This window comes from Equus asinus, chromosome 9 (assembly GCF_041296235.1).
Source record: "Equus asinus isolate D_3611 breed Donkey chromosome 9, EquAss-T2T_v2, whole genome shotgun sequence".
In the NCBI taxonomy this organism is placed as follows: Eukaryota; Metazoa; Chordata; class Mammalia; order Perissodactyla; family Equidae; genus Equus; species Equus asinus.
In genome coordinates, this window is record NC_091798.1 from 81,125,465 (window position 1) to 81,413,822 (window position 288,358).

Consider the following 288,358-nt stretch of genomic DNA (forward strand, 5'->3'; position numbering starts at 1 on the left):
GAATACTACTCAGCCATAAAAAAGGATAGAATCTTCCCATTCACAACAATATGAATGGACCTTGAGGGTATTATGTTAAGCGAAATAAGCAAGATAAAGACAAACTCTGTATGACTCCACTCATAGATGGAAGCTAAACAAACACAGGGACAAAGAGAACAGATTAGTGGTTACCAGGGTAAAGGGGGGTAGGGGTGGGCACAAAGGGTGAAGTGGTGCACCTATAATATGACTGACAAATAATAATGTACAACTGAAATTTCACAAGGTTGTAAACTATCATAACCTCAATAAAAAAAAAAGAATATAAAAAAAAGAGAATAGGTTATAAATAAGACCATAATTTTTTCCTTCTCTTTAGGATAGAGTCTCAAAGTCTTGAAAAATAATTTCTGTTTTGTCCCTGAAGACAGGGCCCTGAGCTTGCTCCCCATCTCTCCTACCTGGACAACTGCAATAGCTTTCTCACTGGTCTTCCTGACCCCAAAGAGTCTGTTCTCCCCACTGCAAGTCAGAAAGATCTTTCTGAAATGCAAATCTTCTCATTGCAATACTCCATATACCACCCAACACAAACACACTTAAAACACTCTGAGACCTTCTCATTGATCTCTGAAAAATGAGAAGATCGCTTTAGGACCTACTAGGGCCTCTAAGGCCCATCCAGTGCACACCTCTCCAGCCTGGTGCTTCATACTCTTCTCACTCTTTGTCACTCCAGCTCCTCATGTGCATTCCCTTACTTCCACAGCATACTTCCATACCATGTTCCCTTTTCTAGGAACACTCTAGGTAACTAAGGCATGGTCGTCTTTCAGATCACGACTCTTCACTTAGCTTTTATGTCTTCACTCAAATTTTCCATGATCTCTTCTTTTGCGCTCACATAGCACCATAAAACTCTCCTTCATAGCATGTATCCCAATCACAACATGAAGCTTTTTGGTGAGTATATCAGCGTTTCTATTTCCAGCACTCGATTAGAAGCTCCCTCCTTGCAGGTACAGCGTAATTTTTTTCCTCACCAGTACGTCATAATGCCTGAAAATAGCAGATGTATCATAAATATTTTTGAACAAATGAATGAACTAGACAGTTTTCAACTGTTATTTTAAATAAATTATGCTATTATTAAGCTAGAACTTCAATGGAGTACTCGTTTTGTGTTTCAGTTAATATGACCACAGCAATGAGGAGGAGATTAGAACCAAAGGGAGGTGGTGCCATATATGTATGTCAAATATGCTTTTTGAAACTATGGAGTATATATTAGCCACAATTTCATGCTGTATGACATCTTAAACATGCAACAGTAATAATTTAGTATTAATGTACAACATATTAAATTTCTGAGTACTTTTGACCAAGTTTGATGAAGTATTAGATTAAACCATTCAAACAGAAAATTAGTCACTTATTTAATAATTGATCGACAACTAATCTACTTTTTAAAACCAGGCTTATTATTCAGCCTAAAGTTTATGACACTCCCAGAACACAAAAGGCCCACTCAAGAAGTGACAGTGCTCTGTTGGTGTTTTCTTCTTCCTCACTTGGTCACATTTCTCTTTGACATTATTACTTTTCATAAGAATCAGGCTGCTGGTTTTCTTTAATCTCCGCTCCACTGATTAGCCATTCCTCAAAACTAATTTTTAAAATAGTGCTCAAAGCTTTTGAAATCCTGAGTTCTTCAAATTTAATTTTTCTCATTTTCTTTCTTATTTATACTCTATAAATAAATATATATATTTCAAATTGAGACAGACCTTGAAACATAACATGTCTTTATATAGCTGTGATACACCCACTCAGAAGAAAACAATTCATGAACATGGAGTTTAAAATATATCATGAAATTCGCGCTTCATGCTGTGCCAACTTAACACAAACATGCCACATCCTTTGCATTAATAACCATAGATGATGACTGATAGAAGCTCATAAGATTGCAACTTAAAATCAGTTTACAGATTAGAAAATAATTTGAATAATGAAACTGAGACATATAGAATAACCCAATCTGCACTTATTCATAGGCGACCGCATCTATAATGTCATATATGATTCACTACACATACGAGGCAATAGGCAATTAGGCCATTTGACTTTTCCCCTTCCTTCAAAAAGGAGCAGAATATCCTTTTTAAATATGTTTTTTCTTCTAAAAATTCATTAAAACAAGAGTTGGATCATGTTCACAGGATGAGAAAACAATTTTGTTTAATTCTGACTGCTTAGAAAAGTCTCTCATCTATCACCCATGACTTGTGGGGTTATTCAAGCCAAATAAACCAACCCCGCCCCCAGATATTTAGAAAACAATGTTAAGATCGTATGAATCTGAAACAAAATCACTTTGTAGATTATGAAATCTGGTAATGCTACTCACTAACCAACCTAAACGAAAAATTTGCATATAGAAAAAAAGATAATAAACAGCATTTTATGTAGGTGCTATTATATGATCTACTCTATAACAACCAAAATATTAAGAAAAATTGTAGTTTTTATTCTCACTTTCTCTCAATGATTTTCCGATCTAAGTCATCAAATACTATTTTGAAGAATCCATCAACTTTCAATTTTTTCCCAAAGTTGAACCCAGGAACAAAATTATTTTCTTTATTTTGTCCTTATGTAGCTTATACCAGAAAAGTACAAGTTTCTAGAGTGGAAGATTGAGAATACTAATATTGGACAAATAGACTCAAATCTTATTTAAAGGTTATCCATATTGATTAAAAGTGATTTGTGAAGCTTTCCCTCAGGAGATCATCCTTGTTCCAGTGGACACCTCTCCAATTTGAAATACGAGAGTCCAGAGACTGCAGAAAAATATCTGAACTGTAACTCAGGAGATAGACCACAAGTGGGAAGAATTCTGAAAGATACATCAAAAGTGAACATTTTATGCAAAGGTGTCTTTATCGATTCATTTTTAAAGGATACATTCTTCAAGCAGAAACATTGCCCAAGAATTAAATATTCTGCAAAAGTTAAACATCCTTGTTATTACTTTGTTTTGTTTTTTAGTTTGGTATTTTGTTTGATTGTTAAAACCCAAACTTTATTATATGGGAAAAGGTTTCTGCTTTTGTATTTACTATAAGATAATAAATAGACTAGACTGGTTATCTGTTCACAAAACACGTCTCTATTTCCTATACAAACTGCTTGTCTCAATTTGACTACCTCCCTTCAGTTAGCTTGACTCTGGATTCATTGCTGGGCAATGGACGTGAGCAAGTGTGACGCTCGCCAGTCTCAGGCCTGGCCCTCTCATGGGTACCAGCCCATGCTCTTTCTTTCCTGTCAACTTGAGGCAGACCAGCCTGGGGGATATTGGGATCCGTACGTTGAAGAACACATAGGCACAAGATGAAGGTTGGGTCCCTGAAGCACACGTGTAGGGAAACTGCCCGTGGATTATAAACATTTACTTTGAACTTTTCTCAGCAAGAGACAAACTTTACTGTACTAAGTCACGGGATTTTGATCCAGCAGCTATGTTTTAGTCTCCAAATCGATATTTTAATTGAAGTATAAGTTATATACAGAAAAATTAACCCTTTTTGTGCATAGTTTATGAGCTTTGGCAAAAGTATGTAGTCACTACCACACGATCAAGATATAGGATTCTTCGATCCTCCCCCAATATCACTTGTACCCCTTTGTAGTCAAGATCTCTGATCACTATAATCCCTGGCAACCACTGATCTGTTTTATTTCTCTCTAATTTTGCCTTTTCTGATATGTAAAATTAATGACATCATACTGTATGTATACTTTTGAGTCATTTAGCATAAATATTCGAACATCAACATCATTGCATATGTCACGTGTTCATTTCCTTTTTATTGATGAGCAGGAGTCCCTTGTATGGATGTACCCCCGTTTGTTTAAGCTTTCACCAGTTGGAGGACATTCAGGCTGTTTCCAGTTTTTGGTATTTATGAATAACGCCACCATCAATATTCACCTGCACGCTTTTGTATGAACACAGCTTTTCACATCTCTTGACTAACTATCCAAGCATGGATTACTAGGTTGTATGATGAGGGTATGGACGGCTTTATAAGAAACTGCCAAATTATTCTGTGAAGCATCTGTATAATTTCTCATCCTTGGCAGTACTGTGTGAGTGCCAACTGCTCTGCACCATTGCAAACAGCACTTGCTATGGTTGGGTTTTTTGTTTTGTTTGACCACTGTCATAAGTGTGTAGTGGTAGTTTGTATTAGTTTCTGTTCCTGCATGACAAATTATCACAAACATAGCGCCTGAAAGAAACACAAATTTGTTTTCTCAACATTCCTGTGGGTCAGAAGGCTAGGCACAAGTTAGCTGTGTACTCTGCTCAAGGTCTCACCAGACCGAAATCAAAGTGTCAGCAGGGCTGCAACTTCATCTGAGGCTCAGAGTCCTCTTCCAAGCTCATTTAGGTCATTGACAGAATTCAGATTTTTTGCATTGTGGCACTGAGGTCCCTGTTTTCTTGCTGGCTGTTGGCAGACCTCTTAGAGGTCTCCCAGTCACAGAGCTCTCTCAACGCGGCAGTTTAATTCTTCTTTGAAGCCAAAGGGAGATGTGTCTTTGACTTCCTCTGTCTCTGACTACTAAACCCTCTTTTAAGAGCTCACCTAGTTAGTTCAAGCCCACCAAGATAATCTTCCTTTTGATTAGCTCAAACTCGACTGATGAGAGACCTTAATGATATCTACCAGATCCCTTCACCTTTGTCATATGATGTAACCTAATCCTGGGGGTGATATTCCGTCATAGTCAGAAGTCCCACCCACACTCATGGAGAGGAAGATGTACAAGTGCACGCTCATTGGAGAGTCATCTTAGAATCCTTCCTACTGCATAGCTCATTTTGGTTTTAATTTGAAGTTCCCTGTGACTAATGATGTTGAGCAACTTTTAATGTACTGATTTGCCAACTTTATTTCTTCTTCAGTGAAGTGTCTTTTGAAATGTCTTGTCCATTTTTTATTGGTTTGTTTGTTTTCTTGTAATTGAGTTTTGAGAGTTCTTTATACATTCTGGACACAAGTCCTTTATCAGATAAGTGTTTTACAAATAAATTCTCCCATCTGTGCCTTGTCTTTTCATTCTCGTAATGTTACTTTTGAAGAACATGTTCTTAATTTCAATATAGTCCATTTATCATATTTTTTTCTTTTATAGTTCTTGCTTATAGTGTTATATTTAAGAAATATTTGCCTAACTGAAGTTCACAAGGATTTTTTTTTTTTTTTTGAGGAAGATTAGCCCTGCGCTAACTACTGCCAATCCTCCTCTTTTGGCTGAGGAAGACTGGCCCTGAGCTAACATCCGTGCCCATCTTCCTCAACTTTATACGTGGGACGCCTGCCACAGCATGGCTTTTGCCAAGCGGTGCCATGTCTGCACCCGGGAGCTGAACAGTGAACCCCGGGCCGCCGAGAAGCAGAATGTGCGAACTTAACCACTGCATCACTGGGCCGGTCCCCCACAAGGATTTTATGCTATGCTTTATCTAGAAGTTTTCTAGTTTTAGGTTTTACATTTAGGTCTATGATTTCTTTTATTTAATTTTGTTTCAGGTGCAAATTATAACTCGAAGTTAATTAGTTTGGTTATGGATATCCAACAGTTCCAGCTTCATTTGTTGGAAAGACCACCTATTCTCCATAGCCTCTGCAGCTTTGTCAAAAATCAATTCTCTATGTATATGTAGGTCTATTTCTGGACTCTCCATTCTTCACAATTGATTTCTGTTTCTATTCTTTGTTCAGTATGATACTGTCTTGATTACTGTAGTTTAAAAGTAACTCAAAGTCAGATAATATGAGCTTCCCAACTTTATGCTTCTTTTTCATACTTAATGGTCTTTCAATATTAAGTATGATGTTGGCTGTGAGTTTTATTTTTTTAGGTGCCCTTAAATAAAATGAGAAAGTTCCCTTCTGTTCCTAGTTTGATAAGAGTTTTTGTCATGAACAAGTATTGTATTTTGTCAAATGATTTTTCTGCATTGATTGAGATGACCATATGTTTTTTTTCTCTTTTTTACTCTGTTGGTGTAATGGAATTGCTTTGACTTATCAGGATGTAATAGCATTTTTATATATTGCTGGATTCAGTTTTTTGAACATTTTTGCATCTATGTTCAGAAGGGCTATTAGATTGTAAGTTTGTTTTCTAGTAATGGTACTGTTTGATTTTGGTTTCAGGGTAATGCCAGCCTCATAAAAAATGTTGGAAAGGATTCTCTTCTCTTCTACCTTATGGAAAATTTTGCATTTAATTGGCATTATTTCCTCCTTAAACGTTTGGTAGAATTTGTCAATGAAGCTATCTAGTGAACCTACCTAGGGCTTTCTTTTTTGAAATTTTTAAGCACAAATTCAATTTCTTTAGTAGATATAAGACTTTCTGGTTATCTGTTTTTCTTGAGTAAGCTTGGGTGATTTGTGTCTTTCAATGAATTTGTCCATTTCATCTGTTACCAAAATTTATGGGCATAGAGTAGTTCATAGGATTCTTTTATTATTTTAATATCTGTGGGTTCTTTAGTTATCTCATTTCTTTCAAACCTGATATTGGAATTATGTCTTCTCTTTTTTTCTCGATAAGTCTGACTAGAGATTTATCCATTTTATTTTTTTCAAGGAACCAGATTTTGGTTTTAGTGATTTTCTCTATTGCTTTTTGTATTTTCATTAACATTGTCATTCCTTCTGTCTACTTTTGTTTTCATTTACTCTTCTTTTTCTTGTTTGTTAAATGGGAGCTTTCATTTCAGACTTTTATTCTTTTCTAAAGTGAGCATTTAATGCCATAGATTTCCCTCAAAGTACTGAGTTAGCTACATTCTAAGAATTTTGATATGTTGTGTTTTTATTTCTATTTGGTTTAGAATATTCCTAAATTCCCTTGAGACTTCCTCCTTAGTCCACAAGTTATATACAAGTATGCTATTTAGTTTCCAAGTATTTGAGTATTTTCCATATTTACTTTTGTGATTTATTCCTAGTTAAGTTTTGTTATGATCAGAGAATATACTTTGTATGGTTTGTAAATAGCATTTATGCCTAGAAATATGCATGTACTTTCTCCTCCTCGGCTGTTAGTGCAAGAGTGTGAGTCAATCTGGTCAGAAGGTTAGCTGGCTTTAGCTTTCACTGTTGCTTTGATTAACTTCAGTGTACACTGACCTCAGATGTCACTAGCGTGTCCTTGTTCTTGGGTGGGACTGGTTTGCCAGAGAGTTTTCTCAATGTTTCTCCATCTGTATTATGGCTTTTCCTCTGAGCCATGCTCTTACCCTTCCCCCTGAAGTGTATTGCTATTGCTTGTTACTCTGTGCTTGCTAGCCTCGTGGTGGAAGACAGGGGGACTTCCCTGCTGTCTTTATATGATATCAGTGTCTTTGCCCCTGGCATGAGTTTTCCTCAGGGATTCTGTCCAGTCCTCAGTGGTAAGAGACTTCTAATGACCTGGGCCTCCTACAGTTTCTTGACTATCCTTCAGCAGTGGAAGGATTCTTCCCTTCTCTCCCCAGGCACAATGAGTCTACACCTGTCCCCCGGAGCGGCAGGAGTTTTTGTGTTTCTCACAACTTTAGGCTCTTTTTCCATAGGGGAGACAGACCTGGACAGGCTTTCTGGCTTTTCCTACAGTGACAGCCCTCACCTCCCCTCTTTTGCACCATGAGGGGGGCTTCCTCCAGTCTCTTTCTCTGTTTTCCGTTGTTCTCATTGCACCTGGTGGATATTTTTGGACAAGAGCCTTTGACTGGATGTAGACTCCCCTGTATTTTCAGCTCCCAGAGGTTCTATGCTCTTGTGTTAGCCCATACTTTGGTAATGCATTAAAAATTTTAGATGAATTCTCCTTACCTGCCCCATCTTCCTCCGCTGCTCTCCTCCTGGTGAGTGAGTGCTTGAGGCTCACATCTCCTTAGAAGTTCCTGTCTTTCTTTAGAGTTCTGGCTAATTGGTTGCCTTACAATCTCACCGACCTTATGAGTACAAGAAAAATTAACATTTTGTAAATTATATGTCTTCTTATTGGTAGGGTAGGAGCTACACTCCTTCCTGCTTTCTACATCCTAAGAAGAAGCCAGACATTAGCTAATACATTTTGAAATATTTTCTATATATTGACTCTAATGTTGTAATGTGTTTGAGATCCATAAATGAGACAGGCTTGAGAAGTGGCTTGTATTTCTGGTGGTGGATGCTAAGGATACCACTCTTGTCTGCACTTGACAAATGAAGAAATTGAGCTTAGGTGGTTGTCCAACTCTCTCAAGGTCATCCAGCCAGTAAAGACAAAGCTGGACTTGGAACCAGGTCTGACACCAAAACTTTTGTCCCTGACCTCTATAGTTTAGATTCTCACATACGAAAATGCTCACTCCCATCAAAACACACTCACATAGACTGTTCATTGGAACAGAAAATAAAGATGTTTAACATGAATTATCAAAGCAGCCACCTCCTCAATGGCAGGAATGGTTCTTGACTCTTTTATCCCCAACATTTAGCAGAGACCTTTTCTGAATGAGTTTGTTAATAAGTTATTGTATGGCTAAATGGATAAAGTGCTTTCAGGAGTTAAAATGGAAAGTTCACTAGTACTTAGGTATTTCACTGGTATGGTTGCATGAAGGATACCGAACTTTTCACAGTAGGATATGGTGTTTCCTGATAGCATTTGTTTTTATAAAATTTGTTTCAAATGTCCTGTGAACTTTATTTTCAGGTAAAGTGATATAATCTCAATTAAATAGGAAGGAGACTTTGAGAAATTTACCAGAATGATGAGGTTGTGATACCAAAGGTTTTAACTAGTTATTCAACAAGTTAACTGCATGTATCATAACTCTAATCCCCCACATTTATTTACAGCATTTTAAGGATCATATTCTGGGAATAAACTAAGGAGGCAGGACATAAGTCCACCGAGAAAGGAGTGACAAAGGAATTGACAGAGAAAAACAGAAGTAATAGATAATATCTGGGTTCTGGAAACCATTCCAGGGGGGTTTCTTTACCTGCTCACAAATGGATTCAATAAGATTGTTTTATTAAAGAACTGGGAATGTCATTTTTCCCACACAAACCAGATGTGATTTTTTCTATGCACAATAGCCCAAGGTGGTTCACCACGTGTGGATAGTTTCTGACATTAAAATGTGGTCTCTAAGGCTAGTGTGTGTTGACAGTTCACGTGCACATTCAGACGATCATCCATGGAGCATTATGCAGACATTTGAGATCACTATGATTATAAAGGAACACTGCTGAATCAATAATGTTTTTAAGCAGCCTTCGGAATAAAGGAGAATTATTTAAGAAATTGTGTTCTCACTTCTTGCTTTGCCTATCTTGGGAGGAGGTCCTATTGTACAAAATATTTTCTTTTTTTTTTTTTAAAGATTTTTTTTTTATTTTTTCCTTTTTTTTTCTCCCCAAAGCCCCCCGGTACATAGTTGTGTATTCTTTGTTGTGGGTTCTTCTAGTTGTGGCATGTGGGACGCTGCCTCAGCGTGGTTTGATGAGCAGTGCCATGTCCGCGCCCAGGATTCGAACTAACGAAACACTGGGCCGCCTGCAGCGGAGCGCGCGAACTTAACCACTCGGCCACGGGGCCAGCCCCTTGTACAAAATATTTTGCAGTTTTATCTCTCCATGTTATTTAATGGTGTGTTGAAATGAATTCATCCTCAAAAATGGTTTTTCTGTAAGAAAAAAAGCCACTATAAGTATTCTAGAAACAAGGCTCCCAATTGGGCTATAAAAGTATAGATAGAACCAAATCAGAGGATTCCTGAAAATGGCTTCAAGAAATTCTACAATTCTCTCCCTTTTTTAAAAGTAATTTTAATGGGTTTATAATGGTTTATAACATTGTGTAATTTCAAGTGCACATTGTTGTTTATCAATTCCTGAATGCACTTCATTGTGCTTATCCCTAGTAGTCTAATTTTTATCCATCACCATACATATGTACCCCTTTGTCACTTTTGCCCACCCCCCAATCCCCTTCCCCTCTGGTAACCACTAATCTGTTCTCTTTATCCATGTGCTTGTTATCTTCCACATGTGAGTGAAATCATGCAGTATTTGTCTTTCTGTCTCTGGCTTATTTTGCTTTGCATCACACCCTCCAGGTCCATCCATGTTGTTGCAAATGGGACAATTTTGTCCTGTTTTATGGCTGAGTAGTATTCCATTGTATACTATATATATATATCTCACATCTTCTTTATCCATTCCTCTGTAGAAGGGCACTTGGGTTGCTTCCCCAGCTTGGCTATTGTGAATTGTGCTGCAATGAACATAGGGTTGCATAAGTCTCTTTGGATCATTGATTTCAAGTTCTTTGGATAAATACAAAGTAGTGGGATAGCTGGATCATATGGTATTTCTGTTTTTAATTTTTTGAGAAATCTCCATACTGTTCTCCATAGTGGCTACACCAGTTTGCATTCCCACCAGCAGTGGATGAACGTTCCCTTTTTTACACATCCTCTCCAACGTTTGTTGTTTTTTGTCTTGGTAATTATAGCCACTCTGATTGGTGTAAGGTGATATCTCATTGTAGTTTTGATTTGCATTTCCCTAATGATTAGTGATGTCGAGCATCTTTTCATGTGTCTGTTGGCCATCTGTATATCTTCCTTGAAAAAATATCTGTTCATCTCCTCCACCAATTTTTTAACTGGGTTGTTTTGGGGTTTTTTTGTTGAGTAGTATGAGTTCTTTATATATTTTGGAGATCAGCTTCTTGTCTGATAAATGATTTGTGAATATTTTATCCCACTTGGTGGGTTGTCTTTCTGTTTTGTTCATGGTTTCCTTTGCTTTGCAGAAGGTTTTTAGTCTGATGTAGTCCATTTGTTAAATTTTTCTTTCATTTCCCTTGCCAGAGTAGATTTGCTATTCAAAAAGATGTTGCTAAGGCCAATGTCAAAGAGTGTACTGCCTCTGTTTTCTTCTAGGAGTTTTATGGTTTCAGGTCTTACATTCAAATCTTTAATCAATTTTGAGTTTTGCTTTTTTGTTTTTTTAAAGATTGGCACCTGAGCTAACAACTGTTGCCAATCTTCCTTGTTTTTTTTTTTTTTTAAGGATTGGCACCTGAGCTAACAACTGTTGCCAATTGTTTTTTTTTTTTCTGCCTTATTTCCCAAACCCCCCAGTACATAGTTGTATATCTTAGTTGCAGGTCCTTCTAGTTGTGGGATGTGGGACGCCACCTCAACGTGGCCTGATGAGTGGTGCCATGTCCGCGCCCAGGATCCCAACCCTGGGCTGCTGCAGCGGAGTGCACAAACTTAACCACTCGGCCATGGAGCCAGCCCCTGAGTTAATTTTTGTGTATGGTGCCAGATAATGGTCTACTTTCATTCTTTTGCATGTGGCTGTCCAGTTTTCCCAGCACCATTTATTGAAGAAACTTTCCTTTCTCCATTGTATGTTCTTGGCTCCTTTGTCAAAAATTAACTGTCCATAGATGTGTGGTTTTATTTCTGGGCTTTCTATTCTGATTCATTGATCTCTTTGTCTGTTTTGGTGCCAGTACCATGCTGTTTTTATAATTATAGCTTTGCAGAATGTTTTGAAGTCAGGGATTGTGGTGCCTCCAGCCTTGCTCTTTTTCCTCAGGACTGCTTTGGCTATTCGGGGTCTTTTGTTGTTCCACATAAATTTTTGGATTCTTTGTTCTATTTCTGTGAAGCATGCCATTGGGATTCTGATTAGGATTGCATTGAATCTGTAGATTGCTTTGAGTGGTATGAGCATTTTAAAGATGTTTATTTTTCCAGTCCCTGAACATGGAATATCTTTCCATTTCTTTACGTCCTCTTCAATTTCTTTCAATGATGTCTTATAGTTTTCAGTGTACAGGTCTTTCACCTCTTTGGTTAAGTTTATTCCTAGGTATTTTATTCTTTTTGTTGTGATCATAAATTGGATTGTATTCTTGATTTCTCTTTCTGCTAGTTCGTTGTTAGCGTATGGGAATAGAACTGATTTTTTTTAATTGATTTTGTACATGAAACTTTGCTGTAGTTGTTGATTATTTTTAATGGTTTTCTGGTGGATTCTTTAGGGTTTTCTATGTATAGAATCATATCTACAAATAGTGAAAGTTTCATTTCTTCCTTTCCGAATTGGATTCCTTTTATTTCTTTTTCTTGCCTAATTGCTCTAGCCAAAACCTCCAGTACTATGTTGAATAGGCGTGGTGAGAGTGGGTACCCTTGTCTCATTCCTGTTCTCAGGGGGATAGATTTCAGTTTTTTAGCATTAAGTATGGTGTTGGCTGAGGGTTTGTCATATATAGCCTTTATTACCTTGAGGTACTTTCCTTCTCTACCTATTTTATTGAGAGTTTTTTTTTTTTTATCACAAATGGATGTCAGATCTTGCAAATGCTTTCTCTGCATCTATTGAGATGATCATGTGATTCTTATTCCTCAATTTGTTAATGTGGTGTATCACATTGATTACAATTCTCTCTTTTTTGTTTTGTTTTTGTTTTAAATAAGTCTCTCTCATAGGAAATTGGGGATTTGAAAAATGAAGTGTCAGAAAATAAATTAGCTTGATCTAGTAAAGTAATACCATAATATTTAGTAAACAATTGTATCAGAAAATCTGAACTTCTTAGACATTTGTTAAGCCAGAACAGACATATCACATAAAACAATTTTCACCTAAACCTTTTTATGTGTAAACTACTTAAGCACATAACCAGGCAGGATACCCAGGGACTAAGGAAGCAGGAGTGGTCACCCAGGCTCTGTATTATCTTGGGAAAGTCACTGCATATATTTTATCCTCTGATGCTCCTCTTTCAGTTGACTGGCATATAATAAAAGCATAACTAATAAAATATTCTTACATAAACCATTACCATTTTTAAATATTATATACATGAAAATAACATTCCAAATTAGCAACAGTTTGTGTAGCTCAAATTTTCATTTTGGGTCTACTTACAGATTTCTAAACACTTTGGGTACTTTAAACAATTAGAAGTTACCCTCCAGAGACTGGATAGCAAGTTAGCTATCTAGAGGTTTGGGAATATTAGAAAGGTTAAAGCAGGAGGCAATGTTCCAGGGGGTGAAGGACATTGGAGTTGAAGTCAATACCTTGTAGGACTTCCTTCAGAAAGTGGATGGATCTGCCCTGTCAATGACTATGATCTTCTCACATGTCCCTTCAGGGAAAGGTGGTACTGGAAATCAGCCTAGTTGTTATTAAAATTAGCATCTATTGAGTACTTACTAAGTCCCAGATACTGCTAAACACTCTCATTTGGGAATGTTTTCATCTTATTAACAAGCTTAGGAGGAAGTTAATATTATCCCTGTGTCAAAGATGAGTAAACTGGGGCACAGAGAAGTTAAATTCCCCGAGTTCACATAGTCGTAAGTGTAGGTTTCAGGATAGGAACCTCAGTAAAAGCCCATGTTCAAATCTCTAAACACCTTGCAATCCCAAGTTAGGAAGACCGTGTGTTTATAAACAAAAGGAAAAGAGATTTGTGATGAATGTGAATTTTATGCAACAGTAGATTCATTACACATGGAGATATATTTAATCTATTTACATTACATATTTCCAGTATATTTTACTTTTACTGATATTTATTTATTTTCAGAGCTATAAACTTAGATACTCATAATGACCACTCATATCTGATAAGTATAGTTTTGGTTAAATAGCCATGTTGCTGAATATTAATTGTAAACAAAGTTGTGATTGACCAAATGAAGACTAACTGTTAGACACTGTGTTACTGTCTAGAGGTAGGCCTCCACGTGTATTATCAACAAAGAAAGTGTCTTATTCAATTACAGCTTGTCAATTAGTATAATTATAAATCTGTGAGATCCTGGCAGTGTCAAAACGTTTCTGGAGTTACATACTTTCAGAAATCCAACAGATCGCCAAAATTAATTTCATCCTGAAGCCAGAAAATATACTAAAGTCTTTGTGGTTAGTTTGAGTTGCTGACTATTTGGCCCTCTGCAAGTTTTGTAACTAGTGGCAAATCTCATGGCTCCTTTCTAGGGCCAAACCTCAATCTGGCATAGTACCATTGTTTGGTCATTTCTGTGGGAAAGTGTGTTCTACTGTTTAATCAACTAATTTTTTAAAAAATGCTGGTAATACAGCTCTGAATAAAAGGAGAATATCCCATATGAACTTATACTGCATGATTTTGCATTAGCCACTATCGTATTGAGTCTTACAGTGTCTTTCTTGAGGTATAGTTTTGATATTAGGGTGCCTCCTCCTTGAATCAAGATCCAAGATTTGTCACTTTTTTCCCCCTCCTCCTTTCTTTTCAACCAATACTTGTTTAAAGTCTATCTTAGGCTGGGCACTTTGTTATAGAAGATTTTACACACTCCAGGCATGATTCAGAAAGAAAATGTAAACCATTTTCTGCTGATTTTCCAGGCTCAGTTTTTTTCTGTTATCCTGGTACCACACAATCCTAAAGCATTTATAAATCTCTGGGCATGAAATAAGTCAGTGAGCCTAGTGTTTGAGATGCCATATCCATGAAATAAAAATAAATTCATTTTATTATATATTAGGTAAATTTAGTTAACATTGACTATAAATACAAATACTGGGACATTGATGTGATATTCCTATATTTCTTTTCATTACTTTATATATATCTTTATTTGATTTTAATCAGAGTGCACACATAAGTTTGCATATCAATTTGTCATCTGTCATTACTTTGCAAGCATTTGCTATGTTGTTTTCACTGTTATCATTCATAAAGAATACATAAAACTTTATCTACTGAATGTACCATTATTTATTTTTCTTATTGTTAGACATTTAGTTATGCATTTTTGCATAGCAATCTATCCCCCAAATAGTAGCTAAAAAATGCAATTATTTTATTTAATCATGATTTTGTGGGTCAGGATTGAGATGGGGTACAGTAGGGATATCTTCTCTCTGCTCCATAATGTCTGGGGCCTCTGTTCATATTACCCAAATGGCTAGTGACCAGCTCAGATGTTGGACTGGGATTGGGGTCAAGTATCCATTCATTTGGTTCTCCTCCAAGTGAACTCTCTACCTAGGTAGCTTGGAGTGCCTTACAACACGGTAGTCTAAGGAGCTTCAGATTTCTTACAATGTTGATTTTCTTCCAGAGAGAGCAGAAGCTGCCATACCTCCTGAAGGCTAGGACTGGAACTGGTGCAGTGCCATAAATTACTAGGCCAGCCCAGATTGAAGGAGAGGGCAAATAGATTCCCTTTCTCAATGGGAAAGTAGCAAGTACATACACAGATGGAATGAATTGATGGTGCCCATCTTTAGAGACTAAATGCCACATTGTGTAATCCATTTGCCAGTTGTCATACTTTTCTGCCCTGGCTGATTGCATTTTGGTACTTCCTTAACCTTAATTGAAAATTGAATCCATTCATCAGATTTCCCAGAAAATCTGAACACACCAAGAATATCTTTTGTAGCTTTTCTATGGGTTTGTGGTGACATAAAGAAGTGACCATATCACTAAGATCACAATATTTTATTTAAATGATTCTTCTTTTCTCTACAGAGTAAGTTGTACCTCACTAAAGTGGTTTCAACAAAAACAATATGATTACTGAAAACAGCCGAAGTTTTTTTTCTCCTCAGTATTTTTTTGTCTTTAAGATACATGCTAACAGGGAAGGTTTGTCAAAAATCACTATTTAAACCCATTTAAAACAATTTCTCCCTGTGAGGGTGTGTCGCCAATACAATGTGCCATTTGTCATTTGTTTCATTTTGCTTTTGATTTTTAGGTATTTGTTGCATTTTAATTTGACTTTATTTTATAAATTATGTTCAAAGATTTGAATGAATTCAAAGTCCAATATTTAAAACTAGGTATATTTTAGATGTCTATCTTCTATCCCTGTCCCTTTCACTCTGTTGTTACTCTCATTTATGAGGTAACAACTTTTGAAAGTTTACCCTTCCATTTTTTTTTTTCCCCAACGAAGATTAGCCCTGAGCTAACTACTGCCAATCCTCTTCTTTTTGCTGAGGAAGGCTGGCCCTGAGCTAACGTCCATGCCCATCTTCCTCCACTTTATATGTGGGATGCCTACCACAGCATGGCTTTTGCCAAGCAGTGCCATGTCCGCACCCGGGATCCGAACCGGCAAGCCCCGGGCTGCCGAGAAGCAGAACGTGTGCACTTAACCGCTGCACCACCGGGCTGGCCCCTACCCTTCCATTTTTTAAGACAATCAAATAGCACGTATGTTTGTGTATATGTGTGTATATAGCTATTGAGAGATAGAGATAGGACAGTTTATAATCTCCATCTCTTTTTTAGATAAATGGTAGAATAGCAGAACTTTTACTGCACAACTTCAGAAATTCTTTTAAAAAATTGTTTTTATTTTTTCACTTAAATGAATTGGTTAACACAATTCCATCTTAGGCTGGTGCCTATCCAGTCAGTGGCAACTCATATTCTAGTAAGAGATCAATAAAGGGAGTTTTAGAAGCCTTGTTCTCCTGGTTTAATTTGATCCTATTTTTAGTTTTAAATGCTAAAATATTCTGTTTTATAAAGAGAAAAACTTTGAGGTCAAGATGAACTCATTTAAACTAAAGTAAAACGACCCACCTATGAGATCAGTAGGTCTTTTTAGACTGGGAGCAGGTAAAGATTACCCCATGGTTGTTTCAGTACCCACTGTTTCCACAGGTATTGATTTTAATGGCTTTGAAAACAAGTTATTGTGAAATTCTGAATCATGGTATACAAAGAGGATAAAGTAGATTAGAGAACATTGTAAGCTACTACTGTGTTTAAGATATCGTGTAAAGCATTGTGTAGGGGAAACACAGGGAATGCAATAATAGTCCTTGCCTTCAAAAATCGACAGCCCAATTAAGGAGATAATACACTCAAAAAGTATAAGACCACTTATAATGACATAAGTGAATGTGCAAAATTATGCCATATAAACTGAGTACAAAAAGCTTCCGTCTTTATTTTTCCCAAAAGATAGTTTTTTTCAGCTGATTGTTTTAACATAAAAGACTACCATTTATTTTTTAGGGTTTATAAATAGTAGTTTTTCAGGAAAGTTCTGCTTAACACATCATCCAAATGAAAAAAATCTTAATAGAAAAAAATTACCGTAGTAACATTGAAATTAAACAGAATCAGAAAAAAAGCATCAATTTTATATTACTATTATCCTTCTTGAATATTTGAGGCAAAGGACATTCAGACAGCCAGAAAGAATAATAGTGTGTGTAAGGACAAGTGCAAGGTGGGAGTTGGTTGTCAGAGGTGGTAAGGGACTAGAATACAGCATGTGAAGGGCAGGAGTTAATTTGTAGTAAGTGAATGGAGAGGCATTCACTTGGGCAGCTGGACAGGCAGACCCGACAGAGAGGCTTGGAGCTCTGATATATAGTCATGCCCTACCAACCTCTCTGCCCCTGGCCCAACTACACAGAAGAGAAAATTATTTATTATTTTTGAATTGGATGAAATGGACTGGGAATAGGAGTGTAAAGAGTTCACAGTCTCCTTATGGAAGTTGTGAAAACTAAATCACAGTCCTGTTTTTCTTTACTGAATAAAATTTGCCGTTCTTTTATTAAGATACAATATAGAAACAAGGAAGAATTATAGGCACTTTGTTATCATTCAACTGATAATGACATTTCATTAAAATTGGTAGATCAGACAATTCTACACAACAAAGTTAACCGCTTCCAACATGTGGTAGATTTTCTTCCAGGACAGTATATGGTTGTCTATATGTGTACGTGTGTGTTTCGCTGGGATTATATAGTACATCATTTATATTCTAGTTGTTGCTTTGTTTTCTTACGAGTAACATAATCATTTCCAATCTTATAGGACACTATTTGAAATAATTATTTTAATAGTATTCCATATGCCCTTTTCATTTGTTTTTATTTCCACCATTGTAGATAATGCTGGTGGTAATTATTTTGTATGTAAATATTTAGGCTGATGTCTCAGAGTTTTCTTAAGAAGATTCCTAGGAGTGGAATTATTAAGTCAAAGTTATGAGCAATTTGTTTCCCACCTTCCTTCCTCCCTTCATAGTTCCTTTCTTCTTCCTTCTTTTTATAAGTAAGAAAGATTTGTTGGAAGAATATTGTGTATCTCACAGAATAAAAGTAAATTGTAGTCTCAGGATCTCGACAGAAAGAGAAAGCCCTAGGACCTCAGCAGCAGAAATAAATGGAGTATTTCTTCAGGATTGGCCATTGAAGGACCCAGTACCAACTGTTTTCGATCTCTGTGTGCCTCCATTTAAGATTCGTATTCCTAAAGAAGCGAATATATTTGGGTCATGTTCCTTCCATGATAATTCCCTCTGAATTGTCAGAACTTTATGCCACAGAATGAGGGATAGTTCTCCTTAATAAATGATGCTGGCCAGACAAAAAACAAACAAAAAAAACAAGAAAACACTGTCAATTATATTTAACAACTGATATATACATATATACCCAATGTACTTCTTGGCTGCTCCAAATTTCCTTCTCCAACATACAGTTGATATAATATAATCAACTATTCCACACCTCAACCCTCTCTCTAATGGGAAATAATCCAAGATCATATTCTACCACTACATCCACAAGTCATGGGGAAACTTCACTGATTCCATCATCAGTGACATTCACTTTTCCTTTAATTTTGTGGAAATATTCTGATAGAATCTCTTCCATTAAACGGAAAGTAAGACCCTGCAGAAGACAAGGATGAACCTTGTATGGCAACATACTAAGAGAATAGAGAAGGGAGTGCTTTTTGCAGTTTCTCCCATCTCACATGTGACTATTAAGGCTCCTGATACAAAATTTTAACTGGCCTTCCAGAACAATTGATCCAGTTTAAAATCCGATCAGGAATATGTGTTTCACTGCAGCCTGGACAACAATGAATATTAGAAACATTTGGTGGACAAAAATACTGTTGCTTTAACCTAAAATATTTTAGTACAAATGTGATTGGAGATTTTTCATATGTTTAGTGGACATTTATTAAGCTCCTTTTGTGAATGAATGTAATGTCATTTGCCCAATCTTTCTTTTGGGACATTCTACAGACATCTTCAACATACAGCAAGTGCTAACTTAGAGCACTACTCTGATTACCACTCAGAATGAAATATACACACACACATACACACACGCGTGCGCATTTGCAGATGGTTAGTAGCTCCTGAAATATTACATATCTTATCTCCATTTCATCTCTCGTAAACAGTAGTTAGCTGTTATATAAGATTATTATATAACATTATAATTATCTGAAAAAGTAGAGGAACAGAAAAAGTATATATATTTTAATAAAAGTAAAAGTAAAGTTAAAATGAAGAAAAGTCACACAACACCTTGGTAACTTCGAAGGCACGTAACATAAAATTAGAATTTCTCAGTCTCTGAACTATACCCTAGAAGTTCACGAGGCACATTAGGAAGCTGAATCGGAGTCTTCTGTACTATTTCCTAAGTCCTGCTTGTGAGTGACCTAAATACAGCTGTTCTCCAGTGATCTGAGAGATACGGCTTCCAAAGATTGGTAAAGTTACATCCAGGGAAGAGCTTGGGCTGTGGGAGAGTTCCGTCAATAGGTCTTAAAAGCCTTGCTTTTGGTGGGGGGTGGGGATGGGGGACAAAGATGGCAAATGTGGCCTTGGTCTCACTGTATCTTGGAGCACACCCTGAGTCAACGCAATACTCTTCTGAAGCTGACATTCCTCTTAATGTGCCTCCTAGAAAGCCTGGAGCCACAGGATGACATTTAACTTTGAACTCTCTTCTTTGTATTTAGTGAAGTGAGTGCTAATGAGATATGGAAGCTAGAATAATAATTGCAAGAACGCTAGTTAGCACTTTGCAGTTTCCAACAGAAGAGAGTGAAGTTACTGAGCAAGATTTCACATTTGATCATCAGCTAGCTGAAAAATTCTTTTTGGCTTTTTAAAGTAACCAAAACTAATGAAAAATGAGGGGTTTAAATAGCAAAGCAAATCTGAAGAATTTAATAGCTGCTAAAAATATTTAGACTTAAAACATCATTTAAAAAATGTTTTTCCTTTCCTCAAACTGCAAGAGCACAGTGTTTGCACTAGTATTGTGGTATTTTCCATATATTGCCATGTTTTATATTATGATCACTTCCCTACTAGCTTGTAACTTTCGTGAGCATTGCATCCAGGGTCCATAAGACATTTACCTTCTTAGTCACCATAGCATTTCGAATATGTCCTGATCAGGACTGAATGGATGAGTACCACATTTATTTATGGCTATAACATTAACAAAAACAAATGGGGTTGTTTTGTTTTGTTTTGTTTTGTTTTAACAATTTAGCTGCTTATATATATTGTGTGAAGAACTTCATAAAATTCAACAAGCTGTAAATACTTTGAAATCATTCTTACTTTTATACTTGAAGGGTAACTTGTTAAATCATCACAATATAAATCATAAAAATGTTAGAATAAGAATATGATAATGTCCTATCATCATAATATAAGATCATCATAATACGTGAATCTGAATTTAAGAACATGATCTTCAGTTGTGAAAAAGTGAGAATTCAATCAAACATGCATTTTTATAAATCGGGTCTGGTATTCTTTATTTTTGTTTCTGAAAAATTTCACAATAAAAAATAAATTTAAAAAAGGATCTGAATATGTCATTCGCAAGTCAATATTTGATTTTAACGAATATAAAAGATTTAGCTGCAATCTTTGCTTTATTCTGGGTGATAAAGGAAGACAACATTGGAAGCATGAGATTTTTGAATTAGGCAATGAGGACTTGGTGGCACTGACTATAAAACCTATAAAATAGGTTGTTATATGGTTTTAATTTCTCGGCATGTGTTAGCCATTGCTCTTTTAATGTCTAGGTAATACTTTAAGGAGGGTAAATAGACCAAATTGGGAAAAAATACAGTTCTAGCTGTTTTACCAATGTGTATCACACAAGGTTTTTCTTTCTTTTTCCTTTTTTTTCTTTCTTAATTATCACCCTGTCAAAATTAAATGTGCAACTCACAGGAAATTTAAAGGCTAGTTAATATATTTCAATATATTTAGAGTCTCTTTGAATTTCTGGATGCATTACTTCTTCAATAAACATCAAAAAATGCAAAATTCATTTAACATCTTTGTATTATGCACTCCTTGCTTATCTTGGGTAGATCCTGATTTTAGTATTTGATAGTCCCTGGCCATTTTGTTAAACAAGAGCTTTTCTTTATTTTAAATTCTCTAACACAGGATTTTTTTTTCTAATTTAAGCAGATATCTGAATTTTTCGCCTGTGACCTGCATCTTTTTGCTCTGCTTGTATCAGTGTTTGAAGTTAAAGGTCCACCCCACATTACCTATGTCGGAACAGCCTTATGTAAGGGAAATAGGACTTCATGACTTCAAAGAACAGTGTAAGAGTAGGGTAAAGAACAGAGTAACAGAAATTCAGAAGGAAACAGATTGTTCTCCCTGAGGGAAAAATGAAAAAAAATTGCAAAAGAACTGGTCTCTTTTTTTAATCTCTGGGATGAAAATGGTAACCATAGAAATAACAATAAAATTTAGGCTTCCTTGTCAAAGAATTTCTCTTGGTGAATGACAATCCTCTATACTATTTTTAGATCTTTGACCTTATCGCCTTCCCAATATTTTAGAATTTCGAGAAAGAATGCACCTGTGCCATTCATGGGCTAGCAACTTGGCCAGAAAATTCAAACAGAGCCGAAATTTGAGCTTCTCACCAAGACAGAGTGTAACATACAAAGCACAACAGTGAGCTTTCTATAGGGGACAGGAGAAAAAGAAAGGGTTGAGATGCATTCTTCACTCATATTTTTAGCAGCTATGTTCTTTCAGTTCATAAAGCATAAAAACTCTTTGACTAGCTTAAGAGAAAACTTAGTGGAAGAACAGAAAAATAGCTCATGAAATTTAAGAAAATGGCAAAGTAACTTGGACCTGAAAGAAGGAGCTAAATTACAACAATTGAAGTTTATAGGGTTTTCTTTCTGGAATGCTATTCTTATTGAGAGTTTGCTCCACTGACTCTTGGCCTTGGGGATTTTTATCTACCAAACATCCTGGAAGAGAGTCTGATTGGATCAAGTTAAATCAAGTGTGTACTCCTGGATCAATCAACTGTGAGCAATCAAAAGTTCAAGAAGGTTGAATAAAATCATTGAGAGGAATTCCTGCCTAAGCTTGGGAGACGTTTTCCAGGGAAGGGGTAAGGATTTTGGCAGGGTCATCATTTTTTTTTTTTGGTGGGGAAGATTCGCCCTGAGCTAACATCCATTGCCAATTGTCTTCTTTCTTTTTCTTTTTTTACTTTAGGAATATTTGCCCTGAGCTAACATCTGTGCCAGTCTTTCTCTACTTTGTATGTGGGTTGCCACCACAGCATGGCTGATGAATAGAGTAGGTCCACATCCAGGATCCAAACCTGCGAACCCTAAGCTGTCAAAACAGTGCATGTAGAACTTTAGCCACTTGGCCACAGGGCCGGCCCCCAGGGTCATCATTTTAAAAGGCACTGCCATGATATCCACATGATTAGGGTCAATAGTCAAAATTACCATGCTTAGGTCATAAATTACTAAACAGACTTGAGGATAGCAAAGGCAGCAACCTTGCTGCTAAAGTTATTCATTCATTTACCCACTCATTAATATATTTACACATTAATTGAGCATTAAGTATGAAACAGACTCTGCTATATAATTAGGATACAAAGATGAGTAAGGTACAACCTTAGGTTTTAAGAGTTATGGTTTACTGAAAGGGACAAAACATGCATGTATCAAAAATAATTAACCATAAAATCTTCAACGATCAGAACAATTGAAGACACTAAGCAGTGAACTTAAGTTTAAGGGGAACAGAATGTGTTTTATGTATTCATATTCTCCTAAATTCAGTGCGACCAGAACTCTCCCAGGATCCATATTTAAAGCAAGCGTAGCAGATCCTGTCTCTTGCATCTGTGCCTGTGTTCATACGCTATGCGTTTCCTGTCTCTCTCTGTTTCACTCATGTCATTTTCATTTTTGAATGAAAAGCCTTGGTTTTCAGGTTAGATTTCAATGTCCTCCCAAAGACCCCTCTGATTTCCATATCATGTCCACCAACAATTTACTGGTGCCTAAAATCCCCACATGATAGAGTCTTACTTGCTGTCCCCAAGAAGAGACTAGAAGGAACAATGTAGCGATGACAAAGACAGTCTTTACATTTTTTTACAGTCTTGCTCAGGGCTTTACATGATAAGAGAAAGTATAATGCAAAGGAAGTATTTTCTCTCCTTATGTACAGGACTATGCCTAGCTGAGGCCTATGCAGGGTTCATAGAAGTAAAAGCTGAATGAGGTTTTTCATAAACATGATGGTTTGATTTTTTAAAAAAGTTATTAGGTCTGTTTCCAGCTTCTGCAATTAGAAATATAAATATAATATAGCAGACTTGCATTTATGTTCAATCATTTAATTCTATTTACAGTGGAGTGTTCTATATATTTGAAACCATGTAGTGAAGCGCTTTCATGTAAAACACAAGCATGTACCCTCACTCAGTAATAGCTTTATGTCTGCAAGACAACATCTCTGTATAATAAGAAATATATGAGTCTGAGTAGTTGGGTTCACGCACTCTGCTACGGCGGCCCAGGGTTTCTCTGGTTCAGATCCTGGGCGCGGACATGGCACCACTCATCAGGCCACGCTGAGGCGGTGTCCCACATACTACAACTAGAAGGACCCACAACTAAAATATACAACTATATACTGGGGGGATTTGGGGAGAAAAAACAGAAAGAAAAAAAAAACAAGATTGGCAACAGTTGTTAGCTCAGGTGCCAATCTTTTAAAAAAATATATATACTTTACTTAAAAATTTGAAGTTACATAAAATTATCTTATGTCAAAATACTTACCTACCCTGATTTAAAAGGAATATATAGCTCTAGACAAACCATATATAAATGATGAATAAACATAAGGGTTTTAATAAAAGGAATTGCAAGCATGACAGCTGTAACCTTCAAGATAAATTTGAAGTGAGGTCCAGATGGGGATTGGGAGTGGTCAACATCCAACCTAGCAATCTCCACCAATCAGATAAATCAATTATTTAAATAGTTCTCGGGGCCAGCCCCGGTGACCTAGTGCTTAAATTCAGTGTGCTCCACTTCAGCAGCCCAGGTTCAGTTCTGGGGCACCAACCTATGCCGCTCGTCTGTTAGCAGCTGTCTTGTGGTGGTGGCTCACATACAAAAATAGGAAGATTGGCAGCAGATGTTAACTTAGGGTGAATCTTCCTCAGCAAAAAAAAAAATATATATATATAATAAATATATAAATATATGAAATATATATAAATAAATATATAAATAAATATATATAAATATATAAATATATATGCATATATAAATATTTCTCAGATCATCTTTATTTTTACCTTTATTATTACTTTATTGGGCTATAATTGACATATAATATTATAATAGTTTCAAGTGTACTACAAAATGATTTAATATATGTATACATATACTGTGAAATGATCACCAGAGTAAGTCCAGTGAACATCCATCACCACACACAGTTACAATTTTTTCTTATGATGAGAACTTTTACGATCTAGTCTCTTAGCAATTTTCAAACATAAAATACAGTTTTGCTAACTACAGTTACCATGCTGTATGTTACATTCCATGATTTATTTATTTTAAAACTGGAAATTTATACCTTTAGAACACCTTCACCTATTTTTTTCCTTTGTCTTTGCTTTTAGTTTTAATCATTATCAGTTTTAAATTTAATTTTAATCATCTTTAATTTTGAGGGAACATCCATGAATAAATATGGATAATTATGTGGGGGAAGACAGTATAATGTAGAAATGCAGAGCGTGGGTCTGAAGTCAGACTGTGGGGGGATCACTTAACCTCTCAGTGTCTCAGTTTCCTCATTCATAAATGATAGTAACACCTACTTCCTATGGTTCCTGTGGGCATTTAACAGAATAATACATGTACAGTGCCATCTTATAAGAAGCAGTTGTGAATATGAGCTATATAACTCACACTTCATGAGGCAATCTGAGTAATTTTTTAAAAGATTAGGTTTTTCATTGACTGTAACACAGAGCCGTAGTTGTGACCATTTTAAACTCTTTAATATACATTCATTTCTTTATTTAGCAGGTGTTAATCTAGTACATGCCTTAAGACAAATGCTTTATTAGATACTGGCAACACAAAGATGGTTGCTGAATTTAAGGAGCCTACAAACTGAAACAGGGAGGCAGTTTGTAAAAAAAATATTCAATAGCATATCATAATTGGGATGGTAGAGGTAGGCATGGGATGGCATTGGGATACACAGGAGATAGTGCATCTCACATCTCCCTTGTATGTGAGTGTCGGAAAGGCTTCAGAGAGCAGTGGCCGTGAGTCTTTAAAGCTTACGGTGTGCTCACCCAGAAAAATGGCTGGGAGAAAGTTTGCAATCAAAGTGGGTGAAATAGCACAGGTAAGAGGTGTAAGACACAGTAGTGACCTATGGTAACTCTAAATAATTTCCTAAAAATGCAACTTAACAAACCAAAAGATAGGAAAGGATAAAGCTTGATATCTGAGCAGAGAGTCAGTTCATGTGTAATCTTAAGTGCCATATTAAAAATGATGGGCTCAGATACCTTTTATCATCTCAACATTTATACAGTTTACTCATTTATTATGTTTATTCTTTTTCTGTCTCTTCCCACTAGAACATAAACTCAAGAAAGACAGGGATTTTCATCTGTATCCAAGCATCAAGAGCAGTGCCCAACACATGATAGATATTCAACAAATATTTGCTGAATAAATTGAAATGTTAATAGTCTAGGTAAAAGAAAATGAAAGTAGTATTATTAAAGCTGGAAAAATAGATTTTAAATATTTAGGTATTATAACTATTCAAATTTATGACTGTCTAGATAATGGTGAAGGAATCAGAGATTTTTAGCAAACACCCAATGTCTAAATTGAATATTATATCAGTTCCTGCAAAAGGAATATGTGAAGAGAAGAGTTTGGTGTGAGGAGGAAGGTGTCAGTGCATAGAAGAGTTTAATCTTTGACTCGCCGGGCTTGAGGGACATACAGGTGGGGAATTTACAGATGTATTCAGATATATGGCCCTGAAGTTCAGAGATATGGGTATGAACTTAAATGAATATATTTGAGAATATTCAACATACTATTGTGGTTATATTGAATTAACTTGTGAATATATTTAAATTCAACATCTGAATGTACATCCAGCATCTCCGATCTGGTGGTAGTAATTACTATATGTCCAGTACCATGTATCTTTTTTCTTATTTCCCCTACCTACCCCTTTCCACTCCCCTTACCTCCTTGTTCCATTCTTGCTACTTTATGTCTTTTAAATTAAAAAATATAATTATATGTGTATATGTATATGTATGTATGTATGTATTTATGTATGTATATACATATCCTGGCACAATATGCTGTTGGCAGACAGAGTGCCATGTTTAAGAGAATGAATATCAAGATCAGGAAGAACTGAGCACAAATCCACTCACACGTCATCTTGAAAGAAAAGTTTTTTAATCTCTCTGGAAGTCAGATTTCTCATCTGTCAAATGTGAACGCCCAATCTCATAGGTTACTGTATCACTGTGCTTAGTGCTACAGTGCTTGGACACAGTTCAATAATTAGCTTTAAACATAACTTTACTTATTGTTCTACCAGGTGTGAGGACTGAATTGCAACTAGTAATAAATCAAAGGTGGTACAATGAAAGGTTTTTGGACAATTGGCTATCATTTCTGAACTTGTTCTTGTGCAGATTTTAGATGTTCTTAAAAATATTTTACATTTTAAAATATTCTTTCTAATAAAAATAAACCTTAGTAAAAGACTTTTCTGCACAGAAATACAGGATTATCCATCCAGAGTGAGTATTCTTGATTTGGCTCAGATAGCAGGGACCATAGTTGAACCATATCCTTCTGAATCTAAATGTTTCTACCATTACCTATACTGTACTCTGTAAGAGAAAAGCTCCCGTTTGTATAGGAATTTTAAATGTATGATCCATCTTGATCCTCCAATCACCCTGTGAAACTGGAACATCATCTCGGTGCTATAGATGAGGAATTTAGGCTCAGACTAGTGGTAGCATTCACTCAGCAAACGGTGGAAAAGCAGGTCTCAAAGCCAAGGTCAGCTAAATACCAGTCCACTATCTTTCCCCCTACCCTTACTACCTCTTCATCCATCTCCTACCCGGAGACACTGCACGGGGCGCCACTAAGAATGAACTGCAATAAGGATGATATGTCTGGACAAAATTAGCACTGATTGCAGATGTTAACAAGCAATCCCTAAACATGTAAAATTCAAGAACACCTAAAGTTGCCTAAGATTAAACCTATGCTCCTATATTGCAAAATGCATCCCAGAATGACTCGCTCACATTCTGCACAGGAGTTATTTCAAAACTTTAACAGCTTGTTGAAGCCCCTACCCCATCATCAGCTGGACTTCAAAGATCAAATGGAAGCCATGAGGCCACCCCGCCACTACCAGTTTATCTGTACCCACGTATGCTTCATTCCCTCTCTAACATCTCACAGAAAATAGTGCCTCTCTTCCATCCGGTGCTAATAACATCTCTGTGGCCTGGATCCCAATCACTTACCTCTACTCAGAGACCCTGTTCTTTTAATTATACTCTCTTAAGTCTCTCCAGTATTGAAGCAAATAAATGAGTAAATAAACAAATAATCATGGATAAAACTAAAAAGCTGCTCTGTAAATCTTTCATGCCTAATAAGCTTCTGCATTTCTTTCACGCTTTAGCCATGTCTATAAAAAGGAGTCTGTCTGTCCTTCACTTCCTAACTTCTCTTTTCTCCAGGCCACTGACCACACTGTTCTGTTTCAGTGTGGTTGACCAAGAACCACCTAATTGCCGAGTCTGATAGACTTTTATTTTCAATACGTTTTTTCCCTGTCCTCATCTTACCTGATTTTAATGCCACTTTTGGCAGTAACTGTAGTCCCCTTAAAATTCACTTCTCTCACTGCTTCCCTAAATGTGCTCTTTTGCTATGTTTTTGATAACTCTTACTTAGATTTCTCCTCTTTCTCCGGTGGTTCTTTATTTGTTGAACAACCTTCAGAGTGCCATGCTCAGCTCTCTTCTCATGATCTCATCTTCTCTTATGACCTCACTTCTCTCTATAAGTTGATGATTTCCAAGTCCCTTCTGTCATTCTACCTCCCTCTGCTTGGCACCACACATATATATCTCACTTTCTACTGGACATTTCCACTTCTGTATGACACTGGTATCTGAAATTCAATCCAAATTAATTTTACGATTCTTCCCAAGTACCCACCCCCTGCAAACTCCTTGTCCTAGCAGCACCGTCTATCCAGTCTTCCAAGCCACGCCCTGGGAATCACCCTTAGCTCTACCAACACTTCGTCTCATCTCTAAACCTATAAGACTCTTAATTCTCTCCATTCGACCTCTTAAATATCTCTCAAATCCATTTAAAGTCTCTGTAACTCCAAAGCCACTGCCTTATTCTACATCTGCATTATTTCCCAAGTGGATTATTTCAATGGTTCTTCCCACCCATTCTTCACGTTACCACTAACAATCTCTCTAAAACCCACCTCTTTTATGCCATGTTCCTTTAAGTAAATTTTTAGTGATTTTGTTCCCTTCCAATTACAGTCCATTTTTTCCTTTGTAAACTGATTTCATGTGCCTTTGAAGATTTAGTTCCCTACACACTTCTCTAACCATCAGTCTATTGCTCCTTCATTTGGTCAATTCTTGTGCATCTTAAAATCTCGACTGAGACATCACGTATTAGGAGTACTTTTCCTGGATTCCCTTATTTTAGGTGAGGGGCCCCAACTCCATGTTCCCACACCTTTCAATGTTTACACCAAACATGATATTTATCGTATATTGTAATCATCTCCTACTTACCTCTCTACCTTTAGCTCCTTTATCACAAAAAGCTTGTATTTTGTTAGGTGACCTAAGAATGTGCTATGGCATTTGGAACGCATTATGTACGTAATAAAAATTTGTGAAGCGCCTGAATATAATATATATTTGGAGACGGCTGGCTGCATGACAAGCACTGCTCTAGGCATTGAACGTACAACCATAAAAAACATAGATGAAGTCCCTGCCCTCAGAGAGCTTACATTCCAGTGGGGTGAATAAATAAATAAATGTGCATTCCACATGGCTGAAAAAGAAGAGCCATTTAAAAATTTCTAATGAGTTATTTTTTGGTAACAATCAGAAAGACAGCTCTTCTTCAAATTGCAGGTTTTATTCGTAGTACCAAAATTTCTGGGTAAAGTGTAAAAATTCTACCAAGCTGGAAGTTTTATCTATAAACCTCATATCAAACTTCAGAATGTCTCCAAATGTGTATGATTTAATGTAAGTATGATGATCATCTGATAAAAGTCATAGAAAATAGTGTAAACAATTCCAATTACATTGACTTAAAACATTTTAAATCCAACTTTGCATATAAGATTTTACTTCAGAAATCTCAAACCATAAAGTATGCAAAGAAAATGGGCTGTGAATGGATGCAAGTCTAAAAAAGTGTCTAATTTCTAATTCCAGCTGCAAGGAAAAGAATGTCAACTATGTTAGACTGTGGCTGTGTCTGCATCCACAAACTGATTTTTAAAATGATTGAATTCATTTAAATGGCCAGTTATTTTGACAAAACCAACAACCAAAAGTGGCCAAATCTAGTCAATACCTGGTTGTTTGCATTCAGCCTACTTGCCTCCTCCATTTGGTGCTTATGTGTAGATAGTCTGTGTATCAAGAAGTCAGGGTGGGCCACTAATGTCATTTTGTGAAAACAGCATGCTACCAAATAAGAGCGTTTTCTGGCCATTTGCTCTTGGCCACCCACGTGTCTGAGAATGCAGTACGCTGGGCTCAGTACCTTAGGCCTCACATTTTTCCTCATCTTCTGAAGATGTGGGAAGAAATGGTTTGATTGGAAAACGGTCAGCGTGGTGGTTGTGGAGACATAGTTACCATAGAGGCTTGTTATCAATCCAAGGATCAACCAGCAAGGGCTGCTACCTAAGAACCCAGCAATTTGCACCTTCCTTTAATTAACCTGACTGGTCTATTGGATAGAAATGTTTACTCAAAAGCATAGACTTGCATAAAAAATTTTTTAAAGTGAAGTGACCGCTTTTGAATTGCATTTGTTTCTGTAACAATTCCCCAGTTTTAGTTTCTGTCAAATAAAAGACCAACTAGTATTTTTCTAAATACAAACACCAACAAATATGCTTACTGCAATTACTTTAGCTGCCTTTTTACTATTGTTAGGAGATATTGAAAGGCTTAATTGCTTGTATTTCTTGTAATGCTGATTAAAAATAAGAAAAATGCACACATACAATTCAGTGAGGACTGTGAGGAAAACAATGTACAGCTGAAAATGGATTCTGATGGTCCCACTGATCCTTAGCCACAGTTATTACAATATTAGTGTATAAAAATACAAAATTTATATTGAGGATACTACATACTCCCATTTTAGTTTATTTTAAACAAAGCCAGTTCCTTACATCGAATCCGTACATCTCATTGCTCTACTGTGTCCAAAAGTACAAATTTCTATTTGGAGCCTAATGCATATGTGAGTCTATCCCACTGGGCAGGTGAAAATTATTTTGGTAAAAAGGTATGAAATAGACGTGGTATTATTTTTATAAATTTAAGTTGCCCTGACTGATCGTTCCCTATGGTTTAGAGAGAGAAATAGTAGAGATGGCAAAACTAGAAGAGGAGGTGCTAATTCACTCGCTCATACTAGGCATTTACATTGGGAAGAAATGACTGGAAAAACAACCATTTATTACTCATTAGGACACCTGAGTCAGCAAAATCACCTGCATGTGGTTGAGAGAGGGGTCCCTCATAGTGCAGATTTTGTGCTTGGTTTTAAGGAGGACTCAAGAGCCAGTAGCTGTGGATGGCATTTATATTTAGTAAGAGTGCAATATACTCGTTTGAAGTTGGGAGATGAGTATTTATTGAAACAGCTGGCAAATCAGCAGGAAAATGCTGATTTTGAAAAAACTATTCTTCTTCTGTGGAATCAGACCTACTGTATTTAGCAACACCATTATAATTGTACACAAAAACTGCATTAAAATACCATTAAGAAGGAGACAGAAATCCAGAAAAATAAGAGAATTCTAGTTAAAAGCTGTCACAGCATTCCTGAGTCAGCTCTTTCGCACATAAATGCACAAATGCACAAATGATCTCTCAAGTATGACATGAGATGAACCGACTGGACTCGATCTCCCCATCACTTATGGCCACTGTGAAATACAATCAGGATGTTTCTCCAGGCTGACTGACCACAGCTCATCTATCTCTCTAACCAGGAGCACCAATTCCACCCTCTCACGGAATTAAAACACCGGGAAATTAGATGAAATTTTAATTTCAGCATGACAGAAACACAGCCTAACGTTTCCTTGAAAATAATCTGTGTATTAGTAAAGGACATTCTGTAACTCCTACCAACCCTGGTGCCACAGCTTAGAAACACAGAACTGCATTTTTGTACAGATAGAAGGAAAGCAGTGGATCACCAGGTCATTTTTTTTCAAATGAAGATACTGGGAACTGCTTAATTTATGTGACTTACTAAAGGTCACAAAACTGGTTTGTGGCTAAAACCAAATCTTATGACTTTCAATCCAGTGTCCTTTCGACCACAATCCCTGCCCTCTCGAGTTTGCCAGTGATGGTTGTTGCTATGTATAAAATAAAGATAGACTTTGTCCCAACGCTGGCCCTTAAAGGCAGCTAGGAGGGCAGAAGTGGGCATAAACAGTGGGCGTTTTGTGAAGCACTTAACTGTTACTATTTTCTCCTCCTGAATTTAATAATGACAGCAGTCAAGTAGGGTTTGTCCATCTCCCCACACAGGCCAGGAAAGTCCTGTGGCAGGCCAGTGAGCTGTTTCCCCGGCAACAGGCCATTTCTGTGCCTTTTTCTGCCCTGAAAAAGTCAGGGAAATATAGGCCACGCAGAAGGACAAGGTGCAGACTCCTGAGAACTCTTCTGGTGTAGCTCAGCTCTCGATCCAGATCCACCTTCGAGTCAGAAGTTCATCTGAGCCCTCCTCAGCAATGTACTAACGATTCTTCAGACGAAAAAGAGATTAACTTGAATTTGCTTTTATTCACGTAGTCTAAGATAAATCTAGTGTTGGCTTCAACAGAACCAAGCTTAAGTGTTGCACAAAGTTTACCTGGATCTCGCTTTTGATAACTTTCCGTGGAATCTCCACTGTTTAGGGGAAAGTTGGCTTCCCAGGATGCATCCCTGAAAGTCCATGCAGCTTGGGAATGCATCTGGGCTTAGACCTCATGTCAGTCAGAACTCAGGAGAAGGTACAGGCGGTGCCAGTGAGTTCCAGGAGGCTACATTTTTGTGCCTGGCTCTATTCCTCAGAAGTGCAATCCTGCCTCCTCCCACACCCCCAAGATTAGAGATGGATTTATCGAGAACACAGCTTCCTAGCCCTCACAAAATTCAATCATTGTTCACCTTTAGAGGGGTCTGAGTTTACTGGGTAAGATTCATATCATGACCCTGGGAAGTTTAGCAGGTAAGAAACAGAAAATTTGAGAACTTCTTCCTCTGAGTTGAGAGCCCAGTGAATGTTCTTGTGGTTGAAATTTTAAACCTAACTTAAACCTTTGAATATTCAAGTTCATACCTTCTTGGCAGAGCATGACCTCCCTTTCTTCATGGGGAAAAATTCTACAAACTTCAAAAGTTACTTTTAAAATCATTTTAATTGCAAATGAATTAGAAACATAAGCATGGAGTATCTCTGAAATTGCACATAGTCGCTAATACTAAAGGAAAAAGATTAAAACAATTTTTTTTATACTTCATCAAACCATAAATATCCAAAATATTCTTTTGGAAAATTGGGTAGGAGGGAATAAATGCTGTAGAATGGCTTATTTTTCAAATGTGAAATAAAATCGAGGAGAAATTTGTCTTGAATATGTGTAGCGATGACCTCAACCTGAATTAATGTATTTCCAGAAAGGTGTTTTGCTTTGCTTTCTATTCTGTTTTATGTTAACATATTTTTATTCTTCTAACCATATGTGTTATCAAGAGAACCATTAATCAATCCTTATAGGAAACACAGACTTGGCCTTACAGAATTCTGGGGCCGAGTCTGGCTGTTAACATGGATTACCTACAACTTTTGTTGGATCGAGTTTGGTTAGCAGTCTAAACAATCCTGAACCATTACTATGTTCCTTCTGATAGCCCATATCAATGATATTGAACATTTCCACACTTTGATTTCAGGCAGATTGATTTACATGACAGGCTCAGTAGGATCTTCCAATCTATCTTTTAGTAATTTTTGTCGACCTTTATTTAATTGCATTTATTTTGGCATTTCGCTTTTCTTCTAGAAGTTCCTTTATGGACTTTTGAAAAGAAACATTTTTAGCACACTCCTGGGCTTGGATGTAATGTTGCTTTTATTAATTTTGCTCGGGAGCAATCAACATTTATTGAGTGCTTACTAAACACACATATGTGCAAAAGCCTTCTACCTGTTTAGCACTCACATGCAGGGCTTCTCATATAGAATTCTAAATCCAGTAATAAATTCTACCCAAAGGCAAATGTTTTCTACCTTTTGTTACCCTTTCCCATTTCCCTAACCCCTATCCTACTAGCCTACCATGCTTCTGCAGATCTTTTGATTAATGACGTACTGCAGTGAAATACAACAAGGATAGGCCAGGGAGAGACGCTGCCCTAAGAAGCAGTGCTATACTTCACCTGCTGGTAAGTTAAAAAGTTGTTAGAGGTAAGGACACCCAGGACATCTTTATTGATCCATATACCCGCTTGCTCTGCTCCCTTTGTGTGTGAAAGGATCACGAGACCAATTCTTTTAACTGTCTCCCAAGATCAATATCTGAAAGATACAAACTTGAAGGTTAAAGAGAGATCTACATATACTGCATATTCTTGCACGCACTGATTTACTAGACAACTGTGGGATGGGGCTGTGAGAAAGCCTGATTTCTCCGATTCTTTGAGCTAAAATGAATATGAAAAAAGTAGGCTGAGTGTGAAAGTGTTGCTGCTAAAACCTCACTGTACCTCACTGCTGTAGCTTCAGTTGTCCCTGGCCCACAGCAAGTCGGGATTGCCCAACAGCCAAACAAAAACCCTTGAGTAGGGCAGCAAGAAAATAAACAAACAAACAAGTTTTGGATAAAAAAATTGGCATTGAAGAAAGTAGAAGTCACCTTGTGGCAGGGGCTGACCATGCTCCTGATTCTACCCAGGCTGGATTTCTTCATTTCTCTCTGGGTGGGGAGGGAGCCAGTCCTAGAAACTAACTTCCAGTGTCACCTGTGTCATTTCAGGTCTTTCAAGAAACACTAGATGACAAGTTGGAATAAATCTGTGAAGGCTGAATGGGTAGGGAGCAGAATAGGGCAAGATCTGCATTTTAGCACAATAAATGTCTGATATTTGTGAAAGGAGAATGGTAAGAAAAGAGAATTGGATAAGAAACACTTCTGATTCATCGCAGTTCTGAGAAATCTCAGCCGGGTCAATGAGGAGTCTCCTAGCAAAGACTGCTCACTAGAACCCAGCACTGGGCATGAATGACTGGGCCTGAGGACCCCCAGATGCTTAGTTATTGATTGGAGGGCGCATGCACTCAGCACCAGCGACACACAGTAGATTTAGAGGTGCCACAGCTGGAGGCTGTCAGCTAACTGTGCCCTCAGCAGGTGCTCTTGGGGAGAGCTTAGTGGCATCCTTTCATGCTGGCATACCCTTGAGTATTGATAAAACGTGAGCCTTTTGTTGGGGCCTGAAGTTCACAAAAGTGTCTTAAAATGAATCTTCCATTAGAATGCTTGCTGCTGTGGTATAATTCAGCTCACACAATTTCATTAAACTAGATTTATCTCCCTTCTGTGCAAATACCTTTGAGGTAAGTTCTCCCAAGCTTACCTTGCTCTTAAACTTTCTTCTACCTCTTAAAAGTTTCTTTGGTCTTAATTTTGAATTCTTCTCCAAGTCTCTTTAAAAAATAAAATAAACAACAATTATAAAAACATGTTCCTTTGTAGCAACCTCCTCACAATAATGCTATTCCAGGATTTCAATTCTATATGCTATGTATTTTTTTGAGGAATCACATCTCTAAGTCACCTCTCCTATTGCCCTTTCTTTTATGCTGGCATGCCCATTAAGAGCTATAGAAATTTTACTTGGGGGGGGGATACTATGATCTCTGGAAAAATTGGAGTTAATTCCAAATGTAAGAATAACTTTGGGAAGGAATTGTCAATGCCTCTTTTGCTCCCTGTGTGTTATTAGTTAAGATAATTAATGCTAGCTGCTACAACAGGCAAACTCCAAAATCTTTGTAGTTTAGCACAATAAAAGTTACCTAGCATAGGTTAGCAGAGGGTTCTTCTCCATTCGGTAACTCAAGGAGCCAGGTTTCTTCTATTCTGTTATATCCTCTTATCATTGTATGACTTCCAAATTGGTTGTAGCAGGGACAAGAGAAGGAGGCACGCTGGCTCTTAAACGCTCTGAATGAAAAGTGACACGTCGCTTCCACTCTCATTCTCGTCTGCCTGGACTCACTTGTATGTCCCCAGCAGAAATGCGATGGAGGCTGGGAAGTGTGAGTGAGCACAGTGACCCTTGCTGAGCACTATTTGTTTTTGCACACGGTGCCAATTTTGCTCTATCCTTACTCTAGGCTGGGTGACTGATCTTCTGTCTTTTTTTGTTTTTTCTGTTTTATAGCCACTGAAGTATCTCCATATGCATGTATTCTCTTCCTTTCCAGGAAAGATAGGACAAATATTTGTAGAAAGAATGAGATATTTCTAGAGATTAACTTAAGTTTAAGATATTCTTCTAAGTTTCACATGTTTCTTGATGTCACTATCATTTTTATGCTTTCGAAGTTTTTGGGATTTCTCCTTTTTTCCAAATGTCTTATTTAAAGGGCTTGAATCAAGAGGGACAGTACAGTAAGAGTGGACAAAAAAATTAAATAGTTATCTTTAAAATATATTATACAACACCTAAAGACATGCAAACAAATAAGTGGATTATGAAAAATGAATTATTACATTCTGTTATAAAATGTTGAACATAATGTGATAATTCTGGTCTTGTCCTTAGAACAAAATTCTTTAATTAGCTTATTGCATAGCAGCTGAAACTCCATTTTACTGAGTGTATTAGTTTCTTATTGCTGCTTTAACAAATTACCACAAACTTAGCAGCTTAGAACAACACAAATTTATTCTCTTACAGTTCTGAAGGTAACAAGTCCAAAATGATCCTTATGGGATGAAGACCAAGGTTGGCAGGGCTGATTCCTTCTGGAGACTCCAGGAGAAAATCCATTTCGTGCTTCTTCCAACTTCTAGAGACCTCCAGCATTCTTTGGCTCATGGTCGCATCCCACCAAACTGTGCTTCTGCCTTTACATCACTTTCGCTGTCTTTGACCTGCCTGCTTCCCTCTTATAAGGATCCTTGTGATAATATTGGGCCCACCCAGATAATCCAGGATAATCTCCCTAGTCTCAACATCTTTAAGTTAACATCTGTGAAGTCCCTTTTACCATGTAAGGTAACGTATTCACAGGTTCCAAAGATTAGGATGTGGACATCTTTTGGGGGTCTTTGTTCAGTCTACCATACTGAGCCATCTATAATTTTCCTTACATACTTTACATTCTTATCAATAGCCCATGCTTATCAATCAGCTGGGTGAAGACAGGAACATAATCTATAGTCATGGTACAATAGATTTATGTTCCTGAAACTAAATGATACAGTTGCAAAATCTTCAACATTAGCCAACTAAGCATTGGTTAATGAATACCCACTTAATAGGTAGTATTGATCACCTGGGAAGAGTTGAGCAAATTTGTATAGAGGTCAAGGAAGCATTTGGGAACAGAGAGATCAAGACCTCCATCACTTCCATATTGAGGCTCAAAGTTCTTTGATGGGTTGTGGCAGCTGGACAACACAGGTCCACAGGTAGGACAGATTCCCCAGGGGCACCATATTCTAGTTGGCAACATATTCGGGGCAATAAACATAACTTAACTCATAGAAGAGGGATTACATTTTTAATTTAAATCACAAATACCTCCAGCTGTGATGATAAATTGGATAATCTAGAGATGAAGAAGTTTTTATTAAATTACACAAACTCAGTAAAGTAAAGTGAGACTTTCTCAATAGACCTGATTCTTTCCTGGACATTAACGTGGTCTTTCCAAACCTAGACCTCATTTTTCCTTTTAAGTGTCATACGCTCTGATATTTTCTATGATTTAATTGTTACCATTGCAGAGGAGTTGCTGCAGAACTACTCTGAAATCTCTTAACCAATGTAATGGAATTATAATGGCATTATAATGGGCTCCCCATAATTTCTTTTTACTATTGTAATGCTGTCATAATGGCATTGTAAGGGGTTCTCCATAAACATATACTGAAATCATTTTGCCACCATCATGACAGAGAAATGAGTCCCCACAGAGTTTATTTGAAATTGTTTTGCTCTTATAATGGCATTATTAATGCAGTCTTCATAGACTTACAGGGAAATTGTTTGACCATCATAATGTGGTCTTCATAGACTTTCAATAATATCGCTTACCATTGTAATGTGGTTTCCATTAACTTGCATTAAAATCATTTTCCTACCATAATGGCATGATAATAGGGTATCCATGAACTTGGACTACCAAAGTTTGGTTCTCTTGATGGCATCATAGCCGCATTGATACAAAGACAGTTAAAGTAATGTTGATGCTCTGTTGTGTCATAAGCAAAAACTATAAGTAATGCACATCTACTTTTCACACTTAAGTATCATGTGGTTTTTCCTTTAAAAGTAATGTCCTGACCACAATATACTTTATAAACTAACAACAATCACTTCTTAAATAACTAGATAAGAGAAGCCTAGATTCTTAGGGCGGAAGATCTCATCTTACGCATCCTCTCTATAAATTCTAATGGTTTTTATTAATTTGACTACTTTTTTCCCTGTTTTTTTTAACAAAGTGTGATACATTCTTTCCTCCTGATTCTTCAAAAAACAGAAATATTATTTTTATAAGTCCTCTTTTATACTATAATTTATGATTTTTTATGAAATTTGATATGAAGTACAATCTACTTTCTAGTCCTTAGTATGAGCATGCTGAAGTATGTGATGTTCATATGTAGTTTTTCATAACCTTGGTCCCTTTGATTTAAAAGAGACAACACAAGCATAGAGAAATCAGTGGCAATGATGGATATTGTATAAAGATAGATTAAAAGCATGTAATAAATAGAGAAGATTAAATATTTACTAGGTGCACAGACCCGGTGTTAGATACGTTACTAGGATATGCAGGCAGAGTAAAAGGTGTGATGTTGAGGGAGTTTTATGTTTGCATAGGGTGCAATTATGTTACCAGTAATGCACCTTTGCAAATAGCTTTTTGGGACCCATCTACTACAGACAATTCACCAGCCTAGAAAATTTAACCAATCCTTCTCTGAATTAGCAATAGCATAGTGAAGATATATATAATTTTAGGAAGCACAATGTGTTATGCTTGTATTATTATGAATTTTATTTCTGTTGTCATTAAAACCCTACTGTGCTCTCAGTCTCATTTCCTCTAGGCATACCCATGAGTTCTCATATCAGAAAGCAAGCCTATGTAATTAGGTATGAAATAGATGAGGACCACGGCACATGATTTAGATAGAACTTTAATTATCAAAAGAAAAAAAAGCAAGTGGCTGTTTTATAAAAGCCACCAGCCATGTCTTTGTCTTGGTGTAAAGAGAAAATTGCCTTGGAGGCAGTTCTTTTTTAGCTCTAGAATGTCTCTCCAAGGTTAACTCTTCAATTATAAGTAGAAGGCAAGTATGCATTATTGCCCTGGAAAAGGATATAGCCAGATTTCTTTTTGCCCCTCTGATACCCACTTAATAGGTAGTGTTGATCACTGAGAAGGAGGTGGAAAAATTTGTATGGGGTCAAGGAACTTCTTGGAAATGAAGGGATCAAGACCTACATTGCTGTCCTTTTGAGACTCAATCCTAGCACATCTTCTGTGATGGATTGAGGTGGTTAGACTATGGTGGTCCACAGGTTCCCCAGGGATACCTGACTCAGTTTACACCACATGGATGCCTGAGATGGTGGCTGAGTTCAGTGCCAAGACCTATTTGGTCATGGGTTGGTGGACAAAGGCAGCGACGAGTTTATCTCAAGCTAGTAGCCTCTCCCCGTGCTCCGTGTGCTTTCAGGCAATGATTATTTGTTATTTAATAGTAGCAAAATAAAATAATATTTCTCTAACAGGGATTTTTCTGTGTGCCTTACATAAATCATCTCAAAATATTTCTGATATTCATCTTACCCATGGGAAACTGGGAGGAGAAATGACTTGACCAAGGTCACCCGGTTACTAAGTAGTTGAGACAGGGATTACCTCAGGTAGTTTGACTCTGCTGTCTTCCTATTTTTGCACTATAACATGTTGGGATTCCAAACTTGGGGCACCCTTGTCCCTAGCACACTGACACAGCAGGATCTTACTTCCAGGGCTGAGATCCAAGATGGTAGGTATGATTTAAAAACTAGAACTTAGGCTTACAGTGTATAAGGAAACATTTGGGAAATAAAATTCCTGCCCTTCAGACTCTGAGAAAGTATTGCCAGGATACCAGTGACATCAGAGTGGTACATGAATTTACCATCCCATTGTGTGGGTCCACATGTGTTCTACAATGACAAATGTGGCTGAGAAAAAGTGATTATAGAAGAACTGGGGAAGTTTCTTCAATTGAATTGGTCACATTTGCTAGTTCGTTCCCCAAAGTGTGAAGCAGAACTGACCCCTTTGGAATGAGAAAGTCACCAGAGTTTCTGAAATATTCGGAGAGTTGGAGGGTCCCAGAGAGATACTTGAGTTCCTGCTAATGGGCATGTGAAGGCTCTAGAGATTAATTTGAATACTTAAAATGGAAATGACTTCATTTGTATCACAAGCTCATGAAACAGGTCATTTTGCATATTCTACAAAGACCTCCGGATTAACACATACTAGCCAGATTTTATAAAATAAAAATGCGACCAATGATTATCTCAGAATTACTTAGTGAAAGCCACTGGGTTTTGCTGCCAAGGTTGGTTATCAAACTTATGAATAAAATAGAAAAATAAGTCACAACGGTCAGAGTATGGTAGCAAAATAACACGAAGATAAAGTTGAAAAAAAAAAACCGTGTCTAAATTATAACATGGCTGTCACATCATTGACAATTAAAAGGGCAAAAAACAAATATTTATGACTCAGAATTCTATCATTTCACTTATGCAAAAAAGATTAACGTCAACATTAACAAGAGGTCTTGTAGGTCAGTGGAAAGAACACTCAGACTGGCTATCAGACAGGAGATATGATAAACCTACCTCACAGGTTTGTTGTGAGGACTAAATGAGATAATTCACCTACTGCATTTAACATAGCACTTGACACGTGGTAAGCATCCTAGAGATGATGGCTGTTACACAGTTTTTATTATTGTGTTATTGTTGTTATCTACCAATAAACCACGTGGCTTCAGACAATTAATTTCTGTTGGTCTTAAGTTGCCTATCTTCAAGAGGAGAGAATCAAATTAGACAAATCTAAGCCCTTTTTAATATTCAAGTTGTTTGAATATATGAATTTATGCTGATGGAATTCTGATGGCAGTTTTTTCTGAAAACTTCTGTAAGATAGCTCAAAATTATTTAGGCACAGGTAGTAGAAATATTGCAACAATTTGATGAAAAAAATAACTGAGTTATTTAGACCAGTTGCAAGAAAGGCACTTAGAGTGACCTGCTGGACAACAGTCAAAGATGAGGACTCCAAGTGTAAGGATTGTTATGGACCTCAAGAAGAAAACAACTGGTGGCTAAATTGCAAGAATTACTGCCAAATACTGGCTAAAGGTGGAAGAGGTTACTCAGTAGCCTCTCTAACACCCTGGAATGTCAACATTATCAGCAGAATCAAATAAAAATATATTTATTGCTAGTAATACCAATTATATATGATAAATTGTGGAACGTCTGAACTCTTTAGAAGAAAATCTTTTGAGATATTTCAATATGAAGAGGAAATAGTTTGTCAGTCAGTCAACATGATTTACTCAGATTATTTGGCTGAAGAGCTGTTGAAGGGTTACAGAAGAGCCAAAGTTAAGGTTGGTGAGATCAGATATCCAGACAAACATTAAGTAAGTTGAGTTCAATGGAAATTGAAAACCAGGGCTAACTAACTCTGTGGCTATAAAAGGCAGAAGGTGAGATGCAAAAACATACAGACACAGTTCGTGGCCTTGCCAGCTGCCAAAACTTTCTGGCTAACAGTTATTATTTTCCTACTTTGGTAAAACCTCATTATTCTGACAGTTAGAGCAAGCCTTTGACAAAAGGGGGATGTCAAAAATTGGTATTCGGCTTTTTGACAAACTTGAAACCTTAGGCTTTGTTTATGAACTCTAAAAAGTGACAGACCTGTGGACGTGTTCTTCTCAATGTAAAGGTGACTAAGAAAATTATGAGACATGGCGGGAGGGAGTGGTAGCATTAGCGACGAAAAGTCTCCCCTCTTAGCTCCTAAAATTCCTACCGTTTCCCTTTGTCCTACATTTTGGCCTTTTCTTTTATTCCTTGAGCCATCTCAGTGTCCTCTCTCCATGCTTAAGCTGTGACTCCCAAAAAAAAATACACTAACAATGTATTACCTGCCCATACCGTCTTTTCTTTCAGTTCTTTGAGTCATCTGATCTTTTCCTTAATCAGCTCTTCTTATTCATCTCAACCATTTTTACTCAACTCAGGATTTACTTTTTCTGAACATAGGGAGACTTGATGAATGAATTTGGAATATTTTAAGGAATGACTTTATAGCCTTTCAATGGGATTTTACAACTCACGCTTTCAGTAGCATGGTCATTTCCTGCTCCTGCAGCATAAATAAATAGCTATTCATTTAATACGCCATTAAGTAGCCCTAATTGTTCAAATATAATACTTTGATTGAAAAGATTACTGTAGCTTTATGTTCAATGAGAATATGAACAATTAATATTTTTAAGTGTTTTTTAGGATAAATTCTCTAGACCCAGACTTTTAATCAAAGTATAAATATATACAATGAGAAATGAAAAGTGTGGAAGCCTGAAATGTACAGCTTAATTGATACCCATGGTGTGTATATATATGTGTATATCTGGGTAGTGGTTAAATGGACACACACTCACACACACACACACACACACACCATAGGCAGATAGATAGACAGATAGATCTATTTACCACCCAGATCAAGATATTGAACATTTCTATTACTCTGGAAGCTTCCCTATGTCCCTTCACAGTCAATACCACCATCTACCTCCTTCTCACGCCTCCTCCCATCAAGAAGTAACCACTATTTTGACTTCTATCATCATTGATTAGTTTTGCCTGTTCTTGAACATCAAATAGGGAATCATATAGTAGTTGCCTTTTGTGTCTAGCTTCATTCGCTCATCATTATATCTGTGATAGTCATCCAAATTGCTGTATAAAACAACAACTTAGTTTCTCAAGGCTGTATAGTATGTCGTTGTGTGGAAAATGTATTGATTGAGTGTACTATTAATGGGCATTTGGGCTTCTTTTAGTTTTGGGTCACTATGAATGAGACTGGCATAAGCACTCATGTTCAAATCTTTGCATGAATATGTTTTCATTTATCTTAGGTTTATGTCTTGGAGTAAAGTTTCTGGGCTATAGAGTGCTATAGGTACAACTTTAGTAGATATTGACAAATAGTCTTACAAAGTGGCTGAAGTAATTTACATTCCCACAAATGTATAAGAATTCCAGTTGCTGCAAATCCTTCCACCACTAGGTATTGTGGGTATTTTTAATTTTAGCTATTCTGGTAGATGTGTAGTGTTGTATATTCTTATGTATGTTTAATGTGAATTTCCATGATTTATGATGCTGAATTCAAGTATTCATAATTGAAATTTTGTGTTTCTATAGAATATGTTACCAGCTCCCTTGGCAAACATATTACAATTATTTATAAAACAACACCAAAATTTTAACATGTTGAATTGGTTGGGAGTTAAGAACTGAGTTTTAATTCTAGGTGTGCCAGCAACTAAAAGAGTAATGTTGGACAATTCATTTTTCTTATCTGGCTCTTGGGTTCCTCACCTATAAATTAAGGGTTCAATCGTATTGTTTTAAGGTTGTTTTTATTTCTAACGTATAGGGTTTACTCTTTTATTCTCTGTCCTAGTCTGACTCTCTAGCCAGAGAAGGCCCCTGACTGTACTCAGTGGGGAGAAAAACACATGCAGACAGAATAAGCATTGTTTTCTAGGTCAGTTTTCATCCAGTTTTCATGTTTCTTTGGATTCACTTAGATTTTTAATCCTTTTCTTTAGCAGAAGCTGAAAGAGTCTAATGATCTGAGTTACCACATTTCCTTTGAAGGATTTTTTCCTGTAAGATTCCCAAAGAAATTCCTTCTTGGTCCTCTTGGCAGAAGGACTTTGCTCCAGGGCCATCAGCTTTCTCTCATTTGTGCTGACGCGGCTCTCCTGTCAGATCTAAATCTTAAAAAGGGTTATGCCCTCACCAAAGTAAATGGCTTTCCATCTGCTTCAGGGAAATTCCATAGCTCAGGAGTGTTGGAGCACATCGTGTGGTCACAATAACAAAATTCAATTTCTTGTTATACATAGGGCAATTGCGATCCAAATTGGTGTAAGGGTCTTCACTCTTATCTGTATTTGAACTAGAGCCACAAAAAGGAACGTGCTTTTTCCTTTTGGTTTAAACCCAAACCAATGGTGATTGATGGCCTAAGCCATATATTTTGTTTTTTCTGTTTAAGATTTCCTTAATTCTACACGAATAAATGATTTCATTGAAGACCGGACTTTGTAGTGCCAAAATTGCTACCAATTATAAAGTTAACCTCTTGTAAAAGCTGCATTAACTTTTCAAAGCCGTTAGACTTCTAGTTACTGTAGTGAAGTCATTATTTACTTGGAAATGAACCTAGCACTTCACTGACTTGTGAATTTTGCAAACATTAAATCTGCTTCAGTCGCTATGATATTCCTAAGAATACAACAGTAAAAACAAAGAAAAGTCATCTTTCTCTGCCCTCGTGGGCTTAGAATCTTGTGAGCGTCATGGTGCAAAGCGCCTAAATTTCAAATCTTATACATCCAAGAACCTGAACTACGTGGCTTAATAGAGAAATCAAAGTTTCAAAAATTACTAGACATTTAAAAGGACCCATCATTTACATGTAGAAGAATTAGTTTCAAGCATCCCTTTCTTCTACAAATACTTTTTTTGCTTCATTTGATTTAACTGGCATTGTTCTAAGCCCCAAGGAGTCAAGACTAAAGGAGACAGATGTGCCTGTTGCCCTCTAGAGTTTCTGGTTTGCTGTTATCTTAGATTCTGCTTGTAAAATTCCATGCTTAATGGCTAAGCGCTTGGGTCACTACTAAATTATTAACACAGTTTTAATCTTCATGTAAATACTCATGTTCATATGTATCCTCCTCCCAGGGAGCCCAGGACCTGGTTCTTCTTTCCCTTTAAAACTACAAACATGGAGTGTATGTGTGTGTGTGTGTGTGTGTGTCTACTTGAGAATATTTGTTTTTTCAAGAGTGTATACAGCTTGGAGGGAAAGGGAATGAGAGGCTAATTCTCACATCTTTAAATATTCCCTGTCAAGCTTGCATATTTGTTACAACCTGCTCTCCTATATCCTATGCAAACCAGTATATGGTAGGTTTAGAGTACTAGATTTAGAGACAGAAAGCTTGAGTTTGGAGTCCAGCTCAGCCATTCAATACCTAAAGTGATCTTGGTCAACTTATTTCTTGTCTCTGAATAATCTCATTTGTAAAATGGGGATAATAATTCCCACAGTCTTCTTAATCAAATTTTAAAAAAGGAAATTCGATTGCACAGGAAATTTGGGACAATTATTTTAATCATGTAGCATGAGTGGTTGTCTATGTAATAAAAGGAGCTAGTACTACAGTTCCTTCTCACTATCATGACCATTGACAACTGGAGGAGTGAGGAAGAAAGAGTGCTGCCTGCTCACAACTCCTGTGCCCATAACCTTCTTTGTTCTTCGCCAGTCATTGTTTGTTCAAAATACAGTTTACCAGGGATCAAATCATGCTTTGAGCATAAGTGTAATATCTGGATGGCTGGGCACATATATGTTCAGAAATACACCTTCTTTCATAGAAGGAGGGCTTTTGCAAAGTTCCCTCCACCATGCTTCACTCCACCATCAAATGTTTCCTATCCCTATAAATGAGTTATCCCCTTTCACTAATAAGGCATGGAGAAGCTAAATGATATCATTCAAGCACACATGACAATTAGATGGCAGAGCTGGAATTAAAACCCATTAGTTGGCTTTATTTCCAGGTCTGTTCTCATGTCATTGAACAAGGCTCGTGCTCCATTTCAGCTCAGATTCCTTCCAATTGATGTTTTGTCGTCTGAAATTTCACAGATTAACACTTTGACCCTTAAAAACAGGTTTAAGTGATTGTAGCACTCCTGCCTCAGTGCACTTTTCTTTTTGCTTAATCAATTCATCAAGACCTTCTATTGTTAGCAGAAGAAAGGCAGAGACCAAGAACTTTCACAACAGCTCCCAACTCTCCATTATTCATCGGAATTGGGAGTCTTTATGGCAGCAAAATAGACACAACCAGAATTACCATGATTTAACAAGTGAGTTGCTCTAGATCTGAACATGAAAAGAATATGCCTGTGCTACGACAGCAAAAACACGGAAACTCATTTCATAATCCTGGTTTTTTCTCATAAGAAATTTTAGGGTGCAGCGGGTAAGTTCGCAAGTTCTGCTTCGGCAGCCCAAGGTTCACTGATCTGGATCCCGGGTGTGGACCTACGCACCACTTGTCAAGTCATGCTGTGGCAGGCATCCCACATATAAAGTAGAGGAAGATGGGCACGGATGTTAGCTCAGGGCCAGTCTTCCTCAGCAAAAAGGGGAGGATTGGTGGCAGATGTTAGCTCAGGGATAATCTTCCTCAAAAACAAAAAAAGATGTTCAGAAGGGCAGCAAAATCAGCTTGATGAAGTCCTGAAGACAGCTAAAAATCTAAGAGCCTGAATGGCTGAGAGAAAGTTACAGGTTTTAGAGTCAAGCACATTAAGTGGATTAAAGTGACTAGCTAAGGACACGGAGCATGCTCAGAATGTGACTGCAGCATTTTCAGGACAGAGGGGGCACTTTTTAGCATAGCTTCTTATGCCACAAAATCCCTAAAGATGCCATTTATGCCATCTGGCTTTGTTGTTCCTCTCAATCAGCATCTTTAGACATTTCTACTATTCATTTTTCCCTTTTCAAAACATCTCTCCAATCAAATCACCATCTAATTTCTAAATTCTGGGGAGAAAAGCCTTAAAAATTAAAATCTTTGCCCTTAAACCACTTTTTCTAGTTATTAGTCCACCTGTTGATAGCGTTTCTTTTTGTTTGGAATTTGAGAATTATTTCGATTTTTTCTGTCTTTCGTGTATTTTTTTTCTTGTCTTCATTCTGCCCTTTTGCGTCTTTTTCCACGATCGTCCAGCTCACCCTCTTATGCTTCGTCAGATAATTGCTTATTGAACCGCAAACTGGCATATATGCTTTCATCTTGAATTTGCATAAATAGTTAAAATCTAACATGGCAAGGAGCTGTGTTAGAGTCTGAATCTCCAAGTTTGCTGTTCCTCTTTCTGAAATTTGAGCATCATGCTGTGAACTGCTCTCCTTCCTGACTTTGCCCGATCCAATTCGTGAGGCCTGAATGTAGGTCAGGAATATGGTGAATAAGGAAAGAAAGTAAGTAAAAAAGCAAAGGCAACTCTATGAAAGAGACTAAAGAAACACTTGTGCTCGAACACACACAGGCAGCCAGCTCAGCAGGCAAGGCAGACAATATGATCCAGAAACCAACACCAAGCTGCTTAGGGTCTTTCAGCTAATCCAGGCTTGAGGGATTTTCCCTCCCTTTGTGTTTTGTGGACTGACACTGGGGAAACAGGAAAGCTGTGAAGGCGTTCATTGGGAAGGCTTCTGGTACTCCTGCTTTCTGTAATCTTTCTGTTTCCTGATATCCTGATTTTACAATGAGGTCGATTGAGGACGCCGGGAAATCAAGGAGCTGGTTCTGAGAGCATCTAACAGCATAGCTGCATATTTCCTTAGTCTTTTACGCCACTTTTACTAAGGAACATGACCTATATTTATTCCACAGTCAGTGACAATATTAATAAAAGTGCAGCTCTCAGAGAATCTCATCCACAGAAGTGATCTGCATGTGAGGAAACTGAAGACATAAAATGGTTTGTCCCAAGTTATATTATTGTTGGCAAAGCTAGAACCAAGCTCCCCTCACTCTGCTCTTGGCCCCAGGCTGCTTCAGGTGTTGAACTGATGGGTATGGCTAAACTTTCCATTATTTCCAAGAAAAAAATAATCACCTAACATTTTGTGGAATGCTGATCACATACCAGACACCACCGTGTGAGATGTTTTTATGCTTTCATCTACTCTGTGAACACTCATCCAGGGGCACTTACATGCAGCCTCTTTTTGGCCACCATGGATGAGCCAAAGAGGGTCTCTGTCCTTCTAGAACTTGTTTCTGGATTTGTGTGTGTGTGTGTGTGTGTGTGTGTGTGGGCAGAGGGCAAAAGTGGGGAGTACAAGAAGGACAATAAGTAAACATACATATACAAAAGATTATATTATATATACATAAGATTCTATATTATATTCATAACACTAAACACCTGATAGTGTTTTGTGTTAAGTGATTATCAGAAATAGGATAGAGAACAGTGTGGAAGATGAGAACTACTTTATATTATCTCATTTAATTATAATATCAGGAACTAATATTATCTCTAATACACAGATAAAGAAATCAAGTCTCAGAGGACTTTGGTGGCTTCTTCAAGTTCACACATCTTGGGTCGGAAGGAGCCAGCCCTAAGCGTGGGTCTGCCTCACTCAGAGTTGTGCTCCAGTCACTATGCCCGATTGCCTCTAAGTGAGAATGTCACGGAAAAAATTATTTCCTTGAGGTTTTATTCAACGCAAGGATTGTTAAATGAGAAAATACAATGGATAGTGCTGATGATAAAGTATCTAAACAGTTGAGCTGAGTTGCTTAATGAGATTAAGTCTCGTGGCGTCAGAACTTGAGTTATTTCATCTTGAGAATGGCGGAAAGGAGGCCAAATAAAAATGCATTATTGGATTCATCTGGTTCCTATTTTCAAGGATCAAAGAATCAGCTAATAGGTACACAATTCTTGAAGCCATTCTGTTCAAAGCAAGGTCAGCAGCTAATAAAGACATCTACTGTTTAATCTTGGATCAGACCGCTTGACTTTGCTTGTATCACTGATACCAGCCATTATTGGCTGAGAACCAGCAGAGTACTCAGTACAGCATGAAACAGGAGAGGTTTGGGGATCTGTTAATTGCATCTTGTCTCAGCTGTCAGAGGTATACCACTCCAAAATCGGTCCCTTCCAATTATTCCAGGTTGCAGCTGGCGTGGTGAACCCTGGGTTGTTTTCACCCAATGAAAGAGTCTAATTTTATCACAGAATCACAGGACTGGCAAGACCTGGAGAGGTCAGTGGAGGCTCTCAGGCAAGCCTGCAGTGAGCGAATCTAGCTCATCCTGTTTTAAACCGCCTCCAGAGGGGAGATTCCAGGATTTCTCATGAAAACCACTGCCAGTGTTCAGCAGCCTTTCCTGTAGCCAGTCTAACAGCCCTGGTGCTTTCTTTTAAATTCGTCTTTCACAGGGTTCATAATGCTAGTTTAGCCTCTATTTTCCCTCTTCATTTTTTAAAAAAAGTATTGTTGAAAGTTGAAATAACTCGGGTTTGGATAGAGGAATTAATGATTTATAATTGTTGTTTAATGGCATATTGTATTGATTATTAGCTTAGTATGCCTGAATTGAACACTTGTTCTATAACAGCTTTAAGAATTCCAAAGAAATAAAAATGACGTAGAATGACTTCCCACCTTGCCCCACTTTCCCCTTCATTCCCTATCTTCCAGGCATGCCGGCCATTTTATATCCTCAAATGCGCCGACCTTATCTATTCCTTATTCAGGGCTTTTGCACTTGCTATTTGATGCTGTGCCTGTAACAGTTCGCCCTAAATCTTCCAGGGGAGCGCTTCTCCTCCTCAGAAGAGACATCCCTGATCGACCTATCGACCTATTTAAAGTTCCCTCAGAGCACGTATCGGTCCCTAAAACTTGTCATTTATTCCCTGCTCGGCGCACTTGTTGTTTCTCTCTCTCCCAGTAGAATGTAAGAAATATGTGACAGGGGATCTCACTGGACATTTCTCACCATTGTAATCCCAGTGGCACATGGGATTGTGCCTAACACAGGCAAATGATAGGCATTCCACAAATATTTGCTAAACAAATAAATGAAAGGATATTTGCATAGCAATAAAGCAGGTAAATATGTAGTATGTGTGTTTCCTCGTAGCGCCCCCGAGTGGTTTGTTCTGAGAGGGTATGCAGCACGCTGACTTCTACTTTAAAGTCAGACCAGGTGGCTTCAAGTCTCAGAGCCAGCATTCACCAGCTGTGAACCCTGGGTCAAGTTATTCAATTCTGAGTTTTAGTTTGCAATCTGTGCAATGGTGGCAATAAAGTGACCATACTTATCAGTTATTAGGACAAATGGGTTCTTTTACATGGTACACAACAAACAATTTACTTTTTAAAACAAGAGTTATTGAGCATCTACTACATGCCAGGCGCTGATCTAGGAGCTGAGGATATAGCAATGACCAATGATACCAATTTCTCCCCTCAAAGCTTACACTGCAGTGCACATAAGCACGTTTCAAGATTAAAGAATAGGCTTCCGCATTTAACCTGCATGGGGATTAAATCTGAATTCTGGTCGGTATGTGAGTGTGGGCTTTTCATCCAATAGTCAGTATATATGTCCTAAGTGCCTATAGGGTGCCAAGGGATAACTATCCAGTTAATAATGGTGTGTTAGGAGGGTCTTAGACACGTCTCCATGTAAGAGGGCGTGACCATTCTCACCCACAAATAGATTGCTTGCATTGAGACCTACAGTGCATACAGAGCTCTCTAAAGAGGCATAGAAAACATGTTTATTTCATATCAATCATATGTATTCCGGAAAGACTATTGACCAAAAACAGGGGAAGTTTTCTTTGGACTCAATAAAAAAAGCCTTTTTTTTCTTTTTCCTGGAAATAAGAATGTTTCTCAATTTAGTCAGTGAACCATGTGCATTGGTGAAAGTTAGAGTTAGGACTTTGATTTCTTGAAAAAGTTATGTAGTTTTCTTTTTCTTTTTTTTTTACCAGTAATCCATTCTCATTTTAGAATTTTTTTAAAAAAAGAGAGATAAGCAGCCAAGAGAAATCTTTATTAGTGTATTATATTAATAGGTTTAGGTAAACAAGTATTCACACATATGTTTTTTAAACATAAATGAGTTTATGTTTCTAAAGTTTGCCTTTTTATTTACCAATATGTGGTGACCACATTTTATGTCAACAAATACACAGATTCCCCATCATTTTTAACGACTGCACAAGATCTGTGTGTGACTGTATCATAACATATTTGTTCAGTCCTCAGTTGTTGAACATTTAAGTTACTTCCAGTGGTTTTGCTATTCTAAATAATGTCAGTATAAACATACCTGACAAAACATCTTTGTGTAGCTGTTCAATTTCCTTAGGATAAATTTGGAAAGAATTACTGCACCTAAAAAGAAGGTAAAGATCAATGGATTTGATTATATGAAGCCTAATTTTTAACACATGCAATAATAAACCAAATAAAATGGAAAATGTGAAGTGTGGGAAATATTTGCAAAACATACATAGTATAAAAGCAGGATTGCTCAAGCCAGCCTGACAGAGTTCAAATTCCTTCCTCATTAACTCTATGAGCTGGGGAAGGTTACTCTCTCTGTATGCGCAGATACCCTCACCTGTGAAAATGGCGGTAATAACAGTACCCATCTCTGAGGATAACTGTGAGGAATAAATATAAAATGCCCTGAACTGTGACTGAAACCTAGGAATGGTTATGTAAAAGTTTGTTAATAAACATGTCAGCAATGTGTAACTTCCTAAATATCTCAAGAGTTTAGAGCTCAGTAGGGTTAACATGAATAGCTGAGCAATAAACAAACTAAAGTCACATAAGAAGTAATACAAATAGCTAATTAATGCCTATTTAACAAATATTAAATAAAGTGAGACTAATACTAAGACCCTCTGAAATCAGATAGCAATGTAAATTTGATGAACACATTCAGAAAACAATTTGGACAAATATAGTAAGAGCTTCAAAAATGATTTATCCCTTTGACTCTGTAATTCTATTTTTGAGGATATACTTAAGGATATAATCCAAAATGTGCACAAATCCTAGACCACAAAGATGTTTATCAAGATGGTGCATACAATATGGAATCCAAACAGCAAAGTGGTTGATAGCTGAGCTTGGAAGTCGGACAAAACCCGTCTTCAAATCCTGCCTCCACCGAGAGTTGGCAGTTAGTTTGAGGCAAATATTCAACTTCTTTTAATTGAACTATCTCACCTGAAATTGAAGATAATACCTAACATCATGGATTTGTCATAAAGAGTACACGTAATTGACAGAGAGCAAACTCTCAAGAAATTGTTACAATTGCTGCTATTAATAAAAGCCCTAAATTTTGGATAATCTAAATAATCATAGAGACATAAATTATCACATATATTTTTTCAAATATTTCAAAGACATGTATAAATAATGTCACTGAACATTCTAATAGACAATATTTAGTTAAGAAAATGAGATTCAAAAGCGAATCTATTGTATAAGCTTAACTATGTAAAACTGTGCTTTTAGAAGGAAATAATGTCAAATGGTCATGTAAGACGAAAGAAGTGAGTCACTCTTTGGAAGTGAGGGGACAGTGTGCATAGTTGTTTGTCGTGGTGGTAGACAAACATTTATGAAAGTAAATTTTAGCATTTAAAACTCTTTCAGATTAATATTTCAAATATGTAAGTGAAACACGCCCATTATAGAAAATTGGAAAATACAGGAATTAGAGAGAAATTATCACATTTTCCAACATTCATGGACAGGTACTTGGACAATTTGGTGAATCCTCTCTCCACGTTTCAACAACACCCCAACCCCAATACACACACCAGAACATACACAACTATGGCTATTTTGTATGTTAAATACATCTAAAGAAAACACCTGGCTCTTTGTGCTTCAGTTTCTTTGTTTCTGAATTCCTTACATCATATTCAGAAGAGTTTAAAATATTTAGATTAACACTCTGTTTCTTTTCCCACCTCTCCTAATAGACACACAAGCTATGCATCTCATTTGATTAGCAGGTAGAAATTATGTTTAACCCCCAAAATGGAAGTGATCACAATATACAATGTTCTTTCAATGGTTCTGCTCCATTCTACACAAGGGTCATCTGCTATCTTTAAAATAAGGAAAATAATGGCACCTACCTCCGAAGTTTTATTATAAGGATTAAATGAATTGATATATGTGAAGGAATTAGAGCAAGCAGATAGTATGAGTTCAATGAGTATTAGATATTATTATTGTTGTTGTTGTTGTCATTGTTATTGTTATCTTTCACATGGTCCCGTGGTTTTATGGAAAGGAACAGGGCAAAGAAAGGAGGGAAAATGGGGCCACATTTTTAATGGCGAAAGCAAAGATAACAAAGCAAAAAAGTCCTGTCTTTTCCACGGTGTTTTTATCACACTATAAGGGAAAAATCATTAGATTCAGGCATCAAGAAATACACAGTTGTGAGTATGCGTGGAAAGACTGGGATCTAAGACTACAAAATATTTTAAAGTATTATGCAAATGCAATATAACAAATTATCATAATAAATATTGTGAAACATCTCAAGATAATTATTTCTCGTGATCATTGTGTAACCAAAGCTAATATTTTCTATTCAACAGAAAAGTAAAATAAATAACTTCATGGAATTTTTAGTACCTTAATTAATCTAATTTCATCCATAAAATATGTGAGTCATCTTGGCGAGGATCAAATGCAATTTTATTTATCAATTTAAAATTTAAAAATCCAATTGACTATTTTTAAATTGTATAAAAGCAAAAAAGAAACAGAAAAAGAATTATTGCTTTCAAAGGCATCCTTTCTGCTTTTCCTACTCAAAAATGACTCTGATTAAAATTTTTAGCTGTGGCAGGCGGTTATCCAAAAATATGATCAAATGATAAACGGGTGAGAGAGTCACAACTAAACCCCAGCTTTATGCCATGCTTTCTAAGCAATATTTTTCAACCAAATTTGGGTAATTATTTGTACAATGCAGACTGATGTGACTAATATTTGAGCAGTCTATTAAAAACATAAAGTGAGAGAAATGCTCATGTTATAAGGATCCAATGAACAAAGAGAAATCCACAATTAAATTCCTTAAAATTTCTTCTGCTTATCATACTGTCATAGGTTGGGTTTCTCAGGAAGTGAACTCTGAGACTGAGGCGCAGGATGCTTATTGAGAAGGGCTCTTAGGATCAATACCTGTGGAAGGGAAAGGAAGGAAGCAGAGAGAGAGGTTGAAGTGTATCGCAGGTCCCTTGCCAGCCTTGGTTGACCCCACTGGGAACTCTTGGGCTAAAATGGCCCTTCAGTGTTCCCCCATGGTGGTTCAAAATGGCCAAGTCTTCACACTCAAACATCATGGACGTTGGCCTCTCTGACAAGGGTGTGGCCTTGGATGAGAAAGCTCTGTACAGATGAGGCAATTTCTTGAAAGGGCTGACAGCTAAACCTTATCTTCCAGTAGCATGCCCAGTATCTGGGCAACAAGATCTTCCTTGAAGGATGAACTGGGTAAAATGTTATGATCTGGGCAGAATGTCCGTAACATACTCTGCCATGTTTATTTAGACAAGCAGTATGATTTCAGAGTAAACCTTCAAGGGAAATTTTGTGAGCCTTTTTTCCCTCACTCCTCTCTCCCACCTGATTTCATCAAGTTAATTCATAATTGTCCTTGAGACAAAACTTCTGCATCACCTTCTCCAGGAAGCCTTCACCACCCAAACATACCTGTGTGTATTATTACTACTAAATTTTGTTTTAGAATTATCTTTTAATATGTCAGTTTCTCTCAGGGAAGGAGAGTTCCTTTAGGGAAGGGCGTGTGTCTTGACCATCTTTATATCCTACCTGTCTACCCCAGAATCTGCATTATGAGTCACTCAATTAAACAGTTATTGAATGAATGAATGAATGAATTTTTCTTATATCTGTTGGCTCCATCATCTTAATCCCTCCTAATTTTTCCCATATAGTAGAATTAATACAAAATATTCTCGTTACCATAACTTGTAAGCTCTGTTTTTTAAAAAAAAAGACTCTGTCTTTATCATGAGTATATCACCAGGGCCTGATTTAAAAGAGTTTACTAGTCCCTCAATGGATGAATATTGATTTGATAGCTCCGGAGGTAACAATGGTGTAGTTTATACACATGGAACTACATAATTTGGAGATTTGTTGCACTTAGGAGACTTCAGTAAATTTCAGAAAAAAATTCACATCAAAATTTTAACATTATTAAGTATTAAAATAAAGTCTTTTATTACTTTAGAACATTCGTCACAAATTATACCATACAATACTTTTGTTGATGTTTATTTAGAAATGTCTGGATTCTTATTTCTACAGTCACGGACACCCATGTAGGCAACAAACCTCTTTTGATAGCCTGACAGTTGGGTGGTTTAATTGTAGTTTATCACTTAACCCTAGTAATTGTATAAAGCGTGTATTATTTTCATCCTCCTTTTGTAGAAAAAAAAATTTGAGGCTCTGGGGATTTTAGAAAGTTATCCCATGCCCACGTCTAATGAGTGGCAAAACTGGGATTCGCACCGATTGATCAGATTTCAAGACTGTAGGCTTTAATCCCACAACCAACAAGCAGTGCTTTAGAAATCTACAGATATTGACAGATTTTGTATAGTATTTTTGTTATATTTGTATGCACATATTTTTATCTTCAGAAATTGTGAAGAGTAAAGCATGGCTTAAAAAATACAAGAACTGGTGGGGCTGGCCCCATGGCCGAGCGGTTAAGTTCACGCGCTCCGCTGCAGGCGGCCCAGTGTTTCGTTGGTTCGAATCCTGGGCGCGGACATGACACTGCTCATCAAACCACGCTGAGGCAGCATCCCACATGCCACAACTAGAAGGACCCACATCGAAGAATATACAACTATGTACCGGGGGGCTTTGGGGAGAAAAAGGAAAAAATAAAATCTTTAAAAAAAAAAAAAATACAAGAACTGGGGGCCGGCCCGGTGGCACAGCAGTTAAGTTCACACATTCTGCTTTGGTGGCCTGAGGTTCGCTGGTTTGGATCCCAGGTGCAGACCTATGCACCACTTGTCAAGCCATGCTGTGGCAGGCGTCCCACATATAAAGTAGAAGAAGATGGGCACAGATGTTAGCTCAGGGCCAGTCTTCCTCAGCAAAAAGAGGAAGATTGGCGGCAGATGTTAGCTCAGGGCTAATCTTCCTCAAAAAAAAAAAAAAAGGGACAAGAACTGGTTGTAGTATGTTGTGAGAAAGACATGTTGCGCATTGCATTTTCCAAAGATGGCTGCAACTGTACTCCCCTGTCTCACATGCTCTTCTGCAGCCTGACCTTGCTACTCCCCATTCCATTGTGGAGTCCTTTTCCCTTTCTCTTGAATCTAGGTTGGCCTTAGTGGAAACCAATAAAATGCAGCAGGAGGGACACTGCACGACTTCCGACGTTGGGTCAGAGGAGCATTGTGGCTTCTTCCTTGGTCTCTTGGACCAGTCACCCTCTAGCTATTTTCTCTTCAGATTCTCTCTTTTGAATTCCACATGTCATTTTTTAAGAGGCCCAAACTACATGGAGCGGCCACAAGGGCACTCTGTTGATAGTCACAGCGGAACCCGGACATGGAGTTATCCCCAAGAAACACATGTGAGTGAAGCAGCTTCCAGATTCTTCTACACTCCAGCAAATCTAGTCACCTCAAGCTGTTTGAGTTTCCCAATTAAGGCCCAGACACAATAGAAAATAGATAAGCCATCTCTAATCCATCTTGTCTTGACCCACAGATTTTTTTGAACATAATAAAATGGATGTTGTTTTATACTGCTAATACTGGGGGATTTTTGTTACACAGCAGCTATCACATATCTCAGCTCTAGTGAGTTTACCTTTTCTTGCTCAAGTTTTAGTGAGCTACATGGTTCTAGCTGCCAAAAAACAAAATAAGAGTTCTGCAATATTCCATAAAATGCTAACTGTTCCTTAACGAGCACTAACTATACACAGATCTGATTCTGGAATACAAAAATTCCAAAAACTTATTTAAATTAAGAATGAAAGAGATGACTCACCAATTAAGTCACTCAAATTACTGTCTTATATTCACCACACTGAGCAATTCCTCCATTTCCCGCCCCAACTCCTCAAAATGGAAGACTTAACAGTTTTATTTTTATTTTATTATTTTCTTTTTTTGAGGAAGATTAGCCCTGAGCTAACTACTGCCAATCCTCCTCTTTTAGCTGAGGAAGACTCGCCCTGAGCTAACATCCATGCCTGCCTTCCTCTACTTTATATGTGGGATGCCTACCACAGCATGGCTTTTGCCAAGTGGTGCCATGCCCACACCTGGGATCCAAATCCGTGAATGCTGGGCCACTGAAGCGGAACGTGCACACTTAACCGCTGCGCCACTGGGCTGGCTCCTAGACTTAACAATTTTAGAATGAAAAGTTTTATTTACCTTTCCCAATAACTACCTAACTGGCTAGTGACTTTAATGCTTTATAAATATGATAATACTGACAAAAACTACAGAACTCGATTTAAATCAGATTTATGATAATGTCAGTAGTAGTGCTTGACTCTGCTGCTATTTAAATTTAAAGACTCAAGTAATTCATTTTGAGGTCAAAAAGGTTTTTAGTTAATTAACTGTCACTAGGCAGTGTGTGATGGTTAATTTCATAAGTCAACTTGACTAGGCTAAGAGATGACCAGATAGCTAATAAAACATTACTTCTGGGTGTGTCCGTGAGGGTTCTCTGGAAGAGATTACTACGTGAATCCATAGACAGAGTAATGAAGATTGTCTTCACCAATGCAGGTGCACATCATCCAATCCACCGAGGGTGTGACTAGAATAAAAAGGGGGAGGAAGGGCAAATTCACTCTCTCTGCTTGAGCTGAGACGTTAATTTTTGCCCTCAGACGCTGCCGCTCCTGGTTCTCAGGCTTTCAGACTCAGACTAGGAATTACACTAAGGCCCCTTGATTCTCAGACCTTTGGACTCTGACTTACACCACCAGCTCCCCTGGGTCTCAGGGCTTCTGACTCAGACTGAATTACACCACTGGCTTTCCTGGGTCTACAGCTTGCAGTGGGCAGATCGTGGGAATTCTTGGTATCCACAAACAGTGAGCCAATTCCTATAATTAATAAATAAATAAACAATAAATAAATATTCTATTGATTCTGTTTCTCTGGAGAATCCTGACCAATACAGGGTTCTCATAACAACTCTTCTCATAATTATTTCTCTACTTGCTCTATCACTTTTTTCCTATGATATTGATGGTCCCTAAACAAATTTAGTCATAAACATTGTAGCCCAAGAAGACACAGGTTAGAGGTTATAATCTCTAGCTTCTAACTGTCATCCTTGACCAGAGTGAAATATAAATAGATTTATTCCCCTTTTTGCCCAAAATTGATTTAGTAGAATACACGTATTGAGTGCTGGCGAAAAGCAATACTTTTTGACAATCCAAGTCTCCATGTACAATATTCCCAAAAATATGTTTGGTCATCACTGTCTTCATCAGTGTTATCAACGTTAGAAGTTTGTGATTTTTTTGTTGTTGTTACATTTGATTAGCCCTTGGATCCCATCTGTTCCTGCACACACATATGTGTGTATGTGTGTGTGCATGTATGTGCAAATATGTGTGAATAATTATGTACCCCATAGAGTATCATAGGGAATTTATTATTTCTAGAATTTCACAAAACACTTTGAAATAAATATTATTTATTTACAATTTACAAATATTACAAATCAGAACTGGGAATAGTTAACACGAATCTATTAAGATTAAGCCTTATTCTTTGTAACGTGAATGGAACATTTGTTTATATCAACATTCTTCATTATTTCATTACCCAGTATAAAGCAAAAGAATAACTTTAAATATATATTTCTTCTAAAGGTAAAACCAATAATTGATTAAATGCCATTCACCTTTGCTTCATATGGCTTCTTGGTCTGAAGGTATGCTAAAATGAAACTCTTGATGCATCTATTTCTATTTGTCTTTTACTACAAGGAAGTCAGATTAATAAGAGCCTTTAGCTGATGGAAAATAAGTCAAGCCCTGGATGTAGTTAACGTTCAAATTAAAAGAACAATTTGACAATTGATCTACCATTAGGAAAAACATTAAAAAAATCTCAGACAGGGCCTGGAAACAAATTTGTCTTTCTTAAATGCTCACTTTCAAGTGGGTCTGGTTTCAAACCCACTTTGTATCAAAAGGGATCAATTTTTCCCCCCTTTGCCTGTTCTACTTTTGCGCTGGTATTGTCTGAATCCCAGAGTGAGCAGCAATACATCATCTTGCTTCAACATCTGCTAGAGCCCCCTCTCCTCCTAATCTGCCCAGATCCCCAAAGCCTTTTCCACCTGCTATAGCGCCAAATGCTCATTATAGCATACAGCTACGCCCTTCACTGTCCTTCCTCCCAGATCCTCAAGGTTAACGTGGAACAATGACTATTATTAAGCAGAGGCTTTAGGAATATGAAAGCCGACTGGGCACGGAGAAAGGGGGAGGGGCAGTGGAAGCCTTGGGTAGAATGCCAGGAGAGCTGGCAGGAAGGAGCTGCTAGAAAGCTGTGGCCAATTTTCCAGTCGAAACATGAGTCACTGAACAGAGATGCCCTAGAAATAAATAGCTTCCCTGTTCATTGCCCAGTGCAAGCAGAGTCCACACCCTCCAGTGGTTTTGTGTCAGGGCCCTTTGAGGTACGGCTTTGAGCAGCTAGTGGAGAAAGGGAGATAAAAATGGCCAGTTTGAGGAGGCTGGCAAGTCTAGAAGTTGTGTTTACTGCATGGCCAACTATAAATTGTAAGCAGTTGGAAGTTGTTCTGCCCCTTCTTTTTTCTTCAAATCACTAACCTGTTCTTTCTGCTTGCATCATCAAATCAACCTCCAATGGAAAATTTGAGGTGCATTGGATTAAACTGCATAGAAAACAGACAAATTCAGAAAGCTCTCTGACATTCTACATTCATTGTATATTACCACAAGACCTGAAAAAAAATATAAAAAGGAATCTAATCGGGGGAGAAAAGGCAGCTTTAATCTAAATTTTCTGTCTTTAGCTACCTCACTCCCAGATGCCATCCTTGGTGTAATTTCCTTTTAGTTTTGTAGGAGATATTTTAAGAAGTCAAATGCTGTTTCCTCAGTGACATTCACAGAGATGATCTTGATAAACCACATGAATGCCCGCTGGCCTCTGACAGAGTTGGCCGACTCTGCCCTGGACGTACTCTCCTGTTAACGGACCATTGGACAACATCTCCAGCAGGATCAAGTCACTCTCTGTTGCTCTTCAACTGCTGGAAAAACCACAGATTCCCCCAAAAGCCACCTAGCAAAATTTTACTTGCCTCCACCACTCTGAGCCCCAAGGAAGTATCACTATCCTACAGCCACACAATGTGCTGATCTAAATAAGGCACAGGCCACCTAGCTCAATCACCACTCTAGCCAGGAGACGGGAGGGCTTGAGTGAGCTCTCATTAATAAAAACAGCTGAGTGTGGAACTGCCCGGGCAAATGGAGTAGGAGCTTGTTACTCGCTCTGTGAAATGACAGCACATCCAAACTGTCAGACCCACGCTTAGGAGATTGTTATATTTCCCTTTTATTTTTTTAAAATCCAAGTTTGAAAGTTACAACTAATTTTGGATAGACAGTTTTTAAAACTTGCAGTTAAGAAAGAAGAGAGACACTCAGAGGGTTAAAATTTCCTCATTTTCGCTTGGATTGATCAAGATACAAGATCTTTGCTGTGGGTTCCTGTAGGATAGAAAAGGAACTAGAGTTTAACTAAACAATGGACATTTCAGAAACGTAATTTTAACAGCTTTATTGAGATATCATTGACATTTAAAAATTGTATATATTTAAGGCATACAACCTGATGTTTTGATGTAAGTGTACATTGTGAAATGATCACCATAGTCAAGCTAATTAACATATCCATCACCTCTTCTTTGGGTGTGGGTGAGAAGATTTAATTCAAGATCTATTTTCTTAGAAAATTTCAAGTATACGATATAGTATGGTTAACTATCATCACCGTGCTGTACGTTAGATCTCCAGAACTTTTCATCTTGCATAACTGAGACTGTAGCCTGTCACCAACATCACCTCATTTCCCTTCCCCCCGGCCCTTGGCAATCACCATCTACTTCCCTGCTTCTACGAGTTTGGCTATTTTAGATTCTACATCTAAGTGAGATCATACAGTATTCGTCTTTCTGTGTCTTGCTTATTTCACTTAGCATAACGTCCTTCGGCTCCCTCTATGTTGTTGCAAATGACAGGATTTTCTTCTTTTTTAAGACTAATATTCCATTGTGTGTGTGTGTGTGTATGTATTGTGGTATACAGATATATATACCACATTTTCTTTATCCATTCAGTCTGTTGAAAGACATTTAAGTTGTTTCCATACTGACTATTAGGAATAATGCTACAATGAACACAACTTTGAAAGTCTAAAATCTGAACCTCGTCCTGGACATTTCATATACACAGTCTATTAGCCTCTATCCCTGCTGTTTTACTACGTCCATCTTGAGACTAAGAGATAGAAAGTAAATGCCAGCGTGGAATACTTTGTGTGGGTGTAGCTTTATATGGAAATGAGAAAGTTAGGGGAAAATAGTTTTCTATTGAGGTAAATCTTAAAAAGCATATGGGTGCTGGGGAAGCTTGATCCTAGCTGTTTCATTGGCTTGTGGGGGAATACTGAGCAAGTTTTATTTTACTTCCCTGGGCCTTTTTTTCCTTATGAAAGGAGGTAATAATAGTATTTTACCTACCTCATAGAGTTATTGTGAGGATTAAAGGAGATCGCTCAGGAAGGTGCTAGGAACGGAACATAGTAAAAAACCAATCAACCTCAGTTGGTGTTATTCTTAGTCTATTCTACTTGAAGATATTTGCAAGACATTTAAAAATTTTCCAAGAGACTCTATTTCTTTGCTCTTTCCTTTCCTTCTCTCATTTTTTGTGCTATTTTATTACTATATTTCCATTCAAACCCTATAAAGAGTAGGTTTCTGTTTTGTTTATAAAGTTTCATAATCTTAAATCTTCATAATCTTCAATTATACTATCATCTAATATTATACCCCATATTAGAGGGTAAAAATCAATGACTGAAACTTAATCAGCTGGGGCAGCCGTAACAAAATACAACAGACTGGCAGGCTTAAACAACAGAGATTTATTTTCCCACATTTCTGGAGGCTAGAGATCTGAGCTCAGGGTGCCAGCGTGGCCAGTTCTGGTGAGAGTTCTCTTCCTGACTGTCAGATGGCCACCTGCTCACCATGTCTTCCTGTGACAGGGAGAGAGACATTGCAAGCTCTCTGACGTCTCTTCTCTTAAGGGCACTAATCCCATCATGAGGGCACTACCCTCATGACCTCATCTAAAACTAATTACCTGTCAAAGGCCCAACCTCCAAATACTATCACATTGGGAGTTAGAGCTTCAAAATACAAATTTAGGGGGAACGTGATTCAGTCCATAGCAGACTGTTTTTTCAAAGCCTGAGACCTGATTTCATCAGCCTAATGATAAGGTTTGCCAGAGAAGCAATAAATTTTCATGACCAAGATTCCACATTGTAAGGCATTTTGACATTACAACTGCAACTTTGAGTTTGATTAGCTCTATACATTATTTTAATCAAATTCCCTTTTTTTCCCCTAAGAACTCTCTCCAAATTACTTCTTCAATTGACTGTTATGCACAATTACCAGTCTGACACAAATTCTGACCTCTTCTCTTTACGGTTCCTTTTTTAAATCTTTCTTTAGCCAGCTTTATCCTAATCCACTCGACTGCTCACTCCCCACCTCGTGCTCGCCTTGTGCTCCTCAGCCTCGGTTAATATAGTCTCTGAGTCTCCCTTTGGTAACTCTGAAAATCTTGCCTTTGATTTAAGCCTCTTATTATAACTTCTCTTCTCTGGTTGCTTTTTCTCAGAATTCTCTGCATGAATTTCACAGAAGCATTTCGGATTTCTTGACCACTTCTTTCTACTTTCCAGGAAACTCCGCTTTCCTGGCACTTTCTCCCCAGATTCTCCTCCATGCCTCTCACCATGCCCTCTCTAGTTTCTTCTGCTCCTTCTACAAACGTCAATCTAGGCGTTCCCCTAAGACCTCTTCCGTTTCCTCTCTACTCCCTCTGGTTTTAGTGACACCCTCCACTTTCAAAAGTTTTACTTTCATGTTTGCGAACATGACACCTGACTCTTTTTCCTTACTCTAAGTTTGCAACTCCAGAGTATTAGACAGGGCATCATCAGGAGCCCAAGCCTTGGAGACGGTCAAGCCTGAGAAGGGGTACTTCTGAGGGACAAGACAGGGAGGAGGGAGATACGAAGTTTTTGATTGGTGACAGCACGCTTAGCTAATTAAGACAATTCTCTTTGACAGCCTTCTTAGCTGATTCATGATCTGGCCACTTCATTTCATTTAACACTTTAAGCTACTTCTTCGAGTACAAAAAAGCTCAGACTTCCGCTAATTCCCTGTGTCACAATCACACTGCTGCAGCTGACTCACTTGTCCAGTTGCCATTTGGACGTCCCCTAAATAGTATGTGTGTGGACTTGACTTCACCATATGTGTCTTCTTTGCTGACCATCCTTATGTTTTATATTAGTAGATTTATCTCTCTGCCAGTAATCCAAGCTCAAATCTCCCCAGCGTCCTTGCATTTTCCACCATTCACGTATATTTAATGGTCACCGTGATATCTGCTTCTCCTGGAATTTCTCTTGCACCCAGCCCTTCCATTTCATTTCTATGATCATTATTTTGTTCTTACTTTTATTTTACTTTGCCCACATTATTGTATTCCTTCCCTAAATGATGCCTCTACTTCTGATCATCCTATCTTGCCTGCTCATTCCTGTATCCAAGTTCATTGTTGTAAGCCCTCCTTTTCATATGTTTTTATCCTCTTCAGTGGGTCCTCATTGCCTATCAAACAAACCGTAAGGCTTCACCTTGGTTTTCAGGGCCTTCTACCAACCAAATCATACCAGGGGTTAATTTCCAGAATACACAAAAAGCTCATACAACTCAACAACAAAAAAAAGTGAACCACCCAACCAAAAAATGGGCAGAGGATGTGAAAAGACATTTTTCCAAAGAAGTTATAGGGATGACCAACAGGCATATGAATAGATGCTCAACATCACTAATTACTGGGAAATGCAAATCAAAACTACAGTGAGATATCACCTTACACTTGTCAGAATGACTATAATTAATAAGACAAGAAATAACAAGTGTTGGAGACGATGTGGAGAAAAGGGGACCCTCATACATTGCTGTTAGGAATGCAAAATCGTGCAGCCAATATGGAAAACAGTATGGAGATTCCTCAAAAAATTAAAAATAGAAATACCATATGATCCAGCTATCTTACTACTGGGTATTTACCCAAAGAACATGAAATCAACAATTCAAAGACATTTATGCACCCCTATGTTCACTGCAGCATTATTCACAATAGCCAAGATATGGAAGCAACCCAAGTGCCCATCAAGGGATGAATAGATAAAGAAGATGTGATATATATATATATATATACAATGGAATACTACTTAGTTATACATATATATAAAAAGATGAAATCTTACCACTTGCAACAACACGGATGGACCTTGAGGGTATTATGCTAAGTGAAATAAGTCAGACAGAGAAACACAAATACTGTATGATTTCACTCATATGTGGAAGATAAACAAACACATAAATAAGGGGAACAGATTGGTGGCTACTAGAGGAAAGGGGGTGGGGGGAGGATGAAAGGGGTGAAGAGGCACATATGTCTGGTGACAGATAAAAACTAGACTATTGGTGGTGAACATGATGCAATCTACCCAGAAACTGGAATATAATAATGTATACCTGAAATTTACACAGTGTTATAAACCAATACGACCTCAATAAAAAAAATCAGATTTTACCTAATTTTTATGAGGCACCATGTATTAAGTCTCCTTCAATCACCCTGCACTGTTACAGCTAAATCATACTTACCATTCTTGAACGAATTTGGTTAATCACCTTGGTGATGCTGCTGCCTCATGTGGTCAAGAGGTTTCCCCACTTGTTGAAATGTTCTTTCCTTCAAAGGGCAGCCCAGATGTCAACCTCAGTTGAAATCTTCCTTGTCTCTACCTGCCAAAATTTTCATAGTTACACACATACACACACACACACACACATTTTTAAACTTAAACTCCTTACCATTGGGGCCGACCCAGTGGTGCAGCAGTTAAGTGCACACATTCCGCTTCTCAGTGGCCTGGGGTTGTCCGGTTTGGATCCCGGGTGCAGACGGACATGGCAACACTTGCATGCCATGCTGTAGTAGGTGACCCACGTATAAAGTAGAGGAAGATGGGCATGGATGTTAGCTCAGGGCCAGTCTTCCTCAGCAAAAAAAGGAGGATTTGGCAGTAGTTAGCTCAGGGCTAATCTTCCTCAAAAAAAAAAAAAATTCGTTACCATATTCAACCTTATGCTATAATTACTTATACTCCTTCCTTATCTCCTCTAATATATTAGGAATATCTTTGTGTCCAGAACTAAATCTTATTTATAGCTTCCTCCTTCTCCACTCCCAAACAAAATTGCCTGGATCCTTAAATATCTATTCAAATAATGTAGATTAAATCTTGTTAAATATCTTTTGAGTAAATATAAAATAAAATAAATTACTATTGAGCAAAATTCTGGACTTTTATTACTAGCTGTTATTTCTTAGGTAATGGACTATTTAAAATAATATAACACCATTAATGGTTAGAGGAAGTAGCCTTTAGATTTCTGAATACATTTTGTTGGTAGTATGACATAATATGGGAGGCTGCCTCCTTCTGTTTTCTGAAAACCTCCTTGTTGCATATAAAATGAATAAATTTTGTTTGTATGACTGTACATGTCTGCATTAAGAGGATGAAATTTTGAATAGAAAAATAGCTTTTTTAGGAATAAGAGAATATGGCTAAAGTTTGGTCATATTTAATCTGTAATGGAATCATAATCCAGTTAATGAATGTTACAATATATCTGTAATGTATAGTTCATCCCATGAAAACAATACAAATTAAAAAGCCTTTATTGAACAATTGTTGGCAAGAGATAAGATTATTTTAAAAGAATAACAATTAATAAAAGTAATAAAAGCCTTCTGCTACTTTTAAAAATAATTTAATAAGCTATATGTAAGGCAAAGATTTTTTTCTATTTTGAGTTGGGAAATACCATTGTTACTATCAAAGCAAATTTCCTTAATAGAGATTATGAAGTATTTCTTTTCCCTCAATTCCACCAAAGTTCAAGAATTTCAAGTACTATGAAGGAAAAACTATGTAGAGAGCTTTGAGTTTAAAAAAACACATTAAGGAGGCAGGCTTGTGGCATAGTTGTTAAGTTTGTGCGCTCCGCTTCCGCAGCCCAGGGTTCTCGGGTTCGGATCCATGGCACAGACAGGGCACCACTTATCAAGCCATGCTGTGGCATTCATCCCACATATAAAGTAGAGGAAGATGGGCATGGATGTTAGCTCAGGGCCAATCTTCCTCAGCAAAAAAGAGGAGGATTGGCAAGGAAATGTTAGTTCAGGACTAATCTTCCTCAAAAAAAAAAAAAAAATACCTGCATTAAAACCTTGTAGGAAAAGCCAGTTATTTGAAGGTATTGAGGAGAGACATCATCAGCAAAACACACATCATAAAAGTCTATCTTTAGCAATTTTTTAAAAGAGAGAAGAGAAGCTGGCTGATGTGACGGTGGCTGTGGGTGGCCATGCTTGGGAGATCCCATGAAAGGCGTCCCCGGAGGTTTCAGTAGAGTGACAGAATATTTCCATGTGCGTTTCCTTTCAGTTGATACCTTCCGGTGAAGCTTCCTGTGTGCTGCTGCAGCGCTCACCTACACCACCCACAGCACAGTTTCTTGATTTGAATTAGGTTTCATGGAGTGTGGGTCGTAGGAGTTTGATTTAATACTCAGACATCCGAGAACCTGATAATTGAGTTCAAAGAGCTTCATCATTGCCAAAACCAGTTTTCACAAAGAGAAAATAAAAACCCATAGAACTTAGGTATGTGATGTTAGATCCTTAAATTGGAAGGGACATTTATCCTAATTTTGTGATTTTGCAGATGAGGAAACAGAGCCTGAGAAAAGGTAAATAATTTGCCCAAGGTCAAATCACAACGTGAAGGTAGGTTTCCCGAGTTCTAGTCATTTGACCTCACAGTCTGACTTCTCAAAAGAAAACCATCACCTTAATATTAAGTACCTGAATGTCATGTTTAACACAGTCAGTGAAAACTACTTTCCTCCCAGATCCTTTTCAAAAGAGCAGATTGAAAGAGTGAGAAAATGTATGTCAAATTAAAATGGGCCATAATTTGGGTACATATGACTTCATTCTAAGAACCCCAAAAAGAGTATATATATATATATATATATATATATATATATATATATATATATATAAACATTTTTAAATGCTAAAATTATAAATGATGGAATGAGATGAAATGTATTTGAATTGCTGTTGGAAGTTATTGGGATCAGCCTCACACAACTATAAAAATTGGCAACTTTTATTCCTTCTGTATCATTTTCCCTAATGAGTTCATGCAGGGTGAAAAAGAGTTAGTGGAAATTATCTTTGTCATACACCTGCAAAGGCAGAGAGGCAAATCAGAAAAAGGATGGATTTAAATTATCTTTAAATCTGTCTCCTATGTGGCTTTGTTTAAACATCCTCAAGCCAGCTGAGATCAGTTATTAAATAAATTCCTATCTTAATACAAGGAAGGCAAAGTGATTTTAAACTTCAGTGTTACTTTAATTTGTGCGTAAATATCCTTGAGTCAAAGGAAATTTGAAAAGAACAGTAGACTCTATAATTGAAATTCATTTCAATAAGTAAAAACAAAACTGAGATCATCTTGCCAATGCTTTAGCTGCCCCATTAGTAAGCAGCAGTTGTTAAGAAATTGGTGACCTTTTGGGTTCTCACTCTAGCTGGTCACCATCACGCTTATCTATTTAGAGTCTAAGTCTCTGCTTAGAAAAAAATACATATAGTATAAGCTAAGGAAAAGAATCCACAGTTTCAATTACAAGCAGAAGAAATTTGTGAAAAGTTGTAGTCAAATATCTTTCTATCCAAATTAGGTGGAATGGAGAGTTCTGGAAGAGATATCCAATATGAACCAGAGCGGACAAAAACTAGAAGGAGAGGAAATGACATTTATAAATTTCATTATAAAAGCCTGAGGATTGAGTGGAAAAGAAGGAACAAAATATCATTGTGAGAGAATGGTTAATAGAAGGTGTGGGACAACATGAGAAAAGAAATGATTAAAAACCTCGAAAGTGTAAGCCTAAAAAATAATAAGGTTAAAGTCTTTATGGTTAAGCAGCTCGGTATGGTGAACTTATAGCATAGTCCTTGCAGGATATTAGGGAATTAGATTTTGTTCTCTATATTGTGATATAAACAAGGAAAAACAGATACAAGGACAGTTCAGAGATATTTACAATAAAAGTTCACGAGCTCTCATTCACTAATTCATAAAACTCAGTAATCTTCACATACTTTCAGCTATTATTCCCTCATCCCTGTTGGTCCACACCCACACACACACCTGCTGCACTAATTTCATCACAGGCATCCGCAAGGCTAAATTAAATAACCAGAGCTTTTTGACATCTCAAGACCGTCAAACTGCTCTCTAAGACGTGTGAAGTGTTACCTACACTTATAAACCTCAAATACTTAAGTCAATTTGCCCTCCAAATGGGGGAAATTACGTCTTAGTTAATTAATTATATTAGTTAATTAATAATAGTCCAGTAATCTTGATGATAGAGAGAGGGAGAGAAAGAGAGAGAGAGAGAGGTAGGTAGGTAGGTAGATAGATAGACATAAATAGATAAATAGATATAAAATACTTCCTTATATGAAATGCTTTTTGCCCAGCTAATACTTACCCCTTTCTGAGTAAAGTCCTATATCTGGTCAAGGCAAGATTTTTACCCCACCTTCCTTTCAATCTAAGCAATATAGGGGTCCATCAAAATATTTTTCTAAAGAAAAACAAATCTCCGAATACAGAATAATTATAAAATTCATTGTGCGTAGGGATTGCATTTGTTAAATTCAGAAGAAGAGGGGCGCTTGGCACTTGTGCATTATTGGAAATTCCCCAAACACAGACAACAAAAGCTCAGTCAGTTTAATCAAATTATCAGCTTTTCCTCAGTCTGTGTTTAGTCTGTGTTTGTCTAATGTCCGGGTGCATATTTTCTACTTAAGAAAATCAATAAATCTGCTGCTTTAAAAAAAGGCACATTTCAAATGCAGTATACAGCGTATTGCACTATCTGATCCAGCAATCTGTCTGCCTCTGCCCCACAGAAGCAAGGAACAAGAAATATGCCTGACGAGCTTAGGAGATGGTTTAGAAACTCATGTATGAAGAGGGGGGGAAAGGATGCCATTGAGATGTGCACACCATTAGCTTCTGATGTAGAAGGATGGCCGGAAATGTACACCTGAAACTTCTTTCTGCTGTTTTGAATGGTTTTAAGTATCATGGGCAGAACAATGTGATCTTAGCAGTGAAGGAGCTAAATTAGGTTTCTTAGGTAGAATATTTATTATTGTAATATTCTTCCATCAGCATAGTTATTACTTCTCTGTTTATCTTGAGGTCTGACAGCATCTCTTTCTTTATTATTTGTTTTTGTGCTGCAAATATTTGAGTTGTCAGTCTCATGTAAGACACTCAATTTTTCCAGTTGTGAGAAAGGATCATTTCGCTCCAGGAACAGTGCGTCATGTTCAAGTTGCTCTCAGGTTCTCTGTGGTTGTCTCTTTACTTGCAGCAACACTCCATATATAAGCAAGCACAAACAAGTTGTTGATAGAAATCATTTTAAGTATTAATACTTTTGATAAATAAGTAGTTTATATTTGCTCTGTAAAGATCACCTCACTAATAAAGCAAATCAAAGTCAAGATGTTTTTTAGACCTAGACAGAAAAATTCAGAATTTTGGTGGTAAGAATTTGGTTCATTCATTTCCGTGTCTTAATTCTGACTTTATTAGAATTAGAGCACGTTCTCACCCAGAAGAATGGATCCATATTAAATGAAATTTGAAAGGATCTAAAGAAGATAGACATTTTGGGAATAAGATAAATTTTCTCCTATTGATTGAGTCATATAAACTTATCAGGAAGGAGATGCTCCTTTTCTTAATAACAAATGATAGACTACTAGACATATGTTATTATATTAGAGCTTTTTGACCTAAAGCTTTGCTCACCATTAATCCTTAGAAATGAGCTTGTCATGATACAAGTCTTTAATCTCATAACCAGCACTGATGCCTTTAAATAAGTTGGTTTGAGAATGACAGTAGACGGAATTTGATTGTTAGAGAAATGTTATTTACTCTTTCTCCTTCTGTGTTTTTTTGGCAGTAAGAAGATAGGAGAAAATTGTGAAATTCGCATTCCAATGAATATTTGTCAAAATATGAATATTTGTCAAATATTAATAATTGCCCAAGTAATTCATGACATTTTCATTGATGTATGTGTTTATGCTAATGGGGGACAATAAGTGAGCAAGGACTGGGGAAGGAAAAGAAAGACCACTTAGAACAGCAATCTGAATGAGTTCTCAGGACAGAGAAATTCTGATTAGCTAGCTCCCTTTTCCCCCACAACATTTGAGAGCAAATTTTTACTTTGTTTATTATGAAAATGCAAAAGTCACCATTTTCAAATAACTTTCTTGCTTATTTCTAATGATTCTGGGGGAATATTTTCAGTTTTGGTGCAGAACTCCCTGGATCTGGCTTGCTGTTTTCCCCCACTGTTCTTTATGTGAAGAATTTCTAGGCAGGGGGGAAAAAGGTGTTGCCTGTGCCGAGAATCCGTTTAGTGGAGCAGGCTAATAGGCTGACCAGTCATTAACTAAAACACAGCTGGGAAGAGGCTATAATCCCCCAATTTCCTTCACAAATGCAGTAAATAAATATTCAAATGAAGCAGTGCACACATTTGCATATGTGTTAAACAAAAGCCCAGCTGAAGATTTGGTTTAAAAGCTCTGCTAATGCTTCTCCCTTTTCTACCTACAATTCCTCTACCTGAAGAGTGTGTATTTCATAAATGTTCCCATACTTCCCCAAAATAGAATTCCCTTTTATTTCAAGCATTATCTTAGAAATCTTCTCTTTTGCTGACCCCATTAACTCTTTCATTGAAGCCCATTTTTAACAGAAATAAAAACCTCCTATCAAATTACATCTCTTTCTTCTTTAGATGGTTTGAATTTGAGTATCTTTAATGTGCGAGATGCCATGGACACTCTGTGGTCTGCTGGTTCATGAATGGAACTCTATGTTTTTGGACGCCAGAGCAGTAAATACTTAGGAAATGAAACTCTGAGGCTTGACCATTGGTAGAACTAATTTGTGAACCCTGTGGCTTTAGGAAGCAGATTCAGATCAGCTTCCTAAATTCTTTAGTCTGTCCTCTGAGATTTCAAGCAAGTGATGTAACATAGGATGCTGTTCGGTTAATTATTCCTCAGAATGAGCCTCAATATCATTACAAATTCCCCATTCTGCCTCTTCTTTCTCTCTCTTGCTCTTATTCCATGATTGTAATTTCTGGAGTTAGATTCTAGGGCACACCTGACCTTAGGCTCTTCTGGGTTGCTTATCCTGAAGCAGTGTGAGTGCCTCCCAAGGTGAAGAAATATAATTAGAAGAAAAAAAGATCATTCAGTGAGGAGCCTAAGGTAGGACACGAGGGGTTACTTTCTAGGGGAAAAAATAGATTGCAAAAAAAAAAAAAAATTTAAGTGATTCTGAAAAGAAAAAGAAAAAAAGAGAGTTCTGCAGTTAAAGATAGAAGCATATGAAAAATTAGCAAGGTAAATTGACTTTCACTTGTTTTCAGCACTGCCTCTGACTAGCAGTTTGCCCCTCCCCACCCCATGGAGAAAGAAAAACAAGAAGATAGTAGCCAAAGACCCAAGGCTTTCCTAGGCTACAGGGAATTGGTGCTTTTTTTGTCAGTTGTAAGAAGTGGACTATAATTATTATGCATATATAGAGACGTACACAATGAAATAGATACATAATATAAAATCTGTATATATACATATATATGAATACTATATATAAATATGTTTGCATACATTTAGAAGATATTACCGACTCTCAGCAAAGTAAGGTGCATAGATTTGAAATCTGTAAATATTATCATAAGGAAATGGTTTAGTTATAGGAACACTAAATCAGAATTTGGGCCTTTAATATATTTTTAAATAAGTAATAGAAGAATTATTTTTGCCAACCTGTACTTAAATGCTTGCGAGGAATCTCTATTAGTGCCTTGTTAGTTACTTGCTATACAACATCCTGACGTGTTTTAATGCTGCTTTACTTAGGAGCAAGTGTAACTTAAACAATGAAGCTTTTGAGAGCTGAGAGAATAAAAAATTTTTTCCTTCTCATTCAATCACGTTTGCAAAGCTTACTTGTAGGGAGAAAGTCACTATCGTATAAACAATAAAGCTTTGTATTTTTAACAAAACCATGTCAGTGTGTTTTGTGTTACCCTTTTTTAGAAGTAAATTTTTTTTCCCTGAAGAAAATAAAAGCGTTAATACTAGGAGGCTAGCTCAAACACGTGCTCTAGCTGGTATTATCAAAGTACGAAAGGAACTTTTAAGAATCAAATTGTGTGAACTGTGCTGTATCTATGAGTATTATTTTGAAAAGGCTTCAAAGCTTTCAAAATGCATATAAAACATGGCAAAATAACAATAGAGGTCTCTCTGATTTTTATCTAAGCTTTATTGTTGCTTATTTCCTTAACAGGTTGTTAAAATATTTTTTTTCTCTGTTTAGGCCACATTAGGCAAGATACTGAGTTACCTTATTTGGTCGCACAAAGCCTTGACAAGATGAAATACCCAGAGGGACACCTGTTGAATTTAAATACAGCTCCTTTTTGTTTATTTGCCTGCTATTCCAGTTGAACTTTTCATGAAAAGTGTTTTATTATCCTCCACACTCCTGAAATCTTGTAAAAGATTCCAGTAAAGTCCAATAGCACGTGTTCGTCCACAGTCACTTTAGTGTAGCTCCTCCAGAAATTAATTAATATTGGGAATTATCCCTAAAAGAGAATCATAATAATACCATTTCCCATTCATATATGAAGTAAACTACATTTTTCAAATAACTTTCAAATGAATTACCTCTTTTGATTTTCACACGTTACTTTTTGTTGCTGTTGTTGTTGTCTTTGTTGCTTTAAGCACAAAAAGTTATTCACCATTGCTTTTTTCCTACTTTTTCTTTTCTTTAGCGTAGGCTCCAAGTTGTATGAAACTGTGATGTGTGTGTTGGGTTAGAGTTTCCTAATCAGCTGCGTGTCAAAGATTCTGGAATTCATGCAAGTAATTATAAACTATGAAGTGCCAAAAACCAGCAGAGAAAGAGAGAGAGCTTCAGTCATGGTGGCGGGGAGATTTTGATCCGCTATTCTGTCTGAGCGAAGGCAGTGTGTCCAGCAGTCCAGTCTGAGGTCGTGGCTGCCTCAGAGTTTGGGCGGTTGGAGATATTTTGGGATGCTTTCATTAGAAGGTACAGAGTACAGTTAAGAAACAGGCTTGGGGCGCCAGCATGTGATTATGGCAAGACGGCCTGACCACGGGGAAATTGCTGAGCCAACAGGCCGGGAGTTGGGCTGACCTCCCCAGGGGCCAAGTCCACAGAGAGCCACCACCCAGCACACCTTCTGAGGGGTAATCTGAAGCACTCAGTGTTCTAAACACCCATCTAAGCAACAGATGTTTTTGTCAGACAAAAGTATTGTACATTTTAAAGGCTCTGTTTATGAATCTTCTTGCCTTTCTATTTTTAAAGGTGGTTGTATCCAAAAAAATACCCCTTATATTTACTTTAGAACGATCCAGCATCCTTACTGCCTGTTTCATTGGTGGTGGTGGTTGGGGGTGGGGGGGGGAGAGTTGTGGCAGAAGAGCTCTAACCACAGTGCAAGTCACGTAGCAGGCTGCAAGTTACCAACAGCTTGTTCAGAGAGTCATTATAAAAAGCAGGTATTTTTTATACTTTTTATATTTAATGACACTTAAAGCATCCTGATAAAATCTTTCCAATTTCAATTTGTGGCTAACAAAACATTTTTTTCCTTCTAGTGTTTCTCGTTTCTTATAGCATCCGAACTTGATGGTTTTTTCCTCTCGATCTTCAAGCAGCCTGTTTATACAAAGCATGGAAAAGAGTTAAAATGAGAGAGAATTTAGAGAAGGTGTCATTTGATAACCATGACAACTCAGAAGGCAATAAGAAGAAATTTGGAATCTAATATTCGTTTTATGAGCAATAGAAAACCTGGCAATTGAAGCAACAGTTCTCTGTTACCTGGCATAGTCAGAGCACGATTGAAATAGAATAAATCTGAGGAAAATGGGAAATGTTAATTTGATAACTTGGAAAGAAAAAATGCATAATAAAAAAATCCGCTAATGTCACTTTTTGTCATCTTGCAACATGTCACATTGTCTTTATATTTGAAACCACAGCATTGTCCACAGATGCCCCCCGCTCATCCATTCTCCACTCTTACTTCCTCTCCCATCCCCAATACACGTGAAACATCTCTTCATGAGGTTTTGATTGAGCAACACTATGTTTTCTTAAAATAACAGAACAAAATGAAGTAAAATGCTAAGCAAGATAAATTAACTATGATAGACTCTAAAACAAATCATGTTAAAACATTGACTCTTAGGGTGGCAGGGATTTCAACTTAATTCAGTTTGAATTAGGTGAATATCTTGAGCTTTTATGAATCAAAATTCAGATTTCAAGTTTGGATGCTATAAGAAGCAAAACATAGGGGCTGGTCCTATGGTGTAGTGGTTAAGCTCACACACTCCACTTTGGTGGCCTGGGGTCCATGGCTTTGGATCCTGGGCACAGACCTGAACACCACTCATCAAGCCATGCTGTGGTGTGGCAGTGTCCCACATACAAAATAGAGGAAGATTGGCAATGGATGTTAGCTCAGGCCCAATCTTCCTCACCAAAAAAAAAAAAAAAAAAGAAGAAGAAGAAGAAGAAGCAAATGCAAATGGTGTATTCTATATCAACCAGGACAGACTAAGCTCAGATCACCAGTGACTGATTGTCAGGTTTCTGCTAAAAAGACAACAAATCAACAATAATGAAAATTAAAGTTTCTACAGAAAAAGCAAATCTATAAGAAATCAGGTCCTACTTACCTCTTTATAGTCTGTCTTCATTTGCGTGCATGTATGTGAGCACGTGTGTGCATATGTGTGTGTGTGCGTGCGTGTACTTTTCCTGGCCACACATTTGCCTCTTCTCTAATTTATTTCCTCCCTTATTATTTCTTTCCCTTTCCTCTTTTAAATATATCTTAAGGTCTTCTTCAGCAATTTCAGGCCATCTGTCCTCGCCGTACTAAATAAGCATTCACGGACACATGGTTGCCTCCTCCAGACTGGCAAAGGCTCTTTAGTATAGCTAAGAGAAATGACCCAACAGCAGTGGTAAAGAGGCCTAAAAATATTTAAAGTACAAAAAAAGTAGCAAGACACACCAACTTTCTCTTTACTTGACTCCTCCTTTTTTCTTAAGTTTATTTTATGTTTTACCATTGGAATCTGCCCTAACAAAATGCATTTGCATAACTGCCTGCCAAATTGAATATAAGCTTATTTTTAAAGGTAAAGAATCGTTGTATCAGAAAGAAGGAATTAATGAAAAACAGCCTTTACCTTCCTTTTAAGCCATGACTCCATATGGTCCCTTGCAGTATAATTGGCAAACATTTAAAAGACAGAAAGGTGATTATGTGTAAGAAGCACTCCTGAAATTTCTGTTTCTATAGTAGACACGAGGGGGTTGGTAGATATATATTTTTAGCAGTTTGATAAGAAAGCACCCAATGAAGATATATGCTTTCAAATAACTTACATAAATTGCAAGGCATAAAGGACATATAGTTTAAAAAAATATTCAATGGATTAAAATTTTACATGAAAGACTTTGACTCATTCCTTCTCCAGTTGACCAAGCTTTGATTTTTTGCATGCCGTAGAGAAAACTGACTCGTTTTATTCCCAAGAAAGACTATTTTCTTATATAAGTTTGTTGGTTTATTAAAGCATTTTATCTAATGAAAAATATTTTAATTGGATGTAAATTATCACTTTATTTTTTCACAACAGATGCTGTGTGAATTACATGAACTTATATGAATTTCTGAGCTACTCATAAGTATTCAGAAAACTGCTGAAACCTGTTAACTGAATAGAAGATAAGATATTCCTGTCCTCTTTATAGACTAAACCTTGCTATGTAAAAATTGTTGGGCACTCTTTTCCTGAAACTTAAGAAATTATGTATAAGCAAGTGTTTCTTCATTCTTACATCTGCACTGTATATGCTTACACCCATACTAAGTATAGCCCAACGTGACATCTTCTAGTACTTAAGTTACGAAATGTCTGAAGACTACCTGTCATATACTTCATGATAAAAGAAAACACTTCGCTCAACATTGCTGTTATCTATAGACCATAAATCTTTCCTTAGCGTGCTTTTGGCTTAACTTCGGTTATTACTAGCTAATTTGCTGGAAAAAATCTGTTTCTTTAAAAAGCCTACAATAAAAAATTTAGCAAATGATGTTTTTATAATTTCTAGAAAGAAAAGAGTAATTGTTCAAATGGTCCTTAAATTATGATGACACAAACAGAGCAAGTTGGACGATGCACCAAAATGGAAGTCAGACCTCGGAGAAATTATCATCTCGTATTTAAAACATAAACCAAGATTTCCAGTTTCACAAACCCTCCTTTAAAGTGTATATTATAGTGTAGGTGCTATGAAAACTGGTCTTCTGAGGGTTTTGTGTGTGTGGAGGAGGCAGAGGCAGTGAGGTGGGAAAGAAGGAACTGAATTTAGGTGGTGATGAATTTCATTAAGCAGTAGGTGTTCATCAGTGTGTGTCTTGCAATGTTCAGTATTTTTTTATAGAATGTTTTCCCCCTTCAAAAAAAATCTAGTGGGTGTTCAGTGGGTTCTTTTGTTGTTCAATCTGTTAATTAGAATTTTGCAACAAATCTTAAAAGAGGAACAAAGTATGGTAGAAAGGTCTTCCTTTAAAATTTAGAAAATGTGAATGCCAGAATTAAAAACATGAGTGGAAAAATACCAAAAGATTTCATATGTTTGAAAAGAAAAAGCACAGCACCCTCTAAGAAACACAGAGCTAGAATTAGAGATGGGTCCGGGATCTGCTTTGGGAAGGAGGCAGGATCAAAGCAGCAGAAGTCTCTGCAGATAGTAGATAAAGTGCCCCTATATTTACGGGTTCATTTTGGCTGACGGGGAGAGAGAAAATCAGAGTTCTAACTCAGAGCTTTTCAAATCCTGGGTAAATGGGTAGAGATCAAGGAACCGCTTCATGTCTAATACACCAAACCATAAAAAAAAAAAAAGAAAAAAGAAAAAGAATGAGAGAAAAGAGTTTGGGAAGAGAAACCAGGGAGGAGAAATATCTGGCTCCAAGGGTCTCTCCGACCCTCCCTAAATATGAATTAAGCTACAAGCTACCAGGGTAAGGCATTTCTTGCCCATTTTTAGACCCCATTAATGAAGTTTTCTCCAGCAATTCCTTTTAGCTTGCTGTGTCAAATTCTTGCTGTACATCAGTGGATGAAGAATTTGAACCATACATCTTCTGTATATTTTAAGTTAATCTCATGGGAGGAAAATAATTGGCCAACTACTCGTAGACAATCCATTTGAAAATAAGCTCCAAATTAGTAAAGCCGCAATTGCTCTTTCTGGGAAGCTACATAGCATAAAGGAATAGTACAGACATGAAAATCAAAAGACCTAAATTATAAATTCTTACTTCATTTCTTACCAGGTATATGGCCCTTGTCAAATTACCCACCTCCCTGAGCCTCAGCCTCCTCCTCTGTAATCAGGGAATAGTAATTGCTTCATCATGGGCTGATTATGAATACTAAACATGATAATATATGTAAAGTGCCCAGAAGAGGTTTGGGCCCATAGTGGGTGTTCAGAAAATGTAAAGTTCCTCATCTCTGCCTACCTCTACCTGGACTAATAGCACACGATCAGTGTAATCATGAAAAATAATTGCTCAAGAATTTTCTGGAACAATAGGAAATTCTTTGGGATATTTTTAGTATTGAAATCAACAGTCTTCTTAATAAAGACTATGATCAGTGCAAAGTGGATTTTCATATTTAAAAGACGTATGTGGGTGACTCTGGTAAGGGAGTTTTCTTTTAAAAATCCCCTACTGAGAGCCACAACTATCCTAAGTTCTACTAAAAAGGTACCAAAATTATTATTTCATTAACAAATTCCCCTTAATTCATGTATATCCAACCCCAATCCATGGATTCACAGAGAGGGCAATATGAATATGGAATGTGATCATTCAAATAATACTTAGAGTTGTAATATTGTCTCAGTCAAATAAATTTTATAAATATACAGATTTTTGGTAAAAGGGGAATTTTTATTATTTTACAAAATGATCGCTGAACTTCACTCTCAATATTTGACAATAAAAAATAAATTTAAATTATTTTAAGTTGCGATATTTGTCAACTATTGTATAAATTAATAAATAATACATCATATAAATAAAGCAATTTTGAAATTAATATGTATGTTTCATTTTGGAAGATATTAGCTTATTTCTCGACAATTTTTTTAATCCTGTGGAATAATGCATGTTTGTTATCTTTAAGTTTTCTTATAGAGATTCTCTATTTTGGTACATAAGATGTGGATGGAACCGACAACTAGTAAATCTTGTGTAAAACCACTACTTTACAGAAAAACTGATATTGTGCAAATGAGGAGAATAAACTTTTTGAAAAAATAGCACCACAACATAATGCTCCATGAAAATTTGAAATTTCCTTCCTGTGGCTTGAGAAAAAGAATTTGCTTCTGGTCAGTAATATAAAGAACACAGTTTGTCTCTTTTTAGATTTTTCTGGAAGTCATCATGGCATTCTGCCAATTAAGTCCATTACTGTGGAGTTTTATTGTAGTAATTTTGGAGAAAGAGTATGAACAAATATAATGGTTTTATTTGCCATAACTTAAAAATTGACACATGTCCCTTTTTAACTGATTACTGTGTATTTTTCTTTTACCTTAAACACATGAACATGTCTGTGTGCACACATACACTCCTTGTTTTTTATGCATTTAACTATGTTCGCAGAAACACCACTCAAGTTTGTTCTTGCTGATCTTAGAAATAAACAGAGAAACACAGTAGGGCTGCTTTAAAGTCATATGTGTTCTATTTTACCTATATTACAAAGGATCCAAATATATTTTAGAACCTAGAAATGCCTAATGGCACTGATATCACTTAGCAAAGATTCCATAAGGCCGACATCTAACTTTGCTTTCTACTTACAGCAGAAACAGTTTAAATTACTGTGGAAACAGAAGCGCAAATACTTTGCCAGAATCCATTATATAAAGTAGTAATAATCACTTTCTCTTGCTGTCAGACTGGAGAATACTGCATAAGGAAAGAGAAAGCGGCTGTACAGAAAAAAGATAGAGTGTGAGGTATACAAAAGGAAAAGGCTAATAAAAATAAAAATGAAAGGGACCTGGCTGACAATGAATATTATTTCATAAAACTTTGATTTGATTTACAAGACAACAAGTTAAAGAAATTGTGTCTGGTTAGTTTAGGCAGTCAAACAGTTCATCTGGAGTGGTGTAAGTGTGCATTTGAGTTTCTGTCTGAAGAACATAGTTTGGCCACAAATTCATGATCCTGCACTTTATCTCTAGCTGGAACAGAAACAGTCTATTCTGTTCTGGTGAAGGGAGTTGAAGCATTATCTTCATTACAGCCTCTGAGTCTGCAAAAAGATGGTGTTTTTTTTTACACGTGTGTTAAATTTATTAATTTATTTCTGATTGAAGCTTAAATGTACACAACATTATCTGTCAAATATATTTCAATAAAGAATGATATTCTTTGAATTTCTACAAATGACACTGTGAGTGCAATCAGGGTAGGCTACGTTATACTGAGATAACAGCTTCAAAATTGCAGTAGATCAGCACAAGGAAAGTATATTTCTTGCTCATATTACATGTTCATCAGAGGACAACTGGGAACTCTGTTCTACATCTTTTCACTCCAGGCCCGTGATGCTTCCATCACCTGGAGAGTTGCTGGTTGCCTTGGCAGTAGAAAGGAACAGCAGCAAATTGAACTTTTCTGTTAAAGGTTCCATGCTGAAGTGACACCTGTCATTTCTCCTTACACTTCATTAACCAAAGCAAGTCATGAGGACATAAATGTGTTTCATGTCATGAGGACAGAGAAATGCAATGCTACCTGTGACCAAAAGAAGAGATACTAGTGGCCAATCACAAGAGGCAGACCAATCAGTGGGAAGGCTGAGCAGTCAATTTTGGGTTTTCGTTGTTGTTTATAATTCCTTTCATTGTAATGATTATATGAAAACCCGCATTGATTAATGTGGTCAAAATTAATGAACAGCTTATCCTACCTAATTTCATTTCAGAGAAAAAAAAATAGTCCCCTAACTTGCAGAGATCTATTTCCTTGAAATGTTTCTTCCACTAAAAACAGCCACTAGAAAGTTGTTGGACTTGTAAAACTTAACTATTGCAATGAATATCCTAGACTCTCTGTACATGAGGCTCAGTATACTCAGTGTGGCAGTGCTGTGGACTCCATCCTCTCAGTTTATTTTATATGCTCTCTTTCTGTCTTTCTATATTGAAAGTCAGGGCTCCTGCTTTATCCAAAAATGTCCTTGGATTGACATCGCCATTATGGCTCCAGTTGTTATTGCTGTGCTGTTGCCAAGGCAGCCAAAATATAGACCTGGGTTCAAAGTAGGAACTGGGTGTGTAAGAGGGTAGTCACTTCCACTCTCATGAATACAGCTGCTCTGAATGTGACAAATACCATTATCATCATGGGTCTTATTACCTCAAACCACAAGGTGCTATCTGAACAAATGCTCGGTTTTAACTGTTGGATTCCTGAATGTGTCACATTTTTCTTTGGATCTTTGGGTTCTCGTAACAGCTGTTTGTAAACATTGTAGAGCCCACATTAGGTACAGAATGGGTAAGAATATTTTGACCCAAACGTCTGCCCTCTGAACCATCATGAAGAATGCAGCATGTCTGCTGACACTTAAAGCAGTAGATTTAAATAGCAACGGGGATCAACTTCCAGCTGAATAAGTCAATAGGCATTTTCAGTTTCTGACTCCATCTGGGTCAGTTTTCTTTCATCAGCTGGCCTGAGAACGCCCAAGAGTGTTCAGACCTTAAATGAAAAAAAAGGGTAGCAAATAGGTATTTCCAACACGATTTTGTCTGGGCAATATTTTCACTAAGAGTCTAATGTATCCTCTTCAATAGTTAAAGTTAGCAGTGCTTGTTGAATAGCGATCCTTTTCTTTAGAAACAGGGACATGAGCAGCTTTAGAATTTGTCATGCTCTGATCTCTTTCATTCTGAAAATACCCCATGCTATTTTATGTAGTGGTAATGAGTTAGATATTTCTAGTGCTTGCCTGGGTAAGCAGTCATGAGGGCTGCTGTAATAAATAAATAGTAAGAGTACATTGCTCTGATAATAGCAACTTTCATTGAAGGATGTGAATGCGCTTTGCAAAAGAGTGATATAGAATCCTTAGAAAGGCTTTTATTAGCAGAAATGTAATACAACAATTTTTAAATGGAACAGTAAGGAAGAGTGGAGAAAGAATCTCTGGCATTGTGTTTCTAGTATCAATTGTAATTTTGGACACCCAAGCTCTCAACCCAAGCAGTTGAGAAGCTAAGAAAAAATTCTCATAAGAAAATGCATTTATAGCACAGTATGAGAAATATTGTCCTCAGGATTTCTGGATTTTATAGACAGCACATATCTGCCAGCAAATTGCATTAGACTGTCACTGTTGGGAGTACCCAAATGACATATATCCAGTTGAAATTTTACTTAGGATTAAAAATAAGATTCTTACAACAATAGTCTTATTCTTTTGTCTACTCTTAACAGGATAATTAGATATATTGTAGCCATGACCCCCAAAAGTTAAAGTTTTCCATCAAGTTTGCTGAAATATAGTAAACTGTTTACTATATGTACATGTATATATATATATATATATACACACACACACACAAACATATATATAAAGGGTTATAACAGTAGAGGTATAATTCATATATTAGTCTCTAAAATAAATACTTTCTTAAAGAAAATTAACTTTCTTATTAAAAAATTGGAGTTGAAATTAAAGTTAGGATTAAATGCATAACTACCAAGATAAGGTAACTCAGATGTATAGTAGGTGAAAGGACACAGTCAGACCGAGATTGAAGTTCACTATGGAGAATCGAGAATTGCCTGAATGTGGGACATGTGATTTCATTTAAAAGACGCAGGTGAGTCCTTTTAATGTTTTCTTTTCATGTGATGTTTGGACAAATTGAGGTTTGTTCTAGTCTCAACACACACACACACACACACACACACACACACACACGGAGAATCTCAAAATGAACCTGGCAGAGTTGTGTCCTGCTCTTTCACAGTGTGATGACGTTTGCGAGGTTTCTCACTTTGTTCACATGTTGCCTTGAAATAAAGACACCACCTTTAGTTGGGCTTGCATCCTGAATTTCTTTGTGAAATCAAAATTGAAAATGGAGGCCAGGAATAGTGCCTGAGATCTCTTACAACTGGTTTTTTTTTTTTTTTTTTAAAGATTGGCACCTGGGCTAACAACTGTTGCCAATCTTCCTTTTTTTTGTTTTCTGCTTTATCTCCCCAAACCCCCCCCCCCCCCCCCCCCCCCCCCGCACACAGTTGTATATCTTAGTTGCAGGTCCTTCTAGTTGTGGGATGTGGGACGCCACCTCAACGTGGCCTGACGAGCGGTGCCATGTCCGCGCCCAGGATCCAAACCCTGGGCGGCGGAGCGCACGAACTTAACCGCTCGGCCACGGAGCCGGCCCCTCTTACAACTGCTTTGTCATGAAAATTCTTCTGTCAAGCATGGCCCTATATAAATGGAGGAAAGAGTATATTTTTGCTCTATTGCCTTCTGCATCTCTTTGTATTTTCTAGTATATCTTCTAGTGTATTTTCTAGATTGTATTCCCACTCCAAAGCCCCTGGGAGCCCACAATTTAGTGCCACTTGGAATGTAGGATTTTCAGAAAGCATCCCATCTATAGATTCTCTCACTCTCATCTATTTACATGTTTTCTAGACTGAAGTTCTAAGTGCTGTGGACTATAATGTAATAAGGATATCAATATATTACACGTCGTATATAACATGCAAGCAAATATCCGTCCTACCAAGGGATTTTGTTCAGAGAATTATCTATAGAAATAATGTTATAAATGTTGCTATGTTTCTTAAGTTCACAGAAAACAAACCGAATCTTGAACTTGTGTTTTACCTTTAGTACCCTGCTCCCCTCTTGGCTGCACCTTCCCCTGGTCAGAAATGTCAGTCCTCCAGAACAGCTGGTCTCAGCTTTGTTAATAAGAAACAGTCTGAGAGTACTAACTCTCGCTAATTCATGAAAGTGCGAATGACTGTTAATACCTTAAACTCCCAAAGGTTGAGAGCTGTTAGGAAAGTTGTTAATAAATCATGAATTTGTAGAACCTAATACAATATAAACTGAAGTAAAAAACGCTCAGATAAAATGTAAGGATTTATTTTTCAGCCAACACAGGGGCAGATCATACCAGTCTAGACTTTCACCTCTGGATCTTTTTGTCTGTAACGCTCGTGATTTGGGCACCTTTTTCATTTTTAACTTTCTGCACCGTAGAATCTCTAAAAAGTCCCGTTCATCTTCACTGTGGTTCCCATTTCAGCAGCTGCAAGGCACTGGGGTGTGGGAAAAGCGTGGCAGGAAAGAAGGTATTGTGTACACAGATTTGGGGTAAATCAGAACCCCTGGGGATTTGCGTTCAACCGGGGACTTTCTGGGGATCGTGCCTTAACTGGAACTGTGAGGCGTTCAGGCTCTGTGGAAGGCTGTTGAGAAGGTATTAAAGTCCCTCAAATCACATCGTTTGTGTGGCCTTTTCTACCCTTTATTTGTAACTCAAACATTCATTTTGCTAATGTCTGAGTGAAATAGACACAGTTTATAAATCATGAAGCTGGCTTTCTGGCTGCGGTTCTAGATAGAGCTTGCTAACCCTGTGTTCTCGGGAAAATCACTTCACCTCTTTGAGTCTCAGTTCTCTCATGAATCAAATGGGACTGTGACTCTAGTTGTGCCTTAGAAGGGTGCCAGTGGAGACACAATGGACTGTTCGATGCAAACATGCTTAGACAAAGTCAAGAGCATTATGCAAATTTAACCTTTTTTAATTTTCAAACGCTATGAGATGGAACAAAATGCAGTCTTAAAATATTTTCTCTAGGTCTGTATTAGAACTCATTCATTGCAGAAATCAAGTTCAAGATGTAGGGAAGTCAGAATGTCACTACTTTCTTGAAACTGAAATTAACATGAAGTTTCAGATTTTATGAAGTAATAGTTGGGATATCTTTATACAGCTGCTCGCTCTTTGCCTTTTAGAATACCAGGAAGCTCCGTATAATTTTCAGGATGCTTCAACACTTAAGACAAAGTCCTTTTATCTCCCTTTTATGGTCTGTGCCTTTTTCTTTTATATTTGGGGTACCAGTCTTATTCTAGGTACGACTTCAAAGATATTTGAACATATGTGAAAAACTAAAATTAAACGAAACTAAAATTAAACCAAAACTGAGCTAAAATTAAAAATAGGGTTTTAATTTTATATCATACAAAGAATTTATTAGAGTGCATGGTTTTATTTTGGAACTCAAGAAGCAGTCTTTGGTAACTTCAAGATGTAATTGAGGAAATATTTCAGAGGACTGGGTCCTATGTTAAACAGATTAAAGTGGAGACAAAAAAGAGTGAAGCTTTCTATATTATTGTCATTGAGGTCCCTTTACATTCATAGTCCATGAAGCATTAGGAAATACAAGCCACAATGCAATCTATTCAGCCAGACACTTCTACTTCGCCCAAAAAGATGGTGTAGTGCAAAACCAAACACCGTATGACTTGTTTCCATAGATTGCAATTGCACAGACTTGGGTTTATGACAGTCTCATATTAGATGCCTAATTGATAACTCTATTTGATAAACATCTGAATTAATTACCACTATCAATAATGTTATTCTAAAATATTTCACAATGGATCTTATTCTTTCTAATATATAAAACATCATATATTTCTACCATTTTGGACCAAATTTTAAACATGTCTTTATAATACATGTTTATTATATATAGAATATATATTGATATATACACATATATAAACACATACAGGCATATGCATATATAATTAATAATCTCAAACCTTCTCCGTATTATTCTATCACAAAGTCAATTTTTTCCTGCATTTATGTTAATATTGTACTTTGAAATCATTCTTACCCTCTTTATCTATAAAGGGCTCTGGTAACTGTCTAAAATATCCAGATACATAATATACACTGACTTACTGGACATTAAAGTGACTTGCTCGCCAAAACCAGACACTTGGGGAATTAGGAGACGTAAGGTCACTTTTGAATCAGTGCATTGTTCACAGCTTCAGCAGAAGACAGATTGGACAAGGTGGGCTCCTTATGTTCCTTGCTAAATAGCTTAGCCCGGGGAGTCAGAGAACAATCCACTGACCTCCAGAATAAATATAATGAAGGTGAAGGGGTAAGTCAGAAAGCTGGATGTCCCCTTCACTGCTGGTTCTCCCTCTCCCCTGCTTCTAATCACACTAAGGCTCTCTCTCAAACTTCTCTTATACTCATGAGTTCCCTTTCGTACGCCCTCTCCAGTCACCAGTGTCTCTACCCTGCATCCCGGAAGCAGTTTCCTAAGTGTTTTCTTATAGTCTAGCTCTCCTGAAATTGATTTTCCATAATGTAGTTAATATAATCATCCAAAAATTCAAATACTATCAACTCTCTCCCCTACTGAGCAGTCTTTTATACCACTTCCCTTGGCTCTAAAGACAAATGGATCCATTTTTGTTTGCTTGTTCATATTCGACCTTGTCTTTCACATCATCGCTCTTCCTCCACTTTCTCAAGATCCTTGGACACGTCATCACATTTATCGATGATGGACTACGTTGAGCAGTAAAGATAACTGGCACCTATTCTGTTTGCACTTGTTCCGGCCTGTTTCCCCACGAGGCCTCTCAGTTGAGTGAGGAGGCTGCCTGAAGGGTCTGCACCAGCAGGGGAAGTCAGGGGAATGTTTGACGGCCAGGCTCTGTGAAGTACCCCTGGGAAAAAAGCAAGTTACAGAACCAGAACCTTCTGCAGGCCTAGTTTCTTCCACTACCAAAAGGAAGTACTTTTCTGCCTGTCATCTTAAATCTATTTTTTTCTGTGTCCATGTGGCGGTCTAGAGTTATGCTGAGGTCTGCTCGACTGCTCTCTCAGACCCCAGCATCTTCACAAGATAACTTTCTTAGGAACATCACCCATGTATCCACCTGATTTTGACAATAACTTTTGGGCTTTAGCCACAGAGCAAAAGCCTTTGTTACCAGACCATAGCTTTATTTACACCTGTATGTGGAGGGAAGAGCTCAACTTTCCCTGCTGTTCATAAAGCAGCTTCCTAAATAAAGACTCAGGATTGCCCTCCGGCCTGTCCTTACACTCCATATTTATTGATTCACCTTGGAGATATCTGGCGACTTTTGTTACATTTTATCTTTCATTTTCCTTACCGATCATATTTCCTTTGCTTGCTATCCTCCAAGAAGTTTTATAAAATTTTGCTTCATGGATGATATACGTTTCTTGTTTTCCAGGGTTCAACATTCATTTTAATTGATCGTTTCTCTTAATTCAAGGGCACTTTAAGAAAAAGAAAGTACAGACAGATTTCAGTGTAGTAGACCATTTTGAACTAAAAGATTGAGTTTACCTTTAATTTTTTTGGAAAAATAGTTTGAGTAAATTATTAATTAGATAATTAAATTGCAAGAGACAGTTTTAATACCCAGGAAAACCATTTTAAACACCTTTAAAAATTTCACAACTTAAATGTCCATTGAAAGATAAATGGATAAAGAAATTCTGAGATATATATATATATATATATATATACAATGGAATATTATTCAACCACAAAAAAAAGAAATCCTGCCATTTGCGATACTATGGATGGACATTGATGGCATTATGCTAAGTAAAATAAGACAGAGAAAGACAAATACTATATGATCTCACACAGTATGTTGAATCTAAGCAAAAAATTAGAAAAAATATCATAGGAAGAGATTCATGGTTACCAGAGGCAGGGGGTGAGGGAGGGGGAATTGGATGAAGGTGTTTAAAAAGTATAAACCTCTAGTTTTAAGATCAATAAGTACTAGGAATGTAATGTACAACATGATGACTATATAGTTAACACTGCTATATGGTATATTTGAGAATTGTTAAGAGAGTAAATCCTAAAATTTCTCATCACATGGACAAAAATGTTTTCTTCTTTTTCTTTTTTTTTTGGTATCTATATGAGATGATAGATGTTAGCTAAACTTATTAGGGTAATCATTTTACAATATATGTATGTCAATTCATTATTCTATACACCTTAAACGTAATCAGTTCTGTATGTCAAGTATAGCTCAATAAAACTAGGAAAAAAAGAATTTCAAAAATATTTCTATTAATTTACGAACATTTTTATTTATTCTTATTCAAGAAGATTCTTTTCTTTTTTTTAAAAGATTGGCACCTGAGCTAACAACTGTTACCAATCTTCTTTTTTTTCTGCTTTTTCTCCCCAAATCCCCCCAGTACATAGTTGTATATTTCAGTTGTGGGTTTTTCTAGTTGTGGCATGTGGGATGCAGCCTCAACGTGGTCTGATGAGCCGTGCCATGTCCACGCCCAGGATCCAAACCAGTGAAGCCTGGGTCCGCGGAAGGGGAGCGCGAGAACTTAACCACTCCACCACGGGGCCAGCCCCAAGAAGATTCTTTAAGAATCAGTTTATAAAACAATTATCTGAACATAATCAGTTAATTATAATCAGTGATAAGGAAATCAGCCAAACTGATGAGTAGCGAATATACCATTTCTATGCTAAAATGCGGTGGATGACATTTAGGCCATTTTCAGTCATTTAAACAAAACTTTATTTATTATGCCATTTCTTAGCCAATCTTCTTGGTGATTTTTTCCATCACAGTATAATTTTAAATTATCCCATTTTCTTAAGTCGATTGAACTTATAGTAATTAATGGGGATTTACTAAATTGTATACTTTTTTGAGCTCTCCTAACAGCTAGAAGACTAGTGGTAAATGATTCAGTGAAGATTTGAAAACTACCATAATATACCCATAGCAACCAGTTATTTTAAGGAATTCATGATGGTAAAAAAAAGAAACAAAAAGAATCAAATATATGGGGTCTGTCTTCTCAAAATGGCTACAAACATTTAATCCTCATTGAAATCTAGCCTTAGAAATTAGTCTACAGGTTGTACATACATTTCACACAGAAATTCTATTAAGTCTGTCTGAGGAGATAACCCATGGGACCAGCAAAAAATGGTTCTGTGGTAGGAAATGACTTTTAACTAAAGGTTAACTAAAATTGTACTGATGTTATTTTAAACTGATTGCTCAAGATAGTGATTCCTTTGGAATGGTCCTTAGTTCAATTTGCTCTCTACTTCCTTCTGCTTTTTTTTTGTTTCTTCAGTACCCTTTTATTTCCCTGATGGTCATATTTTCTTCTCTGTCTACCTCTGCTTCTCCCACTCTCTCCACAATCAAATCTCCTCTGTCCAGGATCTATCAGTGGTTGTCTTATCCTCCACAGAGATCTGTGTTTGTGGGAAATCACCCCATTTCTTTACCCCTCTATCCCGTGATTTTCCGTTATTCCATCACCATTAATTATGAGAGGCAATTATAGACTTGGTTAGATGTTTCCTTCATGGACCGTAGCTTGGTAGACTAAAATGCTGAAGGTAGATGACAAAAGTGTAACGATAATTTAACTTACTCAAGACTAAAATTTCCTGAAGGTGATTATTGTTTCTATTACTGATCTATCTGTCCAAAATATCTTGCAAAGCATACACATCATTATAGATGGTCTGTGTCTTTTATCTTGAAGAGAAATATTTGGTCTCAAAACCGTATAAAAAGTGGTGTATGAATACAACTATATAGACATTTTCTATCCAATCTATCTGTGCAAATATCCATTTTAAATTAAGCATACACTTCATAAGGCCTTTGTACAGAGTTGTAATTAAAGTAGACTTAGAAATTTCAGCCATAAGTATACTGATATTCAACTTTTCTCTCTACTAGTATTAAGAATAACAATTCTCACATGTTCTTCTCTTCTGTTCCTAAAAGCCAGACTTGTTCCCTAATTTACTGTTATAGTGTGTAGTGGAAAATTATTTCAATAGTTAAGTATTTTAGGTAAAATAAGTGTCTCTAACATATAAACAAGTATGTTTATATGCAGAGGTTTAAAATTTGGCAGTAGGAGAATTTTGTCAAGGCTAGGCAAAATAGATTGAAAAGGAAGGTTTTAGTTTTCATTCATTCCAAAGCTTCCTTAAATGGAATTTAGTTCAAGAAGTAATGGGCATTTTATTAAAAAAAATCTAGCTCTACTTCAAACCTTTTCATGAGAACTTGGCTATTAGTACTGACTAGATTTCTCTATGATTTGATCTCAGAAAGTTCACACAGCCCAACCGTTTAGGATACCTAAGAACCAGAAAAATTAAAGATCACTCAAAGGTATCAGATGACTGAAAAATAGAAATTTTAATTATACTAAAATAAGGAACTCATCAAGACTACACTTTGTAAGAGTTTTAAGCATCATAGCCAGAAGTCCAGCAGTTGATATTTGTATACTTCTTTTAAGTAAAGCATTATACGGGTTTCTGGAGAAACATACAGAGAAGCTGGGAAGAATCTTTCATTTGAAGAGATTGGAATTTAAGATGGAAGATAGAATTCCAAAGTATTGTTAATCCATTTCTTTAACCCTTATAAGTACACAATGAAAGTTGTGGGTTTCTTTCAAATTTTGCATACAGCCTAAAAAAACTGAGCCTTTTGTTTCCACTTTAAGGTCAATCTCAATATAGAAGCATATCAAAAAGAACAGAAACCTGAGGAAAATAATTTTAAAAATAAACTAATGTCTTCAGAAGGCAACAAAAGCATGGCACATTGCCAAACACTTTTAAAATTTTTTGTATTTCTGCTTGCCGAATGCTTTCCCCAGGGTCTCACACATCAAACAATTGTTCATATTTTTCTTCTTTTAAAAAAAATGCCAGGTGCCTTTTAAAATACACTTTTTTATTTTGGAATAATTTTAGATTTCAGAAATATTACAAGTATAATACAGAGCATTCCCCTATGCTCCTCATGCAGTTTTCCCTAAAGTTAACTTCTTACATTGCCGTGGCACATTTGTGAAAACTAAGAAGCCAACACTGGTACGTTATTATTAACTAAACTTAAGACTTCATTTGAATTTCACCACTTTCTATACTAATTTTTTCTTCTGTCCCATAATTGATTCCAGGATATCATCTTGCATTTAGTCATTGTGTCTCCTTCCTTAGTTTTCTCTGATCTGTGCCATTTTTTCCCATCTTTCTTTGTTTTTAACGTTTTAACAGTTTTGAGAGTACTCAGGTATTTTGTAGAATGTCCCTCCATGTGGACTTGTCTGATACTTTTCCCACATTTAGTCTGGGATTATGGGTTTTGGAGAAGATAACACGCAGGTGAATTTCCTACCTCATCATATCATATCGTGGTGTACATATTATCATTTGACATATCCTGGTGATGTTAAACTTGATCATTTGGTTAGGCCATATGTGCCTGGTTTCCCTGCTGTAAAGTTACTAGGTTTTCCATTTCCATACTCTATTCTTTGGTTGTGAATCACTAAATCCAGTACACATTCAAAGTGTGTGTGTGTGGTGGTAGAGAAGAAGGCTGGGGAAATAAGCTCCACCTCCTAAAGGGGGTCATCTACATGTATATTTGGAATTCTTTTGTAAGTAACATTTTGTCTTTTCTCCCCTATATATTATGTTATTTTATTATTTGTTTATATCAGTGTGTATTCACATACATTTGTTTTATATTTTGGGTTATAATTTACTATCATTGCAGTGGGTTGAACAGAGCCCCCAAAGATTCATATCCACCTGACTCTATGAATGTGACTTTATTTGGAAATAGGGACTCTGTGGATTTAATCAAGTTAAAAGGAGGTCTTACTGGATTAAAGTGGGTCCTAAATCCAATAGCACTGGTGTCTTTATAAAAAGAGGGAAATTTGGGAACAGAGATTCACACACTCACAGGGCAAACATGATGACAGGGGCAGAGATTGGAATGATGTGTCTTACAAGTCAAAATGCCAAGGATTGCTGACAACCACTGGAAGCTAGGACGAGGCAAGGAAGGATCCTCCCTGAGACCCTTCAGAGAGAGCACTGCTCTGCCAACACCTTAACTGCGGATTTCTAGACTCCATAAATTTCTGTTAAGACACGCAGTTTATGGTAATTGGTTACAGCAGCCACAGCAGGCCAATACAATCATGCTAGTTATTTTGTCGCTCAAATTGTTGCAGGTTTGGCCATTGGAAGACCTTTCAGGTTGGCTCTTGTATCTCTTTAACTTGCCCCATTAGATGCTGGATTTTTACATTTATTTATTTTTCTCTTCTGCCAAGCTTCTCCAACTTCTTCACCTCTTGTATAGCTTTTCTTTTTTCTTCAGATATTATCTTCTCTTTTTTTCAGTTAGCTAAAGACTGAACTTTCCTCCTAGTCTTTCTGTTGTCCTCTCCACCTTTCACCAAGAGACCTCTCAGCTGACAAAGTAAACTTCCCATCCAGAAGGGGATGAGAGGTGGGAGGTAAGAAGATGGTAGAAGTGGTGTGTCTTCCAGTGTCTTTTTTCTATATCTGGCATGTAGTCAATAGGTCCTGTATTTAACTGGTTATCTTTTTGATTAATAAAAATTTAATTAATATTTACTGACTAAGTTTTTCAATACTTAATCACAAATTCAGCCTTCTCACTCTTTCCAAAAATACAATAAATAAATATTAATGACTAGTGCAAAATTTGGAGGCTTATAAATTTTTAAATTATTACATATCCTGAAAACAAGCAATAGCAAACATGTAGCAAAATTGCCATGGGACACACAGATTTAGCAAAGAGAAATCAAGCGAAGTAAAATTTTCTCTTTCTACAGGACTATTATCTCATCCAAGAATTCCAATCAATGATTTATTATGAAATTTTATTAGCACAATTATCCTGTAGCAAAATGGATAGACAAAATATTTACTTCCTTTTGTATTGCTGTCCAATTAACAACACAATAGATAGATTTTATTCAGTCTGTAGGAAATTAGCAAATTAAGTACCAGGGGAATAATTCACCAACTGGATAATTACATAAATTGACTAAAAAATCCTCCATCCTGAGATTCTTCTTCATAAATGGGAAAGTAAATAATTCTCCAAATTTCATCTTCCTGATACGGGAATTAAATGTTATGATAGTGCCTTTACTCACATTTCATGTGCACGTCATCATTATTTTATGACTTCTAAGAAGATCAGCATAGCAACAATAAGGAAGGGGAAAATATCTACGGAAATCAAATTGCAAATTAGAGTAAAGGAAAGGTTTTATTTTCCATGATTCATTGCAAGCCCTGTATTCAGCAATTATCCCCAAATTTTTTGCTCAGCTGGGCTGACTGTAGAGCCCTATTCTAACCCACCCTGAGGTGGCGTGTCTCAGGCATAACTACAGTATCAGAAGCTCAGAGAGTCCAATTTCTGGTTAATTTCTTATGGATGAATGGTTAAACTTGAAAGTAAAAGTCAAATATTCAATAGATACCCATGAAATCTTATTAGGTTCTTTGGAATCTTTAGAGTTTCTTGAAAGCCTAAATTGGTGATCCACCTGAATCTCAAAGAAAGGCACTTATTTTGAAACTCAGTATATCATATAATAGCATCGTCTCAAATCTGTGCTCATAGTGTTATTAATGATAAATTAATATCTGTAAAGAATGTTTTTATAGATCATTGCATAAAAATATGTATAAAGTATGGCATTCATTTAACCTGGAAGCACTGGGAGTTTTCCTGAAATATAATATAAATCCAATATGTTGGTAATGTATGCTATGTTCACCCAGTCTACCCACTGGCAACTTTGCATACAGAGAAATAGGGATGATAAATCTTATTTGAAGACACTTTAATATCAGAAAATAAAGAAGCATACACCAGAGCAGTCGTCAGAATGCATACAAGAAAATGCCTTATATATGGTATATGAAAGTTTGAAAAGTATAGATGTGCTCTGGTAATCTGTGTAAAGATATACCCATAAATAATTACAAAAAATAACTGCATATTTCTTGAAAATCGTAATTCATTCTCTTATAGCTGATTACCTGATGTCCTATATAACCTGAGCCCATAAGATACCAGATATTCAAAATATCCCAGGACAAGGCTGAGAGTACATAGTATCTTCCTAAAATGAATTCCAAATGAGGGGTAGGGAAGAATCAGAAGGTACAGTATATTTGAGTATATTATGGTATATGTTATTATTGTTCCCAGTTATCCACTCTCTCCCCTCTAGGAATATAATTCACCCTTACCCTTACCATGGCTTTCTGTATGTAGACACTTTCATACCTCATTATCAGTCTTAGCCACCTTCTTAGTGACTTGCTTTGCCAATGGATGTGACATATACCCTTTGGGCAGAAGCTTTAAATGTGCTTGCATGGTTTGGTTGGGCTTCTTGCTTCTGTCCTTTGCTAGGAGAACAGCATATCCCAGACAGAGGCTGCTCCTTCAGCCTGGATTCTAGAATGAAAAGATTTGGAGTGAGCTAACTTGCAAACTCGCAAGCAAGAAATTAATGTTTAGTGTTGTAAGATAGTAAGATGTCAGAGTTGCTTGTTAAAGCAAATTCAAGAGATAATTTTACACTGACTACTGGTCTTTTAATCATCCAGGACCCTCCATCAACTCACTATCCCTCTGAGTAAATATAAATTAACAAAGGTAGTAGATCACAGGCTTAAGATGGTAATACTTCCTGATCTGAACCCATGGATTTCCCTGTTGGACTCCTTTGCCCAGGTCACCTTGGCTATTGAACTTTGAAGTTCAATGTTTAACTGTTTAAGGCTTTACACTGCCATTGGACCATCCTCTCTCAGATGTGGTGACATGTGAGGCTTCTAGACTGAACTGCTTGGTTTTTGAACTTTCTATTTGAATCTGTCTTTATTTATAGACTCTTCTGGAAGAGTAATACCACAACTGACATTTAAATATGTTAAACCTCTGCTCCTGCTAGATGTAAAACCAGAATTCCACCTGGACCTGTGCTTTTCTCTTATTAAAGGTACAGGAGAGTCACTCCGACTGTAGGTGAACCATCTACCGAATCAAAGTTTGAGGCAGATTCCAAAGGCCTCATATACATCAAACTAAGGAGCTCTGATAGGCAAAAGGCAGTTAGATGGTGTTATTAATTGACCATTTGAGAGTGTGTGTGAAGTAAACAGAGTGAGAGAAGAAAGAGGAAAAAAACTCCAACCATTTAGGAAGAAAAAACACAAAAAAGGAAAGAAAAGGTGGCTGAAAAGTGACTAAAACTGCTAAACAACACACATGATGAGACTGGATGCAGTCCTCAGTGAGATACCATTGTTTGAAAAAATTGGAAATGACATAGTATGTTTCCTTCACTCATAAAGGAATTTACCTAATTTGACTTATTTGTTGTTGACATTGAAAAAAATAAATTCATCCTTATAAATTTCAATGTGGCATTTTCACTAAATAAAAATATTACCAACACTTTTTGACTGAGTGGTTAAACATTAATAAGCAATTCAGCCAGCAGAGGTTAGTAGCATTTGGAAGAGAATGCTCTTATTACTCTTTAGAGGCCCACGGGTCTAAAAGAAACTGGTGTCAAAGTCTTGTAGGTGAGAGTCAAATCCTTTGGATTCAGTATTTGTGATATGAACGCTAGTAAAGATCAAGATTTTTTTTTTTTGAGGAAGATTAGCCCTGAGCTAGCTACTGCCAGTCCTCCTCTTTTTGCTGAGGAAGCCTGGCCCTGAACTAACATTCATGCCCATCTTCCTCTACTTTATACGTGGGACGCCTGCCACAGCATGGCTTGCCAAGCGGTGCCTTGTCTGCACCCGGGATCCGAACCCGCGAACCCCGGGCCGCCGAGAAGCAGAACATGCGAACTTAACCGATGCGCCACCGGGCCGGCCCCAAGATCAAGATCTTAAGGATGAGAAAATAGCAAGTCAGAATAGGAGGTTTTCAGACTAATAATCACAGTCACTGAAGTTTAACAACCCGATTCTCTGCTTAAAGGAGATGATGACTCATTAATTACACAGAGCAGCTCTGAAGACAGTTTTCACACATGCTTTATTCTAACCCACTTTCCTCCTAAGTGAGGAAAGAAAACAGCATGTGGAGCTCAAACTTCTTTCTTACCAAAGGAAAGGAAGAAAGAAAGAAAGAATGGAAGGAAGGAAGGAAAGAATGAAAAAGAAAAGAAAACTTCTATTTCTACAATTACATTGTAAATATACTAGTCCTGGTGTTAAATAATCCTATTCTGAAGGCAGGCTTTTGATCACTTTATTAGTTGACATTTTCTTTCCTTATTTTCAAAATCAAAATGAAAATCTCAAGTGTTACTGGGTAGGAAATAAGAGAACTAAATCATATACAAAATAAGAATGATATTCAGAATTGTATTCTAGGCACTCTTTCCAATTAACTCTTTGTTGATAATTCTGATACATGCTCTGAAGAAAAGAGGTAAAATTTACCACAGAAAGAGTTGTCTTGCCTTCATGAAACCCCTGCCATTCTTGGGGTTTCTCACAGCAACAGCCTGCCTTGGTGCTGGACTAAGTCATTTTCTGCTGTTGACTAGAAAGGGATGACTTTTACCAAACTAGGATGGGGAATAGAATACAAAAAGTGATATTGTGCTATTAGATACATCTGAATTCTTATGTAAAGGTAAAATAATTATAATGGGTGTGTATTAAGAAATGAATAGATTTTTATCAATAAATACAGTGGGCTTCTGAGGAGATACAAATATGACTAAATCTCTCTTTTCTTATTTCTCTCTAATATATCCATGACATTTTTCTAAAGAGAAAAATAATTCTCAACTATTGTTTAAAAGAATGACAGGGGCTGGCCCAGTGACATAGCAGTTAAGTTTGCTGACTTTGGCTGCCTGGAGTTCACCAGTTCGGATCCTGGGTGCAGGCTTGTACACTGCTCATCAAGCCATGCTATAGCAGGTGTCCCACATGTAAAGTAGAGGAAAATGGGCACAGATGTTAGCTCAGGGCCAATCTTCCTCAAAAAAAAAAAAATAGAAAAAAATGACAGAGAAAAATCAAATTCCCATGTCTTATAGGAATTTCTACATTCTCTCACCTAATGGGTTAGGACCCAGGAATGGTGTTTTCTGGCAATCAGATCCCTAGGCAGTTTTTCTGGGGAGGTGTGCTGCCAGAAGTCAGGGTGGACAAACCAGGGAGGAATGAATGGCACTACTGCCACTAGAGGTCAGATTCACAGAATTTGGCTCAGTAGGATCAATCTACTGTGTGCAGTATAGGAACTATAACATCGAGGATAGCCTCAATATTCCAGTCCCTAATATGGACAATAATATCAGACTGAAGGAGAAGAAAATAAATCCAAAAATTGACCTGAGTGCTTATAGTTAACAATACAGTACTGTGCACTTCAAAATTTTTTAAGAGAGTAGAGCTTACGTTAAGTGTTCTTACCACAAACACAAAAGAAATGGACACAAGTAAACTTTTGGAGGTAATGGATTTGTTTATTACCTTGATTGTGGTATAGTATCATGGGTATGCAAATGTCGAAACTCATCGAATTGTATACATTATACATGTGCTGGATTTTGTATATCAAGTATACCTCAGTAAAGGTGAAAAAAATTGGCATAAACCCTGAACTCAATTCTGAGGGTCTAAGAAATGCTTATCTCCAGTTGACGCACTCTTCATTTTCAAATACAGAAGATGTGCTCTGCTATTAAGTACAGCCACCCTTTACTTACTGTACAGAGCCTGGGAAGGGGAATGAAAACATCTCTCCAAGGTAGGGTGCTCCCCAATCCCAAATCTGTATGATACATCATGCTGATAATTCTGCCCACCCGTGAGAACAAAAGTTTCAGCATCAAGGAAATAAAATAGAATCTTTTCTTTGTCCCCACCCGAAGTCATTCTCTGAGTTTATAGTTGGATCTTGGAATGTTTCTTCTATCAATGGCACTAGTAAGACTTCCCCAGTACCAAACAGAGCCATAAACTGAGCATTTGCCACAGTACCTCAAATCTGCCTACATTTAGACTTGGTCTCTAAGGATTAGCCAGATAATTACAAGGAAAGATGAGGAACAATAATAATAACTAGACTTAGTAAAGTTTTAAAGAACTGAGTGAAAGAAAAAAGGTGAGGGAAAAAAATATCTGTGCTATCCCTGATATAAAACACCAACAAGAAAATAGATTTTGGAAACAGCTGCTATTCTTTTGCAAGGAATGAAATAAAGCAGAGTAGCTGGGAAACAAAACTGAATTGGTTAAATCTTGTTAAGGAACAAATCAAATCATCATTGAAAATAATTAAGCAGTGAAAATCAGTGGTTCAGATTATCGCTTCATAAAAGAAGAAATAGAATTGAGAAACATGAAATGTGGAAGAGATCGTTAATTTTCTGGGATAAAAAAGAGAGAAAATGACAGACATAGAAGATAGTGGAAGAACATCACCATTTCAAAAATGTCTAATGAAATTATATCTGGGCAATGATTACCGGTGGCAACTAACGTCACAAACTGAGATACCCAGAAATTGTATACCTTGTGACAGAAGGATACAACACTAGTTATGGAGAATTCTTGCCAAAAAGTCAAACTTTAATTTGGTCAAGCCTCATGATCTAATTTCCAATATGCAAAGTACAGGGGAACCTACATCATAAGGATGCAGTAAGAAAAATCTAATAGTGAGAAATTCTATAAGAGAAGTAGTCCAGTGTCTTCAACAGATAAATTGGAGAGAACAAAGAAAGTAAAGAGTAGGTTTGAAAAGACTTGAGAGGCATAACAACCAAATCTAAATCTAAATTGAATCTGAAATTGGTGTAAAATCAATGCCAGAATATAATGAGACGTTAGCCTCAGAATGCTTAAAGCAAAACAGTAATGCACAAATGCCATGCAAAACTAAATTGTCATTCATGTATGGCTGGAGTGACGGGGTGGCAGATTGGAGGGGGTGGAAAGCTCTTTCTCTTCTGTAGTTCTGAGTTCTCCTTGCCTAACACTCCTGGCCTCTTTCCGTTTGCCAGATCACATGAAAGCAGGAGCAACTGAGACAAAGAGTTGATTGGAGGATGGGGAAGGGTCAAGGAGGGAGAGCTGTATGGGTCTTCAAGGAAATGAGGTAAGAACGATGTCACTGTTTTTAAATTGACAAACGAATGAGTTTTATGGACTACTGAGATTTTAATTTAAATTGTGAGCTCCATCCCTAGACAGACAGTGCTTGATCAGCTAACGCAAATCCACTTCACCTTTAGTACCAGGAAAGAAAAGGTGGGGAGAGTAATCTAAAATTAATGTAGTTTATGCATAAGGTTCAAGAATTACCTTCTACATGATTACACATTCATTCCAGATTGGTTAGTTACGCATGAAGAGGAAAACTTCCTTCCTAAGTGCATTTCTTATGCCTAGGCAATTTCATGAGGGGCAGTGGCAATAGTCACAGTGCCAGAGACCTGGAAATGTCTGCTCCAAAAGAGTGTGGTCTTTGTGATGGGAAAGTCACTCAATTCATTGCTGCAATGCAGAAATATGGGACCAAAGGGAAAATGGGAATTCAGATGCTCTGAATATACTGTGCTGGAAAGAAAGAACTTTGTAAAAAGCCTCACAATGGGGATGCCACCAAGGTAAATTTATAAACATATGGAAGACTCTAATGATGGCTCAAATGGAACTCTTTGAGAGAGGAGGAATTATGCATAGATGGATTACAGGCCCTACCATATGCTGAATGCATAATGCCAAAATTAACCTTTTGTTGGGAGAGTCCTTCCAACTGAGTTTCTTTACTTTAATTTCTTTGAACTTTAACTAATAAGGTCAATATAGTTTAATTCATGCTTTTCTTCTTGTTCCAGAACTGCTGGGTGAGAAAGTATGCCTAATTCTGAGGGTTAGCATTAGGAAGCACAATAGAATACAGGTATAACCCAATTCTTCCACGAAGACCTTCTATGAAAATGATATTTTGGTTGCCACTCTATCTTTTTCCTTGTATTATTTCACAGTTGGTTTACAAATATGGCAAGATATATGCAGATGTCTCCTCAAATACTAACCTATGTAGAGACAAAAGAAAGATTTTCTCATTTAAGTACACTCTCAAGTAATTGATGACACGAACATAAAGTATTCCTACAGAACCATTAAGAGCATTGTCCAGAAATCATTCAACAAAGGTACTCTTAAAACAGAATGCTGCCCTAGAAAATAACTAGGGAAACCAACAACAACAAAAAAATCAAAAGTAAGAAATAATAATAAAAAAAAACTAGGGAATGCTTAGTTTAAAATAAAACCTCATTCATTAAACAAATATTTATTGATAACATGCCATCCTAGGCAGAGAAAATACAATGTTGAACAGACATATGGATACTTGCTCCCATAGAGTTTAAATCGTAGCTAAACAGAAGTGCTAAAATAAAACAAAAATCCCAAGAGAGGAGGATGCTATATTCTTCTGTATAGCTGAATTGAGAAACAGAAATGCTATCAAACCAGCTGAAACAAAAAGGGTAATGTGTTGAAGGAACAGAGGGAGGAATTGCTCTTTGTCTTACTGAGGCCACATGGTATTTCAGCTCTGAAACTTTCTACAGAGTAATTTTAGTTTTCTTCTCTTTTCTCTCTCCAGACTGTCCCGATTTCAATATGCATATGGTAGACAATGAGTGTCCCACCCTCGGTAGTTAACTCTAGCACCCAACACAGAGTAACGATTCTCTTTGAATCATAATTCCCACTTGACACACAAGAAAATCTGTTTGATCCAAAGTTAGAGGTCCCCCACACAACCAATCAACAGTGGCTGGGGTGGGTAGGAGGAAGGAAGAATCATGTGATACTGAATGGGAGTTAACCCCATTGGCCAACTATGCCACTTGCCTGTACAACATCTATTTTCTGCATCCCTAGGATTATAATAGAATCCTGATTTTTATATGGGGCAACAATGTTCCCAGATAAAATACAACATTCCCAAGCCTCTCTTGTGGATAAAAACCTCTGACAAGGTTCCGGCACAATAAAATATAAGTGGAATTTTCCAGGTGAGGCTTTGGAGAAAGTTTTTTAAAGGAAAAGATTTAGAAGGCACATGCCTTTTACTATTCTTCTTCCCCAGAACTCAGATACAATCCTGGGGGTGCCTAGCCCTCTTACTAGCATGGAACGACAGACCCAATGGCAAAAGATCGTGCTAAACTCAGCTGAGCGAAAAGCCTAAGGAGATCAAGTCTTTAATGTCACAGAAAAGGTACTATAAGAGGCCTGGAGTTCTTACCTGCAGAATATGATGATGTGACAAAAATAAGCTTTTTGTGTACTTACACCACCATGAATTGAATTTTCAATCACATGAAGTCAAATGACTTAGATAGCACCCCTTCACGATCAGTTTGTGATGTTAGCTCTATCAGACAGGTGGATTTTGACTGGTTAAGCAATCCAAGAAGACTTACTTCCAACAACTAGTGGGGATGGTAACAGTAATCAAAATATAAAAAGAAAAAAATAATTTCAAATTTATAGATAAAATTGGTGAAAAATTAAAAGAGAACAGGGAGAGGTGTGCAAAAATACAATGCAAAAGCACAGTATTCTTCATACTCCATAAAGGTTTAGACCAACATACATAGTTGTGGAATAAAAATATTTGCACAATATCTTAGATTAGTCAGAATAATGTAAACAACAAATCTATGGTAGAAAAGGAAGAATCAGTTAAGCCTAACTAATGAAAATATGCAGTAGATGACAAAGAGCAAAGATGAATGGAAATAAAGTAATAATAATAAATGAAAAATATCAAATTGAACTTGAAAAAGTTGCTAGCTGTACGTAAGATATAAACACAGAAAAAGAAGTATCCAGAAAGTTAAAAATCAAATGACAAGGGGGCTGGCCCTGTGGCCGAGTGGTTAAGTTCACTCGCTCCGCTGCAGGCGGCCCAGTGCTTTGTTGGTTCGAATCCTGGGTGCAGACATGGCACTGCTCATCAAACCACGCTGAGGTAGCGTCCCACATGCCACAACTAGAAGGACCCACAACGAAGAATATACAACTATGTACTGGGGGCTTTGGGGAGAAAAAGGAAAACAATAAAATCTTTTAAAAAAAATCAAATGACAAGTATTTATTAATAAACTTCATATAAAGCCATCATATGAGTGTTACTATTATTATCAAACAAATTAGAAGTTAATTCAAAAAGTGCTACATGAACTAAATAAGTCTATTATTTGTTATTTAGAGTTGAAAAATCATAAAGGCTAAACATTAACAAACATCCACGCAACAAACAATATAGCACCCAAAAGCATGAGGCAAACATTTTTAGAAATATAGTATTTGTCAAAAAAAAACAACATAAAGTTTTATTGTTCTTATAGTCAGTCTATGACAAATTCGCTATGCAAAAAATCAATAGAACTTCTGGAGTAAATTAATACGTTAGGAAGAAGAATGGTTTTGGTGTTGATAATGTCTGTTGGAATCCTGGATCCAAGTCAAATTCTGTATATTTCTGAAGCCTCAAAAATTTCTGCTTTTGAAAGTAAAGAAGAATGAAGAAAAGGAGAAAGAGAAGTGAGAGGAAGAAGAGAAAAAGGAGGAGGAGAGGAGGTGGAGGGGAGGACGAGAGGCAGATAAGGAGGAGAAAGGAAGAATAAGAGAAGGTGAAGAATCTAATCCAGGGTTACGGCCATTCTAAGCATTATTTCACTAAATCCTCACCTGTGCATTTCCCCTTTTAACAGAAGGGGAAATGTACTTTCAGAGGCAAGTAATTTTCCCAAGATCATACAAAGGGTTTGTGCTTGTCTGTTTATAATGGTATCATATTTTCCTTTTCTGACATTTGAAATTTATTTTTTAGGGCTACTCTGCTTCTTTGAAGGAATCAAGAGAAGTGATTTTATACTTTGAAAATCACAATATTTTAAACTGTGAGTGTGATAAGCTTTTTGACTAAAGAGTCAAAATGGCTTATTATCATTTACGTAAAACTTGATGGATATTAACAATTGGTATGCATTTTTAACAGTCATGCAATTGAATGTGAGTGTTCTGAGAAAAACTATTTTTAGGGTTATTTGCTTTTGTTTTCTACCCTCAGAAGCATGAAATATAGAGGGGGAAATAGCTTGAAACAAATAAAAATTGTTCAGTCTACACACAAATTATATGATCCAGGCTAAAATACATTCGAGATAGGAATTTTTTCACTTTCATAAAAGTAACTATTTGAAATCTTTTAAAGCATTATTCTCTTCAAACATTTTGAAACAAAAAAATTTGCCTTTTGATAGGAACTATGTGTTTCATTATAAAGATGGAACATGATGTTCTGGCTTACATATTCTCTGCAGAAGGAGGTCCTTTTTTGTACTGAATTTTTAGCATATAGTAAAGATCCAGATTGTAAAAAATTAATTTCAGGCATGACAGACTGGAAGTATATATTGAACAGATCTGGGAACAGAAATGATGCAAATGCCTTTCTTCCAGCTTCTGAAAATTATGTAATGGACTAGAATTTCAGTATAGACTTCTGTTTGAGTGAAGTGTGGACTCTTAATCAAAGGAGGGTACCAAAAATGACTTTTGGAAAACAAAAGTATAAGGCAGTTTCCCACAAAAGGTAGTTCCATTGACATTGACTCCGGAGGCATCATTATAGCTAAGCATCAGGATACTCACATATATTTTAATTATTAGTGATGGTAGCAGAACAGTGATAGAAAACATTTCTCCCAAATAAGCAGTCAGAGTAGTAAAGGAAATTGACTCATGTAAGGAAGAAGACCAGTGATGTATTAAGAGCTAGAAATAAAAATCAATGAAACTGTTTCAACTCTTCACTGTGTTGCTGTTATGTTTTAAAATATTGCACTTTATTGGGTCACGATGATAGTAACATTTACATTGCCTATACACCGATGTACAGACTGTTTAGTGTTTCTACCTCAAATCAAATAGGAATACTGATAAACAGACTGACAAAAAATACATGAAAGATGTGTTCTTTCCTATCATTAAACCATTCAAAATATGACAGTTGCATAGAGTGCAGCTAAATGGTGCTAGATGCTTGTTAGCATGAAAGTTTTACCACAATGTTTTTGAGGAATGACATGTCTATACTCAGAAACACTCGTGAAAAATTAGTAATTCTAATACATGAAGGAATGAGTTTATTTATATCTAGAATTAAGAAGACAATACATAACTACTAATTAATAAAGCAGATAGATAGGCTTTTATAAAATTTGTTAAACCAATTAGCTTGCAAGTTGTCTACAAATTCAGTTCAATTCAATGCAGCTCAACAAATGTTTATCAAGATCCTACTATGTGTTACATTTTTGTTCAGTTTCTAGGAGGAAGGGAAAAATCTTCCCCGGACTCCCCCAAAAGATGTGACAAATCGCATCATTCAAGAAGTACAAACAAAATGCTGTGGGAATTCACAGGGATCTAAAATGTCTGAAGCATCAGGAAAGACTTCATGGCAGGGCTGGCATTTGAGATGATACTGTTAAAAAGGCAAGAATTCTGAGGCTGGCCTGGTTGCATAGTGGTTAAGTTCACATGCTTTGGCTTGGCAGCCTAGGATTCATGAGTTCGCATCTTGGGCACAGACCTACACATCACCCATCAAGCCATGCTGTGGTGGCATCCCACATATAAAGTAGAGGAAGATGGGCACAGATGTTAGCTCAGGGCCAATCTTCCTCAGCAAAAATGAAAAGGACACAAATTCAACATGGAGAGCTATAGGGAGGGGCATAATTCAAGGATGAAAGCCAGTATAAGTCTACTCTCATAAAGTGCCCATAATAAAACTCAATATTAAGTCATTAGCTCTCTTTGACTCAATAAGTAGAAGGCAAATGATCTATAAGAGAGAGGAAATGATATTCATCTATGCAAACCCACAGGAGACCCTAAGTAGCCAGGACTCATGAATGAGGAGCTTGTGCAAAATGGACTTTCATTTCTATCTCTATCTCTAATCTATCATCTACTTTTCTATCAATTCCTATTTTTCTGTTACTATATATGTATAAAATAGCTCCTATCTAATTTTGTCTATGCCATAGTAGATAGCTACAAATATGTGTGTGTGTGTGTGTTTTACAGAAGTCTGCTGTTCTCAAAATACCACCCCAGATGTCATGCCCAAAGCATTTATAATCCTTCAAAGCTTGCTCTGTGAAATACTTTCATACAAATTTTCCAGAGTGACCCCTGCCCAAACTCACATCCTTAAGATAATGTATAGATGAAATTCTATGCCACAAAGACTCCCAATATAAATATAAATTCTCATCTTTCTTATTAGCTGAAGGAAATCACCCCAAAGGATAAGATTTATGTTAGAGAAAAACCACTTCAAAAGAAGAAAGATAGGTGAGCAGAATGTGAACTTTTAGTTGAAAAAAGAGAGAGAGAAAGAGAAAAAGAGAGAGTAAGTGTGTGGTTGGCTAAATTACTTCTATGATCTGCTTAAAACCAAAATACTTTTAATATTTTCAATCACAGAAATATGTTTTTAAATTTGAAATTATGGATACTGCCTTAGATTTCTATTTTTTCTTATCTTTTGTAGACTTTCCCGCATAAATAATATATCTTCCTCATTAATTATACTTTAATTTCTCTAATTTAAAGTAGGTCTAAGCTGACATCTTTATTTCAGTGTAAACACTAATTTGTTATTTTTTTAAAAAACATATCATCTTTTTTGTTCCTCTAATTTTCTTTTATATCAGACAGAATAGTAAATTGCCATATACTATTTGGTGGTGATAGAAATTCATAACTATTCTCGAATGACTTTCTCCTTTTCTACTTGTAAAATACTATTTTTTGTATTACTTCCTTTTTCTAATTGTACTCCTTTATATTCTCATCTCTCAATGTCTGCTGATACGCTGCTGCCTCCAAGAAGCTTCCTAAAACAGAACAAAACAAAATAAGAATAGTAATTATAGCTCTCTTATTTCTCTTATACGGCAGACACTGAGGTAAATGCTTTGCATCTCTTGTCTCTTTTAATACTTTCAGAAATCCTCTGAGGGAAGTATGGTCAAGTCCATTCTGAGATGAGGAAATTGAGGCTCAACACAGCTCAAGGAACATTCGGGTGTGTCAGATTCCAAAGAGCAATATGCTCTTTGTGTGTTTTGTATCTGATCCTTTTACTTGTGTGTATGTGCAAATATGTATGTGTGTGCAAATACATACATGTGTATGTATGAATGTGGGTATATGAATGTGTGTGCAGATATGTATGTATGTCCATATATAAGTATATATATATACACACACACTCCTATTGAATTTTAATGAAAACTAAAGGTCATCTTTTTGTATTTGCCTGAAGATTAGATCATAAAGTGGGTAAGGGCAATCACAGAGTTTTATTCACAGTTCTTGCAGAGTCTTCACAGAGAATTGCATTTTTTTCATTAACATAGTACCTGGCATATAGTAGTTGCTCAGTAAATTATTATTCATTGACTAAATAAAGCATCACTAAATTTGTCTGCAGAACTCTACTGACTACAGTTACAAATGCCTTACAATCTTATAATATTTTCGTTCACTGATGCCCTCACAGCTGCTTTTCACCAGGAATAATATTTTCTATTCATTTCATTTTCCCCCTCTATATTTTTAAATTTGTTTTAAGAAAATTTGTCTATTACTAAGAATAATACGTTTTGAAAGTGTCAAATTTGATTTTGAATAGCAAAAGTGATTATAGATTAACAATTTTCTCATAGATCACCTTTTATATTAGGGAAAGTAAGAAAGAAATATTTTTAGGAATCTTCTTTTTCAGTTGATACTAATTAGATTTCTTTAAATCAAGTTTAAAGCTCATACTGTTCTGGCTTGATAGTGCCAAGTGATAATCCAACGTGACATACATTTCCTATAGCAATAACATTTTGGCAGATAAACTCCCCAATGAGAAACAACCATTTCTATGCTTAGATGAATTTTGTGATAGAACGCAAATGCAAAAAAAAAAAAAAGTAACAGAATTCAAAAAAAAATATTCCGTGGTATAATGAATTCCCTTTCCATCTTTACTGAAAGTGCCTAAATTCATAGGTGGTAAAAGCGTTAAGTATGTAATGAACAATACATCATAGATTCATTATCGTCCATGGAAGGTTGATAGAATAACTGATTATTATTTACACTGAAATTCATTCCTAGAAATCTTGTATTCTCTCCCTTCATTATGCAATGCTGTCTTGGACCTGGGAGTCTAGAAATGTGAAAATTATAACACTTTGACATACCATGTAAATGAGGTATCGCTGTAACATGCTATTTAAATAAAGTTTGGAACAAACATTCAGTCGAGAAGTTTGGAAAACTTATAACGAGATTACTTCCTAACTTTTTTTATAAGAGTATTCTTGTATTCCCCCCCAGCCATCTTTTAATTCCAACAAGAAGGTACAGTGTGCCAATTTAGCTCTCTGGCAGCAAAGCCACACATTGTATTATTGTGGCAATTAGTCAGGAGCTGAGCTTGTCGTTTGAGCCTCTCCTTCTTTTCTTTATGTAGATAATATTTGACTTGGAGGATCTTTGTCTTTTTCATGGAAATACCTGAACTGGATATTATCAGTCTCAATCAACAAGATTTTCTCATCATCAGTTCTGAAATTGAGGCCTGTACGGGATTAGTAAAAGTTTCCAAATGAGTCTGCATGCTTCATTCATTTTCTTCATGTTATTTTCATGATGAATTGCAGTACCTGGACAACTGGATGTCTGTGGAAAGCTTTAGGAGAGATCCAATTTAAAAATTTCTTTTAAAAATGTCAGCTTACTTTTAAAAGATCATGGCCATCACAGCACAGATGACTGGCCACGACAGGGATGCTACTTGTGGACTTGGAAAAAAGAGATAGAAGAAAATGAAAATATGACATCCTGGGGAATTAAGTCAATATCTTTACAACTGTATTGTTCTTAGGGGAATTTATTTGCTAATGAGTTAGAGACAAAAACTACTTAGAAATAAATAAGATGTAGGTTACAAGTGTAACTAAAAATTCAGACTCCCTTATTTTATAATCTCTGCCAGACAGGCTAGATCTCACTCAAAATATGTATTTACTAAAATATGTCTTCATCTTTCTATGATTCAAGAGCTGCTAGCAAAAGGTGTCATAGACATAAAAGTGTCACTTTTCTAGCGTCCCTTTCAGTGTCCAGTTAGTGGCACCCCGAACTCTACATTTCTCACACTTTCTAAACTTTTTGAATTCTAATCACATCCCCCCATCCCTTCTCTTCAGTTTTTCCCTTTTCTTTCTCAGACTTCTTGCTGTAAATGAATATTTAATGTGAAATCCCTTTCTGTAAAAAAGAAAAAATTACATACATCTTATGAAATAACGTTCCACTAGGCTAAAGACCAGAGAGAGCAAAGAATTATCCACAGAAGAATCTGGCAAGGGAGCCCAGACAGTCCCTCCCTCAAAAAAGCCAGAGCACCTCCTCAGAAACTATTTCAGTCACACATGCTCTCTAAATAGCCTTCTGAAGAATTTCCCAAGGAGATTTCTTCCCAGGGCACTTGGGAAAGGTTCCTTCCATTAAGGTGGATTTTTGGGAAGGAGTAGATGAAAGAGACCATTGGGTCATGTTACTAAAGATAGCCCGCCATATACTTGAATCCCTCCAGGAAAAAAAAAAAAAAACCATAATGAAACAGTGGAAAGCTTTCTGAATAGCAAGAGGAAGTTTTCAAATTCAAGTCTGGCTATTCCAATGCCAGATTATAGAAATTTATAGCTTATAAATAGCCCACCTTCTAATAGTTTCACTCCTGAAACTGTTTCCCGAAATAGTGCCTTATCTCTTTTGAAATTTGTGACCCTCTTTATTTACACGAGTAGAGGAGTAAAAGGGAAATTATTATTATTTTCATAGCTCTAAGACATCCTCAATGTAGAAAGCCGCTTGTCAGTTTTATTTGTCCAAGCATCTTAAATTGATAAGCTGTTTTTGGAGGAAAGCAATAGAATCTAAGTTTAGTCTCCATTTGTGCTTTTTGCCGGTTTCCAGCAGAGCTGGCTGAGAGAAAGCTAAAGGGCACTCATTTAAAGTTGGAGTGGATAGGCTAAAGGGTTGCACTTTCTTAACAGAGTTTACCAAAAACACATTTTACTTTCTTATATTCATCGTTTACTTAACAAGTGTAGTCCTAATTTCGCCTGATTGGCTTTGCTGAAATGTATTAAAATGGCAGTGAAGTATTTGCACGGGGTGATATCAGCCAAACCTAATTTCTAGCTGTTAATCCTTCCATTTTTGTTTTGCTTTTACTACCTTTCTGGTCAAAGGGATAACATTAGATGCAGCAGTTTTTTATTGCTTTTTTTGTGTGTGCAAATTTTGGAATGCTCATATATTAGGTAATTGCCATTTTCAAATGTGGACACACACCCCTTATAGGTCTGTCTGCAGATTTCTGAACATACTTCACAGGGAAACACTTTCTAATGAGGGATTTTTAAACTATAACATTATCTTAGGGCAACAAATGGTCACATTTTTATATGTCTCCTGAGGGTGGGGGAAGTCATCCTTTTCTCCACAAACGTCCCCAACAAGTACTGGTTCATTTTTGCCTCTCTTTTGTGGTGGTTTGCATGTAGAGAAAACTCAGTGAAGGTGGTTTCTAGATTTTTACCCATTGATTAAATGTTATGGGTTTAGTGGAAGTACTGACAAACTATGTAATAATTTCATCTGATTTTTTAAAGGTTTTTTTTTTATTTTTAAGTCACAAGTCCTGAATAGTTTTCCTTTTTGTAATCTCTTGCCTGTGTTTACTAGGAAGCCATTTTATTATACATTACATGTATTTTATTAAATTCATGTTTATTTTTCATGAAATTGTCACACCCTTAAACAATGTTGAATGAATTCCGACACCTTTCCATTAAGATCAGGAAAACCTACCACTGAAAGATATGTTTTGTTCCTTTTCTTTTAGCAGCTTGGAAAAATATGTTCTCCCAGTATTACTTGAAATTTGATGAATATTAGATCATCTCTGAAATTTTTTTGATAAATTATTTATTTATTTATTTATTATTTATTTATTTTGTGAGGAAGATTGGCCTTAAGCTAACATCTGTTGCCAATCACCCTTTTTTTTTTTCTTGAGAAAGATTGTCATGGCATTAACATCTGTGCCCATCTTCCTCTATTTTGTATGTAGGATTCCACCACAGCATGGCTTGATGAGAAGTGTGTAGGTCCACAGCCAGGATCCGAACCAGCAAAACCCAGGCTGCCAAAGTGGAACGTGTGAACTTAACCACTAGGCCCCTGGGCCGGTCCCTTGAGAAATTTTAATTAATAAAACTGCTATCATTTCAGGCTTTACTATAAGCTAATATTGTAATAATATTAATATTATAATAGTATAATAATATTATAATTAATATTGAGAGAATTAATTAAGATGACCTTTAGAGATCTGAAGTTTTGCAAATTTCACCTTAAGACAATCAAAAGATAACATAGATTTTAATAGCTATCAGTTTATAGTTATAGCAGTCCATTCTAAGAAAGGATTATAAATGATAAATCAGAAAGCGTGAGTGATAACTACGATGATGCTTACTATTAAACCAAACATATGAACAAAAATCACAACTTTAGCACGAATTCTACACAACACAAAAATCAGTTGAAGTAGCTGATTTTCAAATAAACGTAATCAATTGAAAATCAATTTAAAAACAAATATAAATGACTAACTGGGAAAATGTGTACAACAAATACGACAAGCAAAGAGTTAAAATCCTATGACACAAAGAACTCATTGATTAATATGAAAAATACTAACACTCTGGAAAAGTGAATAGAGACATAATTTGGAGAAAAGAATCACACGTACTAATTGTGTGTGTGTGTGTGTGTGTGTGTTGTGTGTGAATGCATAAAAGCAAAAAAAATCAACAAGAATATGTGAACAGAAGTACTCCCTAGGGAGAGAGGGAGGAAAATAGGAGAAGAGAAGATGTTTCAAACATAGCTATAAATCCTATTTCAAAAATAAATAAATCAATAAATGAAGCTAATATTGTAAAATTGCTAACATTTGCCAAGCTTTGCCAGTAGGCTTAGGATGGCTTATTATTTTCTGTACCTTTCTTATGTTCCTTGTGTTTAAAATAATTTGTAATTTTAAAATAAGCAGAGAATTTGCAAGAGAAATTATAAAAGTAGCCAATAATAAGTAAAATAACCATTAATCTTTTTAAATATTACAAATAATCAAAAAATGCAATTAAAGAAATGATAAAAATGGGTGAAAAGTTCTCAGAGATTTTAAAATGTAGGGTACTCAATGTTAGCATGGGTAGGATGACAAAGTCACATTCATACAATGCTGTGGGAGTGTAAATTGGTGTAACCTTTCTGAAAATCTATTTGGCAGTAGGTATAAAGAGCATGAAAATGTTCAGCTCACTTTGATCCGGTAATTCCATTTCTGGGAATCTTGCCTAAAGACAGAAGACAATTGTGAAAAAATATATAGGCACAAATACATTGATCATTTATTCTTTTATCTACGTAAAGAATATTTATTAAGCCCTGACTATGTGTCTGACATTGTATTAGCCACTTAGTCTATAGTAGGCATCAAGATAGACAAGCTCTCCATAGAGTTTTTCCATTGAAGCATTTTGGTAATAATAAAAATTGAATACAACTTAGCTATGCAACAATAGGGGAGATATTTTATGTATATTTATTTATATATCTCTCTCAATGGAATAATTATAATTTTTGATAGCAAATAATTACATTTATTGAGCAGTTACCATGTCCTAGAATATATTTTAATCATGATTACACGTATCATCTCATTTAATCCTCATAACGATCCCATGAGGCAGTGTATTAATTTCCTATGCTTGCTGTAACAAATCACCATAATGTTTACTGTGGTTTAAAACAACACAAGTTTCTTCTTTTACAGTTCTGGAGGTCAGAAGTCCAAAATGGGTCTCACTGGGCTAAACTCAAGGTGTTGGCAAGGCTATGTTCCTTCTAGAGGCTTCAGGGGATAATCTGGTTCCTTCCCTCTTCTAGATTCTTTCTGGTCTTCAGTCCTCAGCGTGTGGCACCATTTCTCCTTCTTCAATGCCAGGAAAGTCAGGCTGAGTCCTTTTCACACGGCCATATCTCCAGTTCTCTCTGTCTTTCCTCTTCTACTTATAAGAACCCTTGTGGTTACATTGGGTCCACCTGGATAATTCAGGATAAACTCCTCATCTCACAGTTAGCTGATTAGCAAAATTAATGTCTTCAATCTTAATTCCTCTTTACCGTTAAACCTAATACATCCCTTATGGTTCTGGGATTAGGACATGGACATCGTTGGCAGGCCATATTCTACTTTCCACAGGTAAGTTCTGTTTTTTATTCTCCTTTTAGATAAAATAAACAGAGGGAAGAGATATTCATTATTTCGCTCAAAGGTCATACAGTTATTAGTGACAAATCTAGTATTCAAATCAGCTAATCAACCCAAAACCTGGGCGCTTAATCATTGTGTTGTACTTAATAAGCAAATTATTGACGCCAAATCCCCTATAATAAAATGAAATTTTTCAGAGAAAAGGCGAGAATCTATTAAATGTTAATAGCATTTGCCTTTTGGTCCTCAGCATATGATAATTTTTATTCTGCTTCTTTATATGTTTTTGTAATTTTCACATTTTCTTCAATGACTACTGGTATGTACTGTTCTGTTGTCAACTTGGGTTAAGCTGGGAACTGTGTTTTCCAGAAGCTTCTTCCCTTTGTGGTTCTAGGTTCTAGATGACCAAAAGTGATGTTGTGTATGTTCAGAAAAGTGGAAGCAAAGTATAGTCATTACATCCTAACGGTCATCATCAGTCAGAGAGACAGATCCAGAACTGCAGGTGGTTTCCAGCTTTTTCTCTCTCTTCCCCTCTCTTTCCTTCCTGACAAACCTACTGGCTAACATTAGCCCCAGGCTCAGCACCAGATGCTCTGCTGTAAGCTCACAGAGACAGAAGTCATCACAAGCCAATAACTGTCGACAGATTTACATACCTGCCTCCCTTTGTAAGCCCAGTTCTACAGCTGGATATGCACAGCTTCCAGATTTCAGTACGAGAACCCACTCATTCACCTATGTCAGGGGTGATTAGTTAGTTTTCTTTGGTATTATGCCTCTTTTTTGATGACTTTTACATTCCTAGCTTCTCTCACAATTGTGGAAGTTCTAATTCCTATAATCAATTTCTTTTTCCTAATATACATAGTGCTTCTGCATCCCTGATTGGATACTGACTGATAGTTATTAGAACCAGAACTGGGGTGCTCTGCCATAAAAAAACTAAAACACGTGACATTCACTTTGGGACTGTTGGTAGATGGGAGCCGCAAGGACACTGAGGAATCTGTTAGTGAAGACGTGAAGAGAGTATAGAAATTGTTATTGGAAGCTGGAGGAAACGGGGCTCAAGTTATGTATTGGCAGAAATACTAGCCTTGCCTGTTGTAATGTGGAAAAATAGAAAAGATATCTAAGGAACTCACTGATCTGGCTAAGGAGAAGTTTGAAAGTGCTAACTGCCTTCTTCTAACTACGTATGGCAAAAGACAGATAAACTAACGGAGGAAGTGGTTAGTTTTTTAGCAGAATTTAGAGAGACTATAGAGGGTCAACGACAGTTGACCATCTAGAATAATGTTCACAAAGTAAGAAATGGCCTCAGGGGAATGATCAATCCAGGGACTACTAGGAAAATATCATCTCAGTTCAAAGATTGAGTCAAGAATGCAGCTTTAATCCTTTGTTGAGACAGCAGATTGATTTAATGGCATTCCTCACAGACCCTCTCTTAGGCAAAGAAAATAGCTTGTAAGCTTGCCTCTTTTGAGAGTGTTATACCACAACACTCAGACTCTCAGACCAAGATAGAGAGGGACCTGTTTCAAAGAGATTTGTGGGTGTCTAATGGAATCAACAACAATGATATTCCTGAGAAAGCCACAGTGTTTTTGAGACAATTATATTGATGAAAGCACTGACAAATTGTATTAAACGGAAGAGGATCAGTTCAAAACAAAAATATCATAGGGTCCCAAACTCAATGGGCAGAAAGTGGGCTGATAAATTTAAACAGCTGCATACATGGGCCGTTTCCTATAGAAAAGGAAGGATGATTCAGAGTGTGGAGCCAATAGGCTGGAAAGTGGAGTTTAAAACCACAGGAAATAACTCCCAGGGAGCATGACTGGGCCCTAATCAAAGAAATGGCATCATTGTCCTGGCTGGATTTTAAAACTGTTGTGGACTGCTAGCTACTACTTACCACCCATTTCCCTCTTTTGATGAGAGTATCCACCAAAGTTTTCCTGATACCATACATACCCTAAGACCATCTTGCTGTGAGGATATTCAGTTTAGCTACGTGGAGAGGCTGAGTGGGAAGGGAGTTGACTGGTGAGACCCCAGCCATGCCAGGCATCACAGCCCAGGTGCCAGTGCCTGAAAGAACAAAGTGGAGAAGAACCAGGGAATCCTATTGACAAGCAGAACCGAGGTCCCAGGCCAATCTTCCCAGCCATATCCAGCTGTTTGAGCCACCCCAGTTGATACCCAGAGATCATGCAGAAAAGATAAGCCATCTTTGCTATGCCCTGCCTGAATTCATGACCCACCAAATCATGAACAAAGTAAAATGGTTGTTGTTTTGTTCCATTAAGTTTGGGATGGGATAAACATACAATTGAGATAATATGCATTATGTAATTAAAACAAATATGCACTAATTTTATATTCTGTATAAATAAATGAAACATACATTGTGAATGTCCCTTTTTCCCATTGGCTAACTTAATAATTTAAATTTTACAACTTAAAGGAGTACACATCTTAATGTTCTTAGTCAAAGGGTGTCAATCCATCTATAATTCAAATATTAACCTCCCCATAAACATTTCTATGTGGCCTCAAGCTGGAAGTTGCCTTCCTCTCCTCTTTTTTCTCTTAACTCTTAATTATCTATGCCGTTCATTTGGCATTCCCTGTAAACTGCCTTGTGATGTGAGTATAAGAGATTTCACGTCACATTATAAAGATCAACGTACTAAACAACGTATTTCAGAAGATACAGAGGTATATAAGGTCTTGTCCCTGTCCTCAAAGAACCTGAAGTCTTACAAGCTCTCAGATGACTCGTATAAGTAAATATATGACTGTTATACAAGATTGACAAAACTCATTCCATGAAGAAATTCTGAGTATTACGAGGGTTTAGAGGGAAGAGCGTATTTGCTAGAGGATATAGGGAAGTGTATATGTAGGAGATATAACTGATATGAAAGTGGGATTTTAGAAGCTTTCGGCTCAAAGCAGACTCTAAAGTCCTCAGGAGCAGCAATACCATGATCTTCATCTGTGAATTCCTCAAGCACCCGTCAAACAGTTTTGAAAATTATAGAAGCTCAATAATTGTTTGCTGAACAAATTATTGGATGGATTTCCAATTTCTGTGTACTATATTGTTGGGGAAAAAATCACATATCTTGTGTTCTAGGATAATAATTTGACAGTGTTTTTATTATTACCAATTCCTGTGGGATGCAGAGAATTTTGCATATAAAGCAACTGTGACAGTTTTGGATAAAATAACTCTGAAAGAATAGATTATATTAGATGAAAAAGAGGACAAAATTCACTAATATTTCCCATGCAGCAATGGTTTTGCTAGGTGTCTAGAATAACAAGGGCAAATGACTTCAACACAAAAGTCTGTGCAGCTTGTTGAAGATATGTTGAGAGGGTCTGCGTTTTCTCATGACGTTATAAATCGTAATGTTTATAACCATCAGCATATGACCTGATTGAGGTAAATGAGAACAGGAGAGAGAGAGAGAAAGAAAATCTAGTTCAGAATAGAGGTGTAAAAACAAAAGATCAGAATAAGGTCCTTTATGTCACTGAGATAAATTGTTACACCCTTTTATGTTCTACATCATGGACTTCTAACACATTCGCAACTTGTGTGTGTCATATGGGCATGAGCTATTTCTCATCCTCCCACTCATACTTCCTTCCTAATAGCAAGTTGTTCCAAAATATCTTGTCAGCAAGACTTTGCTGCTGCTTGAAGACAAACTTGATTCTGAAACCCTTTGCTCTTTGCGAAAGAAAGAAAAATAATCTTGTTTTACTTCTAGTGTTAGGATATAAATCAGTATCATAGAAAATTTCAGCATTTTATGAGTGTTTAAATTAAATGCATATAAAACACAATACCTATTCTTGATAAGATTTAAACTATAAAATGGATTCTGCATAGCTATAAATCATTTTTCAAATTCCTAGTGTTTTTGATTTTTTTAAAATTCTTTTTCCTTACAATCTATTTGTATGTTCCCAGTTAAGCAATTGTGCTTTCTTCAACACACTTTAGGGAAAAGTCTCAATTAATGTAGTTAATCTAAATGCATTTGTCTAAATCATAGATTGGTTAAAAAAAAAATTCACCAACCCCAGCCCCAACTCCCTTGAAAATTGCAAAGGGCTTGTGATAAAAATTCAGCCAAGAAACTGGACACAGCTTATCCTGGCCACTGCTTAGGCCTCAGAAAATCCATAACCCCACCCTCAAACTTCTGGAGTGGAGATGACATCTCTTCCAAGTCAGCCCTCACTGCCTACGGTTTAGTGGTTGACACCAGTGTCTAGCTCAGATATGTGACCAAGGAGTGAAGGGTGGAACCAATAAACCACCACTACAGTGCTGACTGGTGCCCACACTCCGCGGTTGCAATACTGGAACTGGAAACTCCAGTGCAAGAACATCAGCTAGCTGGGAATGGGACACATTTTTGTCGTAATCATAAAATATTTATGGCCCACAAAGAAATGGTAGTTAAGCAGCAGGAAAGATACTCATTCATTCATAATACACACATATTCATGCTTTTTTTTTTTTTGAGGAAGATTACCCCTGAGTTAACTACTGCCAATCCTCCTCTTTTTGCTGAGGAAGACTGGTCCTGAGCTAACATCCGTGCCCATCTTTCCCTACTTTTATGTGGGACGCCTACCACAGCGTGGCTTTTGCCAAGTGGTGCCATGTCCGCACCCAGAATCCAAACCAGCAAACCCCGGGCTGCTGAGAAGCAGAATGTCTGCACTCAACCACTGTGCCACCAGGCCAGCCCCCCATGCTTTTCAATACATTTATTTTTTTACTTTTACATTGGTGAATCAAAAAGAAGTCAATGGAAATGTTGTGACTGAACATGAAGGTCAATTGAACAAGGTTCTGAAATTGATTGGAAGAGATGTACAAGTAAAGGTGTGATATTGGGAAGGGTGAGAGTATCCTTTGTCTGAGGCAAGAGGGAAGGAGATCCAGATGAGTTAAGAAGAAATTCTGACATGGAGAGGATGAAAGTTAAAGGACCTCACAGAAGCCAGCTCTGATCTCAGTAAAGAAGTTATTCTGATTGTCTATAGAAAAAAGGTAAGGTAGAGCTTGGCTTTGGGGCTTGAGGATATTGGAGCACATTGGAGAAAACATTGAATGGCAGTGTGATGAGTAGGATTCATACAAAGTCAAATTAGAGGTTTTGTGAGCTATGGGCTTCTCTGAAGTGTGTTAGGCTATACACACATATAGTAGACATAGTTAATTTTTAGATTCACAGCTTTCTCTGGCAATGCTCAGGAGCTTGAAAGTGAAGTTGGAGAAAATGGTCAGTGAAATTGTGTTCAAGACCAGGGAGATAGAAATGCTGGCTTGGTAGAAGATAATGGGTAAGTATGTCAAGTAGAAAGGATTGAGGAGACCATTTTAAGATTATGGATATTTCAGGATCAGAAAAAAAAACAAACAATAAACTCTCATTGTTTTTGCATTAGCAAGCAATGAGTTTAACTTTCTTTGTTCAGATGTTTATCCTATCACTGAGCCTCAGCTCCTTCGTGATATTAACTCCATCTTTGAGCTCCAACAAATCCCTACGCCTCAAGCTAACCCTGAGGGCCACCCCATCCTCGATCTTCACCCTATCACTGAGACTCAATTCTTAGGCCTCTATCCCATTCCTGACACATGACTGATCCCACTCTTAAATGACCACTGCCCAAATCTGGGTCTCACTTCAAGGAAAATGTAAATGTTAGGGACAGAGTGAACTGCAGGGTTAGAGGTTGGAGATGAATGTCAGCAAGGAGATGATACAGACAAAGGAAGGCATTAGGCTGGATAACAAAAGAGATGTGGGCTACCTATTGCACACATTAATTTTTATAAAAACAATCCTCTTCATATCGTAAATCTAACTTATTTTAGAAAAATGGAACACATAAATATTTAAGTATTAGAATAGTCAAGTAAGTATGTCATGCATTTATGGGAATCTAGCAAGTTATTCACAGCATTACACATAATTGGCTATTGGGTCTTGGGTGCATAGGGTGGCTAGTGAAACCATAGGCAAATGATGAAGAGAAGAGGCTCTCAGAAATTGTTTGGAACCATAGTATCAGATTGTCAATGAGAAGTAAGGTACGAGCTGGCTTCTCCTCTTTTCCTAAGAGTTGTTTAATGAGGGATCACAAAGAAAATCAGAAAATGAAGGTAGAGGTAAGTTCCTATAAAGGCAGGAGTAAAAGCGTTTGATGGCATAGAAAAATGAATTCACAAGCTCAGAGAAAAGATGAGAGTCAAGGGCAGTCAAGCTTGAAGCACGTCTAAGGAATTAGGTGTGACTTCAACAGGAATCCACATATCAGATGGTAAAGCTGCAATATTTGACTTTCACCTTTGGTGATCACTGGAGTAAGGAATTGACAGGTATGGAGTTGGGAAATAAACTAGAAGGCCATAGTAAAACAGGAAACAGGATATGCAGTCTTTGCTGTTGGCAGAATTTGTAGCTTTGTGAAACCACAAAGACCTGACTGGGGACTGGGATGTTGGTATGATCTTGTAAACTTGCTTCCTCTGCTTGGTTCTGTTGCTGATAACAGCTTTGTGTTGGAAGAACGGTTGTTGGAGGATTGCCCCTTAGCACATGTGCCTTCTACACGCTGAGCTCTGCTATGAAAACAGAGGATCTTAGGTGCAAGAGATCCTAGACCTCCTTGCTCCAGGAATTATGTTGAAATGACTAAGCTATGTGAAGTTAAATAAATTGGCAGCTTATTGGTGAAGTGAAGATTTGCAAACTATAGCATTATATCAAGTTGTAGAAATCAGGGCCTGAAATAGTCAGGACAACATTGCACAATTGCTGACTCAGGAGGGCCTCAACTATTTCCTTCCACTAAATAGAAAAAGCAGCATCTAGTTTTCATCCTTAAACCAAAACACGCATTGTAGGAATGCCTTTCATACTGATCATTCTACTCTTCTTTTGTTTTAGAACTTCACATTATGGTATAATCTAAAGAGAACTAGATAGGAAGGGAAGAGTTTTCATGCCCTTAAGTTACTAAATTATCTAATTTTTCTATGTGGCAGTGACATCAATAATGGTATGATCCCCATAACTTTGAGGGTCAACATGATCAGATCTGCATGTTAGAAAGATGATTTTGACACTAAAATGGAGGGTAGACTAGAGGGCTATGGAAGAACAGAATGGAAATAAATCGAGAAACTATTGTCCAAATCCAGAGAGATCTCATGGTCTATAAAGAGACAGAATATGTTTGGGGGATTCAAGTTTGATGACTAATTGTATATGAGGGAAGGGAGGAAGCAGAGAGGAAGGTAACTAGGATGAAAGCAGCATGTCTGGTTTGGCTGGAGGTGCCCTTTCTGCGATAGGGAACATAAGAAGATGAGCATGTGCGAAGGAAAAGATGCTAAGTTCACTTTTAGGCATATTGATTTTGGATGTTCAATTTTAGACATGTTGGAGATGTCCAAAACACGTCTGAGACATATATATATGAGTCCAGGGTGTACAAATTTGGGGAGGTTGTGGATCACCCAGAGAGAAGACAGTGAAGAGGTCCAGACAATATATTTTAATTTTCATCTTTGAAATTTTAAGCTATAGTTGAACAAGGAGCAGTCGACTAAGGACTATCTTTATATAAAAGCTAACTTGAAAAAGATATTATTGTGTGCAAACAATTGGCATTTAATGGATTAGTTTCCTCATAGTTGTTTGTGCATTTAAATGTTTACCTACCTGAGAAAGAGGAGCAATCTATCTCTGTATGTGTGTGTGTGCTTGTGCATGTGCAAATGTGAGTGTGCAATAAAAAATACTGTGTATATATGTGTATCATACATAAAATTTTTTGAACAAATGCATATGAGGAAATACTAAAAATTTGTTCTTAAGGGCTAAGAGAAATGCTAGTTTTTGGAAGATGAGGAAGGAAATGTTTGTTTTGTGGATGTGATTACTTGTAGTTCTGCTTCTACTGGGGTGTAAAGTTAAATTTAAAGCCACCCAAAGATTTCCCATTCAATAATATAAAGGTTAGAAAGCATGCTTCTCCAAAGAAAGACCTTCTCAACAGCAAGTAACGCTTAATAATTCAATTGTAAATTCTAGTTCGTGTGTGTGTGTCTGCAGACACACACACACACACTATACACATATACATACAATTTTTTAACCAGTAGGAGGAAAAATAATTTTCAAGAATATGATGATTATAGTGAAACACTTAAAGAACTATAACCAAAAGCTGAAATAAATGAATTATGGCTAAATAATCAACTTAAAATTTGATTGTGTTTCTCCTGTAATAATATTTTCAAAAATTTGCTTAATTTTGCATAAACTTAATGTGTCAATTCTTATAAATCGGATAACTTAGTATTTAAAATTATATTGAAAAAATTATCACACTATTTCTCTATATTTGATCTATGGTTCTTATGTATTCTTGACATTTACACTAAACTCGTGTTTTTATACAGGCACAGTTCTATCATCCTTTTCCTAAGCCCAGATCTTTGATTAAATTTTATGCTTAAAAACTATTCTGAATATGTCTATAAAGAAATAGACTTTTCTAATGCCAACAAATTGAGTATTTAAGTAATGTAAGAGTTTTAAGAGTCCAATAAATGACACCCATATTTGTCCTTTCCTTCTGGGTTTTTAGAACTAATTGAGAACTGACAAGTGGAGCTCCAAATATTAATTTTATTACTGATACAGTTTATCAGAGAGTATGACTTTTGGTCTATGACCAAATGAATTAGCTAAATTAATTAATCAGATTTGAATGGATGAAAACATTTGCCCCCACAGGGATACAGGCTGCTCTCATGAGCCTAACCATACTGTGGACAGCAGAAAAGAATGCATGGCTCAGGTGGACAGTGTGGCTCTGCAAAGGGCCACCAGCGCCTGAGGTGAGTACATTCAGCTTTTCCTCCCAAACTTATCCCTCAGGTAAGTCACTCCACGTCAATGGACAGGGCAGAAAGAGAAGCAGCAGAGAATTGAAAGTATCCCTTGCATACTTTTCCTTTCTGGGGAAGAGGAGCTGAAATTTGCTTTCCTCCGTGAAAACACAAGCAGTGTAAAATGCATCCCTACTTCACAGATAGTATGTAACAAGGACACTTCCATCACTTTCAGTGTATACAAAGTCCCTGTATTAAGCCAGATGATAGAAATCAGTGTAATGTTATGGATATTCAGGTCAATTTCAATTTCTTTTCATTGCTCTAACTGGTTTTAGCAAACGGGTAATTCTCATCTTGTCTATGAGAAGGAGAAATATCTTTATGTGTCTATTTGTACTTCTTACTTAAACCTTATAATCCTAATAAGTATTTTAATGGACATAATTTGTCAAATTTCATTTTTCATGCATCTTTAATATTTAATGCCCTTAGAGAATGTTCTGCTTTAGACATATCTGCCCCTGCTTTAACTGTTTATTCTGTTTAGAGAGTTGCTACACGCAAACTTAAATGTATTTTTTATTGAGATGTAGTGGACATACAACATTGTATTAGTTTTAGGTATACAACATAATGATTTGATATTTGTCTCTATTGTGAAATAATCAACCACAAGTTTAGTTAACATCCATCACCACACAAAGTTACAAATTCTTTTTCTTGTGATGAGAACTTTCAGATCTACTCTCTTAGCAACTTTCAAATATACAATACAGTATTATTGACTCTAGTCACCATGCTGTATGTTACATCTCCAGGACTCATTTATCTTATAACTGCAAGTTTGTACTGTTTGACCACCTTCACCCATTTCGCCTACCCTCCACCTCTGGCAACCACCATTCTGTTCTCTGTACCTATGAGTTTGGTTTATTTGTTTTTTTAGATTCCACATATAAGTGAGATCATACGGTGTTTCTCTTTCTCTCTCTGACATTTCACCTAGCATAATGCCCTTGAGATCCATCAATGTTGTTGCAAATGACAGAATTTTCTTCTTTTTTATGGCTGAATAATATTTCATTGTGTGTATATACATATATACGTATTATGTCTTGGCTATGGTTAGTAAAGCTGCAAGGAAAACAGAGGTGCAGATATCTTTGCAAATAGTGTTTTCATTTTCTTCAGATAAATACCCAGAAGCGGAATTGCTGGATCACATGGTAGTTCTATTTTTGATGTTTTGAGGAACCTCCATACTGTTTTCTGTAGTGGCTGCACCAATTTACATTCCCACCAACAGAGCACAAGAGTTCTCTTTCCTCTGTATCCTCATCAACACTTGCTGCTTGTTATCTTTTTCATAATAGGGCTTCTAACAGGCATGAGATGATATCTCACTGTGGTTTGGGTTTACATTTCTCTGATGATGAGTGATGTTGAATACCTTTTCATGCACCTGTTGACCATTTTTATGTCTTCTTTGGGAAAATGTCTATTCAGATCCTCTGCCCAATTTTAATCCGATTGCTTGCTTGTTTGGTTTTTTCTATTGAATTGTATGAGTTCTTTATATATTTTGGATATTAACTTTTTATCAAATATATAATTTACAAATAATTTCTCCCATTCAATAAGTTGCCTTTTCATTTTTTTGTTGGTTTCATTTGCTCTGCAGAAGCTTTTTAGTTTGGTGTAGTCCCATTGTTTAGTTTTGCTCTTGTTGCCTTTGCTTTTGGTCTTGAATCCAAAAAACGATTGCTAAGACAGATGTCAAGGAGCTTATCCCCTATGTTTTCTTCTCGGAGTTTTATGGTTTCAGGTCTTATGTTCAAGTCTTTAATCCATTTTGAGTTGACATTTGTATATGGTGTAAGATAGTGGTCCAGTTTCCTTCTTTTGCATGTGACTGTCCAGTTTTCCAAACACCATTTATTAAAGAGACTATCCTTTCCCCACTATATTCTTGGGTCTTTTGTCAAATGCATGTTTATAAGGTCTTTATCAAAGAGAGTTAACGTTCTGATAAATGGGCACCAGAATGATGATTTTTGTCTTTTTTTGCAGGAGTGAAAGATGTTAAAAGCTTACTATTTTAAATGAAGAAAAAAATCAACAAGAGAGTTTGAGTAGGAAGATAGTCAACTTTTAAGTATATGATTAAAAACTCTTAGAAACAATCTATATACTTAAAGATACCTAGAAATATGCAATATAATCTTATTTACCTTAGTTTCTAAGGATTTATTCTAATTAGTAAGTTAAAGGTAGAAGTTGTACTATTCGAAATATCTAACAGCTCATTCCTCCTGTTAATGTTATGGGATGGAGTATCGTTACTATTATGTGGAACTTGAAACGCTAACCCAGAGAAAAGAAAAATTCCATGAAAAACTTAGTTTTATGATTGAATCACACAATTAGCATATAAATTTATGATGCTAAAAAGGCAATATTGTTATGGATCAGTACACTGGCCTTATTAACATTTCTATTTAAATTAAAACTTTTCATTAGATTACCTTAGCTTTTTTATCTCTACAATTAATACGGAAACACAGAAGAAATGAATCATGATCACATGCCTTCGGATTTCCTGAAAGTGGAGATAACATCTGATCAGTTTTGTTCACCAATGTATTCTTTTTGCTGAACACATGGTAAGAGTGCAATAAAGTTTTGTTGAATACACGAACAGAGTAAGAAACTGGAGACAGCTGAGAATATAAAAAATGTTATCCTCAATCTTCTTGGAAGACCTTGTTAATTTGTGATGACCTGAAAATTTTCCAAAAAAAGGAAAATACACAAGTCTCTTTCATGATTGTATTATGTTTAGAGATGCCAAATTTTTATGAAGCATTTTGAAAGCATTTTTTTCCCTAGGTAGAATAAATTTGGATTTAACATATGAAATGATGTCTTAGAAATGTCTCTCTTATTCTTTATTCCTGGAGGATATTTTAAATAGATTAAGGAGTGTGGTGATAGCCTTTATTAAGCATGGAATGATGATCTATTGACCTGCTCTTATCAGGAACAAAGACATTTTCATCTGTACTTTAATTTGTCTAGATTGGCAATGAACAATAAGAGAAAAAGAACAAGAAAGACAACACTGACTTCTCCAGGCTCTGAGTTTAGAACAGATGAAATGATTATTTAGTATAAATTGAGGGATTCCCTACGTTTTAAGATAGAAAAAAATGTTGGAAGTATAACCATAATGACCCCGGGGTAATTTACAATTTAAAGCAATTCAAAAAGTGGAAGAAATTATGTAGCAAAATAGTGAGAAATGAGATTCAAATCTCAGTTTACTTGCTTTGGAGCCATGCAATTTTATGAAGTGACTCAGTCTCTCTGGATCTTAGTTACATCACTTATAAAACGAGGATGTGAATAGCCCTATTGCATAAAGGCTATTGTGAGGATTAAGTAAGGTCATTTAAATAAGGGACTAGTACCATGCCTGGCATATGGGAGGTGCCCAATAAATGTAAGCACCCTTTTTTGTTCCTTCAGAAACGTGGGGAAATTTTGAAGGAAGCCAGCTTAGACACTCCTGCTAGGAAAGCACTTAAAGGAACGTGAGGCTAAGCAATCTTGTAAAACTATTGCAATCTTTGGCATCTTTTAGCCAGATGCTAGAGCACTCTTATGAAAGTTTTTAATTGAAATAGAAATGTTACTAAGCCCAATGCACTGAGCCACAACAATGCTGCCTTTTTAGCATCTAGTGAGTTGTGTTTGGAAAAAGTGAGAGATATAGAATTTCCCACAGACCTAAATTTCTCTAGCTAAGTGTCACACTAATGGTTTGACTGGCGTAGAGTAGAAAAGGAAAGAAGCATCACTGAAGATCTCTGCCAAGAGCCTCTCTGAGATAGAGGCCATGCCTTTGTTCTAACAAGCTCCTCAGGTGATTATTATGTACGGTAAGGTCTGAGATGCAGCGGTCTCCAGAATAATTTTCCTGAGCCCTGCAGTAGCCCATTTTTATTATTTTTTTGAAGAGAGAGAGCTCCTTAGTGGGTTGAGCTTCACCATTGAAAAGGCAACATATTCTTCTCACTTTTTTTCCTTAGGGCACAGTATTCATATGGTATAATTCTAAATAACAGACTACTGGGGAGAGAGATTGTTTTCAATGCTTGGACCATTAGGAGCCTCATCCTATATTTTTTCTCATCTTCCCAGAGTGGTTCCCTTGTGCAGCTGGGGAGGAAGGTTTAGGGAGAACTGAGCTGAATCCCAAAGCACCTTCAAATCGCAAATTAGAGACTCAGACTAGGCTCAATTTAAATAAAAATGAACCAGACTTAAAGACAGACTTGTTGAGATTGATGTGGGCTGAAGAGTCTTGCCTAGCCTTCATTTTCAGCAAGAAGGTACCTTTCTTGTACAATTGATGGACATGCTTCATGACTTGCAGACTGACTTCTATTTTTTAACTGTTAGTTTAGCTGTTACTATTTTACCAATTCTCAGATCCATTCTCATGCGGTTAATAATGCCAGAGAGCAGCTGTGTTAAGGCTGAGGCTGTCTCCCAACTTCACCAGCCTTTGAGGTCACCAGCTATAAGTAGTTCAAAGGGATTCTGCTCCCTTCAAGGGCTGATGGTTCCCCCACCTGTTATACAATTAAGGCAGTTCCCAACTTCGTTTGCCAATATAGCCTTTCTACATTTATTTCTTTTATTGTTCTTTCTTCTGTTTTTCCAATGAATATTGCCGTTGTCTTTTCTTGCTATTATTCATCTAACTTAACCTCTCTGATTAAAATTCTTTCCAGGATCACATCACACACTGCTAATTTTTATATGATTCTCGTCTAATGGTTCAACCAATGAGCTGCTCCTGCCTTGTAAAGATCAGCCCTGGAGGCTTCCTCATGAGTAACATCATTTCCTTCTCCAGCCACTCTGGTGTAATTTCAGCCTATAGATAAGTTCTCCATTGTCAGTATTTAAAGATTTCCAAGTTTTGTCCCTTAGGAGGGAAGACACAAAATAGGAAAAGAGAGCCAAGGACAATATAAGAACACAAGAACAAACAAGTACGTACTTTTGACGGTCCATCAAATATGCTAGCAATGCCCTGATCTAGTGTTCATGAATTTGATATCAATTATGACATTTTGATGTTCCAAATCAAAGATGTGGCTAAGATCATGGTTATTATAGAGACCTCAAAAAGAATGGCTGAGCTTCAGTGAGTTCTTTGTAGCATCAATGAAAGACACATGAAAAAGAAAGGCATTTAAGGGGCTCAATATTTCATTCAGAGAATTTTTTTTCCCAAGAATTTTTGAGGTCCAGGTTTATGTTCTTTCATGCCTGATATGAATAATTCCTTCTTATTAATGTTAAATGCAATTCAATTTTAAAGAATTCCTAATGTTATCACTTTTGTTTGTCTATGTGCTTCCCCAAGCTTTCAGAGTTTTATTATTTGGTTGTAAATTTGGACTAATTTGTAAAAGTGATCAATCAATAATGTCACAGGTACAGAAAAAGTGAGCGAATTCTGCTTATCAACCAGCCATATTTGGACTTTATAGCATTTTAGACTGGGGAGAAATGTTACTCATTGTAAGTGGAGTTTCAACCAGGAGTGCACTTCCATTGGCTGTTGGCTCTTACAAACTGTAAGTGCATATCTTAGAAGAGAGACACTTAAGTTAGGGACAGAAACCAAAAATGAACAAACGGAAAGCTCAGCAAATACCTGGTACAATCTGCAAGCGAATTCTAGCACTCTTCCTTTGTCCATTCAGAAACTGAGGTTTCTGACTCAATCACCTTATCTGAATGGGGGCTTCCTACTTTGATATTCGTTTGGGAGAGAGGTGGTTCATGCTAACCCATAAACTTCAAGAAAAATTTCCCTACAGAAGTATACCTGCCATATTTTTCTCTCTCCTCCCCACCATTCACATAGATCTTGATGAATATACACAACACACACACACAATATTATATTTGCTTTCTATTGATGCATAATAAATTCTCACAAACTTAGCACCTTATACAGCACTTATCTATCATCTCACAGTTTCTGTGGGACAGGAGTTCAGGCTCAGCTTAGCTTGCTGTTCTCTGACTCTCACATGGCTTGAGATTTTATCCTATCTCTGGCTGACTTCAAAGATGCTTGTATTAACTTCTGATCCTCCTATGTTCCTTTCTCAATTTTGGGATTCTGTTCCTCTTCCTAGAACAAGTCTTGTCTTTCCCTCTCCGTCATGCTTATTTTGTCCTTCAGGTCTTCCCTGATCAAGTGCCCTTTTTAACAGCCTTTCCGCTGTGTCATTATGTCTCAGTTTCTTTGCTCTTCTGCATTTCCCTTTAGACTCTAAGCTGTGTGACAGCAGAAACCAAATCTACCTTGTTCTCAGTGACATCTTTAGTACCATTACACATATTTTCTAAAAAATCTCTGATATACTGGTTCCAAAAATTCTGATGCAATTTAAGAAAATGGATTTTGTTTTATGGTAAATCAAAGCATGGGGGCTTTTATTTTTTTCAATCCAGGAGATCAGTGTGTAGTTCCCAGGTCAAAGAGAGTGCTGTTTTGATTTACTGTTTTCAGTGTAAAGCTGCTTCCCATGCTCAAAATTTTATAAATATAAAGGTGGAAATTGCATATTAGAAGCAAGTTCTTTTTAATAAGCCCATAGAATGGTTGTTTAATTGCATATTGGGTGAGATTTCCAACCTTTGTAATATTATGAGAGAAATGTGAATTCCATAAAATGAAAGCATTTTATTCTATGTTTGAACCTCCACAGGATCTATCTACTTTTGTCTGCATTATTGCTTTATTAAAAATTCAGATAAATGTGCTTAACGCATTTTTACCACTTTTATGAGAAAAATATGTATTTTCATCAGAAAAAAAGTACAAATATTTGTTCATCTCTTTTAGGCATTAATACTTCATTTGCATTTATTTTGAAATTTTTGTCAGACAATGTACTTCTTTCCATGTGAGATATGCAATACTAGATGGAATTTACCATTAGAATTTTGGAAACTCTTTTCTTAAATAAAACCAGTTAAACTAGTACAATCAATTTGCAACCATTTTTTTCATTTTCATTCTAGTAAAGTTGAAGATATATATATTCTCAAACCCAGCAATTCAGTTCTAATTATATACACCACAAAAAGGCATGCGTAGATATACTAGGATAATATGCGCCAATGCTATAGCATCCTTATTCATAATAGCCCAAAACTGTGAGCAATCAAAATGTTCATCAGCAACAGAATGGAAAAGTAAATTAAAGTGTATTCATACAGTGGATTATTAACAGCAATCAAAACTAATGAACTACAGATATACCCAGCAGCATGGAGAAATCTTAAAAGCCTAACATTGAGGGAAAGAAGTCATACCAAAGAAATATACACTGTATTATTGCATTTATATAGAGTTCACAACAGGCAAAACTGAATTATATTATTTAGTGATACATTTTCAGGTGCTAAACCATAAAGAAGAACAAGGATAGTATTACTGTACCGTCCAGACAGAGTGGGAGGGAAGGTGTTATAATTGGGCAGGCTGTTGGCAAAGTTGTATTTTGTAACCTGGAGGTGGTTACAGAGATGTTTGCTTTATTATAATTCATTAATCTATTGACTTATGTTTTCTATACTTTTCTTTATATTTGCATATTTTGCAATAAAAGGAGGATAAGACCACGTAAAATTTCATTTCTGTTTGTTGTAAGTCCAGAGCTGTTGAAAGTTGAGCTGGACTTACCAATGCCTATCACAATACTAATCCATACTTACCACTGAGGGAGCAAATGACTTTATTGAGGGAAAAGAAGATAGAGTTTGTTTTGGCTACAAAAGAGTCAACTTTCTTCATTAGCAAGATGTATAAAATACTAGTTTTCCGTTTATGGGTTTTCCATTCAGGCTGGGTAGAGCCAGTGAAAAATTTTTTTCCCTGTGAATAGTGGTCAGTTTTGAAAACTAAGACCATAGAATAGAGCCTTGTTTTTATACAAAGTTAACATGGCTAGTCACTTTAGTGCCTGATATTCCTTTTATTATTATCACGTTCTAAGGAAATCTTTAATTCCTTCAGACACAAGAAGGAACAGTTTTGACATCTTTATTTCATTAGCCATTCAGTATCCATAATAAGTTATAGAGCAGTCATAACCATGTGTGAATGACTTGATGAGAACCTTGTACTGCTTCTTACTTTCTGTAAGACTGAAGAACAAACCGATTAATTGATTAAATAGTTATTAATTGACCAGCAGCTCTGTTGTAGCTCACAGTGCTTGGAGCTCAGAAGATGAACATAAAGATGATATGCTTTCTGTCCTTAACTTACTTAAAATATTTGTTTCTTGGGGCCAGCCCCATGGCCGAGTGGTTAAGTTCACGTGCTCTGCTTCAGAGGCCTAGGGTTTCAGTGGTTCTGATCCTGGGTGTGGACATGACACTCCTTATCAAGCCATGCTGAGGTGGTGCCCCACATAGCACAACCAGAAGGACCTACAACTAGAATATACAACTATGTACCGGGGGTCTTCAGGGAGAAAGAAAAAAAAAAAAGATTGGCAACAGATATTAGCTCAGGTGTCAATCTTTAAAAAAAAAAATGGTTTCTTATTAGGTAGGATTTTGAAATTTAGTATTTTAACTGTGGTTCATTCAACTGTTCCAATTTAATTAAAAGAGGTACATTGTTGGCTCCATTTAATTTTAATTGTTTTCTACATCCATCTGAATTGTATATTTCTTACTCAATATTAGCTGCCTTAAATGATTGGGTCCCTTAGTTTACCTTAGACTGAAGGAGAAAAATGTTGTTAGGTAAGGAAAACAAAAGTTCATGGATTTGAGAAATATTTAGGAAGTTTGGCTGGAAGAAGGAGGGAAAGAGATGGTACATTCACTTTTGGACAGGTGGCCTTTCAGATAGCTGTGAGACATCCAAGCAGAGAAATTGAGTAGTTTAATATGTAGGACTGACTGAAACTCATCAAAAAGACAAATAGTTGATGACTTATTCCTTGGATTGGATTCTCCCACATGAAGATGGTAAATGAAGCTACAAGCATCTAGATAGTAATTAAAGCTATACATGATATTCCTCAGAAAGAATGTATAGAATGATAAAAGCAGAGGCCTAAGAGATAGTCTTAAAGACACTAATATTCAGGGAAATGGCAGTAGAAGAGGAGTCTACAAAGAAAATGACAGAGGGTTGTATTATTGAACCAAGAAAATTGTGCTCAAAGAGGAGGAATTAGTCAGCAATACCAAGTCCTAGAAGTAAAATAAGATAAGAGTGGATCTAGAAACAAGGTGTTTATTGATGACCCTTACAAGAACAGCTTCAGGAAATTCTTGGGGGCGGTTTCCAGATTGCAATGGATTGAAGAATGCATGAAAAGTGAAGGAACGGCAAAACAATGACTCTAGGACATTTTTTTTTTGAGAAGTTTGCCTATGAAAGGAAGAGAGAAGACGGTAGCTAAAGAGTGACTTGAGGATGGGTTGTTGGTTTGTTTTTAAAATTGTAGAGACTTAGAGATTTTGAAATAATATTATTTGAGAGAGAGCCAGTTAGAAACATAGGAATCTGAAAAAAGGGAAGAAAGACAGGATTGTCAAGGAACTATGGCCCTTGAAAATCCAAGATGGGCAGGAGGGAAAAGAAGGTTGGAGGGCAGGATCCACAGATGCACGGATTGGCCTCGCATACAAGGAATAACACCTCTACACTTGTGATGGAAGATTTGGAAGCAGTGGGTGCTGATGTGCATTAGCTTGTACTGCTTGGATAATGGCTTCTGTTTTGTGAAGAGATAATAAACTGAGGATAAAAAGGTAGCTAGCGTAGAGGAGAATAAAGGTAGTAACTATGTTTCGAATAATGGGAAGGAGAGCTAGGGAACTAAGGAGGAAGTGATCCAATCTTGAGGTTTTTCCAGGAAGGTGTGATATGGAAGGAAAATTTGGTAAGGAATTTGAGGCAAAAGGAGAGGTTGAAGTGGTGGACCACGGAGTCTAAGTCAGTCTGGAATTAGATAGATCAGGGTTGATAGAGACCCACAATTTTCAGGATGAAAGGATTAAAGGTCTTAAGCAGTTTGGAGAATGGGAAAGACTGAATGAGACCAGGAAGGAGAAGAAGTTGTTGCCAGGGAGAGAAATTAATGTACCAGTTCTAGGTGATAACAAGTTTCAAGTTTGTACACAGTAACTGCTGGCCAAAATGGAAAGTGAGAAGATCTACCATATTGGCCTGTACATCTCTCAATCTGCCATCTTGGTTTTTCTGTACATCTTTATCTTCAAGTATTTGTTGGTCCCTTTTTGCCTTCACCTACAATATGCACTTCTTCCTTTATCTGTCTATTCAAAATCTACCCAAACTTCATGAGTCAAGACAAACCTCATTCAAGCCTTTCCTCATTAACTCAACCCACTGGGATTACTTCCTATTATGAATGCATAATGTTCAATGTGTTTCCCTCGCTGGCCCCCATCAGTTACCAGGTGTGCTGCAAAAGCTGCATTTCCCACTAGCCCTGTTGTTCAGACCAGCATACCTTTGCTCCTGTGTCTGCCTGTCTGGAAAGCCTGTCACCTTTTCCTTCTCTATCTAACTCCATCCACTTTCTGAGCTACATGCCCTGTCTTCTGCTCTTTTCATTGCCTATGCATACATCTATTTCAGCACTTACTGCATTATGTTCACATTAAACTTTTTATATTTTATATCTTACAAGCCTGTATACTTCTTCAAACAAGTTTTTAATTTTATTTATTCCAGTGCCAAGTTCTATGCCTGGTACAGAACAGATGTTCAATATATGTTTATGGAAGTGAATTGAAGTAAAGCCTTGTTCAGTCTCTGAGTGCCTACGTGACCCAGACAAGTTGCATTCACTTTTCCAGCCTCTGTCTTCCCTGGGAAGGGAGAAGACATCTCAGAGTTGTTGAGGAGTTAGGTGAGATACCTAATGGAAAGGAAGCCTCTAGTCTAGTATTGGCAGAAAGAAGACTGTAGTGTATGTTTCCAACTTAGGTCTAGCCTACTTTGTGCCACCTTGCATTTTTTAATTGATATTTAACATATGTATTGCCATTTGACAATTTTATAAGAATGTCTTGATTCATCAACAGATAAAGTTTCTTGAAGATAGGGATTATATAGTACACTGGCTGTATATTTCACATTACCTAGCATATATTAAGAATATGAATAAATACTTATGAATGATGAATATTAAACATTAACAAACAAATAAACTACTTTCATAGATTCTGTTTGATGTCCTACCTCTGAGACAAATGAGGCAGGATGATTAAAAATTTTCTTCTTTAAAGAAGGACAGAGTTACATATAAATATACCTGTATTCAATGACACAAATCAACCATAACCAACCACTAAGTGAATAGGGGTTGAAAGCATGACCTGAAATTTGTATACTGTAAACAGAATGCTTTCTTCATTCACTGACTACAAGCCAAACTGCATCTAATGTAGCCTGTATAATTTGTGGTGCGGGAAAATTCTACTCTGGGCTACTCACCACACAAGGAGACAAGACCAACTACATGGATTGAATGACATCAGATACACAGATTGCTTATATGACAACTGAATCATTAAATCCCTCTCCTCCGTGTTCATAGGAATGTTCTAGCATTATGCAGACATAGCATTTAGCTGCACATTATGTTGAAATTTAAAACAGACAAAAGCCTTGATATAGATGACCTACATCAAATAGTGCTGTTTTCCTCATATAAATGTATATCGTTTTTCTTAAAAATTGTATTCTCCACTATTTAGAAGTTTCTTGGTTAAGATAGCAAACTTTATTTCAAAGCTGCTGGTAGAAAGATTTATAACATCTTATTATACAGAAAGAAACTGAAGGAAGAAAGGAATGTCAAATAATAACGTAATAGCACATGTGTAGAAATATACTTGTTCCTCAGTTCTAGCCATTCAGAAAGAAGGCAGGCGCAACCCTCACTCATCAAGTCCATTCCTTTATCCTGTCAATTTAATATGGTACTGATCAGGAAGTTTTGAATAATACGCATGTCACAACCTCAGAGTGGAGAGCTGATTTGACTTGTCTATTTGTTTGTACATATTTTGAATTTTTTAAAATGACACAATACAACTTGAAAGAGAAACATTTGATTGCAGGAGTTCGTATGTACTCTTTAGATGTTTTCATAAACCTTCTTCATCTATATTTTCGGCAATTTTTCTTGGACGTCTAACAAATACTGAAATCAGTTTGCCTCTCTACTTACCCTTTCATAATGTTCGTGACACAATCCTATGTAATTTGACACCTTGGAACTTTAAACAGACTCAGAATCTTTTGGACCTTCTAGCCATCATCAATTCACACAGTGTGCAGTAAATCCAGCTCAAAATAAACAACACAGATGGAATCGAAGCTTATAGTACAATGTCAGCAGTATCCACAGATTGACAGAGCTAGTTAGGCTGCCAGATGCACAGAATGTTGTTCTATCTACTTGTTCTTTATAACTGGACTTGATGGAGTACATCAGTGTCAAACTCCTTGCTGGTTTCCACACGCACACGCACAGAAACGCACCCGCATAAACACGCACATTCCTGCGCTCTATATCAACGGCGCCATCTGCTCTCAGTTTTACATGTGGTAGCTAACTAACTATCCTACTGTGCCTGGGTCTCACCGACTGCTTTCCCTGGAAACAAATGACAACAGTTTTTATCTTGTGCCCTCCTTGGCATTATAAAATAAGGCTCTTAACATTTCCATACGCATATATTTTACATGCATTTTTTTAAATTCTGTTCTCCGTTTTATTTACTGATTCCCCAGAGAATGGCAATATCTCTTTTTATATCTCCCCCAAATCGAGATTTTTCCTATGAAACTTCACATACTGAGATTGTTTCTTCTAACTGAGATTTACATAAAAGCAATATATATAAAAGCCCTGGGCCCTGGGATCATTTTGCTCTCTCTACACTATTTTGTAGGGTGCTACATGCTACTTGCAAAATGGATATGTGAGAGTTCAACAGAACAAGACATTCATTCTTTTCCACTACCTTTCTATAAAATTCCACTGGCAATAATGACTGTGACGAGAATGTTAAGATGAGGGAGTAGGATGAACATGAAATACCTTCATACACAAGAATCTTACCTGCTGCAGAGAGCCCATGTGTTATCTGTCCCCAAATGCAGAATTTCTGCCTTGACCTCTTTGCCATCTCATGTGAGATATAGACATGCAGTAAGATGTAAAAAGGGTTGATCACTTTTTTAACTGACAACATTCAATTGTAATATCTTTTCAAAGCAATACATCCATGTTGACTGGGAGTATGAAATGTCAAAAGAAGGATGTATGGAATGAAAAGACAGAAAGACGACCCTGGTTCTGGTCGTACCAAATATCTTTTTCTGACCCATTTCCATGTCTGGCACCTGTCTTTATGACAATCTTTCCAGAAGATCTACAGAAATTATACTTACCTTCTGGTAACTAGGTAACATAATCTCCTGGAGGCTAGCTAATTGCAGCCCACGATAACCTCACATACAGTAACTGTTAAATTTTTCATTTCTTTCAAATTATTATGGATCAGTGGAGAGGGTATTGATTTTATTCATTAACGGATTCCCAGTCTGTTCCAAGGTTAATGATTACATGTATCTCAATTACATCCTTAACAGGCTATACTGTGTGGTTTGTTTTAACTGCTTCATATATTGTGTGTCTTCCTCAGCTGAAAGTTTTAGCACTTCATGAACTAACGTATCTTTCTCCTCCTCTTCCTAAAACAGCCAACCTGCTTTGGATGGAACATAACAAGGCAGGACAAAAATGAATTATAAAAGCTTTTTACAGGATTCTCCGAGAACTACAGTGAAACAGTTTATTTCAGTCAGGTAAGTAGTCAGCAATCCATTCACATTGAAAATATTTACAATATGGAGCTGGGGTCACTCCTTTCTCTTGGTATTTTACACCACCTTTCCTATGTAGGAGATGGGAGGCACTTTTTTTTAACTCTGGTCTTTTGAATACACACAATGCAATATCTTAGGATAGTAGAAGCAAAATATATATTTGTAAATTACCTGTAATCCTTCCAATAGAAGCTGGACACACAGTAACTGCTCTGAAAAACCAAAAAATATTAAATAATTCAAAATATAATATTCACATGACACTCTTTAGGATGACAAGTCCAATGAGTCACAGGTACCCTTTCTATTTTGGCCACGGATAGTCAGGCAAGGGGACAGAGAGACCCACTGCAGGCATTCCAGCACAGAGAACACATCCATCAGTCAGAGGGCAACACAGTGATTATGACAAGAAGACAATTATTTATTCTAGTCCTTCTATTTCCTTTTTAGCCACTTGCTATTGCCTCCGACCCTACTTGCCTCTGTATATTTAAGCCAAGCAAACTTCTACTGTGTCCTGAACTAGAATCGTTGATTCTGGGATCAATCTAATCTTGCTTTTTTTTCTTGATGATAAAGCTCTGCTTCTTGCACATAGTACTGTAGAGTCCATAGCAGGAATTACATTTTAAAGAATGTTATCACTTTTACTATCCACTTGTATTCTGAACAAGCAAAGCACGAGACTCCCCTCCTTTCTGGAACCCCCAAGATTCTGACAGAGTTTGGGGACTCAGAAGCCAAATGGGAATCATCAGGAGGAGAGACTTCAGTTATACAATCCATTAAATAAAACAATAGAGCCTGCAGCTGAGCTATTAAAAAGAGTAGAGCAATTTTTATTTCAATGGCTACATTTTATTTCCTCTTCTGAGTGACTGTTAACAAAGGGCCGCTGAAAGGACTGGATAAAAAGCCGGCGTCAGATGCAGGATCCATGAGTTAAACAACATTATTAGATACAATTTCATAAAATCTAGTTGCTTTTTTGCTACTAGAAATCATGTCCTTTTGTCAACTTGTGGTCACATCAGCACTTCTGCTGATATAATTTGCTCCAGCTGCAGAGCATAGCTGGCCTGCAAATCAAGAACCAGAATGAGGACAGGCAGGAATAACTCAATGGCTTGGATAATGTGCAAATCACTACACTTCTTGCTATTAGTCTACTTTTTTTCAGAATATTTGGAAGAGGAAAGATTTATCTTTAGCAAAGCAGCCAATCAGCCACCCTCTTAAGAACTGGTTTGTCTGGTTATCTTCTCCTGATGCCTGACCCTCGTGCAGCGGTGCTCTGTAATCAGGATGTTATGTATTTAAAAAAACAAGAACACAAAACTTCCATAAACTGCCAGTCTGAACACCTAATGTCAAATAGCTCCTGGTTTTGCTCTCTTGCCCTAAAAGAAATGTTCTTTAGATTTAAAAATATTTCTGAGCACCTCTGTTTATCATATTTGCATTTCAAGTGCTTCTATCTGGCCTGGAAGGTACACGTTTACAAAATAATGCACATCATTTCAGTGTCAACAAATTGCTATAAACGGCTTAGTTCAAGACACAAAAAGATCCAGTCAAAAACGAAATAAAATACACCTTATTGATTTATGCATGAGTAAAAATGGTAGAGGCTTAACTAGTAATTCGGCATTGAACTTCAGACAGCTCTGTTTGCTTGATTAGAAACTCTATTGATTTATATGGAAATCAATTAGAACTGGATCCCACATTTCAAATGCAGCTATAATTGAATACTCAACAATCACTCATGTACGAAAGAAAAGCAGTTTCTAAAGAAAAGCAAAGCCCACTTACTCCTGCACATCTGAGGAAATCATTGTATATAGCAAGCAAATAAGAGAGAACAAACAATAGCATATACAGCTGGAAGAGCTGAATCAGTGTCCCTAATAACAAGAACGGCTTATCAAGTGTGCAAAGGCAGCACCAGCCTGTTGTTCACCAGTGCAAGGGAGCTGCAACTCTTTTCCTGGTGTGGCAACCCTCCAGGACCAGGTGCAATTCTAACTGCAAACTCATTAGGTGACCTGTCACCTTCTAAAATCCAATGCTGCAGCAAGTACCCACAGCCAAAGCTATGGTTGGAATATTGTCCGTGTTTCTTTGTAAACTTGACCTGGGAAATTTCACGACTACTAAACGTGCTTTTAGACACTTTTGTTTGAGAAAGGACAAAGAGAAGGAATGTGCCACATACCTGTGGCACCAAATCTGTTTTCCTTTTGGCAGAATTGCACACTGAGATGGGGATCAGTCCCATGCCTTTTTCTCTTCTTCTTTTATAATACGTGGCAGAGGTGAATTTGTCAAAACACAGGGCTCTGTTTACTCCTTAGATTAGAATGGAAGTAATGACGTTTCCTGAAATGTATGCAGGTGATTTCCTCCCATCCTGAAGGCTTTAGAAGTTTGCCCTTGCTAGATGAGACCAGGAAAGCCCATGGGCTCCAGTCCATCCAAGCACGTTTTAGTTTCCGGTTGGAGTCGATGAGAGCCAACCTTTTGCATTTTTCAGATATATTATATGCAAACTTTTATTGTTGCTGTCTTCTGGGAGGGTGGCAAAACTAGGGTTTATTTAAAATAGAATCATATTTTATCATGATATTGACTAGCAAACATGCAATGTTTAACTATTACATCAAGCAACTCTCTTTGTTCAAAGGAGAAACAAAGAGATTGAATTGCAAGACTTTTTACCCGTCTGGGGAAATAAAAACACCCTCTTAGCAGAAGAAAAACGTTTTTCGAAATGAATTTTGACATGTCTAATCATACTCTTTCAATCCCGCCCTTACCTGGCATCCTTACATGTGGGGCTAGGTACAAAAGGTAGGACAAAGGAGGAGAGCCTGAAATCTGTGCGGTGGCTCTTTAATGAGATCAGTTCTTTTACGGTTCCATGTTTGTTCTTAGCCCAGAGCAAGCCCTTCTTCTATCATCATTAAAGCATAAACTGGTTGTAGCAGTGAGCAAAATGTGTGGGGCACTTTTAAAATGACTGTACATACAGACATGTTTTAAGGCCACCAAATTGCTACTTCTCTGTCAGATCTTAGATGCTCATCTGGTATCCTAAATTTGTGTCTAGACAGGGAATAGTAACAAAATACAAACAATAAAAAAACGTGTTTCTGGCTTTTTCTTTCATTTTTCAAAAGGAAAAGCATAATTTACTCTATCCACACTGAAGTTAGAAAGAAGGTATTCTTTCTAAAACCTCTCTTTCTGTATCCTCTGGATTGCTTGTGTTGGCACAAATCAAGCAGAAGAATATATGTGGCATTGAACGTCCACCGTATCACTCTAATAGTTTCCTTAACAATATGGTTTCAAACATATTGGACTTGGAAGTTGCATCATCCAGCAAATATACAAAGAATCCTTTTTTTTTTTTAGTGAGGAAGATTCGCGCTGAGCTAACATCTGTTGCCAGTCGTCTTCTTCTTTTGTTTGGGGAAAATTAGCCCTAAACTAACATCTGCCCCAGTCCTCCTCCACTTTGTATGTGGGATACCTCCAGGGCATGACTGATGAGTGGAGCAGGTCTGCACCCAGGATCCAAACCCACTAACCGGCGCTGCTGAAGTGGAGCGTGTGGAACTCCAACCACTCGGCCGTGGGGCCAGCCCCCAAAGAATCTTCTTGAACATGGAATATACTGTTATTCAGGTCTGTTTTATGAGGTGTTAACCTAGCATGGGGAAGATAAGTTAAAGCAGTCTCATCCCACCAGATTCAAAGAATCATAGTTCAAATATTAATATCCAACACCTGACCAGCTCGTGTGCTATTTTGCCAGTCTCTTTTGCTGGCAGTTGGCCTCTTTTGTAAAAGATAAAGATTTCTGCAACAACAAAACCTCTGCATAAATTTTAATTTTATTGCATTTTCTTGCTAGGCCCTACATGCTATCTTCTAACATATATGTCTATGGAATACCAGATGATGTTGGAAAAGGGAAAAACACATTGGAATATTTTTGAATATTTTGAGGGTTAACAGAGACAGTCAACCTTAGTGTATCACAAAACTATTGAAACAAATTTAATTGCTGAAATAAATCTAAATGGATAAAAAGCAAAAGAATAAAATAAAAGAAGAGGAAGAAGAAAGAAAGAAAACAGAATGAGAGAGAGAGACAGAGAAGAGAAAACATAAAACCTTGGAACAATTTCTGTTACTTTATCTAATGTTTTGTCTGCTTTAAACAGATTAGTGAGTCACTGTCTTTTCGTTTGGTTTTATAGGAAATTCTGTTGACTTAAAACTCTACCGCCAACATAGACAGCAATACCACAAGTATAGTTTTATGACAAAAACATTTAAAGCAGAAAAAAAATCATTTCAGAGTCATTCATGTTATTGAGGATGACTGAATTTTCACAAAACATTCCCAAGGACTCACTGAGAGTCCAGGAGCCAGTTGTTTCTCTGGGAGATCCGGTCAGCCCAAGGCAATCCTACTGTGAAACGCAGGGGCATGCAGACTTGGCTTAGACAGCTGGTAAGTGAAACCAGTGATTGTATTTCCAAATCTTTCATATGTGGGTTTTCCTTAGAACAATGCATATTTGTAAAGTTATAGAAAATACACACACAACACACAAATTTGAGTACTACGGTGTGTTGTCATCTCATCGACCATGAATCTACCAATTCTATCTAACGCTTGTACTTGTTTTTTGTTGGTGGTGTTTGTTTTCAAGTGTGGACGCAAACCTCATAAAATGGAGAATAACTGGGTTTACTTGGGATATAGTATGTGCTCTATGAAGCAAGAATTTATAGAAAACTCTTGCTCCCCTGCTGGATTGTGAGGCTGACGAAAACACAGATTGTGTCCTGCTTAGATATGCATGTCCTGGTGAACAGCAGAGTTCCTTGCACATAGCAGAATGAGTGAACATTTGCAGAGTTAAAGTGGAATCCAATTGAATTATAATGGTAGTAAGATGGCAGTTATTTGACAATTCTCTAAAACAGACACGGCTGATAAATAGACAATTTCTAGCATCAAATGGATTAAAGAAAGATGAGTTTGTATCTTTATGTTAGAAGATCCTAATTCTTTTTCACCTTGGATTTTCAAATACCTGTGTAGTTTCAACATCACTGACCCCATTGATCATGGTTTTTTGGGTAATGATAGTAATTATCATTCACTTGGTTTCAACCCTGTTCTAGGCTCTACAGTAGATATTTTATACACATTATTTTACTTCTTGCAACAGCAACCCCTTGAAATAATCATATTTAGTCCCATTTTTTTCAATGAGGAGATTAAAATCCAGAGAGATGTTGAATGACTGCTCAGAGTGTGTGACTGAGAAATGGCCCCCCAAAAGATGAGATGACCTAACCTCTAGAACCTGTGCATGTTAGCTTATCTGGGAAGGAAAAAAAAAGGATCTGTGTAGATGTGATATGATTAAGTTAAAGATCTTGAGATGGGGAAGTTATTCCAGATTACCCAAATGGCCCCTACATACAATGAAATGTATCCTTATAAGGAAGGCAGAAGGAGATTTTACACACCCACGGAGGGTGGGGCGGAGACGGAGGGAGAGCTTGGAGCGATGCAGCCACGAACCAAGGAATTCCAACAGCCACCAGCAGATCTAAGAGGTGAGAAGTGGATTCCCCTAGAGCCTCTGGGGGGAGCACAGTCCCACTGACATCTTGATTTTGGCCCAGCAATACTTATTTCAGACTTCAGACCTCCAAACCTGTGAGAAATTAAATTTCTGTTGTGATCTTTTTTTTCTGCTGAGCAAGAGTCACCCTGAGCTAACATCCATTGCCAATCTTCCTCTTTGTTTTGGCTTGAAGAAGATTAACCTCTGACCCAACTTCTGTGCCAGTCTTCCTTTATTTTGTACGTGGGATGCCTCCACAGCATAACTGATGATTGGAAGAGGTCTGTGCCTGGGATCCAAACCCCCAAACCTGGGCCACTGAAGCAGAGCACATGGAACTTTACCCATTCAGCCACAGGGCCCGCCCCCAATTTTTGTTGTTTTAAATTGCTAAGTTTGTGATACTTTGTTACAGGGGGCTTGGGAAACTAATGCACAGTTACAGTACTTTGGCAGTAACAATGTTAGAATTTGGACATCCTGTGTAAGTGTTCTACCACTACATTACAAATTATCACAAATTTAGCAGCTTAAAGTAACATCCATTTATTATCTCACAGTTCTGTAGGTCAGATGTTCAGGTGGGCTCCACTGCAATTTTTTCTTAGGGTCTCACCAGGCTGAAATCAACACGTTAGCTGTGTTGAGATCTTACCTGGAGGGGCTGGGAGGAATCACCTGGGTAGGTTGGGCCCACCTGGATAATCGCCCCATCTTAAGGTCACTTCATCTGTAATATTACTTAAATCTGCAAAATTCTGTTTACCACGTAACATAACCCCCAGAGAGTAACACCAGGGGCAGAGCTCACGGGTGACTACTCTCTCGTGTCTAATGACTCTAAAGCCCATGCTCTTTTATCTGCCATACCAAAACACACTGTCTTCCAAAACACTTTGTCTCCAGGGCTCTTTAGAAAACATCCACAACAGCTCATTCATGAACATAATGTTTGCGTGAGGCACTTGTCCTTGGAGCCAAAATTCCTTTGCACCTGTTTCTATTTACACTTGTCACAGTAACTTGCATCAACGGTTCATGACTTAATCTACGGAGTCTTTCCCACTTCCCTGCCTAAAAGTGTGCACAAGCAATAGGGTGACTCCTGGAGGAAGAGCAAGGAGGAGAGTCAAAGGAGTCAAAGGGGTCAGGGGTAGGATTGCAGGAGATAGACGAGCATTCTCCCAGAGACCTACAGAAGTAAGATATATAATGTCCCCTAGTTGGTACCCTGGCCAGATCTCTCAGTCCCCTTTGCCCATGATATGTGCTCCATCTTCTGTATGTTTTGCTTCTAATATCTCTCAGAGGATTGCACTGGGGTTGCTGGAGCCACGTTGCTCTTCTGGGGAGCTAGCTAGAAATGCCTGGGAGTTTGTGTCTCCCTTGGGTGACCCATAGACTGTCTGGTAAAGAGATAGAAGGCCCAGTTCCTTTGCCTTGAGACATGACAAACTGATTTGCAATTTATGCTCCACAGCTTTTTCTGGCTGAGCCTGGAATTCCACCTGATAGTGCCCCTTTTCTCAGTTCTTCTCTCCCACCCCCCCCCCCCCATTCTGAACTCCTTTAGTCATTTCTCCCATGAGCGCTGCCTTAATAAATCACTTTCACTTGACTCCTTGGCTCAGGTTTTCCTTCTGGGATGACCTGACCTAAGACACTTTGGGCACTTTTCTGGAGCCAGGAACATTATGGGCTGACTACTCCAAAAATCTCTACCTGGCAGGAATGGAAATTGTCTAGGCTGTTTTGAGTGAGTAGTGAATACTGCATGGTCATTGCCTGGCAGCTAGCTTCTCTGTTCTCAACCATATGCTTCTCCTGAGAGTGAGAATGTGTGTTCGACACACAGGCTATTTGGCCCTTCTTAGCAAGTGCTTTGAAGGTCCTCCCTTGAACAGTAGAACTCAAAGACTCTTCTAGCACCTTTGGAAAAAAACTTTTGTCCTTAATTGGCCACTGTTTGAAACTCATTGGCTAAAACTGTGCATATACCATTCTTCCGGCTCAGACTCACTATTTCCCAGTGTGTATACATGTAGTGAATGATTAATTTTAAGTGCCTGTAGAAACTACAATGGTGAGTACATAAATTTAAGGCTGAATGAGTTTGCAAAGAGTGTTTTAAACATTATCCTAGCTATTTCAAATCTGCAGTTGATTCATGGATGTGAGTACAGAATACAAAATGCTGATCCACAGATGGATCCACTAAGCACTCTTAACTGCATATTGAGGTGCATGAGAATGATGCTACAAGCAGAATCAGGATTCAAGATGAGAGCTGGCATAAAAGAAGAGAGCACGATGTGAAAAATTGTGCCAGGGTTGCTCGCTAGAAACTACCAAGAACTTGTGGTCACCCAAGGATAGAGCAGGGCTCACCAGCTATATTTAGTGAGGGTTCAAAGATTTCCACCATGGAATCCTAACATCTCCTAAATTAAAAACAAAAAGAAAAACCTTTTACATGGCAAAAGGGATTTTGCAGATGTAATGAAAGTTGTTAATCATTTGACCTTAAATTAGGGATATTACCCTAGTTTAACTAACCTAACCAAATGATCCCTCTTAAAAGTTCCAGACACCAGGAGCCTGTTTGACTGGGACCCATCATCACAGGCAATTCTTGAGGACAAGGAAGCTGGTCTAAAGCTTCTAAGGCTGTTCTTTGTGACGAGCTCAGTTCCGTGGAATAATTTCATTACAAAAGGAGTAATATTTTATCTAATTAATTGCTATGGTGTCCAGCCTAGGATGTCAGTGTATGCTTGCTGAATTAATGAATGAATGAGCTATGTATCCAGCCACATGTCCAAGAATTATTTTCATAAAACTCCATCTTCTTGAGGAGTGCTGAGGGAAGACAATTAAGCACAAAAGAGTAAGGAAAGGGGACTGAGAATTCAAATTGGACAGGCAGAAAGAAAAACTAACTCCAGTAAATATCTGAAAATACCATGCATGCCCTGGTGTCATTTATGAATGTTCAAGTGTATAGTTTACTACTGGGTTGCCATGGCAAACTCCTAATGGGAACCTCTCCTTTGTCGGGGAAGCAGGGACATGAGAGTATTGACATCATTTCATTTTCCAGAAACCTTAGGGAGGTCCTGAAATGTGTCACTCTATAGTTAATTATTCACCAATTTTTGATGCCATACCCTCCAGTAAAATGGATGGATCTGCCAAAAATGATAAAGAGAAAAGCCTTTTTTGGAAACCAGTGAAGTAAATAAAAGCAAAATTGTCAGAACTATAGCATGTTAATTACTAGATAATGTTGAATAACATTAGGGTAAACCTTCCAAGCATTTGTCCTTATAAGATTCATGTTTTGTATACTATGCCATCATTTGAACATTAATCATCCCTAGGTAAAGAAAACTCTCAGAGTTTGAAGTTTACAGTTTGGTTTTAGTTAACCAAACCTGATAGTGCATGTAATTTAATGGAAGGATCTCTGACTAGGAGTCAATAGTGTGACCTAGAACTGCCTGGGACACTCACTTACCCCTCACCTTTAGGCAAGTTATTTTTAATAATTTTCTTTCAATTTCTACATATTAAAATTACACTAGTATATTAGCTTATCTTTAAGGTATCTTGATTCTAGATAAGCTTGGACTTTTGTCTTTTAGGAAAAACTTTTCAGTGGAGCACATGGGCTCAAATGAATGAGAAAAGCCATGTTGGTCATACGTTAAAACTTAGTGCTATGATTTTATTTGCACGCCTCTTATATTATTTATTCATTTAGTTAGTTAATTGCTCAGTTAGGTAGTTTTATTCCTTTTGGCCCCATTACCCTTGTAGATTTGTTTGTCTGTACGTGATCATTTAAATGCCTATTATTGTTTATATGACTGTATTAATTTACATATTGTTAGTGTACAATAATGGAATTGTTGTATTTCACCTTTTGCTGTATGTTGTTTTTTTATTCAGCACTGTGTCTTTAAGGTCTATCTACTCTGTTAATTGTTCATTTAGTCAGCTATTTATAACAGCTGCATAGTACTTCACAATGTGTATCTGTCACATGTTGCCTATATCCACTCCTCTGTGGTGGACACCCAGATGTCACTAACTCTGCAATAAAAACAATGCTGTAATCAACATCTTTATAAATGCTTGTCCGGGCATTTGCTTGGGGGATAAGCCCAGGAGCACATTTACTGGATCATATCATAGTTGTATATTTAATTTAACTAAATACTGACACATTGCACTCCTGAATGGCTGTGCTAGCCACAGGCTGAGGGGTTCTGGATCCTATATCCCCATCAGTGCTTGACATTATCCAGCTTTCTCATTTTTGTCAGTCAAAGAGATAAATTTAATTTCCATTTTTCTGATTACCAATACGATAAGCATTTTTTTATATAGCTTTACTCTTTTAGATTTCTTTTGTAAACTGTCGATTTATGTCCTATGCCCATTTTTCCTTTGAGGTCTCTGTCTTTCTCTTGGTGACTTTTAGAGTTCCTGTATAATCTTCTAGATAGTAATTCCTGGACTGTTTTTAAAAGTACAATTATTTTCTGCCCTTCTATAATGTGCCTGTTAATTTTATTCAAGGTGTTTTTTGTTGAACAAAACTTTTGCCTTACGGTGTGTGGTTTTAAAGTTTTAGGAAGTCCCTCCATGTTCTTACACAACAAGGGGATTTCTCCATAATTCTTTTATGAACTTTATAGTTTTACCTCTCACATATCACCTTGAATCCAGTGTCTATACAAGCTACATCTAATGTGTAATAAAATATATTTCATACAAGTTTATGTTGACTTTTTGTTATATTAGTTGTTGCAAATAAAAGTCAAATACACTTACTATTTGCATTAGAAAAATGTTGAATAATTCCACAGCAGTTTTGTACTATTTTGCCAGCATAACCTCCCGTGATATTTAACAGTAATAACTTTTTGCCCATGAGTCTCTTATTTTCTTTTTTTCCCTATACATGCTCCATTATCCTGTCCTGAAAGTCAGTCAGTTCTTAGGAATATGGACCTAAACCACAGGTGCTCAGGTTGAAGCCTCACCTGCCTTACGCCTAGAACCCCGCAAAAGGTCCTGGACCCTCTATAAAGCCCCAGTTTAAGTACCTGCTCCAGCAGCTCACTCTTCAACTGTCTTCAGCTTTCTCTTCAACTCTGGTTTCCCCCAGCCCCGAGGTACAGTCTTCAACTTGCCATTGACATAGCGGGGGGTCAACTGGGAATGCCTTTTCCCACACTTACTCATTCTCTTCAGTCTTTTACTTTGGGCATAAACTTTGTATTGCATATCTATAAAGGCTGAGTCTTTGAAATTAAGTCAATCCAAGATCCTACAAATTAAAACTTCAGTTTTCTGAAACAAGGAAAACAAAGATGGTTTCTTTCAGGTAGCAACTATTCCTTGCAAAAATCAGTGTCTCTGACTGAACAGTGAAGAGCTAGGGTCAGAAGGGACACCAGGAACACAACCCAGCTTGATTAATACATTAGAATATATACTGTTGAAGGGGGCTCCCGGGAGAGGGCTGAAGTAGGCTTAATCAGGATAGAAGGCAATGGGCTTCAGGCCCAGGTTAGCCCCCAGGGTGAAGAACACAGGGCTCCAAATGGAACTAGGAATCCATGGAATGGAACCAAGTTAACAGGCTCCAGTTAGGATAACAAAGAAGAGGGAAGTTAAATGAGGTAGAACACGAGGTTTCAAAAGTAGACTAGGAAAATCATCAGGACACTAAAATCAATCCAGAGCCTTAGAGAAAATAGGACCATAAACATTAAGGATGTAAGAGATCTTTAATATTATTTGATTTAAGGTCTTGTCTTCATATTGATACGATTTTTTATCCATACTATAAACACGGCATCAGAGGCCAAGTGATACACCTTCGTTCCTGGAAGGTGGGTGAGTGGAGACGAAAATACAGGTCTCTTTCCCTCTTAGCTCCATGCGCACATATATCATCCTTTTCCTTCTGAGGCAGTCACCTTCCCCTCAGCCAGCTGGCTTTTAGGTCAAGATCTGGCAGGGCAACTACATTGCTACTTAGCATAACTACAGCTTCTATTAGAGGTTTAAGGCAAATCATGATAGCTTTCTCTCCTGTGCTTAATTTTCTTCATCTCCTACTACATTCTAGATGTTGCTCCTTGCGCTAGCCAGTCAATTAGCTTTTTCTTACACGAATCTTTTCTTTTTTCCTCAATCCTTTACACTTTCTAATTTTTCTTTTGGTTCCTCTCCCCCTTTCTTCCTTTTCTTTTTTCTTCTTTCATTTGACATACATGAGTAGCACTTCTGTATATGAGTTAAATATGAAGAACAGACAAATTAATAATATGGCTGCTTCCTTCACAAACGGATTTGTAGTCCAGTATTCTAGTCAGAATTTGTTTGTAGTTCAAATCAGCATCACCAATCTTTTTCTGTAAAGAGCCGGATAGCAAATATTTTAGGCTTTCTGGGCCAATTTCTGTTGCATTCACTCAACTCTGCCATTGTAGCACAAAATGTAAGCGAATAGGGATGGCTGTGTCCCAATAAAACATTATTTACAAAAACAAATGATAGGCCAGATTTGACCAGTGGGACACAGTTTGCCAACCTCTAGTTTAACTGTACATTTAAATAATACGAGAAATATTATAAGAGGGATATAGAGAAAGAGATATGGGAACCAAGAGGACTCCCCTCCTTTCAACCAATTCATGTTCTACCCATTAATCAATAGTCTTGGTTATATTTACTTTAGACATGATAGCTTTCTAAAGTAATTCTCCTTCTTTCTTGATATTTTTTATTTCTTACTTACTACACATAATTATTGAAGAATCTGCTAGATTATGAAATTGTGTCGAACTATCTTGATGACATAATAATGAGCAATATATTGGACATAGATTTTATTTTTGCCATAGTCTTCTCTATAAATAGATTTGATACTATATCATCACTATTCTTGGAGAATTAGAACATTTTCCTATATGGCTAATAAACACTGGGTTTCTAAAAACATGCACTGTGAACAATTTATGGTATTCAGCCTTCATTATAGAATAAAATGTCTGAGAGACTATGGAAACAAATTCACCAATATGGTAAAGAATGGAGAGTTAATGCACAGCTATACTCAAAAAGACAAACGTGCCTATCATTCGTTGCTGCATATGGGTTTAAGGTTTCTCAAAATTGTGTCTTGAGGAAAATGCGTTAGGGAAAGTACCTCATAATATTAGTACTCAGGTAAAAGATCAATAGCAATATCAACATAATGGTTTTCACCTGGGGTGATTTTACCCCTCAGGGGACATTCGGCAATGTCTGGACACATTTTTGATTGTCACAGCTGAGGGGAATATAATGGAATCTAGTGGGTAGAGGCCAAGGATAAGGCTAAACAGCCTATAAGGCACAGGACAACCCCCACAACAAGGAATTATCCAGCCAAACAAGTCAATACCAATGTTGAAAAATTCAGTCCAGCCTTTTAGGTCATGGAGTTAAGTTTCTTTTGTAAAAAAAAAAATCAAGAAATGTTTATTTTGAGATACCTGTAGATTCACATGCAGTTGTAAGCAATAATATAGAGATAATATAATAATAATAATAATATATCGTGTATCCTTTACCCACTAAGTTGCTACTAAGGACAATATTTTGTAAAACTATAGTACAAAGTTATAATCAGGATATTGGCATTGATGTAGTCCAAACACGCAACATTACCATCACAACAAGGATTCCTCATGCGCCCTTTTATAGCCACACCAACTTCCGTCCAAACTCAAGCCTATATATTGTATGATTCCATTTACATGAAATGTCCAAAATATTCACATCTATGGAGACAAAAAATAGAGTACATGGTGGTGACCAGGGCTTGGGGGAGAGGGAAATGGGGACTGATGCAAACGGGTGTAGGGATTCTTTCCGAGGTGGTGAAACCCTCTAGAATTAGATTTTAATGACTGTTATACAACTTTGTGAATACAATAAAAACCACTGAACTGCGCATTTTAAATGAGTGAATATTATATTACTTGAATTATATCTCAGTAAAGTCGTTAAAAACTGAAAAAATCAATCAGCCAATTTGTGTGTTCTAATTATGGATTACTTTGTTCTTTTGTTTGATGTGTCCATTCTTTCACAATTGCTGCATTGTCTTCATTGCTACAGATTTTTAATGTCTTAAAATCATGTCGAATGGTCTTCCATCATTCTTCACTGTTTCTTTTAATTGCTCTGACTCTTCTAGTTCCCATACCTTTTCATATAGATTTTAAAATCATTTTGTCTATATCTGTAAAACTCCTGCAAGGGTTTTGCTTGTAATTATGTTAAATATATGAATTATTTGGGGGAGAAAACTGACATCTTTACTCTTGAGATCTCCAATCCATGAACATGGTGTTTCTCCACTTTGGGTCTTCTCTAATCACTTCTGTCAACATTTTGTAGTCTCCGGTATACAAATCTGGCACATGTTTTGTTAGATTTGTACCTAAGCATATAATTTTGGGAAGAAGCTATTGTAAATGTTTTTTAAAATAATTTAGGCTTCCAATTGCTCAGTAGTATGTAGAAATACAAGTGATTTTTGTGCGTTGACCTTGGATTCCGTAACCTTGAAACTTACTTATTATTTCTAGAGGGTCTTTTGTAGATTTCTTGGAATTTTCTGTCAAAAATCATGTCACCTGTGAATAGGGACAGTTTTATTTCCTCCTCTCCATTCCATATATCTTGTATTTCTGTTTCTGGCCTTATTGCTTTGGACAGAATTTCTAATGTAATGTTGAATAGGAATAGTAACCATGGACATCATTCCTTTATCCCTAAACTCAGGGAGAAATCATTCAATCTTCCATCATTAAGTATGCTGTTAGCTACAAGGTTTTTGTCAACGTCGCTTACCAAATTGATGAAGTTCCCTTCTATTCCTAGTTTGCTAAGAAATTTTTATTATGAATGGATGTTGAATATTTTCTCAAATGTATTTTCTTCATCAATTGATGTAATCGTGGTTTTCTTTCTTTAGACTGGCTAAATGGTGGATTAATTGATTAATTTTTGAGTGTTGGATCAACCTTGCATTGTCACAATAAACTCCTATTTGATCATGGTGTATTCAATTTGCTAATGTTGGTTGAGGATGTTTGCCTCTTTGTTCAAAAAAAATATTTGTTTAGTCTGTTTTTTTCCCCTTGTACTTCCTATATCTGGTTTTGCTATCATGATAATCCTGCCCTCATAAAATAAGCTGGGAAGAATTTCCTCCCTTTCATTTTTAAAAAGATCTTTGTAAAATTGGTGTAATTTCTTTTTTATATGTTTGCTAGAATTTGCCAGCAAAAACGTCTGGGCCTGGAGAATCCTTCTTCAGAAGTTTTAACCATGAATTCAATTTTTTAAGTAGTTAAATCATTATTCAGGTTATCTATTTCATTTGGGAGAGTCTTGAGCATACAGATTCTTTACAATCATGGGAGAAATGCTCTTCAAGTAATTGTTCCATTTAATCTAGATTAGCTAATTTATGTCCATAAAGCTGTTTTTATTATTCCTTTATTCTTTTAATAGAATAACAGAATTATTATTAATAATAATAGAGTAATACAGGGTTTGTAGTGATAGACCATCTTTCATTTCTAATACTCATAACATGTGTCATGTTTATTTTCCTTGATTAGTCTTGTTCGAAGTTTGTCAATTTTTTGATCTCTTTAAACAACAAGCTTAGAGTGTCATTAATTTTCTCTATTGTTCTTATGTTTTCAATTTCATTAATTTCTGCTCTTATCTTTATTATTTTTATTATTAACTTTTTCCTCTTCTTGCTTTGGGTTAACTTTGTTCTTTTTACTAATTTCCTTGGATGGAAACTTAGATTGTTGATTTGAGACATTTCTTCCATTCTAATACAAGCATTTAATGTTATAAATATGCCTCTAAGCACTGCTTTAGCTACATGCACAAATTTTGATATGTAGTATTTTCACTTTCATTCAGGTCAAAATATATTCTTATTCACCTTAAGACCTCCTCTTTAACCTATGGATTATTTAGAAATGTCATTTAACGTCAAGGTGTTTGAAAATATTCCTTTTCTCTTTCTTCCATTTGTTGCTAATTTAATTTCATATGGTCAGCGAATAAACTTTGAATGATTTAATCCCTTTTAAATGTGTTAAAGTTTATTTTATGACATAAGGTATGGTTTACTTTGGTGAATGGTCCATGTGCACTTGTATTCTTCTGTTGTTGAATGGAACATTGTATACATGTCTATTAGACCCAACTGATTGATGGTGCTGTTTAGTTCTTCTGAATCCTTGCTGATATTCTGTCTAATAGTTCTGTTAATTGTGGAGTAAGGAATGTTGAAGTCTCCAACTATAATTGTTAATTTCTATATTTCTTCTTTCAATTTTATCATTTTTTTGCTTCATGTATTTTGAAGTCCTATTGTTTGTGCTTACACGTTTAGGAATCTTACATCATTTTGGTGAATTGACCCTTTTTTCATTAAGCAATGCTCCCTGGTAATTTTATTCGGTCTGAATTTTAAAATGTCTAATATTACTAAAGCCACTCTAGCTTTCCTTTGATTGGCATTTCCATAGTATATCTTTTCCATTCTTTTACTTTCAACCTAACTATATCATTATATTTGAAGTAAATTTCTTACAGAAAACACATACTTGGTATATTAGTCAGAATTCTCCAGAGAAATAGAACCAATAGGATGTATATATCTGTAGACATAGATGTATTATAAGGAATTGGCTCATGTAATTATGGAGGCTGACTCATAGCAAGATCTGCAGTTGGCAAGTTGAAGACACAGGAGACCTGATGGTGTAGGTCCAGTCCAGGTCCAAAGCCTGAGGATCAGGAGAGCCAGTTGCTGTGGATAGAATTGTGGTTTCCCCCCTTCCAAATTCATAAATTGAGGCCTTAATGTGATAATATAGGAAGATAGGCCTTTGGGAGGTAATCAGGTTTAAATGAGATTATGAGGGTGGGGCCCTCATGATAGGATTAGTGCTCCTATAAGAAGAGACACCAAAGCTTGCTGTTTCTCACTCTGCCATGTGAGGACACAATGAGAAGGTGGACATCTGCCACCCAGGAAGAGATCCCTCACCAGAAAATCAAATTGGTCAGCACCTTGATCTTAGATTTCCTATCCTCCAGAACGGTGAGAAATAAATTCTTGCTTAAGCTGCTCAATTTTCGCTATGGCAGCCCAAGCTGACTAATGAACTGATGCTGTAGTTCCAGTATGAGCCTGAAGGCCTGACAACCAACAGAGCCAATGTTGTAGTTCTAGTCCAAAGACCAGCAGGCTCAAGAGCCAGGAAGTGCTGCTGTTTCATTCAGAATCTGAAGGCAAGGTAAAAACCACCATCCCAGCTCAAAGGCAGTCAGGCAGAAGGAACTCCTTCTTCTCATGAAAGAGTCAGCATTTCTGTTCTAGTCAGGCATTCAATTGGACAGAGGAGGCACACCCACATTAGGGAGAGCAATCTGCCTTATTTAGTCTACTGTTTCAAATGTTAATCTCATCCAAAAAATATCTTCATATATACATCCAGAATAATGTTTGATCAAATATCTGAGCATTTCATAGTCCAGTCAAGTTGACACATAAAAGTAACCATTACAGTTGGGCCATTTTTTATTCCATTTTGATAATCTCTCTCTTTTAATCAGCATATGTAAATCACTTACATTGAGTGTGATTACATATGTGGATTTAAGTTTACTATTTTATTTTTTTCTATTTATTCCTTCTGCTTTTTACCTTTCTTTCTCCTTCCCTGTTTCTTTGGACTATTTGACTTCTCTGTCTCTCTGTCTTTCTCTCTCTCTTTCTCTATGGCTCTCTCTCGTATTCCATTTTAATTTATTTCTTGTTTTTGGACTATATATCTTTTATGGATTTTTTTAGTGATTGCTCTAGGGGTTATACTTAACTTTTAACAGTCTGCTTAGAATTAACTTTTTACCATTCCAAGTGGAATGTAGAAAACTTACCAACTTAGATGTCCCTTTACCCTACCCTCTTTATGTTACGTTGGCTTATATATTACATTAACTTACATTGAAAACCTCTTGAGAAAATCTTACATTTTTTTTCTTTCAACTGTGAAAAATATTTAAAAAACTGAAGAGAAATATAGTCTATTATATTTACTCAGATAGTTAACATTCCTTTTTCTTTTCCTTTATTCCAAATGTTTTAATTCTACTTCTGATAAAATTTTCCCTTTGGAAAGAATTTGGCAAAGAATTTCCTTTTGCAATTATTTTAGAGCAAGTCTTGAGACAATGAATTCTCTTAGCTTCCTCCTCCTTAGAATGTATTTATTTCACTTTCATTCTTGAAGGGTATTTTCTCTGGATAAGAATCCTAGGTTGACAGCTCTTTTTTTCAGCCCTTTAAAAAGGTTGTTGCACTTTATTCTGGCCACCATGATTCTAGATGAGACATCTATAATAATCCAAATCATTGTTCTATTATAAATAGTACATCATTTTTCTCTAGCTGATTTCAAGAAATTTTTCTTTGTCTTTAGTTTTCAGTGTTTTGATTATGATGTGTAAGGACCTGAATTTCTTTACATTTATCCTGCTTTGGGTTCATTGAGTTTATTAAAGCTGTAGCTTTCTATCTTTCAACAAACTTGAGAAGTTTTAGCCATTATTTTTTGAAGTGTTTTTCCTCACTACACTCCTTTTCTTCTCATTCTGGTACTCCTATGATATAAATGTTAAAACTTTTGCTATTGTTCCACAAGTCCCTGGGGTTATGTCCACTTATTTTTCAATCTTTTTTACTTTTATATTTGAAATATATAATTTCTAGTGATCTCTCTTCAAGTTGAGGGGTCCTTTCCTTTGTCATTCTTATTCTGCTGTTGAACCAATCCAGTGAGCTTTGTTACTCTCAATATTTTAATTTTTATTTCTAAAATTTCTACTCGGCTCTTGTTTTGATTTTCTGTTGTTTTGCTGATAAATTTCTACCCTTATATTCATTTCAAGAGTATTTGCCCTTACTTCTTGTATTATTTTCATAGTAGCTGCTTTAAAGCGCTTGTAAGATAATTCTGACTTGCATGTCATCTGTGTTTTGGTGTCTGCTGATTTCATTCCCCCACGACATTTGAGATTTTCCTTGTTCTTCCTATGCTGAGAAATCTTGGATTGTGTTCTGAACATTTTCAATATTTTGTTATGATAGTCTGGGTCTTGGTTAAATCCTTGGAAGCACGTTGATATTTTGTTTAGAAGTCAATCAACTCAGTTGGACTCAGGCCACAAGTCATGACTAGCCTTTTGAGGGTTGTGGTTTTAGTGTCAGTTCCATTTTCAAAGCCTTTGAAATGCTTTTTATATCCGTCCCATGTTTGCTACACCCAGTGGCCAGTCTGAGATTGATGGTAGTCTATGTCTTATTTCAGTTCACAGAGCTTTCAGTATAATGTTTAGGGTCAGGTCCATGTACACAAAGCTCAAGAGTGATCCTAAGATTTTACAAACAACTTTATGGGTCATCTCTCTAAATTTTTCTCTCTACATTGATATCCCCAGTTCTTTCTGGCCAAAGAGCTGGGGATTAGTTATCTTTCTCTGATTTTTACATTTACAGTAAATTTACATTACTGCACCCTTATCTAGAGCCAAGAAGCAGGAGGAGAGAGAGAGGAAAAAGAAACAGAGGTTTGTCCAACCCGCATAGGGCCACAGATCCTCTGACAGAAAAGAAAAGTTATCTCCTCTCAGAGTTGTAGAGTTGTGGGCCCTCTGCTGTAAAACTCCTGCTAATAAGACACACCTTTTCTACCCCTCAAACCTGAACTAGAGGGTTTCTTTTAGAGCTTTCTCTATCCATGCTGAGGCCCACTTCCAAATTTTACGGTGAGTTGACACCAGGCCTAGGGTTACTGGAGGACACACAAAAAAGGTAAACTCACTGCCAGTTTGATCTTATCTTCTCTAATTGGTCTGCTCTTTACTCTTCATAGTCTTCAAATAGCTGCTCAATGCATTCTCTCCAGGATTTATAGCTGCATTCAGTGACAGAGAAAGGATAAAGTGTGCTTACTGTGTCTTATCCAGAATCAAGAACCATGGTTACGTTTGGAAACAAACTTTATGAGCATGTTATCAATAAAAAATATAACAAATAAAATGTGCCATATTGGAATTCTAGTTAAGCTGTGGTATTTTGCTCTTTATTTTAACACAAGATCGTTAATATAAGATCCTTTAATATAAATATAAGACATTTATAAAAATATAAATTACACCCAGTTCCAACTCATTCGTTCAATACAAAAAATATTTATAAAACAGCTCCTTCAAGCAAGGCAATATACTAGGCACTACAAGGTACAATACTATTTCACATGGTGTCACAGGCAACCAGTTGTGTGGCACTGTAGAATCTAAGGTACAATGGATTCCCCATTGTCAGCAGGACAATTCCTTTGCTTGGGAAGAAGCAATCACATTCATCATCTTATCTAATTTCAGTTTCGTTCTCTTAACTCAGCAGGCAATCATGTTTATCATATTTAGGAAAAATTATTATTTTGACAGATTGATAAGCTATTTTTTCAAAACTCTGTGTTAGGCCTATTTTTTGATCAAATTGTTGAAAAGTATCCATGTTTTACCTTTCTGATCTATGGCTCTATTTTAATATTCAGTTATACAACTCGTCTGCATTCTTCTCAAGGAATGGGTAGCTAAGTCACTCTTTTGCCATATCACTAAAAATTATTTTCCTGAACTATTATGAACACTGGTAATTGGTTTATTTACTATTTTTGTGAGAAACATTATCAAATTCAACATGTGAGCAAACCTTATTAACCAAGCCTGCAAAAACTAGACTTAAGATAAATAAAAACCTTAAGATATTATTGAAAGCAACAAAAGTTTTTCCTTCTTACTAGCATGTTTAAAGATTAGGATTACTTTTTGCTTTATTGAATGAAAAGGGTTAATATTATCAGGACATCAATAAATGATAAATGAAAGCAATTAATGAGTAGGAGAACCATAGTAATATTCAATAACCTGGTATTATTGCTAAGTTTGACACCATTAAAGTGAAATTCTGCCTAGAGGAAGTGTATCAGAGTGTGGTTAAAAAAAAAGTCTGCATGCTTTAAAAATAAAATATACATGTCTGTAACTAAAGAGCTCATTAAAGCGGCAAATGTCATTCACTCTAAAATGAGAAGATAAAACTTTACCCAAACTCTGTTCCTCAAGAGTTAAAATACTGTAGCATCAGATGGTTCAGTATAAAATTCTGGCTCTGACGCATTCTGTTTTCAGGATCCTGAGCAAGTTACTTGCTATTCTAAATCTTGGTGTATTCATCTGTACAATGGGGGATAATAATATAATTTACTTCAAAAAGTAGCTATCAAGATAAAATAATATAAGAAGACAGTGCTTGGCACATATTACCTAGTAAATAGCTGCTATTATTATCACTAAAGGAGTTATCCAGTAGAGCTCAGTATTTTATAAAAAATGGAAAATAAATCTTTACGTGGCAAAGACATCTCTGGAGGACCATCCAAGTCACCCATCTGACAATGTGATGTTTTTGTGGATTTTTTAAAAAATTTCTCTCATCCTCTGGAGTATGGTATGTGTGGGTTTGAGGTTTCCATAATTCTCTTAATTAGAAGAGGTACCAATCCAGTGAAATTTGTCTCTGTCAATTCATATTATTCTCTACAATGCCTGTTTATTCACTTTTTTTTCACCCATTTATTCAACTGATACTAATTGAGCCTACAAAATGCCAGGCACCATGCTAGGCACTGTGGATAAAAAGATAATTAAGATATAGTCCCAGCTTTTGAATGGTACCCAATTTTTAGCAGAAAGATAAACACTGACATCAAAATTTCAGTGGTATGCTGAAGTCATCTTGCATCTGCTCATAAGAACCAACTGCTAAAATTCCAGGAATTTTGCAAGCCAGTCGTTAAACTCTGTCATTACTAAAAAAACTAGATTATGTAAATTTTTATGATTAAATAAACTATATTAACATACAGGTAATAATTATTCAAAACTCATCACTTTACCATTTTACTACATTTTACTATTATCTATGCTTTTGAGTTTATTTATATCTGTTATTTCTATATGCTGGAAATCTTATATAATGTTGTGTTACTGTACATCTTTTCCCAATTCCATGCTTTGTGATTAGCACATTGGCCACTTGAAATCAGCCATGGTAGAGTATTTACACCATGGAAATTGGCAAACATTACAAATTAGGACTTTTCCCCCTACAGCTACATTTGTTAAACAGTTGCCAGCATAACAATTCATCTAATTATAACACACTGTGATATGTATCATCAGAGAGATATGTATAAGATGCTGTAGAAATACAAATGAATTGATCAATGAACCACTGACCAGAGAAATTAAGAAAGGCTTTGTGGAGAAGGGATATTTGAGTGGATTACCTTTAGAAAGATTTGGCTCTTCAAGAACCCTGAGGAATGGAAAGAGTCTTTTGAAAACTGGGATAGACTATATCATTGCTCCCAACTATTCAGTCCTCCTTCCTGTTTTACATCACTACCCATTGCCTTTGGACTTGGCCTTCTGAATTGATTTAGCCAATGGCATTTCAGTGGACACAAAGAAAGCCACCTTGACCAGCTTCAAGAGACCTTGCATGTGCTTGCCAGCTCTCTTGCTCTTACCTTTGCCTGGAGAATGTAGCACTTCATGTAAGGGCAATTCTTTCATCCTAGGTACCAGAATGAGAAGACATGTAAAGCAGAGATGCAGCCACCTCTCACTAATTTCAGCTGACCATAGACAGCAGCAGCTGGCATGGTAACATGAATAAGAAATTAATCATTGTTGTGTTCTGTTGATATTAGAGGGTCATTAATTATCACAGCATAATATATTGAAAGCTGACTGTTAAACATAAGGTGGGATTTAACATTGGTACTTCCCTCCTTACTAGTCATTGCCAGGGAAGCTTTCTTGTAAATAAAATGAATCTGTGATACACCCAAAATGCTTTCAAAACATGGTTAGAGGGACTTTGGTATAGTCACTTTTGAGAGCAGGAAACTATAGAAAACAAATAGAAGATGGAGATTCTAGAATTACACTATATATATTACAACTTTTTCTCAAAGGCAACACTGCATAAAACTCCAGCTTGCATATATCATCAAAGAGTTAGAATAAGAAGGAACCTACATAATCACATCACCCAGCTCCTTAGTTTCACAATCCGGGAATCCAGGGCTCAAGGAAGTTGAATGGTTTGTGTCAGAAGTGAGCCAGAAGCTGGGATACAGCTCAGGTCTCCTAATTTCCAGCGTAGTTCTCTGTCTTCTACACAATAATAACAATAAAGATAATAGCTAACAATTTTTACATATTTACTATGAACAACACTCTGTTTTAAGTACTTTATACATATAAATTCATTTAATCCTCACCAACAAAAAAGGAAAAACAATTATGAGGCTAGTATTATTGTTAATATTTCATTTTAACAAATAGAAATCTTAAAGTAAACAAAGTACCCATGAGCACGTACCTTTAAAGGATCGTTAAGATTTCACAGCCTCACAATTTATCACTGGGCCAATTTGCCTCACTCATTATGCCGGGAGGTGCTAAGACATTGAAACTGTATACAGGACACTCTTTTCTTTTTGAGGGCCAGCATATCATTTTTTCTTATAAAGATCACAATGTTGTTTTATTTTGAATAAAATTGTCTTTTATTTTGAGAGATCCATCACTTTTCAAATTATTGCGTGCTCTAACCAAAACTACCTACTCAGAAGACAACTCTTTGTGGGGAGGAGTATTTTGTTTGTTTGTTTGCTTTGACTTAAAACATTCTCCCCAAAAACACTGGAAATTACAGAAATTAAAGACTAGCAACTTGCCAGAGATTCATAAAATAATTATAATACCTGTTAGGAAAGGGACCAATTTGTTGAGAGAAAGCTACCACCCTCAAGCCTATGTCAGCAAAGAAATGTGTAGATGTGCCAACAGATCAAAATGTTTCTTTTCCCATTTTATTGGTTAAGTAAAGCAAAATTTCTTTCCCTTAATGTTCAGAATTTTTAAAAATTTGAGGATCGGTTTACAATAACTTTTGACGTTAACTAGATATGAGTTGAGAATATTTTGATTTTGGTGAGCACTGATGAAATTAGCCCAAGGCTTAAGTTTTTCCTTTGCTTTCAGAAGAAGCTTCCTGAGAGCAGAGAGAAAATTGTCTCCTAATTCCTTTGGTTTCTTGATTGCTTCCTTTCTCCAATTCACTTTGCATGTGAAGACATGGTTTTGTAACAGAATTCCACAACAATTTAGAAGCTAATCCTTATGCTTACTGAATTACCTGATGGAATTAGTCTCCGTGTAAATTCTATTCCCCTAGTTCTTCCTTGGCTTCCCACCTTTGGGACCAAACAGCCACAGATATTCAATAGAACCAGCCATACTGAGCAGCAGTCTCGTACCTGCCAGAAAGCCATCCTGGTAATCCCAACTATGTCAAAGTGCTCTCAAATGTATTAACTTGTGTTGTCATCAAAATACAGCTATTTCTCTAAGCAAGAATTGAATCCACTATTGTCTTTTATTTGCCTTCAGGAACACCAGAGAACTCCAGAAAAGTATGACCAATAGAAAAGTCAGAACCTAATGTACTTTCTTATCAAGAGAGTAATCCCTCTCATTAACTATTCTTTTCACTTCGGGTTAGCTTTTCTTAGCATTTCCTTTGCTTTCTCACCCACCAGACATTCTGATCCTCCATATCACCTACATTTATATTGGATAAAATCTCATAATCATGTAGGGGAGGAAGACATTTCCTCTACCCGCTGTGGGTTCTTCTAGCTGTAGAACAAATTCAATTCACATGAGACAGAATAACAGGAGAAAATTAAACAAAGCTTTATAACATGTATACATGGGAGAGGCTCAGGCAACCTGAGCAACTCGCCAAAATGGCTGAAGCCACCACCTTAAATATCATCTTCAGCTAAAGACAAAGGAGGATGTTGGGGGGGGGGGGGAGTCGATCATGGGATATTACCACACAAGTACAGTAAACAAGATGCATACTTAAGTCCTTGCCTTTGGCATTGATTAAGAGTTTCTAGAGATAAGGTCATCCCCCCTTCTTCCTGGTACAGAGATGGAGACACCTTTACAGATGGAGATTTCCTTTACAATGTAAATGTCTCTTAACAAAGGGTAAGTAAATTCTACTTTTCAGAGTCTCTTTCCTGTCTGCAGTTTATTAAAACTGTTTATTAAAGCCCCAAATAATCCTCATGCCAAAGAGACATATCTTGGGGTGGCCAATTCCAGTCCCCCACAATCATTTGGTGTTCAGTGAAGTGAAGAATGACGAAGAATAGAGTTTTCCACAACTACTTTTTCTTTTACATGAAAATCCTTTTCATGTGGGAATGTCTCTATCTTTCAGATTTACCATTGAATAATGAATAGAAGTTAGTTGAGAGTTTACTTATGTTAGTACTAGAATTTACTCATTGAGCATTCTTTAATACAAAGAAGCATAGAATTAGGAATTATGCTAAAGAAAGAGAATACCATAAATGGGGGAGCAACTTGTTCTGATGATTAAATTTAATTCTGGGCCTTTGGCTTAGAAAGCTCCTTTTAATATCTCTGCTTTAGAAATGGTCTAGTCGAATATGCTAGTTTCTTTTATTTCTTTATAAGCCTACATCTTTCTCAATCATATTATATATATATGTATATATATGAAAGTGTACTTTATTTTTTATTCAATTGTTACTTTAGCAGTGTCTGCAATTAAGAACCAGCTCACTAAATGAACTGTAATTATTGCAAATTGTGGTAAGCACCAGTAATTAAAATGTTGCAGTAATGCTAGCCAGCTTTGCTAGATGCCCTTTGAGAGTAGCATAAAATGATATTATGTCTTTAACTGTTGTTTGTATTACAGATGAGAAAACCTGGAAATGCAGGCCTTCAGAATCCTTTGGCTGAGTCTTTAGAGCATAATGTGAAGTGGGGATTAGCAGTTATCCGGCGAATTCAAACTGGGAAGATAGTCAATTTGGTTAATTCCACAGTCAAAGCGGCTTTTTCTTTAAAATGTGCAATCTTTAGGGCATAAACATACATGGCTTCCCCATGAGGGGAAAATGAACAATAAACTCTAATCTCTTCTTTGTGTTTGCAGGATGCTAATAGCAAGCCTTCTGGGTACAAAAGCAAGACGAAACTCCTTCAATACCCACCCATCTTTTGAGGCTCCTCACCCAGCTGCCACCCCCAGTGAACTCTCCAGCTGTGCAGTCACTTGGCAGACTGCACTGTTATGCATAACTGAAGCTATGTGTGTGTGACTCCAGTACAACTGGTGAATACGGATTGTCCACACAAAAACTCCCTAACTATCTGCAAGTGAAAAACAATGGAATCAATGATTTGGTGATCACAAAAATGACCTAAATTTCAGTTTTAGCATGGACTGATCCATCGATCAATATATTTATTTCTTTGCTTTTTTTCCAACTTTGCTCACGGTGATCCAAAAATGCCATCTAATTAACCAAAGGTTGTGACTTAGAGAAAGATGGTAACATGGGTGTAAATTTAATGAACTATACAACTTTGTAAAAACAGTACTAATGAATAGGTACTACGTTCCACAGATTTAAGTACAATTAATCTCCATAAGGTCCTCAGGGACTACAGGGGCTTGGAACAAGGGAAACAATGGTCATGTTATAAGATGAAGGACAGACATTTGCCACTCTGTGATGCTGAAAGTAATCTGGTCTCTAAAAACATTCCAACCGCCAAACACAGCGGACAGGCCCTCTGGTCCTGGCTATGATAGATTATTGGATATTGGAATAATTCTCCCACCATAAATAATTGTGAATCTAGTCAAGAAATGAAAAGGAAGTGATTTCAGACTTTGTGCAACAGACAGTACAAGGGGTTTGATCCTTGAGAAAAAGTAAACACACAAAGTTAGCTGTACATTCACCCTGGCATGCTTCCTGGGGGCCTTTTCAAATTGGAGCTTGGGGAAACTAGAGTCCAAACAGAGAGCACTGGTCTCTCCAGGCAGAGGAAAGAGAGGTTGGGTCCAGGGCTGCTGAAGTGGCCAGAATTTGGAGAGTAGGGTACCAGATAGGAGGAAGCAACATATTAGAACAAGCGCCAGCCATCTGCATAGGGTCCCCTTCCATCTTTAGCCAAATAATAAGCTGCGCATACACAGAGTAAAACTCCATGAGGCTAGAAAATCCTAGTTACACAGGGTCTGTGAGACGAACGGAGATGGTACTCAGTGCTGGAAGACTTTGGAGTTCCAAGCAGCCAGAGTGGAGCTCTCTCTCTCTGAAAAACCCAGTTGTTCCATTGAAAGTTTAGAAAGGCCATACCTTAAGAATAGACAAGTCTAGTCCTAAAGTAAAGGCTACTCTAGAACCATTTTAACAAAGTCTGAAACTAGCCCTCAAGATAATCAAGTTCGGCTACCAGCAAATTAACTGCCTGGTAGAACAAATGGCAACATTCTTTTAAAAAGATAGCATAATTTAGACTTTAAATAATGTAACATTAACAATGCCCCAGATTCAGTTGATATTTACTGGATATACAAAGAAGAATTTTAAAATGTTACTTATCAGCAGGAGAGTTAGAGTGAACAGAAACGAAGTCAGACATGACACAGATGTTGGAATCAGCACACAGTGACTTTAAAACAGTTAATAGACATGTGCTTGGGATTAAAGAAAAAGGTAATGTGTGAAAAGATGGAAAATCTCAACAGAGAAATATAAACTATGAAAAGAAAAAAATGGAAATTTTAAAACTGAAAAATAATATAATTGAAATAAACTTCCTAAATTCATAGGTTTAACAACAGACTGGACACTTTACAAGAACAGTTAATAAAAACTATCCAAATTAAGTGAGAAAAATCACTGAAACTCTGACTGTGGCACAGTATCAAGTGGTCTTATATGCACGTGGTAGGACAGGAGATAGGAAATGGCAAAAAGAAATCTAAAGAGAGAAGAATCTGAGCAGTGGTCACCTGTGTGTTGGAGGAATTGACTGGGAAGAGACATGGGGGAATTTTGGGTGGAAGATAACAATGTCCCATCATTTGACAAGTATGTGGGTCACAAGAGTTGTGTTTGTCGAATCTCATTGAACTATACTCCTATAGTCTGTGCTTTTCATTGTTTGTAAATTATGCTTCAATAAAAAAGAGAACAATCCAATGGACAATGACCAGTTAGTATCAATACCTGATATAAGCACCAAAATACTGGCAATCACCTTATCATCCATGAAATCTTGTTCACCCTTAGCTCTCAGTGTGACAAATTGTTAGTTTCATCTCCTCTCTCTCTATTTTTTTGCAGTCTCTTTCAGTGATCCTTTTCTTCATCCCACTGCTAAATATTCATGTTTCTAAGTTTCTGTCCTTGGCCCTCTTTTATTCTCACTTTATTCATTCTTTCAGGATCTAGGATATGATTTGTACAGTGCAGGTGTTCAGTGTTTGATAGATGGATGAATGGATGGATGGATGGGCAGATGGATGGATAGATGGGTGGATGGATGGACAGCTAAATAATAAGTAGTCTCCTGTTTACATTGTTCAATTTATGTGTGAGGCACTCTTCCACATGCTGGAGATACAGCTGTGAACAAAGCAGAAAAAAATAGCCTGTTTCCAGTGTTCACATTTTATTTATAGTGAAGTCTTGGATCAACTGTCAAGTTCAGGCTCATGTAATTTCTCAAATAAGAGCATACCTACCTCCAAACCGTACCCTCTAAGTCACTGCCAGAGTAGAATTACTAAGATCTATATCTGCTTTGTTGCTCCTACATGAAATCTTTTTGATATTTAATGTCCATAAGTTCATGTAGACTTTTTGGCGTGTTCAACTACATCTCTACCTTAATATCCTATGCTCTAGCTAAATAAAAATTTTTGCTATTCATTGATCTCCCTGTGTGTCTCAGCATAAGGAATTCATTTGTTCTAGAAATATCCTCCCTCTTCCCAGTTTCAATGTCTCATCCTTCCATCCTCAATGTCTCCTTGCAGAATTCTCCTTATTCATTCTTCAGAGCTGCTTAAGGGATCTCTTGACATTTTATCCATCTCCTAGACAGAGTTAAAGTTTTCTTCTCAATGTTTCTCCTCATCTCCCCTCATTACTTGTCTATGGGTTTGTGCCTGTAAGCTGGGTGTTGGTACGGATTACCCAGCCATAAACAGAGCATTCTGTGGACATATAAGAAAAGATATAGTAGAAGAATTAGAGGTATAATACCAAATAAGGCACTGGTGGTCCAAAAGATCCTATTCAGGCAGAGGGAAGAGTAGGATGTATAAAAACAGAATTGGAATCCAGTGTTCAGGAGTAAAGATTGCCAGGGACATGAGGCAGCTATGAAATCCAGCTACAGACTGGACTTGGTCCACACCCAGATCCCAGAGGCACTTGTATCTTTTAGGGGCTAGGTATAAAAGTGGCTATAAACCAACAGCTGGCTGACCGAAATTCACATAAAGATAGTTAAAAACTAAGAACACTGGAAGTAGGGAACACTTGTCCTCCAACACAAAATCTTCTGACATTTTGAATTCTATTCAATTCTCAGTAAACTAGAATAATGCTGTTGCCGGGTTAATCAGCTATGTGATACAGGCAGTTGATATGGGCTAGTTGGGAGTGTAGTCTGATACCTTATCCAAAAAGGAGCTTGTTATGCTTGTTCTTAGTAAGCCTGTTTCCCCTTTTAGGCAGTGAGGTCCTTGAAGGCCACACTAAGTTCTCTGTATCTACTATTATGTGTGGCCCATTGTAAGCACTGAAAATTCTCTTTTAATAATAAATTCACAGTTTTCAGTGAGTAGAGCAATATTCACACAAAGCATTCTTTAGTCCTTAAACATGCATTCTTTGTTTGGGATGTGATGGGTTTTGTTGCCATGAGAACATTTTGCCAATTAAAATTTTGTGAAGAAAATAATCTAAAGATGTCACATCCAAATATCAAGCAAATAGATCAGCTCAAAGTCAATTAATAAGCTTTATATTGCATATATAAATGAAACTTCTTTATTCTATACTTTTCATTTCGTAACTATTTTAATATGATCTTTAACTACTACTTAATTATCTGAAGCTGTCTTCTGCCCTTGATAATTTGAATAGACCTCCTAGATATTTCAAAGCCTTTTGCCCATGTTGTTCCGTGGAACTCTTACTCAGAGAGATATTAACAGATGCAACATGTGAGGATGTGGATTTTAGAAGTGAAGCCACCGTGATCTCTCTCTAGAAGATTCACAATGCAAATGAATACATTAAAGGTTCTAAAATGTCCTATGGGGGGAGTGGGTTTTTAACACATAGATTTCCAAACAGTTGATAACAAACACTTTCTTCATGACAGATTAATGACCTTTGGAGCAGTGCTTCCTGAGGGTGACAGGTTAAGAGATTCCTTCTAAAGAAGAATAATTGTCTTCTTTAGGAAGCCTTGGAACCAAATATAGTAAAATTATGATAGACTTTGGAGTCAGAAGTCATAGATTCAAACCACCTTGTTCACCATAGGTTCACCAAAGAGAGTTATAACTCTCTCATTCTGGGCAAGTTCTTTAATCTCTCTGCAGATTATAAAGACCGTCTCGCAGTTATAAAACGCTTAACAAATACTGGTCTTATTTTTCTTACTTTATAATCCTCTCATATCCTGATGATGGATCAAGTACTGGACTTTGGGCCCAGCTGGGTTTGACCATCTCTCGAACAAGCGGTGGGCCTCGCTGGTAGCACCTGTGCTTCTGGAGAGCCAGGTGGGCTACAGCGATATTGAGACTGGGCAGAAGATGAGTGGGGAAGTGGTTACTCCACCCACACATTCTCACATGTTGCAAATTGCAGCTGGTGATTATTCTCTCAAGAGAAGGCTACTAGCGTGCATACCAACGAAAATAAGCCCTCAGCGCTTGTTTGGCACGTGTGCCTTAATTACTGACCCCTACTCTAGGGAGGTCAACAAGGAAGAAGTTCTCTCCTTTCTGTGAAACAATCACAAAATCTGCCACAAGAGCTAGGGTCAATAATTTTCAAATACCTGGGGGTTTCTTCAGGCTGAAAGTACAATATCATCTATAAGGTTTTTCTGTATGAAATTATCCTGTGCCAGTTAGAAATCAAACGTTGAGTGAGTACTAAAACCTTGGAGTTTCATAAAGTCATGAACAGATACGTTTTCCCACAAATTTTAAACAGATGAGGCTTTAATCTAAGAGCTTTTGTATCAGTTTCCTCATTTTGCTTTGTCCTAAGAAATGACTAGCATAGACAAACATCTTGGTGAAAGGGATATCCTGCTTAGAATGGAGCTTGGTCTCTCAGACTAACCACTGGCCCACAATCCCCCTCTCTCCATCCCCTCTTCCCCATTCCCAACCCATGGCAAAGTACGAGCCAGAGCACATAGCATGGAAGCTGTTTCTTCTTTAGAAAAAATTCCCTTAGCCAATTTTCCTTACAAATCAAACATACCTTCCTAAGGATCACAGCAAATTGAGGAATATAGGCTAAAACTTGCAAAAGACTGAAAATTAAATGTTTAAAAAATAAAACTGTATTTTTTCTCTTGGAAATCTAGAGTAATGACATGAAATCCAGAACTTACATATCTCGAGGGAGTAGTTCTGTAGTCGAACGGAGTGTCAGATAAACTGTGGCTGGTAGGGTGCCTCCAGGTGGGAGGGAGCCCTGGGTGGGTTAAGCACCCAGCAAACTGTACAAAAGAAAAGGCAACCCAGCAGCGTTACTCATCCTTTTTCTCTTTTTCGTTTCTTTCTTTCTTTCATTTTTTTTTTTTGGTAATAAGAATATGAAGTAGTTCCAGATGGTGAGCAAGTGGCCAGACTCAAACAAGTTGCTAAGCTTGCTGGCATATGAGAGCCTGCTTAGCGGCGACATACAAGTACAGAATCCCCACAGTCCTGCTTCCTGGTGAAGCTGGAGAGAACAAACTAACAATCGAGAAATGAGGACCGTAATTTATCTTGGAGGCCATTTAGGTTGTTTATCCCAAACTACATTTTGATTCCAGTTACAGTTTAATTATGAGTATTTGTTCTCTAACAGAGACTAAACAAAGGGTAACTATTTTCTTTTATCTTTTTCTTTGTTATGAAAATTTCAGTTTCATGTCTGCCTCTCCTCTCTCCTTAAATAGTGTCTCATGCTATGTAAACGCATTCAGCTCAGTTTCTTCCCATTCGCATGAAATCTCTAAAACTAACAGTAAGAAAGAGCAGAAGTTTTTACATATGAGAAATGTGTGACTCAATAACAACTTATGTATTTCTTTAGCTTTCCTTGCATATATCTGACAAATCCCTTCAGTTATAAAGGAGACACCACCAAGTCTCTCTGGGCATCAAACTCTTGACCTACGTTGTCTGGTGGAGGAAACCCACTGAGTCTAGATACCCCTCTCCCACAGTAGCTGGCAGGGTGTTTTTTGTGTCTGATCATGAAATGGGAAGTTATAAAGACAGAAGGAGTGGGGTCATGCTCTTTCTCTTCTGTGCGCCTCGCAAGCTTGTGTCCCAGGCGGGCGCTAAGAGATTTGCCTTGTCTCAGGGTCCGTACATGTTCAGTATCTGTTTTCACAACTGTTCAAAGGTTACTTTCAGCACATACTTTTTATCCATATATTGTTGAGAAGATTTTTCTTCCATTAAAACACCTTGCACTATTGCTTGCTGCTACTTTCTGTGGTGGGAAATCACGTTTTCCTCTGTACTCTGTTACAGATGGACCCCTGAGACTTGCTCAGCCATCTTTAGGTTCTGCCTAAATTGTAGCAACAAAGAACATTTGATAATCCCTCCATTTTTGGCAGAAAAAGACACTTCCAGATTGGATTGAAGCTGAAACCAAATCTTACATTGCTTAAAAAATTAATAAATAATAATAATAATTAATTAAATTTTAAAAAATATATAAACCATAGTGTGTAAACTTTTTAAAAATCTCTTTTACTAAGTCGTATAATTTTACTATTTAACTAGTTCACTGTTCCTACCACAAGAGTTATACATTTTTTTATCTATCACTTGCATTATTGATGTATTAATGGTTCTTCCTTTAATTATTTTTGAGTTAATTCTTTGTTTTTTGACCATTCTCCTAAAGAACTTATTTCTACTGCATCTGTGTCTTACACCATCTTGCTTTTTAGTTTGTCATAAAAGGTTTTTATATTTCACATTATATCAACTGTGGTTGTCACATTATTTCAACAAAACTATCAAGTGCAGTTGATAGAAATTTATTGAACAAAAAAGAAATGAGCACAGTTTTAGTTGATCAATGATAATCTGCATTTCATTCTATACATGAGTAAATATAGATTGTATTAAGTTGGTTTTATTTTTCAAAAATTCATCTTTGAACAGTGAAAGTCACTTTGAAACATGTACATGCTCAATGTTCAATTCTTTTTGGTCCAGAGTCAAACTCCTCTGTCCATAATCCACAGAGCTCACATGACACTACAGGTAAGTAGGTAAAGGGTTGAGGGCGTTTGCTTTGGATTTGCAAAATTCTGGATTTCAATCTCAATTTAGTCATTTACCATCTGTGAGATGTACAATTCACTTCAATTTCTGAGTCTCACTTTTCCAACTCAAAAATAGAAAAATATTTACCTCATAGGTTTGTCATGAGGATTATAAAATATAAACTTATAAACATATACAATTTATAAATTAGATAGACAACATGTGGAGCATGATAATAATTGTGGTTATTATTAATATTATTATTCCAGCACAATAATTTGACACAGAAATTGAAACGAATATTCAACAAATTTGAATATTTTAACAGTGGATTCTCTACTGAAATGGATTTGTACTTAGCAAAAGACGCTATTCTAGCAAGAAGGTGAACATCATACTTAGGCATTGACTTCTGAAAAATATATTTAAAGAGGTTTTTTTGTTTCATGGTGACAGCTTTAAAATTTTAATATAATCATTAAAAGAAGGAACTTTCTCGTGATTTCTCAACTTGAAACATTTAAAGCACCATAGGACAAAACTTTGAAAAGAAGTTACATTTCCAGATATCCAAGGGCTCCTGTGTCCACATTTGGGACTTTGTAGATATTGACCACATGAGAAAAGGCTGATTCCTTCTGTAAGGTAATGTAATTTTTAATTTGAAATAATCATAATTTTCCTCAAGAAATTTGAAGATAAAAGATTGAGTCTACTTTGAGATATAGGAAAGGTGAACAGTAGATATTGAATAACTCTTCTCAAAGCTTATGTTCTAATAAATCTCTCTGCTGTTAATCAGTATAGGTGCCACCCACAAGGTTAGGAGTTCAGAGGCATTCAGAACTTTGCCGTCTGACTTGCTGTGAGGTACTCATAGTGGCCCCTTCACTGACGCACCAACAAGGCCCTCACTCTTACAATACTAAGTGAGTTAACACTGGAAGACAAAATCCAGACCTGGCATTGGAAAGAGAATCTCAATTACAGGGCCAGCCTGGTGGTATAGTGATTAAGTTTGCGTGCTCCGCTTCAGCTGCCTGGGGTTTGTAGGTTTGGATCCTGGGCATGGACCTACACACTGCTCATCAAACCATGCTGTGGCAGCATCCCACATACAAAAATAGAGGAAGATTGGCACAGATGTTAGCTCAGTGACAATCTTCCTCAAGCAAAAAGAGGAAGTTTGGCACTAAGTACTAGCTCAGGGCCAATCTTCCTCACGAAAAAAAAAGAAAAACAAAATAACCCCCATGATAACAATATAGCTTACTTAAATAGACTATACTTACTTGCTAGAAATAAATTTTCTAGGAAGAGAGATCATGATCCGGACCATCTGGTTCAAAAGTGGGTATCTGACGACCCTAATTTCAACAAACATTTTTCAAGTGCCAACGAGGAACAAAGTAAGGCACTGGAGACCTAACAATAAGTGGGATACTGATTCCTGTCCTTAAAGATACCACTGTCTCTGAAAACAGATAGATAAGAAATATTTTGAATGTGCTAAGTGTTATTATAGAGAATGCGTGTGATCCATGGAGTCACAGTGAAGGGTACGCATCTTAGAAGCTCCTAAAGCAGTCAATGTGAAAATTCTTGGAGCAGGGAATACAGTCAGGAGGGACACATGGACAATGAAGGGACACATGTGGACAAGCAAGGCCACAGCTTGGTAACTGGAGGATCAAGATTGCTTCAGGCATTAGCTTCTATTTAGTTTCTGTGAGAAACAGGGATGAATATCTAAGCAACATTGACGAGAAAATGGCAGGTAGCTGACAGAGCCTATCTGGGCTTGGATAAAATGGAAAGGAAAACGTCTAGTGGAGACTAGCTTCCCTTTGGTTTTGTAGACAGTGCTTTAGCTGCTGCTCCACCACTGGTCTCAGATTTTTGAAGCGTTATCTCTCTTGGTTTGTCTTTCACTTTGAGCTAAGACTTACTGTGAAGAGTTGTGTTTCTGCTGCTTCTAATTCCTTGTCTCCGTTTATGGTATGTAAAAACTCTCTTCTTTCTTTTTAAATGTAGTGAATGAAATAGATTTTTCGCTTATAAATAAAACTATTCCTCATGGGCCTTGTGTATTTTAAAATCTATCTTAATGGGGGAGAGATTTGAAGCATATTCTTATCCTCACAAAGAACTATAATGGTAGTAGTTTGGCTACAAGCAGAACTCATTTTATGCTGCCAAACCCTTGCAGCCTCCTCAAATTGTCAACAGGAAGTGGGAGTCCCTTGACCACAAAACCTTTGGAATTGTTAGTATTTTGAGAATACAGTGAATGGGATTTCCTAATGTCTCTTCTCAGTTTGGCAAGTGGGGTGGTGACCAGAGAATCCTTGATGCTGACTCCTCAGGTCTGGAATATGTTTCCTGTTCGTTATCCTGTAGCCTGATGTTGCTAGTGTTTAAGTTCCAATACAAGAAACATCTCCTTAAAACTTTTTTAGCAATTGAAAGGAATTTCTCACTAACTTTTGAGGTCATCTTTATTGAGGAGATAACATTAATTTTTGTCATTCTTTGGATTGTGCTAATTTGTTCTCAATATTTGCTTTATGTACTCAGAGACAAGTGTTTTTGATTGAGTGGAAAACAATAAATGCAGTGTGTTAAATAGCATTGACCGTAAACCTCAACAAATACACTATTGTAAGTAAGTACATAAAACTGTATCAGCTGGGTCCTCTAGAAGCAGATATGAAGACAGAAGAAGAAGTACAAGTGATTTATTGGAGGAAGTGCCTGTGAAAGATAAAGGAAAAGTGAGCAGGAAGTCAGGGAAGGCTTTCAGACGATGAGGCGGGTATGGCACCTGTGAAAAAAGAGGGGGAAGAATGAAAAGACTTGAGCAAAAAGAACCTCAGACAGCTGTGTAGCTCAAGAGTCTTGGCCAAGCCAATGGGTACTCCCAGAGCAAAAATTCACCAGTAGTGGGGGACTGCACTGGGCAAGCAAGGCTGGAGTCTAGATTCCCTACAGTGCTCTGTCACTGACTGATAGGAGTGCAGCTAGAACAGGACCTCACCAGGAATGTGAGGTGGATCTGAAATCTATGGCAGCTGGACGCTGCCAGGCAACTCCTCACAGCAGTTTCTCTCTTAAGGGGGATCCTGAGCAGTACCCCTCCCTGGCTGCCACACTAGTCTTTCACAATATTTTGCTTTCTATCATGGAAATCTCACCTACCAAAAACAAAAAAAAATGAGAAAGATTTCAAAAACCATTACACTTTACTAGCATTACAAAGTTTATCAAAAGAAATAAATTTCAAAGTTCCACTAAAAGAAAGTCCTGCTACAAGAGTTAATTATTTAAGATTGATATTTTTGACCTTAAAATGTCCTAGAGTCATTTAATTTTTTCAACACTAACATGAAGTTTGCAAAGATAATTAAAGGCACTTTTTTGGAACAAAATTTAGGATTTTATTTAATCATTGTATTAGAAAGGAGAATAATCTTGCCATTTACAACAGCATGGATGGACTTTGAGGGCATTATGCTAAGTGAAATAAGTCAGACAGAGAAAGACAAATACCATGTGATCTCACTTATATGTGGAATCTAAAACAAAACAAACAAACAAACAAAACATGAACTCATAGATACAGAGAACAGATTGGAGGGGTTGTCAGAGGTTGGGGGTGGAGGTGGGCAAAATAGGAGGAGGTAGTCAAAATATTCAAACTTCCATTATAACATAAGTCCTGGAGATGTAATGTACAGTCTGACGACTATAGTTAGCAATACTGTATTGTATATTTGAAGGTTGTTAAGAGAGTAGCTCTTCAAAGTTCTCATCATAAGAAAAAATTGTAATTATGTGTGGTGATAGATGTTAACTAGTTTCATTGTGATGAGAATTTCACAATATATACAAATACTGAATCACCAGGTTGTACATCTGAAACTGATATAGTGTTATATGTCAATTATATCTCAATTAAAAAGAAAGAAGCATAAGTAGGAGTATCAAAATCATGAAAAAATGTTTAAACAATATTCAATAATTTGTGTTAGGTAGTATGGGAATTATATAAAGGGAAATTAGACATGGAGTTTTGTATAATCTATCCTACTTAGAGTCTTCAACTGTACCTAGTGGTACCAGAACATCTTGATAGAGAGAAAAAAGAAAAACACGTGATCCATCATATACAGTATACAAAGTATATAACAGAACGTGTTTTAGAAGAAAAGTTAATGATGGGAGAAAATATTCAAGACTGTTACTAAGAGAAATAAAATAGTGAAAAACACTTCAAAAAAGTCCTTCCTAGTGCCAAATTTATACACCAATATTTTAACAACATTTATCCCAGGGTATTGGGATTATATTTATATTTGGTTGGGTTTTATATTTGCAAATATTATACAATAAAAATGTATTATTCTTGTAATTCTGAGCAACAATATCTATAAATTTTAGAGTTAAAGGTAATTACTAGCAGAGAAGTTTATACGCACACACCTACTAATGCTTGCAACACAACAGCAGCAACAAGTCAATAGGAGAAAATATTTGACATACACTTTCCTTGCACCATGTAATTGTATGAAATAGTCAAAATGAACAGGTTGAAATACATATGTGTATCCACTTTCATTTCGATGAAGCCTCCATCTAAAATTGGAAAGATACTCAAACTTATAAACTACAAACCAGTACAAAACCACCCACCTCCACTCAATTCCAACAAATGGCATTGGCTTTTGTGTGAGGTCGGGTGGTCCCTGCCATCATTTTTTCTTGTCTACGTTGCATTAACTTTGTTTGTGCCTATTTTGACTTGAAATTTACCATGTATGTTCAATATGTGTAAAGAAATAATGTTGAAAGTGCTATTAAAAGGACATACAGGATATATGATTACAAAGGAAAAACATTGCAGAAATCTTTTTAACTGATAGAGGGTGAAAGATCACAAATTTGGACAATGTAGAGGATACATTGTCCAAGAGAAAATAAGATTATAAAGGACAAAAATAAAGTGTTGTGCTTTTATGATTGAATGTAACTGTCAACAGAGAAGGAAGAGTGATCTACGAAACAAAAAATATTTGAGTTTGGATAGATATTGCACATTTCTTTTGGATGCCTTTGGTTTAATACTGGTTCAGGGAGTAACTAGGAGTTGGTTTAAGATTATATAAAGGTCAGGCCTGGTGAGTATACCACTGATAACACTTTGGATGCCACTAGAATTTGTACCTGCTTTGGATTTGAGAATCAAATTGAGCGGCCAGGTGTGCAGTAATGGATACATTTGATGTGTGTGTTGAGAGGAGAGGGCGTACATTCTTCAACAGATTTTCAAAGTAGGTGAAAAGAGTTTACTGTGGAAAATGATACTCAACAGAATTCATATCACCAATAAGAAATGGAACACACCTAACAGAAAATGCGTCCACAGACTACCAGTTTGCACCCCTGCCAGTCACCATTGTCTTAGGAACAAGTGGAGTCGTGAGCAGAGGCTTCTGTTTTAAGGTTCTCCGTATAAGAGGCAATATTTTCCCCAAATTCGAGTAGACATAAACTCCTTGAGAGCTGAAAGTAAAAGAAAGTTTAGAAATGCAATAATGGTTTTAAGTTCCATCTGCCTTGTCTTTTTGCTATAACACAGATTTCTGTTATTAATGCAAATGCACCCAAAGCAGTATATAACAGAGCAATTAAACTGAAGGACTCAACATGGATAACCATCTCAAAGTAGGTCATGAAAGTGATATTTCCTTAAGGTAGCCTAACCTAAACCAAACAGTAACATAAAAATATGCATTTCATAAACATACAAAAATGCATCTTTTATGAAATGTGAAATATCTTGAATTCTTTATGCCAATACAACCTTTCTAACTAAAAACAGCTGCTGTAATCATATCAGTTTTAAAGCTAAATCAAGGACATAGAAAATATCAGGAATGCCTAGTAGGTGCTTTAGCTTTGCCCAGTTGAAGCTTTCATTATGTAGAATCACAAATTGTTTGATTTGGGATTAGAAAATCTTCATACTAAGTGTCTCATCTAAGGAATTGTTTCCACGCAATTCCTAGATCAGTGAATGCGTCAAACTGTTTCAGTCCTGTCCGTGCTGCCTGAGGCCACTCCTCCATCATCCACAGGAGAAAACCTGCTCTTGGAGACCATTGCATAGTTATATCACCTTTTTCTCTCTCCACCTTTTGTCTCTGATTTTACCAACTTTCCCAACATTCTCTTCGTGCATTGATTATTTTAACCTCTCTATTTCTGCATTTGTCTTTATCACAACTCTGTCATAAACCTGCTAATTTCTGGGCTTATCTGGACATGGGAGCCTATAGACCAGTTTCTCTCTTTTGTTCACCTCAAGCTCAAATCGCTTCATCAAACCCAGCAGATCAGCCATCCATTACCACAGCCACACCTTTGACATAATCATCTTCAGAACTCCTGTACTTTTGAAATATTCAGTTTTTATCTGTCATTTTCACAGGACAGTCTCCAAGATTCAGAAATAAAGAAGGCTTATGGAGAAATCAGATTCATATAACATAATGTCTTAACATCTTAAAAGCTAAGAGAAAGAATAAATTACTTGCAAAGAAATGACAATTAAACTGACAGCATCAATAGACACCAGAAACAAATGGAATAGTGTTTTCGAAGTGCTAGGGGAAAATGATTGTCAAATTAAATTCCTATGCTCAGAATTAATGAGTGAAGGTGAAATAATGATACTTTTAGACATACAAAGTATGAGAGTTATTCTGCTCATAGACCCTTACTAAATGAACTACCATACTTCACTGGATTTAAGATGTCATCAATTGTATGATGTACCAATAAAAGAAAAATGCCGTTAATTAAACTATGATATGCCCTCAATTGTAAAGTGCAGTTAATTATAGAGATGTTAAAAATATGAAAAACCTGTATCTTAGAACGAATTAAATAAAAATGAATAGAGGAAAGTCTTCATCAAGAAGGAATGAACGCAGAAGGTAGGAATAAGATGTAAGAAACAATATTGAGCAAAGAAACTGGTATTGAGCAAAGAAACTGGTAAATATAAGCAAAACCTGACAACAGCTAATAATAACTTTGTGGCTTGAAAACAAGATTGAGCTAAAATGCCAAACAACAATAACATGGAAGAGAGAGAAAATATGATGTTAGTCTGTGATCCTTACATTATTTGGGGGAAATGTTAGTAATACTCTTGGGTATTGTTAAATATGGTACACATTTTAATGGTTACATGTAAAAAAGTAGAAAAAAATGTTCACTATTCAAACAGGTAAAGTAAAAATATAGAAATCTTTGTTCATATAACAGAATACAATAGAGCATTTAGAATGAATGACTTAGATCTATTTATATAAATATACATAAACCTCAGAAAACAATGATGACTGCAAAAAGTAAGCCGTAGGATAACGCTGATAACGTAAATCTAAATTTTTTAAAAAGTAGTATTATAATAATATAGATTATATGTGTCTAATCTATATGTGCATGTATACATGCATGTGTGTGTACGTAGTAAATATATAGTAAACATATAAAAACACCAAGTGGAAATTTATTCACCAAATTTATTAACGTGGTGGCCTTTGAAGAGAGAGAGAGAGAGGAAAAACACCGGAGATGGGAACAGAGGGGACTGAACTTTATCTGTAAGGTTCTATTTCTTTTGTAGAAAAATCTGATGAGAACTTCATAGAACAGTAATGTTAAGTTTTAGGCACTGAGACCACAGAGGTTTGTTACATTACTTATATATTCTTCTATATTTTGAACTTCTAACAACAAATACAACAAAAATTTTAAAAATTCATTATCTTGCTCCCCAGATCTGAGCCTCTTCCTGTATATTTACACAAGCCAAGAAAATGGATAACTGTTCTTTCTCCATTCAGTCGATCACTAATCCCTCCCATTCTAGCCCTCAGTATCTCTTGATTTCATCTGATTTTTCTTTGCCTTCAGTCTTGCTCCTCTCCCCACCTACAAGGCATTTTCCAGATTACAGCAGGCATGGCCTTTGTAAAGGGAAAAATATCTGACATGTAACTCCCCTACCTAAACTCCTTCAATACTCTTTGAACTCCTTAGCAAAACACGTAAGGCTTTACCTAACGAATCTCTGAACACCTATTTAGGATCATGTCTCTTCCCTTTGTATTCCAGAATCCGGTCAACCTAGATGACAACTGGATTTTAGGAAGATGTAGCTGCCTCACTCAGCCTGGGGCATTCCGCCCAGCCCTTCTCCTGTCCTCTCGCTATCTGCACTCCAGACCAGCCTAACCCAACCAATCCTGAAAGGGTGGACTCCACTCAGATGTCACCTCCCAGGAAAGCATCGTTGTCCCCCTCAAAGCTGTCTCTGCTGCACTTTTCATGTGCCCCTATTTCCTTCTACTGTGAGGTTTAACCCACCATAATGAAATTGCATTATTTTCTAACTTCTCTGACTTTGAACTTCTTGAAGGAAGGGATTACATAATAATGATAGCTAGCAAAATAGCTGCTATTTATTGATTGCTGAATATTCCTCAGTCCTTGTGCCAAATGGTTTGCCTGAATTCCTTATTTAATGTACCCAATAACCATCAGAAAAATCTCACTTTCTATGTCAGTACATAAATGCTCAGAGTTTAGGTATACACATTAGAATGTCATTCCACTCTTTTTGAGAAACATAGCTACAGACCGATGGAGCTTGACTTCAACTCCAGGGATTTTAACAAGATTTAACAAGACCGTTTATCCTTAATCACCATCTCCTGCCACCAGTTCCCAGGTATTGTACAACAATACCTCATACGTAGCAGTCACTCAATAAACATATTTTAAAGGAAAGAAATAAGGGAGAGAGGGAGGGATGCTGAGAGGCAGGAAGGCCGGAGGAGGAAGGAAAGAAGATTGAGTTATGATGCCAATTCAGAACACCAGTACCAAACCCTCCTTATAACATTATTGCAATTTTGAGAGGCTGGGAAGTTTTGACAATTGCATTTCTTTAATCAAGTAAATGGAACAAAATTATGGTAAAGGTCAATTTATAAGTGTGTAAAGAGTAGGAGAATGTATCATCCTTGCACTCTTTGAAAGACTATACCAAGAACCAGCTAAGATGTTTGCCATTCCTGATCCATTAGTTTAATGAATGTAGTTTTCATAATCCTAGTTTGAAGATATATCGATAGATATTCTGTGGATTTACCTGCTGGGAATATTGAAGTTTCAGTCTTATAAAAATGAACAAAGTAGATAAGTAAGGCAAGAATAGAGTAGGTTGATCACTTTTGTAAGATTATGAAGATCCAAATATAAATGTCTAGTGGTTTCCCCTTATGGAAATAACAATTCCCATTGAAATATGAGTCAATGAATTTGCGTAGAACATTATGTATGCATATGTATAACACTATGTATACTTGAGTGGTGTGATTCTTCTTATATGTGGCTTCTGACTATTTGCTGAATCAGGCAAGAAAACAGATTGTTTTTAAAGTAGTTTTAAGGTTGGGTAATCAGTAACAAACTCAAAATACACAGTGGCTCTTTTCTCAGTGGGATATTTGATATTGATATTTGACTTTTAAAGAACAATGCATGACTCTCTCTTTGAGAACCATCACTCTCTCTCTCTACTTTCAAATCTTCAGTGTAGCAAGAATTTCCTTTTCTTTAATCTAGGCTTTTAAATTTGGGTAGCATGACATCAGGACAAAAGAGTAGGTAGAGAAGCACCTCAAAGGAAATTAGAAATAATAAATGCTGAGATTTTTTTTACCTCAATTACCTCTGTGATATAGTTACAATATTTCCAAATAGTGAAAAAAATTCAAATTGGGATGTTTTCCATTTCTGTCCCATGGACAATTTATGGACTTCCTTGAAGGAGAAGGACCTGATAAATTGAAAATATGATCTCAATATATATTAGTACAGTAATTGTAAATGCCAACATACGAGAAAATTTCTATGTTTTACCTTTTATGTGTGTAATTATTTGAAAGATAATTAAATTAATTATTTTTATATGCAAAAAGATGTACACTTCCAGTTAGTAAATAAAGAATTTTGTTTTAATGTCAGTCTGGTGTAATTAGTTCTACTATTCTGCTTCATTGGGATCACACCTAAATTGTAATTCTTTTATACATCAGTAAAGGAGACAATATATATCTGACTTTGGGTCAATGGGTTAGTTGCATGCAGACAAACACTTGAGTGTTTCCCAAAATGAGCTACGTGTAGTGGTATAGGGACATTAAAAAGAATTTGGATAACATTGTTAAAAAATTAAGAATTTTAAGTTACATTTTAATCTCTTTTTTTCTTTTTGAACAAAAAAAAGAGAAGACCTGAGGCCCAGAACTTTTGGCAGACAATAATACCTTGTTAGAATTAAATGATATCATTTTGTTTTGATATTTACTTTTACTTTCTTCTTATTTATTTCAATGATTCTAGTTTTTCATTGAGGGTAGTTACATATGTTTTCTTACAAACAGATTTACTTCAGTAAGAAAAAACAGGTCAACCTGAAAAATATTGGATAATTGTACAAGTTCTTTTTATGATAAGGTGGAAATCACAAGATCGAGGGAAGAATGCCTGAAATTGAGTACCACATTGTGGTGAGTGTTAAGTAAGTAATGCATTGATTGACAGTAAATTCCTTCTATATCAGCAAATGGAAGTGAAGAATTGAGAATTATCCTCCAAATGATACCCTAAACACATGAGTCTCAATAGTCTATGTAATTTTGTGCAAGGGTGTGTGTGTGTGTAAGTGTGTGTGTGTGTGTATGTGTGTTAGCCATTGGTATTGAGCAATTTCCTCAGTTCTCCAGTTGCTTTGTGACCTATAGCACTTTCTGCCTTACAGTCACTGAGAAGTAGAAAGCGTGTGCTGATACATTTTACCGGGAAGATGAGTGTAAACACCTTCTGAGTACATGTGCACAACCCCTGGGCAGAGTCAGAGTGAATATAAACAAAGTGCATAAAGGGAAAATCTGCAATGGAAGTAAAAATCTTCTCTTTACCTATTTGAAAAAAGACTCTGGTACAGAGTCTGTTCTTTCATTGCTTGCCGGTTCCATTTAAAGGGCCCATATGTTTCTGGAATCTGAAACTCAGAGTAAGGTCAAACACCACGCTGTAATTAGGGTGTTCCTCTTTAGGAATGGAAAAGGATTTGTGTAAGTTTTGAAAGCATTATGAATGATGAAGGAACCACAAGCCCGTTAAGTTGGTTGTTACTGTAACCTTTGGACTGAACAATTCATAACAGCCCCAGTTCAGAACCATAGCGAAATTCAGAATTATTCAAGCTCTCTACATAACAGGAACTTAGCTTGCTCCAATGATAAACAGACACGCATGAAGAAAAATTCCACTGACCTTCTCTTCACCTCTGCCTCAGCGGCCTCATTGCCTTAAGAAGTAGTGTCAAAACAGAACACACACCTTCAGTCTCCGCAGTTTGGAAGAGCAGGGAGGTGAATATTTGGCTTTTAAGGGAACCAGAATATGGCTAAAGTTGAACTGTTGCATAATGGTGAGCCAAATATTCTAATGGTTTAAAAAGATAAATTAACACCTTTCTATATGCAGAAAAAATTAAACTTAAGTCTTGGTGGGGCAATAAATATAGTTTTCTTTGTTCATTTTTAACAACAGTCAAGAGAATCACTTCAATAGTAGTGAGATATATGGGTATATGTGTGTGCCTCTGTTTGTGTGTGTGTGTTTGTGTGTGTGTGGAGAGAGAGAGGAAGAGTTTTAAGTTGGTGGGAGAGTAGAAAACCATTTATTCACTTTGTTTGGGACAGTTAGCAATATCTATCAAAATTTAAATTGCAGGCACCTTCTAACCCAGTTATCACACTTCTAGTAATTTACTTTATTTATAGTTGTAGAACAATATATGCACAAGAATGCTCATTAGAGCATTGTTTATAACAACAAAACTGAGGGCAACTAAGATACCCATCAATGACGGGCTGGATAAACAAGCTATGGTATAGCCACGTTCTTGAATACTATGCAACTCAAAAACCAACAAAATTAAAAACATAAGGTAAATATATATGCAAGCACATAGAAAAGTTCCACGATATATTCTATATCATTAAACAAGGTACAAATGTGTTTTAAAATAAACAAGCAAACAAAATACACGTATGTATATATGTCTATGTCTTTATCTCTATGTACTGCTTATAGTTTATAAATATTAAATCATCTGGAATGTTATTCACTAAACAGCACCAGTAAGGTGCTACTATCATGACTTCATGGGAAGTGCGTTCTATGGCAGAGAGATAGCAGAGCGGGAGAACAGACAGAATAGTTTCTCGCTCTTGGAAGATATTTATGTGAACTCCTAGACATAACTGGGTAAGACTGCGACAGAGGTTGGAAATCCTGTTAGCAAAGGAGGGGGCAAATACCCGTGATTTGGGAGTTGCTTAAATGTGACTACATGCATTGTATAAATCCTCAGAAATGCAAGTTACAATTCTGTTTTTTAAAATTTTAATTTAGTTGTGTGATATCAAGTAACAGATGAAAGAATTATATGAAAAGGTCTGTACAAGAGTGAAGTGTGAGGAGGTATGTTCACCCACAGGACACTTAAATGTTAAGATTAACGCTAGTAACAGGCACGCGTATAGAGCTTGGTGATTGGCAAAATGTGTTCACGTGACAGTGTCTTGCTCATAGCCAAATGGTTTGAAATTAAATAATGCATCTACTTCATTAGTGTTACATCATGTTAGATGCATCAATTATGAATGGAAAATATATGGAAAGGAAAGAAGAAATGTGCCTTTAATAATGCTGACTTTATAATAAATTGAAATGAGTTAACCAAAATACTCTAGGGCATTATGGGTTAAGATCAGGAAGGAATACTTTAGTCATACGTTAAGATTTAAAACAGAAAAACTAAGTGAATGCATGTGAGTTTTCTGATACAAACGTGATTCTGAAAAGTACAAAGCATGGTGACACAAAAGTCCTCTGATTACAAATTACAACAGGTTCTTTTTCTTTCAAATTTCCATAAGACTGACTCTATGCTATGTTTTTAAGAATAAAAGCAAGTGTCATTCCAAATGTAAAGCAAAGATTTTTCCGGATTAGTGGTTTAAACTCTATCCTCTAGTGTAGCCTTCATTTTGAGAAAATGGTAAATGAAAACTCAGTAAAGTGTTTGAAATAATTTTCATATTTGAATCAGATATTTGAAAACAGAAGACCTAATGAGGGAGGAAGTAAAAGGAAAGAGGAAGAGGAAAATAGGTGGGAGGTTGTTTTCAAGAATATCAAAGAACCATTTCAATATCTATTGTAAATGTTTACTTCAAATTGAAAGTGGTATAGAGAGGAAGTTTGTAAAGAATTCAGGGGAAAGAATTGATTCAGCCCATGAGTTTCCTTAGTCTACCAAGTAGAATTTTTTTTCTTCTTTTTTTTGCATACTGTGTTATTTTAGGAATTCTATTTCCTTTTTTAAAAACAGGCATTAAAAGCAATACAATTTAGAAACTACTGACTTCTTAAATTTCTCCTAATCTATAGAAATTCTCTTCAGGGGAAAAGATTCTCTATAACTAGTATCTGTTCAATATTTGTTTCTTAAGGAAAACAGCAGCAATAACAACAAAAGTAAAACTGATTGTCAATTTTATCAGAATGCTTCCAGCAAAATAAGCTTTGTCCCTGTCTGGTAACATCAAATCAGTTGAGCATTTAAGTAAATTCTAGTAACATAACAAAGTAGTTGTTCTACCAAATAAACAGAATTGAAGAAAGAAAATAATTAAACGGTAGAAATTTCACTCAAACCAATTGATTCAACAGTTTTATTTCGATGACCTGGTGATCTTGGTTCACCCTAATAAGAAACATATTTTACTCTAGGCGGAATTGGAGAGTGAAAAGGTAAAAAAAAAAAAAAATCCTTAGAGGCAAAAATATTTCAAACTGGCCAAATCCAATTACAGTGAATTTCTGGGGCGCGGGGGGGTGGGGGGGGGGGCAGGGGGGAGTGTATAAATTATTTTGTAGAGTAGCAGGGAAACTGTATACTAAATATTATTCCAAATAGGGCTTCAGTGTTTACATACAGTTTTTCTAAACAGAAAATACATGATAATTTCCTTGTAAAAGAACTTGATCAAGATCTTTAATTTTTATGATTAGATAATGTGTTGCTAATATGGCTTTTTTCCAAGTACAAACACAGAGTGTGAAAGAAGACCTTACAGTCACTTGCATTGATATGTAATTGATTCATTGGCTTGCTACATGATCCAAAACTCAGTTCTAATGCCTTCTAGGAATTTGTACCAAGGGAATCATTTTTCTTTCAATCTCAGTTGACATTTCAACATTTTTCATTTAAATATGAATGAAATTTAATTCATTTAATGAGTAGTAACAGATTATTTTTCTTCCTGTCCTTTTTTGGGGGGTTTCATATAAAATATAGAATTATTCAAATAGGTAAATATGGTGGCTGCTTTGTAAGGTGGATATACAACTTATCTGGGGCTCCTGGGACTTGAAACTCTCTGGTATATCTCTTTGGTACCACTAGTTGATGAAGAAAGTGTTTAATACATTTGTTTAAATCTAGGAAAAATGCTTACAGATCTTAAAAATATCACCACACTTTTCTATCCTTACTATACCAACTGATTGTTTTGAACAAGCCCTGAGAGTACCTATTATGTTTTATAAATGTTCCAGGTGTGAGGAAGATGGAGACAAAAACACATAGTTTAAAAAAAAAAAATACCCTATCAAGGACCATACAGACTAGAGTAGACTGACATGTAGCATACAGTATAATACAGAGTGATGCCATATGATATAGTGTTATAGTGGTATCATAGAGATGTGAACAAGATATACTTGGTGCTCAGAGGGGGAGCATTTAACCCTGGTGTTGGGTGTAGAAAATTACCCAAGGAAAGTTTTTTTGTTTGTTTGTTTTAAATGAAATCTAAACTGAATCTTGAAGATGAAGCTGAAGAAAGCCAGGTGGATAAGGTAGAGAAGATGTTATTCAAGGCCTAAAGATGAGAAACTGGAGGGTACATCCATGGAACGAGAAATCATTTTATTTTGTTGGAGGGGACATAGTTGGAAGCTGCTGCAAGTAAGACTAAATAGCTAGCAAAGGCTAGATTACAAAGGGCCTTCTCTGGTGAGCTAAGGACATTATATTCTGTTCTGAAAATGATGGAGAGCCTTCAAAGGGCCTTAGTGGGATGACAGGAATAGACGTGCAGTTTGGGGGATGCACTATGGCGGGAGTGGGAGACTGCATGCACGTGCTCTTGTTTTGCATTGCTTAAAATCATTCCTCTTTTCTTTAAAGCTATCCTTCCATCTGCTTATTCCTTTAATATCACACTCCCCTTACCCCTGATCAATGAACAGCTGGATAGATGAAGAACCATGAACTATTCTACTCCATTCCAGCTCACAATAGACTTTTCACTGATACTTCACTGGTTATTACTTAGAGGGACTTTTCATGGACCATTCTACAGTAAAGAGTTTCTACTGAATTTGTCAACAGATGACAACCTGTATTATATGGACCCATCACAGTGGAAAGATTGTTAAGACATAATAAATGATATAACCGAACATTGAGATATTAAAATATGTTGTGCAAATTTTCTGGAAATTCCAAATAAGAAAATACCCAGACAACAGACCAAACTTTTCCTTCTTCATCTGGAAAACTAGAAATTTAGGACACATGTTCAATATGGTTTAGACATGTATCTCTGATATACTTGGTAAATGTTGACTATTGCACAAATGTTTTAGTTCCCTAAGGCTATGTACCAAGAAAAATTATGATGTCTGGCGCAAATATGAAAGGACAATATTTTCTCAATGGAACTTCACCTGATCTTTTTATTCAATTATTTTACCTAATAGTCTTCTGTAGTATATACTCTATTATGCTATTATATTATGTATATTGGCTTAGCTCAATTTGTTAGGATATGGTTGTTGTATTAGAGGTTGCTAATATCTCATATTATCCATTCTGCTGTTCTTTCCCTTTGTAATTGACCTTCCCCACATGGTCATCCAGCTATTTTCTGTATTACCTAGCATCACTTCCAACTACTTGCATCTTATAACTAAGTTGTTTCCAGTAGGATATGAGCAGAAATATGAACAACTTTCAGGTCTTATCCTTGAGGATGATTTGTCTTGGTCACCTCTTTTTCTCTTTTTCTTCTCCCATTGGTTGGCTAAAAGACAAGAAAAGGAAATTTTCTTGGACCCAGAGATAGAAGCCACATAATACAGAAAGCAATGTAAACCCACCAGCTTGGATCCTGGCTTCCTACACTGACCATTTTCTCCTCAGAGTTATATGAGAGAGAGAAATACACATCTACCTTCTTTAAGGCACTATATATTTTGTCTCTCTGTTATAGAAGCTTATTCTGTATGGAGAATCATACCAGTGATAATGACTACAAGGTTTTCAGCCCCAGTGTAACACAGTCAATGGTCTTCACACGAGAGCAACTATCTCAAACACATGTCATAAAAGGAAGAAGTTTTGCAAAAATTGGGCAGGGTTAGGGGTAGAGGTATGGCAAACATGCAGATAGATCATAGCAAAATCATCACCGGGACTGGAAAAGTAATGATACATCATGTGAATTGTTCTTGTTCCCACTTTTCCCTCACCCATCACTCCCAGACTTTCACTAGCTCCCAGCTCAACAGTTAGGAATTAAGTATGTGGAAGACAGACCTTCAAAACAATATGCTAACTGGAAGCTGAAACTGGTTCAGGACTCTTAGCCACATTGATAATGACCCACAGGGTAATCGCCCTATGATTGATGAACCGCTGAGTATGTAACTATCAAAAAACACTGAATGGACATGCGTTTCTTGCATTGTGAGTAAAACCTACAAACAGAGACACAGCTGGTCAGCAACTTGGTCATTTGGACTTTCCATTGTGAAAAAAAAATTCCTCACTCATTTTCATTTCTTTCCTCCTACAAACTACATTTGGATTTTACACCTTAGACTATGACATCTTACTTCTAAAAATTAAAATGTAAAGGTTTGGGCGGTATTATTCATCAGCTTGCTTAAAAATGCATTTGAATTTATATTTATAGCATTATGCAAATATAAATATCATGAAGCAAGAATAAACACTGAGACTTAAAGTGTTTCATTCCAAGAGTCTGTGGAAACCTTTAGAAGTGGGCAATAGAAAACTCACACTGCCTTATTTTGTTTATGATCTACCCCTTGAGAAGTGGGAAGACCAGAAAATTTGTGCATTTCTTCAGAAGTCAGCTTCATCTGGGAATAGGACAGGTGTGAAACTGAGAGTAAAGTCTCAAAGTAATGTAGTTGACAGTAAAATTTGAATTAGCGTAATGTAGATTATTTTTCCCTTAGTTCTCAGAGCCTCTAAAAAACTCATAATAGTATTCCCTCCGAAAATAAAGTCGATCTTCAATTCATGACATTTCAGAGTTGATTACCATGATTCCAAGACGGTATATGGGTTGCAAATGCCAGCAATAGTCTTTCAGTAACAAAGTATGGACCCAGTAGAGGTTGAACTGAGATCCTAAGAATTTAGAACCTGATATGTTCAGCATTTCTGCTAAATTTGAAAGGAAGTATGTGCCTTGAGAGGTTAATGTTGACTTTAACTATAACAAAGAAACTGTAGTTGACTATAATTGAGCAAAGCATGCAAAGTAAATCATACTACTTAAAAAGCAGAATGAGTTAATACATCTGTGCAATTTATCACTGGTTTTACTGAGATTTAAAAAAAAAAAAGGTCTGAGAAAGAATATGACTATTTTCATAGTGGAAGAAAGAAGTACTTGTTGGTAATCCTTTAAAGAAACTTACTTATTGGAGACTTATCTATCAATTTCAAATAAATATACTTATCAGCACAAAGAAAATATTCTTGCACCACTTAAGATTTATCTGAAATGAATTCCCTTAATTTATCCATCAGTGTTTTCATTATTCTATACTGGAATAGCTTTTAAAAAATTGTTGGATGATTTACTTAAAATTCAGAATTTTGCTAAAGCTGGAATTTTAAAATTTAGTTTTCCACCTTTTTTTTCTTTGCAGTATAAGTAGGTGGTGGAATAAGAAGAGACATATAGAGTACTACCATATTTAGAAAATATCTTTTGAAAACGTTACTTCTTTTTCGGAATAATATCCTTATTAAAGGGTCACCACATGAAATCTCAGGGGAGGAGTTACAGGGCAAACATAGAACTTAGTAGTAGGTGGAGTTCTCTGGGTCCAAAAGGACTGCCTAGTTTTGAAAAATAATTTACTTTCATTTGCTTTGAATCTAGTATCAGGGATGATAAACAAATAAGCCTATTTGGCTGGGAGGACAGATAGCAAAATAAATTGATATATCCAGACCAAGTGATAAAAACTATTTCTGCCTTGATAGTACATTTTCCAAGGAATCTAAGAATGTTTATAATTACCACGTTTACTTGGAAGGCCCTTTATCTAGATAAGAAGAACTCAGCCTGTATTAAATGTACATCCTTTATGTCTCTTAACGTTAGTCAAGTTCTTAATATTTTTGTATGGCATCATCGCCTGTTGGCATGCAACAAAAGACAAGAAAGAAAGGAGTAAAATCTAATGTATATTTATCATAATCTGAAATAGGCAAATTTACTATTTGGATTTTTGGTGGGAAACTACAGGTGTATTAATATCAAATTCAGAAAAAATATTCTTGAAACTTATGGAAGGACACATAAGACATTCAGTCCTATAAGCTAGGGATGAAAGAGATTAGGAAAGGCCTCCATTTTTTCCCTAATAAATAAATGTATTAAAACGGCTCTAGGATCTTCCATGTCTGATAAATGAGCACAGTACAACATGAATAAGAGTTGAACTCTAGGTATTTCAATAACTACAAATATCTTAAGACTGGAGACATATTTACTGCATACTGTAGTTAAACCACATACTCCAGTTCCCATATCACCAACTGACAATGGACTATTCAACTCACATATTGGGTTAACTCAGCCAACCTGAAACTGAACTCTCCCCTACAGAAATAACTCCTCCTGCTGTCCTTATTTTATTACTATTACCATTTCTCTCCTATTTTTCTGTACTAGAATTATCAAACATGACTCCAAATTCTTTTTCATTCGCCTTTTTCAACTGCACCGTGATTACAAAAGTCTATAAATTTTTCTTTGTACACTTTCTAGAATATGTATCCTCCTTTCCATTCCAATTTCCATTGCTTTTGTTTAGAATTCTAAAATCTCACTGTTAAACTCTTACTGATGCTTTCCAAACTTCTGTCTTTGCCTCTAATTTCTTTCTCTTTAAAGATATTCTGTACATTGTTGCCAAATGGATTTTCCTTAAATATCATTTTCATCATACCACTTGTGTGTTTGATAACTTGCAGACCTTCTAGCCCTGAATCTCAAGCTTCTTAACAGTGTGACACTGGGTGTATAGTATCACTCTCTGGCCTCAGTTTCACACATGACAATGAAGGTGTTGGACTAGTCAGTCTCAAAGTCCACTCTACCATGTATGTGAATCTGAGATTATGTGAGCCTGTGAGCTTCCTGGTCCTCCTACTATCTACAGCAGCAATTCCCACACTTGGCTGTACAGAAGAGTTACCTGCTATACCATTTATTTTCCGTTTGCCTACTCCCATACACTCTTCATCCTTCTCTACCCCATCCTGAGCCCCAGGAGCATAACCCCCACCCAGTGCACCACCTGAGTTCCCCTGCCCACTGGTTTCTCCCAGGATTCAGCCAGTGGGAGGCATTAACAGGAGACAAGTGGACAGGAGGAGAGAGATCAGAGCATTTTTTCCTTTGTCTTTTTCTATTTGGGAATCACATCTCTAGAGTGGTTTTTAGTTTTGCCCCTCTGTGACTACAGGTCCTGCCAGGAGGCCAAATGGATCCCAGATGTTACTCATTTCTGTCCCCTTCTCCTTAACTCTGCGTTTGATGCATTAACCTTGCTCATACTTTTGCAAATTGTCCCTTCATTAAAGTCTTTTCATTTGAATCATTTTTCTGGGACCCTGATCAATATATGTGAAGAGATTATTTTTTTTAAGACCAATGTTCAGCCCTCACTACAGATGAGTAGAATCAGAACCTTGGGTGTGGGGCCCAGGTAGAAGTATTTTATAAAATCTCTTCCTGGCAGATTATAAAGTCCAAATATTCTATATCTCCATTCAAAGCTGTGTGTAATCTGATCCCAACCATCTTTTCAGCCAAGCAGACATTACAGAAAAAAAATATCTCACAACAAAATTTGGCTACTTAGTAATTTTGCCAATAGGCTAATTTTAAAGAAACGTAAATAAGTATAAATTAACATAACACAAACTGGACCCACTGCTTCCATGCTGAGAAGTGCTTCCCAAATGGAGCAGTAACCAGAGACAAGAGGAATTACTGGGATGAAAACTTATGGAAAGAGGCGACTTGAAAGTTAATGAAATATATTAGAAAGGGGAAATCTTCCAAGGCATCCTATGCTTCTCAGGTATCTCCTATCCTTGAAATGCATCGTCTCAAAATCTCATCTACACAATTTTCCAGTCAGGTATGTCTTTCTTTTCATTTGATCTGTTATTAAGAAGTCTCATGTTTGACTTTCATATTCTTTCACTTGCCTTGATTGCCATTGGTTTGCACGCTACTAAGTAGAGAAATGGACCAATAAGTTGATAGGGTGAAAGGAAGAGAAGCCAATTACACAAGAACTGGTGATATTTGGGGTGAACAGATGGTGATTAGTGCCTTTAGTTATTTACAGATCTAGGATTTTAGATGCTTTCAAGTCTTGATTGTCTGACAGATAACTTCTTCCCTGGAGGCTGTCATAAAGGCCTGTTTCAACTCTTCTGATTTCAGCTGGGCAGCCACTGTTAACTGCTGTTGGAAAGCAGTTTCCAATCAGAGAGTCAACCCAATCTTTTGAAGATAGAGCCATTTATTCAATCATTAGAGTACCAACCACCAGCAAGCAGAGCAGCAGAAATTTGATGTCTGGAGCTGGACAGTAAAACTGGGCTTTACTGGATATGGTCTTCAGCTGAGTCAGTACATCACTGGTAAAATGAAATGATAAATGTGCATTTGTGGCAGTTGTATAATTTATTCACTTCAGATCTATATACAGAACAGCTGCTTGAGGACTGAATGTTTGATTGCAATTTGTTCTGGCCCCATTGTCTCTATCTGTGTTTGGTTTAGGGTGGGGCAGAGAATACGATGGTGATGACAGCTATGAGTAAATTACCTGGAGCCCAGCAACTAATATCACCATTGGCTTTTATTGTTCACAAATAGAACTGACGTTGGCTGCAGAGCTCTGTTACTTTAATTTCAAAGCCTAAAAGGGGAGGTGAATGAATCTCAGATTTAGTTATAGTATTTCGCCAGAAAAACTAAATTCTCCTGTTAGCAAGATATTTTCTAGGGAGGTAAGTTCTTGTATAAAGGAGAACAAGATAGTAACGTTTGATTAACTTGTCCTAAGATTTTTTAACATTAGCTACTTTGTGTAAAAATGTAAAACGCTTCTCAGGAAAAGAATTCTTTTGATTCGTAAAGAATCCTCCGTCCATGATGAAACTTGAAGTCCTATATTCATCAGATTATATTAACTTGTTGTCATTAGTAACCAATGGTGAGTCTGCCAGTGACTTTGAGGTGATTAAAACATTCTTTGATGACTTTGGTTTCCTCTGGTTGGAGCCAGATGTGAAAAAACCTGTGTTCTCTCGCCAATCAGCTCCAAAGTCCAAGCTATTTCGTGTTTAAGTAAGGTTGTGTCCTGTGGAAAGATACTTCTTCATGCTAGACTTACTGTTTAATACACAGGAAGATTACAAAACCGTGTAAATGAGCAGCAAAAAGAAAAAAAAAGCATTTCTCAGTCAGTCGGAATGTATGTTTATATTACAATCAAGACACTTGAGCCGCCATAGAATGAAACAAAATCTCTGCAGGTATTGTGGGTCTTGGAAAGGATTGCGTGACTATGTCATTAGAAAGTCATATTTTTTTTTCACTCTTTGAATTCTTTAAGGAAAAAAAATGACTTTTGGCTGAGAGAAGAATAGTATGTCTTCTAAACACTAAAAAATTCTCTCAGAGGCCTTTCCAAGATGTTTTGGATGGCTCTCTGCCTCTCACTCTCTGGCAGCCCGCTCGTCCATCAGTGTTTGCAGAAGGTCAATAAACCCTGGGCAGGCGGGTGCTGCGGAGTGCATGTGTGAGAAAACCTGCTGTTGTTGCGGTAAATGCAGTGTCCACAAATTCATTAGGAATGCATTTGTTCCTGGAAGTGCTAGCTATTCCGGTAACTGGCTGCCGCCAATGTTTTTAACCATATTCTCTGCTTTTATGCAGACGTTACAGGGCAGAAAACCAGTCCTCTGTTCTCACTGCCTGCATCAATTTGCAGTTTGTTACTTGATCGGCTCATTTTACCTTTCGTCTCGTGTAAAGGGCAGTCTGGGACACTGTAGTTATGTCTGGGGCCTTCTTATTAGACTTTATGATGAAAAGGGGCTCTCTAGGGTAAGGACAACTCTGAATCTACTTATTCAGCTCTAAAGAAAATAACGGGCATTAGGAAGAGCTGAAAAATTGCAAGCCGTGTGAAAATTGGAGGAAAATAACTTCACCCTCCCAGATTTTCTCATACACAGCAACAAAAAAGTTATATTTTGTGATTCCATTAACATGTTAATAATTATCTTATTAAAGATTCTTTCTTTTTCTCTCTCAGAAAATAAAAATAATATCTCCATTCTTTCTAAGCAACACTTTTGTAAGCTAGCCCCTCTGAATGTCAATAATACTCATGCTACTTGGAATCTATCAGGAGGAATTGGAAAAGACAAAATGAAGTGGTTTGCTAAAATGGCCAGGATCGTATGGGCATACACACCAAACCAAACATCATTACTTTTAACCTGATCTGACTGCCAAGATAAGAGGAAAAAACACTAAATAATAATGGAATCACTGCCTTTTTCTCAGAAGACAACTCTGGTCTGGCTTTCTTGAAGTAATGTCACCTTAAGGGGGTGACAACACTGAACTTCCTGTGATAACAGTATCTGACACAACGTGGCTTCAGCTTACTTGTAACTGGCATGTTAGAACTCGTGAGAAGTGTGAGGCCCTTCCATCACGAATGAAACACATCTGTCCAGGAAATACACTTCACCGTGCCAAAATGCTTTTAGTGTATCTGCCCCCTGAGTGCCCTCTCAAGCTACAGTTCCCTGTCAGCAAGTACCTTGTAATTCCTTTCCTTTTATGTTGATGAAAGTCTTGATCTATTATGCCAATATTGCATACTTTCCACAGTCTCCCAGAAACTATTACTCAGTAATGTGCATAGGAGATCGAGCTCTGTTACTTAGACAACCAACCTCAGCTAAGAGCATCAGCCCTCGCAGAAAAGCAGTAGCTAGATGGTCAGCTTTTCTAATATGGTTCAAGTTCTACTTTGGGAAAGGAAAAAAAAAAGAAAAAAGAAAAGACCAACGGTGAGAGTGGACACCAGAGAAGACAATGCACTGCTTTTAGAGGGAGCCAAGAGGAGTGAGTCAAGGAAGGATTTGACTGGCTTCATTCTCCAACCTAGCGAGTTCTAACTGTATCCAGTGAATTCAGGTTAGGATGAGTCAGAGCTGGAAGTTCCCCTGGGGTTCCACTTACACTAGCAGTGGCAACAGAGCCTCAGAACGAAGCCTGGGTAACCCCTACCCCCATTCTTGAGAAAATCGTAGGAGCCCAGATTGTCTCTATGTTTTAAGTTACTCAGGCATTTGGAAATGCATCATATTCACCATCCCTCTGAAAAGCAAACTGAATTCTTAAGTTCAGGAGTTTTGTTTTTAGCACAATCGGAGAAGATTCACAGGAAGAGACCCAGGTTAGAGCAATTCTAAGCTGCGCTAATGTTCACCCAGACCACAGAGTAAGACAAAATGAACTAGATTCAGGAGTATAGTAAGTTGAAAATCATTTAACCCACCACAGTTGATTCCTTTTGACAATTTCTAGATGAATCAAAGTATCATTAGCTGTCGAGAATTTATTAAGTGCTTACCTTTGAGCACCAGCCACTGTGTTTGGCACTGAAGTTACAAAAAAAGTAATAACTAACATATCTGATACTGCTGACTCCATGCCAGGTAATGTTATAAGTGCTTTAAAAATATTAACTCATTCAATCTTCACAATGACTTTCAGAGGGAGGTATTACTATTATACCAATTTTCTAGGTGAGGAAATGAATTCAGAAAGGCTAAACAACTTGCTCCAGGTTACGGAACTAGTAGGTGGCAGAGCAATGATTCAAACCAGGCAGCCTGGCTCCAAGTCCATGCTCCTAACCACTGTGCTCTCACATTCCATAATCATTAAACACAAACAGAAACATTATTGGTTAAATGACCACTAAGGTCACAGTACATTGATGATAAAAGCAAGAAGACAGTCCATCCACTTCTGAATCCCTGACCACATGTGGTTAGGTCTCTGAAACACAGCCAAATGAGAGCTAAGAAATGTCCATCAGCTCTGCCACAGCCCAAGTTATCCTGAAAAAAATCCAGCCCTTGGAATGTGGCTTTTTCAGGTTAATTATTTAATCTCTTGTTCTTGAACTAGTCAATGAAAACAAAATACATTCCAAATTTCCTAAAGCAATATCTCAGATTCTATATTTTATATCTAAAACCCACACAAGAGGAACATGATATCTTTGAGGGCAACATTAAAGTTTTATCAGCATTTTTCTTTTCTGATAAAATGGCACACTGAAGAAATCTGCTTTATTGTGGAAGTCCTCAACAGTTGCAAAAGTTTCAAGCCATGGTCCTCAGTGGATGTTTCTTAATGAATAATACAGGATTTGCAACAGAACTTTTAGCCTCCATATCCCAGGCATTGTGAGAAGAGGATAATAAATCCCATGGCATAGGTACAATTCAGATTTTTAACTCCATATTCATATGATTGTTTAATATTTATTGACAAGCACTATTTGTTGGAGGCCCAAGCCGGCCAAACATCGAAAGTGATTTCCCTCAGTAGAAACTCTGGCTTACAAAAATAACTTGGCAAATAATTTGTAAGTAATGTTTTTAAGTGATCAGCATGCCATCTAAGGAAATGTTGAAGTTGGTATGCTATTTTAGAGAAGGAGCACACAAAAGTTTCCAATACAATTTATCATGAGACAAAGTCGTAGGTGGAAAAAATCCTTAATATTACTCTTCGGGTAGATATAACAGATAGAAAATCACTCCCTTTAAAACATGTCACTGCAGGAGTGACTTAATTACTCTTTTTGGCTTCTGAATCATGTGTTCAAGCTTTGTAACCTTTTGGGTAAAAAAAACCCTACCATTTACACTGTAGTTTGGGGACTGTTTTTAATAGTTAGAAAAAGAAAGCCAAGTAACCAGTTGTTACCACTTCTATCATAAAGTAAGATGTGGCCCATTTTCTTTTTGATGTGACTCTAATTCTTTCATCTACTTAAGTCAAGTATGTAAAAACACATATGTAACTAAACACGCAGTTATGTAATCTGTATCTACACAGATCAATTACTATCCAGGGTACTATTCCAAGCCCTCCAGGTTGAATAAAACAGTCCCAGACCTTAAGAAATTTACAGCTTACTGGGAAAAATAAGAGACGTATAAGAGTAACTCTTATAAAAGGTGTGCGATAATTAACAGTGATAATGTCAACTATATATTTGAAGAATTCAAATGAAGGAGCAATCGCAACTGTTTTGAGACATTGAAATGCTTCAGGGAAAAAGTGCATCTGAGAAGGGATTTGAGCTATGGGTTAGTAGCAGTGGGCTTGGACAGAGGGCCCAGAAAGGAGGAAAATAGGCCAGGGCATGAACATGAGAAAGAAACAACCCAAAAGCCAAAAATTAAGCACGGTATCCGTAGGAAAAACAGTGGAGAGACAAATTTAACAGAAGTGTAAAGTACCTTTAAAGGTTAAAATGAGAAAAGTGAGTTAAACAGCATAACAAAGAGTCAGCTTGGATTTCATCTCAAGATGGTGAAAGACCTTTTGAAGGGGGTCTTTGAGTAACTGGAGTTACCCTTTATGCAAGTATGTCAGGTAGGGATTTGTAAGATGGCTAAACTAAAGACTAGAGATAGCAAAGCCCAATCAGGAGTGTACCTGTGTGTGTGTGTGTGTGTGTGTATGTGTTAAACTGGGGTATTTTGATGAATCCACAGAGCCTAGAAGATGGGGCAAAAGGAATGGGGCCAGAGAGAGGATTTGTGATTCACTGTTGAGGACGAATTTCTAGAATCGTGATCTCATTAGATTTTCAACCAAGGTTAGGAACTTTGAATTCCTAAAACTTTTTTTAATGAGTTACTACTACTCGATGAGTAGGAGGAACATCCCAAGGAGAAGTGTTGGTACAAAAAAAAGGTAAACCCAATATTAAGCATCTCTTTATCAGAGGCTGCAGGCAGTTTAACATGTGTGCGGCTGTTGAGAGAACCTCTCAAACCCCCACAGCATATTCACCAAAGTAGTTTTGCAGCTTGAAATCACCAGAGCAGATGCATTTTCTATGACCAGGACTATTACTAAAAATAACCTCCAAGTTCTTTGTTCCAGATGAAAGTGCTACTTGGGTAAATTTGAGCTTTCAAGTTGAAGGTGCTACTATTGTTACTTAGATGTGTTCTTCTTATTTGAGAGTGTTACTTCCTGTGGCGTGAGTGTTCCCCAGATAACACTAGCACATTCTGCAGCCCCTCACAGAGAGAGGGGGGGAGAGTCTTATAGCCAAGACTGGCAAGTCTCGCTGGTTTCCAAGTCAAGGTCAGAGAGAGTGCAGCATTTTGTTGTGGCACTCTCTCCGACAGCCTCAACAGAGCAGATCAGCATGGTCACCCACTGCTGTCACTTTGGAGTGATTGACAGCTATATCGCTCAGTTCTGTGCTCTGATTCCAGCTTAGTGTCATGCAAGTGTAGGTGATTTTGTCTCCCACAGACCTGGACTCAAATTCTATTTTACTCATATTGATCACAAACTCCTTTAATCTAGGGTAGAATAATTTTTACTTTAGAAATCTAGGCTTCATCAATTCTACCATAGGCAGTTATTTAGTTGTGTAAACTTAAACTGAATTTTTGGCAACTACCAAAATGGACATTCAGAAGTAGAGCTGCACACTAACCTCCCTTCCTCTTGCTCTCCATCCTAATTATTTTTTTTCTTTCTTCTTCTCCCCACAGCCCCCCAGTACATAGTTGTATGTTCTAGTTACAAGTATATTCTGTTTGTGCCCTAATTATGAATAACGGTTAACTTCTCCAACATATCACACTGTTGATAGGTTTGATGATTCCACTGACTGATTCAAAAATATACTTGGGTAACTTTTGAGTTCCAAGCAATGCAGGCAGCTCTGAGGACTCACAAGAAATATAAAGAACAGTTTTACCCTCAGGCAGTTTATTGTCTAGGCACAGGAACAGAAAAACATACCTTTTGTGAGAATCTTTTTGGCCACGACTTTGAGAAAATATCTTCTCTCTTAAGTGTTCAATGAAGCCTTAAGAAAATATAGGTTGCCTAATAACATAGACTCTTGGATAACTCACCAAATATTATTTACCTGAGTATTTTTGGATAGCCTTTATCCAGACTTATAATGCTTCATTTATTTGTCCACAGAAGTCCTCACAAAACTGAAACCTCCATTCCTGGACAGCTGTTTTTGGAGTGTTCGTGGTCCCACTGAAATATAGAGGAATAAATGGTACTAGAAGGAAGTGGCGAAAGTGTCGGATATGATGTGTCTGAAGAAGATCTTCTTCAGGCATGGAGTGAATGAATAGGCTGTCACATCTCTTACTATTTCATTAGAACACATACATAGAGCTCCTTCTTCAGGACTAAAAACTCCTATTGACAACTGAAATTGTTATAACAAGAACTCAAGACAGCTCAGGCAAAAGAATGGTCATTATGCTCTCTATGAGATCAAAAATAAAATGAAGCTAGACCTCTGTCTTAACAAATAATCTACTTTCTGAGCCTTCTTCCTCAGGCACTTCCGGCCACACCTAGGGACTCTTAAGTTATTGCACTTAAAGGCCATATTTTTATCATTAATTATTTTTCTGTAATTGATTATCTTCGAATTAATGGGTTTAGTTTAAGTAATTACAAAATAGTTTTCTGTTTCCTTGACTGTTTTACAAAGAATTAGAGCTGAGGATATTAAATGGTTTGAGGTACAATCAAGAAGTGACTTTATTGTTCTCTGGCCATTGCCTTTTAATATATGATGATAGAGCTACTTTCGGTGCTCCTTGATGATAACTTCAGCATAACTTAGATTTCTCATCATTTCAGTTATAAGAACACTCACATTATGATTATGATGATGGAAAGGTAGATAGATAGACAGATAGATAGATAGATAGATAGATAGATAATTGAACTTTTAATTGGCCAGCCTCTACTAAATAAAAGAATCAATCTCATATGGAATTCGTGGTTATTTTCCTCACTCCCATATATACTAGGTTTCTTGCAAAGATAGTGAAAGTTAAGCTTCAGAGCCTTGAACTTTCAGGGGCCCCTTGCAAACCCTGTACCTAATGTTGCATTTGTAATTCTGTATTCTGCTTTTTAAAGAGAGTTCCCCAAATTGTATAAGGCACCCAGACTCCTCTATCCCAGCAATTTAGGCCTGAAGGATGCATAACCTGAAAGATGTGTGGCCTGAAGGATATGTGGGAAGGAGGAGAGGAGCTAATCTACTCTTTGATTCCCCTCTTCTCCCTCACTTGTTTCTACTCCCCTCTCCTCCAAAGTTAGAGCAGAAGGGGAGACTTAGAAGAAAGAAGCATTTAATAGCAACGGTTGGTGGGTCACTCTTGGCTGTGGAGGACCTCTCTGAGACAGGCATGTTAACGCTGGCTCTCCCTTGGGGTAGACTTACCCGACATAGGCAACACTGTCTCTGGATGACCTCAGATGACTTCCTACAAACGACCTCTCCCCTGGTTCCTGGCCCCTGCAGTCCACATCACAGCCTCATCTGCACAAATGTCAGGTCGGCCTCCTAGGTAGGGCACGTTTAGATAGCTTATGTCTGATCACCTGTTATGGCATCCACCTAGCTCACAAAAATCCTCCATAGCCTTACCTAACAGCGGTGGTATAGGATGTGTCACTGTTGCTCTCCCTTTCCTTGTCATTTCTCCAATTGTCTTCTTCTCCATCTACTCAGATAATATCAAGGGGCAGACCAGCCAGTCTACTGCATAGGCAAATATTCAACCAATAAATGAAATGCCAGTCTCTTCCATTTAGAAACACGCCCAAATCTTTAAGAGTGATTTCTTTGGAATCCCTTTAACTTGGCTGAGTGGGTGGGCAATTTCTCCCCAGGCTAAAGAATTCTATTTTCACGAATTCTACTTCTTCAACCACTCTTAAATTTCTAGTCTTGTCTTTACCAAGCCTACTGGGAGTAATGGAGGGACAAATTTGGCTAGTTCCTGGGAATCTTAGAGGTGGTAGCTAGATGCTTGTTTCATTATTTAGACTATAGCATTATCATTTACTAGTCAAGGTTTTTTCTAAAATACTGAGATAATAGGAAGAGTCTCATCCAAACACTCATTATAAAAGCTTTTTATTAAATAAAATTTTTTATTGAAATTGTACAAAGCTTTAAAAAAACATATGGCAGAGTGGAGTTCAGTTGGCAGCAGACGTGAGGACTCACTCAGCTACTCATTGATTAACCCTTCCATGGACACTAACGAGTGCCTTCACTGAACCAGACACTAACACACATTTCCTGCCCACATGGATCATCCTAATTCCTGCCATGTCTTTCCAGTCTCATGTCCTGCCACCAGAATACAAAAGTCTCTTAGAAGGTGAGACTCTAGTAAACGAAACATCGTGCTTTGCTGCCTGAACTGGTGTAAATGATTCCTATAACTAAAATTAGAAGTGCAGAAAAAGGAGTTAGTTGCTGGTGAAGGTGAAGAAGTGTTGTTTGTAGTATTCATAATGATAATGACCAACACATTCTCATGTAGAAAGATACACAAGTAGAATGGTTTGTTCAATCATTGAAAAATAGTTTATTGAGGGGCTGGCCCCATGGCCGAGTGGTTAAGTTCGCGCGCTCCGCTGCAGGCGGCCCAGTGTTTCGTTGGTTTGAATCCTGGGCGCGGACATGGCACTGCTCATCAGACCACGTTGAGGCAGCGTCCCACATGCCACAACTAGAAGGACCCACAACGAAGAATATACAGCTATGTACCGGGGGGCTTTGGGGAGAAAAAGGAAAAAATAAAATCTTTAAAAAAAAAAAAAAAGAAAAATAGTTTATTGAAGAATTTCTATGCATTGTTTTATGCTAAATATTACTCTATTGTTCCTCAATAGCAATTTGAAACATTGTGATTAATACACATACGTGCAATACTTTCCGCATACAACAAACATCACTCTTCACGTATCATCAATGCTGGGCCTGAAGAGCAGAACTGGACAAGCGTGTAAGTATAACATTTGGAGATTTCACAGAGTATAGCATTAGGAAATTTGAACAGCACGATGAATTCCAAGTATTTCAGACAACTCATTCTCTGTGACAATTGTGATGAGAGATTCATCTGAAGTTCATCTATTGCCAAGTAATTTTTCAATAAATTTTGTTGAGAAACTGCTCAGTACATTAGACGTCAGCTTTTGAAGTATTGTAACTTGGTTCAGATAACTTCACTGAGTGCTATCTATGTTGCTTACCACTCTCTCCAGGTTTACACTGTTTGTGGCTCATAGTAGGTGTTCATTAAATATTTGTCAAGGGAATTAATGAAAGAGTGAGTGAATGAATGATTGAACACAAATGATATATTTCCCCAACCTATTCATCTTCCACAGCAAACCTGAGGTTTTATTGGAAAAGTAGATAGGGAAGGACCTTACCATAATTTGCCAAAACACTTTTTATTCCTTGGCATGCTTGCCACTATGCACAGGGATTATACACGTTTCGTCTAATTCTCACCTTTCTCTGAGGTTTGTGACTCTATGTGGCAACAAAGTTTATCTTCTCTCCAAATGGACTAGTCTCATTCCTGGAAAAGGTACCAGAGCAAAGAAAACACTTCCTTTCTACTAACTCCTAAGGAATGAGTCCATTTCAAACATGAAGGAATCTACCTATAATTACCTGTGTTTTCTATGCTTCTGGCATGTGGTTTGTTGCAGCAAAGGGAAATCAATAATAACTTAAGTAGAAGTACAAAACGTGGAACAGCTATACCTTGCTCTAAAACTAGTTCTAGGTTTGAACTTAGCTTCTAGCTCTCATTTAGGAATTAATGATACAACTGTTTAAAAAATATAATAAAATTAAGCAAGATTTTTACTGATTTTCTTGGAGAACGCAATGATGCAAAACAAAGAGAAAGTTTTCATCAGATTGAAAACTTTAATACTGCCACATATCCTTTATATTTTTGTAGCCTGTTCTTTATTTTTTAAACATATGATGAGAATCATAGATCTTTTAAATGGAACTTTTCAAAAATAAATCTCTAGTACCACATACATAATACTTAAGCCATGATGCTTTACATTTTTAAATAGTTTTTATGATGTTATTATCACTAAGATGGACGGGGGAAAATAAGACAATGAATAGATTTCTCTTGAGGACCATGCAACTTGCCCTTTAGTAAGTATTAGAGCTGAAACTCTTAAACCTTTTATAGACTTTCTTTTCTCCTCACGAATTGATGCATTTGTCTAAAACGAGTCACGTTATTACCATGGAGCTTCTCTGGCAGTGACATGCCAGAATCACCATCTAGGCCTTACTGCCTGAATTGATGATATAAAGCTCTAGATTCTTTTCCTCCTCTCATGATGACCTACCAGCCTTCACCACTTCATGGAGCTGCAGAAAAAGAAGCCATGGCTCCAACACCTGGCTATTCTTGTGTATGGCATTGTCTTTAATTTCAGAAGCAGCTTGGCTAGTGGTGATTTCCTTTAAAATTCTACTAGTAGCCAGAAATAAAAAACGACCACTGTTTTTGCCCTTTCACTTCTCTGGGGCTGCACTCAAGCTATTACTCATTTAATTCAAGTATAAAAACAGAACCCACTAAATATCCAAAGTGAAAGTCTGGAGTGTGTTTGAGAAGTTTTTTCACCTCAGTCAAATGACTGAGTGTATTAATTCTCCATTTCACTTAGTATTCGCTAACTGAGGGAAAACAGGGATGGCTCAAGAAAGTCGTATAGTGATAAAGGCAGGAAAAATATATTGACAAGGAGAGGCCTTGCATGTGATGAAACTTGCTAACCTCAGTGAATGCAGTGATAACACCACTAGCTTAAGATATTTTAAAAAACCAAAAACTACAGAGTAATATAATTTTCTGCAAATACACAACAGTGATGCAAACTGCGTTATCAAGAAAGCATTTTAGATTGTGTTTTTAAGGCTTTCCAAATTTTAAGACTTAAGTAGTTTGCCAGGGAACAATGTCCCTTATCACTCTCTGGAGCTAGCCAAACACTTTAAGCTGACTTTTTAACGGCATGAGCAGGATTTCCCTCCTCATGACAAGTACGATTTTGAAACCAAGAAACTTTAGTTTGCCCTTCAAGAAAAGTGATTTATAGGAGTTGGTGAGAGGAAAAAAAGGAACCCTACTTTACCCAAAAAGGAGACGAAAACCTTGCCCAAGGCAGCATTGTGACATTGCCAATGTGAGAAGGTTGTGAAATCCTGAGTGTATGTTTTTGTGGTGATGTCTGAAAGTACTGGTTACTGTACTGATGTCTCGCTATCATGCGTCTCTATTTCCGGATCTACTTCCTTATAATTCCTATGACAACAGGGCAATGAGTAGAGCAATGCACAGGTCTCTGCCTCAATTCTTCTGTTGTTTTCATGGATAGCTGGCTTCTTCTGAAGGTTTCCAAATAATTTTCTTCCACTTTTAAGAAAGAAAAGAAACTCTATATTTTCCTAATTAAACAAATACAGTATATTTGTTAAGGTCATTTAACCTTTTGTTCCATAAGCTCTCAATGTCTTTATTCCTCTAACCCTAGGCATCCATTAAAACCAGTCTCTGACTATTAATGTGCATTTTGCAAATAACCAACAGGCTAAATCACAGTAACTGAGGAAAATCAGGACAAGTCTAATGGTAGCCAAGCTCTGAATAGGACTTTAAAATAAAAATAGAACATGTGACTCAGAATACAGTACGAGTTCTTCGTCTTACAGATGTTCCCAGGCATCAGAGTCAGCGTGGGCTATGACACTGGCAAGTGTGGGCTAGATGGGTAAAAATTTGGAGAGAATGATAGGCTTTTTTTCAGACTCTCTTCCTATTACCTCGCATTACTTCACGTTTTACAGAATGTACAGAAAACTTTGTCTACTCATTTCTTATTTGCCTTAATAACAAGCTTTCAGGGAGCCTTAAATTAGTAACAGAATGGCCTCCCGCTTCTAATGGCATTTTAGGTTTACAAAACACATCTCAGGAAACAAGTGTCTGGCTTTAGTTGCTTGCTAGCTAAGTGTCATCACCTCGTGAAACAAAATTCACCAGTGATTTCTGTCATAACATACCATGCACAGGACCAACCAGACAGAAAAAACAGCATCTCTGACCATGGAAGGGACACAACAGAAACATTGTCATGATATTTATATCCCACCTACTCAGAAGACCAATCGAGAAGCTCCATATGGACTCCAGTTTGCCACTAGCCCACAGAATTAAAATTTCTTAACTGGCTTAAATTAAGAACTTGCAGATAAGTATAAAACTTTGCAGATATTTATGTTTATAAATCTAGGCAGTTTATTTTCATATAGTTCTTTTCATCCTACCTAATTTTCTTTTAGTTGACACGTTAGGCAAAGGAAATGCGTTCTTAGAAAGCTTATAAAAGAGAGGGCCAGGTATAATTGGGAAAAATAAAATAATGTCAAAATGCCCTGAGGTGCATTAATGAGAGAAAAAGTGTCTGTCTCTCGTTTAAGACAATAAGCCTACGTGGAGGTAGACTGGCTGATTTGAATTATCTTAGGGGACTGAAACCCCTTCCTCTCACTTCTCAACACTGGCCAAATGGCAGGTGGTACAAGTCCAGTTCCCCAGCAAGTTCCTGTAAACAACACTGCTTATTTATAGACAGCTTCTCAGTACTGTTTTCAGGAGCTCAGTCAGACTGCAACTCAGAGCCACCTATCAACTGCAAAGAAAAATAAAAGCATCAAATCCCATCTTCAAAAATTTGCTCTACAGCTGAGACCAGGGAATCTGACACCCAGTGTATCTGTAGGACCCTCAGAATCATGACTGCGAACTGGTATAAAGAAACAGAAAGAAGCCCATGAGCCTCTGCCTTGGAACAAAAAAGAAAATTAGGCTGACAGCATGGAAATCTTCCAGCAGACCTAAGCACAATTTGATGTATCTACTTCTCCTCTCTGTTCTTTGTTCTTTCTGTCGGGTATTCGTGGGAATTAGCATGGTTGGAGGAATCGCTGAGCCTTGGTGTATAGATATATCAAAGTGGGGAATTGAGATGATTGAAATATTGAAGGCTTCCCAAAAAACCACTTCATCTTATTTATTTATATAAGACAAATTAAAGTAATAATAATTTCAGTGATAATGCCTTCCTTTGAAATATATATATTTCAATGTACTTTCATTTATTCTCATAATTCTCCTTATGATATATGCAGCTATGTACAGATTAACTCATCATATATTTCAGACAGTAAATTCTTCAGTTGTTTTAATCCAGACTTTTGATGCATAAAAATAGTAGGAAGAAGATAGCTGCTTAGAAAGATTAACAATATGGCAGTTTTTAATGTAATGGCTAAATGAAATCACTTCATACATTCACCAATTTTTATTCATTAGCTGTTAAATTCAAGGCATCTTATTTGCTCTGAAGTGGATACAATTGCAAAGGCATATAAATATAAGATTATATTTATTTAGTAACTCTTTAGTAACTAAATTTCACCCAAGAAATAAAATGCAAGCTCCAGTAAGGTAGAGATATATTTTCTCATTGCTGGCACACAATAGGCATGTATTACATGTTTATTGAATGAGTGTGTAAAACATAAAATCAAATAATTCCAATATAATGCAGGATATACGTCCAAACATGAGTGAGTGGCTATGGAATTTCAGAGAAAGGAGGAATCACTTTTAGCAGAATGATCAGTGAAGAATTCATGGAGCTGTAAGAACTGATAAGGATTTAAATTAGGGAGCAGTTCAAAATGGGGAATCATTTGATAGGCAGAAATATGAAAGGAATTCCCAGGCAGAGAAAACAAACAGAGTAAGACCGTATGGGGATGGGGTCGATACAGCATGCAAATAAGTGGCATCCAGGAGACGAGTTCAGCATGAGTAGATGGAGAAGTAATGGAAGAAAATGGATTGAAGCCAAATTACAAAGGCCCTGGTTGTTATACTGAGGACTTCAGCCTTTATTCTGGATCAGTGGACTCCAGGTCTCACGGAATGCTGAATTTTTCGAGCACTCACCACAAGGTACATATATTTGTGAATTAGGATTTTATAAATTAAACACATCACATTAACCTACTTATCTATCTATACATATATATAAAGACACATGTTAAAAGTAGAAATTTTTAAGTGTCCTATAGCTACTATACTTTTTAACAACGCATTACAAATATAATTAAATACTTATTTTGTACATATCTGCTTAATACATGTCATCTGTATACCCTGCTGAATTGGAATCTCCATGAGAGCAGAAAACTTGTCATTCTTATTCTCGCTATATTGCAAGAGCCTAGTGCAGTATTTGGCACAGAGTAGATGCTTGTTAATTATTTGTTTGATGAAGAAATAAATTGAGCTGCTGACTAACTGATCAAATTTCTTTTGAAGCGAGAATACGCTAATCTGGAATCATCAAACATCCTTCACGTTTCCCACTAGAGACGCACCATCTATCTATCATTTTCTTAGAAACGTAAATCTTCAGTCTTGAAATTACTAATCACAGACTCCATGTTTTAAAAAAAAGATGGAAGAAACAAAACTGCCCCATCTTGAACTATAACACTGAAACTTTCTTAATATGTTCCACGTTTTTACAAATTGAAGAAACAGCTGGTCTACTCAAAGCATTTTTTTCCCGCAGAAAATGGACTAACAAAGAAATATAAAATTCAGTGTATAATATCTTCATATAAAACAAAGTTTCTCAAAGTGGGTTCCTGTAATCCCAGGTGTTCCCAGTAGGCTCTTTAGTGGCTTTTATAGCATCAGGGTTGGAAAGAGAAGTCAGAGTCGGGGGGACTCCACACTATTACTTCAACCAACCATCTCCAATTTTCTCTATTAATATGAGTACTTTTTAATAAGACGCTCTTTGAAAAAAGAGCTTTAGGCAATTAAAATGATACTTTGGAAAATCACATTTAAAGTTGTGTAAATCTCGTAGAAATCCAATAGGTCCAGTTAATAACTGTGTAAAACCCTGAGCCTTACTAGTTTTTTTTGTTATGTTGTTTATATTATACCACACCTACTTTTTCATCTATGGTATTGTTGCTGAATCCAGAGTAATGTAAATAAATAAAACTAACACTCTAATTAAAGAGCAGTTTCACCCTTCTAAGTTTTTGGTGGTTTTTCTGTTCGCCTTCCCAAGCCCATCCCCTCCCTTCTATTTTCTACCTATCACCCGAACTCCCTTGTTAGTTGGCTTCTGGTTGGGGTTGAACCAATGAAAAGCACTGCAGGGAGATCAGAGTGTGGGAGGAGAAAAAGGACACAGCTCATTTTCCAATCTTTACCTGCGTTAACACTGCTTCTCTGGCAGTAGTTGCATTCCTTCACGGTTCTCATGGGCAGACCCTTCGCAGTTCCAGATCTCACTGGGTTCTAGAAACAGTTTTCTTCCTTTCAGTTCTAGAGGGTAACGACTTCCCACTTTTGCCAGTCTCCATGTCCTTGCCAGCCTTTGTTGGTTCCCTTCCCCTCTCACGTCTCTGTAACTAATCTCGTGTCTTTATTTGAGCCGTCTGGTGAATTATGTCTCCTATTATGAATGACTTGACTGATACAAAGGTTAAGCTTATTAAAATAGCAAGATCTAAAATACAGAAAATAAAAAGGCTGGATATTAAAATGTTTTTATTATTGACTCTTCCTTGCTGACCATGTTTTGTATACCATGTTACACAATTTCTTTTTGCCAAAAACAACGACTACCCTATTCTTATAGACTATGAGCAAATAAGAACATAGAAAAAGTGAATTTAATGTCATCTCAATGAATGTCCAGATTACCTCATTGAAAATGAAGGTTCAGAACTCCCCACTTCCCATCTGCATGCAAGCCAACAGGTAACAAGGCCACATAACTTACTCCACAAAGTCACGGAAGACTCAGGAAATGTCCCGGAAAAATTCAAAGAGTAACATCTATGCATGTGCACGTGCATACATTTTCTACACAAAAGCAGACTATGCAATAATCAGAAGCCTAAGAGATGAGTCAATGACTAGTAGCAAAATATTTTCATCCAGGTATAAATGTCAGTTTACCACCCGTATTTCAGTAAAGTATAGCTGGTGAGCACCTTGATAACCGTAGCTAGCATTTAACTCTAAAAATTGTTGTCTCTAGAAACCCTGAGAAAAAAATTAATGATATGAATACCACGAAACTTTAACAAGACTAAATAAATAAAGAACATTACTGTATGTTTTGAACATATTCTTGAAAAGAGATCATAGAGAGAAAGTTTCCATAGAGCTTTTTTGAAAACATTGACTGGTTATTTTTATATAGCTGTAAAAAAAATTTAGCATTCCTCTTTACAAGGGAATAAAGAGAAAATTCTTGTGATGAGTTTTTAAGGAAATCTTGTTTCAAGAGAAACGTTCAACGATTCACTCTATTACTTTAGGAATACTTAAAGGAATATCTGCAAAACGAAAATAGAGATTAAAAACAAAAGTGATACTTGAATATGAACTGGGCCTTAAATAATTACAGCACAAGCATCTCTCAAAATAAGAAGGAGGCCTCATCTAGATCTACCATTAGTGAATATACAGGCCATCTTCTCAGGTCAAAGAGTTGAAGAAAATTAGATTATTAGCTTCTGTCTGCCTTGAATTTACAGAATCCACATCAAAGAATACAAAACAAAACAAAAGGAACCCGCCAGACAGTTTAGGGCAATTTTTGTCTTTGTCAAGTAGAATCACAGTACTGAAATAGTAGAATGTCGCTGTGGTTTCTTCAGTGATGCACGTGAAAGATGGCTGTGATTACAAGAAATTTATGAGAAATAGCAGCATCCTGCCCACAATCCACCCACATCAAAGTGAGAGAGTTGGGATCAGAGGTGAACTTGCCTCCCTCGAGTTTGTATGGCAGAATGACCAAGACCACCATGACTCCATGGGTCTACGAAGTAGGAGACTGCTTATGCCCCAGATGTCACCAAATTCAGAGAAGCAGCAGTGGGAGATCAAATTACATTTTAAGGCACATTTTCAGTCTTGGGCACTGAGAAGATTGATTAATAAGAGAAGGAGAGCTCCTACATGAAAAAGAACATATGTCTTCAAACTGAATTATGTATAGAAACAAATCTCATGAGATATTAAAACCATGGGACCATTTTGCAATTTGATACAGCTAAGTTCTTCTAATCCTGTAGTAATATTTTTTCTTCATATATATAATAAATTCATTAAGGTCATCCCTTTATGCTACTTCCTAATTATGATGTGATCTCTATGTACTTTCAATCTGGCTTCCACTATCAGCAAGTAATTGAAAATCCTTAGAAAATCCTCCAAATTTTCTTGGCAATATTCAACATGATTGACCACCACTTCCATCTTAGAATTTTTTCTCCATTGGGATTGATGACAGAGTATAGCCTTGGTTTTCCTTCTATCTCCTCATCTTTCTCTGGCAGCTTTCCTCTGCTCACCTCCCAGATGGCAATCTGCCTTCAGTACATACTTTTAAATTGGAGAGTCAACTGCACATTTTGGGTCTTGAGACATGAGAGGAAGCAGTTTGCTTTCATTGTCAGAACTCCATCATTAACCGATTCCTCAAATTCTCATTGAGAGGGTTCTTCGGTTTTCTAAGATCAGGCAAAATAAAACCTTGCTTATAATATTCTCACTTAAGAGTAGTTTTGTTTGATTTGTTGTGGAGTGTGTGTGTGTGTGCACAAAAACAGTCTCAGGCAGACTCTTAGGCACACCGAAGAGAGCTTTTCAATTCAGAATACTTCTGTGATACATAAATTCATTGTAAAATTACATATTAAGCACTAACATGGGAATTTGTTAAATATGGTAGGAATAATGCTGTCTAAGAGTTTTCAATTTCTTACCTAAGAAACAGTTAGTGCAAGGTTAATGAAACATTATAATTATCAGAAAAAGTTAACCTAGTACAGCCAACAAATTACCATTAATAAGAAACCTTGTTTCTCAGCACATAGGCTTGTCTTGCAAGATTTGGTGGTGTAGTTTTCATGGCAGACTTAGTTATTGGTTCGTGCAATTTCTTTTTACAGTTAGAGGGAGCAAAAATAATGTTCTAAATCACTTTTCCTACCAAGTTCTAGCCGTCATCAGCTGTAAACTTGTTTATATGCTTTGAAAGTTACCACGAACGCTGGTCCTGCTTCTTCTGCTCTTCACCTTGTAAACTCCTTGGGTCTCTCCTATTTCCTTAGCATCCTCTGAGTTCTAATTCCTGAATGTCCCAAAGAGCATGTGCTATTTTAGGAAATGCTATGTTATTATTAGAAGGAACCAATTGATCATGAAGACATGAGCTCCTAAGAGGTTTGGAGAGTTGCTCAGCTCAGACGGGGAGCAAGAGAGCCAATGGGAGCATCACCTCCTGACTAACATCAGATGCAGAGCACCTCTTAGCCATCGTGAAGTACTAAACTAAAAATGTCTAAAACTAAACATTTATGCTAAACCAGATAATATTTGTATTTTATTCTCATATAGATAAGTAGTAGCAACTACCAATATTTTAAGAAAAGTTATCAAAGAAAAGATTGAATTTGGAAAACATTAATATCTATTTTTCCCAGTGGATTGGGAAAATATCAACTTTAACAGTAAAACACATTAACAAAGCTCAAGGAAAACTTTCTGCAAAGGAGTTTGCAAACTTCTAGGTTGGAGCACAAAGTAATAAAGCCATAGAATATAAGAGATGGAACAAGGCTTATATATTATTTATTCTAACCCTTTAATTTTTCAGATGTGAAAAATGAGGCTCAGATGATTTGGGTAAATTTCCAGGTTATATAACTAGATATAACAGAAGCAGGACTCAAGAACCTGGGTATCCTGATTCTTCATTCAGCACAATTTTCCCTACTCAACAGTTTCTTCTGCATTCTACTTACATGGAATTTTTTTTTTTTCGGAAAAACATCCAAAAAGTGTGAAAGGATTTTTCAGGTTCCATGATAAAAATGTTGAAGTGCTGAATTGTCACTAATAGATACCTGATTTACCACTTTTTTTCTGACCTTTAGCCAGATATTCCAATAACTTTTATTGAAAGAACATAAAAACTGCTGCTCAGTAATGATCTTTAAAATTCAGTGGCTTGAAATACATTAGAATTTCAGTGAAAATTACTTAAAACTTTTTTAATAGCTTTCAAAATCAACATATGAACAAATAATTCATTGAGCTATTATATGACCTACATGCTAACAGGTAAATATTTGGTATTCGAGAGGCAATAATTTAAGTTGGACTTATAAATGTATTTTAGAAAATCTGATTTCTTGAGATTTTGGTATCCATTAATTTTCGCCATTTTTGTGTATTTCAAATACCCCAGAGTTTAATGGTAGTATTCACAAACTTATTTACTTGCAGTTCTGCCTTTCCTTGAGGCATTTCTAAGTGCCCAAAACTATTAATAAGGATGAATAAATAGACACAAATGAGCTTCTTTTCAGTCATTTACAATTTAGTCTACTATGTGCTAATCCTGTGTCCTCCGTTAATCAACCCCAAAACACAAGTCTTCCATTGTGCTCGGTAGAGATGAGGCATATGTGGTGGAATTCAGTCAAAATATTAATTTAGACATTTGGGAACCATCACCTTCTTGAGAAAACTATCAGGTAAAATACACTCATTTTCAGCCAAGCTAAATTCCCATGTCCATGGATTGCACAACCCTGTTAAAGTCAGTAAGTGTCAAAGTCTTGAGCTATGGACTAGACAACATTGCCCAATAACCACAATTAGGGTTTTCAGCATCTGCTGTTCCTCTTTTACAAATCTGAATTCTTCTTCCTATGCTATCTCTTACATACATTATTCATGCTGATGTTGAAATACTGACAATTTATGAAGAGAGTTCGGGAGTTTTGTATAGCCCTGGAAATCACTGCCCAAATAACAGAAAACGCACCCCAGGAAATTATCTCATAAACATTCCAAAACCCCATTTTATTACAATGTGCTTTGAATAAAATTATAGAATAGTATTTTGTTAAATCTTTGCTTTGTCCTGAACTCTAAAACTAGATTTTAACCCTCAGTTTCAAGTTCCTTCACTGACTTGCCCTGATTTACTTCTCTTTTTTCCTCCACTCCATATTTGTCCTTTCATCAGTTAAGTCAGCCTGCATTGCAGCCATCCCTTTTACTCTTGGCCTTCGTTCTCACTCACTCTTGAACTACTGCACCAGGATTCAGAATCATCTTTTCCCCCTAATTCACAGAGCTCTCAAGATACAACAATTTAATTTAGTTGATATTTAAATACAATGATTATTTACACGAATCCACTCTATTTTCTTCAGGAAATTTAACTCATTTTCCCCTTTGCTCCTTATAACACCAAAAAAAGAAAAAGAGAGAGAGAGAGAGAGATGAAAGCTCACACAACATGTAAATCAGCCATAAAAATAGGTATTAGCCCTCAGGCTTTTAGCTTGAAAGAAATAAAAGAAGACCTAGTGAGAATCAAAAAGTGGAACTGAAACAAAAATGTTAATATATTTTTCTTTATTAAAAACATTGGTTTATATGGAAATCTGAGTTTTTACAAAACTCTAAATATTATTGTTTTGTGCAAAACTATGTCTTCTCTGATTTAGGAATTGATCAAATTTTTGGATTACCAATGAGAAAATTAGATGTGGGAGGGACCAATTTTGCAGGGCAAATTGAAGTTTGGAGCAAAATGTATTTTTGGAAACTAAGAAAACATGATATTATTTGTTCATATTATGCTTCCAATTAATATTTACAAATATGCAAAACTCTTTACAGAGGACCTAGAAAGTCCAGGTACAGATTCTAATTTTTTTGTTAAGTACTGTATGTAGATCTTCCATCACTTAACAAATGACAGATTGTCCCATGGGTTACCCAAGATCTATGACTGAACCAAGAGAATCTCCATAATGCATTTTCTTGAGGCTTGTAAACGAATGAACTTTTGGCTTGAGAGAGAAGTTGACTTGTTGATTCACTGATTTATTGCTAATGCTAACTCCCAGGGAATCTCTTAAAAATATTTTCAACATAAAGTTAGCAAAGTTTAGAAGACATTCCAATGTTTTCATCGACTCCTTTTATGCAGACCACATTTGTTTTTCTGCGTAATCCTTTTCCCCTCCTAACAACAGCTGTAGCACTGTTTAGCGCCCATTAGTCTAATGCTATTCTTAAGTAAAACTACTAAATTGCCCGTAAGGGAAGCACTAGAGGGGGCCAAAGAGTAACTCAATGTGGGGTGTTCCAAAGGTCTGCCCAACATCTTATCGACTCTGTGTTTACTAAAATACACATACTTAAAGTAATCAATCAGATGATCAACCAACCTAGCAGCTCATTCATTATCTACTACATACAAGGCATGGTAGTAGGCAATTTTTTTGAGAATACAAAGAAATATGTTACTGACAGAGGATTTAACATGGCTTCTTTGACTCCCCTCAAGCAATAGTCAAGGGTTCATGACATGGAGCAATTTGTAATTTTGCTGAGGCATGAAATTGAATTACATGTGGCAAGAGGCTGGTCTCTAGCAGGAATCCTTTAGCTGGAGCACACTTAGATGACTGGCCCACATATCTTCTCACGGTGGTTTAGATATTCTCTACTTGTGGTCAAGTTATTATGCAGTAATTCTCATGACATGATAAAAAACTATTTTCTTTGTGAATACTTTTCTGAAAATAAAGTCAACTGCTGGTTCTGGTGATGAAAGTAAACTGGAAGCAAAACTATCCAAGAAAGTGATTATCCTAATCCAGAAAATAGAAGTTTTATAGAGACAATTACATGCTAAAGTGATATTCATGAATTTGGGACTGTGGGATCCCTCATGAACATCGAGGGTCTGCCATATAAAATAAAGTCTTTATCTTCAAGGGACATTTAGAAAAACATAACATCTTCTGTCATAGTTACCTTTTTACAACCCACATTGTCTTTAGATCATTGCAGATATGAAAGCCATTTTAATTGTATTTTGAGGTCAGGACATCCATGTTATTTATATCTTGTTAAATATTGTGCACAAAATCATTATCGTCTACTCTTCCACCACACAAGCTTTGAGGTATGGAGCAAAACTACAGTTGTTGGGTTTGGGGGTTTTTTAATTATTTTTTTTTATTTTAGTTTTAGGTACTAGCTAGTATAGCTTAGATTAAAATAAAGTTGAAAATCAGAAATACTTATTCCAATGAATTGTGGCAACATATAATATAGACCTGAGCTGAAACAACTCCAGAGGGACATGGGATTTGATGATATATTTTCTCAAGTTGGCTTTAACAGTTTTTCTAGACAGAATCAGCCGGGAAACAGTTTTTGAAGCCTAGAGCATGGTGACAATAGACATGATGTTGCACAATGGGAAGTATATGGCATATCTTGACCACCTGTCCCTTATGAAGATCAAGGCCCATCACTTCAGCTTATGGCAGCTGTTGTTTTCCACCCTCCTTTCTTCCTGCTGCTGGTTGTATATCCAGCCATCCAGGGTCTCCTAACTTTAGGCGGCTACTGTTTGTGGTTCTTGCCCTTGCTATTTTCACTAGTTGTAGGCTGTTTCTGTCCTTTCTCAAACTTGTAAAAATAGTGCTCCTAATAAGGATTGAAAATCCAATGCTTGACTTCTTGAATATAAAGCTTCCTCTTTCCCTGGACAAGCACACAACAGAATGGGGAGGAAATGAGGATAAAGGAAGTAGGAAAGAAACAAGTCATTTATCTTTTAAAGTTTGCAAAGTACTTTTTGAAAATGAGAATTCTTTGTATTTTTAAAATCCTCTCCACCCATTAGCCTCAACACTACATTGCTGCTATACTTACACCTCGCTCGTTATGTATTTACTTTTTATATAACTAAGCAGCACCCTGTCATAAATGAAATATTCATGCAAAAAAAAAAACCTGCTCAAAATGCATTTATAAAAAGAACATATAAAAACTACCATCTGCTCCCACTCCTCGCAAGCCCTTAGATACTCGAGTGTAAGCCCTCTGGTTTCACAGAGAGGTAAGGAAATGGTCCGTGATGCATTCCTGAAAGCCCAAACTCCAGGCTTCGTATTAAGATGGATCTATGAGCTCTGGCCATCGAAATGCTTAGATCAACATTGATGGGTTTAGATATTGCACATAATGAATTCACATGCTAGCAAATCGTAATGGGTAGTCATAGCCGGTCATGTTGTGCTGAAATGAGCTGAAACTCTTCTGGGAAGTTGTGAAAGCAGTTTGTAGTCAATTGATACCATAGTACTTTATAATGCACCTTCCTTTAAGGAAAGTTGTCCAGACGTTCCAGGACTCCAAGCTGAAGTGTGGGTACTTGGATACTTTATTGTTTTAATTCAGCTGAGAAAGTTGGAGATTCTGATATACTCAGGGCATGTTACTGCTCACACTTGGAGTATCACTGTTGCTACGCATAATGAGATACACAATTTTCTCAGTAGTCTAATGTCTCCCAAATGGTAAGTTGCACCTTTATAAGTTCCACGAACACTTTAAAGAAATTCTCCCCTTTCCGTATCCTTCCCTTCCCATCCAACACATCCCACTTTCCTCCATGTTCAATGCTATCCACTCTGAACACCCTGAAAAAATGGAATTGGTATATTTTTTCCTGAGTCTGTTAGAATTAAGTTTGCCTCCAAGTGACCAAAAAGCAAAATAACAGTGTCATAAACAACAAGAAAGCTTATTTTTCTCTCATAGGAAAGATATCTAGAGGCAGGTAGAACTAACATAGTGGTTCCAGGATGGTCAGAAAACCAAGGTCCCTTTTCTTGCTGCTCCACCACCCTCAGCGTGTTGACTTATGGTTAAAGATGGCTCCTTTAGTTCCAGTCACTCCATTGCATTCCAGATAGCAAGAAGAAAGTTATTCTCCCTCTTTTCTTAATAAGACTTCCAGGAAGTACCACACACTTTGAATATACTTCTTTGACCAGAACTTAGTCACATTGCCAAGTTTGGCTGCAAATTACTCTGGGTAATGTAGTCTTTTAGCTCAAGACGTTACTGCCCGAAATACATGCAGAGTTCTTGCGCTGAGGAGGAGGGGAGAATCGATGTTGGTATGGGAACTCATAGCCTCCGCTTCACTTCACTGGATCATATCAGAACTTGCTGCTACCTATCATCCTATCATTTGTTGAGGCTTAGTTTTCTAATTTTCTTAAATAGCTAAATAATCCAAGTGCTCATCATTCAATAATCAAATTATAGATGAAATGAGGATAAAATAGATAGAGAAAAGTTCTGGACTACTTCAGTAAGGCCCTTGGCTCATTGTTGCACTTTGTTTTTGTGTAAAGGAAGTTCTGAGACTTCTTCAAATAACTGACCATACTTAATCATCCAAATGAATAAGGAATCATGCCTATAATTCTATGACCAAGATTCTTGATGCTTTCCTTATCAGTAGAATGGCTATATATTTTACAAACCAAACCAGAACATTTTTGAGAGTGTAAACAGGGAGGTTATTAATAATTACATTGGAACATCAGGGATAAATTGGGATTGTCCCGAGCAAACTTTGGTGTATGGTCACCCAACTCATCCTCCAACTAGATCCCTTCACACACTGGACCTCGTATAGACATCCATTTACTATTATTAATTTGCCAGTCATTTCTCACTACAAATGTGTTAAGACATGAAGAAAACATGACAGAATTGACTGTTAGTATACACATCATGTCTCTGAGTTGGATATAGAAGGAAAGAATTCTAGTTAAAGGTCCAGATTAACTGAAAAGTAACGTTAATGAACTATTTCCAGCTCTTCATGCTACTGTGAAGCCAAAATTGTTCCAGGAAATAGGTATAAGAGATAGACATCTACTCCTAGTGCTCAGAATCTAGCTATAAGACATTCTTCTTAGAATCTCCGAGTCTGTAGTATTTTTATCCATCATTCTGACTAATTTGTCACTTTAATCTGTAACCTGTGACAGTTGACAGCTGTCAACTGGGAGGATTTGCTCTGGCTAAAGGCCAACCATAAAGAACAAGGCTAAGTGTGAGAGCCCAGTTTTCTTCATGACAAACTATTCCAGCTTTCTTCACGGGGCACTAACATGTTATTCGTTTTAAAAATCATCTCTATTTATGAAGAACCTAACACCAGATCCTACCTTTTTCCTCATCCCCATATTCCTCATATATTTTTGTATAATTTTTTTTGAAGCATAGTCCTATCTGAAAAAGATTGCTATCTATTAAATTGTACCTTACTGATCTGGAAGCTTCCAAAGATCTTTAATGTTCAACTAAGGAGAAACAAAGGCACTAGAAGAATTTGGATTTATAATAATTATTAGAAATATTCCTAAACATTCACAATCTACATGATACTTTCTTTGTTGGTTTCTGGGGTCTTCTTTCCCTAAATGGATTTTTGAGTCAGACTTCCTAAGTTAAAACCCATGTTCTGTCACTTCCTAACTGTGTAGCTCTGATCATATCAACTATCTGTAAAATGTGGATAATATTAGTAATTACCTCATGGTCGCCTGAATATTTATTGAGTTAATATGCTTAAAGTGCTTAGAGTAGCGCCCGTCGTACAGGAAGAGCTTTTTAAGTGTTTGCTATTTACAACCTAAAGATGGACACAAGATATAAAATTTGTCTCAGGATGTAGATCAAATCAAACTCAAGGAGTTCAAAACTGAACTCATGTTCTATAAAAATCTGAATCTTTTCATGGCATCCCCATCTTTGCTAAGTGTATCACTTTCTTCTATCCCCCCAGACTCTAAATCTTATTATTTTTTCTTTCTTCCCTTTCTCTCCTCCCTCACAACTAAAAGTATTCTAGTCTTCTTCCAAAATCCATCCCCTTCTTCCTCCTCCCACAGCCATTGGCCTAACTCAGACTCTCTACTCCTTGCCCAAATAATTCCAGGAGCTTTCTTAACTTGTTTTTGTACTCCCAGATTACTCTCTTCAAAACCATTTTTATACAATTTATACAACATTCGTGTTAAAATCCTACTGTGGACCATCGTTGCCCAAAATAATCTCTAACCTACTCATCACAGCATTTAACAATTTTGTGTTAAGGTTCCAACCTATCTTTCCATTCTCATCTTCCTCCACCCTCATGCCCCAGATAAACCAGCTGTGCATTTTGGCACCTTAATATTTTTCCCACACTCTTCCAACTAAATGGAACATTCTTGTGCTCTCCATTTTCTAAATATCAAAGCCTTATCTATTTTAAAGGCCCAGCAGAGAGGGAAATTTCTACATAAAACTTTTTCTGAGTTATAAGCATCCTTTCTGTCCTTGGAGGCTCTGTGACTTGTTGCACATTTTTGATAACTTATTACATTGCCCTCTAGGTTATCGTTTCTTACTAATACCTCCTTGAGGTCTTAATCCACATGTCCTTCATCTTTGCACTTCCCAGGAAAATCCTACCTCTTACACAGTGGCCACTCCTGGACCACTGATTATGATTGTGAAATTTTCGCACTACTCTAAGAAGTGGGCCTATGAAAGCTAAAATCTAGCCCATCTTCTGCCTGCCAAGCCATGTGACACTGTCTGTGTCACTATAGAGGAGGAGCCTTTTTCTAACCAATCTACCCGGAGTCTACCAAAAGGGACCGCTCTTTCTTTCCCTCCCTCCAACAGGCAAGCTGTGCACCCTCTAGGAGTTTTTCTAACTCATACACAAGGACAGTTTTGTCTAGCAGTGACCCTGGACACTCACAATAGGTTCTTAAAAAAGCAAATCAAGACTGTCACAGACTTGTGACAGAAGATGTTAATGAGGCCATGGCAGAAAGCGCAAACCTCACAGATCCAGGCTCCTCTACTACAGACACCCTCCTTCACCAAGTAGACTACATGGGATAGTGATGACAAACAAGAAGGTGACATGATCATGCAAGCAACTGCATCTCATGATTGCAAAGTGCCTGAACTAGTTAGGATAAGACAGTTTCCAGTAGCAAAAAGACTCAAGACTATACAATGGCTCAAATATGAATGAAGTTTATCTCTTGCTCACATAATATTCCAAAGGGGGTGCTCTTGGTTGGCAGGCAGCTGTCCTCCACATGGTGATTCAGAGAGGAATTTGCAAGGTAGATAAGGGAAGACATTATGTATAAAGGCACAAAGACATGAGAAACCATAGTAGGTTTAGAAGATTGCAAATAATTTTGTCTGGCTAGTGCACTGGACACATGAAGGAGTGTGGCAGAAGATAAGGCTAGCAAGACAGGCAGGGCTCAGAATGTGATCTATTTGAAACTCCTGTAAAGAATCAGATTTTGTCCTTCAAATGATAGGAAGTTTGTTTCTTGGTTTATTGTTCTTGTCATTATTGTGGGGTTTTTTTTTTATCAGGATTGTTAATGTCACTTGATAGGAATGTTAGAAAATTAGCACTGCCAGAAGTAGGAAAGCTGATTTGGATTGCTGTGAACAGAAAAGCAGAATCATCAACAAGGAAAATACGACATTCCAGAAAAGATGATAAGAGCTCAAAACAAGGCAAAGGCAGTGGTGATGGAGCAGAAGGGAAAAGGAAAAGAGCAATTTAGGAAGAAGGTTAGAGGAAGCTTGGTGATTATTTAAATTCAATGGAATAGAAAGAAAAAGTTGAGGATGTCCCAGCTTTCTGTCTGAATTGAAGTCTGTGTCTGTGCTAAAAAAAAGTCAAAAGTTACTCGTTTCTACTTTAACACTGAATTTAGTTGTGCTATCTAATAACATTGTTTATTCTGGTCACTAGTGAACTAACTGAATGAAAATAAATACCCTTTCTACTACTAGTGCTCCAGAAGTATGTGGCTAAGACCCTTCAAGGTGGAATCTAAGAATTCGTCCTCTTGCCATAATAACGTCTCGAGGATCCCTGCTGGTTAAGTAGGAAAGTAACTGTCAAGAACTGACTGCAACCTTTCAGTGATGGTTGCCTGACCTAAACGTCACCAAGAAAACACCTGCTGGAGCCTCAGAACAGAATTAGCTCTGCCTATTCTGAAGTTGCTATTCATTATTCATTGTCTTACTTTGTTTTAAAAAGAATTAAAATCTGAAAATTGCAGTCCTCAATAGAAATCGACATATATTAGAAGATTCCTTGCTCTGTATGGCTGCTGAGCTTTATAAAGTTAGAAGCAATCACGGAGACTGGTGCTTGCTGCTCTCTTTTTCCGGCCATGTGGAAAAGGCTCACTGGCCTCTTGAATTCATCTCCCGGCGATTAAAGGAAACTGGAAATGGTTTGACTCTTCACTGAGTCTTCACTGCCATATGAGGCTGGCTGAACCTGGCACTCTGAGTTGAACTGGCACAGCTCTGCAGCATTGGAATGGTATTTCTTGACAGAGCTGGATGGCATATGTAGTTTTGTGTATTGTTCTGGTGCTTCTTAAATCAAGTTGCCCAATTTAAGCCAAACAAATGTTCAATTCTCCACTGTCCCTTCAAATCACACCAATCCTTTGCTTGGTCAAATTATACCCCTTGACTGAGCTCTGCAAATTTCCCATGGTGCTGAAAAAAGACTTTCATTATAATAGACACTAATAAAATAATGCATTCAAGTATGCTTTAAGTGATTCAATTGTTTTTTTAAAGGAAGATTAGCCCCTAGCTAACATCTGCCAATCTTCCTCTTTTTGCTGAGGAAGACTGGCCCTGAGCTAACATCCTTGCCCATCTTCCTCTACTTTATATGTGAGACACCTACCACAGCATTTTTTGCCAAGCGGTACCACGTCCGCACCCAGGATCTGAACCGGTGAACCCCGGGCCACCAAGATGTGGAACATGCGAACTTAACCACTGCACCACCGGGCAAGCCCTGTGATTCAATGTTTTTATTTATTTTAATTATATTAGTCCTATAGTAGTTAACTGTTTAAATTTTTTACTGAGTAAATGAGTAAAAGTTTATAAACCTGTATAAAATAAGTGACTATAACTGAAAACAAAATTGATTCTCAGATCTTAAACCGGCTTCTAGATTGCTTTATGTCTTGAAGACAATTTGCTTGCATTAGGTCATATCCAGGATTGAATCAAAGAATGTGCAAATCACCACTATGGCTTTTGTGCAAGAGAAGAGACCAACTTGAAAGGAACACTCAGTTTGGGGCATTTCTTCCAACATGATGAGCAGTCAAGTTCTCAAAATGCTGCTGCTTTGCTCTTTACCGGAGTCAGATTTGACAAATTTGAGGACGATTATGGATATGTTTGTCTTATAATATTAATTTTCTATTTGAACTCATAAAGGCGCCCCACCATTATCAGTACCAATCTAAATCATTTCTAAGATTTTCCACCAATCGCTCAAATGCAAGTCCAGGGTCATGACTTGTTTCTCCTGTGTTCCTAGGTCTCAAGCCCCCGAGGACTACCAGGCAAATTTCCAACAAAGCTGGGTTCACAACTGAGAATTCCCAGTGTATGGCACCACAAGGAAAATAGCTGCATTTGGATAGTGACATGGAGTGACTTAGGTACGTTATTGGCATCTCACAAATCATACCAGCTCGGTGGCATCTAAAGATAACTGAGTCATATAGGACATGTGATATAAAGAATACTTGGGCCTATAACAAATACTAATTGATAATTTAGATGTCTGTAGAGTTTCAAAGTGGGGATAAGGAAAATTCTGATCAAGGAATTAAAACTTAATGAAATGGCTAAAGTTGGTCTTATGTACTGAATGTTTGTGTACCTCCCAAATTCACATGGTGAAATCCTAACCCCCAGTGTGAAGGTATTATGAGGTGGGATCTTTGGGTAGATTAGGTCATGGGGTGAGCTCCCATGAATGGGATTAGTGCCCTTATGAAAGAGACCCCAGAGAGTTCTCTTACCACTTCTGCCATGTGAGGACACGGTGAGAAGACGGCCATCTGTGAAGCAAGAAGAAGGTCCTCATCAGACACCAAAGACGCCTTGATCTTGGACTTCCCAGCCTCCAGAACTGTGAATAATAAATTTTTGTTGTTTAAGTTACCCAATCTATGGTATTTTTGTTATAACAATCAAAACAGACTAAGACAGTTAGTGTTAAAATAGAACATCCCTAGGGAATACCCAAACTGGATTCCCATAGCCCATTTACCTCTCCTCAACATTTTGTGAGGTTTTTCTTATAAAGCCCACACCCCAGACTTCAAGGCCTTTCCCTACTTTATGTTTCCTAGCGGGAATCCACCCCAGCTGTACCATCACACCACTGCATGTTCAGAATCTCCCCTGCAGCAATTGCCCAGCAGATCTCTACCCTGTACGAGGACAGAACATGCCTATGGGCCATTTACACTGACAAAGCTCTCTCTCATCTCATTATAACCGTTGCTGCTGCTTTCTGGCCTCCAGCAGTTTGTTTCAGGTAATTCTTGATGTCACCTTCCTTTTCTAGGTCTCTCTTTGAGCCCTGACCTGTGGACTTTTGGAGAGCATTAGCCTCCTTCCATCCTGTTTAATACAATCCCTCTTTCTCGCCTCTTAGCTCACCAAGAGAAGTAGGCAGGGGAAGGAAGCGGCTTGTTCATTTTCCATTGCAGGGCCACGTCTGTTCTCTTTGGAAACATGAAAATCTTTAGTCACTGGATCAACTCCCTTCGCTTCAGATAAACTTTCTTGGATCTGAGAAATGTCTTTTACTCACTTTTTACGTTTAGTTTTCTTTTCTGTGGTCAGTGTTGTTTAGCTTCGTTTTCTTCTCCTTCTTCTTCTCTTTGCTTTTATTCCTTCTCTGTAGCTCTGCCGCCAGCCCCTGCCAAGTTTCTTTATCATCTGTCTCTACAGCCAGCTTAACTTTCTGAGCCAATGGTGTCAAAGCGGAATGCATATGGGTACTGTCAATCTCACACGGTGCAACTTGGAATTAATTTCTGATGCCTACCGGATATTTAACCCATGAGCAGAGTAAAACTCGGGTGGCCCTACAGTCTCTAAATTAAAGTGCTCTCTCCCTAATTCTCTATTCCCCCTTCTCCTATTTTAGCTCAGACGGAAAGCCTCAGGTTTTGTCCAGGGGCAAGACATGCCTTCTGCCTTTTTCCCATCCTCTTACCTCGTTTTCTTCAAGGGCTTGGGCTCCCCCTGCATCCCAGCCTCACTTGTTTAGGGTCTAACACTTTGCCCAGCACTTGCTAATCCCTGGCTTCTTATCCTCCTCAGTCACTGTCTACTCTGGTCTTGCCCTAAACGAGAGGCTATCTTCAAACTCAAAAGCGGCTGTGTCAGAAAACAGCATTCTCTGTGCACAGCATGACTGACCATGATATTTGCTGAGACTCAACATGAGCTTCGACAATATCCTCTGGGCACTTGGCCTCCATCCTTGCCAGACACTTGAGCCAGCCTAGCCAGTGCCCTTTGCCCCAGTGATAAGCCTGCGTGTGGTTCAAGGTCACTCCCCCAACCCAAGGGCCCTGTATTAATGTCTGGAGCCAAAGTCCATGTCATATCATTACATCCAATCTACATCCTACGTATTCATTCTGCTGTATTCTTTTCTCTAGATACTAGCTGGCAACCTGTTTGTTTCTTCTTTACTCTTAATCTCTCTTTTAAATACACCCTCCCCAGCTCCCCATATCACACAACACAATCCAGCTCAATAAAGAGCATATTAAAGAAACCTGTTTCATTGTTATTGCATAACTACTCAGCTAGCTCTTGAACAGAGTACGCCTGCATCACTGTGACTTTGGAAGAAGCATGTCCCCACTTTGTCTTGCCTCCTCAGAGTCCAACCTGACTTAAGTAGAGTTAACGTTTATTGACTACCCACTATTTGCTAGTCACTGGGCTCATAGTTCAGTACTTGTTCAACCTTCACAATGTCCATATGAGGGAGACGCCATTTTACCCCCACTCTCTCTTGGAAGAGCATTAGACGTGGAGAGAGTAAGTAACTTGCCTCCAGTCGGCCAGATAATAAGTGATAGAGTCAAGATTTGAGCACTGAGTTCTTGCCCTTATCCTTGGTTACACTCACCACTGCATGCCCTAAAAAAAGTGCTCCCTATCCTTTAGAGCCTTTTAAGTCCTATTTAGGTATCAATTCTTTTCCCAGGAGATAATTATTTTCCTCATTCACCAAAGATTTTCTGAGCACTTAGCAAGTGTCAATGACTGTCCTAAGCCCCAGGCACATATCAGCTAACTAAAGAGGTGGGAGCCACTCAGAACCAGCTGTGCTTAGGTACAGACTGAGCTTAGGTATAGATGCAGCTGTTGTGGTTTAAGGAGAACATCTTTCCCAAAAGGAGGTGTTCAGTGCCCTGAAGAAGGTTAGGCTCCTTCACAACAGGCTCCAAGCACAGATGGCCATATTGTCATCCCCTGTGGCTGGGGCATAAACCACAATTTCTACATTTGGTCATGAATGGGGCATTTTAAGTTAATCTATTGAGAATCTGGAATGCCAGAGCCAGAAAGAACAACTGAGGTCACTTGGTTTAACCATCTTACTTTAGAAATGAAAGAATAAATAAATAAGAACATGCTGAGAAGTTAAATTTCTTAAGATGACATAGATGTGTAGTGAAAGAATCAATGAAATCCAGTTGTCCTAACTCCCCATCCGGTGCTTTCACTCATCCATCACATAGTCTCCTGGGGAAAGGATGGGGTACATGCTGAAGCCAAAATTTCCATGGCTGCAGGTAAAAATCTCATGATTGTGGATCAATTCATCAGAACAAAGCATTTCTTCTAGAGTTTTTCAAAGCAGTATCTAACAATTAGGAAATGGAAACTAGATAGATTTATAGGACTAGCACATACTTCTACAGGTTGTATCCAGTGGTGAGTGGTCTTAGCACTCGCTCCTATTAAAAATGGGAAAAAAACAGAGAACCCCATTTTTCCTATCAAGCTTGGTTATTAGTCAACATCAGCACAATTTTCTGTCTCTTCCCCAGACCCTCTCCTCCATACCCACCTAGGCAGCATTCTTGGGTTTTCTTTGCCCCTGAGGATTTTAGGTTAGCATGGCTCAGTTCCGTATCCTCATCACTTTCTCCTCTTATCAATTTACCACTTTTGCAGTTTATCCTGGTGCTTAAGGGTATAAACATCTCCTCACTCCAACCCCCCACCCCTGGCAGTGTGAAGTTAGTTTCTTTGTTTTTCTCTTCTGACACACTTGCTTTGTGCTATATTTATCTCGTGTACATTAGCATTAATATCCAGCCGCACCAGTGAAGTTGCCGCTGCGCATTACTTCCACCAGGTACAGTAGGGGTTTATTCCGCTAATTCCTTTTGGGGATAGGGAAACAGATGCAAATACAATAAGGAAAGGGCTGAACCTTCTCTCCACAGTAGATTGAATACAAATCTTTATAAGGTTTTCATGTGCCTGATTTTATTCTTTTTCTTTTTAACCTACTTTTTGCCTTTGGTTTTGGCTGGCACACAAAGCAACTTACAAAAAGGGAGGCTGACGAAAAAAAATGTTCCCCTGAAAAGAACATGCTCTTAACAGAAAAAGAAACACAGAAGATCCACAACCTAAATTATTCTTGTAAGAATCCTAACTGCCTAGAACAATACCTGGTACATAGTGGGTCCTTAAAAAGTTGTTTAATGAATAAAACCAGATGTGATTTCTTCCCTTCTGGCCAGTCTTCCTTTGGCTGAATAGGAATTCTACCTGTGTTGAGAAGGAAGAGACCATGAACCAGGAAAAGGGTATAGTCATTACCGGCTACTTATTTATTTGTCCAATTTCTTCTTTTCTTTTCATTTTTTCTTCCTCTTTAACCTTTGGTCTGTGAAATCTCCTTTTCCTCTTCTTCATCTTCCTCCTTCTTAAAACTAGTCTCCCCTTTTATTTGTTTAAGCCTATTTTATTTGTTTAAGCACTCTGACCACAGTAGAGGTTTTTTTTTAGATGCAATAAATCACTGCCCCATTAGAACAAGAAAATCAATATATTCAAGGCTTTTTATTCAGGTAAAAAAAGTAAATTTTTTGTCTTGGTTTAACTTTGTTTTTGTGAGAAAATGAATCACTAAAAGCAATGTTTATTTGATTTTTAGGTGGTAAAAATTTATTTAATGAATATGCTAAATTTGTAAGACAGTTTGCAATTTCATTCAATTAAGGAAAGGGAGATAGTTTGTGGGAGAGAAGGATGAGGGAGGAAGAAGGGTGAAAAGCATTGGGGGGTAGTAACACTCATAAGTAACAGAAAAAGACGAAAAATAGAGACAAGTAGAATGGGAGGAAAGTAAGCTTGAGACTGAAAAATTCACGGAAAGCTAATGCTCAAAAGAAGGGGAGCTCTCTGTGTACCCTCAAAGGTCCTTCTGCGGAACTTTTGTGGGGAGAGCAGGCAACTGTGGTAAGTGATGTTCCTCTCTGAGTCACCCTTACCAGAGTACAAGGGCTGTTCTCTTCTTAAAACCCCAGATCTCATCTATGAACCTTACTTCTATCCTCTTGGTCCTTCAGCTGCTTCGGAGAGGAAGATGACTGGAGCCACAGGGGGCTTCTAGGATGATGTCCAAAGACAGAGAACTCTGCAGAAGCAGTTCTGCCTGGGGTAAAAGAATGTACTCAATTTAGGGGGCTTTCAGCCAATAAAAAAATCTACCCACCAAAGAAAAGTCTAGCAGGAGTCAACAGTGTATATGCACAGTGACATGCAGCCCATGCCCATTCTAATTGGTCAATGCTGATACTTTGTCTACAAATGTTTTGAGCATCACTAACTACCTTAGAATAGCAACTGACAACAATGAAGATAGTATTTTAGATTACATGCACCTTGGATTTTTTAAATATATAAGTTTAAGCAACCTCATTTGTTCATTTATTCATCCAACAAATGTTTATTGAGTGCTTACTATTGCCAAGTAATGTGCTAAGCAATGAAAAATAAGGTTTGAGATAAAACTGGCGGCCCAATCCAGGGGTACTTGTAGATCATTCTTAGAAAATTATATTTTGTTCTGTTTTTAATAGGAAGCCAGTGAAGAGTTTTAAACAGGGAAGTAGCATAGTCAGATTTCTACTCAGAAACATCACTCTGATAGCCAGACGTAGGAACAGACTAAATGCTGTTACAATAGTATGAGCAAGAATGAGGATCACAAACCTGCAACAAAGAGACATGTTGAAAAGCACTTAAAAATGGAAACAGCACATCACGGGGACCCTTTCAGTGTCAAGAGTTAGAATAGTAAAGAGGGCAAGCTGATTTTCAGTCCCTGCATGGGATGCTTGGAGTGTATGGGATTGCTTCAGCAGGAGCCATCTTGTTGAGGAGGAGAGATGGGCCTGAGAGGAAGGAGAAGGAGGACAGTCATGTGCTGATGGGAGAAGTTTGAGAAACAGGAAGAGCTGAGAGGAAGGCTGAAGAAGCAGCGCAGCGGAAGAGGCTGAGAATGTATGGTCAAAGAGTTAGCAAGAGAATCTGGGCAGTGCGGTGAAGTTTTGCGTGATTCAAAGCGGAGACTGAGAGCATAGACTTTTTTTTTTAAGACACTGAAATAGGAGACAGCATGATGTAGTGGGAAGTGGGTAGGGTTTGGAGTCCAACTGATATGAAATTAAAACAGCTGTCACTTTTCTGCTATGAGATCTTGGGCAAGTTACTCAACAATTCCCAGACTTTAAAAAAAAAAAAACTATAAAGTGGAGATAATATCTTGTACATAGGATTGTTCTGAGTATTAAAGGTTATAATATATTTAGTTTCTAGCACCAAGTCAGAAGATTCCTTCACTGTCTTTTTTTCCCTTTAGTTTTGCCCTCCTCCAGGCCATCAACTTCTGAGCTCATTTACAAAAAAGAGGTTACATTAGACCAGTATCCTGCTTAGAATTCCCTATAGCATGCCTTTACCTACAGAATAAGGGACACAGGTGGTCCTTCGTGGTCTGATTCTCTCTTAGCCTTTTGGCCCCATCTCTCCTCACTTTGACACCTCACTCCAGCTATACTATACATCAGGCTCTTTCTTACCCTCAAGTCTTTGAACAAACTGCTTCCTCTTCCTAGATTGTCCTCATCTAGTTCTCTGACTACATAACTCTTTATCAGCTTTTCAAGACTTAAGGTCAAGAACCAGTTCTCCATATTGATATCCTTAGCCTGACCCCTACACTGCACTAACCCTGACCATCCACACACCAAAATCCTTCTTCCTTGCTGTCATATATTTTCTAGATTCTGCCAGTCATACTTAAGCAACATCTTCACTATTTATGTGTTTGAGTTTCCCCCCAAAAGACTGATAGATCCATGAAAGCAAAATGATTTCTTATTGTCTTCTCAGTAATTTTACACAGTAGATGATCAGTAAATGTCTATTTAATGAATGCATGGTTCTAGTGTAAGGCCATGGGCCCCACAGGTTAAGTATGCACTATATTACACATTTTTAAGCCACATAAACAAAGAATACTTTAGGACAGTACTTTCTTGAGGGTCTTGTGGTCAGCTGCCTACCCTGAGGCTAAATTAGATTTGAGATTCATCAGATTATTACTTTACTAGGAAGAGCCAGGCCTTAAAATTATATTACCCTCAAGGTTTGTCCCCAGTCCTAATTTCTGATCCAGTATGGAATTGGTCAGTAAGTTGAGAGAGAGGAGGCAGAGTGAGGTAGTTAAGAACAAGGAAGCTGGAGTGAGATTGCCTGGCTTCAAATCCTTTTCACTGGTCATTACTAACTGTATGATCATGGGCTACTTACCTAACGTCTCCATCATTCAACTTCTTCATTTATAAAATGATGGCGATAATAATAAGACATACTTCCCAGAGGTGTTATGAGAATTAAGTGATTAACACAAATGAGGAGATTAGAACAATGTCTGGTATGTAATAATGAGTTTTAGCTTGTAAGACTTGTGACTTTTTTAAGGATGTTAGTAGCTGAAGTTACACATATCCATATACCACATTGTGCATATACACAGCTAGCAGGATAAGCGCCATATGTCAATAGAATTTCATGAAAGCCCCAAGGGAAATCCAGGTCCTACACTGGCCCTGAAACCAATATGTGCTCCCTGCCACCTTTCTGTCTGAGCTCCTTCCCCATCCTGTGGTCCTTTCAGAACGAGCTCTCTAGGGAAGAATGAAGTCAGGGCAGAGTACTCAGGGATGAGACTTTGTTTTTAAATAAGGAATTTGAGAAGAATAAATACTAGCAATGCCAATCAACCAATATTCTTTAAATACCTACTATGGTTGGGGCACTGTTCTAGGTACAATGAGATTAATGCCCTTTATTCAGGTCTGTTTAAAAGACCTCTAAAATCATGGAGACTTCCCATGCCTTGTGGCCTTAGAGGATTCTTATGCCAGGACAAGAAAGAATAAGGGGTTGGGTTTTTTTTCCTGCTTTGTGCTTTTTTTTTTTTTTTTTGGCTAAAATAGCATTCTTATCAATGTGTGTAGGTACTATGGTGATCACTGCTATATAAATATAGGAAGAGAGAGCAAGAAAGGAGGGGGAGGTAATTAATTCAATTGTATGAGGCTTTCCTTAAGAAGCAAAAGAAAGCTTCTCCATAATTTCACTCCCAGCTCCAAAGAGGCAGAAAAGAGTGTTATAAGAGACAATGCTTACAATCAGCCCCAGAGCACAAAGCTAACTCCAAGACAGAAGCCACTCGGTGCTTCCATTCTTCCACCTGACTATGCAAAGCAACCCACTTTCCCCCTCTATGTAAATAACTTCTTTATAAATGAGAAAATGAAGAGCAAGCCTTTCAAACAGTTGTCATAAATTAGAATAAATTGCATTAATTCAAAATGTAAAACTAGGAGAGCCAGGCGAACATGCAACATATTTTCCCCAAATAACACTGTGAACAAGCACAAGTGTATACTTTGGGCATATGTATATCTTTCCTCTGACTGACAGCCTGAAGGATAGTCCATGTGATTTTTGTGTTGCTGAGGTGGAAACAATCTTTATTTGGATTGAATAGCAGAGTAAACAGGAATGAATAAGAGACACAAAAGTTTACAGTACAGATGGTTTTCTGATTCATTTTAAAAAATTGTATGTCTTATCAACTAAAGGTGCACTTGCCTTTTGTTCTAGAGTCTTTTCAAGGCTGCACACCAGAAAAATTAGACATGATCAGTAAATTATGTTCTGGGTTTAATAATGCCACATAGGTTAAATATAGCAGTAAAAGTGTATCTTCTCTACCTTTGTAAAAATCAAGATTTATCTTGTAGTGTAGTTATGTGAATCATTAAGGAAACTAAAGGCCTCAGCGATGACAAGTCAAGAAAAAAATAATAAGACAAGGAGGATACATTTATGTGTGTGTGCGTGTGTGCACTTGCACTCACATGTACCCATGTTTATGGGCGAAGTGAGTAAAAGATTTTGATGATTCAAGGAAAAAATTAAAAGTTGTGCCAAAACTGGTCTCCAGAGACTCAGAATTTGATTAAACTATAATTACGCCTACCTGTAAGCAGCACACACCTGTGCATGTAAGAGCCCTCTTCCTAGAACTGGAAGAACATTTTCCTTCCCACACAGTCATCTGACTCTGTCATCTGAATGAACTGCCTCAGGTAACACAAGGAAGCGATAACATAACCATCCATCTTCTGTCAACAAGGCCCCCTTACCCATTCAGCAAAGCAAAAGCCTGTTCTGATTGAATTATGCACAACTTACGATAGTAATGTCCAAATGTAAAATAAAACAGCACTGTCTAGATAGTTACTCTGCGTTTTTTATTCAATGTGATTATGGCATTGAATCACGGTTTATTCTTTAAGCTACATCAAATAGTGCCTTTAACCCCAATATTTTTTGACCGCAGAATCTAGGGCCGTTAGAAGATCTAATTCAGGGGCTCTTGAGAGATGAGTGGACAAACACACAGATTCGACTTCCAGGCTCGTCCTTGATTTTGCAGGCTCTTCTGCCTGCCTTGAAAAGACCAGTTATGGCTCTCGAGGGTACTCTAAGCTGGAACAATTCCCACAAAACAATCAATGGCATATCATCATTTCTTTCCTTTTCCCAAAGAACAGGATGCACAGAAAATAATGCACATGTAGTGAAGAGTTTGAAAGCCTAATGCACATAGCAAACTTGCCACCCCTCCAGATCAGCACATTAGGCTACCAGATACCAGTCTCAGGCAGAAGTTAGTCATCATTTTCTTACAGAAGCCACGCTCTTCTCCCAGGATTGATGCATCTTCCTCCCCTCTACATAAAGAATTAGCTGAATAAAGTAAAAATAAGAGGACTCTGGGGCTGCAGATGGCTGACCAGCTGTTTCTGGGTGACTCCCCGTGAATCAGTGCCTCATTTGAGCTTTAGTGCTGCCATGTTTTGGGGGCAAAATATTCTGCATTTTAGAAAACTAGTTCATGGAAAATAATACAGCAAGCTAACATTTATAGAAAACCACAGTAATCTCGTAACAAATGTCCTAAATTATGTACTCAAAAGCAGATCCAATTTTACCCAAGGTTCTCCGTCGGCAGTGCCTGTAAGACCCTTTTTGTTGTTGTTTATAACTGCGCCTCCTCCCAGCCCCCAACCCAAGCGCCTCTTTTTTAATGATGAGCCACTTTATATATCATGTACCACACAGAAGATAAAATTTCAGCCTGGAGAAGCGGCTAGGGGGTAGGGGCGCAGTATTTAAAGGACTTCACTTTTCTGTCCCTTTGGAGATTCATCTCACTTATTTCCCTTTGGTTTGATGGTAAGATTAATGCTGATTTTTGAAAGCTTCTTGGTTCCCTTTTAAACAATATTCATTTCTCAGTGCTTAAGTGCAATGGTGGGGTATCAATAAGAGAAAAGTAGAATGGAACTTTATATCCCAACCTCTCCCACTGTCCTTCAAGGTGGAAGTTTTTGGCGGGGCAAGATTTTCACTGAAGCCTTTTGCTCATTGTCTTCTTCAGTTTTAGATGATCGTTTGATGTGACTATCTCTAAAAGGGCATATTTTAATACACAGAGGGACAGAGATAGCTCCAAATACCTATTAGCAGGAAAAAAGGCATTTTATGTGATGGGAGAGTAAGAAAACTTCTGTGATCATTTTTCTTCAATGAAAGCCATTCCTTTGGGTGGGAGAGTCAAATGCTAGTACCCGCACATGCTGCATGCATGCCAGCACGAGCCGGAGGAATGCAGATTTCTGTATCTGAGAGCAGCTGCTAAGTGAAATGGAACGTCCAACAGATGGCTGCATTGTCATTGTTGGGGGAGGAGGAGAGGAGAGCTATTTTGGCTTTTCTGTTGAGAGTGTGTGTGTGTGTATGTGTGTTTAATAGGATGTATTCTCTACTACCTGGATCTCTCTGGTGTTATCAAGGGCTTTGGTTCTCTTTGAATTTTAGAACCAGAACAGGCCTTAGGGATCATCTGGTCATTTGACATGTAACGGAGAAGAAGAGAGAAGACCAAGGACACACCGCTTATGGGAGTCAAGATCAGGACTCTTTCATGAGGCCGTATTACATAGAAGTCATGCATCGGACTTACTTGAGTATTGGTATTTAGTACCAACACCAAAGTTCAAGAAGAGGAAACAGTACAGCAGTTGCAGTTTCATAGTCTGAAAAGTACCTGTGTATTGTTTTCTTTTAAATCCTTGTGGTAGAGTTGCCTTGTAATTCTCTTGTTGGAAGAAAGAACAAAGACACTTTAGAAGCAAAGCTGGATCAGGTTTTTATTACATATTTTATTAGATGTTTGGGACAAGATGACCAAATTTAAATAACATGCTATAGAATATTAAGATTCAATAGCAGTTTCATATTCCAGAATACGAAGAGTTAAACTTCTACGTCAAGACCTTCAAAGGTCATGGTTAAGAGGCAAACAGAAGAGTGCAGAGGTCCCATCACGACCTGTCTGCTGAAGGCCTCCATGCCCCTTTGGATGGGAGCTTTGGGTCAGTTGTACAGTCACATGGCTCACCCATTGGTTCGTGTTTTTTTCCAGAAATAGAATCAATAGAGAACAGACAAACCCACAGTTGCCAGTTTGTACAGTCTTGTGGTTTCTGTCAGGGGCTACAGGCTCGAGCAGGTCTACCAGATAATGAAGGCAAACTATTTCAGTTCCTGTGGGTCCAGAGCGCCTCAGCAGAGTTCTGGTTTCAAACAAATGAATAACAAATTAAAAGGTACAGTAAAATAAGGGGGTGGTTAAAATATATTAACTAAAATCAATGGAGGAGAAACGTAGTTAAAAAGCCTGCATTCTCAGCAGTAGTCTGTGATGTATTTTGTTAATCTCTTAAAATTTATGTTAAAAGCCTTTTAACAGAAAGTCAATATATTTGGGTGGTTGAGCGAGTATATCATCCTCTACCGGCAGTTGCATTAAATACGAGGCAGGCTCCACTGTTTGTAGGAAATGAACAGGGGTCCATCCAACGGAAGTCCCACCGCAAGGAGACCAGATATTTTTCCCAAAACAGCCTGTGGAGCCAAGCCCACTATTAGCCCCCCCTCCTTTGCTTAGGTTCCCCACTGACGTCACCGAGAGTCCTGGAAATGAAGCGGGATCAGAATACCAGAAGCATAGCCTAATAATAGAGCCAAAATGGAGAGCAGATGGAGAATAAAACTTCTCAATAAAGTGTGACCTAATGTTATAAATTTGTTCAAGGAAAGAAAACAACAACAGTGAAGCAAAAAGGCCTGTAAGTAGACTTACAGGGGTGAAAGTTCTGGAACATAGCTGACTAGAAAAACACCTAGATACTTAGAAACCTTCCAGAAAAAGACTGACAAATAAACAGGAAAACAAGCAAAATCCATTTTTGGATGAGTTTGAAACGCCACTAGTAAACGTGTCCAGGCGTAAAAATGACACAAAACCAGAAGTAGAAAACTCGAGACAGATTATTAGCAGCTTCCTTTACCTATGATTTGTGCATCATTTACCCATTGTATTTTCTTCCCACCTGGAACAATCTGCAGTCCCCAAGCATAGGCAGAACTGGGAGAACATAGGTATGATCTTAGAACACGATGGTGAAAATGAGTGGAAATACTGGGCCCTAAGTAAAAGTTTTTGCAAAGGGGCCTTGTCACACCCATAGCTCCTAGAAATGCTCTCACAATTTACCCCTGCATCCTCACTCTGTGTGTGTGTGTGTGTGTGTGTGTGTGTGTGTGTGTAGTCAAAGCCACCAAGGGCACTTTTATCTTTTAGTATGGCTATGACATGTTCAAACACTCCACTTACTTTTCTGGCGTGAGCAGCAAAGTCTTGAAAGAAACTTCTGAATTTTTACTAACCGTGTATGCATTTTGACAGAAGAGAGATTTTTAGATCTACGTAATAATTGGATTTATAAACACATATTATTTCTTATATGGAGAAAGAAGGTCCAAAGATGTTGAGATTGAGAAATACAGAAAACTCTCCATTTCAATCTCTCAATATTTGTTCTATCTAGAAATCAGCAAGATGTTCTATTTGACGAACACGCTGCGTTTTCCTACAAGAATGGGCTGTTGGTTGGGAAAGCTGATGAGGTCAAGTTTTAAAACAGAGCTACATTTTCTCTTTATTTTCATTGGGCAATCACGGATGGGATTAAGAAAAAAAGGAGGCAATTTTTTAAAAATTTCCCTTTTTTTCGCTTTTCACTCCAGTGGTTCTTGTGCTCTGTTTCTAGAACCCATGTAAAGATATTTTGTTTCTTCAGGTGGCCTTTGAGGTTCTGCTCCCTCAACCTCTTTACTCTATCCAGCCAACATTTTTCTTTGAGTCTGATTCTTGCCCTGCCTGATCCTTTGGGCTTGATATTTCAGACCTTCCCTCACTCCCAGGGGAGCTGAGAGTGAACCTGATCCATGCATTGCCAGGCTTCTAGATGTCCAGCCTGGCACAGTCCCAGGCCTCTTGTCACCGCCCACCACTCCCATCTCTGCTTGGAAGGTGCTCAGCCAGATAGATCACAGGGAACTATTCTAAAGTAATGAACCCATTATACAGTGCGACTGCATGGGATTAGAGACATAAGAATCCCAGAACTTTAGACCTAGAAGACACCTAGAGATCATTCATTCTACAGCAGAGGAAATTGATACTCAAACTTGGTTGACTAATCAGAGTTCCTGTAAGAAGAGAGAGACATAATGTATGTAAGGTGTTTTATAAACTACACAGCACTATATCGTATGCATTAAAAAAAAAAAATCAGTGTTTGTCTTCCAGGTAGCATGTTTGAGTTATTCCAGAGATGCTGCCGTGACTCAAAATGTTTTAAATCTCTTCTTTAAAATTGTCATTTGAGGCAGTTAAGATTGTCACCGTACAGTCACATCTTGTTCTTATCAGTAAAGGTATTATCCAGAGCTGAGACATTCATCTCAGATTTGATCTTAAATGTCTTGAAAGGCAGAAACCATGTCTATCTTGCTCCTTGCTCCTGGTATAGTGCCTGCCACTTAGTAAGCACCTAATAATTATTTGTTCAGTGAATTTTTTTTTAAAAGAGATCGAACCCACCCTCAGAGAATGATGAGTTGCTGTGATTGATAGGTAAAGGCTCTAAAGACATTTTCAAAAGAGAATTTCCCAAATAAAATTATTTTTGAGCTTTACCATTGTTGTTGGAATCAGTTCAAGGTTATTAATTAGAAGGGGACAGCATTCATTGCATTTAGACATCTGTGCTCTGGCTGACCCATTTACGTTGTTGAATTTATTTATATCTTACCTTTCAAAAAAACAAAAAGGCAGATTGAAATAACAAAAAGAAATTCATAATAATAATGTTAATAAAAAGCATATTAGTATAATCATGTCTCAGATATGCCCAGCAAAAGGCAGCCCACAGGGTGGGTTCCTTATGTGTGGTTAGCTAAGGAGTGACAGTAAGTAACAAGAAATAGAGAACAAATGAGACTCGCCCAGTCTCGAGCACATGTCTGCATGCCATCTGGCCCTTGTTCCCTGTTGAGTAAAAGAGTTACTTACAGCTAGTAAGAATGCAGTCATAAGGAAACATTCTGGGGTGACTGGGGTGACAAGATTCCCAGATTGATAATAAGCCCCCAGGAAGAAACGCCTCTGCAGGTGTCACGATAACCAATCGCCACTGTTGTGAGCACTTACAAGTAAAGTCGGTTTCAAGGATTCCGTGTGACACGTAAAAGGGAGACCAGTCCCTCTGCAGTGAACTGATATTTTAACATGAAAGAGGAAAGAATGAACAGAACACTCAGGGTAAGCGGACTTAACCATGAGGTAAATTGTCCACCTTCTTCACATGTGAGTTACTCTCAGGAGAGTCTGAGTTATTTTACAATTGTTTTAAAAAACACATTAGGCACACACACAAAAATCCAATTCACAACACAAAAACATGAACTTTCTGCCATATTTCAACTAGCTCCAGTCTAAAGAATCCTGACCAGGTGAGGGGTAGATTATATACTCTTTGAATCCTATTGGGCTCCAGGCTCACATTTGTCATTGCTCAGTAAACACATTTCTTTTGCTTTCTACTGCTCCCTAAATCATCAGATTAAGAAAATTCAAGTGGGTCCAGCTAAAAGCAGAGCAAAATGTGGTACCTCATAAAAATGAAACCAAGGAGTGTGCAGAAGAAGAAGTAGACAACGCTGAATTTCTCACCAGGCTACCAGCTTGCTCATTTCAGGGCCATTCTGGCTTTAATAGGACAGAGCACGGGTGTCACTTGTGGCATCCACAAGACCAAAAAGTCACCTTTTCTTCTAGAAATAAGAGCTATTCCAGTGCCATAATTAAAAGAAAGGAGGACCACTTGAATTCTGAAGTGACTGGAAATTTGAGCTCTGTCTTTTAGCTAAGGAGGTAACATCAAAGGAGCTTTGTGACCACTTTTCTGTAACATTCCACAGAGAGTTTGTGGTCCAGCATCCCTCCCTGGAATCCCATCCCAAACCCTAAGCCCAAGATTGGGCTCCAGGACTATCTCCACAGCACAGCAAGAGCAAATTTCTAAACTGCACATCTATTCCATAACTGCCCAGGTTAAAATTTTATTTTTTTAAAGATTGGCACCTGAGCTAACATTTGTTGCCAATCTTCCTTTTTTTTTTCTTTTTTTTCTTCTTCTTCTCCGCAAAGCCCCCCAGTACCTAGTTGTATATTCTAGTTGTGAGTGCCTCTCGTTGTGCTATGTGGGATGCCACCTCAGCGTGACCTGACAAGCGGTGCCATGTTGGTGCCCAGGATCTGAACCAGCAAAACACTGGGCCACCAAAGCAGAGTGCGCAAACTTAACCACTGGGCCACGGGGCTGGCGCCTAAAATTCTTTCATATCGTCCATGTTACTTACAGACTAAAGTCCAATTTCTAAGCTTAATATATGAAGATTTTTAAGGAAGTGGCTTTTTGTTATCTTTCCAGCCTCATCTTCTACAGCTCCTCCACACACATCCTCCAAGTACATGTACATCTCTGGTGTCCTTCTTATATCCTATCAGATCAGAGTCCCACCCTTATGACCTCATTTACCTTAATTACTTCCTTAGTGGTCCCGTCTCCAAATAGAGCCACACTGAGGGTAGGGCTGCAATGTATGAATATGGGGGAGAACACAAACTTTCAAGCAATAATAATCACCTTGTGTTCCCAACATCAAACATAAGTCCTTGTCATGTTCATAAACATTTGTGATATAATTAAATGCCACACCACATAAAGTGAGAATGATGAAAACTGGTGACCCCATTAATCAATCAAAAGTACTCATTTAGTGTGCACCATGTACAAATCCTTGTGATAAACCATGTCAGTGTTGGGGCTGGCCCGGTGGCATAGTGGTTAAGATTGTATGCTCTGCTTTGGTGGCCCGGGGTTCATGGGTTTGGACCCCAGGCACAGACCTATACACTGCTCATCAAGCCATGCTGTGGTGGCATCTCACATACAAAGTAGAAGATTGGCATGGATGTTACCTCAGGGCCTATCTTCCTCACACACACACAAAGTCAGTGTTATTAAGGAATTAATAGTCAAATAACTTAATTGGAAATTTAAACACAAACATGTGCCAAATAAATGGTGCTAATAATAACCAACCATAGGGTAGAGCAAAGAGCACTGGATTTGGGGTCAAAAAACATGGGTTCAAAATCCAGCTCTGCCAGTTACCATCTATATGATCTTAAAGCAAGCTGCTTACCTTCTCTAAGCTTCAGCACCCTTGCCTATAGCATGGTGATATAATTACTAACTGAGGAAACAAGTTGAAAGAGAATGTAAGTAAATGCGTTGTGGAAATGCTAACACCGCATACACCAAGAAAGAGAGGTGTGGCCAAGCCGTCATAGAAAGCTCCTTTGACAGGATCCTTGATACCTACCTTCTTGCCAGGTGGGAAGAGCGGCCTTTCTGCAGGGCATTGCCTCCCTACAAGGCAGGCTCTGCTGCATTCGCCACATTTGTGCGTGCCCACTTATCATCACCCTCAAAACTCGATGTTTTATGCTGGTGCCCCACCAGGAAAAGAAGAGCTCTTGCTTATTTTCTGTTTGCTTCCTTGCATGGAAGAGAACCAGCAAACTTTGATTCTGAATCACAGAGAAGTTGTGGTAAAAGCAGAACAAGAAATTCTTCACAAGCAAATGCCACATGGGTTACTTCAAGGCTTCACGCACTCTCGCTCAAACACTCAAGCATTAAAAATGTTAAGGCTAAGGCTGAAATGGCCAATAGTGATGTAGACGTGGATGCCACCATCCAGTGAAAGTTCTTATTAAAGATCCATGAAATACATCACCATGCGCTATCAGTGGGTAGAGAAATGTCTGTCCATGATAGCACATTCACTTTGTGGTCAGCGCCAGGAGGCAAAATTGACCTTGACCAATTGCTAATTATTGTTTCACCTTCCAATCAGCAACTATCAGATCACATTCCTAAATCTTAAAGAAGTGTCTGATATTTGCAGAGTTTGTGGCAGCAAATGGAGTCCAGGTGGAGCTGCATAGGAAAAACAAGAAAAATGGCTCCTCACCAGAAACAAGAGAGGAGCACGGGAGGACAGATTCAGACACCCCAGGCTCCCAAGCCCCCTGTTGAGAAGTAACACACACACACACACACACACACACACGCCACACAAGCACACGTTATTTATTTATTTTTAAACAGTCTCACTTCCTACTGACACTAGCAATGCTCTTCATTTTCATTACATGTTGAAGAAAAAGATTAAGGAGTAGAAAGAAAAGAATTGTGAGAAAGATTGCTCTGATTCATTCAAAGCTAGGCTCCAGAATTGGCTTTGTATTTATTACGGAATATATATCAAAAAGCAACAAACCACCACAGCCAAAGAAATAGATACTGAAAACTTAGATTGAAAATGTAACTGAAGCATCATGAACTGACAAATATAGCTTTGAATATGTTACTTATTTTCTTTCTGCTCCTTACAAATGTAAAGGTGTCAATGCATATAAGAAAATATTCACTTGGGTTGCTAGCAAAATACTCAAGTGAAAGCATGGGGGGACACTCCCAGCCGCAGGAAATGTAAGTCACTTGTCCAGTCCCTGAGCGGTCTGGACACGCTTTACAAATCTCTTAAATATCTGCCTCCAAGCTCTTCACACGGGAGTTCACTCAGGCAGAGACATATTTTTTTCTTCTTAATCACGTACCTTTTAAGATTCATAATTTGGGATGAGCAAAAGGCTCGGCAGGAGGTGGGGATGAATTAAAAACCATAAAATTGATGCTATCACTCTGATTGACATAGCAGTAGTGCAGCATACATTTCCTGTTTGTCAGGAATGAACGGTGTTCACATTCTGTAATAATACCTAATAATGTTTTGGAAAGACAAACTGCTGTCTGACTACATTTTAGCAAGATGGATTTTTTTTCCTTTCTGTCAGCACTGAAATCAGAAGCTAGAGGATATATTACAACCCTCTATAAAGGATGACCTAGATACTTAATAGCTGCAGCTATTCCAGTCCACTACCTGGACCTCCCCAGGTCTCTGATGCTATATTCTAGCATGCCCAAAATCACCATTACACCTTAAGACTAATTCAAGAGAGTGTCCCGGGAGCTAGCTGTCCAGCTGCCATAATAAACTTAAGGGAACAAGTATCCTTTGCTACCTATAGCTATCTCATCATAAAATTGGCCAACCCTCTAGTTAGAGGTTTGTCTAAGCTGACAATTAACATTTCATGCAGGGCAGTAAAGAGAGGCTCGTACATAAGGGATCAGGAGGCCCGAATCCCTTTAGCTACCATGTCGCTGACGAGGTAACCGTGAGCAAGCCATTTGACCTGTCCACATCTCAAAGTTATCACATTTAAAATAGGGATGCTTCCACTTCCCTTGACTACCTGATGGGATTGTTGAAAATATAAAAGCAAAATGATAGTTTTGTAACCGGCACATACCCTCTTTCTCATAGATTCTAAATATGCTTTTATATTAGCTAAAGAAAGGTTTTGGAGAATATTGAAAATCATCTATATCTAGAGTGGTAATCTTAGCAAAAGGATGAGGAAGAATCAATGAAGTCCTAGATCTTCCAGGACAGGACGACATCAGGAAAAAAATCAAACGCACTTATAGCCAATCCAGAGTTATTGTGATGGTGAACTTTGAACCAAAGATGTGGTCCTCAACTTACTGCCCTGTTATTACCATTTCTATTCCTATTGAGTCTTGATTATAGGCACTGATTGCCTAAGGTTTCAAAATGTTAAAAGTATTATTTTGGGGAAAGGAGAATAAAGGGAAAAGATGAAACAAATCTGAAAATTTCAGGGGGGAAACAGAACAGGAATGTTTGTGGTAAATATTTTAATGACACATGTTTGCATTTTGATCTCTGATATTCTGTTATTTCCACAGAAGATTTCAAGAAAATAGAAATGTAAATCAGTGCTACAATCATTGCCTAATAATACCAAGTTCCAAGTGTCAGGCACTAGAGTCTGAACAATCCTTTGTCTCCAGAATCGTAAACACAGATTTGGATGCTTCTGGAAGCCTACAGAAAATTGACCCAAAAGAAAAAGGAAAGACATTATGTAGTCCCTGCTCTTGGTAATAATACTGTTGCAAAAGGATCAAAAGTTCTTTTGAATACAATTTATTGCTGTTGTTTTTGCTAAATCAAATAAAGGCTTTAAGCAAAAACAGGTTTCAAGCCTTCTGCTTATAATTGCACTTCATGTGACTTGACAATGCTGATTTCTGTGTAATTTTTTAAATCCATGTTTGGTAAAAAGAAAAAGCTTCTCTACTAGTTCTTCAAAGTTACTTCTAATAAAAACAGCTCGTTGGTGCACATGCTTAAGACACAGTGCAAAGGAAGTTGCAGAAAAGCTCAGCAAAGTCACCCAACTACACTCACCTGGTGCTTGCAAAACCTGCAGGGTTATGGCACAACTCTTTCAGGATTTGCAAGAGTACATTTAAATCATGGCCTGAATTAATTTTGTATTCACTAAAAATGAAGTTAAAAACAGCACGCATGGATTGTGTCCTCATAACCTTCAACTGGCAGCCCATAGACCGCTGTCTGTTTCTGGAGTTGGGTTGACAGGAACTGGAAGGAAAGCATTAGCAAAAGGGACCTTGAGTCCTATCAGCTGAAATCTACCTAAATCCCCAGAGCAAAATGTAATCTGGAAGAAATAGGAGGTTCACCTTTTGGTTCTAGTCAACAATAACTTGAAGGTTAGGTTGAGCAATATCCATCCCTCTCCTTGCTAAGTTTCCCAAATGTGGCTATAAAAAATAATGTTAAGTATTCAGGCCAGAGATATTTATCAGAAGGATATGATTTACATGACTATGTACCTCGTGGCAAGCCTCACAGGAAAATATAGGTACAAGTATGCATAAGTCATATTTATATACTTTCTACAAAATTAGACTGGCATTAATTAAATGGCAGAAAAGGCAATGAGAGCATTGTTTGGAGGGTAGCTTGTTCCAAGTTCTGATTATAGCTTGCTTCCCAAAGAAGGAGCCGCCCACAGCTTAGAAGACAGATGAGAAGATCATCATCGCAGATTTGCTGTGAACAGCTCTGCTCAGCTCTGTCCCTGCCAGACTCGGGGCCACACACACCCTTCCAAGATGGCTAGAGAAGATTCACAAAGAGAGCACCAGCTTCTTGCTCCAGCTTTGCCAGGGGCAGAGGGAGATTCTGTCTCTGGGTGACTGAAATCTATCTGTAGAGCTGAGAACTGCCCTCGACAGCAAAGTGGTCATCATCATCATGACCCCTAACATTTTCTGAGAACTCACGGTGTGCTAGGTACAAAATGCTTTGCATTATCTCATCTAGTCTTCACAACACTCCAGGAAGTGGATACTATAATAACCCAAATTTCATGGAAGAAGAAACTGAGGCCGAATTTTCCCATGGTTGCAGAGATGGTGAGGGCCAGAGTTTGGACTTGAATTCAGACAACTTCACTCTTCTAGAATCTTCACTTCTTGTAACCATTAGAGGGGCTTAATCAGTGGCAAACAGCCCATAGATTAGGCATTTTAAAATGCCTCTCCACTTACAAATCTCTTCCTATCTACTCAATAATTTTATATATATATATATTTATTTAGCTCCTGCAGAGTGCCAGGAACTACTTGAAGCTCTGAGAATTCAGCAGTGAACAGGACAAATTCTCTACTTTCCTGGTGCTTACATTCTATATTCCACAAAGACAGTCTCATTTATTCCTTAAAATAACTGTGTAAGTCTGGGACCACTAGTGTCACCCAATTTTTAGATAAGGGAGCCAGAGCTCAGAGAAATGAAGTAACTTACCCAAGGCCAGAAAACTGGTAAGTGGGAGAGCTGGGGCTTGCCACCAGCCTGCAGGCTGTTATTCCTATGTCCTTTTACGCTCCTGTTACCCAGTTGCTGTGGTTCCAAGATGGCTTTCAGCAGCAGGGCAGAATATTAGTACTGCCGGGGTGGGAAATAAGACCAAGTTGTCCCACGTCCTTCTAATTTCTACCTCTCTTCCCAATTTCTTGATCCGTACTTCTGTCATGCTTCAAGTATCCACTGTCTTCTGGTTGTCCACAGTCTCCCACTGTACTCCCCACCGCCACCAAGCCTGTTCTGCCCCTCCTCCTCTGCCTTATGTACCCCCTTCCGTCCTTCACTCCTCCTACATCCAAACTTCAGAGTTAATCTTACCTCCTGCTCTGCACTCTAGAGAGCAGGCCTGACACGTTGTGGAAAATGATCAAAAGGAGAGTCCCCGCTCTCATTACACCAGGAAAGGCCTGCTCCTAAGTCACAAATTTCATTTTCTCAGAATTTCTTGAGTGAGTTTTCCCATAGAAACATTCTCCCATGTGGTAGTTATATTCTATAGTATTTATTGCAGGTACATGTGCACTAAATATGTTCCTAGGGGCTGGCTAGCAAAGTTTAAAAGTGGGTAATAGGCTTTGAATTCCAATCAACCAAACTACAAGTGAGCTTCTGGCAAAGATTTCCTCAGTAACACATTCCTGTCTTCACTATTACTCACAATAAAGAGTGGAAAGGAGTGAAAAATAAATTAAAAAAATACATTATTCCTTAGCATTAGAGAGATAGGGCCAAATAGTAATAAACACAATGTAGAAAAAGAAATAACTTAAACGCATGGGTGGCAGTAGTGCAGGTCGCAGGAGACAAAAGATAAGTCTTTCTGACTTGAGATGTTTTCAGGTCTATAGAGAAACCCTAAATGCGAATGACAGTCAAGAACCTCCTCAATCTGACCCTGGTTTTTTCTTTAGCTGCAGATCCCATAAGAATAAAGAACACATCTGATTCTGCTCAACATTATATCAGCAGCATTTAGCACAGGGCCTGAGACATAGTAGGCACTTCCCAAATGATTACTGAATGAAGGAATGCCATCCTATACTTACCTCCAGCCACCCCTGCCAACTGCTTCGCAACCAGCAGAGCCCTCATTGGCCAGCATTCCCCAAACAAGCCTTTCACACGGTGCTCTTCCCTCAGGCAGTAGCCTCTGTCTGTATTGCCTTTTCCTCCCTTCCAGACCTGTTGAAATGAGATTCTTTAAGGCCAAGATCAAGAAATTGTATCTGTTATGATTTCCCTAGGCTGAGTCCCAGCGTGAATGCAGAGTGGCCGGCCTATGCCACACATCTCTGGGTGGGGCAAGTGGGTGGCCCTCCCTTTCCCTGGCTGGCCGGCTCCTGGGCTGTTCTGCAGGCATAAGGAGGGGACTTCTTGCCCACCTCAGACCCAGGTACTAAGTGTGTCCCAGCACAGAGGTCGTGATCCCTCAGAGGTCACCCATGTGCAGGTGGAAGGGGGAGACAGACTTTCCCACCCTGCTGGCCCTGCATTATCATTTTACAGGGTCCCTGAAAATTATGTAGCCAGTCCTGCACCTGAGGAGGAAACTATTGCATTTTCCTTTAAGCACACATGGCAACTCCCCCCATAGCTGTTGAAGAACTCTCCAAGAGCAAAGGGCTCTACACTGGTCATCTTAGCCTCTGGCTTTGCACAAAGGCTTACTGAACTGACTTGAGAAAGGGAAAATATTTTATTTTACACAAGCATGTAGATAATCCCAAATCCAAATTTACCTGGACAGATCAGAAAATGGAGTAAACAATACTGATTTTTTTTGAGATAATTATTCATCTTATTCAAGAGAAGAATTTTACAAATTTGCTATGCTACTCATAAATGCTTTTCTGCCAGAAATCCTTAGAATGCGAATGTGTAAGCTCATTCTCGGATACGGTCTTGTGTAAAGGATTGGGTACTGTTCAAATATAATGATGATTAAACTGTTCATTCATAACCATCACCTTCCAACTACTTACTGTGTTCAAAGTATAAGAGCAGATTTTGCTAAAAGCTTATCACTCAATTTAGGCCTCAACTTGACCTTGCCCATGACCACTGTAGACAGTTGCTCATCTAAAAGAGCAATGGGAGCTGAAATCCAGCCTTCACTCTGTTTGCCAAACTGTGTCCCCTGGCATGGGGTTGACTGCGTCCACCTAGGAGAAGTGGTAACTTTTTCCTAATTCTCACAAAGTACCTTCTTGGTCCTGCCCCTCTTTCCACATTCACCTCCTCAGCTGCATTTGGCCCATCTGTGATTTCTCTTCTTTTTCCAGAGTCATCACTGTTCAGCTGAACATCCTTTCAGTTGCACGAAGATGCCGGAGTAGAAGAAAAAGTGCACACCATGTGATTTCCCAAGGGCCACCATTTCCCTGGGGATAGTTCTGACTGAGGGAACACAAAAACAAACAGCCTAACACCAACAGATATCCTGTCCAAAGTCTCTTTTTATAGCACAACGTAGCTGTATTCAATGCAAAACAAGTAGAATGAGAATTGAATGTGAATTATGGAGCAGAATTTTAGCCATGATATACAAACTAAACAAGAAGAGAATTGGAATCCCTTTCCATATTTATCAGCAACAGTTTTACCAAATAGGTGGTTTATTTGGAAAAGTGGCACTTCTTTGAAATTAACTCTCAACTTCGCGTAAAAGTTCAGATTGTTCCTACCCTCCTTGGTCAACTAATAGTGATTATTTTTATTGCTACTAGCCATGCATGCTGGTTTTTGAGAACATGCCATTAATCATGATTAAAATGTGTAGGCTGAAAAATCTCTAATACCTACAAGTAAAAACAAAATCCAGCACAGCTGTAAAAATGTTTACCAACCTGTAAAAACTTGTGTGGATTTTCTGTAAAACTAGCAACTGGAAAACAATAAAATTTACATTTTTATCCTTAAGAGACTCTTCATAGGTTCGCCTAAAAGGGAGGAATAGAGTCAATTACTTTACTATTTCAAATAGATGTTACCTTTGACAAGTAGGCAAAGGCTGGAACTGTGCATTTGATTTTAACTGTGACAACTCTGAACCATTACTGGGTAAAGCAGATCGTGCTGCCCCTGTTACCTCTCCAATGTGTTTTCAAATGGAATCATTCGTGTTTCAAGGTAGAGAAAGCACCAAGAGGTGAACTTCTGTCAGCTCTTGCTGTGGACTGAATTGCATCCCCACAAAATTCATATGTTGAAGCCCTGACTCCCAATGTAAGGTTAAATGAGATTGTAAGGGTGGAGCCTTGATACAATAGAACCAGTGCCCTTATAAGAAAAGGAAGAGACACCAGAGCTCTCTTTCTATTGTCTGCAAGCCAGGACAACAGCTCTCACCAGAACCCACTGCGCTAGCACCCTGATCTTGGAGGGCCCAAACTGTGAGAAAATGTCTTCTGTTGTTTAAACCACCCAGTCTGTGGTATTTTGTTATGGCAGCCCAACCTGACTAATACAGCCAGCTAACTAAAAACAATAACTATTATAAATTTTCTGGCAAATAAGTAAAAAGACAAAAGAAATACCATATAAGATTTTTAAAAATTTTTCTAATTTCTGGAAGAAAGGTTTGAAAAAAGCATCCTTAAAAACTGAGCTCATATTGATTTGTAATAAACTTCCTAACATGGTGTTTTTGTTATGCAAGCATAGCTTCAAAAGAAATACCCTTGCTCCTGTCTATCAGATTGTTGCTCCAAAGTTCCTCTTATTCAAAAATCCCAGAGCTACCACTCTTCAAGTCCCAACACAAATGCTGCTGATTCTCTTGCACTTTTCACATGGCCTGTGCTATCCTCCCTATTCTGCACTGCCACAGTCCTTAATTTAAAAATGTCTGGGGCCAGCCCCACTGGCCTAGTGGTTAAGTTCAGTGTGTTCCGCTTCAGCGGCCTGGGTTCTGTTCCCTGCACAGACCTACACCCGTCATCTGTCAGTGGCCGTGCTGTCGCGGCGGCTCACATACAAAAAGTGGAAGATTGGCAACAGATGTTAGCTCAGGGCAACTCTGCCTCAGCAAAAAGAGGAAGATTGGCAACAGATGTTAGCTCAGGGCAAATCTTCCTCAGCAAAAAGAGGAAGATTGGTAACAGATGTAAGCTCAGGGTGAATCTTCCTCATCATAAATAAGTAAATAAATAAAGAAATAAATATGTCTATGTCACTTATCACCCTCCACCTTGTAATTTCCATGGCTGGCACACATGCCTCTCTCCTCTACCAGAAAACACCGAGCTTGAGCTTTGTGCTACCCTTTTGGATTTCCCCAATGTTCACTATGATATTTTGCAGTGAGTATATATCTCATAAATGTATGAAAGAATGTATAAACCATTGATGAATGGATAAATGAATGAAGAAATGGATTAATAATTTATTAATGAATAAAGAAATGAATACCTTAATGAGTTTACCATTTCGCCTCATTAATTTTCCATAGCATCCAGGAGAAGTATCTTCCCACCATGATGCCTCCGCTTTATGCTGCATTTATGAAAGAAAGAGAATTAACAAGAAGGGAAAATGGAATAGACCTTAGTTGCAGTGCCTCCTACTTGTTAGGCTTAGTACCATTGTTAACTTCTTTACTTCTTACTACCTTGGGAGTTAAGTTTCACTAGCCGCATTTTTCTAACAGGAAAACTGAAGCTCTGTTAGGTTAAGTAATGCGTCCATACCCACCCAGCTGCTAAACAGCAAAGCTACAATTTAAGAGCAACGCTAAAATCCAGACTCACTCCCATATATTACATTGTCTTTCCTTCTCAATGGCCTTCCCTTGACTTGTTGCTTCAGATTTCTGGTCAAAAGAAAGGTAGTTAAAGATATTTTCTGAGGTTATTTGACATGGCCATCCTACTGGGCCCACTTTGGAGGATGGGGTGGGGTCTTCATCTTTCCCAGTGTTTTTCATTCCCCTGCCGCTGTGAGACAATATCCTCTGTAAGGATTACCCTGAACTACTTTAGCTATGGTACCACCTGTACCAAATTTTTGATCCAGTGAGGTTCTGGTATCTCAGAGGATTCAAGGGGTACAAAGCAAAGGAGTCAGGTTCCTTCCAATCTGATGTCATCCCTATCGCTACTCTCCAAAGTGTAAAATTTAGGGAGAGAACATAACTCGATATTCAGATATTCAGGCAAATTTGAGTTACAGTTCAGTTCTGTCATTTATTAGCTGTGTATACTTAAATAATCTCAGCTTCCACATTAAATAATGTTTGTGAACTCAGACATATCTGAACGAACATATGGTAAGGGCTGGGAAGACGGACCCACTAAGCATTAATTTGAATCAGGGATGGAAAAACCTCTTGACCAATGTGGCAAAGACTGGCTAAAAGCTCACCCAACACACTTCTTCCTCCTGGGCACTCAGGAAAACCACATTTCCCAGCACCCTTTGCAATTAGACTGGTACCATGTCACGGAAGTAATGTTCACCACTTCCAGTCATGGTCATAAAATGCACCATGTGATCTTCCTGTCTCTTTGCTGCTCAGCCAGCTGAATACAGATGATACTGCAATGGACTCTGAAGAGGCCCTAGAAGATGATGCCACCACAAGATGGAAGAAGTAGGATTCCAGAATCATAGAATGGGAAGCTGCCTGCCATACAGACTGTGATACTAGCCAGAAGAAAAACCTTTATTGGGGAAAGTCACTAAGATTCTAGGGTTCTTTGTTACATCACCTGGCACTAATTATCCTGACCACTACAATTTGTCAAAAATCAGAGAATCCAAGTCTATGGCAAAAATAATGAGTCAACCAAAAAGAAAAGGAATGACTTGTGTTATTCTGTGACTGATGAGCATTGCTCAGAGCATTCTCTGAACTGCCTCCCTCCCTTCCCCATCCTGACTCTCGCATACCCAGCTGGTCCTAAGGCCAGCACTATCAGAGGGAGGCCCTTCTCATTAGAGTCTCCACAGGACCCCGCCAGCGCAAAGCAGTATTGCTTTGTGGTCTGGATAACAGAAGGGAAGGTGGGGAATATTACCCCACTTTAACAAGGAAGTGGCTGGAGAGCAGAACAGAGGAGCAGTAACATGTCAGAGGCAGAGAATGTCACACTAGTTACTTAGGATGCAAGCAGCCTAGTCAGAAGTGAGAGCAGACCACAGCAAATTGAAACCTCAAGAGAAGTTCAGCCCCCAGACACCCCTATAGTTAGGTAGGGCAAAATTAAGCTAAAAGAGCTCAGGTTTCATTACCCGTTTTCTTCCCTTCCTTATTTCCCTTTTATGTTGAACTTCTCTCATTAAAAGCATCCCAACTTTTCAGCTAATGACTTTGGGTAGCACAATGATTTTACACTTCCCTGTAAAGGAGAATACTGGAATCACACATTGAGTGAGGGACACGCTGAGTGTTGCTGTCCACCCTCCAGTGAACTGCATGATAATCCTGTTAACCTTCCTATCAGGAGGTCATTAAACAGTTTTGAAAGCTGTTTCCTCTCACATCAGAACTGCATGTGAAATCGGATCTAGTAGTTTTAATATAAGCTGTTCGGCTGCACAGACTTAACTAACAGCCCCTCACATGTATTTGATGGTCTTTTCTTATTCTTTCCTCGGCTATTAAGTGCCTTTGTAGCCTTTCTCTCAGTTTAGATATTTTCCTGTGTTTTTTCTTGATTTCAACATCTAACATATTTTCTTCCAATAGTGTAGCCCCCTTCTAGTACCTTTTGATGTTTTGTTTATCATTGGTACCAACCCATGTTTCATTCATTTCAGCATATCACCTTCCTGTGTATCAGCCTTTTTAAATTTGTTGTACTTGGTGTTTTGTTCTTATTTCTGTTTAGCTATTTTCATGAAACTACCCATTTCCGTTAAACCTACTTTATTTCTCCATTTCCTCACAATCTCTCTTTTCATCTCCAAAGACATTTTACCATTCAGTTTCCTTCCTTCCTTTCTTCTTCTTTCCTTTTTTTTTAAAGTATGCTAACAGCCACATGATGTCAGAACTTGTGCCTGAATACATTTTCGAGAACAAACAAGTTTTCCAATTTTATCTTCTTGATCATGTAGCCCTTTCATTCAGCTTGAAAACTTGATTTCCTTTTGGATTTTTAGAACCCCTAATTTTTTACCTCCAGAACAGAGAGAACTTAACTTTTTAACCACATTTGAGAAATTGGGTAAAATTGAAATGTGCTTCTGGTGGCTTAAATAACACAAAATGGATTCCTAGTCTCTGGGCAAGACTCCATAATAAGATCCTATCATTGAATTAACAATTCAAACACCAGGAAAGTCAGTTTTCAGGAGTTTCAGGTTAGAGACTTGACTTTTTAAGAACCATCTTTGCAAAACAGGGGCCTAGTTATCATTGGATGAAGGACACTGATTTAATCTCCAGGGTGACTGAACCGGGTGTCTGGGGTTCTTCCAAACATTTAAAGTCATTTCCAAATGTTTTTGATGCAGCATAACCCAAAAAGGATTTTGGCAAGTGTGTTTTCCCTTCATTTTAAAACCCATGCGTATTTCAAGGGAAATGCAATCCATATGTCTTTGATTCATTTACACTTAAATCATCTAAATGCCATTGTGTAAGAGCTATTTGATGTACAAGAAGCCTGCGAGCCTGTTTTATAAGCCTTTTTAAGCCTTATTTCTTTGAATCAGAAAGTCATGTTTTGCCGGCCCTAAACAGAACTTGAACTGGGAAAGGCTCAAGTTCACTTCTAAACTGAAAACCCGCAAAGTTTTGCGTGGCTTCTGTACTTAGCAATATGTTTCCCCTTGCCTGAAGCTCGCAAACACCCAGCATTTCTCTTCTCTGTCTCACATGTAGTGAGAACAGGGTAAATCAATTTTTGAATCACATTTTACTTGTAAAATTCACATTTTGAACCTCAGTTAGCTCCCAGGCACTGCCAGAAGTTAAAATAGCAACACTTGAAAATTAGGCTTTTGCTCTAAAAGGGCAAAACAGTCTATAAAGTACATAAATTACTGCTTCTGTACATTTATTTGTTTGACAGGTTTAAGATATAAGTGTGGCTTACATATGGATTTCCAGGATGCCAGATTGGATGCGCCACGAGCTACAGTCACAAATGTAACCTCTTTTTTTAAGACTTATGTTTGGGAGAATAGAATTGGAACAATCTTGCTGTTCTGCACAAATCTAATTGCTGTGTCAAAACAGCAATGGGATCTGAGGAACATTTGCATTCTTCTCATTTACTGGCCTTTTCTATGACTTTCATTGTACTTGCCTTAGTGGTCAAGAAGAAAGTATGTTGGACTATTTGTTCTCTTGCTCCCTGACACCTTAAAAATTTCTAATGAATTAGAAACTAATACTTTTGGGGGGGAAACAACATAAATCTCTAATCAGTGTTTGGAGATACCCAAATGATTAACACAGATTGCTATGGACATAGAAACATGTCTTGAGAATGGATAAATCTTTCTCAAGCAAAAGCACTAATTATCTTCAAATGTGTGATTTCTTTGTTTTTATTTAGACACATCTTAGAGGTTGCATCTTAGTGAGAAGGGAGAAATGATGGTGTGATTGTCTGAGAAGAAGCAATATTTTTAATTTGCATTCGAAGCTTAGAGGGTGGAGATGAAGTTAAAAAGAAAGAAAGCAATCCAGGTGAACTTAATTATTCCTTATGCGGTCTCTCTAGTTCACATATATGATAGACTATCATGTTTGTGCAATCAAAAGGATTATGAAATTTAAGTTTGGAAAAAAGGATTTGGGCACTAAATCTAGCAAACAGTTAATTATGCTGAGATAATTAGATAGCAGAAAGAGCTGGATTTTCGTCCTTTTTCATAGGTAGTTTTCATTAACTACCAAGTCTTCATGATTCTCTGCAGGCAGAAATTATTAGTATTCCATTCGCAGGAAGAATGGCACAACTGACAAAGAATTAAACTTTCAAAAAGCATGACAGAAGCCTTTATGTTGACCTATACACATATTTTCTTTAAAAATAGATTTTTCCTATTAAAAATTTGATATAACAAAGTTTTAAAATCTTAATTAAATTCAGGAAACACATTAGCTTAGGGAAGTTCAGCAATCATAACAATCATATTTTTGAGTATCAATTTAAAACACAAAGCAAAGAAGTTGAGTTTTTATGGTTTTGCTGCTAGTTCACCAAATTAAACCAGGGGGTATTGATTAAGCTTGTACAATAGGTTAATAGCTCTGATTTTGGTTAAAGCAACTAGTGTTATATTGTAGAACTCCATGCCAGGATTTATGAGATTCAGGTGGACATTCAAAAATTTAAGTGAAGGTCAGCTGTATTTTCTGCCCCCGACCTGGTCCTCTCTGTACTCACCCCTTCTTTCCCCAGCTAAATTCACCTCCACCTGGTAAACACTAAATCTTTGTCAGCCCTCATGTGTCATCTCAGAATGACTTGCTGACTGTGTTGAGAACCCACAGGATGCAAGGCATTAGCTACCTCCCCTATTGGGTCAGATTGGCTAGCTCTCTGTTAACTCAATAGAAGTTTCAAACCCAAAGGAAACACACCAGCACAGATTGGAATATAATTGGAACCCTTGCAGTTATAAAAGGACACTAATCAGGCTGCAAATCTTATAACAGTAAATTCCAGCTCTGAGAATTCTAGTTCTTCTTATTTTAAATGGATTGGGAAACATCTTTATGAAGCCCCCTTGATACATTTACCCACCACAGCCATGCACTCACATATTTACGTAAACAATACACATATATACACATGCAAACGCATATACACACTTCAACTCATATTCCAAGATTAGCATGATTTTAGAAATTTTATTTCTAAATGAACTTTTGAGTTCCAAATATACCCAACTATTCATGTTGAAAGTGAAAAAAAATACTTTCAAAGAGAACCATAAGAATTAAAGAAACATTTTGTACAAAGGATCGAATTGGTTCTTATTTTATCTAAATCCATTTACTCACCTCTCACTGAAGCAGTCATACAATCTGTTACACAATGAGTAAGATTCAGTGGTATAAAATGGGGCAGATGTTCCTGGGCAGTGTTTTGAGATTCAGACAATAACTATTATAAAATCTTAAAATGAAACTTTAATGATCATTTTTCTTTTAAATGTTTAGTTATGAAAAAAATTTTAAGTTTCCACTTACTAATATTTACCTTTATCCCAAAGGACTTTGATCTTCAAAATGGGCATTCAATGGGGCTGGCCCAGTGGCATAGTAGTTAAGTTCGCTTGCTCTGCTTCAGTGGCCTGGGGTTCGCGGGTTCGGATCCTGGGCACAGACCTACACACCACTCATCAAGCCATGCTGTGGCAGCATCCCACATGCAAAATAGAGGAAGATTGGCACAGTCATTAGCTCAGGGACAATCTTCCTCAAGCAAAAAGAGGAAGATTGACAACAGATGTTAGCTCAGGGACAATCTTCCTCATCAAAAAAAGGGGGGGCATTCAATACTGTAGTAGACAGAATAATGGCCCCCCCAAAAGATGTTCACATCCTAATCCCTGGAACCAATGAATATGTTAACTTATATGGCAAAAAGTATTTTGCAGATGTTATTAAGGATCTTGAGAAGGGAAGACGATTCTGAATTATACAGGTTAGCCCAATGTAAACAGAAGAGCTCTCACTGGAGGGATGTAAGAGTGCCGAAGTCATAGAGAGGAGATGTGAGAATGGAAGGAGAGGTGGAAGTGATGCCCTCTGAAGGGGCCATGTGCCAAAGATGCAGATGGCTTCAAGAAGCTGGAAAAGCCAAGGAAGTCAATTCGCTCCTAGATCTTCCAGAAAGGACACAGGTCTGCCAACATCTTAATGTTAGCCTGTAAGACCCATTTTAAATTTCCGACCTCCAGAACTGTAAGAGAATAAATCAGTTTTTTAATCCACTAAGTTTCTGGCAATTTGTTACAGCAGCAATAGGAAACTAATACGAATACTAAGTTCTATTTTGAATGTACTTTTACATTTGTTGTATTACCGCTTGATATCAATGTATTAATTAAAAACTTCCCTAGATGCTTCACTTGAAATAAATAAAATACACAACCTTCATTTTGAAAAAGAATACCTCATAGGATACCTAAAGATATACAGTTGTCCCCAATGCATATGAAAATCTACATAAATTTATTGCTCATAAAATATGATATATTGTAATATATCAATTTTCACAAAAGTTTTTAGGAACATATCAATTTGGTTGAAGGATACAGTGTTAATTACAATCTTCCCCCATAATTATCTTTCCTTTCTCTGAAGAGTTAGAGTTAAGACATCCCTATTTATCAGTTAACGTTATATTTTCCTTGGTTAGATGGAGTTAGTACTCATATTTTATAACCAGAACGAAGCCCCTGTAGATTTCTACCCATCTTTTGCCCCCAACGGTCTACCATCAGAATAACTGGGCACTGAAGTTTGGAAGTTTAGGGTCAGTCAATTACATCCATGTCATCCATCCCTGTAATTGACTACCATCACTCAGGCTCTTTGCTCTGTCCTCTCTGCTGTGGAAAGTTCAAGGATTTACAGCTTGATCAAGAAAAGGCAGGATCAGGAGAAGCAGTAACACACAAGCTTTAATGGGTGGTGCTTGGACACAGCTGTATAAGGGGGAAGTCTCCCATCAAAAGACCTTCCAGAGTCAGTGACATGAGTCCAGCATCCAGAAGGGGAATAGGGCAAGCGACCTCCTGGAGGAGAAGGGGAAACTAGAGAGGTGGCTTGCATATCAAGGTGATGTCATACAACAGAAAAGTGAGGAGTCTCTGGGTCAGAGAACTCCTAAAGGCAGCAGCAGTTTGGGTTGCTGTAGAGCTGTAGGGTTTGTCTTATTTATGGTTAGCCAACTTTGGGTGCAATTTCATAGGATATGTAAATTAGGCAGGTTCTAAATAGCTAAAAGTATGTTTATTTGGGCTATATTTAAAGCAATTAGATGTGTAAGAATTTGAGTTTGGTGCCAGGAGGCTTTGGGCTAATGGTCCTAACCTGCTATGAAGAAGTAAACAACACGGGAGCCACAGGGGCCATCTTTGGCCACTTCTATCACACCCATTCCATTCTTTGTTCCACCTTCCCAATCCCTCTTCTTCTTTGAACTAATCTCAAGACATAAATATTACATCTTCAACCTCTTTACAGAACTGAAAATGTTCCCTCCACCTCCTTGCTCCAATTCAAAATTGGCTTTTCCCCAAAGGCAGTACTTTTCTACCAGCATCTTGAGTAAACATCTTTCATTCTCTTACACATCAGTATCACGCAAGTGGGAAAGTGATGAACTGTCCCCATCCCCTTCCTCATTTTGACCATTCTCTTCCAGAAAGCTCAAGTTTCTCCTAAGAGATCTTTTTATGCTTACACTGTAGTCAAAAATAAAATAAAATCTTCTTACACCAATGATCAGTTTACTTGTTCACAAAAAACACCCTCTTTGTATCCTTACATATGTCATCTGTTGGTCACCAGGTTATGGCTCACATATTCACCAAGATTGCCACCTGGAACACAGCTTCTTTCTCCCTAAATACTTGTTATTATCCTAAACAATTCTAATGTCTGTATGGGAGAACTCTCCAATACCTTTCACACCCATCAACAATCCCTTCAATTCCAGAAAGATTCTTGGCCTCCACTCTTCTCCCCTAGCTCTTTTTCATGTTTCCACCTGGATCTTCCGAAGAACTAAAACTTCTCCCCACTTTAGCAATCAGAAATTCTGCTCCCCTGCTCTTTGTCCACACCTTGACTTTTTGCCTCCCTTCTGGAACCACTTTCTTTACACCTGCCCTCCTACATTGTAGAGTCCTTGGAACCCCTCTTGATACCATGTTATTCCTTAATTGCCTAATTTCCTTCCCTACATAGATTCACAAACACTCTCCACTCCTTTGCAACCGCATCCTATTGTCACATCTCTTAACCCTGGATCAATCATACAAATTGTCCACCCTTGTACTCTGAGGCCGAGTTTGGTTGAAAAAAGTAATACAACTCTGCGGACTGGGGCTGCAGAATGTTTATATCCTTCAACTTCAGCTTGCCTCTCTGCATTGCTCATGAAGGTTTTACTTGTCTTCTCTTAGCTCCCATTCCCATTTCCCTCAGTAGTAATTCAAAACATGTGTCACTCCACTCAAAATCTCTAGTCAACTACTTTTTTATTCTCTACGGTAAATGTCAATCCTTTCTTTAGAGAGAAAATTGGGGTTCCCAACTTAACTCAATTTCAAAGCCTGCTTTGCCTCCTGTCCATTTTACCTCCATTATGGTCTTCAGCCATTCAGTCATCCCAGTCAGAAAACTGAATGACATTCTCAATTTCTTCTTCTCCTTTGCCCGCTACAAGCAGGCTATCACCGTATATTTTCTATTTTTGATCCTAAATGTCTTTCTTCTATTTTTCAGCTAAATATCTATTTCCTTCTTCTATTTTTCTTCCATGTTAGTTCTAAAGTAACCTCAAGTTACTTTAATGTCTAATTATCTTTTTCTTAACCTTTGGAAATGCCTTTTAATACTTCTCCTGCCTTCAATATCACTTGCCTCAAGCTGATTCTCCATACGTAAGCAAAAGTGATATTTCTAGAAAGTAAATCTGATGCTGCCATTTCACTTATTGAAATCCTTTAGAAGTTCTGCACAGCATGGCATATAAATCCTTCAGAATTAGGTTCCTACACACCTGCCATCCTCTTTTCTCATTACATTTTTACAATATGCTCCAGTAATACTAATATAATCAAAGATTCCTATGCTCAACAAATCATTTGGCACCATTTATTTCATTCTTGCTTTTCTTGGTGAATGCCTACTCATTCTTCAGACTTTTTTCAATCTTCTCTGTAAAACCTTCATCTCTGTGCCTTTTTTCCAAAAATAATTAATTACTCCCTCCACAGTACTACTAAAGTACTAGATTAAACTGGAGAAATCAAGGAAGGCTTTCCAGAGGATAAAACATCTAAGCTGAGATTTAAAGCATGGTGGACATTGGCGAGGTGTATAGTTGGGGAAATAGTGATTTCCAGGCCAATTATTGGAGGGAGTTGAATGTGTCATTCCTCCTTCTGGACTGTAAGATCTCCCCAAGACAGGGTCTGTGCCTAAGTCAACATTGTGCCTTACCATAGTACCAGATTCAGAACAAGTGTCCAATAAATTTTTGGTAAAAGAAAGAGGAAGAACAGAAGGACAAGATTTTACTACTTTAACTTTCCTCTTGTCAGTTTTCTTTTATGGACATTCTTTAAAATATTTCATTTACAAAAGATCTCTTGAGTATCCATCTCACTGGTACTAAAGGGCAGTGGTCAAACATATCGTTTTTCAAAAAAGAAGACTGAAAAGAGTTATAATAGCAGTGCCAGCATTTCACAGTGAAAAGAGTGAGAATAAGGCAGATTCATAATTAATTTACTCTATATTTATACCATAGTAGCTAGGAGCTGCTAACTCTATGTATATATACATAAGATATATAAATAGACATATATCATACATGTAAATATATATCCAACCTTACACATAATATGAGGAATAAAACTTCTCCCAATAAATAGGTAATAAAAGAAGCCAGACCAAAAAAAAAATGCATCTCCAAGTGAATATAATATAATCTGATTGGATTTACACATTAATTGAAAAAAATCTCATGTTCAATTGTGAGTAAAACACACATCTTGACTTTTAGGATCTAAATGCACAATAATAGAGAAAAATGATTATCTCAAAATAAAGAGTTATGAGAAACTAAAACAGAGGGAGAATACATCTGTCTGGAAAGATTAGGAAACAATTCACTGAAAAGATGATAACTGAGTTAAGAATTAAGAATGGCAGGATCTGAACAAGGGAAGAAGAGAATGAAAAATATTTTAAGTTCCATGAGCAATTGGTCTACAGGGGGAAAATGATGGAAATGGCTGTTGAGAACTGTGGTGGTCCTGAGTGCTGTTCACCCATACATGGTTTTCTTCTCCTTGTGCTACATAGTAGGTTTGCATTTCTTAGCTTCTCCTATGGTTAGTTAGAGATGACTGACTAATTCTGGCCAGTGAGTTGCAAGCTAAAGTGACCTTTGTCATTTCTGTGCCATAATACTTGATTGCTAGTGTGAGACCCTCTAAAGCTCTTTCCATGACATAGAGACCAGCAACATTTAAGATGGCGGCTACTCTCTTAGGTCGAGTCTTTGAGTGACTGCATATCACAGAACATCCTGGCTGACCTAAAATAACTACGTAACAGATATGAGAAATAAACCTTTGTTATTTTAAGATACCGAGGTCTTGGAGTAGTTGGTTACCACACTTTAACCTAGTCTATACAGACAAGTACAGAAACAACATGATATTCCATTTGATAGGCATATGTGGCATATTAAATGGAGAAGTGATAGATAAGTTTGGAGGGGTAAACAAGTCAATTTGTAGATAAACATGAATTCCAGCTTACAGAGTTTGGACTTTATTTTACAGGCAATGTAGAGCTATTAAGATCTTTCAAACAGGGAAATTATATAAAAGGAATTGTGCTTTAGGAAAATTAATCAAGCAGGATAGAGGATGCCTAGGAAGCAGAAAGACACTTAGAAGCAGGGAAACAAGTTATTCTATTGTGAAAAGCCTAGAAGTCATGGGGTTTAAACTAGGGTAGTGGCAGTGGGAACCAATTTGGCAGAATGAATGGAACAGTAATTTGCAGGTCCTGGCAACTGGTGAGGCCCAAAAGACTTATAAATCATTCCCAGACTTTGAGCCTGAATGATTGTTAAGATAGCGCCACTGCCATTTAAATAGTAAGCAGCGGAAGGGGAACAAATCTGAGAGGAAAAAGCACAAATTTAGGGCAAGTATGACACCTAGCTAGTGATGTCCAGCAGATAAATGGAAACAAACAATATAGATTTGAGAGTAATTTGGGAAGTGAAACCACGATACAAATGAGATTGCCAAGGGAGAGAAAACCAAAGATGGACCTTTTTTGGAAAAGCTACATCTACACAACAAATGGGTGAAGAAACAGAGATATCAAGAAAAGCGTATTTTCACCAAGTCAAGAGATGAGACAATTTCAAGGAATATGGGTGATTAACAGCACAAAATGTAAGATTGGGTTAAAAATGATTAATTTGTTTCCAAAACCTATTGGATTTGTTGACTTTTAAGGAAGCAATTTCAGGTGATAACTACAGGAGGAAGGCAATGTTCAAAAGAATGAGAAGTAAGTAGTGATTTCTTCATACCACAGAAAAATGTTTAACAGTTGAAATGAATGAATTAAATTATTACATAAAGAAACATGATATATCTCAAAAATATTAAGTAAAAAAAGCAAATTGCAAAATTATGCATACTGTATGATTATACCTATTAAACATACAAGTAATAAAGGCACATATATTATTATTTATATAATATAAATATAAATGCATGAAATTAAGGATAGTAGTTACATCTGGGGAAGGGGGAAGAAGCAATAGAGAAGAGCTGGCAGTATCTATGTATTGTTTCTTTAAAAAAGTAATAATAACAGAAGCAAAATAAGAAAGAGATGGAGGAAGAAAGTGTAGCCCGTTCTTTAAAGACGTTAAATGGCAAAAGTAAAGAAAGAAATCAGTAATAGCTTGAGAGAAAAGAAAACATAATGGAAACGTATATATTTGTCTTTTCAAATTTCCAGGAGACAAGAATATTTGTAAACTGGAGTAACAAATATCTCTCAGTTAAGACAGACATTGAAAATATGAAGAAAGCACGATATCAGAATCCAGAAGGAATGGATGAAAGGATTAGGCTTAGAGAGGATACTTTCTAGTATAACCTCATTTGCCCTTATTTTTCTCTACATATTCTATGCTCCAGCCAATATGCACTTCTCACTCCTCCTCTAAGCCTATTTTCCTCATCTCTTTGCCTTCGCATGCTCATCTTTTGATATTCTACTCTAAGGTCAACTAAGTCAACTACTCCATTAATCCTAACTATCTTGTCGTGGTCTGCACTTACATAACACTTTATATTTTTCTTTTGGCTCTTGCCATAATTGGTTATTATTGGTTATTTTTTCTAACTCTGCACATGTCTTGCCTCCCTGAATCTGTCAGACTTTTTATGTACAAGCATCAAAAAGCACTTTACCTAATTTGAGTTGAAAATGAATTTATTGAAGGATATCAGATGACTTACAGGATCAACAGGAGATTTGAGAACCCATCTCAAAAAGGGGCCAAAGACCTAGGAAGCTAGCCAACTGCAATCATGGCCAAGGTTGAAAGATGGAAGCAGTCTGGGTACAACTCTCTAAGTGGATTCTCAACCCCACTGCATCTTCTTGAGTAATTTCTCAACCACTCCCTGATTTTTACATCACTTCCTCAATATCCTGGTTCTGGGGACCAAAGCCTTGACCACATCCTTGAGCTCCAATAGCCTCAGGGTGGGAGAGAAGAGGGCTTCTTCAGCTATAGTAAATAGAGGCAAAAGAGAGATTCTTGCCAGGATTCATGTAGTGGGGAATTTTTCCCAAATAAAAGGGATTTTCAGGATTTAGGAAGCAAGAAACACAACGAATATATACTAAATTCCTATATTTGATTTTGATAGGGTCTTTTTTGTTTTAGATTTCCCAACGTATTGTAAGTGCTGGGTATAAATTTACAGAATGAATGGAATAACTAATGAATAGGCATTTATTTAATTTACTTCAAATTCCAAAGAAAAAAATTTCCTACAAATAAACATTTTATGATAGGTGTCACAGATAAATTTCTGACTTTGGAGCTATATAAATTTATTCTGTGACTTTGAGGAAATTACAGCCTCCTTAGCTTCAGTTTCTTATCTGATGAAGGAAAAAGAATTCCCACCTTGAAGAGTTTTTTTAAGGACCAGAAATGATATTTTACTCACTTAGTGTTGTGTCTGGCATGTAGAAAGCACTCAATAAATAGTAGCTATTATTTTCACTTTCTCCATTAGGGATGGAGAAAAAAAGTATAATGATACTGTCCTTTCAGCATGATAGAAAGGAAGTGCAATACTGTGGTCAGTTGCAAGGAACAGGGAGCCAGATTTCCCAGATTCAAATCATAGCTATGCCACAAATCAACAAATTAGCTGGATGATCTTGGTCAACTTACTTAAGCTTGTTGTACCTCAATTTATTCATCTATAAAATGAAGATCATGAAGCTGATGGTGATGATAATTATGACAATGATGGTGGAGAATGTGATTATGATAATAGAACTAGGATTGCAATGAAAATATAGTTAACAAGTATAAACTACTTTACACAGTGTTGGAACACATTAAGGAATTTTTATATATTTTAGACTGTATAAGTATGCTAGCTATTGTCATTAGTATCAGTTTTGTTGTTTGGGTTTTTTTTGTAGAGTTTTTTTTTTTTTCTCTTTGGTGGGCTCAGTTCTTCTCATGATAAGCCACAAATTTGCCACCTGACTGCCCATAGGATAATTAAGGATAGACTCTGTGATCATGCAATAGCTCAAATTATACATGCCCAGATAAGGAATTACTCCAAAGCTTGCCCACATTAGCACAGTGATCAAATCACAAAGAATATTCATATTCATTCATTCATTAAACAGTGAAGTAAACTATTAAGTACTTACTATGTGTTCCAGACACTTTTCAAGGCCTTAGGGAACAAAACCGCAATGCCTTTGCTCTCATGGAGCTTCCATTTCTCAGATGCTCCTAAACCAACTAAAAATGGCATGCTAAACTTTGGCATGAATAAACACTTCAGACTGTTCTCCTAATAAATATATGACACTGATATAAATAAAATGAAAAAAAATCCCCACAGTTTTGGAACTGAGTACATTTCCTTAAGTTAAAATACCTTTAAGCTATTTCCAATTCTAAAATACAATGATCCCACTAAGGCCACTAACAGAGAGCAGTAATGTGCCTCCCCAATGATTATAAACTATCTAAGATTTTTTTAGTGTTTCCTGGCTGCTTGGTTTCCTGTTATAGATGTATTTGTCTAATTCTCATAATAATCCTAAAAACTAAGTTCTATTATGAGTCCCATTTTATGCAGAGGAAACAGAGGTGAATGTCATCTAGGGAGTAAGTGGCAGAGCTTGAAGATGAACAGGGAAGTGCTCCCAACCACCATGCCATATGAACACCTTCAGTAGGATTTAAACAATGGCCACCAAGTCCGTGTGCTCCCCCATCCATGATACTCCCCACTTCCATCTATGAATTTCATGGTTATCCTGGATTTAAGTTAGCTTTCCAGTGCTCCACGGCTCTTGGCTACACCAAACAATCCCTTGGCCCTTGCAGGATCTTCAACTGAATTTATGAGAGACCCATAGACTGGTGTTTTATTAAGTTCGTGTTCTTGATATATATCAGAACTATTAGCCCCCAGTCCCCACCCCCACAGCTCCCACCACATCAAAGGCTGTTGGGATTACCAGCCTCACCACTATGACGACTCTAAAAGGTGAATCCCCTAAAGGAAGTTATACTCTTAAGTGATACCTGCCTTCCCCTAAAAAACCATCTGGACCAATTTCACCATGGCTTACATCCCTATCTACCTCAGTCATCAACAAAAACTCAGTTCTCCTGGATCATTCATCGGCAGCCTGACTTTTTTCCATGTGTCTCTGAATCTAACCCAATCTCCACCCTACCCAATTCCACACTCTTTTAATGTGCCCTCTGAAAGTCATGGCCTGGCGTCAGCAAAACCTCCTATATTCTGGACATGAATTTCTGAACATTCAATTTATCATCTCTGTTTAACCAAAGGCTGGCTGGCTTTCTCATGAGAGCTCTGTTTCTCCTGCATCTTTCTCAAGTGGTGGCTGAGACTTTCCCACATGCCACAAAACACAGAGCCTGAAAGGAAAGTAGGTATTCCCTTGGCTCTTGCTACTTTAAGAAATTTCTACTCTCTTTCCCTCAAAAATCCCAACTCTTTTCACCTCAAGCCATCAAACATATAACATCTTCTGGTAGATGTCTACCAAAATTTTGTCCGTTCCTCCTATTTCATTAATTCATTTACATAAAAGCACAATTGGAACACATTCAAGAAGGGATTAACTGTAAACAGTGATTAGGGACAACTGTTTTAAGGAACTTTGCTGTAACAGGGAGAAGAGAAATGAGAAGGTACCTAGATAGGGCTCTGAAGTCAAAAGATTTCCTTTGTTATTGCATCGTTTTGTTTTGTTTTGATTTTCATGATGGAAAAAATAATAGCATGCTGCTAAGAATTTTTTAGTAAAAAAGGGATGTAGGAGATGGAGGGGAAACTCTCTAGGGCCATATCCTTGAGTAGATGAAAGATGAGGAATATAGTTATTTACTAGACATAAGTGATAGAACTGGCCTTAGAGTCTGCCTCACTGCCTTTCTCTCCTCTTATTATCAACCTTAGTTATTTTAAGATCCATATAAATGATCCATTTGAAACCCTGGCCCTCAAGTCCTTTAACCAAGTATCGTGTCTTTCCTCTACCTCAGCCACTAACCCTCACAGTCTTATCCTACGCATTATAATAAAATCATAACTGCGTAAGTGCCAATGTCTCAACTTCAAGTATCCCCACTCCAAAAATTCTTTACCCCGTTGAGACTTACAATCCCTACAATTTTCCCTGTCCATAAAAGCCATCATGACTTCCCTTTTAACTCAGATTAGATTTCATCACTTCAATACGTCCCATCTTTATAATTACGTCTTTGCCTACAAAGCTTCTCCTCCCTCTAGTGTACTCCCTTAGCAAAACTCCAAACCTGGGTAAATCTATTACACAAATGGATTTGTGTAAAAAAATTACAAACACAAAGCTACATATGTTTCACATAAACATATGACCACAAATATTAAGTGGATCCTCAGCAAGCTGGGCATTCTGATTATATTTCCCTAGTTAATTCATTTTCCCATTCTCTCTGACTATTATCTGCCTTTTGCCTTAACTTCCAATACCTCTTCCATCTACTCACTCTTAGCTGATGATTCTATCTCTGACATCAATGAGCTTTAATTTTTATGAACTTTAATTGTAAGAGTCTACCAACTTTTCTGCGACTATTTCAATACACATCTGATTTATCTTCTGATAAAATGAATAAAATGTCCCTGCTTCTGGCTTAGTCTAACTTCATCCTGTGCCTAGGTAACATTCCCATTTACCTCCCTCCCTTCCACATCATCTATCTATCCCTCAATACTGGACCATTTCCATTAGCGTACAATCATGCTGTAATCTCTTTCTCTTTCTCTCTCTTTATATATAATATGTTTTTATAATTTATATATACATATTTATAAAAATATATTTTTACATAACATACGTATAACTATTAAATACTTATTAAATAAATTTAAGAATTTATTAAAGCCCAATTGATACCTGTTTTGTTAAGGTCACCAACAACCTCTATATTGCCAAGCCAGCAATCAGTGAACAATCTTTATCTTTCACCGCTTCTTTGTAGAACTCAACACAGATGATCACATTTCCTTTCTTGAAACAATTCTTCACTTGATTTTCTTGATTACTACACTACTGACAGTCTAATCTCTTTCTGGCTTGTATTCAGTCTCTAAATGTTGACATATCCTAAGGCTTCAACCCTCTCCTTTACTCTATTTACAATCACTTATAAGTTTTTCTCATAGAACCCTGGGATTCTCAAATTTGTATCTCCAGTCTCAACCTCTTTCCTGAATCCATATTTTTCCATCAACTGCCTACTCAATATGCCTTTGAACATCTCTTAGGTTCTTAAAGGTACCATAACTAAAGCAGATCTCTTATTCTATCCCTTCAATTTGTTCTTATCATTGTTTCTTAGCTCAGCAAATGGCCCCATCACTTGTGCAGTTGCATAAAACAAAAACCTACATGTCACCCTTGAAAACTGCTTTTTTGCTGTTTCTTGTCCAGTTCTTCCTTCAAAGTATAACCTGAAACTAACCATATCTTACCACCTGCACTGCTGCCACTCTAGTCCAAGTCACCTTAATCTCCCTTCTAAACTACTACAACAGCCTCATAACTTACCTCATAGCCTCCACTCTTTCCCCCACACAGCAGCCAGAGGGAACTTGTAAAACCTCCATCATATCGCATTTTATTACTAACCCATCTAAACTCTCTCCACGGCTTTCCAACATACTCAGAATGAAATTAAAACTCCCAACCCTTGCCTTTATCATTCAGCTCTTGTCTACTTTTCCAGTCTCGTTTCCTATTATGTTCCTTCTCGCACACTACAATGTACCCACAGTGTCCTTCTTACACCTCCTTGAATACATCAAGGCTTATTCCTAGCTCAGCACCATAATGCTTGCTGTTCTCTTTGTCTGGAACAAACCCTTGATCTTCCGACAACTTGTTCCTTCATTTTATTCATGTCTGTATTCAAAGATCATGAACTCAGGATGGTTTTCCCTGACCAGCCTATCTTTGAAATCTTCCCTTTCATTTGTAATTCCTTTACACTAATCTATTTCTCTTAATTTACAACTACTAGAAATTACATTAATTTATTAATTTGGATTTTTTTCTTGTCTCTGTCACTAGTATCTAACTTGATCAAGGCAAGAACTCAGTGCCTAAAACAGTTTCTAGCACTTGTTAGGCATTCAATAGATTATGTTAAATTAGTGCGTAAATGAATGACTTTAATTTTTAAAATGGTTTTTATCTGGAATTTTGAGATTCAAGGTTTTATTCCCCCATTGGAGTTAAATTTTGTCTTAATAATATCTTCATTTTATTTTATGTGGCAGATATCGATATAGTTTAAAACTATTTTGTATGTAACTCCAGTGATTTCTGCTTTAGAAAAGTAAAGGTCATAAATAAACACTAAAGATCAAAGGTAGTTAGTACATAAATTGAAGCATCTAAGTAGATGTTTTCAATTTAACACAGTCCTTGCAAAGCACAAAACCAACCTGGCTATTCAGTCTTACAGAATACTATTTAGAATTACTGCTAATTGTTAAAAATAATTTCACTGAATTCAACAAAAGAGAAGACACTTGAATCATCTGAAGTCACACAGGCAACAGACTTTTAAGAATACCTATTTATGTTAAGAACTTGTGCTGGGCATTCTGTGTTATATGTGGAACACAGGAGAGATGAAATAAAGTTCCTTACAAGCAGAGTTTATAATTCAGTTGCTGCTACAAAACACACGCTCATGAAAAACCTTAGAAACATGTCCAAACCACAGACAAATGAGAACACACTTTAAAAAAAACTAGTAAACTATGTTAGGAAAGGGGATGGATAAAACCAACAAATTATTTTAAGAGGGGCCAATTTAATCAGAGAGGTGAATTATTTTATTTTTTAAGTTGTCAAATGAAGATAGCAGTGAAGTGGAGGCAGCAAGGATAGGTGTGATTTTTCCAGAAGAGAGAATGGTAAAGTCATGTGGAAACAAATAATCTGATCATCTAATTTAAGGAGAATTCAGAAATTGTGCTGGTTAGACTGGGAGTAGGAATCTTGGCAGCCTTGATACAGGAAAAAGAGTTCAGATTTAAGCCAATTTTCACTCAATTTTCAAAATCAGCAAGAAGATTCCAAAGTCAGATGTAGTAAATCAACTTTGAAGATCTATGGAGATTCTCTATGGTTACAATGCTTCCCAAGGGGTAGAGATCTAGTTCCCAAAGGCAAACTAAATAACTCAGACCTTCCCAATGATGGCAACTAGAAAAGCTGGACAAAATTACTTTTTAATTTGAAAAGAAAAATGTGTTTGAAGGCCTAGAAATCTAACTCAGTGATGGAAAATTCCACCATCAGGATCCCAGAGAGGGCGGAGGCCTGGAGATGAGCCTAGCATTCAGGGTTGGTTTATCCCTGAAGATGGCTGCTGTTTTTGGAGAGAGCCACTGAGAGACTGAGGGACACTTTTACTCCTTCACGTACACAAAGATGTAGAAAGTGCACTAATTCTAAACTCCACCGTTTTTACAAATGTATACATTTATGTAATCACCAGTCAGATTAAGACACACTATTTCCTCACCCCATAAATTTTCTTTCATATCTTCTTCCCCATGTAACTACTATTGTGTCTTCTATCACAATCAGTTAGTTTTGATTATTCTTAAACTTCATACATATGAAATCTTTACAGAGGTAATCAAGTTAAAATGAGGTCATAAGAGTGGCTCCTACTGTAATATCAGTAGTGTCCTCATAAAAAGAGGAAATTTGGACATAGAGATGGACACACACAAAAAGGAAGATGGTATGAAGACACACAGGGAAAAGCTGGTCACGTGACTGGAGTAATGCACCTTCAAGCCAAGGAAATCTAAGGATCGCTGGCAAATACCAGAAGCTAGACGAGGCACGGAAGCACTCTCCCCTATAGCCATCAGAGTGTGGCTTAGCCAACATCTTCATTTTGGACTTCTAACCTCCAAAAATAGGAGATAATTTCTGTTGTTTTAAATCACCCAGCTTTTGGTACTTTGTTATGGAAGCCCCAGGAAACTAATACAATATGTAACAGCGATTTGAAGGCATTGGAAAGCATCCAGAGCAGACAAAAATTTAGGGGTTTTTATCTTTAAAAGAAGAGAGGCACATAAGGTAAGTTCCACATTTATCTGACTCTTCCCCTAAAACTACTTTTCAGTTTGATACCACAGTTATGGGGAACAGAGCTCAAGCAGGAAACAGGATTCTTAGCAAATTGATGAAAGACACAGGAGCTGGAATTTAGGACTGAAAGAGTGACTACAAATTGAGGGAAAATCCAGAGAAGAGGGAACTACACAGGAGGGAGCCCTAAAATATGCATATAAATACCCATCAAGAATTAGCTGACTCCAAAATGGTACATGCGCTCTAGAATTAAGCAGCATCTAGGAAGCTAAAGAGCTGAACAAAGATTTCAACAGCTGCCTGATGCTGAGGAGACAAAGTTTGGAATTCAAGTCTCACTCATTTAGAGGGGCTCAGTAAACAATTTAGATTTTCATTAAAATGCCAAAAGAGCCACCCCTTAATACCAGGACCATACTAATCAGATCTGTCCTTACAAAGTCGAAAATCAACCCTCTACAGATCAAGGTAATCCATTGCTACTCTATCTGCCTCCTCTTTCCTGCCAAAAATCACATTTCTTTGTAGGAAAATAGCTACTAGAGCATCTAAAATCTGTGACTCACAATGTATAGCATCCAATCAAAATTTATGAGACATGCTAAAATTACGATTAATTGATTGGAAATCATTGAAACAACAGAGAGAAAATTAGACCTGCAAATGGTTCACAAACTTAAATCAGTAAAAAAGACTTTAACATACCTCTTATAAATTTGTTAAAGAAAATACAGGGGAAATGGTTATAATGGAAGAAAATATGGAGAATTTCAATAGTGAATTGAGATCTATTTAAAAAACCCAATGGACATTCTAGAAATGAAAAATACATGATCTGAAATTAAAACTCGTTTGATGAACATAACAGTAGGTTGGAGACAACAGAAGACAGAAATTGAGAATTCAAAACCAGCTCAATAGAAAATCCAACTGAAACACACAGAGAGAAAAAAGAACAAAAATAAAAGAACAATGGGACACGACCAAATACTCTAATATATTTGTAATTGGAGTCACAGGCACAAAGAGATAGAATATGGAACACAAAAAATATTTGAAGAGATAATGGCCAGAAATTTCCCAAAGCTGATTAAAGACTGATTTAAGAAGACTGATGAACCTCAAACAGGGGGTACTAGGGAAAAGAGTTCTTTGCCAGCCCTGTTGATTTGGTCATTTAAAAACTCTATGCTGAGTGCTTACTCTGAACCAGGCACCAAGGACACATCAGTGAATGAGTAATGTCTCTATCTTCACAGAGCTTGCAGTCTAACAGGAAAAACAAGCATTATATACTCCCATATTTGGTTATTGATTAGTTGTGTGGAGTGAAGAAGAATGAAGAAACAAAGATAATTCAATTTGGGATGAGAGATTAAAGACTATTACAGCAGTTCTGGAATGAGTTATACAAATACAGAAAAAGGGATGGATTTGAGAAGCACTAAGATATACTTGAAAACAATCTATTCAGATAAATAGAAATGGACGGTTAAACAATGGCTAAATAATAGAGCTGAACAATCCTTTCTTTCTTCCTTCTACCCCTAAAATATTTTACTTTGTAACAGATATTTTTCTTGAAAATCCATCAAATCCTTATTCCTCTTGCCTAAATCAACTAATATCAGCATTGCAGGAATGTACAGTGCTTTATACCCTAGAAGATTTAACACATCCTGGAATGATGAACATTAATATAATCAAAGCCAATATTTTCAATATATTATATAAAGTACATTATAAAATATTACTAAAACAACATAATTTTTGTTGGATAATAACTATAAATATTTTATCTACGATACTACTGACAAGTCAACTACTTGTCTACTGAGCTACTGAGCTACTGAGCTAACTATTTAGACTCAAATTGTTTGACCCAGGGAAGAAAAGGAGGATAGGAAGGGGAGAACAAGTCACCTTTCATGCCAAGAATGAGTTATATTCCTCTCCCCCTACTAACAAAGGCATCAAGTTTGAGTTACAATTTTCAATTACCATCTCCCAGAAAGATTTCAATCACCTTTTAAAATAAACTTTTTCCATCTCTTCCAGCAATAGGAAATCAGTGTTGAAATTTCAAAAAGTAAAGAACAGTTTAATTAAGAGAACAAAATCACCCGTAAGGCCACATTCAAAGACAATTGCTGTTAGCCTTTTTGTGCATTTTCTGCTACCCTTTAACAAATGCATTAATCATACTAATTCATTAGGCGATGCTTGGCCTATATTTTTTAATATGAATTATATATTTAAAAAAGCATTTTCCGCTGTTGTAAATCTCACTTTAATGAATTATATCACATTATGTAAACATACCATAATTTATTTACCATTTTTCTAGTTTTGTTCCCAATTTTTCACTATTGCGTTATTTGGAACTAGAGCTCAGTAACATTATCCACTTGGGATCCATAAATTTAATAGTTTGTGTTTTCCTTTCTACTACCCTTGAAGGTAAATGAAATGATAGAGAGGTTTCTTCCTTGAGCTTTGTGTTTAAACAATCTATTTTTTAAAAGTTGGTTTTCATTTCAGAAGCCTTTCTTATTTGCTTTTATTAACATAAAAGTTAGCATCCAAACACACTGTTTTGCAACATTTTTTTCAATTAACAACATATACCTGTTGGAATATTTCCATTTCAGCATTTCAATACACAGGAATTTCCTTCTCCCCTTTTTTCCACAAATGCAGACAATTTCAATATATGCTACAATAAATAGCCTTGGAAACTTTCATCTTAACGTACAGAAATAGGTCTCTAGGACAGACTTCCAGAAATATGATTGCTCAGTAAACATATAATTACATTTGTAACATGTATTCATATCTTCTTGAATCTGGGTTAAAATACACACACAGGTACATGCACACGTACACACCCCTGGGAATATACACAAAAAATATTGATGCAAGTGATTAGCTTATGTGGAGAGAGGGAATGGGCTAGGTGGAAGGCAAATAGCATGGGATTTTGCGTATTTTATATTTTTAAAATTTGTATTTTTATTGTGATCCTTGTATGTCAACTATTCAAAAAGTAAATTTTAAATACCTACCTGTCAATATCACCCATAGCCCAACTCTATTCTTGCAGGATGGAAGTCTAAAGACTGTCACAAAACCCAGACTGGTACACATGTTCGGTCTCGGTGCTCGAATTCTCTGAGTTTTGTCACATTTAGACATGTAAAAAGGCATCACCAATTCAGACAGGATGTGGAAATTCCTAGACTGCACTAGAGAAACGGTCTGGAACACTAATTCCAAAGCTTAGCCCTCAAACAGCCAACTAAATTTTCACAAGTCCCCAGTTGTTACAAAATCACTCTAAAAAGAAATCACCACTGAGAGCACTTTTCTAATAGTGCCTATCACTGTGAGCGTGTTCAACAATCTAATGCGTGAACGGGGCCCCTCACATCCCCCAGGTTTCGGACATAAACATTTTAACATAGCTCTTCGTTATTCAGTTTAGGATGCTCTAGGCAGAGGCTCAAGTGTTTCCCACAGTGAAGACAGTGATCTTTCTAGGAAGAATCTCCTCTACACAAGGATTCCTCTCCATTAATATTAGGGTGTTTGTTTTTTGGTCTAAATTATAAAACAACGGTGTGTGTAGTGGGGTAATTTTGTATGCCCTAGGATGAAAGTTCTCTCTCCATTTCCCCATTACCCTTTGCCCAGCTCACACATAGAATTAGAGGAAACACAAGAGACAATCATCATTTAACTCTGCAGTACCACAACCTAAGGACTTCTAAATCTGCTTCTTTTTTCTTTCCATTGTTTTTCCCATTTTGAACCCTTTGGCCACAAATTAGATCCAGCAGGAAGGGAAGAAAGCTGCACATTGACTTAAGAAAAGTACCTTAGGGCCCAGCCAAGTGGCACAGCGCTTAAGTTCTCCAGTTCCGCTTCGGCGGTCCAGGGTTCGCCAGTTGGGATCCTGGGTGCAGACATGGTACCACTTGGCAAGCCATGCTGTGGTAGGCATCCCACATATAAAGTAGAGGAAGATGGGCACAGATGTTAGCTCAGGGCCAGTCTTCCTCAGCAAAAAGAGGATTGGCAGCAAATGTTAGCCCAGGGCTAATCTTCCTCAAAAAAACATAAAATTTTTTTAAAAGTACCTTAAAAAAACAAAAACTCTGTTATACTGATATAAAATGTGTAAAAAAATTGCTGTTAGAATTGAAAAGTAAATTTTGCCCAAATTTAGCATATGGTTATTCAAACAGATAAATGACATCTATCAAAGACAAAGGTCCCTCACTGATGGTTCAAAAGGCTTGCAGAATTCTGAGGGAAAAAGATTTCAGTACATTGTTCTAAAGCACCCTCTCACCAAAACAGCACTCACAGAAGATGCCTAAAAGGTCAAGCCAATGTCATGTTGCCACATCGACTTTTAGAAACATGGAAACTCTATGTTGACAAAAAGAGCTTCACGCTACTTTAGGGAAAGTAGATAGCAACTTGGCAGCTCAGTAAAGTTGATGATTTCATGCAGGCGGTTAGTGTCATGAAAAGCTCTTTTCCCTATAACAGATCAAGGTAAGTATCACCAATCCTGCTAAAGAATTGGTCAAATATAGCCCCACCCTCATGGTTTCTCACGTACCCTTAGTGGCATGCTGGTAAATGTTTAAAAACTGCATCTCTCAGGGAAAACAAAGTGTGTATACCTACATACACAAGTTTGTTTTTATAAATAAATTTTACCAATATACAGGTTGTGTGGCAAACAATTTACAAATAATAATGTGTAAGGTGAAAGTGATATAATGAATATAGACATCAGAATGTCACTCACTTGCCAGTGACATGTGAGAGCAACTTCTTTGCTGAATCGCATAATAGTTTTCAGATATCGGAAAGATATGTCTTCTATTTTGGTGCTACTCAATGTAATGAAAACATACAATATACTTTAATCTGCATTGTTAACATTTTCTCTATCACTTTCTTAAGCTTATAAACAAAACAGTAATTTAATCCCTTATATTAGCATTTGGTGGTTTCCATGGTGTAAACACTCCCACAATGCCAAGTTCAAGCTACCAATGTGATATCAATGAACAGGGAGTTGGGAAGAAATGCCCAGGAACGCACCATTGTATAGTACTTCCACTATAAGATACAGGAGATATAAATAATAGTACAATGTAGTATAGAGCATAGATAATAGTACAATGTAGTAAAGTAATTAGGAAGTGATGTTTTTGTATTTATTATCTTTTAATATAATTTATTTGATGTAAGCCTGCATATTTTAATTTCTAATAATGGTCTGTTGAACAAACAGCTTGTAAAATTACTGAAAATTTAACAATTGGCTCTCATGACCTGGTAAAAGCTGGCCCCAATGCATCTTAGAATATTCCTATCAGCTATTCCCAACAAAGATTTATTTTCTAAAATGTTTGTTCTGATTTGGTTGCTAGGACCACCTGACCTCTTTTACCTATGAAAACAGTATTATTGATCACCGTTATGTAGAAATAGGCCTTAAATAAAACTCTGCATTTGTAATAATAATGCCAAAAAACAAACCAACAAAAATAAACAGACAGTGATACCATTTTAGTAAACAAAACATTTAAACTTCAAGTCCATTTAATTGAAAAAGAATAAAAGTGAAGACAGAAGTTCCTGGTGTTTCCAAAGGTGACTTCTGAGCACATCAACAAGCTTCTGAAGTTGATGTCACTCCTCATTTATTAAATCTAATTAACTGGGGCAGTGGATATGGAACTGGAAAAGGGGAGGCTGTGCTATAGAAGATATGTGCAAGTCGCCTTCTCAATTTGGAGAAGTGTATTTAATAATTGTTCCCTTGTCAATATCTCCTCTAAGACTATCCACATCCGTGGGGTCTTCCTTCACTGTAATGCTTCCTTGAAGCAAGAATGCTCTCACATTAATTGGCTATTTGCATATTGGCAAGTGATTTTTCATATCCGTGTTTATTGACCACTCTAGAGTAAATAACACCATTTTCTGTACAAGGGCAAGAATTTTAGGACTCTTTACTAAATAGAGTTTTAATACTAATGCCCAGCCAAATCAGAAGACAAACAATGTGAAATAGCCTTTAATGCTTATCTAAGTTGAGTCCTTAATCATAAAGCTTTAGCTCAGCACGAGCTTTTAGTTTACATTGAAAGAGGAAGGAAGGTTTTAGTTTTTGCAGCATATATATTTCTAGTACTCCTTTCTGATTTTATGGGCAATTCTGTCTTCATGCTTCCTTAATCTTGAAGCTCTTTCAAAGGCAACACACTGTGCCAAATGTACAGTGATTATGTAATGTGGACAAAAATCCAGTGGGAAATGTGTAGAACAGATCAAAATCATTCCACTTAAGACCTTTTACAGTCATTTGATCTAATGATGTTCACTAGGGTTTGATGTACTAAAAGGCAGCCACTGTGCGAACATAAAGTTTGCATCAACATGTGACTTTTCACTGAAACTGGTGAAAGGGGGATCACTGTGGTCTTTTGAAGACTATTTTACATACAAAATAATATCTTTACAAAACAAATCCCACAACAAACTTTCTGAATCATGGAATTTTATGCTACTTCCTATGAAAAGTTTCTTTCCCTTGTCAAATGGACATCAAAGCAGTACCTTACATGAATGGGAAAAGAAACGGAGAAATCCATTGATTACCCACCCTGGAAATATGGCTCACCTGAATTTTTGGAGAAAGAATAAATTTTCACCTATTTTACTACTTCCATTTACAATTGCAGCCACAGATCAAGTTACTACATGGACATTCATATTTAAGTTAGAAAATATTTCCTCACTTCTTTTCATTTTCTATTCTTCGTTACTTTTTTCAAAATTCACCAATATTGTATATTTCAGGATTCAAAAATACAAGTGTGACTTTTAGTTTCAACTCAGACATGTAAAGAACTTGGAAGTCAATACTCATGTTCTCACAACAATAAAAAGCTGAATAAACTGAAAAGCAATGACTTCTTGGACCACAGAGAACTGAGATGGCAGGGCAAACTGCCACCTAACAATCTGGGAAGACAGGAAAATCCAGAGTCACAGCCAAGATCTACTTGCCTGGAGCAGAAGCCACTGGAGCCATAAATTGGTAGGAACACTTAATTGGTAATTTTGACAAATTGCTGGAGGCTGAGTGGACTAGTGTGAAAGTGAGAAAATTGAGGCATGACAGTCTTAGAGGGGCTCCCACACTTTTGTGGGTTTTACCTCCAGGAACCCCACCAGATTCTCACAGTGAAGATCCAAGAAAGATCCCCCTGGGCTCTGGCAAGAGTAGGGGAGGAATAATCATTGGGAAACACATCCAGACTCTTCTCCATAACAAAGGCCTACAATCCAGGGGAAAAGACTTTGCCTGAGGCTCATCCTTGCTGACTGAAGAGAATTCCTCTAACTCTAGCACTCTCCAGCCTTCCTGTTCCATCTAAGGAAAGAAAAAAATAGGAAACAGGAGTCAGAGCTTCAAGGAAATAGAAAAGGAATGCTGCAGCCAGATAAGGGGATAGAAGGCAGTGGGGAGAAAGCTATACTACTGGAGAAACACTTGTAAAGGTCACAGCCCTAAAACACTCAGATTTAATTATAAGATAACAGAATTGTTCCCCTCCTCCATACTTTACCACACTAACAAGGTTCTAGTGTAAGGACGGTGGATTACAGTTGAAAGAGCTAAAGGATGCCAACCCTCTCTAAGGAATACTCAAGCCCAAAGTCAACAGAGCAGATAAAACAGGAACAGAAGAGGAATCTGAAGTTGCTGGTACCTACAGCTACAGCACTCATAAACACAGACGAACTCTTAGTCAGATTAACATAAATCCTCATACTATAGGCTTATTTACCTCAGTTCCTATTACCCAATATATCATGTCTGGTTTTCAACAAAAAATTACAAGGTATGCTAAAAGGCAAGAAAACATACCTCTGAAGAGACAAAGCATGCATCAGTAACCAGACTCAGACATGATACACATGTTTTAATTATTAGACAGGGAATTTAAAATAACTGCTTAATATATTTGGGCTGTAGTGGAAAAAGTAGACAACACACAAGAACAGATGGATAATATAAGGAGAAAGAGGGAAATTCCATGGAAAAAATCAAAAGAAATACCAGATATGAAAAAGGGTAAGAGAAATGAAGGATGCCTTTCATAGGCTCATCCATAGACTGCACATGGCAAAGGGAGGAATCAATGATCTTGAAGAAAGGTCAATAAAAACTTCCCAAACTGAAATGCAAAGAAAACACCAGAACAGAATATTCAAGAATTGTGAGACACTTTCAAAAGGTGTAATATATGTGTAATTTGAATACCAGAAGGAAAAGAAAGAATGAAGCAGAATAAATATTTGAAACAATAATGGCCAAGAATTTTCCAAAATTCATGACAGACACTAAACTACAGATCCAGGAAGCTTCAGTGAACACCAAGCAAGATAAATACCAAAAAATTTCCACCTAGGCACGTCATAATTCAGACTACAGAAGCCAAAGACAAAGAGAAAATCTTGAAAGACAAAACCTTATCTTACTAAGAGGAAAAAGGATTGGAATTATAGTGTACTTCTCATAAGAAACCATGAAAGCAAGAAGAGAGTAGATGGGAACTCTGTGTACTATCTTAGCATTTTTTTCTGTTAATCTAAAATTGTTCTAAAACAAAGTTTTTTGGGTTTTCTTAATGTGAAAAACTAGGCTTATGACACTAATTTTGCCCAAAGAATGTTTCCCTTTCCTCAGGGTGGGTTTGATAATCCTCTGGGTGGTCAGACATTTTGGTGTTCTTTCTAATCAGCAAAGGACAATGAAAGTACTGAAAAATTCTAACTGCACTTCATCCACTGAGAGAAGTTTCTTTGCAGATTATTTGCACAGTATTTCAAGAGGCATTATGACATAGAGGATAAAAACATGGACATTGGAACCAGGTTGTCAGCCTTCAAATCTTGGTTCTACCACTTTCCAGCCATGTCTCCTTGCTCAAGTTATTTAACTTCTGTGCCCCAATTTCCTCACCTGTAAAATGATGATAATCATAGAACCTACTTTATACAGTTGTGATAGGATAAAATATATATATACACATAAAGTGTTAAATAAATGTTTTATTTATCTAAATTGAGGACCAAAGGCTCTATTTTTTTAACTTTTTTCCTAGTCTAACATATTGGAAATATTAAGTATGTATTCTCTAGAAAAACTATCATACCTAAATCAAGTTCTTAACTCTAAATAATTCCATATTTTATTAAAACTTCTGTATATTTGCATTTAAAAAAGCATTGGACATAAAGAAGTTCAGCAAGGTTACAGGATATAAGATCAATACACAAAAATCAATTGTATTTCTGTACAATAGCAATGAACAATCCAAAAATGAAAGAAAGAAAATAGTTCCACTGAAAATAACATAAAAAGTATAAAATACTTAAGAATAAATTTAATCAAAAAAGTCCAAGGCTTGTACACTGAAAAATATGAGACATCGTTCAAAGAAATTAAAGATCTAGCAAAACAGAAAGATATTCTTTGTTCATAGATTGGAAGAGTTAATATTGTCAAATATTGAGGGCAATACTACCTAAACTGATTACAGATTCAGGATTATCCTTATCAAAATTCCAACTGCATTTTTCCAGAAAAGGACAAGTTGACCCTAAAATTCATATGGAATTGCAAGTAATCCAGAATAGCCAAAACAATCTTAAAAAAAAAAAACCAAAGTTGGAGGATTCATGATTTTTTATTTCAAAACGCATGATAACGCTACAGTAATCAAAAAAATGTGATACTGGCATAAGGATAGATATACAGATCAATGGGATAGAACTGAGTCCAAAAATAAACCCACACATCTACGGTCATCTGATTTTTGGCAGACCTTCCAAGACCATTCAATGGGGAAGAATAGTCTTTTCAACAAATCTTCCTGGGACAATGGGCTACCTACATGCAAAATAATCAGTTTTCACCATTACTTTACACCATATACAAAAATTAGCTCAAAATAGATCAAAGACCTAAACATAAAAGCTAAAACTATAAAACTCTTAGAGGAAAATCTAGTTTAAATCTTTATGACCTTAGATTAGGCAATGATTTCTTAAATATGACACCAAAAATACAAGCAACTGAAGAAAAAATAGATAGATGAGACTTCATCAAAACCAAAAACTTTTGTCTATCAAAGAACACTACCAAGGAAGTGAAAAAACAACCTGCAGAATGGGAAAAAATATTTGTAATTCAACAAAAAGAAGGCAATTCTTACAGTTAAACAATAAGAAGACAAATAAGCCAATTAAAAAATCGTCAAAGGATTTGAATAGACATTTCTCCCAAGAAATTATACAAATGGCTAGTAAGTACATGAAAAGATGCTCAACATCATTAGTTATCAGGGAAATTCAAATCAAAACCACAATGAGATACCACTTCACCTTCACTAGGATGCCCATAATCCAAAAGGTGCAAAATAACAATTGTTGGCAAGAATGTGGAGAAATTGTAATCTTCACACATTGCTGGTGGAATGTAAAATGGTTCTGTCACTGTAGAAAGCAGTTTGGGAGTGTCTCAAAAAGTTAAACCTACAGTTATCATATGATCCAGGAATTCCACTCCTAGGTATATACTCAAGAGAATTGAAAATATACGGTCACACAAAAACTTGGATATGAATGCTCATAGCAGTATCACGTAATAGTCAAAAAGTGGAAATAATGGAAACAACCTAAATATCCATTAACCGATGAATGGATAAACAAAATGTGGTATATCTGTACAATAGAGTATTATTAGGCCATAAAAAGGAATGAAGTATTGATACATGCTACAACATAGATGAACCTTGAGACATTGTGCTTAATGAGAAAAATCAGACAAAAAGCTCACCTATTGTATGATTCCATTTATATAAAATACCTAGAATAGAAATAGGAAGTAGGTTAGTTGTTGCCAGGAAGTGGGGGTAGAGAAACGAAGAGTGCCTGCTAATGGATACAAGATTTCTTTTTAAGGTGATGAGAAAGTTCTGGAATTCGATGGTGATGGATGCACAATCTTGTAAATATACTAAAAAAATAGTGACTTGTACACTTTAAGTGGTAAATTTTATGGTATGTGAATTATCTTTCTCTCTCATAGCATTCAAGGATATGGCAGAAAATAGATGACATGTTTGTATAGATTAATTAAAGAGAATTTAACAAAGGGACTACTTATAAATATAACAATAGGGTTAAGTGGAAAAAATAGGGGAATTTGAAGTATACTGGACCTAACAACAATGGGGAAGCATTATCACCCCTAGGACTGAAGGGGCAAGGAAAAGGAGGAATTCCCAGAACTTGGAAAGAATTGTAGCTGCAGTTTTAGCTGAATGAGAGGACCACACAGTAGGAGCCAGGACTTCAGTGGAGGCTCACTGTCCCTGCCAAGCAGTGCCCTGGAAGGGAGGGAACCTGGGTTATAAATACGCTATCTACTTTCTCCTCCCACCCACTGATCTCCTACCATTGCCTCCCCAATTGACCAAACTCAGTAGAAGCCAGAAGGTAAGGAAGTCCATCCAATGTAGTCAACAGAAGTTAGTGCTCTGGGGAAGAGAGCTGGAGGGAGAACAATATCAATCATATCCAGAGCGGGCAAAGGGAAGATATAGCAGAATCATTTGATTACTGTCTGGAGAATGAGTCCTAGGGGAGAGGGGAGCGACAACAGTAGGAAGCTATATCAGAATTCCAGGGTGATGATGATGGTGACTTGCTCTGGGATGAGAGTCACACACATGAAACATAAAGAGATGCCTCAGAGACCTTCCTTGGTCTTTAAAATGATAGCTTGGAACAAAACATGGTGAATCACAGACCAGAAAGGCCAAATGACCTAATTTCCTAACTTTTAGAGAGTATCTAAGTCTAACCAAGTTCATTTGAAGCCTTAATTCAGTGTCCTTCAGAGTAAAGATACCTTGTGGGGAGACAAGGCCCCAAAGAACGGCTATAGTCATCAGCCAACCCCCATCCCTGGCTCCCTGTTTTACTGAGACCACAGTCTTGAGGCTGACCCTACACTGGCTGACAAGAGCAAGTGTTTATCTGGAGGACTTTTTCTCACAGATCTTGAAGCAGAAAAGAGCCTTCCAATAACTTAGTCCAGCTGCAATTTATAAATCAGAAAACTGAGGCCCAATGAATTGGCTTGCCTTGCCCATCCAAGGTTGTTCAGCTAGCAAATGGCACAGCTGGCCCTACAATCTAAGTGGGCCTGTTGCTAGGCTGACGTGCTTTCAGTCATAGTTCCTTCACTGTGAGGCTTCCAACAAAAATGCCTTGTCTTTCAGCAGCCTCCTTGTTATAAAGGTGATCCCAACCACGACAGTCTTCTTTTGGTCTTTAATCTTGCTATGCTGGAAGAGGAAAAGAAAGAACACTGTTTAAAGTTAGATTAATAGTGAAAGGATTTCCAAAATAATATTAGTAGCATAACTTAGTGGTTAAGAAGGATGTTTTCAGGCATCATTTTCAGGAGCTCTGTATTTGTTTTGCATTCAATTATGATTCAGCATGTCAGATTGTATTACTCATGTAGTTTTACCTTCTGATATCGCAGTTATAGCTCAATCTCGTAAGTACAGACTTCTGGAGGGAAAAGGCAGCTTTTGATTTAACTTTGCTTTCACATATGGAGCACACATTGCGATATCAGTGCAACAGAAAAAGAGTCAGAAAAATGCTGAAACCTCCAGAGAAATGTGAGGCTGGGCTCTTTTGTGGTCAAAGCTGAAAGTGCCACCTGAAAAAAATACATCTTAAGGGACAGCCATATTTGTGGCTTGTATCATGACTTCGCTTATCTCACCTTGTGACCAGTCCCTTGGAGCCCAAGATCATGTCCAACAGCTGCCAAAATGGGAGTTACCTCTTGTCTCCTTTCCATTTTTATAGCATTTAGATCCCAATTGATTATAAAATTTATGGGTTCATTTAATTTCATTTAATTTTGAAGTATCTAAGAATACATATCAATAATCAAGATAGACAGGGCTGCTCTTACAGTGCTTAGGATCCCAATAAACATGTTTTGCAGACCCCATCTATATAAACAATTTAAATCACCCTGAACCAGTTGTGTCAGCACCATTCTGGCAGTCTCAAATCACTAGATCCTAAAAAAGAAATTCTACTGTAGCCAGTGGGAGCAATCCATTTGCCAGCCCTCCCGCTTGAAATCAGCTTGGCCTTTGTCCCGACAATGACCCCGTAGGTATAAGTCCCAGAGCTATTACAGTGTCTGGTTGACTCAAGTATGAAAAGGCTGGTATAGCTTTGGAGATGCCCAAAGGCGTGAAACAGGGACAGGGCCCATACACGTTCCAGCATGGGCTGGTGCTAGATATCAAAGGGAGACGTAGTAAATTCCAAGGAAGGCAGACTCTTCCAAGGCAGAGTCTTCTGAGGTTACAGTCAGGCCATATAGATATAGAAGTTTGAGAAGCATGGCCTATGATATCCAATTCCCTAAGACACTGTAACATGCTTAACAAGTTACTACCCAAAACATCTTTGCTGCACTTGACTCACACAGGGAGGGAGCTCACCATAGTTTTAGGATAATGTAAAATCTGTTTGGAAGATCTGACTCCCAGGGGCAACATATGAATCCACACTTATATTTACCAGGTTAGAATGAAAAGTTACTAATTCCCAGAAAGAAAATTTCTTCTTTAACTTGGACTGGGGTAGGGGTAGTGGAGATGGGAAATGACCTTCCTCGCCCTCTCAAACAGTAACTAGAAGCTCGAAATTCAGCACTGGACTCATGGGCAGCTCCCATTCAGAATTATACATGTATTTAAGACAAACTGTTACTCGCTTAAGGTTAATATGTCATTTCAACATTATTTTAAAGGCCAACTCCTCCAGGAACCAATATCCTTTTGAAAAATGTCTTAGTTAACTAAGCACATTTATATAGCTAAGCTGTGTAAAACAGAATAAAAAGGTATCTATGCACATAAAAATGCCAAAAAAGTATAATTTCTACTAGTTCCAGGGGAAAAAATATATATAAAATGCAGCCCCAGAAAATAAGAGAAGTTGAACTTCTTAAAAATGAAAATATTAAAAAAGACAAACAATAGATAGTATATTGAAAATCTAGACTTCTTCCTTTCTTTCATATGAGAGAAAAATGCCAGCTCCAAAAAAGTCATTTAACAAAATGTGTGTACCTATTCTTTCTATAAAGCCAGTTAAGAAACATCAGAATAAATGCATTTTTAATGTTTACTTTTCAAATCATAAAAATCTATATGAAATAAGAATCAAGAAATATCTCTAAAACACATGTAAGATTTCTCTTGATGAGGAAATTAGTAACATATTTCTTTGATTAAGGTAATTTTTTCTTTAGACAATTGTTTTTTCTTAACTTCGTATGTAAAATATACATACATACACACACATACACACACACACATGCATACACACAAAGAAAATGAGCCTAGTTGATAGAGGGTAATGACAGAGTATAGTCATAAGAGCCTGATGATTTCAATGAGCTAGAGTAAGGAGTTTAGGATAATTTAGAGTTATGTCTAAGTGAGAGCCAATAGTCTTTTATACTATTCTTTTAAACTATATATATTCTTTTAAAAAAGATTTTCTTTTTAAGAAAGCTTAATATTTCTCTAAGATAAATTGCTTCTTGCTTGAAAGAGTCTATGAAATAACACATAAAATGCATTTACAACAAACAGTGCCCAACGCAAAATCAACACTCAATAAACGTTAGCTATTATTATCTCACTTGTCAATGTAATTTAACTAAGAATGGCCAGCTATAAACAAAAGCGATGTTATGTTCTGTCTCCTAGCCAGTCTTTAAATATCTTCATGTCCTCCCACAACATTCAAGAATTTTCTGATTTCTTGGCCCAATCAAAATCCAGACAATAAGTATGCATATATATCGAGTCTTAATCACGCTCTTGTCAAAGTGCTTCTTGCTGGGTAAACTTTCAGGTTTTCTATCTTACCCTCTCACCTTCTTCTCACCAAGTGACCAATTATTAATTTGTGGAAAAGAATTGTTAATGTAATATTAGTAGGTGATAGTAGTGGCAGCCTGTGTCCTTCTCACATGGCATATAAGCTTTTAAATAGGGATCAAAATTTCACACAAGTCTATGCCTCTGAAAAAATACCACTTCATTGTGCTTCCCATCTTGCTATAACTGGTCCTGGGGCTCCCAATGTTCGACAGAACTTATGTTACAAAACGCAGATCACATTGGGTGCTGCTTCTTAAATGCCTAATGGGAAACAGAAAACCACTGTAATGCTACACTAACTTATAAGGGCTGTGGCTCCACTCACAGAAATCAGTCCAGCTTCCAGCTGGCACAGAGCCCACAGCTCAAACTAAGTCCCAGATGAAGAAACCCCTGAGAAGCAAAAAAAAAAAAAAAAAAATCTGACAGAGGAGTTCAAACAGTTTTCCTTTAATCTGTTGAACTACATGAGGTACAGCATGCTAAGGATTCTTCGAGGAGAAGATTCTATGTAAATGTTATCATTAAATAATAGTGATGACAATCATAAAAAACTGAGTGACCCTAAAGTATAATATTGAAAGACAATGGAATAATAATGATACCACTTGAGGAGAAAATTGATGTAAAAAAATGGCCTGATAGTCAGACAAGAAACGAGCGCAGAATTATAATAAATTTTTACTGCTGCGGGTCTGAGAAACGTCTAACACAACGCACTCATGTATAGCTAAGTAGTATTTGTATTACTCTTCCTGAGTCTCCCTTCCACAACCCTGAGAATGGAAGATTTCTAAGACTGTGTAAAACACACAGCAAAAACGTATTAGCTCAATTTCCAACTCTAATGAATTGGGCATTGCTACCTGGAACATGGTGTTAAGAATTCTAAGGTCATCTCAGTGGGAAACGGACCATGATCCATTACTGTTCGTTATCACGGAGTAAGGCAGAATGAGACTAAAGGAGACTTTAGGGGACTAAAGGTGGCTTTAGAGTGTCCAATGCTGTCCTAGATAGAGCCTTGTTGAAACCATCCAGTGGCCGTATGGGTATTAAACAATTTGAAATTTTACAAACAGAACTTTCATTTCAAAATTAATAGATTATTTCAAAATTGTCTGTTTAATGTTTTTCTGACTGGTACTATGCATTCCCTCCTTAACCCACTGCAATCTGTTTTCTGCCTTTATTATTCCATTGACACCAGCATTTCAATGACTACCACTAGTCTACACCATCAAATTCATTGGCCTTTTCCTAAGATTTGGCCTCTTGGCACTGCTGAGATTTTTGGTGACTTTGAAATCCATTGCACAGAACTCTCTCTTCCTTTGTCCTTGTGTGGCTTGATCCCTTTGATTCCCTTTCGTCTGGCTTTTGGAATAATGGCCTTCTATCTAGTAACTCAGGCTAGAGTCTGTCCCTGCTTCTAGCTGTCCTGCTCCCTTTTGTCACATTGATCTTATTAAAACATTTATTTCATCCTGCTGGCTTTTGACTCAAAAGCCTTGCTACTTTTATGAAATAAATGTTGAACACTTCAGCCTGGACCATTAGGTCCTTGTATTAGCTGAGACCTATAGCTCCTATAAGGTCCCTTTCCTGTGGCTTATCCCAATAGGGATTCATTTTTGACTCATATAAATTCCAATTGAAAGTAGAGAAGGGCCTCTGCTCGATGCAATCATTCCAGAACAAGAGGAGGTTCTGTGATTTTCAACATGGGTACAAAATCAAATCAGCAAATGGGAAAGAAAGAAACTGGAGGATTACACAGGAGGTTTTTGAGTCAAGACTCTCATCCACATTCCATTGGCCAGAATCAGTCATAAGGCCAAGATATCTGCAAATGAGTTTGAAAAATGTGCCAGTAGCAAAAAGAAATGGATTTATTGAATAGCTATGCAGTCTTTGTCATGGTTCTACACAATCTGTTACACACTAACTTCCAAACAATTTTCACATCTCCATAAAATACAGCCTACCTTTCCTATTCATTTTTTCCTGGCTATTCCCAGCCTATTTATACTGTTTTTCAGCAAATAAGGCTCTCCTTCCCCTTAAGTGGTCTCTCTCTGCCTTGTCTGCACATCTAAACTCTATATACCTTTCCGAGCTTGGTTGAAGTTTCACATTGCCCATGAGGCTTCCCTAACTTCACAATCACCCTTGCTTCCTCAAAATAGACAGCAGTATTTTCCATATTATTTATTGACAGATGCTGCTGCAGATCTTAGGAAGCATGGCGAAGAGACCACGTGTGCACATCCATTCAGGGAATGAACTGCAGGGCTACCAAGATCAAGAGTTAGTCGCACATTATATAGCACCCAAAGGAAGACTGGCTTGTTCCAAAGTAAGAACCAACTGCACACATTCCTGTGCATTTTGTGAGAGTCCACACCTCACTGAATGTGTACTCCACAACTTTTGGAGTATGTGCCCTTTCCATGATCAAACTGTTCCTCATTCTCTAGAAACCCCTTCCAATTGACAGCAGCGTATTCCAACTCTCACATTAGTACAGGGTGACTCCCTCCTTCCTTTTCCACAGCTATTGGATGCTAAGCTATTTTAAATAGGTTGGATGATAAATAAAGGGCAAATTCCTGCCATGCGGCAAAACAGAGAAAGCCAGCCTGCAGAAAGAAAGAAGAAAGCATCTGTTCAGTGAGAAGCGACATAACAAAGAGAAAGCTAAGAAAAGCCTGCCATAGTTCTAATTCCCGGTCCATCTTTTCCTGAGGCCTAATAACATTACCTTTCATTGGCTCTGAGGGGCATCCGTATATCCACATAGCCATTTTCCTTTTTTCCCTTTACCATGTCAGCCCTGTAGTACAGTGGTCAAGGGCATGGACCTTAGGGTCAGAGAGATCCAGATTTGAATCTTAGCTCTGCCACTTACTAACCTTGTGACATGGGCAAGTTATTTACCTCTCTAGAAATTTGCTTTCTCATTTTTAAGATCTCATAAGGTTATATAAGATACCTTGTATAAAATGCCTAAAACAGTATGTTAGATATAGTAGATGCTCAATAAATGGCAATTGTTACCTTTTAAATACTGTACTCCACCTAATATAAAGTACTATTGTGTATTATAAAGACATCCTCATGACAATAATATTAAATAAAATGTGGAAGACATGTGACGCAGATTGTCAAATATGGTGATACTATTATCAAGCCTTCAGAAAGTGTTCTCAGGTCCTTAACAGGAATCTTTCATCAACTGCTTCAAGTAAAATCCAAGGGTTACCAGGCCAGGTAGACCCGGAGCTGTTGTGACTGTTATCACTTGCTAGAGGCATAGAAATTACAACTATTGTTAGCTTCCAGGTGAGTTTCTTATCAGAATTCCAAATGCTAAGGGTAAATTGAGTTTTTGTCTTTGGAAAAGTAACACTTCTCCACTGAGCTCAATGCTTCTCAGGTTGGGATGACAAGCAATAATTATTTAAGAATGAAGAATTTTTTATTCTGTTTTTCAATTTAGTGTGATAATTAATATGTAAAAGAGAAAAAAAGGACATCTCCATTTTCATATGTTAGTTAGAATTAGCAATATTGACAAGATCAAGTAACTGTTTTGATCATTAAATAATTACAGATGCTATAGAATTTTGCAACGGAATAAAATACACACAAATGCCAAAATTCTGCATTAGTAAGTCACTGCCTTAAACATATGGAAATTTAATTTAAGACAAATGCCTGAGAAGCATCTAATCATAGAAACAATACTAGTATCTAATGCGTAAACAGTAGTAGGCAGAAGAAGAACAAGAATATCCATAATGCTTAACTGTGTATTACATGAACCAAAATAGATATTTTTGATTTTTAAAGAATTTTTGTTTTGTCTAAGAAGTTTGCAGGAGTGTCAACAGCTAGTTCAAAGATGGAAATAGTGATTTATAATTCTGTGGAAAAATTAAAGTCATAAGTACCTATGCATACATAATAAAATGTACCCCACACAATTTGCCTCTCCAGTTAGAAGGACAAAACAGTGTAGTGAACACAAGGAAGGTTTCTTTTAAAAAAAACAGTGGAATTCATATCTAATACCATGGTATTACATTAGTTACATGTAAGAGGCAATGGAAAACCTCAGAGGCCTTGCATAATACAACTGTGTTAATTATTTCAACAAACATTTGTTGAGTACCTATTCTGGGCCACATGCAAGATGCTATGGATTCTAAGGCAAATTAAGGGATCTCAGAAAGGCATGGGAATTCAAACCTTATTTCATTATGGATAATAAGGACCTCTGCCAAAAAGAAAGAAAAATAATAATAATTAGTGATACAGGGTCTCAAGTATCCCAATTTAAAATTTACTGTTATCTTCCAAATACCTTGCAGGACACATCTCCTTGGTCTTGGCAGCACCCGTACAGATGGAGAGGAAGAAAATCCAGTTCACATATGAAAAGTGTGCTTTATCACAATGGACCATCTGTTTTCTCTCTCCTTGCTCTGTTAAATCTAGCTTTTCCAAAGAGCTCATCTGATAGGAAGTTTACTATCTCAAGACCTACCTAAGGCTCAAATCCGTATATGAGATAATGTGGACTAGCTCTTGTCTGAAAATTCTTATCGTGGGGAAAATAGACAACCATGTGAACAAAAAGCAAGACATACAACTGTGGGCCAAGTGGAAAGATGAACAAAAGCTCCAGTCTTCCTTATGGGAAAACAAAGGTGGTTTGGGATTTTTTAAAAATCACAGTACTGAGCAAATAATAGGTGCTCAATATATTTTAATAAATACATTAAAATATGGAGATATCTTCCTGTATAATAGGAGTCAGAAAACTATAACTCAAAGGCCAAATCTGTCCCTGTGCCTCCCACAAGTTTTATAAATAAAGTTTTATTGGAACATGGTCATGCTCAGTTGTTTACATAGTCTCTGGTTGTATTTGAGCTAAAGTGAGAGTTCTGTTGTCACTATAGAGACCAAACAACCAACAAAACCTAAAATAGTTACTATCTTTTATTTAAAAAGTTTGTTAACCTTTGATATAAGAATTAGGAACTCTCTCATCCTCATTGCTAAACCTATCAGAGTGTTCTCTCTCATTCCAATCTATTTTTCTTCATTATTCCAAGCTTGGGGTTGCTTTCAAGTACTCTCTGCTTTCCTCTTGGTAGGCCCTGGCTTGCTGAAATTTATCATCCCTTAGGTCCAGTAGAAATCCACAGAAAGCTCTCTTTTTTATGCTGTCTTGCATGACTTGATGGAATCTCTGCCTTCTCCTGAAGGAGAAGTTCATACTGGAGCAACTTCTTGGAAGAATCATATGGAAGCAATGGATGCCATGACACGCCAAATGCACAGTAAAATAAGGAATATGAGATTACCCAGCATTCCCAGGTTTTTGATGAAGCTGAGAGGGAAAAAAAGAATATGAGTATACCTATATGTTGAAGACCTATTACAAATGTAAGACACCCATGTATCATTAAGATGAATCTGATTCTATGCTTGAGATCTAATGAAAAGCTTCAGTAATTTATAAGGAAATCTTACTTGATGTTCAATTCTCCATTTAGGTTGTAGTTTCACAGATATCAAATTAATGAAAGAAAATTTTAAATGTGTTTGCTAAACCGAGCACATCGATAAGAGGATTAGGAAAGCAGGACTAAGTAGAAATAATGTTTATTTATTGGGGGCCACACATTTTAAGCCAGTAACTATTTTTAAGCACTAATTATAAGACTCTTTAACACTCATTTTGGCAATATAAAAGAGACTAAGTAAACAAAGAAGGGGATATATGCTTCACAAACAATTACTGAATTTAAGCCACGTTCATGAACATCTGATAGTTGCTAAAAATAAAAGACTCAATTTCTACTTTTAGGAAGCTTCGAATCTACTGAAGAAGCTAAAGCAAAATAACCACCCTCCACCCAGACTGAGTTTTATGATGAGACCGAAATCTCTGTTTCTCCTAAGGACACACACAACATTCCCCTCTCGCAGACTCAACCTTAAGCAACACGTTCCATCAGGCACCTTATATGATAATTGACACATTGCCAGGCAATATGCTAGTGCTTTATTTGTATGAAATCATTTAATCCTCAACAGAACCCTATAAGGGAGTTATGATTGTCATACTTCATCACAATGCCTATGGTTAGACATGCCGTGATGTTATGCACAACCAAGAAAAACAAACAACGCGCTACCAGTTAAAGCATGACATTCCATCAATCGCAAGACTCCACCTTATTTCGGAGTAGTTAATTGTGAAAATTTGTACTGGGTAGACTCAATTAATGACGGGTATTAAGTCCATTTTTTAGGTGAGAAAACCAGAGTGCAAATAGGTAAACTTTCTTGCCTAAGGTCACTCAGCTAGAAAGTGGCAAAATAGCGTGACTTCACAGTCCATGACCTTAAACATGGAGTTCCACTGCATATGATAGAAAACTGGGAGTAACATATTGGATTTCCTGAGAAACACAAAGGTGTTGGCTGCAGGCGCAAACAGCAGGAAGCAAAGTCACAGGAAATATAGTAGCTGCCACAAAGAAGTCTTTTTCTTCCTGTGCCCTGTGAATTCTTTCTGTACAAGCTCCCGTTATTTCAATGGTATTTGGGTTATTCATACCTCTCTTTTATTGCATTATAATCATGACTTGAGAGAGATCAAATGAAAGCAAGAGGGCAAGACCAGTCCATAAGAATGTGTTAATTTAAAACACACTGTTAATAAGCACTATACATGCAGGGCTTCCACATAGCAAAAAAGTATGCATGGATGTATACAACACTAAAATTCATAATATATTAAGTGGTAAGGTATCTATTTGCATATTTATATTCTATAATAAGGTATAGATTTATAAATTCCATATTTTAATGCAGGTAAGATTCTGTTTGCAAAAGCCCTTTGGGAACAGAATATTAAGATAAGAGGCACCTGTACATGTCCCAGTGACTCAGGTTTTCACCTGCAGGGAAGAAAAAGAGCTGCAAAGCTGTGAACTGCCTTAGGGCCAAGACTGCATGTTGTCCAGCGCTTAGCACCGTATCCTCCACAATAGTCGATAATTTTTTTGAAGCAAATTCGTGACTTTTTACACTTTCAGCATAAAAGCAAACTCTTCGTTCATTTGGCAAGTCCTCGTGTTTTGGTAACGGATGTTATATACATATCACATACATCGCATTGGCTGAGCATGACTTCTTGATATGAAGTGCAAGATTTCAGGATTTCTAGTGCAATTTGTGAAACTGAAGTAAATTTTCAATTGTTTATGAACAATTGGGTCCTCCAATGGGCCAGAAAAAGAGAGAAACTTTATGTACTCCAGGCAGACTTAGCAATAAAAGCATAGGCAGATCCACAATCTGTCAACTTCTGCAGACCGCGGAGCAAAAGAGGGCATTGCAATTTCTGGACATTTGCGCTTGACCCTAACCTTGTCATTGGTAACCACGCCTCTTGCAGTGAGCTTC

At 37.2% G+C, this 288,358-nt stretch overlaps 1 long non-coding RNA gene across 19 annotated transcripts; it reads right to left on the reverse strand.

Moving 5' to 3' along the window:
- Nucleotides 1–72,620: 72,620 nt before the first annotated feature.
- Nucleotides 72,621–222,897, reverse strand: LOC139046208 (uncharacterized). Of its 19 annotated transcripts, none has more exons than XR_011505951.1 (11): nucleotides 220,911–222,897; nucleotides 220,111–220,220; nucleotides 196,246–196,367; nucleotides 158,028–158,165; nucleotides 157,514–157,560; nucleotides 156,026–156,155; nucleotides 154,736–154,828; nucleotides 135,253–135,293; nucleotides 93,902–94,075; nucleotides 86,870–86,999; nucleotides 72,621–74,204 (listed from the first exon to the last, which is right to left on the reverse strand). It is a non-coding gene; the product is annotated as an uncharacterized lncRNA (long non-coding RNA). The 19 variants fall into 19 exon arrangements; XR_011505950.1 differs by lacking the exon at nucleotides 72,621–74,204 and adding an exon at nucleotides 83,785–86,416; XR_011505953.1 differs by lacking the exons at nucleotides 72,621–74,204; nucleotides 93,902–94,075 and adding an exon at nucleotides 83,786–86,416 and having other exon boundaries at nucleotides 220,911–222,892.
- Between the last annotated feature and the right edge of the window lie 65,461 nt (nucleotides 222,898–288,358).